The following is a 272,435-nucleotide window of genomic DNA, read 5'->3' on the forward strand; positions in this document are numbered from 1 at the left end:
GCCCCAGCGCTTTTTGTTTTCCATTTGCTTTTCGCCAGGATAGATCGGGGAGTGGAGGGGGGTGGTGGGGGAGCAAGAAGAATTTTTTAAAAAAAAAAAAAAAAAAAAAAGGAATTAAAAAAAATCGCCCTTATTTTGGCTGGATTCAAACCCACGCGAAAACTAGCAGGTTTTTTGTTGTTTTTTGGTTGGTTTTTTTTTTTTTCAGCTGCTGAATGAAGGAAAAAAAAAAAAGCGAAGTGTTTATAAAGTGCTTTGGGGACGTGGTGGCTTTTAGAGGAGCTGCAGGAATAAATCGGTTTAATTCCCTCGGGCTGCTTGAAAGGAGGATCCGGCCCCGTCCTTGCAGTCGGGGGTGGATTTCCACCGCTGGTTAATTTGGTCTCTATAAACTCAATTTTACGCTGGGAAGGAGAGGGATGAGGGATGGATCCCTTCTCCCAGCCCCGTCCCCTTACGCCCGGGCGGATTTCTGCTTTAATAAGGAAAGATTTGTCCTTTGTCCGTGCGGGGGATTTTCAGGCTGCTTTGGAAAGTGCTTGAGGATGCCAAGTTCAGGCTTGTTTTTCCTTCCAGCTGCTCCAAATATCTCTGTTATATATAAAAAATAATAATAAGAAGAAAAGAGGCTGAAACGAAGCTCGGAAGCGGCAGTGAGTCGCCGGCGGGGATTTGCGGGAGATGCTGGGCTGGATGCGCGCTTACGGCGTTCGTCCCAATAAAAGACGCGGTAACCGGGAGCGGAACGGGACTCCGGGCTCCGAAAAAAAATCTCATCGCCGTGGCGAAACGGGGAAAACGTCTCGGGATTCAAGGGAATTCCTTCCAGGTTTGCTCCGGCCGGGAAGTGGGAGGATTTCCAGCCGCTTGAGTTTCTCATTTTTTGAATGACGCCGTTACGTGGCGTGAATCGGAAATAACAGCAGTTATTTCAGTTTTTATATATATATATATATATATAAAAAAAAATATATATATATTAAAAAATATGTAAAAACATATATATATATTAAAAAAAAGGTTCCCTATGGATTTAACATATACGGAGCCGGATCCGGCCCCTGCGTTACCGCAGCAGCTCGTTAAATTGGGTGTAAATCAGAGTAACTCAGTGCTGGGGGTTATCGTGGATTTATTTGCCCATAGATGTAACATCCCCCCGCGGCCGGGGGGAATTAATTCCCTGGGTGGGGGTGGGGGGTATTCCCCAGGAGCCTTTTGCGTTTATTCCGGGTTTCCGTGGGGTGACCCCGGGCAGAGTTTGGTCTTTATCTGGAAAATGGCTGAAAAAAAAGGGTGGAAATGGGGAGGGAAGGGGGAGGGGGAAGCAAAAGGGGGGGCGCGCGGGGCATGTTTTTGGGGTGCTGCGGGGGGGGGGGTGGGGGGGGTGAGGGGTGTTAGCCCAGCTTCTGTCCTGTCGGCCAGTGAGAAAGGGCTGAACCGACTCTCTGATGCCGGGGTTGGGGGGGTGGGGGGGGGATCGGGAATAAATCTCAGCCCTTAGAAATCAGTTTTATAAGAGCAAATGCGTTTGGTTCCAGCGTCTCCTGCTCGTCTGGAGTCTGCGGAGCCGGGGGGAGAGGGGGGGGCTCAGCACCCCCCAGGTCACACGGAACCATCACGGGGGAGCAGGACCCGCACCGCTCCCTGGGGATGCCCCGGGATGCTCCCCCCAACCTTGGGGCCTCTTTTTTCCACCCCTCCCGCCTCAGCCGGGGCTCAGCCATCCCGGCGATGCCGAATTACCCCGGCAAGGGCCTTTCTCCCCATCCGGAGGGGAGAAACCCCCCCATATCCCCCCCCCCCCCCCCCAGTTTTGGGATTTGCGAGCCGACCACGGAGCTGGACAAAGCTCTTCCCCTCCCCGAGGGATTGATGGATTTATTCGTCTCATCCCCTAATGAGCCACTTCCAGATCCCGGTAAATTATACGCACCGGGACGGATGAAATCTTGCTCCATAAATCAGATCTGAGGCTGACAAGTGCTGCCTGCATCATTATCCCGGCGAGTTTCGGAGATCCCAGGTATCGCCGCCTCCTTTTGCAAATCCCCAATAAATCTGGGAGTAATCATTCCCGACAGAGCGCCAGGGGAAAAAAAAAAAAAACCAAAAAAAAAAACCACCAAAAAAAACCAACAGAAAAAAAACCACCGGAAAACATTTTCTTGCCTTAAAATGTAAGTAGAAAATTTATTGCAGGGAAAGGAAAAGTTTTCTCTGGAGAATCCGTAACAAACAACGATGGAAGTAACTCCCCAGGGCCGAGCCGCTGGGACGGCATCGCTGTGCGATTGCCGGGATAAATTCATAGCGGCCCCTAAAAATTGGGGGGAGATTTTTATTTTTTGGGGGGGGGGAAGAGGTGGGGGGGGGATGAAACAAGGAGGGGGGGAAAAAAAAATAAAAAATAAAGCCAAGTGTCTCCGACTGCATCCCGAAAGGACAGAGGAGCCAACGTGCCGGAGTCCGTCGCCTTCTGGTTTGCGTTTAGCCTTTTGGGGAAAAAAAGAAAAAGAAAAAAAAAAAAAAAAAAAGAAAAAAAAATTCCCTCCTCGCAAACCTCCTCTTTCCTTAAGGGGAAGATTTATTTTATTAACTGGCCCCGACACCTGAAAGTAATCGGCTTCTTTTTTTTTTTTTTTTTTTTTCTTTTTTTTTTTCCTTTGGTGGCGGAGAGCCGGGGCCGGGGGGGGGGGGGAAAGGAGCCGTCCCCGGGGGCTCTGTGGGATGGAGAGATGTATTTTCTCACCGCTGTCGCTCCCGTACCCCATCCGTCCGTCCCGGGGGAGGGGGGTCTCACCCGGCGGCGGGGCTCACACGTACGTGTGAGCCCCGCCGCCGGGTGAGACCCCCCCCCCGGGACGGACGGGGTACGGTGGCGTATATGGAGCTGGATGGACCTAGGATGCTCTGGCTCCTCGGCGTTTTATGGTGGTGGGTGCTGGAAATGTCCTTACCTTGGCGGTTCCCCATCAAAGGGACAAAAAGCTCCTCTTTCAGATGGGGAAACCGAGGCAGGCGACGCTGGTGTAGGGGAAAAGGGTTGCAAATACCTCCCCAGCTCTTCCTTGGATGGTTTATTGAGCAACCTGGTCTAGCGGGAGGTGTCCCTGCCCATGGAAGGTGTCCCTGGCCATGGAAGACGTCCCTGCCCATGGCAGGAGGGTTGGAACTGGTCGGTCTTTAAGGTCCCTTCCAACCCCAACCATTCCGTGATTCTATGATTGATGGGTTGGTGATGTCTTTACAACCAGAGGAAGCCGGAGGAGCTGAGCTTGACCCCAAGGAGCCACCTTCATGCACCTCAGCGGCTGTTTTTTCCCCTCCTCCCCACGTGTTTTCCGCTTTCCGAGGGCTTTGCAGGGGGTTTTGCTTTCCCCAAAGGCACATCAGCGGGAGCCCTTGTATTTCCGTAACGGGATTGTGCATGTCAAGAACTTCAAGAGCTCGGGTTGGTGGCGATCCCTGTACCTGTCAGGATGAATGAAAGGTGACAACGCCGAGAGCGCCGGGGGAGTCGTGCGAAAACCAGATGGGCTGTCAAGGCTTCTTGCTTCCCACCAACTTGTTTCGCCTGCCCCGGCTCCCAGCCTGGTTTTGTTGGCTGATTTAAGGTGTGCGAGGACCAGTTCGTGCAGGGAAGGGGAAGGAGCAGGGAAAGGGGAAGATCAAAGTGCCCAACAGCTCGGAGCTCTGGTTGGGATGGGCACCATGGTGCTATGGTCCAGGATGGGCGGATGGGCGGATGGATGGATGGATGGATGGATGGATGGATGGATGGATGGATGGAAAGAGGGGAATGAAGGCTGAGAACAAGGCAGGGCTGTGTAAAAGCTGACCCCAGAAGCATTTAAGCTTTGCTATCGTTGGAGGACGCTTCTAGCACCTGTTATTTGGGTTGAAGGCAAAGGTGATGGGATGGGACGCACATCATGTTGCGTGGAGCTTGGCTGTGGAGAAACTTGTCCATCAGGCCCAGGACTCCGTTTAGGCTGAGGAGACCCTGGGCTTGTAAAGCAAACGCTGCTTCTGGCTTTCTCTGGGGTTTTGTGCCTGGCCACCATCGTGTTCCTGCAGAGCCCTGGAGGCGTCCCAGCACCCAAACCCAACGTGGGTCCTCATCCATGTCAACGGCGCGAGCCGAAGCAAACCCGGCAGTGCTGGGAGGGACAGAGAAAAGGTCCAGGGAGCTGAGTGGCCACCAGTGGGGCCAACCCCACTGGTGGCAGTGGCCAAATCCACTTTGGGCAATGGTATCCCCCAAACCATTGCATCCCACTGCCTTTAGTTCTCCAGCAAGACGGGACCATGGGGCCTGCAAGGGTGGTGGGAAGGGTAACCTTCCCCTCCATGGCCTTGCTGGTCTGGAGATAGGGCCTAATTCCTGTCTCCTGGGTTTCTTCCCACCTTCTGCCATCAGTGTCTCATCTCCGGATCCCTGGTGCTCTGTCCCCGGCGTGACCTCCCCTTCCCGACCCAGACGGCGAAAGGTTTCCCTCTTACTCGGCCAACGCTGATAAAGAGAACCAGAAACAGCTTTGACCTTTCAACTGCAAATCTCCTCGCTAGGAGCCGCAAGCTGTTCCATATCTCAAAGGTCCCTTGATAGGAAACAAAACCCGTGCCATTGAACTTTTAAGCAATTTCACCCCGAAAAAACCTCTCAGGCACCCAAAAAAAGCTTGTTTGAAGAGCACCGGGTGGTTTTAACTCCACTGAGGCACCGGGCCAGCACGTGCAACTCATGTAAGAGGTGTCTCGGGTTGATGGGTTGGTCTGAAGCGTTGGTCATCTGCTCTTTCCTTCCCTTTTGCCTGCTGCACTCGCCTGTGGAGACCCACTGATGGGGTGCAAAGGCTTTGGGGGAACCTGGCACCTCCTTTCCTCTCCTCTGAGAGTGCGAGACCCTGATTACGCTGAGACATTTACCTCTGCCGGCCCCAGGAGGGCTGGGGACAGACGGACGGGCCATCGTGGATGAGAAGCGATGGCGCAAATTTGCACGAGAGGCTCCTTGGGAAGGGGTTTCAGAGGATACGCGATGCGCTTGGAGAAGCAGATCTCCAGCCTTGCTTTCTTTCCCATCCCGAAGTGGGGCGGTCCAGCTCGGTGACGTGCCCTCCTCTTTACTCGCACCCTCTGGGCCGCCGGTATTATAGGAAAGTGACGGCTGGAGGTGTTGGAGCTCATTAATCGCTTTGAGCAAGTTAATTGGTATAAACACAACAGCGGGAGACGCGGCGGCTCCGCAAAGGGAATGTGCTCGGCTCCGAGGGGAGATCGGGCAAAGGTCCTGGTTTCGGGGGGCAATCGGACCCCGATCGCCGGGTTAATTAAGGCTCTCGGGACCGCGTTCCTCTCGCTGCAGCGTGGCCATGGGCTGCGTCTCGCCGCCTGCAAGCCCACGGGGTGGAGAAGGACAGCAGCGTGCCGTGGTGCTGCTTCCCCCGCAGGCATCCCCGCTTGGTTTCCACGACTGGAGCTTTTCCACGCCGGCGTTTTTCCCTGCGTCGGGGGTTTACGGAGAGCAGCTCCAGGGGGCCGTCCCAGGTGATGGAGAGCCTGAGCATCCCGCAGGATCAGGCCCTAAACACCAGCAGGCTCCCTGTATTTCCTCCGATACTGACCCTACGTTTTCCCTGCTGTTCCTTAACCCCATTAACGGGATCTGAGTGGGTTCAAAGCCTTCGGAGCAGCAGGGGAGGAGGCTCAGAGCAATAAGCGGAGGCGACCTCTGCCAAATTGGAGTAAAAGATGTCTTCCTCCCGCTCCCCAAACAGCCCACAGCATTTTCACATTAAAACTCCGTGCCCAGAATAGGTGGGGAGGAAGAAAGAGTCGGGATCAGCCCTTTCTGTATGGAGCCGAGGGTAAAAAGGGCTGTTGCCTTCCCGGAGCAAGGGGTAAAGGGCTCAGGAGCCGAGCCCGCGGTCCAGCGCCCGGCAGAGGATGCTCCCGGGGAGGGAACCCCCAGAGAATCGAGACCTGAACCTGTGGGAAAGTCAACGAATCCAGGTAATTTGGGGGAAAGCGAGAGTTTTAAAGGGTCGGGTCAGAGGAAAAACGATGATGGGATCTGGGCACCGCGTTCCTCGTTTGCAATCGGTAGAATGGGCCCTTCTGGTGGGTGTGTGGGGGGGAAAGTGTTGATTTGTGATTATCTCTTTTTGTTGATGCTGCTTCTTCTGAGCATCTTTGGGGGAGGGGGAGGGGGTGTGTCCCCACAACCCCCCCTCGACACCTCTGCAGACCCCCAAAAGCTGGATCCAGGCAGGAGGGAGAAGGGGGGGGGATGTGACTGTTCCGCTCCTGGGAGGACCTTTTGCTGCTGCCAGGAGATGTGGGGTGATTCCCCACCTCGTGGTGTCCCCAGACACCCTGAAGGGGCTGAGAGGGGACCCGTGTGGTAGAAGGGGGCTGGGAATGGAGCCCCTTGGGAGCATGCTGGGGTCTCAAGGGACCCTGCAGTGGGGAGGGCTTTGTAGGAGGGGGTTTCACGGGGGCAAAGTTTCTCCCATCACAGAGGTGCTCCCATAGGCTAAATTTTAGCAGCTTGAGGGACTTTTTGGGTCTAAAGCTGCTAATTGGGGTAAAAGAGACCCCAGCACGTCCGCTCTCAGGCCGATGGAGTTACCCCATGAGCAGGGTCTGACCCGCACCCCGTTGCTCCCCTCCTTCCCTCCCACCAGCATCTCCGTCTGTCCCTCCATCCTCCCCTGCTCTTGGGGTTTTCTCCCCCACCCCATTTTTGGGAGGACATTGCTGGGGTGGTGACGGCTGGTGGGACGGCACTGCCTCGTCCCCAGGTTTAATGGGTCCCACCTGGCTCCCAGGCCCCTGCTTTTCCCTGGGAAGTAAATCCAATAACTTCATCGAGGGCATGAGCCCAGCGGAGCCGGCCGAGGCTTTCCTCGGCATTAACCCCGCTTCCTCTGCACGGAGGAGTCACGGTTGTTAGCCCGGGGGGGGGCTGGCGGTGGCCGGGGCGGGGGGAAAGCAGAATATCCCTCTCTGTGCCTCCGCTCCCCGGGGAGCCCGGGAGGGGTTGCCCCATCCTCCCAACCCAACCCAACCCACGCCTGGGGACCTGCTGATCCGGGCAGGGGAGAAAAATCGCATGGGAAGGTTAATTGGCAGCAGGGAGACATAAGGTCGTTGGAGCATCTTTTTTTTGGGTTTTTTTTTGGTTTGTTTTTTTTTTTTTTTTTTGCTGCCTGTTTTGCTGCAGCTCTGCGGGTTTGCCCTCCATCCCTCCGGCACGGCATCTTCTCTGTGGGTTTGCCCTCCATCCCTCCATCATGGCATCTTCTCTGCGTCTTTGCCCTCCATCCCTCCGGCACGGCATCTTCTCTGCGTCTTTGCCCTCCATCCCTCCGGCACGGCATCCTCTCTGCCTGTCGGACCAGCCCATCCAGCAGCACCCACCAGCCGGGGCAAAAGCAGGGCACCGAGAATGGCTGCTCGGGGCCGGGGTTGGGGGTGGATTTTACAGCATCCCCCACGGGTCCCTGGCACGGAGGTGATGTTGGTGAGCTTGAATGCTGGAATGCTTTTCCGTGGAGGAAGGCACAGAGCCTCCTCTGTGTTTCCTCCGACTCGCGGTAATTTCATTAACTTCTTTCTTTCATTCAAAGGAGGCCAGACCCCGGCAGCCCGGGACGCGCTGACCCTGGGGAGGCTGCGATGTCTTGCAGGCTGAAATCCATCCTTTCATTGATTCCAGCAGGGCCATCTCCCGGCCCGGCCGATTCCCCTTGGCTGTGCGCGGAAGATTAATCCCCCCCCCAGCTTTCACCCGTTAATGCAATCGCTTCTGGGTGAGGGCGCAGCAGCCTTTTACCGGCTGCTCGAGGTTTATCCCAGGAAGGAGTGAGGGGTTGTATCCAGCCCCAAAAGGGACCAAAAGGCAGCAAAAATCCCCACCCAGGGTGGAAACGGGGCAGGAAGAGCATTTGCCATAGGAAGAAAAATGCATCTTTCCGCAGGAATCAGGTGCAGGAGTCGTGTATGGCCACGAGATCCATCATCCCAGCACCCCTTGGCTTCCTGCTGGGACACCTCTGCCTCGATGGGACCCGGCGTGCTGCCACAAGCCCCCTTCCCATGGGGACCCCCCACCCCATGGGGCGGCTCGATAGGACACGGAGCAGCTGGATTTGGGATAAGGCTTTTTTTTTTTTTTTTTCCAAGGCACCCGCCGCCGGCTCCGGCTGCTGCCGACCCTGCAGGAATGCGCGAGGGCACCGGGAGGCAGAGCCCCTGTTTGTTGTTTTAATAAATAGGGAGCAGACAGATCCGGCGCGGGGAAGCTCTCCTCCGAAGGGCTGGGAAGGAGGGAGGGAGGGAGAGAGGGGAAGACCCCGGCGGAGGGGCTCAGCCCCATCCTGACCCGAGGCAGGGTGATGGGCAGCAGGTGGAGGGGCTCCTCTGCAATGGCTCCTGTCTCCTATATTCTTCTTGGTTCAGGCGAGAGGTTGAGGGGTGACAGGCCGTGGGGTCGAGCCCTGGGGGTTTCTTTTCTCGGGGGCTCGCTGCAAACGTCTTTCCTTCCTTCCCCTGCAGCCTGTAGAAGAGGAGGAGGAGGAGGAGGATGACAACGATGGTGATGACGATGAGGGCTCCCTGCCATGCTGGCTGCAGAGCCCAGCGCAGGCTCACGCTCCCCCTGCTCCCCTGTTTCACGTACTCATCCCAGGGCCTGCGTGGTGATGCGAGAAGGCAGGAGGTGAGGGCTGTGCCCTCCCCAAAAAAGAAATCATGGAATGGTTTGGGTGGGAAGGGACCTTAAAGCCCAGCCAGTGCCACCCCCTGCCCTGGGCAGGGACACCTCCCACCAGCCCAGGTTGCTCCAAGCCCCGTCCAACCTGGCCTTGAACCCCTCCAGGGATGGGGCAGCCACAGCTTCTCTGGGCAACCTGGGCCAGGGGCTCACCGCCCCCACAGCCAAGAATTTCTTCCCCAGATCTCATCTCAATCTCCCCTCTTCCAGTTTGAAGCCATTAAACCTCATCCTATCGCTACATGCCCTTGTGAAAATCCCCAGGGTCAATCCCAAATGCCACCCCCCCACACCCCGGGGTGCACCCCCATGTGTTTTACCCACCCCGTAGGGTTGGTGCCCCGAAGGGACCTGGGCTCTGGGCCTGTCCCAGCAGCAGCCGGTCTGAAGGCACCAGCCTCCAAACCCCGTCCCAGCTCCCAGGGCCTCCCATCAGCCCCAATTTCCTGCAGCCCCCGGTGATAAGAGGCTGATCCTCAGCCGTGGAAACCCGATGCCCCAATGTCAGGGAACGGGCATCCCGGGGGGGCTCTGGAAACGCAGCTGAGAATGAGCAGATCTTGCTGCTTTCCCTCTTGCCAAAGAAAGAAATCCCTTTGGAAGATGGATGTGGTCTTAGTGCCGCTCTCCGGCATTGCGGCCGGACGGCATTGCCCTGATTTCTGCCGCTTGTGGTGTGTTCTGCGTGGTTAAAAGCTGCCAGGCACACCTGCACCCACTGAAGCACCCAATAAACAACCGGGTGTTCATCGTGATTTAATTTCATCCCTTTTTTTTAGGCTTTTTCCGCGATCACTGAAGCCCCAGGGACTAGCGGATCCCACCTAAAGGATCTCTGGTAAGATTTGGGTCCAGGATTACAAACCAAGGCTCTCTCTGGTTTTCCTGTCCCTATTCACCTCCCCTCAGTTGGGGTCCGCCCTGGCCATGCCCAAAAGGAGGGAGAAAACCTAAAATCTCTCTTTCAATCTGGTCTGGGAGCCCCTACCGGGCAGGTGGTGGGTGCTGTGGATTTTGCCAGATGAAGGTGCTGGTGGGATACTGGTTTTGCTGGGCTCGGAGGAGATGTCTCATATCACCCCAGCCCTGTGTCTTGATGCTCTCCACACAACACGGACCAGAAGAGCTGGGAAATTCTGGCTTGTTTATTCCCATCCCATCCAACCCTGTGCCGGGGCTCAGGATACGTCCATTCCCCGACCTCACCCCATCCCTGCACCCCGGTGCTGCCGTGTCCCCTGCCTGTGCTGTGACATCCCTCCGCTCTGCTGAGTCCGGGGGCTTTGTCCTCCCTGCTAGTCTTGTATTTCGGGCAAATTTCTCCCTTTTCAGGTTTTTCTGTGCGTTTTGACCAGATGTTTCAGCCTGGAGCTGCACCTCCCAGACCTGACCACGTTGGCGAGAGACCACCTTCCAGGTTTCGCTATCCCTTTTCCAAGCAGGAATCGATTCAGCTCCGGGACTGCTCCATCCCGGCTGTCGGTCCTGGAGGGTGGAGGGAAGGTGTGATGCTGAGGTAGGAAAACCAAACGCCTCCAAAAAGTCCTCTCCGCTGTAGATGGAGAGCCCTGCGTGAAGGACTGTAACACCAGAGCCGGTGCGTGCCCAGAAATTACACTGATTTAATGGAGCTGGTTTCTAGATTCGTTTGTAGCCATGTGCCGACCGCTGCAGCGATTGAATTAAACCGATTTTCTTGTGGGATTCCTCGCTTGGGAGCGCTGGCATCGGCCGCTCTGCTGCCGGTCCGGCTGGGCAGTTTAATTCCTCGAGGCTGGTTGTTCCCATGGGATTGTGCCTGGGTTGAAGGGCCCAAAGATGGTAGCCCGGGATGGGGATGGCAGCTCCAGGGCTTGTCTTGCCTCCCCTGTTTATAACCGGGGCTCCCTCCGAGGGGGCAGCCGGGGTCTGCTCAAGGGCTGGGGGTTTATTTGCGGCACCGGGACCGAGCGGGAAATTTGGGATCTGCATCACACGCTCCCGCCTGGGCTCCGTCGGGCAAAAACGTGGGCAGCGCACGTGAGTCCAGAACCGAGCCCATTGCAGAAGAAATCCCCGCTTAAGCAGCCAAGATCCGCGTTTTTTTCCACCCAAATAAAGCCTCAGCCAGAAAACGGGCTGTATCCAGGGCAACGCCGATGCCTGGCGGCTTGGGTTTGCTGAGATCCAATCTGCGATCCCTTTGGACCAGCAGAGGGGGAGGATGACACCGGCCATCGCTCCGGGGGCTGCCCGCAGGGGATGGGAGAGGCTCGGGGGGGGGGGGGGGGTGATGGTGGGGGGTGTCTCTCCCCCAGAGCCTCACGGAGATGCTCCACTGCCACCTAGTGACAACGGGACCCCCGAGAGGGAAGGTCAGTGGCCCCGGCTGAGCCCGGTCGAGGGTCCGGGTGTGGAGCTGAACCTTTTCCCCGGTGGAAAAGAGGATTCTCCATGGCGGCTGATTTCTTCCCTGCGAGGACGGAGTGTCCTCCCCCATGGAACCCACTGCGGGCACCTGCCTGGGACAACCCGGCATCGCTCGGGCTCTAAACATCTCTAGAACAGGCTATTACGCCTTAAAAACTTGCCTTTTCCAAAGGAGCTGATGGGAACAAGGTGCTTGTGCTTCTTTGGCTGTAGGTACCCCATTCCCTCCAGCGCCTCCCACGTGCCCCGGCCTCCGGAGCATCCCTCCGCCACCTCCTCGCTCCCACTTTCCCTCCCTTCCCTCGTCGGCGCAGTGAAATTATTCAGTGCCTTTAACGCAATTTACATAATGTTGCGTTCCTAAACTGCCAGCAGCTGCCCGGCCCTGCAATTTATCCTTCCACCCGGCTATTAATGCCTCCCCCCGGGGCGAATATAAAGCGGAAAAATGCTGCGAATCCGAGCCCTGTACTGGAGGAAAAGGAAGAAACGGGGCAGAGGACCCGTGTGCGTTAATATAATTAACCCACCGCAATCCCAAATGGCTTGGGATTCCGTCATTCATCCTTCCACCAAGCTGTTAATGTGCCCACGGCGGCGGGGGGGGGCCGTAAGCGCGCACACGCGTGTGCAAGGCTGCTGCGTTGTCCCCGTCCGTCCCCCCCCCCCCCCTCATTTTTTGGGGGGGTGATTTCCCTCCCGGCATCATCTGGCTCCTCCGTTTGCCACGCGAAATCACGGCGCTCGCCGCTCGATTATACACCTCCGGTCTGTAATTACCTTTGCTCACGCTAATTGTGTAATTGGGAAAGGCAATTACCTGGTGGAATGAGATAGGAAGAGGATCTTGGCTTGCCCTAGCAGCTTGTGGGATCCCTTCCCGGCTGGTCCTGGGGTAAATCAGGAGTAGGGTCCCTACCCGGGGAGGGCACCCCTGTGTTTGCAATACGGCCGCATCCTGCTCACGCGGCAGCTGAAGGTACCCCTTTCCAATCACCCTTTTTTCCCCTTTTGATGCTCGAACTCCAGACTCTCCGGGTTTATTCCAGCGGCGGTGGCTCCCCCCAAATAGCAGCCCCGTTCCCCAGCCCCACACTTGCCAGCCGCCACCTTTCCTGCAAGATTCCCCGTGGCAGGGACACAAAGCGTCTCCCACGGGCTCTCTTTTGCCTTTCTCCGTGTATTTGCAGATGGATGTCCCCAGCGCTTGTCCCATCCCCACCCTGACCCTGCTCCCTGCCGTCCCCATGGATAGATAAACCCTCCTGGGATGCTGGAAGAAGGAGGGTGAAGTCCCAAGGGGATGGATGGGGCAGGGAAGGGAGGGCTCAGAGCGGGATTTGCTCCAAGATTAAGGATGCGACTTCTTTCAGCCGTGCCTTTTTCTCGGTGCTGCTCCAAGCTGATTGCGTTAAGCTGCTTGGTGAGTGATCGCTTTGGATGTATCTTCCCAATTTTGCCTGGGCGGTCCCTTTTGGGGCAGGTTTTTTTGGAAAGGAGCTGTCAGGGCTCAGGGTCTGGCGGGGACCTGCTGGCTCCCCCCCCCAAACACAGGACACTGATTCGGCTCCCAAATCCCCTCCGCTGCCCTCAGCCTCTCACCTCCATCGTTGTCCCCGGGGCCGTTCCCAACTTTCAGCTTTACCGGGATGATTTCACCCACCGGGGCTGGCGAAGGCTCTAGCAGAGACCTGACAAGCTCATCACAGCTGGCAGCCAGCACTTGGACGCTGCAGCTCACCGTAGCATTGGATTTCGATATCAAACCTTCCCAAGGAAGGAAATTAAACCCCAGAAACAACCCATTTAACCTGCTGGCAGCGCTAATCCTGTTGTAAACACTCAGGCAAGGGCTGCTCAGCTCCGGGACTCGGCTGAGCCCCTCGGCTTCCCGACCGGACCCCCCCAGCCCCGATCCCTCCTGCCAGCACACACCACCGCCGTGGGGAGACGGGCTGCCTTTTCCCCTCTGAATCCTAAACCCCAGCAGTTTTGCAGGACGCAGGTGATCCCTGTGATGAGACAATACGGAGAGCTCAGCATTCCCAGTGCTCCCGGTAGGGAGACGCTGGGATCCCCCCAAGGGATCCCCCTGCGAAACCCCGTGCCGCCAGGAGCAGCAGCTCCTGCTGGTTTTTCCCAGTGTGCCCGGACATGTGCGGCTCCTGCTGCAGCATCGTCCCTTCATTTCCCCCCCCCCGCCCCGGGGCTGTCCCCGCTCTGTGCATTAACGGGCCTCGGTTAACGGGATCTGTGGAGGGCTGGGGGGCAGATCTGGGGGATTTGGGGACTTTTGGGAGCCTGGAGACCCCCCAAAGGGCAGGTGATGCCCAGCCCATAAATCACTGCCAGCCACTAAGCCAATGGGAGAGGGGATGCTCCATCGTGTGAGTAGATTCCTGCAGTGCAGCCAATGGGCAGCCGGCTTTTTGCATACGTGATGAAGGGATAATTAACAGCTGGGTTTCCCCTCCCACCCTGACCTCCCAAACGGGGGATAAAAGGGCGGTGGGGAGCACAGTAGCTTCTTGTTATTCTTTGTGTTTTGGGAAGGCCAAGACAAAGACCTCGTGGGCTACAGCCCTTGTGATGGCGGGGGCCACCCAGAGCGGGCTGCAGAGTGGCAGGGGCTGGTGGCCTTGGCCACCAGCAGGGTGCTGGTCCCCTGATGGGTGTTCCCGGTCGGGTGAGAGAGCTCCCACGCTGAGGAGGGCAGAGGGTGCCCAAATTTATGGCTGGTGGTTTTTGTGCCTGCTCCGGCCAGTTGGCATCGGGTTGGCAGAGGTGATTTGGGGGTGCGGGGAAAGGAACCCTGCAGGGATGGGGACCCCCGGGTGGGGGTTTTGGGGGGGGGGGGGGAGGGAGGGAGGAACAGGCAGGAGGGCAGCGATGGGAAGAGTGAGGGAGGCGTCAGGAGGTGCAGATGGTCCAGGAGGAGCTGCTGGGGGAGAAGGGGGCGGGGGGGGGGGGGATAATTATAGTCAGGAGCAGAGCCCGGCAGCCCCAGGTGCGTGTCCCCTTCTGGAGCTTGAGTGCTTGAATCAAAGCATCTTCAAAAACCCGCGGGGGACTGGGGCATCTCCCCGCTTCTGTAAAGCATCCGCGGCTGCTCCGAGCAGCTTTTCCTTCCCCTGCTCCAGCCTGGCTCTGCCAGAGCCGGTTGCTGGAGATCCCTGGCCCCCGTGGGTGGGTTGGTGATGGAACCCTGGCTGGTCCCATCCTTGGCACGGACGCCGCTTTTCCCCAGCTCAGCCCTGCAAAACCCAGCTCCTTTCTTCCCCCCGCTGCTCCTGGGCTGGGTCTCATCCTGCCCCCTCCTCCCCGAGGGTCCCTGCGGGCCAGGCTGGTGCTGGGGACCGGCTCCCATCGCCGGCAGCTCTTGCAGCAAAGCCGAGGCAGCGGAGCTGAAACGAGCCCAAGCAATTAAAAGCACCCGCAGCAGATGGTCGGTGCAGTCTGTCTCCCCGCCACCGCCGCCTCCTCGCTCTTCCCTTTCCTCATCCTCTCTCCCGACTCCTCTTATTCTTGTTTTTGCTGACTTATCCCCCTCAGGAGCTCCCAACCCTTCCCCAAAGCAGGATCCCCACCTTCCCCTGAACCCCCAGCCTTTATTTCCACCCCGAATGGAGGCGCACGGTGCAAACCCGGAGCCTCGTAGGATGGTTTAGGTTGGAAGGGACCTTAAAGGCCGTCCAGTCCAACCCCCCCACCCGGCCCTGGCCAGGGACACCTCCCGCTAGACCAGGTTGCTCAAAGCTCCATCCAACCTGGCCTTGAACGCTTCATCTGCTGAGCTCGGGCATTTTGGTGAGGAGACATCTTCATACGCGGGGAAACTAAGGCACGCTGGGGGTCGGGACCTCCTGGGTCCACCCGATATTCCCCGGCTGTGGAGACCGTGCTGCGTATTTCGTGCCCTTGGCTCCAAGCTTGGAGCGTCTTCTTGAAGGGGCTGTGAATTCTAGGTCACAAAGAGAAGGGAAAGTTAAAATGTCTGTGAAATCAGCCTGGTTGAACGGTTCCTATTTTACCCAGGCTCCTTCTTGCATCCTCCCGCCTTCCCCTTGATTCTCAGCCCCCTCCCCAGCTCCTGGGTTGTGCTCAGCGCCCCCCCCCCCCGGCCCCCAGCTCTGCCCAGGGGTTGAGTTTCCAGATGGTGACAGCCGAAATGGAGCCGCAAAGCAGTCGCCTCTGATGGAGCTGTGGCTCGAAAGGCCACGGGGCTTTGCAATCCCCTCTCCCAAACATGAACACACCCCCCCTCCGCCACCACCATGTGTCCCACACCCCCGCGCGGCCGCATTCCTCCGCGGTCCCTTTCTCAGCAGCGGTGGCCATGTCATTCAGCCGAGGTCGAGCCCTGCAGCGGGGACCATGGGCTTTATCCCGGCCTCAAAAAGACGCATTGTATTTTTTTTGGGGGGGGGGTGGGGGTGTGGTGTGGTGTGTGTGTTGATTTCTCCGCTTGTTTGTCTCTTCACCTCCTCCGGGGTCTCTTTGGCGTTGCCAGTTTTGTTGGGTGTCCAAACCTCCTCTCGGGTGGCAGCGGTTAAAGCCTGACCCGGACAATGGGAGCGCGCTGCTGTCTTGGCAGCAGCTCCGCGTGCCGACAGCCGTGGGGATGCTGGGAAGGGGGGGGAAAGATGGGATGGGGACCGGCAGGCGGTTGGTGCCTGGATGCTTTCCCATGTGAAGGCTGAGCCGGGTGGGTGTTGCCACTGGAAGATGCCCCAGGAGGTCCCCGAAATGCTGGTTTTGGGGTGCTGTCGTGGGGGGATGCCCCGGGGGGTGTCCCAGCTGGGATCCCGCCGTGCCTTTGGTGAAGCTCTGAGTGCTGTTAACGGGGAGAAAAGTCCTGTTTGCTGAGGCCTGAGTAAATCCTTCCCTGAATCCATCAAGCATCGCTTGATCTCAGCGCTGTCTCCGGCATCGCTTGGCTCCGGGCAGTGCCGGAGCCTCAGGGGAAGGGATGGGGGGGGCGGTAGGGGAACCCCCGACTTCGCAGCCGGCACAGAAAGCTCTGAGGAAATGGAGGAGAAACCAGGAACACGGAAGGATTGAACAGGTACAAAGCCAGACCCCAAATCATGGCTAGCTTTGCTCCGGTCAGGGCTACCACCCGTCACGCTGCGTGGCCGGCACATCTCCCCTCGGCAGAGCCACCTCCTGCCGTCACCCCCTGTCCAGGTAAGGAGGCTCGGGGAGGGAAATCCCCCTCTCCCAACACCTCGGAAGCCGCAGCAAACCTCGCCTTGGCTGAAAAAAATCCCCCTCTCCCAACACCTCGCGAAGCCGCAGCAAGCCCTGCCTCAGTGCCGGATGAGCCCGCATCCCTGCGGTGAGCGGGACGGGGCAGCGTGGCTACCTCGGACCCGCACATCTCAGCCCAGGAGACATTGCCCAGGCAGAAACGCTCCTCAAAAACCTCTCCCGAGCCCCATTCCTCCTCCTGGCCCCACTTGCGGCCGGGCTGGGTCTGTGCTGTCGGATGGGAGAGAAGAAGAAGCAACCCCAGGGGGATAATGGTGGTGGTGGAGGGGGAGATGCCTTCGTTTGTGCCAGCTATAGAGGGGCAGCCGGGCTCTTCCCGATGGGAGAAGGCTCCAGAGGGGCCGAGCGTCAGCGGCTTCTCCGCAGCGAGGCGGGGGAGAGGCGGCCCCGCGGGCGGCCGTCGTCTCGCTGGGTGGATGGGAGCTCAGCGGGGCGGGCGAGGGATGGATGGCATCCAGGCTCTCCTCTCCAGCAGCGTTTCACATACCTTGGGGCTTGCTCTGTCCTTAAAGCGCGGTGAAACCCCCCTCATGCGGGGAGCTGGGAGGGTTGGGGCCGGGGGTGGGGGGGGGCACAAAGGAGGGGAGGGCGGCTCATCCCAACCCGCTTGTCTTCACGTGGATGATTGTTTGCAGCTGAACTGCTGGGATGGGATTTTTTTATTTTTTTTTTTATTTTTTTTTTTTTTTATCAGCTGCTTCAGTCCTCCCGAGTGACCTCTCCCAGCCCCCAGACCTCCTGCGTTTGCCCCCCCCTCCATCGGTACGGCTCCGATGGGGGCTGAACCGCAGCCGGCGACATCCCACCGGCAGGTGAGATGCAGGAGAGCCCGTGGAAATGCCGAGCTGGGCGATGGTCAGGGGATTCAAAGAGCAAAATCCATCTGTGCCCAGGGCCCGGGGTAAGGAAACACCTCCCTCAGCCAGATGTTTTGGGTATCTTTCGGGCTGGGGGGGCTCACAGGACATCGAAGGGTGGGTTCGTGCTGTGTGCGGGGCAGTGGGTACCTCCACAGCATCTCCAAGGGGCAGCCTGACTTCGGGGACCTGCCAGGAAGGACATGGAGGTGCTTGTGTGTCTGCCGTCGGCACCGAGATCCAGCGGGATGTGCAGAGACGGAGCTGCAGGTTAAAAATTCCGGGGAGGAAGGGGGAAAAAAAACGGGTCGGATCTTTGCCCTCTGCTGCTCTCCATCGGTCACGGGTCAGCCCCAGCAGCTCGATGGGAGGTGAAGGGAGGCTCAGGTGAAGGTCTCCGGGGACAGACAGCGGCTGTTTCTGGGACGAGACGCGCGAGCGAAGAGCTCAGTGTGTGTTCGTGCTGCAGTGCTGCAAAACCCTCCCCAGCCGCTGGAACAAGCCGTGCTGCTCCGTCCCTGCCCGCGTCCTCCTCCCCAAACGGCCGTATCCTGCTCCCGGAGGAGCTCAGGCCTGGGAGGTGAGGGATGCGGGGGCTTGGTCCCGGTCTGGGGGCGGGATGCAGCGATTCGTCTGGGGCTGGGACTGACCCAGGAGAGCGGCTGGGATGGAGGGGATGGGACGGGGTCTGGCTCCCAGTTTGATGCAGACCCCGGTGGGGCTCGTCAGGGCGGGCGGTTGGGGCACGCGAAGGATTTTTCACTTGCGCCCAGCTCCGAAAGGAAGGAAGGGAGCAGGATGAACCCGCCACCCTGGGTGGTTCCATCTCCCGATGCCTCGCTTCCCGCATCCCTGTGGGACCGGTGGACTGGTCCTGCCCCGAATCCCATTGCCGGGAGAGCCGGGCATCTCACAGCTTGGGTTTTTTCCACCTTTTCCTTGTTTCTGCCAAAGAGGGTTATGAAATATCACCTCCCTCATCCTCAGCTCAGTTCAGCTGCTCAGGGGTGACCTGGCTGTGGGGACCGCAGGGGACGGGGGAAATTTGGGCCAGGGGACCTCAGTGCCTGATGGCGGGGGGGAAGCAGAAGGGGAGATTTTTGGGGACCGTTTTGCCTGGGAACGTGTAGAAAAGCAGCATCCTGGGGAAGAAGGTGTGACGTCAAAGGCAGCGCTTAAAATATACCCAGGGCAAAATCACATGGCAGCTGGTGAAACAGGAGCCGACGGGCTCCACGCACCGAATCCCGCAGGAGCCTTGGGGACCCGTTGGGAAGCGTCCCCCAGCTGGAGCCGGCAGCTTTGCTTTCTCTGTCCCCTTCTTCCAGCAGCTCCCTGGCCCTTGCCACCAGCCGGGAGCGGCGTTGCCAGGCTGGGGACAGCGGGGAGGGCTGGCCGGTGGCTGTGTGGGGACCGCAGGTGGCCGGCTGGCTCCCATCTGCTCCCCGCCAGCCGGGGCTGCGTCTGCACGGCCCCGGGGAGGTTCCTGGGTGACTTCTGTTGAAAGCAGCTACTGGCGGGGGCCCGGCTGGACGGCGTTTGGCTGCTTCTCGTTAGCTGGGTAGAGAACGACGCCGGGTGCCAAGTCGCTGGGGGTTATCTCCCCGGGGGAGGGATGATGAGCAGCTCAATGAGATTGGCTCAAGAGCCCAAGATGTGTTTTTTTTTTTTTTTTTCTTTTGTCCTCCCCAGGGGATGCAGGTTGGGGTGAAAAACCCTCCGGTTTTGGTAATTTGAGTCCTGGTGAGCCTGCCAGGCAGGTTGCGCGGGCGGTCGGGATGAGCATCGGGGGAACAAGCCGCGTTTAGGCAGCGCCAGACAAAGCCACAGCGAACTCCCTCCCCACCGGGCTCCGTCCTCCCTTTGGGACTCAGAAAGGGGACACATGTCCCTTCCCAAAGGAGCTGGCCCGAAGGCAGGCTGAGATCTCTCTTTATTCCTCCAGGAATAACCGGCGCAGCCGGTGGCGGCCGCCGCGCAAGGAGATCTGAGGCTGAGCAGCCCTTTGAAGGGGTTTTGTTTTCACTTGCAAGGACAAAATGTCCAAGGACCCTGCGGCTTCCCGGAGCGGGTCCAACAAGACTGTCCCAGATCCCCAGTTCAGGCCTCTGTACTGGGCAGGGGGGACTGGATTTGGCCACGAGGGGGGACTTTTTGGGGGTCTGTCCCACTGCAAACCCCCCAGGGCGATGGAGGTGGCTCAGCCGGGGAACGCAGGCAGCGAGGGCAGGACCCGGGGGTCTGGGCAGGGGGGAACTATCAGCCAAGCTACAGGCAAAAAGCCTTCAAAAAACCCTCTCGGATCACTCGAAGCCCCTCCAGAAAGACTCATCCAAGTCACCAAAACCACCTGGAAAGGGAGCCCGCTCCCCTAGGGCAGCCGGAGCCGGCGTGGTGCCACCCAGCCCATGAATTCGCCCCGTTGCACAACGCAGACGCGGCCGCGTCGGAGCCGCCGGCAGCTCGGCATGTGAAGAAAATTAAGACCAGAACTCAGGAGCAGCAGCTCTTTAAAGCCCCGTTGTCCCGCTGGTAGGAGCCCTCGCCCAGGGGCGACGGGACGTGGTTCTCATTCCTCCGCCTGCGCTGGGGTTTATTATTCCTCCTTCCATTGTGCAGCGTCCCCTTTATTCCCTGCATGCTCGTCCCCCCGGGGCTGAACGAAGCAGTGTGGTTTTCTTCTTGAGCTCAGACGCGGCTTTTTTGCCTCCTCCCGACCACCCTTTTGTTTTTCAGCCATGATCTCCAGGCCAAAAATAGATGGTCTCTGCTCCTTGCAGCCCCGGAAGGAAAAAAAAAAAAAAGCCAACAGGTGAGCGCACGGAGGGGCACCGGGGCTGGTTTCATTAAGATCACTAATTAACGGTAGATGTTTCTTTTAAAGGTCATTTTTTGGGGGTGTTTCTTGATGTTTCCAGCCGGGGCTGTCTGGCGTTTGTCCCTCTCCTGGGGACAGGGTACCCTGCGGGGTTGTCACCCCGCTCTTGGGCGACCCAGGAGATTTTTTGGAGCCCTTGGAAGCGGCACCGCGTCCTGCGCGGGCTCGATGGTCACCGGCCCAAGGTGTCCCCGTTCCCCCTCGTGACGATGAGGAATGGGGCGTCTCTGGGATGGGGCAGGGCAAATCCAAAAGGGATTTGGATTTGGGGCAAATCCAAAAGGACGTTCCAAAGGGGAGTGTCCTGGTCGGGATCCCGGCTGTGCCACCGTCTCCGCTGCAGCCTTGGGCACATCCCTTCACTCTGCGGGACGGGGGAAAACAGCCTGGCACGGCGAGTTGGGATCCTTGGGTGGAAAAATGCTCCGTAAGAGCCAGAAATTCCTCTGCTCTGAGTCAGGCCGGGCTCCCCTTTCCCAGGCTCTGCTCCTTTCCCTCCGCGTTAGCGGAGCCCGGCCTCGAATGCGCCGTGACAGGCCCTGGCTTTGCAGGCAAATACATATTTAGAAACCGGAGGGCATTATCCCCTTCGATTATTATCACTTGAATGTAGGTCGGCTTGACAGCTTAGGTGGAAAATCATCTTTTAAGCGTACCGGCAGCTCCGTGTTCACCGTCCTGTTAAGCTCTCCCTGTTCGCACCCTGCTTTGGTAGGGGGGGAAAAGCCGGGTTTAGGAGCCATTTCACCAGCGGAGGAGACAATAAGGTAAATTTTTTATTAAGGCGGCCAGCTCCTCCCAAAGGCACAGGGCACAAGGGTGGTCCCTGCGGCCGGGAGGGGTTTGCCGGGGGGAGAGACGGCGTGGTAAATGCATCTCCCCGTGCTGGCAGCATCCTCGGGATGCTCCAAACTACCAGGGGGGAGTCAGCAGGGAGGGATTCATTCATCCCTGTGCTCCCTGAAGATGTCCGTCCATCCGGGCTTGTCTGTCTCTCTGTCCGTCCTTCCCTTCCCATAGCTCTGCCCGGCTGCGGCGCGTTGGGAAACGCAGGCTCTGCCGCATCCCTCCTGGGAAGGCCCGCTCCATCCTCGCCCGCTCCCTCTAAACCTCCCCGCTGTATTTTTCCTCCCCAAATTGCAACTTTCATCCTTTTAAAAAGCCTGGGCGATGCCTCCCCCCCGCGCTGCCTTCCCCCCCCCGCCTCCCCCCGCACCTTTCCCCTGGACCAGTTCCTATGAATGGATGGTTGGTGGCCCTGTGATGCCATTTCCATGGTGACAGATGGCAGCCGAAAATGCGGGGATCAGGGTCACATGAGAGCAGCGGTAAATTCAGGCGGTTATTTATAGGCTGCTGCTCCAGCGTTTATGGAAATGCGTCTATCTTCGACCGCGGTATCAGCCCTTCGCTGGCTCTCCAGGGCACTGCTCTTCCAGGAGAGACATTACTCATGCTCTGCTTTAATCCAGACTGTTCCCGCTGCTCAGGCTGGTGTCGGAAAAGTACCGGGTTCTCTGGGTTTGGGGTATTGGGGCTGGGGTGTGGGTTTTTTTTTGGGGTTTTTTTTTGGTTTTTTTTTTTGGTTTTTTTTTTTTTTTTTTTCCAGCCTGAGTCTCCGGATCAGCCTCAGCCAAACGCGGCCGTAACCAAGAGCGTCTCGCGTCTGCCCGTGGCATCTCCTTGCGCCGATCGCTGGCACCGCCTGCAACGTGACAGTCTGAGCAATAATCTGAATTTTCAGTCCTGCTCGTGCCCGTTCATCCAGCCCCGACTAGTCTTTTTGTGGTTTTTTTTTTTTTTTTTTCCTTTTTTTAGGCTCTGATCCAGCTGGGGATCTTTCTGTGCCTCAATTTACCCACCAGCAACGCGCTTCGGCGATGCGTGGCCAGCCAAAGGGAGATCTTTAAATCCTCGGGGGGGGGGGGGGATTTACGCCACCTCCTAAGGTGTCCTCGAGTCAGCCGTGACCCGGGAACTGCCCTCTCCCCAGCCGGAGCAGGCTCTTCCCTGCTCCCTGCCGAGATGTGCAGGGAGCAGGGGGAGCCGAATGGCTGGTTCAGCCCCTCTTAATAAGGTTGCTTGATTTCCCTTTGCTTAAGACCCCCTTAATAAGGTCACCCGATCTTCTTTTGTTTAATCTCCGGGCGTGCAGAGAGCTTTATGCTGCCGGCATTTGCAGCCCGCGGGCTCCGCAGCTCCCCTTCCCCAGCCCTCGCGCCCATCTCCCCACGGAGACAGCGCCGGGAGGCAACGCAACTCGCCGTCTTTGGAAACCAGGAAGTTTTTCTCGTGCCTGCAGACAGCGGGGCCTTTTTCCCCATCGCTGGGCTCTTCCCGGTGCGTGTGATGAGCCTGATGGTGCTCTGCAGGGGGGTGGCCGTCCCCTTGCAGCTGGGGGAGAGTCCGTCTCGCACCGACCCTGCGGGGGGTTGAATTTCATGGAGGGAGAAGCTCCTCGATGCCCCGTGATGTCTCCTGGCCCCTTTCCCCCGTGGCTTTGTCCCAGACCCGCGACTGCATCCGAGCCCCCGGGGAGCGGAGCAGGGAGCATCCCCGCAGAGGGCTCTCGGTCCCCACGGAGGTGACATGCTGTGGGGCACATTTCTCTCTCCCTGCTCATTGATACCTGCCCTTGCCTGTCCCCACAGGAGGGAGAAGGGGACCCCATCGACATCCCGGCTGTGATGGCTCCGAGTCTCGCCTCCCCGTCCCAGCCCGGGCATCGCCTCCTTCCCCTTCACCTTTGCTTCTATCAACCAGAAAGCGTGACCCCGCCGGAAGGACTGGGACAAGACGCCACGTTTAAAACACAGAAAGCATCAAATCTTTGGAGAGGTCGCGAAGGCTGACCGCGAACCTGGCAGGCTTTGATCCGCACCCCCTCTCTTCCAGGCTGGTTTACATCAGCCTCAGACGCCACCCGCCACCCCCCCCGTCCTCCGGCCCCTGCCAAGGTCCATCAGACCCTGGGAGATGTGCGGAGACGTGGCAATAAGCCCAGCAGACGCTGGGGATTTCGCACGGTAGTAAATCACAAGCGCGATGTGCCTCTTCCCCTTCAAGTGCCACGTCGAGCTGCCTTACCCCCGCCCGGGATGGGCAAAGGCGCGGATTTAATGGAGTGTGGCCTCATTTCTCCCGGAGGGAAAAGGAAGGAGAGTTACGACCGTCGCTCTCGGGCGCTGGAGCTCGGTGCAGGCGCTGGCTCGGCTCCCAAGTACCTGGGAGAATTGATCGTTTTGTGCCTAATAGGCTGGAAAAGGGAAACGGGTCCAAAGGCCAGAAATGTGCATAAATGGGAGCTGGAGGGAGCATGGCTTGGGGCTGGAGGTCCGAATCCTCTGAGGTTTGTCTCTTCCAAATGTGTTTTTTCCTCCTGTCAGCATTTCTCCCAGGCTGAGGAGCTGGATACTGCTACCAGTATCCCCAGCACCAGTAACACACTGGTTGGAGAAATATATTCAAGCTGAACTGCCGGGGTTTGGATGGGCTGAATTTGGGGTTTCAGGACCCAGGGGCACTAATCGTTTCCATCAGGTGCTGAACCAGCAGTGAACTCCTTTGAAACCTCCTTTTCCCCACCAGTTAACCAACCTAACAGCCCTCTGGCTTTCCTGATTAACCCAATTAGGTGTTTTCTGAGGGCCGGACTCCGGGCAGCACTGAATAAAAGGGGAGGGCTGATGCTTCCAGGTGTGCCCGGCCTCTCTGCTAGCCCCACCACAGTTACTGCATCAAAGCAGCCTAAGTGGCTGTGATAAATTAAGCCGGTCGAAGCAGCTGGATTTGGGGTTAGTTTGCCCTGAAGATTTGCCTTTGCACACGTATTTCTGCCTTCCTCCTGATAAAATACCTGGTGCTGCTATATCTTGGCGTGTCCTGGTGGGATGGGGATCGTTTTGCCCACAGGATTTTGCCATTGGCATTAAAGGTTGATCAATAAATGCAAATATCTCCTCTCCGAAGCTGGCTTCCACCCCTCGCTCAGCCCCGCTCCAGCCCGTCTTGCTCCTGGGCTCAGCTCTGGCATGAGAGGGAACCAGCGCAGCCGGAGACGTGATGTCCTCTGACCCCGGCGCAGGGTCTGGGGTCCCCGAGAGTCACCGGGCCAGCCCTGAGCATCGCTCCCACTCAAAGGCCAGGCTCCAAGTTGGCATCCGAGTTATGAGGAGCAGAATTTCGGGTCCCGGCTGCTCCTCCTCCTGCCCCCCTCTGTCCCCGGGTGGTCTCAGACAAAGCAACTCCTCCAATGTGTTGTTATCCTCGGGGGAAAGGGGCGACCAAATCCCCCCGAAACGCTCCCCTTCCCCAGGGCAGAGCCACCGTAGTGACCAGGGGAGCACCTCCGGGGCTGCTCTTTTTGGCTGGGGGGGGGGGGGGGGCAGATTATAAAAAAGGGGATTTTTGCCTTTCCCCACAGCACCAGGGTGGGCAAAGCTGAACATCCCCCCCAACTTCTGCCAGAACTCACTGCTGGTTGGTTTTTTTTTTTTTTTTAATTGATTTGAATGCAAGACACCACCCCCTCGGAGAGGTATATGGGGAGGGGGGGAAGGCTGGCCCGGCACCCCAGCTTTGACGCGCAGCCTTGGTGACTCAAGCCTGCGTCAGGGGCTGCGTGTCCCTTCTTATTTATTTATTATTTTACATTTTTTTTTCTATTTTTTTTTTCCTCCCCCCCCTTCCCACCTTCTCTCCCGGAGTTACCTCCCCTCCGGCGAAGGGGAGAGCGGGGCCGGGCCGAACCCAGCGCGCATCCGCCGAGCGGCGGCGGCGGAGCGGGGAAGCGGCGGCGGGGAAGAAGGAAAAGCGTCCGCCCGGTTGGCAGCTACCGGTACCCGCAGCCACCGGTACCCGCTCAGCTTCTCCGCCGCGGGGTGCGGAGCCGGCTCCTCCTTTCCCGGTGGTTGCCCGGTTCCGCGTATCACCGGTAGCCGGCCCCGCCGCCGCCGCCCGGTTTCGGTGTCGGCGCCCCCCCCCGCCAGCAGCAGCGGGGCGGGGGGAACCTGGTCCGTTTCTAGCGGGAATTTGCTCCGTCTCCTGCCGGGATCTGGTCAGTTTCGCCCGGAACCTGGTCGATTTCTCCCGGGAACGGGGCGGTTTCACCCTCCTCCCCGGGGAGCCGCCGCGCCCAGGTAAGGCTTCTCCCCCCCCCCCCAGCCCCCTCCACTCCCGGGGGTCTCCCCCGGTGCTGCCCGCTTTGGTCGCCCCCTCCCCACCTCCGCTGTCGGGGCCTTTTGGGGGGAAGGTGCCTTTTGAGGGGGTGGGGGGTGATGGGGGGGGGACGGACACACACCTAAGTCTGGAGGCACCAGGCGTGGCCCTAAGGGTGGTGGCATCAGGGGCTCGGGAGGGGGGGGACACATTCAGAGACAGCGAATGGCTTCGGCCACCCTGAAGAGGCTGGGGGTAGCTGCCGAGGTGGGGGGGCCACTGGCCACCCGGCTTCAGGTTGGTGGGGGGCTCATCCCCTCCGAGGTGCTGCCCGAGGGTGGGTAGAAACGCAGCTTCCAGGTTGACCTTGACAATAACATTGGGAGAGGAGAAAGCATTGGGCTGCTATGAATATTTCCTTCCTGGCCCCCGAAGTGTTAGGGGAGGCGGGGGGGGGTATTTTCCCCTTCTTTTATTTTTATGCTGCTCCCTGAATGCGGATGGCTGGGTTTGAGGCAGAAAAATGGGGCTCGGGCTCCTGGTTTCGTGCAATTCTCAGTACGGGGTGTGGGCAGTCCTTATTCCCGTCTGTGCCGTTTATTGCCTTGCTGGATGTGCCCCAAGGTGCGTGTTTTGGACTGGCGGCATCACGGCCAGGTGCACGTTTGCGTCGCTCGAGGGGACGTGGGGCTTAGACCGGCTGAGAAATCCGGTCCCAGCCCTTTGTAAAGGACCCAGAAGGTGAAATCTTTCTGCCTCTCGGATCACGCCTCGCGTCTGAGGCACCTGAGGTTTGAATCCGTCAGGAGCTGATGCAACTATTTCTGGTCTCGGTAGGAAAAAAACCCGAAATGCCACGGCAGCGGAGCTATTCTCGGCAGGGCGTAGAGTTTCTTGCGAATATGTCTCTAGAGGTGTCGGGACTAGGTCAAGGAACCTGGATGGTGGTTTGACTGCAGCTCAGCTGCTTGGAAGGGAAAGAAAATGTGGGTCTGAGCTGTCCTCTGGGATAAATCGGAGACGGCTCCGCTGAAGTCAATAGGAATAAAAGGGTTTGGTTTAAATCTGGAGTGACTCCGCTGCTACTTCAGGCGTGCACAGAGCAGGGAATCTGGAGTGATACACGGAGCTGAGCCGGAGTCACGAGGATCGAATTTAGCCTAGCTCAGATGCTGACCTACGCGCATCCAGGCTGAACCGTTGCCTTGGGAGGAGCAGCTCTGATTTTACCCCATCCTGGGGCTGCATTCGGGCTTGTTTGTTTACAAACGTAGCAGCAGCTTCATGAATTACAATAGGGAGCTCGCAGAGGGATTCGGGTGCTGCCCGTTCTCTGCTTTTTACGGTAAAACCGGACCAGTTTGGGGTTCAGCCACTAACCTTCAGTGGGTGAGTTGAGAGGGATCACCGAGATCTAACTGGAAAAAGATCATCCGGTGAATCAAACGGAGCCCTGAAGGAATCATCTGACGGTTGGCTTCGATACGGTGTCACGCTACTGCAGCTGACGTATGTTTGCATGATGCTAAATGAGAGATGAAAGGAGACCAAATTCGATGAATCAATGGGCTCATACACTTTGTGACAAACCCAAGTGCCGAGGCTTCCCCTCCTCCGGTGCTGTTGTGTCTGTCTCATGACCCGTCAGCAAAACTGCCCTTGCCGAAGGTTTCTTGGTACCTACTGAAGAAAAGAGCGGCTCTAATGTCTCAACCTGCCACGGGGGCGTAAAAAACCCTGAGCTTGGGGGCGTTGGGAAACGCACCCACCCCTGGGGTGGCGGTGGCTGGGGTAGCCCCACCTCCGCTTGCCTTTATAGGAGCCGGGGGGGCGGGGGTTATTTATAACATCTGGGCGCTTTTGCTGGCGAAAGCCACTTTGGGTAGGTGTAAGACAGAAGCGGAGGCAGCTCTGATTCATCAGCCGACGTGAACCGCTCCTGTGTCACGATGCTAAAGCCGGGCCTGAGCGTTTGCACGGGAAGGACGCGGTACGGAGCATCTCCAGCTCCTCCGGCGGGGAAACGCTCCTGACCCCAGGAGCTGCTCTCAACCCCGCGCCCGGGGCTGGGGTCGAGGTTGGCGTTGGGGATCTCGGTTTCCAGCAAAGCTTCTTGCGGGTGCCCTTGTCCTCGGCCCCCCCCCCCCCCCCGCCACGCTCTCCCATCTGCTCGCTCCCACCCTGTCCAAAGTTTGTGCCTTTCTGCGCGTGGGTGGACGGGAGGGAGCGCGCCGGGATGCGGCTCGGCTGGTGGGACTGAGTCACGAGGGTCGTGTCCGCCGGGCGGTGAGAACCTGGCGCTAATTAGCAGGGATTCCTTAATGAAGGGGAGAGAGGGAGAAGCCCTAATGAACCCAGATGGCAAAAACCTTCCCGGTGAAGCCGGAGAGGATGAGCAGGGAGGAGCAAGCCCCGGCACTGAACGGATTTAAGATGGAGGCGTCTTGGACCGGCCTTGGCTTGTGGAAGGGAGGTTTGCATGGTGGAGGCTGCAGGAAGGTCCTCGGAGCGGGGCTGGGGCGGGCGGATCAGAGCCGCAATGCTTCTGCGTGGGGCAAAAGTCTCTTCTTGGGGCGTTGAAATGGAGTTTGGATGCTGCCGGGAGGGTCCTGCCCTTGGTTTCTCGTAAGGGTGGGATACCTCCCTAGGGTGGGATGCTTCCCAAAGGACCCGCTCAGCGAGGGCGACCCCTTTCCCAGCGGGAAGCAGCGGGTAGGGGCCCAGGGCTGTTTTTCCTCATGATTTGATCTCAAAGCCGGGATGCGCAGCCAGGGCTCCTTCCCTTTGCTGCTTGGCTTTGCAGCGTCCAGAGGGATGATGGGAGGGAGGCTCGTTCCTTCCCTCCGCCTCTCCTCCCCGGGCTCTCCGCTTCCTGGGTGACCTTGGATCCATCCCTTCCCCTCCCTGCTTCCGTCTCCCCATCTGCACCAAACCTCAGTGGAAGGTTTCCCTGACCCCGTGCGTGTCGGGGAGGGTGGGGAGCTACAAATTGATGCTCGGATCTTCCAGCCTGAAGCCAAGAGCGGCCTTCCACCTCTCCCGAAATCCCTCTGTGCCTCTGGCCCCGTCGCTCTTCCCTCCCTTCCCTGCTCTGTGACCTTGATGGGATGAGCCGAACCTTCCTGGGCCCGGAGAGCCGGACGCTTCACCAGGAGGAGCATCTTTCCCTTTTCCTTTAGGAGCTGCCGGGGATTTGCCTGGAAGCGCAGTGGTGATCCCAGCTGAAGGGAGAAGCGGTGGAGTGGGGAGGGACCAGCAGAGAGTCCCCGTGGTTTAAATGTTAATTTTGAATTCACCAAACCCCAGCCTGTGTTTTCTTCCTGCCTCAGTTTCCCCTTTATGGACCCAAACAGGGTACAAGTGTAGAATTTGGACACGGGAGGGGAGAAGTCTCCCCCTGTGCTTGTCCTTCAGACCCAGCGCACGTTTGCTGCTGGTGGCTGCTCTCCTCGGAGGCTGCTGTAAATCCCCGTCTCCTCCCCGCCTGCCTCCGCGCTCCCAGGCCCAGCTGAAAGCTTTGCTGACACGTTTCCAGCCTGCTTTATTGCTCCCCAGCCGCCTTCCCGAGAAAGCAAGGACGGGCCGAGGCGGGACACGTGGCTTGGAGCATCTGTCCTCCTCTGAACCATCCGTGATGCTGCTGGCAGGGCAGGGCTGGGCTGGGGGACGCGGTGCCCTCGGCTCCCGGCGGTCTTCACTCATCCCAAACAGCAGCTTTTCCCCAGCGGGTGTTTCCATCTCCAGCTGGGATCCATGGGAACCTCTGGGCAGGGATTAAATCCCCTGGGTGTCGCCCAGCAGGAGCTTCTCCAGCTCTGCCCCTTCCCCGGATGGGGTGAATCCAGCTTGCACCATGGCAAACCGTTGCCGTGCGTCTTCGACCCGCTGCAGTGGTGGCTCCTGAGCTGTCGGCGCAAAGGGATGTGGTGGTCAAGGCCACCTCTGTGCAGAGGGGACATGGGGGATTGTCCCCTTGGTGCTGGCAGGAGCCCTGGGCTCAGCCGGTGAGTCCGGGGTGGGAGCGGGGCCCAGGGGATGGCGGCTGCTCTGCACGGGGGCTGACGTCCTGCAAGGGGTGAGCCATGAAGGTACCCACCAGAGACCACGAAAGCGGGAAGCTCGTTCGAGGAGACGCCTAGGGACGGCGAGCGGTGGGAGATGCAGGAGGTAGGTTATCCCCAGGGACACCCCAGGATGTTTTCCCCGGAGTCTTCCCTTTGTAATGCTCCCTGGGATGTTGGTGGATGCTCTCAAATGGACTCCAGAGACACCGGCACCAACCCCACCACGAAGCGGTCCTTTTCCTGGTCCTGCTGTGGGAAAAGCCGTCGTCCCTCTCCAGGCGCCCGCGTGGGTGGCATCAACAGGGGTTTTACCTGGGCAAGGCGGTGGGTGCAGTGGCACCCCTTGGTCCAGCAGAGCCAGTGAGGTGATTAGAAGCCGTGGGCTCTGAAAGACCCTAATCTGTCTTCTCCAGAGGAAGGAAAAAATGCACATTTAAGAAAATTAAGGTCATGAGGGCTAAGTAAACAAGCTGAATCTCCATCTGTCAGTGACAAGGGTTTTCTATCTCTCTCCAGCCCAGAAAGCTCCTGGTTGTCAGCTGATCTGCCTCGTCTTTCTCGCGGGGTGGTTGTTATTTTTGGCAGATGAATTTTTGATTAAATTCCCTTTTCAATCAAAGAAATGCGTGGAAATACCTTTCTCGGATGGATTTGGACTGTGCTTTCTCATTTGAGGGGTGCGGACCTTCGGGCTGATGGAAAATGCCAGGGAAATTAATAGGGAGGGTCTGGTTGACCCCGCCGTTCCCTGGACTGGGTCCCCGTGTGGGTCGGTGGCTTTGGGCTGGCTCTGGCTGGGCTCATCTCACGGTACCTGCAGGGACGTGGGCGGCAAAGGTTGGGTACGTTCATGGCATCGCTGTCGGGACCAGTCCCCTCTCCTTCAGGATCTCGTCCGGGCAACACCCCCATCACCAGGCCGGGGCTGAGCCATCTGGGAGACAGCAGGAGCTCCCCAAACAAGCCATGGGGACACAGCGACAGAGCCATGCCGGGATCAAGATTGGGACCTCCACCATGGTTTTCCTCTGCTCTAGTTCAATTTGGGCGCATCTCCCATGGGGAGGAAGACTCGTACCTCTGCTCCTTCACCCTCATCTCATCCCGGTGCCTAGAAGGGCCTTGCCCCAACCCCAGGAGGGCAGTCAAAGATCAAACGATCCCCTTTTGATGCCCAGATCCTTTGGGAATGTCGCCGTCTTGAGCATCCCCCAAGGAGCTGAGAGCTTCTGGGCCTTTGGAGGTGCTTGAAGAAACCTGCTCTTCAAGTCAAGTCTTCAAGTCTTCAGCAGTGTCCTGCTGCCTCTCAGCTCCGAAGGATAACACTGGGCGGGGGGAGACCTAAACCGAGGAGGGGGAGAGACAGAGACGCGGAGAAAGATGCTGTGGGGTCTGTCCTGACCCCGTTGCGCTGCCCTGGCTCGACGCCACCTTCCCTGGAGCTGGGCATCTCCCAGGCTTTGCTCCAAGGGGTTGAGCTGCCCCAGGAGAGCAGTTTGGATCCCCTCACCACCCGGCACTGAATTTTGGGGGCTTGACCAGCAGGTTGTAGGTCTTCTAGGCTCTACCCCTAATATAAAGTGAGTCTTTAGCCCCCGGGGCTGAGTCCTCCTGAAGGTCTGAGTCACCCTGGCTCAGAAGGAGCTGAAGCGGCTGCTGAGAAGCCGGAGTGGCAAACAACTCATGGGTGATTCAACGAGGTCTGCACTAATCTATACGTGGCCTGAGCCAAAATCCATGGAAATCCCAGTGATTTTCTGGCTGCTGGATGAAGCCCTTCCCTACCCTCTGTGCCTGTCCCCATCCCGGCTGAGGATGCTCCAGCCCCGGGGCAGCCACGTGCCGGTAATTGCCACGATCGAGCCGTGAGCGGTTTACGTGAATGAGCCCTCGTTAGGAAATTAAACATTGCTGGGCCAGGCTTGAAAGAATAATTCAAACGGCTTCTCCGGAGGAGCCGGATCCAGGAAAGATGCGGAGCCGACATGGTTGCCTGGCAACGGATGCAGCCGAGGGCTGAAAATAGCTTTTCTAATAGGAACGGGGCCTGGCAAAGGGGGAACTTTCTTCAAGGGTGAAAAGACACCAAGGTGAGGGCAAGGGAGGGTGAGGTTTCCTGCTGCCGATGCTTTGCTTCCCTCCCACGCCGGGTCAGGACCTCAGCGCGCTGCTTGGGGGTGATGGGCTCTGCTGCCCGGGCTGAAACCGCTGCTGTGAAAAGGTTTGGGATTGTGAGCACAATTAGGTCAAAAAAAGATGGATGTTTGTCCAAAGGAAGGGAAAAGCTGGGGACGGCTCTGGAAAATCCCGGGAGAGTTTTCCTTCGGCTCGCCGGAGCGGGGACAGTGGGTGGTCCATCCTGCATCATCCATCCTGGTAGAGACCGGCCACCCGTGCCGAGGGTTGGCTGCCCCAAGGACTGCGCTGATGGGGCACGTTTGTGGAATGTCACCTGTGGGATGCCACCTGGGTCTCGTACGAGCTGTGAACTGAATGAGAAACCCCCCGGGATCGGGGTGAGATGATGCTATGGCCAGGCCGGGGTGGGAGAGGTCCCCAGGCACGGCACCATCACTCTTCCAGCGGCTGGTGACCAGCCTGGTGTCCTCTGGGAAGCAGGGATGGAGGGGAGAGAAAAGAAGCAAGTGTGGTCCATTGGGAGGGTCGTTTTTCCAAATTATGAGGTTTCTTGTGGGTTTTCTGTGTCTTCTCCCCAGTTGGTGAAGCTCCACAATCCCAGCTTGCGGGGAGCTGCCAGACAAACCCCAGTTCTCCCAGTATGGAGGGGAGGGACGTGGTGCTTTCCCAATTTGGGGAGCCCCAGCCTAGCCGAGCAGATTTCCCTGATGCTCCAAAGGTTTTTTTGGGTGGGGGTGGGGAGGGGCGAGCGTTGTGGGGCCGAGCCGGGTCACGGGCACCCCCTGAAATGCCTCCATGCAGGATCGCTCCCGCAGCCGGAGGAGTCCCCAGTATAAACACGCGGCCGCCTGTTTGCAAACGTGACCCACCGCACGCAGCCGCTCATCGCCGCGCTGGCGGTGGACCCACGGAGGGAGCGCGGTCCTCCCCGCCTGCGCCCATCCCGGCCCCTCACCTGTGGGATCCGGCGCCATGGGTTTCGGAAATGAGGTGCTGGGGGCAAACCGGGTGTAACCGCGGGAATGCCGTGGGACTGGTACGGCTCTCCCCGGCCAAGGCTGGCCCACGATGAAGGCCGGGGAGGTGGAGGGGCCGGGACGATTGATGGCTTTGCCTTGGCTTCCGCTGTTTCGCAGCCGTTATCTGTTGTAAAGCTGCCTGGGAAGATTTAGCTGCAGGCTCCCAGGCTTTTAAGTCACTCCCGATAACGTCCAGGGATGGAGGGGTAGCCCGGGCGTTTGTCACCGTCCCCGAGCGCTTTCGAGCTGTCGCGGGGCTGAGCCGAGGGGCCCCGGAGGGAGGGAGCGGGGCAGTGCGGGGCAGAGCCCCGGCCGGCGCTGGATGTGGTGTCAGCCCTCGTCAGCGCTTCTGGCCCCGGGAACGGGGTTGTTGGAAGATAAAAGAGGTGTCCCGGCGATGTGACCGGCTCCATCGCTTGTCACCATCCCCTGCAGCCCAGGGAATTTCCCTCCCATGGGTTGCGGGAGGTTCCTCTCCGTGAATGCTGAACCAGGGGGGTTGCTCCTGGTCCATCACTCATGGAGAAAGGGCGTCCCCCCCAGCCCAGAGGGTGGTCCCCAAGGCATGGGGTGACGGACACCCTTCTCCCCCTGGTGCTGCCGCTCCCGCCAGGACACCCTTGGGGTAAGGCAAAACCAACTCATCCTCTGTTGACCCCTTCCCCGCCCAGGTCCCGCTGATGAAGAGGAGGTGAGGCCCCAGCTGTAGCTCACACGGGTGCCGTTCCCTGCGGGACACTCATCTTCTCCCCTCTTCCCGTTCCATCCCCCCGCTCCCAACTCGGGGGCCCCACGGAGCCGTCCCGATGCCGAAGAACAGCAAAGTGACGCAGCGGGAGCACAGCAGCGAGCATGTCACCGAGTCGGTGGCCGACTTGCTGGCCCACGAAGAACCCGTGGACTACAAACGGAGCGTCCTCAACGTGACGGGGGAGACCTGGGACAAGCAGAAGGATGGAGAGGAGGAGCTGGATGCGGAGAACCGGCCGGCATGGAACAGCAAGCTGCAGTACATCCTGGCTCAAATCGGCTACTCCGTGGGGCTGGGCAACGTCTGGCGCTTCCCTTACCTCTGCCAGAAGAACGGAGGAGGTGAGAGATGGGGCAGGGATGGGGTCAGCCCTTTGGGAAGGGGGTACGGCCCAATCCTGCCTCGCTGCACGTCGGGGTGTGGATCCTGGGGGGCAGAACGGGGGTTATTTGGGCTCCGAAGGTGGGAAGGGGCAGCCAGGAGTTGCTCACCGCTGCGCGTGCAACGGTGCCGAGGTGCAGGAACCTCCAGGATGGCCTTTTCCTAAAGGGTGTCCTCCTGCCGGCTCCAAAGGCAAGGCAGGTCCCAGGCTGGGAGCCAGGATTTCTCACTGCAGCCCCCAATTCCTGGTGGGGCAATTTGGAAACTAGGGGTTAAAAAAAATGAGAGTGTCTCCTGCCATTTCCCTAAGTCCTGAAGCTGCTGTTGTGTAGGTTCCCCCCGTCTTCCCGTCCCACCCCACACCCCCTCCTTGGGATTCCAGGAGCGGCCCAGAGGGCCAGGTCTCTTCCAGCTGTGCTGAGACCGGACACCCTTCGTGACACCGATGAGAGGGCGGGTTGCTCGTCATTGATCCCAACCCAGCACCTCTCCCCGCATCACTGACCTTGGCAGCGACGGGCAGCAGCCCCCGCCGAGCGGCACTGAACGAAGCCGGGCTCAGCCCGGCTTTTCCCTCTCCCCCCTCGCAGCGCTCGCCGTGTTCCCGCTGCCGCATCCCTCGCCGTGCCCCCGGCCCCGGAGCTGGCAAACCTGCAGCGCTCTCAATAATTAAAACATCTCCGGTGTCATCTTCGCGATGAGTCATTCTCTCAAACGAGAGACCTGTGCAGTCAGCACTTCCCACCCCGGGGGCTGCTCGCACCCCCGTCGCCTTCCCGGCTGGGATGGAGCACGCTGCGGCCGGCTCCTGCATCCCAGCATCTCCCCAGCCGCCGGCACGCTTAGCTCCCGGTGTCCCAGTTTGGGCTGCAGGGCAGGCTTGGTTTCAGGGCAGCGCAGCTTCGCATTCGCGACGTCGCGAAGCCAAGGGGATGTCTCGACGCGGTCGAGGTGCCGGAGCATCCGCAGGCGTTGCGGGGCTCGGCGCGGCTGCGTTAGCTGCGGTGCGTGCGCCGCTGCGCCTCCGCGTGGGATGCGGCAGGGAGGGTCGTAGGTGGCCCCAAGGAGGTCGGAGACGGAGCCTGGGGGAAATTGAGGGCCGGGATAGATCGATACGGCCCTGCTGGGTTCATTACACGGCTCTCCGCATCCAGCCTCTGACTTCCAAGCAGGTTTTCCCAATTTAATGAGATCGGGAACCAGCCCAGACCCAGAGGCTGGGGATCCAGAGTCCCGCTTCTCTCACTGCACTTAACCCAGCTGTGCCTCAGTTTCCCCACAGGCACAGCAGCCGATAACTGACCATAATTAGTGCAATCAGCGAAACATTCTCAGTCTGTTCTGAGGTCTCTGCTGTCCCGGGTGTTTGTGGGGCTTTGCCCTTGGCTGTCTCAGGTGCTGGATAACGGGAGGAGCCGTGTGTGTTCCCAGGCTGGGATTCATCCTGGTGTATCCAGCAAATCCGGGGCTGAATTTATTGTCTGTGTGTGTGGAGCGTTAAGCAAGTGTTTTTAGACAAAAGAAAAGATGGGATGTGAAGTGGGGATGGGGAATTGAACCTCCAACAGCCCTGAGACCCGCTGCAGCGGAGGAGACGGGCGCGCTGGGTTTGAACCTGGCAGCTCGGCCCCATCCTGCGGTGGGACACGGGGCGCTGAGCCAGGCAGGGACTGGGACAAGCAGCTGGTTTTAGGAGCAACTTGCTGTTGTGTGACATCTTCCTGCAGCAGGTCTCAGAAAAAGGCTTTACAAGCCGCCCCAACCATTGCGCCCATTTTACAGATGGGGAAACTGAGGCACGGGGCTGGGACCTGGCTTGAGCAGCAGGTTGCTGAGCTTTCCTGCACTCTTTCTGTTGGCCAAGTGGCGTCATCTCCCCTGTCCCGTGGGGTAGACACTGATTTTCTACCTTTTGTTCTCACCGCGTTTAACCTGCTTGACCCCAGCTGGGGTTCCCACCGGGCCGTGAGGCTGGTGCCAGACGGACGGATGCGGGAGCCGGGGAGTGATGGACAGACCACTTCTGGGTGTGCTGAGCAGCCCCGGGCCGTGGTGGCGGAGGCTGCTGCTTCTTTCTCTCCTGCTCCCCAAGCGGGCATCTGCGGGGGGAGAACGGCTGCGTGCTGGTAGCAAGATGGGACGGAGCCAAATTTCCAGGACCCGGTGTGCCGGCAGCTGGCGCGGGCTGGCAGCGCTGCCCGACGCGCTTCCATACCGGCGCTGCCGGCGATGATTGCACGGGCACGAGCTGGTGCCCGTCTTTCTAGAGATGGCGGGAAGAAAATCTCCACTATTGGACAAATTTGCATCCGAATCTGTCCGTCTGTCTCACCCCCGTCCGTCCGCAGGTCGAGGCGTGGATGGCCCAGGAGGGCGTTGCAGGGGTGGGATGCTCGTGGTCCTTCCCGAATTGCGGCGAGCTCCAGCTCTCTGCCTCTCCTTCCGTCCTCCTAATCACCCTGGGCCGCTGCGCTTTAATTAATCTCCCCCCCCCCCGCCCCCCCCCGCTGCGTTTCTAACCCATCGATCCCCAACCTGCTGCCAGGGCGCTTGTCTCAGGACGCGACGGCCGGCCGAACGGTTTCGCAGCGCCGCTGCTCGGGGCAGCATCGGCTCCCCAGGTCCTGCCCGGGGGCCAGGGGGGTGCTGGCTGTCACCCGGCTGTAAATCCGGCTGGGAATTTGCCCAACGCAACCAGGGTCCGGCGTTTGCCTTTGGCTCGCCTGCCGTTCCGCGGGAGCGAGCCGCGTACTCCCAAACCCATTCCTCATCCCCTGGCAGGAGGTTGGAGTAATTCCTCAGCCGGGCGCTGCAGCGTGAGTCATGGCATCCTTTACGGTCATTCGGTTATGCTTCAGGAGCTGCTAATTTCTCTCCGGCCTCCTCAATTAGGCAGAGATTAACCGCCTTTCGAATCCGAGCGGTTTCTCCCCCTACCAGAGGACCTCTCTCTCCGCGCCGGGGATGCGGGGGTCCGTGGGGGGAGCGTGTGGGCACAAGGGGGGCTCGGCTGGGCTCGGACACGCGTGCGCAGGCAGGACCGGGGTGAGCCGGGGGCGGGGGGGGGGTGGGTGGGCTTCTGCGTGTCTGAGACGTCCCTCATGGTTGGCTTATGGTTTGGTTTGAGAAACCCACGGCAATTTATTGTGGTTTAGGCAATTATTCTATCGCCCGATGAGCCCTCCCCACCCGGGAAGGGGAATCAGGGGAAAAACCAAGGAAAGCCAAGGGTTGAAATACAAACAGATTTAATAGAATCATGGAATAGGATCACAGAATTTCCTAGGTTGGAAGGGACGTTTCAGATCATCTAGTCCAACCGTCAATGGAATAACACTAGATAATTAACATTAATAATACTGAAGAGCCAGTATTAATCCCGATACCAATATAAAATATACCAGGATTATACCCAGCCCGTTCCATCGGCAGGAGCCGTGCGCTCCCCGCAGGGACAGCCAACGCGGGACCCTGCGAGCGCTGCGGCTTCGGGAGGAAGGGAAGGGCTCCGGGCTCCGGCACCGGGGCGAGGAGTGCTCAGGATGGCAGCCATCAGGGAGGAGAGAGAGGGAACTCCTCAGCAAACTTTCGAATTTCTATTTCATGGGATGAAATAACCCCGTCGGCAGCTTGGGTCGAGTGCCCGGGTCTCGCTCCTCCTCATCCCCGCACCTGGTGAGCCCGAAAACACTGAGACCTTGAAACCCGCGCCCCAGAGCTGGCTGTAAAGCGAATATTTTCACCAATTCAGACGCCAGAGTCTTCTAAAAGTGCAGGACGATCAGTCCTGTGTCGCTCAGACCAGGCCGGGAGGTGTCCCCTTGCGCCTAGGGCGATGCGCCTGTATGGATGCAGCGTCTCTTTAGGTGTGGTGGCGTCTGTCCCACGTGTACTCGCGGTGGCAGGGGATGTGGCACCCTTCCCTTCCACGCGCCTGCGTTTGCTCCTCTCCGTGACTGTCTTCTCTGCTCCCCACGCACTGACCTGCATCCCCAAACCCGTTGCAAACGAACCGATGGACCAGGCGGAGCCTGTCCCAGCTCTGCCCTGCCTCGCCATCCCTCCTCGGCTGCACGAGAGCAGGCAGAGATGGGTCCATCATGAGCTTTCTCTCCCCCTTCCAGGTGCCTACCTGGTCCCCTACCTGGTCCTGCTCATCATCATCGGGCTCCCCCTCTTCTTCCTGGAGCTGGCGGTGGGGCAGCGGATCCGCCGGGGCAGCATCGGCGTCTGGAATTACATCTGTCCTCGCCTGGGGGGCATCGGCTATGCCAGCTGCCTCGTGAGTGCCCCCGTGGGTCCCCTCGGTCCCCACCTCGGGGTGTGCGGGGGTGGCCTGGAAGCGAACCTCGAGGGGCACCATGCGGAGGTTTGAGCGGTCCAGGGGTGTTTTTCCAGCTCCACTCACGGGTCTAAGGCTGGGTGGGAATGGGCCCATCCCATGATCCCAGCAGCTCTGCTTCCCCCCCGGTCCCTGCCCAGTGGGGGGTGTGTTGGGGACAGTGTCACTGCCCTGTGATTTAGTACCGTGTCCTCCTCCCTCCCCCCAGGTCTGTTTTTTTGTCGGTCTCTATTACAACGTCATCATCGGCTGGAGCATCTTTTACTTCTTTAAGTCCTTCCAGTACCCTCTTCCCTGGAGCGAGTGCCCCATCGTGAAAAATGGCTCGGTGGCCGGTAAGGGACGGTGGCGCCGGGGGGAGGCTCAGCTGGGAGGGAGCAATTCCCAGGGAAGGGGTGGCTGAGGGATACTGGGGTCCCCCAACATCTGTAGCTATCACAGGTGGGGGACACCGGAGGTTGAGGTGTCTCCTGAGGCGTTGGGTCCTCTCCGCTCCAGCTGCCTCGATCGTATGGAGATGTCTCCCTTGGGTTGGACGAGTCTCTCCCATGCTGTCTCCTTGAGGTCTGTCCCCACTGGTGGGATTTGATGCCAGTTTGGGGATCCAGAGCTTGGGTCTCCAGGCTGTCTCGGTGCTCAGGGCCAGGATCTGACCCGGGACCATGGAGGGAAGCAGCGAGAGCCAGGCAGGGCTCAGCTGGCTGCTCCGTCAGTGCCCGACTGAGACACTGATGGAGCTAGGTTCTCAGCTCCTGATGGAGCTGAGGTTCTCAGTAGCATCTGAGAACCTCCTTGGGATACTCTGGGAGGTTTTATAGCAAATGCAAATGTCGCTCCCCGTATTTAACCTCTTATTTTCACCTGACAACGTCTTTATATCCTGTCTCTTCTTTTTCCTGCTGAAAATGAGCCCCATTAATTCCTGTCTCGGAGTTCCCAGGGGTGCCTGGCTGGCTCTGTCAGGTCTTTGACATAAATTGATGTTCATCCCCTAAGAGATGGCGGGTGACTCTCCCCCAGCCCCCTCATGCTCTCCTGCCTCTGCTCACTTGCAGTTGTGGAGACCGAATGCGAGAGGAGCTCGGCCACCACCTACTTCTGGTACCGGGAGACCCTAGACATTTCCAACTCCATCTCGGAGAGCGGGGGGCTCAACTGGAAGATGACCTTGTGTCTGCTGGTGGCCTGGAGCCTTGTTGGCTTGGCCATGATCAAAGGCATCCAGTCCTCTGGGAAGGTGGGTATTGGTGAGCCTGCCTGGGGTCTGTCCTCGAGGCAGAAACCTCCTGCCTGGACCACGCTCTCCTGCCCTGATCTGGGGTGGCTGGAGGATGCTGCGTCCCCTGGGATGCTCACGCCGGCTCCAGAATTGGAGCCATCTCTGGAGGGATCCAGAATAAGATCAAAAGAGAGGGCGTAGGGAAGAGGTTTAGTCCAACCGACACCTGCAGCCGGGGCTCAGCCGCATCGAGCTAGCCAAATCACCTGCATTCGGGGGCCATCAACTCTCCGATACCCCGATGCACACCATCTCGATGGATGCTCGTAGGATGCAGGGGCAAGAGCCGAGCCCTCCTTCGCTGGGACTCTGCACAGGAGAAGGAGGGCAGGGAGGAACGGAAAGCCTTGGGAGAGGGATGCCGTTAGCTCACAGAGGCCGTTGACATTTCAAGCAAGGCTGTGTAAGCGGCGGGGTCAGCTGCAGGGAAGGGTCTGGTCTCCTGGGACACGTGAACATCTCAGCAGGTCTCCCCTGCCCAGGATGAAGTCCCATCTACATCTGCTCGTTGGGGCGCTGGAAACGTGCCCCATGGCAGGAACCAGCTGAGGCCACCCGCAGCCCCCGGGGCAGATGCTGGGGGAAGGCGATGGGGTGGGGGGGTGCAGAGCTGTCCTTCCCTGGGGCTCCCCGGGTGCCAGCAGTTTGTGTTTCAGGGATTTTCCGAGCCAACGCCGGCGTCTTCGCGTTCAGCAGCCCCAGCAGATTTTTGTCTCTTAAGCGTGTCCAGGCACTTTGCAAATCCACCCGAGCTTCAGCACTCGTAGCGTCCTGCGCTGCCTGAGGAGCAGACGGCGTTTTGGGGAGGGTAACCCCCAACGAGAACCCCTGGGGTGCTGTCCTTGGGTGGGGTTTGGGTGGGGGGGTGGCTGAGCTCGGCAGACAGTAAGTGCGATCGTGCCCGCGTTGGATCCCTCTTGCTCTAGGTGATGTACTTCAGCTCGCTCTTCCCCTACGTGGTGCTGGTTTGCTTCTTGGTGCGGGGGCTTCTCCTGCGCGGGGCGGTGGATGGGATCATGCACATGTTCACACCCAAGGTGAGAGTCACCGAAGCCCAACCAGGTTCTCCTCCCGGCTGGTCGTGCCTTATTTTCCCTTATGGTCCCCACCCCAAAAACCAGAGTATCAACCCCAAACTGCTTTGGAACTCCCGATACATCATCAGGATGTGCCAGTAGCACCCTAAATATGGGGTGTGGCCAGGACCACCAGAAGTCTCACAAACTCCTCGCCCTGGAGCTGCTTTGAGCCTTAGCATCACCCCCGTCACCTTTAGGTGCCCAGACACCAGGGTGGGGGACTGGGGGTGCCCAAGGAGATCTATTTAAAGACTTCATGGGAAGATGCTGGCTGGCAGCGAAACCTCCGCTGGTGGTATGCATCCATTAATTAACCAGCTAATTAATTAATTAGGCAGAGATGTAGATGAATCAGCTCAGCCGACGAGGCTGTTAGAGGATATTAATTATGATCTCTTGATGAACGGCGCTTGGAGGCCTCCAGCCCGCAGCTCTGGCTCACAGGAGAGGGGGGTGCGGTGGGGGGGACGGGAGGTTAAACAGACCCGCCAGCCGAGACGTTTGATTTCAAGTGCTCCAGGTGCTCCAGAGGCAGGAGATGGCCAGGGCAGGATGGAGACCCACCACTGGGTGGCACATGGGTGGGAGGACGGGCACACCAGCTCCCCGGGGCAGCTGGGTGGTCCACTGGGAAGCTGTAGGGCTCTGCACTGGGAGGTTGGGCACCCAGCTTCAGCTCTGGGGCAGATGGAGCACCCAGGGACACGGTCAGGTCAAACCTTTGCCTGCCCTTCTCCATGCCTCAGTTTCCCCCTCTGTGGGAAAGAGAAAAAGGACCTACGAGTGCTGGGTAATGCAAGACTGATCGTGGTAGATCAAAGCATGCCCATGGCTGCTCCAAAACCAGCCCAGGTTGTAGGCACAGCAGCCTTTTAATTTAGCTCTGGCTCCACCGGGATGAGTTGTGGCGCCACCTAACTATGTCTTCCTTCCAAGCTGGACAAGATGCTGGACCCCCAGGTGTGGCGAGAGGCAGCTACGCAGGTTTTCTTCGCCTTGGGCCTGGGCTTCGGGGGAGTCATTGCCTTCTCCAGCTACAACAAGCAGGACAACAACTGCCACTTTGATGCCACGCTTGTCTCCTTCATCAACTTCTTCACGTCCGTCCTGGCCACCCTGGTTGTGTTTGCTGTGCTGGGCTTCAAGGCCAACATCATGAATGAGAAATGCGTGGTGGAGTAAGACTTGCTTTTTCTCTGTTTGGGGTGGGCAGGTCTTTGCTGCTGATGATTGTGGTGGGTCTGGAGGCAATGGAGTAAGCGCTCTGGAGCTGAGTGATCCTGTGTTTTGGTGGACCCGAGTTCCTGATGGTCAAGACCTGGATCTCCAGAGATGTCTCATTGTAGCTGAGGGAGCTGGGTATTCAGCTCCTCCAGCGTAAAATCCAGCCCTAGGGTGGTCTCTTAGTCTGCAAATTGAGGGTAAATCCAACATTTCTAGTTGGGTTTCCCCCAGTTTCCACTCATTGTAGGGTCCACTCGTCTGCAAGGTTAAAGGAGCTTCTGTGCTGTACCCTAGAAGCAGCTGGAGGAAGGGGAATTTGTGCACCCGGTGTTGTCTTTAGACAGTGAGCTGAATCCATACGAGCCCTGGCCATGCAGTGTGGGGTCCCAGAGCAGGAGAGAAGCCACAGCAGCATGTGGCTGAGAAGGCGGCACAGAGAACCCATTCTCTCGTGGTCCCCCATCTGCGTCCTCTGGCATGTGGCCTGATGCAATGTTGACTTACACCTTGGGAAATGGCAAAGAGGTCCTCTAATGGGGTAACGTGACCCAGGGAGGTTCACCCTGCCTGGTGCAAAGGGCTTCCATGGTCAGGGCCCATCTTCCACCCTGGAAGGAAGGGGACATCTCTGGGTGACCAGGCTCTGCTCTCCCGTAGGAACGCTGAGAAGATCTTGGGCTACCTGAACACCAACGTGCTGAGCCATGACCTCATCCCACCCCACGTGAACTTCTCCCACCTCACAGCCAAGGACTACAATGAGATGTACAGGGTGATCATGACAGTGAAAGAGGGGCACTTCAAAGAGCTGGGCTTGGATGCCTGCCTGTTGGAGGATGAACTCAACAAGGTACCTGGTGGCACTCCTAGTAGGACGGGGAGGTCACCTACCGCATTGCCTCTCCCTGTGACTTGTGTCACACCTGGCACGTGGATCTGGAAAAACTATTTTTAGAGACCCTCCAGGGAGAGGGATTGCCTGTCCGTGTGGTCTTCCCCAGCACACAGTGGTCCTTTCTGGGGTGGGAGAAAGGTTTCGCCATAGCAAGTCTAGCAGGGTCATCACCGCTTCCAAGCTGGGGTACCAGACGGGATTTCTCTTTCCTTGAAGAGAGGTTTAGTGTGACAGGAGAGACCTGAGGCATCCAGGGGCTTGTAGGACGTGTCCCTGATGTGTTTCTCCTCACCTTTTGGTCTTCTCTCCCCCTGCACAGTCAGTGCAAGGAACTGGCCTGGCCTTCATTGCCTTCACAGAAGCCATGACCCACTTCCCAGCCTCACCGTTTTGGTCCGTCATGTTCTTCCTGATGCTGATAAACCTGGGGCTGGGGAGCATGATCGGGACCATGTCAGGCATCACTACGCCCATCATCGACACCTTCAAGGTGCGGAAGGAGGTGTTCACAGGTGAGGTCTTTTCTCCTGCAACCTCCTGGGGAAGGGGTGGAGGGTCCCCATTCCCCTGGGGAGTCACTCCAGAAGAGTGTGGACATAGCGGACGTGTACTGGGCCTTGTTAATGCAGGGAATGGACCTTGTGGTGGAAGCCTTGGTTCCCCTTGGGGTGCTCTGCTGACCATGCCTGTTTGCTCCCCGCAGTTGGTTGCTGCATCTTTGCCTTCGTGGTGGGACTGATCTTTGTGCAGCGCTCTGGGAATTATTTTGTCACCATGTTTGATGATTATTCAGCCACGCTGCCACTCACGGTGGTGGTCATCCTGGAGAACATTGCTGTTGCTTGGATTTATGGCACCAAGAAGTAAGGCCTTTGTAGAACAAAAAGAGTAACTGTGCTTTAACGTCTGGCTAAAAAAACCCTCCTCCTTCCAGCTCTTTTCCATGACTTTTTCCCCAGGAGGCCAGCTCTGATGGAGCAAATGCCCCAGGGGCAGCTACCTTATAGAGGCAGGAACTCAGTTCACCTTGATCCTCTTGCCCTGCCCTAGGTGTAACCCAGCCCCAGGAGTAGGTCCTTCTAGTGGGTATCCTCTGTTGGTTATAGTGCTCCGTCACTTGTGGTTGCCCTTTTGTCCGAGGTTTCCAGGTCCTTCTGGAAGGGAACCTTCCCCCCAGTGCCTGTTCTTGTTGTTCGTAAGTTGGCCACACGAAAGGAGGCTCTGGCTAATGCTCAAATGGCCTTTTCCTTAGGAGGTTCCCAACCAGTCCTACAGGCTCGAGGGACACCAAGATGCTTGCCTGGGTCAGCTGGGTGGTTCTTCAGTCCCTACCTTGAGCATAACTTACAATGGGGGCTCCTGGGAGGGAGTTTCTCGTTTGAAGGTGGGGAATGGCATGGTTCCATCTCTTCTTCTCGGCAGGTTCATGCAGGAGTTGACGGAAATGCTGGGTTTCCGGCCCTATCAGTTCTACTACTACACCTGGAAGTACGTCTCTCCCATCTGCATGGCCGTGCTCATGACCGCCAGCATCATCCAGCTGGGAGTCAGCCCCCCGGGCTACAGTGCGTGGATCAGAGAGGAGGTGAGCACAGCTCCCTTCCCCACCGCCACCTCCACCCCAGGTCCAGGCTGAGCAGGGGGCGGCTGAGAGCTGCGGACCACTCTGCTCTTCCCAGTCCCGCTCGTTTCTCCTCCCCGCTCCTGCTGGGAGATGTCCTGCCTGTGGCCGCTCGTCCTCTGCAGGCAATCAGGTTTGTCCACGCTGCCCAGAAGTCTCCAGCCAGCTCCGACCATGGGCTGAAGTTGGAGCTTGGATTTTGATTTGCTTTCACAGCTACATGCTGCGTGCAGGACCGTGTCCTTTTCCTTGATTTGAACCCACCTTCCGATAGCTTCATGCCAGCCTGAGGATGAAGTCTGGCAGGAGGCAGCAGGAATTGTCCAATTGCCCAGCACTTAGGAGACGTTGTACCTGATGCGTCACCTTTGGTGTAACAGCCCCTTGACGCTAATATCTCTCTCTTCCAGGCTGCAGAAAAGTTCCTTTTTTACCCAACTTGGGCCATGGCTATTCTCATCTCTCTGATCATCCTGGCATCCCTCCCACTGCCTCTGGTCTTCATCCTCCGCCAGTTCCACCTTGTGTCGGACGGCTCCAACGCCCTCTCCGTCACCTACAAGAAGGGCCGGATGATGAAGGACATCTCCAATTTGGAAGACAACGATGAGACCCGCTTCATCCTGAGCAAGGTGCCCAGTGAGACCCCATCCCCCATGCCCACGCACCGTTCCTACCTGGGTCCCGGGAGCAACTCCCCCATGGAAATGAGCACTGCCCCCAACGGACGATACGGGAGCGGGTACCTACTGGCCAGCACCCCTGAATCCGAACTGTGATGGTTGCCTGCCCACCACCCCCACCGGGAGAGGAAGTCACTGGGGAGTGGATCCTGGCTGTCCAGGCAACAGGAAAATTAATTCACGAAGAAGAAAACCCCTCTTAAAATCGTAACCAAAAGCAGTCATTTCTAAGGTGACATCAGGAAGAAGGGACTAAGGGAGGGGCAGGACTCCTCCGACAACCCTCATCTGAAAGGCAGGATCCCCCGGGCTCGCCTTCGGGGAAGGGAGGAGGAACAAGAGACGCTGCCATATCTTCCCAAGAGTTGTTCTCATGCAGCTCCAATCTGAAGCAAAGAATCTCTCGTTTCTAAGGAGCTGATGGTTGGAAAAAGGACCTGGCGTCAGGTGGAAAGCCAACCACGCTTCCTCCTGTAACCCGGCGCTCTTCCCTCCCAGCCTGTCATCCTTTAGCGGGGAGGAGTCATGGCCTTATTCCAACGAGCACAATTAACCATCGATGTTCATAGCACAAAAGGGTGCCGTTGTTGTCACCATCGTTGTTGTTGTCGTTATCTCCTGTAGGTTTTTATAGCTGTGGACACACTCAAATAACCCCAAAATTTTGACCAGGGTTGGCAGGGAGCAGCGCGGGGCTGGCTGAGATGTTGCAATGTGTGAGACGGTGGATGGTGGATCCTTGGTGTCTGTTTTGTTACCACCAGCATGGGGATGGCGTCTGTGGGTTGTTCTGAGACACGGAGATGTCACGTCCATGGGACGATGTGGTCAGCATGCTCGGTGGTTGGGCAGTTACGGTGCTGAGTGGCAGAAGAACCTCTGAAGTGCGGGTGGTTTGGATGTGTGAGCGTGCGTGTGGGGTCTGGGTAGGGTTTCCATGATGGGGGTCAGGAGCGCTCTCCCGGGGTTACTGCTGACACGTGGGATGCTCTGCTGAACCAAAATCCCTGGTGTGGTGATCGTCTCCTCTTGCCACTCTCTTTAGATGTCCCAGAGGGACAAGCAGAGAAGCTGTGGGGCGTCCAGGCCCATCACAGTCCTGGTTTAGCTCTCAGGAAACCACCCCCTGACTTACCTCCCTTGCACCCACCAGCTGAGGTGAGCTGGGCAGTGATTATCTCTGGACATACGTCCTCATTTCTCCTAGCTGCGAGCCAGGGGGTCTGCATTGCCTCCCGTTACGTCTCCACAGGGGCTCACCAGCCTTCGGATGGGGGTAACCAGCTCTTGGGGACAGCAGGGCTCTGCTGAGCAGCGGTTATTGGGAGTCAGTGCCAGGTCCTGGTGTCCCCGCTAGCTCTCGATCCAGGCTGGTGAGCCCTTGTTAGAGCGCAGGGCCCTCTCTCGTCCCCATCCACGTTATCAGGGGACCAGATTAATGTGCCCTTATGTTGTTTCTCCCCGCGCCGTCTAGGAAAGGTTGGGATCTCCCAGCCCAGAGTCTCTCCCACTGGGACTCGGGGTCGTTTCCCTGAATCCTACTCGCAGCTGAGCATTTGTGTCAAGATTTCCGGTATTATGGGGCATCTTCCTCCTTTCCTTATGGGGACGTGGGAGCAGCGACCTGCTTGCCCCCTCTCATCACGTTTTTATGGCCTCCAAAAGCTGAGGGAGCTCTTCATCCTTGGTCCTGCTGGGCTTAGATCGTGTGTGATGGTATTTCGAGCCAGTCTGAAGGCCAGGTTTGTGGATGCTTGCCCACAAAGCTCTTCTCTCCTCCGCTTTCCTATCAAGGGGGTTTCTTCCACCTTGATTCTCCTTTTGGCTGGGAGGCGAAGGCAGAAAGTACCCGGTCCGTTCGCCACGTCCTTGACTTCTCTCAGCATCCCTGAGTCCAGGAGATCCCCTGCCATGACGTTTCTCTTGTGGGTTGTGATCCTTTATAGTCCTTCTCCCATGGGCTTGCCTGGTGACCTGGAGACACTTCCTGGCCAATTAGCTCAGGCCCTTCGTTAACCATTTTTCTGGGAGGAAAAATGAAGGCATGGACTGAACCAAAGCAGCTCAGTGTTTGTTGGCTCTGAGAAGCACCAGCCCCGTGTGGTCGGGACCAGCCACGCTCTTGCCTCTCCTCCAGCGATCCCCCCCTTCACCATCCTCTTCCTCCTTCCCCTGCCCACGCGGAGGGACGTGGAAATATCCCCGCCACGTCGTCCCTGAATGGGAGAAGCACAAACCCCGGGGCATTTCCCCGCCGTTAGGCAAGGCGTTCCCTTCCCACCTCTTACTTCTCCCGCTGCCCCCAATTTCCTCCACCCGACCAGCAAAACAGAGCATGAGCCAAATCGTTGCCCAACGTCCCCTTCCCGATGCCCCTGAGCCCGGGGGGCCGGATTCCCACCGTAACTCCCATGGAGTTACCAGAGCAGGACACTTTCCATGGCCAAATTGCTCGGTCCCATCCGCTTCCGTGGGGTGCTGCTCCCCAAACCCTGGGGGGGTGGAGGGGAAGGATCTGGCCCTCCGTCTCTCCCATCACCATTCCCAAACCAGCCAGGGAGGCGTTTGCTTGCCTCCCCTCTTCTTGCAGCGTCAATAAGAGGCAAAGTCACTAAGAAGGTAACAAAAAAAAAAAAAAGCTATATTATATATATATAAAATATATACAGAGAGAGGAGATGGAATAATAACCTAGAGGTTCTCTATTTCTATTGTATATTTATCCTGTAAATGTCACTGTAAATGCTGTTAAATGACAAAACGTATTCCAAAGTGGCCCGTGACCTATTTTCATTCCCAGTGCTGTACAGATCAATTCTCATTGTATATCGGGACGTATTTTTACCTTTTTATTTCTCGTGCGTGGTGGGCGGCTGTCGTCCCCCCGTCCCCCCCCCACCCCCAGCCTCCCCCCGAGCCTCAGGGTGTCCAGCTCCCCTGGGGATCCAGCAGAGGAAGAGGAGGAGGAGGAGGGACGACGCCTTTACTTTTATCTGTGGAAATACTGTATTTCTTTCGTGGCATTTGCTCGGTGTTAGACACAGGGTGTTGGGGTGCGTGTGTGTGCGTGCGTGTGTGTTTGGGGGGGGGGTGGGGGTGGGGAGGGCGTGTTAAATTGTTAAGTGCTCCGTGTCGTCGCCGTGTGAGCGTGCGCGTGTTCGTCCGTAGATGCCGTGCGTGGGGGCGGGTGGGTGCGTGCGTGCGGGCGGGCGGATGCGTTTTGTTCAGGATTCACTTTTCTCGCCGGATTCGGTCACTTTTGGGAGCCTGCGCTGGGGTTTTCTCCTGCTCGCCGGGGCAGGTTCTCCCTCCACGCACCTTCTCGGCCTCCCGGGCTGCGGATGGGGCCAACCCCCGGTGGCTTTTTGGCCCTATAAATCACTTTTTTCCCCCTCTTTTTTTTTTTTTTTTTTTTTTCCCCCTCTTAGCGGAGGCACAGGGAATAGCTGCTAGTTGTGAGCACAGGCACTTTTCAGTTTTCCTCCGGGCGGTAGGAGGGGAGAAGGAGAGGGGGAACCGCTGCCACTATTCCTGTCCCCCGCCACCAGCTCCCCGCTGGGTTCCCAGCTCTATCCTGCTGCTGGGAGCAGGATGGTGTCCCTGGCTGGGGGACGAGGAGGCTCTGGGTGGATCAGGAGGGGTCAAACCCCTGTCCCCTCGCTGGGGACAGAGCTGGGGAGGGGGTCGGTGGGTCTGGTGAGGGGAGGGTGGCTGGCGCCGAGGGCAGAAAGGAGCTTGGCAGGAGGGTGCCCAGCTCCTCAGGGTGATGCTGCGGGTTCAAGGGTGCGTGTCGTCCCCGTTGGGCTGGAGCTGGGATGTTCCATCCCGGAGCATCGGGCTCCGCAGCCGGTGCTGCAGGCGGGGGCTGGATCTGCCCTTGACCTTGGTGCAAAGCAGAAGGGATGGCCGGATCTGCTGATACTCTGCTGATTTGCACCTTCCCCGGGTGTCCTTTGGCCCTTTCCCCTTGATCCCTCCAAAACACCTCCTGCTTCACCTCCTGCCCCCCTGCCCAGACCCCGGCAGGTGACATTAAACCCCAGCAGCTCCCACTGCCTCCCTCTTGTCCCCCGTCCTTCCCCCAGCCCGGGTCTCGCTGGCAGGAGCCGGGGGGCAGAGCCGGGCGGCCTCGGTGGCCATGGGGGGACACAGCGCAGCCCAGGCAGCGTGCAGGATGCGGCCGCTTCCCCTGCGGGCAAGCACAGCGCTGGCAAAACCCTCCTGTACAGGTAAAAGCACAGATCTCGTAGTAACTCGTCCCATGTATCCTCGTAACCGGTGTATTTACCACGCGTGCCGTGCCGGCCGGACTCCTCGGCAGTCGAGAGAAACCCTCTAACAGCTGTAACGGAGTCCCATTAAAAGCCTCTTCTTACCAAATCTCTTCTCGCCAAGTCTCTTCTCTGCCTCCCTTCCCTTTACTCGGGGTTCGGGGTTGTCTCTGGGGTTTGGGGTTGCAGACAGCCGGAGCTGGTGGCACCCACGGGCACCGATGTTTCTGTCCTTCCCCGTCCCGTCCCATCACCACCGTCGTCCTTCTGTCTCCCCTCACCCTCTCATTCCCTTCCTCCATCCACCATCAGCCCCTGCAAGAGGTTCGCTGGGGGCCTGGCTGCCCGCAGGTGCTTCAGGAGCGTCGTGGAGATGATCTTCCATCCTGGACCAGTTCGACCAGTAGACACCGACTTTACACGGTGTATGGACTGGTAAGATGCAGCGTCTGCGCCTCTGCGCAATGCCCTGCTAACGTTGCTGGTGGCTTATCCTGAGCATTGCGGGTACTGGGAGCCTGGAGGCCAGCACTGGGGGTACTGGGAGCCTGGAGACCCTCTCTGGAGATTTCCAGCAGCCCCAGATGACTCCAGCTGCGGGTATTAGCTCAGCAGCGGGCCCGGTGGGGAGCGGGGTTGTGGCTTCCCTTCCTTCCTGGCTTTTCTAGCTCGCTTGGCTTCTCCAGCGCCGATCCATCCCCAGGAAGCATGAGGAAGGGGGAAAGGAAAACAGGATGGATGGGACCAGACGAGACCCGCCAGCTTGGGGGATGCCATTGGGGCACCGCTTGGCCATGAATGAACTCGTCCCCCTGCGGTGGCGGCTTTTCTGAGCAGCTCTGCACCGTCTGGAGATGTTGGTGTAGGATGTGGAAGAACATCTGCGACTGGGGCTGGAGGAGCAGCACTGCCCACGCTGGAGGCAGGAGGTGGCACAAGGGTTACCTCTGCCCAAAGTCCCTCCAGGACCTGGCTCGAGGGCAGGGGGGGGCGGTGGTGGAACATCCCCCAGGGGCAATGGCCAGGACAATGGGACACGTAAGGCGGCTCTGACCCCAGCAGGGACGGAGGTGCTTCTCCTCATCCTCAGTGAGGGGGATGCAGGATTTTGGGAACATCACCCACCGAGCCCGGCTCGGGGTGACACCCAGGGATCTGCGGTACCCACATGTGGTGCTCACTGCTGTGATGAGCTGCCTGGCCTCAGCTTACCCCGGTGCCGAGCGGCTCTGGGCTTGGGAAGAGGCTCAGACCCCGAATCCAGGGAGAGGACACGTGTCCCCGCTGCCGGACTGTGGCAAGGACAAGGTGCTGGCAGGCTGCTGTGAGCCCAGCTTGCCCCCAGGCCACCCCCAAGTGCAGAGGGGCCTTTTCCTCCCCCCAAAACCAGCAAAACCCCCAGGCAGCAGCAGCAGCAGCATCAGACGCATCTTTGGGACTGCAGGTGTCGCACGGGGCCGGGCGAGCTGCTGGCCTGGAAAAGCCCCGGGTCAGGAGGCTGAGAAAGGGGCAGGATTCGGCTCCATCTGCCCCACAGGGGGCTGAGAGTGGGTCTGGGATGTAGGGGGCAGAAAACCTCCCAGCTCCGGGGCCAGGGGCTCCCTGCAAAACAAACTGAAAAGGCTGATTCTGGCTCTTGTGGGGCTAGAAAAAAGACGCAGAGAAAGAACCCAGATGTAAAATTAAAGCCAAACGCGTGCTTTAAAAAAAAATAATCTTGAATTTCCAATGCCAGTGAGGCAGGGAGCCTTCGGAGCCTGGTGGGAGGCAGAGGCTGGTGCTGTCAGATGGGGGCGGGGGGTGGTTTTTGGGTGTCCCACCTCAAATCCGCTCTGGATTGGGGTGCACCGTGGAGCTGCTAACAGCAGCATCTTGCTGGGGTTCCCCGAGCGCCTCAGAAAGAAAACCAGAGAGCAGTTATCCCGGCTCCTAAAGACGGGGAAACCGAGGCACAGCACCGGCTCAGGAACCGCTCCTGGTCCTTCCAAAGGCAGACGATCACCACCGCCGTCCCCGCTCCAGCCCAGCCTCCTCCCGCTCCTAAATTGCTTTTATGGAGCAAAATTGCATCAGCGATGCCGTGGATGGAGCCAGATTCTCCCCTGGACTCAGACACCCTCCGCCGCTTGGTTGGTTTTGGTGGTTTTTTTTTTCCTTCCCCCCCCCCCCCCCCTTATTTTTTTTGGCTGCAGCCGGTGTTGCAGGACCCACAAGATGGCACTGTGTGACAGCAGCACGGGGACTCTGCCACCCGCGTCCTCGGGAGAAATCTGGGGTGCAGGCTCTACGGGGTGGGGGGGGGGTGGGGGTTAAGGGGATGAGCTCGTTCCCCTTCCAGACAGAGGTGGCCGAAAGACGGGGCCGCAAACTCCGTCCACGCAACCTGCGCAGCCCAAATATCCCCCGCTCGGCTGGCGACGAGCCATTTCGGCTGAAAAATTCAGGCCCGGCAGAGATGGACCTTGCCCACGGCGTGCGACGGCTTCTTCGGGAAGACCCACCTCCAGGAGAGCGTCCCGAAGGGCTGCCTGGGGTTCGTGCCCTGGGGAGCTGCTCTGCGGCACCAGCGCCTTGCAGTGCCGCGGGTGCCACCACCCACAGCCTGGAGCCAGACCCGTCACACCAAAAGCGTGAAGGGAAGAGGGCAGAGACCTTGTTTTGGAGCATCTAATGGTTGCTGAGGTTGAAGTTTTGGGGTTTTTTTTGTATTTTTTTTAATTGATGGGATGCTGGGCTGGAAGGACCTGGAGAGGTTGGGTTGTCCATCTCTACCCCGGTGCAGGATGGTCTCTCTGTAAAGTGAGCTGCAGTCCACCTCCCTCTTCCTTCCCTCCATGGATGGAGACACAGCGTGATCTCAGCATCTCCCCAGCCTCTCTCCTTGAGGCCACACAGCCCTCCGAGCATCCCATGGCCTATTGTGTTGGTCTTGGTGTACCAAGCTGGGGACGGGTCCCATGTGCCAGGCTGTGGGCAGGGCCCAGAGCACTGTGCTGGGCCAGGGGGAGAGACAGTGCAGACACCATTGAGGGGGGGACCCAGAGACCCCTTATCATGGCCTCAGGACCCACCCAAGGGCTGTGGCTTTCCAGGTTGGAGCTGATCCTCCTTGAGATCTTCCAGGTCCTGCTCTTCACTCCATCCTTTGCCTGGATGTTATCTGAGATGCTTCAGCCTTGCGGGAGGTCCCTGCAGAAGTGACTCCTTCTCGCTCCAGAAAGGCCCTTATTCATCAAGCTCTTTCTATTTTCTCTCTTTCTCTCTCTCTCTTTTCTTTTTTTTTTTTTTTTCATGGACATTAAAAATCTGAAGGCATATTTAGAGAGCAGACAGCTTTGGGCGGGTGTTGCTGGCTAAAAGATCTCTTCCTTCCCCAGATACAACCCATTTGTCTGCCTGGCCACCCCCTCCCACCCCTGGAACGGCCGCCCTCGGGTGCACCAGCATCTCCCCGGGATGAAAGTCGGCGGATAAAATATTAGCATCAGGTCGCAGCATTCCTTCCTCCTGGCCAAACTCACATTACCGATGATGAGGAGCGGAGCTGTGATGCCTGGCCGGTGATGCAAGGCTCGATTTTTCCAGCACGCTTTTCCCTCGGGCTCCGCGCTCTCCCGCTGGTGCAGCCCCGGGTGGTTTGGGTGTGGAGCTCCGCCAGCCTCCACCCGCTCAGGATCCGGCCCTGGGAGCCGTCCAGTTGCAGTTACAGTTGGAGCAGGGCTTTCTTGGTGGTAAGATTTTAAGCGCGGCTCTCGCGCCTCGTGGCTTTTTTTTTTTTTTTTTTTTTTTTTTTGGGGTGGAGCGTTTGCCCCAGCCACCCCCAATGCGCCCCCCCCCAACCCCCGCCACTGGTAAGAGGAGGGGAGCATGTCACTGAGGGGACAAAGCTGGGCAGGGGGTGAAGATGGGACCTGGGGCCCTGGGGGGGACTCTCCGCAGAGCCCAGGGAGGTGGTGGAGAGAGGGATGCCGGTGTGGGGCAGCATCCCCCACTCGCCCTGCACCAAGGACCCCCTTTTCCAAGTGCTGAGCCCCCCCGGCTCAGCCCCCCACCCCAATAACAGGCCTGTGCTGGGCTTGGATCCCACCTATGACCCCAAAGCACCTGCCTGCATCCCCCCCCCCCCACCTCAGCACCAGCAGCGGCAGCGCAGGAGTAAACAGCGCTGGCAGCACTGGGTCCCTCGGGTCTTCGTTTTGGTGACAGGCTTGTCCCCTGGGGCGCCGCAGCTCTTCACCTCCTCCCCAGCCCCAGGAGACAGGGCTGAGCATCACCAGCACCCCGGGGGTGTAAAAGCCCCCTCCCCGAGGAGGGGGGTTTAGGGGAAGGGCCCCTGGGGGGGGGCTGGGGTGGTTGGTACCCCGCGTCCCAGCCCCAGCAGCTCCAGGGAAGGGGCATCTTTCACGCAAGAGCCCAAAGAAGAGCGAGAGACGCTCGGGGAGGGGGACAGGGGAGGGTGGCGGGGAGGGAAGGAGGGCCAGCTCTGCCTGCAGTCTCCCCCCACCCCCCCCCACACCCCACCCTCCCCCCCCCACCTCCCCACCGGCCGCCGACCCGCGCTCGGGGTCGGTCTCTCCCGACCTCTCGGCGAGCGAGGGATTGCGAGCCAGGGAGGGATGGGATCGGCTCCAGCCTCTGCCAAGAGCTGGCTCCAGATCCGCAGGCAGCTCCGGGCTGCATTTCCCCTCCGGCGCGAAGCGGAGCTGGGGTGTCCGGGGTTCACTCCTCGCTGACACCGAACCCCCGAGAGCTCCCCCCTCCCCTCCCCCCCTCCCAAGCCCTGCACGCCGGGCCCCGCGGGGAGGTGAGCCGGTGCCTGGGGGGTGCGGTGGGAGGGAGGGGGGGGGGGGGGGCGGGGGGGCTGAGGAAGGTGGGGGGGGCTGGCAGGGATGGGGGTGGGTGGATGGATGGATGGGAGGATGGAGGGGAGGGATGCGGGGATGGAGGAGCGTGGTTGGGAGGGTGGCGGGGGGCTGGGGGGCTGTTGGGTGGGTGGGGGGGGGGGGGTCCCGGCCCCCCGGCGGGGCGGCGCCGGCTCCCCTAACCCCGCCGCTCGCTCCCAGCCCTAGAAAAGCCCCGGGCGGCGGCGGCGGCGGCGGCAGCTCTTCCCCCGCCGAGCCCCGGAGCTGCCCTCGCCGCCTCCCCCCGCTCCCAGCCCAACCGGGAGGACACCGCCGGGGCGCAACAGGCCCCCCCTCCCCGGCCCGGCCCGGCGTCAACGGGCACCCCCCCCCTTCGGCGCCGCAGCCCCCCCGGGAGGCCAGGGCCCGGCTGGGGCGGGGAAGGCGGGGGGGGGGGGGGGGGGGAGCGGGAGGGGAGGCGGAGGGGGGCATCCATCCCACCCCCCCCGGCCGCCGCCCCCCCTTTTCCCCGAGCCCGGTCCGGGGAGGGCGGGGGGGCGGAGGGAGCGCGGAGCCGCCGGAGCGGGAGGGGCGGGCGGCGGCCCCCCCCCCCCCCACGCCGCGCCTGGCGCTGCAGGTACCGGGGGGGGGGACGGGGGGGGACGGGGACACAAGGCGACGGGGGACACGCAGCCCGGCGGGGCTCAGGGCTCGCCCCCCCCCCCCCGCTCCCCGGCCTTGGCGGCAGCATCCTCCCCGTCCTCCCGCATCCCCCCGGGGCTGGCGGACCCCCCCTCCCCGAGCCCTGCCCGCGGCCCCCTCCTGCCTGCACTTGTTGCTGCCCGGCGGGGCTGGGCCGCCTCCTGGTTTAGGGCGGTTTTATTTAAGGGGGTGGTTTTGGAGGGGGTGGAGGTTGCAGCCTCCCCTGCTGTCCCCCAGCAGCCAGCGGTGTCCGGCTCGGCTCCAGCCTGCTCCCCCCGAGGCCAGAGCCAAGCCTGAGCCCCCCCCTTTTCCCCTCCCCAGTCCCATCTCTGCCCCCCTCTCCCGCCTCCGCCGACCCCCAGCTCCTCGCCCGGAGGAAGGGCGCGCGTAGCGTGCGTCTCCCATCCACCGAAATCTATGATCAGCTCCGTGTGTGTCTCCTCCTACCGTGGACGCAAGTCTGGGAACAAACCACCCTCCAAAACATGCCTGAAGGAAGAGATGGGCAAAGGGGAAGAGTCGGACAAGATCACCATCAATGTAGGTGGTACCCGGCATGAGACCTACAAAAGCACCCTACGGACTTTGCCGGGCACCCGCCTGGCCTGGCTCGCTGACCCCGATGCCCAGAGCAACTTTGACTTTGATGGAAAAAGCAATGAGTTCTTCTTTGACCGGCACCCCGGGATCTTCTCCTACGTGCTCAACTACTACCGTACCGGCAAACTGCACTGCCCCGCGGACATCTGCGGACCCCTCTTCGAGGAGGAGCTGACCTACTGGGGCATCGATGAGACGGACGTGGAGCCCTGTTGTTGGATGACCTACCGCCAGCATCGCGATGCCGAAGAGGCCCTGGACATCTTCGAGAGTCCCGAGCCAGGTGGAGGGGCCGGTGGAGAGGAGCCTGAAGAGGAAGGGGGTAGGGAGATGGCCCTTCAACGCCTGGGCATGGATGACAGGCCACCGGGGGCGGCGGGGGCTGCCGGAGGGGGTGGCTGCTGTCGGAATTGGCAGCCCAAGATGTGGGCGCTCTTTGAGGATCCCTACTCGTCCAAGGCGGCAAGGGTAAGCTCCCGAAACGCACCAGTGGGGAGGTGGGATGGGGCCACGCTGGGATTGTGTCTTCATCTCCCCATCCCCGTGGGTGAAATGGACCCTCCTGGAGGGTTACGTGGGCCCCTCGAAGCCACCCCCCTCCTACCACGGGGCACCTTGGCCATCTCCCATCCTACGGGAAGTCTCTTCCACCATCTCCCCATCCCTTCTCAACGCATGGCGTCGGGGGGGAGCTGGGCTGAAACCGGGGGCGAGCCTACTCCCTGTCCCCTTCGCACCCTTGGGTGCCACCTGGGCACCTCCTGGGCGCCTGGAGACGAGGGATCATCAGGGAGAGAGTCCTTGGCAGGGCTGAGTCCTGGCAGAGTCTCAGGATGCTCTAGGAGAGGCAGGATCGCTCGGGTTCCTCTCGCTGGGTTGTGCACGTGCCTACGCCAAACCCCGCGTTTAACGGCCCAGGTGTGGAGCCGGGGGGGCGCGGGGGGACAGGACTGCTGCCTGCTGGCACCCGGATCAGGTCCTGGAGCAAATGGGCCCCTCGTGGTTGTTCCCAAGGAGCTCGCGCTGCTCTTCTGCAGCAGCGGCAGCAGCCCCCAAGGACACCCCAAGCGTCTGCGCAAGCACCCCCTCCCTCTGCCCCCCAGGCGCCCTCGTCCCCCCGCCCCTGTCCCCCACCGTCGCCGTGTCGATGCTGCCCCCGCGCAGCATACGGTCCCCATCAGCACGTGCCAGTGCAGGCTCTCAGCCGCGGCTGACACACAAACGCGTGCGCACGCACACACACACACACACACACCCCCCCTCCAACCCCCCCCTTCATCCATCCCTGGGGACCCGCTACACCACGTACACACCCCCCCCCCCCCAGCACATCCACGTGCTCACGGCCCACCACGACCCCCCCCTTGGACACGCAGACCATCCTCACCCCCAGACACCGACACGTCCAGCCCGTCTCCCCCACAGCCAGGGGCATCTTTGGCCCCCCCAGCCCGTCTCCCCCACAGCCAGGGGCATCTTTGGCCCCCCCAGCCCGTCTCCCCCACAGCCAGGGGCATCTTTGGCCCCCCCAGCCCGTCTCCCCCACAGCCAGGGACATCTTTGGCCCCCCCAGCTCGTCTCCCCCACAACCAGGGGCATCTTTGGCCCCTCCAGCCCATCTCCCCCACAGCCAGGGGCATCTTTGGCCCCTCCAGCTCTTCTCCCCCATAACCAGGGGCATCTTTGGCCCCTCCAGCTCGTCTCCCCCATAACCAGGGGCATCTTTGGCCCCTCCAGCGTGTCTCCCCCACAACCAGGGGCATCTTTGGCCCCCTCAGCCCGTCTCCCCCCCAACCAGGGCCATCTTTGGCCCCCCCAGCTCGTCTCCCCCATAACCAGGGACATCTTTGCCCCCCCCCAGGCCATCTTCCCCACAACCAGGGGCATCTTTGCCCCCCACAGCCCATCTCCCCCACAACCAGGGGCATCTTTGCCCCCCCCAGCCCATCTCCCCCACAACCAGGGGCATCTTTGGCCCCTCCAGCGCGTCTCCCCCACAACCAGGGGCATCTTTGGCCCCCTCAGCCCGTCTCCCCCACAACCAGGGGCATCTTTGGCCCCCTCAGCCCGTCTCCCCCACAACCAGGAATATCTTTGGCCCCCCCCAGCTCGTCTCCCCCACAACCAGGGGCATCTTTGGCCCCCCCAGCCCATCTCGGGCATTGCTCCGCGCACGTGTCTCCTCTCCCAGCCACTCCGAGATCATCCCCAAAGCGCTGCCCACCGACCCCAGACACCCACCCACGCCGTCCCAGCCCCATCCCATCCCGTCCCGTCCCCACCTGTGTTTTCCCCGTCATGCGTAGCCACACACACACAGACACACACACACACACACAGACAGACACACACACATATCTAGGCATTTGGGATCGAAATGAATTCTGGATGCATTTAGAGGTGTAAAAAAACCAACCCCCATCAATGGTAAGAAATCCTGCAGGCATTTCACACCCACCCAGCAGCGCGCGGGGCAGGGGGTCAGTTTGTCAAGGCGACGTTTTTGCAGCTAACGTTAAGAGCGACACACACACACACGCAGGGGACGCTTGGGCAGCAAGAGCCTTCCTCGTTTTCGAAAGGGGTACCCGCTCCTTTGCCCGTCTCTGAGGGCTCTCGTTGCCCCCCCACCCCCCCCCACCCCGGGAGACGCTCGGAGTGGCGCAAAGCTCCAAGCGAAAAAAAAATAAAAAATAAACCCAAGCAGAATAATTCAACTCAGGTTTTTCACGCCGTTATTATTTGGGTCCGCTTTTTCCCGCGTGCTGAGCTGCTCTCGGGCGACGCGGAGGCAGGAGGAGCATGCTGGAGGGAGTGGAGACGGCTGTGGCGTGGGGTCGGAGTGGGACCAGTTTGCGCTGGGAGCTCCCCGCTTCCTTCTTACTGCTCTAAGATAAAGCTTAGCACTGCCATGGGGACGCTCACCTTCCAGCGGGGATGCTCGCAGGCTCTTCTGGGTCCTCTTTTCCACTCTAAAATATCGATATGGCCTTGCAATGGCTTAGGAGAACTGCTTTGGCAGAAGGGGAAACTGAGGCACGGAGCGGCGCGACCAAACCAAGTGGCAGTGCACCCAGTTAATGCAGGGAACCGTTACTGGTTTGGAGTTTCTACGGTTCTATGGAGTCACCGTCCAGCGCTTGGATGCTCCAGGACCCATGAGCCGTTGTGGGTGCAACGTTCGTGGGGACGCCCTGGCGTTTTGGGGTGGTTGAAGTGGGATTTCTTTAATACTGCCCCATTTTGGAGTCTCCCCTTTCTTTTTTTTGGAGGAAAAGGGGTGATCCCAGCCGCGGCGCTTCGGCTGGGGATGCTCCGGAGCAGCCGGTCCGGCGTATCTTGCCAAACCTCGGCAGCAGTGGGAAGGAGAGCGGTCCCAGGTTGCATGTGCCTAAAAATCTCTCCCTGGAGCATGCGACAGCGGTGACTAAGAGTCTCGGGGGCTGAATTTCTCCAGTCCTTGCTCCTCCTCGCCCGCGGAGCAGCCCCTCGGGCCCTGACTCACTTGGCTCCTGGCTATTTCCATCTTTCCTTCCTCACAGCCTTTTCTCCCGGCACCTCCTGAGCTGGCAACTGCCTGAGCGCGCGGTCCGAAATCCCCTCCCCAAGTTTTTTTTGCCTCTTTTCCTTGTAGCATCGATGCCCGACGGGATGTTGGCTCCTGTGTCTGGTCCAGCCTTGGTGAAAGTTTGGTCCCCAGTGTCGCCGCTCTCCCAGATAGGGCATAAAACTCTTTTTCTCCCTGTGGGGAACTGCCCTGGTGGTGATTTCACCTCTCCTTCCAAACTCTCCTCACTTGTAGCTCCTCATTTTTCCCTTTGCAGCCCAACCCCTGGGGTCCTGTCCCCACTTCCAGTGGGATTTCCAGGCTGTTGCCCTCCTGTAGGCTCAAGGGGTGTTTTTTTTTGGGAACACCCATCCCAAGCTGTCGAGATGGTGCAGATCATTGGCAGGTTGTGGAGGACTCGTTTGGTGGGGCTTTTGGTGCTGTCTCGGTGCCCGCTGGGTGTATACATAGATTTTATTGTATTTTTAAGGCAGTTTGGGAAAAAGACTTGATCTTGGAGCAGAGGCCAAAGCCGAGATGAGACATCTCGGGTCAGCTCTTCAGCTGACACAAAACGGGAGCAGCACCGCTGACTTTGGGGAGGCGGGGGGTGGGGTGGGGGGGGTGATGTTTGGCACTGGCTGTGAACCTGACGCTCCTATTTTTAGAGGTTGCTTTTGCTCCTGGGGCTAAATCAGATCTCACCTCCACGGCTCATACAGCAGGGCCTCACTCTCTTCCTTGGTAATTTTTTTTTTCCTTCTTCTCACTTTGCTTTAAGTTTTTAATCTTCAGGTTTCCCCGAGACTCCCCATACGGGGAAACTCAGGGACGTTACTCGGCCTTCAGCTGAAAAGCGGATTATTTTGGCCGTGCCACCGCTGTCCAGACACGCTTGTCCGGTTAACCCGGCCTTGCTTTAAGATCTTGCTTTTTTGGTGGGTTTGCTCCCCAAATTGCGCGAGGCTCTGGAGCTGCCACCAGCGGAGCGGCATCACGGCGCGTGGTCCGGCCTGGGCTGCTCTGGGGGGGGGGGTTGTGGAGCATCTCAGCCCATCCCCGAGCAGGTGTCTTCTGGGGGGGTGTGGGGGGGAAAGAATCATCTTCCAGAGGTTTCTCCATCAACATCAGGTTGTTCAGCCTGGAGAAGAGAAGGCTCCGGGGAGACCTTCCAGCCCCTTCTAGAGCCTAAAGGGGCTCCAGGAAAGCTGGGGAGGGACTCTGGAGCAGGGAGGGGAGCCATGGGACGAGGGGGGATGGCTTCAAATGGAAAAAGGGGAGATTGAGATGGGATCTGAGGAAGAAATTCTTGGCTGTGAGGGCGGTGAGCCCCTGGCCCAGGTTGCCCAGAGAAGCTGTGGCTGCCCCATCCCTGGAGGGGTTCAAGGCCAGGTTGGCCGGGGCTTGGAGCAACCTGGGCTGGTGGGAGGTGTCCCTGCCCAGGGCAGGGGGTGGCACTGGCTGGGCTTTAAGGTCCCTTCCAACCTTCTATGATTCTATGAATTAAAGCCTGGCTTAAACTTCACACCTAACTTTTGGAGGGCTGATGCTCTCTCTCTGCTGGACCCACAGGGCTTTGACCTTGGGGACACCCCTCAAGGATGCTCTCGGCAGGCTCAGCGCTGCCGGCACGTTACCGCCGGTGTCCGGGGCCGGGTTTTTCTCAAGCGTGACTCAGGCTGTCTCTGCTGCTGATTCACTCCAGCCGAGGACCTGGGCTGTCGTCTGGAGCCGGCTCACGGCGCGGCTGCCTGCTGAACGCAGCCGCTCGCCCGGGTTCGGCAGCAAAAGGTCGCATCCCGCTCGGTGTGGGCAAGGTGTGTTAGCAGCAAAAGGGGGCTGGAGCAGGATTTGCTCCCAGAAAGCCAAACCCGCTGGGCTTTTGTGCTGGAGGAAGGTAGAAGAAGAGCTTTTCCGCTCGGAGGCATTTTTTTTTTTTTTTTTCGGGGGCTCTTGGAAACAGATGCTGTGGGTAATGGACTCATCATGAGCTCATCCTGGCGGGGAGGAGGGCTGAGCAGGATTGACGGGGGGGACACGACAAAGTGTTTTCTTTCTGACACAGCCTGCGATTTCCACCTCACATCCAAGGACTGCAGCGTGCCGGGGGGGGGGAGGAAGTGGTGGGGAGGGGTCTGGCTGGTCAGGCAGAGGGGAGAAATGGGAGCATCTGGGTGTCACCAGGTCCAGGTATCAGCGTGACGCTGAGCTCTGCCCGCTCCTCTCCTCCTCGTCCTGTCCTCCCGGCCCTGGGACGGGCACATTGTCCACCACTGACCCTTAGGGAGCAGGGAGGGGCCAAAAGGACATCCCTGATCCGTCCCGACCCCGAACCTCACAGTCATGAATGGTGCGAACATCTCATCTGGGGGGGGTTGGGATGAATGTGAGGGAAGGCTCTTCAAATTGGTCCTCTCAAAGTTCTCTTTTCATGTGTGTTTCCAGTGGGGGCTTGCTCCAAACCCAGGCTGTTGCAGGTCTCTCTTCACCCCTTCATTGCTGTCATCTCCAGCACATCTCTAGCCACAGCTGGAGCCCAGTACACCTTTCCCTGTGCGCGTCGTAGCACCCAGAGAAAGGTTCTGGACCGATGGCCCCAGACACTGAAGTTTGCTGTCAACTCATGGGACAGGTCCAGGGAACCCTTCCCATTCTCCATCTTCCCGTTTTGGGGAAGTAGGTGGCAGACACATAGTTCCTGGGGTATTTTGAGCCTCATTTTTGTTGAATAAGAACATCTCCTATCCCTGCTATTGCTATTGACTAGGAAGGGTTAGAAGAGATGTACCAGAGGCAGGTGACACCAGAAGGGCGCCTCAGGCTGCCCCAAGGTTGTTGTCGTGGTGGTTCATACAATTGCTGCTCTCCTCCACCAGTTGACCCAAATCAGCTAATGGCCTGGGTAATCTCTACTTTTGCAGGTAGTTGCTTTTGCCTCGCTTTTCTTCATCCTGGTCTCCATCACCACCTTCTGCCTGGAGACACACGAGGCTTTCAACATTGATGTCAATGTGACGGAGACACTGGTGGTTGGCAACACCACGACGATCCTGCTGACGCATAAAGTGGAGACAGAGCCCATCCTCACCTACATCGAAGGGGTCTGCGTCCTGTGGTTCACCCTTGAGTTCCTGGTTCGCATCATCTGCTGTCCAGATAAGCTTCTCTTCGTTAAAAACCTGCTCAACATCATTGACTTTGTGGCCATCTTGCCCTTCTACCTGGAGGTAGGTCTCAGTGGCCTGTCCTCCAAAGCTGCTCGGGACGTACTGGGCTTCCTACGGGTGGTCCGTTTCGTCCGGATCCTCCGGATCTTCAAGCTGACACGGCACTTTGTGGGTCTCCGGGTGCTGGGCCACACCCTCCGGGCCAGCACCAACGAATTCCTGCTCCTCATCATCTTCCTTGCCCTGGGGGTCTTGATTTTTGCCACTATGATCTACTACGCCGAGCGGATCGGAGCCAAGACGTCCGACCCCCGCGGGAGCGACCACACTCACTTTAAGAACATCCCCATTGGGTTCTGGTGGGCTGTGGTCACGATGACGACCCTGGGCTATGGCGACATGTACCCCAAGACCTGGTCGGGCATGGTGGTGGGGGCTCTCTGCGCGTTGGCGGGGGTGCTCACCATCGCCATGCCTGTGCCCGTCATTGTCAATAACTTTGGGATGTACTATTCGTTGGCCATGGCCAAGCAGAAGCTGCCAAAGAAGAAGAAAAAGCATATACCCCGTCCGGCCCCGCTGGACTCCCCTACTTACTGCAAATCCGAGGAAAATTCCCCCCGTAACAGCACCCAGAGCGACACTTGCCCCTTGGCAGTAGAGGAGGGGGCAGCTGAGCGGAAACGGTCAGGTGAGACCCCAAAGGTGGGGCAGAGGGAGGGAGAGGCCTCCGGGAGCCCCCAAGGCAGCGTTTTCGGTCCCCTCTGTCTCAGAGTCCCTCTTGGGTTGGTGGGAACTTGGTGCAGAAAGGGCTGGGGCCCTTGGGTGTCCGGGTATTGGGTGCCGTATTGATGGACCAGGATGTTGCAGACCAAGATCCGCCCTCCAGATGAGGCGGGGGGAGACCATATCCTGCTCTCCTAATGGTGTAGGCCAAGTCGTTGTGGTGTGATTCAAGGTGTCCTTACCTAGCCCACCTCTTCCTCACCCTCACAGAGGTAAGACTGTTTGCCCACTTTCCATCTTAGCCTGGTAATGCCCTTGGGGTAGATTTTCTTTTGCCTCCTCCCGCTGTAAATCAGGGCAAGTTTCACCAAAATGGATAAATCCGTGGCTAGTCCCCGGGATTCCACCTCCCCGTTCATCTTCTAGTAGGTGTAGCGTCCCTGCGCAGCAAGGTCAACGCTGCTCCAAATCCTGCGCTCGGGCGGGAGCAAAACCAGCCCCTGTACATCGATTATTTGGTCTCATGCACTGGGCTGAAGTTTGGGGTTTGGCCAGTCTTTCCTTCAGGCCAGAAGAAGGCACGGCCCCGGCTGCGGGCAGTCGTTGGTGGGCGGCATCGCATGGGCTAAGCTTGGGGGACCGCGAGAGCCCCGCCGCGGTATCGTTGCCGGCCACGGAAGCTGCTTTGCCCTTTTCGTCTTGGTTTGCTGCCAGCAGCGCCTCGGGAGCAGCCGCCTTTGCGGTGTGGCAACAGGAGGGATCACGGTGGGGTTGATGTCCTGCGCCGACGCGGCGTTTGCTGAAGTCAGCCCTGAGCGGCTGCACATCTGGCCAGGCGTCTCACAGCGATGGGCCTTCACCTGTGGGGACACAGGGAGCTCCGAATCCCCCAGCTAGGTGTTTCCCCTTATAAATCTCCCCTTTTTCCATGTGCTCACACATCCCGTCTGCCCCCAGGGCAGTGGGGAGCAGTTGAGAGTGCTCTGGAGGAGGGGGTCAACCCCATCCCTTCACCCCAACGCTGATCCAGGACCTCAGGCCAGACCCTCACCTGGCACAGCAGCCTCGCAGCTAACGAACCGCCGAGTCAGATGACATAAATTAGCACATCACCACTAACCTGAGCAGCTGGTATCTCAGCAGGGTGAATTTTGGAGAGCTAATTCCCACCAATTAGGTGGGTGGATCTCAAAGACCAGGGGTGTTTCTTCCTTGGCAAACCCTGCTTGGGTATATAACCCTCAGCAGGGGCAAGAGCTGCTGTTTAGGATTAAAATCTGGTATAGTCCTGCTTCCTTGGTTGCTCTAAACGAGCATCTCCAGGCTGGGATCAGTACCTGAGTTTGCGGGTGTTGCTCTGGGCCATCTGCAATCTGGTCTTCTGCTTCCTGGCGTGGTCTCAGCAAACCCTTCCGGCCACCCCGAGCACCCTGTCCTGTGGGTTTGTTGACCGCTGATGGGTCTCTGCCACCTTTTTGCAGACTCTAAGCAGAACGGCGAGGCCAACGTGGTGCTGTCAGACGAGGAGCAGCCGCTGTCGCCGACCGATGAGGAGAAGCGGCCCATGCGGCGCTCCAGCACCCGGGATAAGAACAAGAAATCCTCCACGTGCTTCCTGCTGGCCACGGGCGACTTCTCCTGTGCAGCGGATGGAGGCGTCCAGAAAGGTATGGCAGATGCCGGAGGCGTGAGCTGGGCCGGGGGCTGGGGAGGGGGAGATGGAGGAGCGAGGTGGAGGTTTGCTGCATTGATCCGAGACAGCGGTTCATCTCCACCTGCCTGGCTGTTGTTCTCCGCTCCCCAAATCCACTTGTCCTCCTGCCTCTCCATCTGCTTCGTCTCCCTCCGCCACATCTCTCCGTGCTAGCTCAGCCCTTTTTGTTTTCTCCTCCCCCACGTTCTTCTCCCCTGATTGCCACCATCTGGGGTCTGTGACCCTATGCCGGCTGCACTGCCCTCCTTGGGGACAGGTCTGTCCCTTTGCTCCCCAGTGCTCTGACTTCTCCTGTCCCTCTAGCTCTTCTCCCTGGCCTTCCATCACCCATCTCAGGGTGGTGTGAGGGGGCCATCTCTCCTGGGGAGGTGGTGAGGTTGGGAGCGAAGGTGGCCAAAAAGGTTTTCAGTAGGGGGCGTAAAAAAAAAAAAATCCGGAGGCTTTTCCGTTCCTCTCCCCCTCCGATGCCTTTTGGTGGGTTCGAGCGTGGGGAGCCGCGATGTGTCAAGTTCTGCCTTGCCAAAAGCCCGGGGCTGCCAGAAAGGCTGTCTCCTCTGGGCTTGGGAAGTGAGCTTTGCGAAGTGTTGAGGTTTCCTATGGGAAACTGCGGGGGTGATGAGTCAGGAAAACACAAAACTCTTCTTCCCGTGACAAAACAACAGTCCTCTTCAGTCTGGTCCCTTCCCACCGTCCTCCGGCCTTCTCCGCTCCGCCGGCGAGCGTGCCCTGTGCCCATCTCCCCGCACCCCGGCCTCTGGGAGGTGAAATCCCCAGTGCCTGCCTTGCGCCGCAAAATCCAGCTGCACCCTTGATCGCTGGGATAAACCTTAGGACACAGCTCATTTTTTTTTTTTAGTTCTGCGCTTTTTCTTGTGCGTCCAGGGTGGTGTGGGATGGCGTGGCTGCAGAGCTGACCTTCCTCTACCTCTTTGGCACCGTCCGATGCCGGTTACTCACAGGGAACGGAGCCTGTGAGCCGGGACCGGGCAGGAGAAAAGATGACGTGCTGCATCTCTGAGCTGCACCCCGAGACCCGCTGCCTCCTGGTGGGGGTGCTTTGGAGGCCCTAAAAGGTTTGCGGCTGTAGCGCTGCTTGGGATGGTAAAGGCTGGGTGGGCTTGGGACACAGGGAGGTATTTTTGGGAGCAATCACACTTATTACATTCCGAGAAGCAAATTGGTTGCTTCCTCCTGGGAAATCAAGGATTCCCTTTGGCATTGCTGCTCAGCGCCGTCGCTTAGAATGAGGTGGGGGGGGGGAAGGAAAAAAGAAAAGCTTTGCTCGTCTTTGGGCAGAAGGGCACTACGAAAATATTTGCATGAAATGCCTCATGGTTTTTCTCCTGGAAGTGCCTTTTTCTGTGAAGTTGGACTCGTTCCTTAGAGCCCACTAACGCGAAGGGCTGAGAGGGCTCTAGTCCCGCTCCAGACTTGGCCGGGGGGGGAGATGCTGAACTGGAAGGGCTGAAGGAGAGGGATGAACACCAGTGCTGATCTTCATCCTCACAAGATGCTCAAGTCAGGCACCTCCTCAACTGAAGCACTTGAGCTTGGTCCCGCCGAAGGCAGGAGAACTAGAGTGGATCTAATAGCTGAGGACCCAGTGATGCTCTCGCTGGGCTCCCAGATCCCATCACTGGGTTGCAGGAGACCGGGAGATTTATTTTGTGCGTGGTGGCAGCAACAGCTATTCGAATGGGCACTTTGGTGATCTTCAGTGGTTTGTTCTGGTGTCCTTCCCCAAAACGTCCTGAAAATGCGTTTTATACCGTTAAGAATAGGCGTGGGTATGGGTCGCTTACCCCCACCTTGCTGAGATGGTCTTGAACGTGGAGAAAGGTGGATCTGGTGTCCAGAGGGGTTTGAGTGACGCGTGAAGAGGGAGCCTCAATATCTGCGTCCCGCTCGGGCTGCTGGGCACGGACCGGCAGGATGCTGTCCCGGGAGGTCAGGGCTGATGTCTTTCCCGATGAACTGCTCCGGCGTGGTCAGGGTTAGTGGGGACCAGAGATGTTCAGAAGGGCAAAGCAGCTTCCTGCGCTCAGCCGAAAGCCGTTGGGGGCCGCAAAGGAGCCTCTTCCCTTGGTCCTGATTTATCTCCTGCTGAGGCTGTTTGTTCTGGTACTGGGATGTTGGCAGCTCTGCAAATTGAGATGAGCTTGGTTCTGAGCCCGACTTGCTGATGGCCATCTGTCAGATCCTGGGACAGGTACTGATGTCTGTACAAGCTGTGGAAATCAGGAGATGGAGCTGGTTCAGGAATACGCCGCAGATCTCAGCGTCCGGCGTGGTTCGAGCCCGATTCCAGCGGTTGGTCTCATTGGGGTGGCTCAAAGAGAAGAGCTACCCCTGGAGAAGACCGAGGTGGGATGCCACGTGGCATGTGTTTCTTGTCCCTGTTGCTGCTTCTAGTGTTGTCCCCTTCCTCCCCTGCTGCTGAGGATGGCTCCGGACACCTTATCTCCCTCCAACACTCAGGTCCTGCTCAGCAGTTCCCCAAAATGTGTCCTGCTGGGCCACAGACACATTGGCGTGGGTCTGTCTTGGCCTGTGAGCCCTCCTCTTCCGCTTGGATGGAGGGATACGGAGGCAGGATGAGTCCAGCATCCCCCGTGGTGGCGAGATTAGTCGTGATGGTCTAGGAAAAGGTAGTGATTGAAACCAGAGTGGGATTTCAAGAGGAGACACAGGGAATGGGCTTGAATGGAGGGAAGGGGATGCACGCCGGCATTGCAAAGCAGCAATTTTTGGCTTGGTTGCCAGAACGCACAGCATCGTGCAGCTGATTTTTTTTTTACTCTGCTGCTTGCTATTAGCGCAGGGCCGTGACCGGCACGTGGCTGGAGCGGTGCGGGATGCTCACGTGAGCATCCACCGGTGATGCTTGGCCGGGAGCGGGGACCAGGGACAAGCCCACGTTTGCACGGGGCCGCGAGTGCGTGCGACGGGCAAGGGGAGCGCCAGGCCGCCGTTATAAACAAGCACAGGCGTTCCTGGGCGATGCTGCCGGCTTGCGTTACCCCGTCCCCATCTGCTGCCGGCTCAAAGCATCTGCGAGGCTGCACGTGCGCTCGGGAGCCGGCAGCGTTCGCACGTGGGGAGCACGGCATCGGCGGGTCCCGGGGAAGAGCCCCCCCCCCCGGGGGTTACCCGCTGTCCCGCCGCTGGGTTTATGAGATGCCTCTAGATTGCTCCTTGGCAACAAAGCCATTTCTAAAGCAATCCTGGTGACCTCAGTCAGCACCTATGTGAGTTGCTGGGATACCGGCTCCGTTAACGAACAGCACCGGTGGTAATTAGCAGAGCAAAACCCTCCGGTGCTTTGCGGCTTGGCTGCGTGTGGTGGCACCTGGCCCCGAGCTTGGTGGGAATCCGCGGTGGCCTTGAGGGATGGAGTCCCGAGCTCCTTCCCCGGCGCTCCTGCGAGCGTGGCTTGGGAATAAATCGATGGAGCAAATGAAGTGCTGGGCTCGGGGCGGGTTTGCCCTCAGAGTCCCGTCGCAGAGGGGGCCTGGGGCGATCGAGCGCCTTTATAAAGTGCTGCCCCAAACTGTGACGCTTGAGGCTTAATCAAAAGTGGCAGCGTGATTTTTTTTTTTTTTTTTTTTTTTTTTGGCCCCGTTCCTACGCCCGTTTCCACCCATTTCTATCCAATGATCTGAGCAAGAGGGCAAAGAGCATCCCCATAAAGCGCTCGACCGCGTCAGTGGGTCTTGGCGTTGCCAAGGCGGCTTCCGGCAAGCCCCGACCCCGCGATGCGCCTCTGCCAAAACGCTGTCGTTTGGGTGCTGGACCCATCGGTGACCCCGAGCTTTCAAGGACCAGTTGCGTCTCGGCACGATTGCTTCCCACACGCAGGGCTCGGGGGGCGGCGGTGGGGGGGGGGCAGGAAAATGCGTGAGCTCTTCAAAGAGCCTCAGCGCTCCTGGGAAAAGAGCAGGGTTTGCTGGAGGATGAGCCCCATGCAGGTTTTTTGGGGTGTTTTTAGGGGAATAAGGGGTCTTTTGCATCAGCTGCTGTCGGTGGGGAAACATCCCCAGCTCGGGCTGGGGCTCCCCCCGCACCACCCCCCGCCTCCCCCCCGCCACTGGCTCAGGGCTGCGCTCGCTTCCCTCCTCGCTCGCCACGTGGATTCGTGCCAAAAAGTAAATAAGGAAATTGCTCTTCTCTTTTTGGGGCCTGATTCTGCTCTCGCTTCCACTGCGGGAACTGGAAAAGCGTCGCCGAAGGCAGCAACAGGTTTCGGCAGATGGCCCCCGGTCCCCCGGACCTTTCTCTGCTGGGAAGCTCCAGGGGCCGCGTCCCCTCGGGGGGCTGAGTTCTGGGAAGCGGTTGAAGAGTCCTGTGCCTCCCTTGACGGCTGCTGTGGCTGGGAAATGATTAGAGAAGGGGGGGAGGGGGAAAAAAAAAAGTCTAAAAATGGGATAAAAATCAGATTTAAAGAGGTTGGTGCTCTGGAGCCTATTCCAGGCGATGCTCGCGTCTCAGCATCCTCCTCCGGGGCGCGCGCGGTGCCGCGATCGCTCCGCTCTGAGCATTAATCCCTGATCCGAGCCCAAACCAGCCCTGCTGGGACCAGCACCCGCCGTCGGTGCCTTCCCATCGAAGCGGGACCCGAAGATGTGCCGTTACCTCCCTGGGTGGTGGTGGGGGGACGACACGACACACGGGGATGGTTTCGGAGCTCGGCGCTGCCGAAGGGACCATCCATCACCTTGTTTTTCCACTGTCAGGGAGCCGCCTCCCCCCCCCGTTCCCCCCCCCCGGCGTACGCACGCGCTGGCTCGCACGCGTTCTCCCGTGCTCGCAGGGAAGGCAAAGGCTGGATTCGCTCGCCCGGGCGCTCTCGGGGGAAGATGCGGCGAGCACGGCACGGCGCAGGGCGGTTGGGCTCCTCAGGGCCGGCAGCATCCTCAATTTTCCATATTTTGGCAGCAGAGGTGTCCCTGCAAGGTGCAGCGATCCGGAGAGCGGATCTTGGGGCTCATCTTTGAACAGGGCTGCTGTTTGGACGTAAAAAAAAAATCGAATTTTCTGTGCGAGTTACTTTGGGTGTTTTTTTTTTCCTCCAGAAAGAGAAGTGGCTTTTGACCCGCGAGGCCGTTTGTTCTGGCTGTTGCTTTTCAATAAACGCTGGAGCAATTTCTGGCTCTTCGGGGGAGTGTAAAGGGTTCCCATGCTTAAAGCAATGGAATTATTTGCTCCTTAATGCAATTTCTTCTGGAAAATAACGAGCACGTCTACCTGCTGCTTTTGCATACGGGAAGGTGTCAGCAGCAGCTTGCTGCTACAGCCGCCTTAAAAACCAGAGCCGGGGGAATAACTCCTTCCAAATCCCGTATTTGTTTGAGTTCTGCTGCTTTTCCCCCTTTGCTTCAGCTGCCGAAACCCCCGGCCTCATTCCTCATGAGCAATTTGGGAAAGAAAACCCAACAACCCTCTGGGAGTGATTTTTTTTTTTTAATTATTATTTATTTTACATTTTTTTTTCTGGTCTCCCCAACATCAAGGATTTTTCCAGTCCTGGATTCGGGCGGCGCTGCTGGATTGCACGGGGAGCCGAGGGGGCAGGGAGGGGAGATTCTGGAGGATCTGCAGAAGCTCAAAAAAAACCCTCAACCCTTCCAGAATATTATTTATTATTTTTTTTTTTTAGGGGGTTAAATCTGGGTGTGGGGCTGGGGGATGCTCACTCCCCTTCCCCCAGGTGCTCTTTGCTTTCCCAGCCTGGGGAAGGAGGCTCCCGGGCTTTAACTTCTCCCTTTTCTTCACCAAGGCTACGGCAAATCCCGGAGCCTCAGCAGCATAGATGGCGTGGCAGGATCCACGGTGGGCTTGGCCCCCCTCGCCTCCCGCTGCGGCTCTCCCCGTCCTCCGCAGCAGCCCTGCTCTCCTGTCCCCTCCATCCTCTAAAACGCCGCCCGGATCCCGCTTTGTCGTCTCGTGTGCCTCCGTGCGTCCAACCCCGTGGCCCTTACGCCTTTCCCCGCGACACCGTTGCTCCGCGGCGGTGCCTGTCCCCAGCGGAGCCCCAGCTGGGACATCTCCAGCGCTGAGAAAGCGGGTTCTGATCTTCTCCACCGCTGCCGCCGCGCTTCCCACCACCCCCGCGCCCGGTTCGCAGGACCTGTAACGTCTCCGTCGAACCCGTCTCGCGTCCCCGTCTTTGGGACAGTCCCCGGCGTGAGTTGAGGGTTTGGCTCGGTGGCTTTTCCCTCCTCCCCCCCGCCTCCTTGAAACCTTATTCCCCCTAAATAAATGGGGCCAAGCTGTGCGATTCCCGCTGGGGTCGAGCCCTCCTTCCCGTGGGCCGTTTGCGCTTGGGCTAAAGGGTGGTGGGAACGCAAGGACATGTTGACTCATAAAATTATATATCATTCTGCTGGAAATGGCTGAGTTCATAGAATTTTAGGCCTTTTTTTTTTTTTTTTCCCTTTTTAAAAAAAAAAAAAAAAAACAACCAAACCAGCCTCAAGTTTCTGGAGGCAACAGATGAATAAACCTCTGTTCCCTGCCCAGCAGCGCTTCCCGCGTTTTGTGCCTTTTTTTTCCTGCCTAAGTCACGCTTGTTCCTTCCTCCCTTGTGTTGTCTTCTCCGTCGGACCTCGGGGATGGTCCTGGAGCTGAAGGTGGCTTTGGGGAGCCCCTCGGGTTCCGTGCTGGGAGCACATGGAGCTGGGATAAAGGATTGGCAAAAGAGATGTGGGGGCGTTCCCAGGAAACCGGGAGATGATGGGGAGGGGAATGGGGGTCCCTGGGAGTGGTTGGGAAAGCTGCTGTTGAGTGGTGGGGAAAGGAGAGGCGTGAGACCAGGTGATGCCTGGATGGATGGAGGGGATGAATCCTCTTCTGAGATGGACGCAGGGTGATGGGGCAAGAGCATCCCCGTGGGGCTGGGAGCTGGGTTGGAGCCGGGTCCTCCCCCCGCAGCCATGGGAGGAAGAGGCTGGAGTTGCCAAACTTCCTGACGCGCTGCTGCTTTTACTCGCATCTATTAGATTTTTTTTTAACTTTTTTTTTTTGGGATGAGTTGGAATGATCTCAGGTGTCTTCCCCAACTAGAACAAAACCTTCAGTCCCCTGACTTCTGGCTCACGTCTGGCTCCGGCGTCTCTCCGGAGGCATCTGCGTCTCAGGTGGCTGAAAGGGGCTGGTTTGGTCCCATTTCTCCTCCTGGGGCTCCTTTGGCCTCTTTCCTTACTCCGAGCAAGTCCGCCTCAGCGGGGCTGGAGCCTGGGGGCTTTTCAGCAGGAGGATGGGAAGCAAAGCAAGAAAAAAAAAAAAAAGCCCCAAGAACTTTTTGGGGATCCCCTCCATCATGGACAAACCGGAGCTGGGGCTCGGGGACGACACAGGGTGAGGGTCCCCTTGGTGCGAGGCTGGTCCCCGCATCCCGAAGGAGCCGGGCTGGATTTGGGGCACATCCCGCAGCTGGGACCCTCCTGCTCCTTCCCAGGCTCCCCGTGCCTCAGTTTCCCTCAGTGCAGAGAAGGGTTAACACCGAGAGCCTCCTGCAGTAAAACTTCTTGCTGCCCCAGTGGAAGAGATGCTGCGCAAGGAAGAAGCGTTAAATGCCTTTTCTGGCTTATTTTTCTTCCTCCCCACCGAGTTGAAGGAGCTGCCAGGAGGAGTCAGTCACCACGTGTCCAAAACAACCCCCCCTCCAAGTCCCACGTGGGGCCAGACATGAAGCTCTTGCCTTTTATTTTGCTTTTTCTTCTTTCCTTCCCTGCCCTGTGAGCGGAGGAGCGAGAGTCGAAGGCAAGCAGAAAAGAGGGGAAAAATACTTGGCGCCACGAGCCGGATGCTGGGGCTTGATGGCGGGAGCTGGGCACCGCACGGAGCCGCTGCTGGAGCTGGAATTTCTCCAAATTTGGGGAGAAATTAGGATAAACCGCATCCCTCCTCTGCCCGGGATCTCCCGTAGTGGTTTCTGACCCCTGTGCCGTGGTGGTGATTCGCTCCTCGCCGGCAGCGCCCGAGTTGTAGCTGCGTTCCTTGAATTTCTGTAATTAAAGCGTATTCCCGCACCAAACGGTTGGGGTGTTTCAGCAGGTTCATAAATCACCCCAAAACCCCGTGAGTTGGGAGAAGGGGGGAGTACGACGGCACCGTACAGACGCTTCTCAGGTGCATCCTCCCCTTCGGAGCGGGCTCCGAGGAGCTGGAACATCCCCAGCCCGTGCCAGAGGGAAGGTCACCCTCTATTATTTCAGTGGTCTCTGAATCATAAATGATTTAACCAAGGTCACGCACCGCCTTCGGGGACGAGCCAGGCATGAAAAACCGGCTCTGCTGCCCCGTCTCTTGCAGAAGCAGCAGATCGAGAGGCTCAACGCTCAAAGCTTTGGGGTTTGAGCCTCTTGAAAGCAGAGGATTAACCCCGGAGCAGAAGCAGCCGTGGATCCCAAGAGATCCCATCCTCTCCTTTGCCCCCCTGTCCTCCACCAGGCTCCCCCATCCGCTCATCCAAACGCCGGAGACGGTTGCCCGGTGTGGAAAACCCTTGGTGGAAACCTCCCCCCCAAAAAAATAAAGTCTCATCCCCATCAGAGCAAGGAGGGTTGCAAGGATGGGAGCTGACACGGGAGCCGGTAGGATGCAATTTTTAGCCGTGGCGTTATGCAACTGGGGAGAAGGGATGACTAATGTGCAAAAAAACCTCCTCTAAAACAACCCGGCCCCGAACGGGAGACGGAGGGATTTCAGTGGGAGGCACCAAACTGTTGAAAAACCCATCGCATCTTCTCCCTCTTCTTCCCCGCCGCCTTCTGAACAAGTGATTTGGGGGGTGCGGGGAGGGGGGAAAACAGCCTGGGGTTATTTGTAGGTGGGGTCTGGGTTGGTTTTTGGGGGCGAGTTTGCAGGGGTTGGTCCCCTGGAGAAGATTATAAAGGGAGCTGTAGTGGAGGAGAAGAGCAGACCACTAAATACCGCCGCGGCCCGGGATTTTATCTCAAACAGTGGCCAAAATTGGCTGCCTGGAGAATAGGATAAGAATAGAGCAAGAATATACGATACTTCCCCCGAATATCCTCCCAGCCGCTTATCTATGTTTAGGGATCTGGCGAGGAGCGCACGTTCCAGCCCAGGCGAAAAGCAGCGGGCGAAAGCAAGGTTGTTTGATTTATTCTTGATGAACTGAATAAATCAATAGGAGTCCGGCTGCCTCTGCCCAAGTCCTAAAATGGCATTTAAAAAAAATAAAAATCAACCGGTGTGAAGCAACTGTCAGGGCAGGGAGCTCACTGCCGGCATCCCAGCCTGGAAAGGAGAATTTCCCATGGGATGGGGTGAGTGTGTCAGGTCTGAGCTGCCGTCTTGTTCCCGGCAGGGTGCTGGGATTGAGCGGGAACGTACAGGTAAGGACTGTGTATAACACGTATACGCGCCCCTCGCCTCTGTACAGCGTGGGGAGCTTTAGCGCCCCGTCCTCCTCACCCTGCAGACGCACGTGAGGGTAGAATCGTAGAACCACAGAATGGTTTGGGTTGGAGGGGACCTTAAAGATCATCTAGTTCCACCCCCCCCTGCCCTGGGCAGGGACACGTCCCACCAGCCCAGGTTGCTCCAAGCCCCGTCCAACCTGGCCTTGAACCCCTCCAGGGATGGGGCAGCCACAGCTTCTCTGGGCAACCTGGGCCAGGGGCTCACTGCCCTCACAGCAAACAATTTCTTCCCCAGATCTCATCTAAATCTCCCCTCTTTCAGTGTAAAACTGTCTCCCCTCGTCCCATGGCTCCCCTCCCTGCTCCAGAGTCCCCCCCCCAGCTTTCCTGGAGCCCCTTTAGGGACTGGAAGGGGCTGGAAGGTCTCCCCGGAGCCTTCTCTTCTCCAGGCTGAACCCCCCCAGCTCTCTCAGCCTGTCCCCACAGCAGAGGGGCTCCAGCCCTCCCAGCAGCTCCGGGGCCTCCTCCGGCCCCGCTCCAACAGCTCCGTCTCCTTCTGCTGTTGGTGCCCCAGCGCTGGAGGCAGCACTGCAGGGGGGTCTCACAGAGCGGAGCAGAGGGGCAGAATCCCCCCCTCGCCCTGCTGCCCACGCTGCCGGGGATGCAGCCCAGGCTGCGGGGGGGGGAATGGGACCAGAGCTGCTGCGTAGCGTCAGGCCGCGCTGATGTTGTTGGGAGTCCTTGCGTCCCCCTGCCTGTCTGCTGAGACCGGCAGCACTTCGGGACAAGGATCAGACCCCTGTAACCACCCGCGCCTGGTGCAGAAAGCAGCCCTGCAAGGGACAAAAGCCAAGTGGCCTCATCCTTTGGATCTTGGGGGCTGTTCCCTGCCCCCCCCTCCCCCAGCCTCGCTCCATCATCCGTTTTCTTCCCTCTCTCTTCTTCCCGAGAGACCCGGAGGCCGGCGGAGACTGCGCCGCCATCCCGGGTTGCGTGCAAAGTATTAATTGTTGTTGTTGCAGTCCCGTTTCTCGGGAGATGCCTGAAAGAGCCGAGAAAATAGCGAGGCCTGTCAGGCAGGCGGGCAGGAGGTTCGGATGTCAGGAGAGTAATTGCTCTACCCAGAAGCAGCCTGTTTCTGGCTTCCCCGGCGCTGCCAGGAAAAATCCTCAGTGCTTCTTTGACGACGATAAAAAGAAAATAAAATAAATAGCAACCCCGTCCCTTGCCCGCGCTGACGAGGAACAGGGAGAGCAGAGGCAGATGCAAAATAAGCTGCAGTTGAGCTTATAAATAGGTGCCTCCCAGCTCCCAGTCTGTTAACTTCGTTACCTCCGCCCGGGCAATCGATCCTTACGCTTTTCCCCCCCCCTCCCCGCCCTGATGAAAAGGTAAATGGAGGCTCAGAAAGTGTTTTGCAGATCGCTGGGGAGTGGGTCACGCTCTTCCTCTCGCGTGGGACAGGCTGGGGGAGGGAACGCGGCCCGGTGGCGGCGAAAAAATAAACTAAAAGAACCTTTTGGTTTTGGAGAGCGAAGCGGGGGGGGGATCCGGCGCTGCGGCAGCACCGCGGCGGCAGGAGGCTCGGGCCCAGCTCTCGGATGGTGGGGAGGATGCCCCAGGCATGGGGGGGCTTTGCAGATGTGCACCCCCCCCACACCCCGGGCTTTCCCCCGGGGTAGCATTGCCGATCCTCGCAGCATGGGAGACGCAGGTGGCCGCTGCCTTTGGCTCCATCATCACGAAATCCCCCCCCCGCCCCCGTCTTTGCGTGGTCCGTGGAGGTGGGGGGCGCGGGAGGTGCAGGTGTTGGGCTGGGAGGTGTTGAACCCCAACATCTAGGGGAGGGCGGCGGGGGTGCTCCGACGGCTCTTCAAACCCTTCTTCCTCTTGCAGCCGGGAAAAGAAAAGGGACCTGCGAAGCGTCCCTGGGGGTGGCCCAGGGAAGGTTCGGAGGGGTGGCCGGGGTGGGGGGCTGCGAGGGGCCGAACCCGCAGGAGCGTTTTGGGTTTGGGCGGTTTCTCTTTCAGCGGCCTCTTGTCTGCAAAGAGACCTTCCACGGTGGGGGGGGGCAGAAAAAATAAAGAAGGAAAATAAAAAGCAAGCGCGCCGGCAGAGCAAAGCGGAGTTCGTGTAGGACCTACCCAAACGTGGAGCTGGAGCAGCTCGGGGCTGGCAGCCCCTGGAGGCTGAAGGGTTTTTGGGGAGATGCTGCTGGGGGGGAAAGTGGGACGGTGTGAACTCCCCACCCCTGGAAACCTTGCGGGGGGAAACGGCCCTGGCAGCAAACCCTGGGGATTTTGGGGACTGGGTTACGGCTGTGCCAACCTCCTGCCTTGCCCGAGGAGGGGGTGGCGGGCTGTCACCCCGCTGTCACCCAAAAAAAAAGAAAAAGGCTGGAGGAAGGAGCCCCACGCCACGGAGGGGCTGGGACCCGCCGGGGACGCAGAATCGAGCTGGTAACGATGAGCTGAGACAGGAGGGCAATTTTCTCCTGGTGGCTTTGTCTGGGGGACAGAGATTAAACAAAACCGGAAAAAAAAAAAAAAAAGAAGAAGAAAAAAAAAAATAATCTCGGCTGTTGTTATTTATTTTTAGTCGCGCTGATTTTTTCTGGGGCTGGGAAGCTGCTTTCCAAGGCAGGTCCCCGGAGGATGCGGGCAGCAGGTCTCGAGCTAGCACACAAAAATGGCTTTGAGCGGGGAGGAGGAGATGGGAGTTAAAAGCCGAGTCGTGTCCCCGGTAAATCAATCGACCTGACGGGGAATGTTTCTAGCGGGCCACGAGCCCTGCCGAGAGCTTTTAGCTGCCGGCAGGAGTGATTGAACCGGGAGCCGTGGTATTTTTTAGCAGCCGCTTCGTGCGCGGCCGGCGCTGGTGCCCAAATTGCTGCTGGGGGACGATGCTGGGTCCCCACAACCCATCCATGGTGGCAGGTCGGGAGGTGGAGACCTCTCCTTCAAGCCCTGGCGTGCAGGGACTTTAATCCCAAGGTTGGGTTTTTTTTGGGATGTGGGGCTTTGAAAAGCCTCCGCGTCCCGGCACTGCTCACCCAAGCTGCGCAGTGATGCTCGATGCAGGAGACCTTTATTTTGGGGAAAATGAGACGTTTTTGGAGCTGCGTTCGGTCTGAAGGGGGGAAAGCTGGGACAAACCCGCCCGTCGGGAGCCAGTGCTGGGTTTTGCAGCAAAATGCCTGGGTGGAAAGGGCAGCTCCGTGGCTTTATCGGGTGGATCAGGCGTTGTCTCCTCGTCTGACGGCCCCTCGCCTGGAAACCGGGTGCTGGCACATGGGTAGAGGCGGTGTTGTGACTCAGAGCTCCAATCAATGTTAATTAATTCAATGATAACGAACGAGAGGGGGGGAGAGAGAGAGAGAGAGAGAGAGGCAAAAACACTGCGGGATATTAATGCGCCAGGCTTGGCTTTGGGACATCTGGCTTGGGGTTGGCTGGGGAAGTTTTGGTCAAGAGCAGGTTTCTGGGCTGCAGCAGGGACGAATTCTTTCCTCGGCTCTTCATTTTTACCCTCAAAATCGCCCTGACTCCATGTCTGGTTTCTCTCGGAGAATCGTTTCACGAGACTCCATCTCTGGGCCCATTCTGACACTTTTTTAAAACTTTTTTTTTTTTTTTCCCCGGGATTTACTGATGGAACAGCAGCATTTTATCCCTCCGGAGAAGACATTTCACTCTGTCGTTACTGTGTTTTCTGCACTCTGCAAAGTCTGGGTCACCTGGAAGCTCAGTCTCGCTCTCCCTCTCCTTTTTCTCCACAAATAGCTGATGAAATCAGTGTCTATCGGCGTGTTTAATACTTGTGTCTTTAATTGCAGACACCTGCCAAGACGTCCTCTCTTCCAGTTACCCCCAGGGTGAGGTGGTCACCTTCTCCTGAGCCCCGGCTGGATACAGACAGCGCCCTGGTGAGGGATGCCGTCCCCGAGGGATGCTCTCCCCAAGGGATGCCTTCTCCAAGGCAGAGGGATGCGTACCCCGAGGGATGCTTTCCCCAAGGCGGAGGGATGCGTACCCCAAGGGATGCCTTTCCCAAGGCGGAGGGATGCTGTCCCTGAGGCTGGGGGATGCTTTCCCCAAGGGATGCATTCCCCAAAGCCAAGGGATGCTCTCCCCAAGGCCAAGGGATGCTCTTCCCAAAGCCAAGGGATGCTCTCCCTGAGGCCAAGGGATGCTCTTCCTAACTCTGAGCAATGCATTCCCCCAGGGATGCTCTCCCCAAAGCGCAGGGAGGCTCCCCTCGAGGCCAAGGGATGCATTCCCCAAGGGAGATGCTCTCCCCGAGGCTGAAGGATGCTCTCCCCAAAGCCTAGGGATGCTCTCCCCAAGGCTGGGACCTGCATTCCCCCCGGGATGCTCTCCCCGAGGCCAGGGGATGCTCTCCCCAGGGAGCTTTGCTTGCCCACCATGGCAGCCCAAAGCTCTGACTCCCAGCTCCACGGCTGGGAGGGGGTGGGGGGGTTGGCAGCCAGGTCCCCTCCAAAGAGGGCCAGGAGGGGAGGTCGGGGTGCTGGGGGGCGGCCCCGCTCCCCTGCCTGCTGCCAGCCCTGCCACGTACACGCTGCCCGTCTCCCCCAGCGCACCCCTGGGCTGCCCCCCGTCCCCTCGCCCCCGCTTTGGGATGCACCGTGCCCCTCCGCCTCCGGAGCCTCGCCAGCAGCTCGCCGAGACATCGCCCGCCCGCGACTCCATCCGTGCTCTGACCCCCTCCATCGTCAAACGGCCGCTGGGGACCCTTCTCCGGGGTTTCGAAGGCTCCATTCGAGGTGCCGCGAGCGGGTCGCTGCACCGTCACCCCCCCCTCCCGGCTTCTCATGGGTGCTTACCCCGGGATGCGGCCCCCGAGAGGACGGGGGGGATGAGGGGGTCGGTTGGGGCGCGGGGACGGGGACGGGAAGCAATAGGTGATGAGGTGGGGTGAACCCGGCTGGCCTGGAAGGGTCAGTGTCTTTCTAACGCTGTTACATATCTCTGTGATCAAGGCAATACTACTCCCATGTCCGTCTGTCCTGTACGCATGCCTCTACCTGTCCCCCTGTACTAGAGTTCCAATAAAGACACCCATGAGCCGAGGCAGCTCCCGAATCCCTCCTTGCCATCTTTCCTCGCCGCCGGCTCCCCGCGTGCCCGCAGAGCCCTGTCCCCACCCCGGTGTGGCCCTGCCAGCGGGGACGGTGATTTCAGCAGCAGCGGCGTCGCCTGGCCGTTCTGGCCCAGCTCCTTGCTTTCTCGCACGGCTTGGAGCAGAGCCCACTGGAAAGCCCACGGCAGACTGGCCTCAACAGCCGCGCGATATTCGTTTGTTGAAGGAAAGGCACTGCAGAGCTGGCAAACGCATTGGCTCTGCCCGCTCGGACTAGCAAAGATGAAATAATCAGCATTACGGCCGCACCGGTGCCATCCTTAGGTTTCAGAGTGAACACCGCAGTGAGGTGAACGGGCTGGTCCTCCCCGGGCTGTCTGGGCAGCCCAGCTGCAGAGCCAAGCAGATTAAGCTGATTCACAGGTCCAGGGTTAATATTTCACGCCCTTTTGGGGCTGGGGTGCTCCCGCTGTCGCCTTTTGAGCGGCTCTGAAGGAGGTTTAAACCCCCGGCACCCCCCCGAGTCCCTGGAGAGCCAAAGAGACCTGGCATGACTCCAGTCACTGCTGCGGTGAGTTGGAGAGGCCTCAGCTGACACCTCCAGGATGGAGATTTTGGGGATCCCCCCCCGTTGACAACCCGCCCCAGGGGCACAAAGTCTTTTGTTTGAGACTTATTGAGACAGGGGAGAGGCCGGGATGGTTAAAACCAGGGGGGAAAACTGAAAAGCTGCCACGAAACCCGAAAGAAAGCGGTCACAAACGTGAGCAATCAGTGGCCGGGAGCCAAAGAGCAATTAAAGAGAGAGCCTTCCTCCGAGGCCGGGAGCGAGATGCTCCGCGAGAGCCCCTCCGTTGCTGCTGGGTCCCTGGCGACACTAAATGCCGTGGCCCTTCTCGGACACGGATCGATCATCGGATCGGTGCTGGGAGCTCGTGTCGGCTGGTCAGGGGTGCTCGGTCAAGTGATGCTGGGCATCTGTATCCCCCCCCCCCCGGCCCCAGTCCTGGTCACGCAGCGTTTGGGGACCGGGAGCGCTCGGAGCATCTCGGCGATGCTCAGGACCTGCCAGGCTGTTTGAGGGTGACCTCGAGGAGACGGGGACAGCCTGACTCTTTGGGAGGGGGTTTTAGGGACAGGGGGGCCACATAGTGGGTGGTTGGTACAAAGCTGCCTGGAGATGTCCCCTCTAATGTCCCCCAGCAGCCGGACAAGGTCCCTTCTCCATCCTGGACAAAGCCTCTTCCCATCACCATTCTGTACCACATCGACCGTTTGCAACTTTTTCCCCATCGAATCCCATACAAAAAAATTAATTAGGAGGAACGAACCGGCGGCTCAGGGACCGAGGGTGTCCCCAGGGACCCCCCCTCTCTCCAGGGTGCCCCTCTCCTTCCTCCTGCCTCTTTGGCTGTTGGCTCGGGGAGGGAGGTGAGTCCCTGTGGGGGTCTGTGGTGGGGCAGGGAGATGGGCGTCAAGCGCTGCCAAGCCTTAACCCACACGAAGGTGGACATGGGCCGTCAGCCAGGTAAGGTCCTTCACCCCAGGACACCCTGGGGGGGTCTGAGTGCCAGAGGGGGGGCGGAATCCCCCATCCCAAACCCCCAGCTGGTGCAGGGCGTCCTGCGCTCTGGCTCCGGCTGCTCCATCGTGCCAGGCTGGGGCTGTGCACGGGGCTGCTGGGCACGGCTGGGGGCACCCCGGCTTCCCCACGGACCTCGGAGACACGGGAGGGTGGTGGCAGGTGGGGGACGGAGACGGAAAAGGCTTGAACCCCTGGGGGGCAGCGGGGGGGCAAAACCCTCTTGGGGGAGCACTGGAACCAGCTATGGAGGAGCAACAGCCCCCGGAGGGAGCAAAAGGCCCTAAAGGAGAGGGGAAAGGATGGTTTATTGATGCTGCTTGTGGCCCCGTCGGGGGGGACCACCACCGTGTGCCACTTCAGCCGTCCCCACGAGGAATTCAAACCATTTTTGGGCAGTGGGATGCTCCCAGCATCCCCCGTATCCCCGCGGAGCCCATCCCTGGGAAACCATCCCAGGCAAACCCGGCTGAGCCCGACAATTCCGGCAGCCCCAGCCCTGGGTCGGCGGGGATTTCGTTAGTGCCGCTGCTCGTTTGGAGCCGCAAGGCTTGGATTTGGGTGCTTTTGGCACGACTCCCCTCCTGGTCCGCGTTTCTTGGCTCATCATCCCTCTAGGTACAAATCCAGCCCCAGCCAAGCGGGAGGAGGGGACAAGGGACAGCCTAGCACACCCTTCCACCCTCCAGTTTCTTTTCCCCAATAAAAATCATCCTTTCCCCCAATAAAAATCACCCCCATCTCCAGGAGCATTTTTGACTCTTTTCCTTTATTTTTGAAGCCAAGGAAAGACCAAGCGGGGAGGGAGGCACACACGGCACCGGGGGACAGGCGGTGGAGAGGGAACACGGGCAGAAGGACCTGATATGGGGTGGGTGGGGGGGACAGACGGTGACAGCATCCCTGGGCTCGGGGCCGGGATGAGCCATCGGGTGCACTTAAAGGAATTTTAATCAACGAAAGATGGTGCCGTCAATAAAAACAAGCGAGAGGCAGCGTGGCGCCACGCCAAGGCCGTGAGCGCATGGTTTTTAATCTAGGAAAGTAGGTGCCGGGAGGAGACCAGCACCCGGGGAGCTGCAGCCACCCCATGGATAACCGAGGGGCCGGATCCAGGCCGGGAGAGGGGCTTCCCACCCGGAGCCAGGCCACCCTTTGGGGGAGGAGGTGGGGAAAGGGATGGAAGCGGAGGGGGTGGTACGGTCATCGCATGGGGATGTTGGGTTTCTCTGCAGGCGGTTTGCTCGGGGACTGTTCTCCCGTGCCTCAGTTTCCCTTTTCCAAAGTGAAGATGCTTTTAAGACAGGCGGATTTGCCGGGTGGGGAACTGATTGCAGGGTGCCGGGTGAAGGCCGTGGGATGGAGCAAAGCCCGGGAGAAGGGCAGGGGGAGCTGAGCATCCCTTCCGCCAACAGACAAGCAGGGCCGAGCCTCCGGGGGAGGACGGGTTTCCAGAGCTTTGTGCCGTATCTCCATCCCGGGGCCGAGAGCAGCTGAGCATCCGTCTGCCCGTCAGCCCCTTGGAACCGGGCAATTGCTGCAATCCTGCAGCGGCGGCTCTTCTTCAAGGGATTTCGAGGGGGGAGGCAGCTCGACGCGAGCAGACCCACGCGTGCTTCTCGACGGCTGGAAATCACCCGCTAAAATCAACATTATCCTGAGCCCACTGGGAGGGTGTGGGGGGTTTGTGAGCTCTCCCCACTGCCCCCGCATTTCTCTCGCAGTGACCTGAGCGGGGTGACAACGCTCTGACGGCCACGCAGGCACCGAGATTCGGGAAGCCCAGCGACACTGGGACCAGCTCACGTCCCCGTCGGCTGCGCACGAGCCCAGCGGTGATGCTCGCTCTATCGCCTCTCTCAAACCCCCCCGAGCAGTGGGCACCTTCCCTCCCGCCCCTCTGCTCCGCTCTGGGAGACCCCCCTGCAGCGCTGCCTCCAGCCCTGGGGCACCAACAGCAGAAGGAGACGGAGCTGTTGGAGCGGGGCCGGAGGAGGCCCCGGAGCTGCTGGGAGGGCTGGAGCCCCTCTGCTGTGGGGACAGGCTGAGAGAGCTGGGGGGGTTCAGCCTGGAGAAGAGAAGGCTCCGGGGAGACCTTCCAGACCCTGCCAGTCCCTAAAGGGGCTCCAGGAAAGCTGGGGAGGGACTCAGGAGCAGGGAGGGGAGCCATGGGACGAGGGGGAATGGCTTCAAACGGAAAGAGGGGAGATTGAGATGAGATCCGAGGGAGAAATTCTTGGCTGTGAGGGTGGTGAGCCCCTGGCCCAGGTTGCCCAGAGAAGCTGTGGCTGCCCCATCCCTGGAGGGGTTCAAGGCCAGGTTGGACGGGGCTTGGAGCAACCTGGGCTGGTGGGAGGTGTCCCTGCCCAGGGCAGGGGGTGCCACTGGATGATCTTTAAGGTCCCTTTCAACCCAAACCATTCTATTCTACAATTCCTTTGCATTACATTGCTCTGGTCGCCTTGTCTCACCCCACGCTCATCTTTGGGGCTACGGTAGGAGGTTGTGGCATCACCTGGGGGGTTTTGGCAGGGGGAGGCTCCCTGGCAGGCAGGTGTAACTCCTCTTTCCTACTGAACGCCTGTAGGAAGACCAGGAGGTTGCTTCTCTGCCCTAATCCCAGCTGTTAATTGAGGATACCTGCGCTTGCCCCACTGCCTGGAGGAGCCTGGGGGCTGCAGGAGGTGGAGCTGGGGGCACTGGGGAGATTATAAACCCGGCCCAGAGCAGCTCCTGGGGTTGTTTGGGTCTCTGGTAGTTGGTGTTGCTGGTCGTGGCCTCGGAGCAGGGGTGGTCAAGGTAAGAGGAGTGAGACAAGGGGATGCTTTGCTCTATTTGGGGCTGGTGGGACCCTCCGAAGCCTTTTTCCCCCCTCCCAAGCCCCGCTGCAGAGCCCCGACCTCGTGGGCCGGGCTGGGCACACGTCAGCAGCTGGGACAGACCCCGGTGAACTCGCTGGGCGTTGGAACGCCTCTCGGGAGAAATCCTGAACCCCTTTTCCCAGCAGCCAACTGGTTCCGGTGGCTTTGGAGAAGGGCGATGCTCCGGTAGAAAGAGGAATGGTGGGAATAAAGCTGGAGAGAGATGGGGCTGCAAAGGGTTTCTTTGCCCCCGGAGCTTGGGGAAGGGGTTTCAACGCCATGGCTCTGCCCGGCGAACCGATGCCGTATGTGGAGGGTGCTGAGCCAAACATGGGGGGGTTGGGATGGACGAACCTCCCTTTTCCCCCGCCATTCCCCTCCCCACGGAGGTTCACAGCCGCTGAACTCAGCAGCGGTCCCCGGCTGCCGCATCCCTGCGCGTCCCCTCCCCGGCGGAGATGCTTCAGGCTCTTAGTTTAATAGGGCTGGCGCGGAAGGTTTTGGCAGGGAGGGCTGGGGCTGGCGGCGTCGGTTCTGTCCAGTTCCCGCTCATTTAATGTGATGAAATCCAATAAATAACTCCAGCCCAGAATGGCTTTTCTTTACCATCAAGGAATGAGGCTTCCAGCCCATTTTTGGCCGGGCCACGCGAGCCTTGCATGGATTTATTTTGCCTCCCTGGCTATTCAGAGCCGACAGCCTTAATCCTACTGTTGCTGGAGAAAACTCGTAAAGTTTACAAAAAGTGACCTAAATTTACTTTTTTTTTTTAAACTCTGTCCCTACGTTGCACTATTGTAACACGTGCTGAGAAAGCCGGGCCAGGGAGGTGCTCGGGAGGGGATACCGGGGGGGCTGAGGGACCCCGGGGTGCCTGTTCCCCTCCCTGAGCTGGCAACAAGGAACCCTGTAGCGAGTTCTCCTGTCCTCAGCCTAGAAAAAAAATATCACCCGAAACGGTTTTTACTGGGAAACTGGCTTTTCCTGCTTTGGGCAGGGCAGCGGGGAATTTTTTCCACTGCAAAACCCCCTTTATCACCCCCTCCCTAATTCCCGGAAGCAGCATCCCGGGAATGCCGGCTGTTCCCCCTGCCCCCCCCAACCCTCCCCGCAGATGGATTGAAAGCGAACGCGCAAACGCAGAGTTTCCCCAGAAAAACCGACCCCAATTCTCCAGCCAGCTGCTGGGCTGAATGACCCTCCACAAAACCGCTTGGATGTGTTGGTTCGTTCATGTCCCCCCCGGCTCCAGGCTTTTGAGACCCTTTTAATTAGGAGGCAGGGCTAATTGGGGGGAGGAGGGCGCCTGCGATGGGTGCAGGGGTGTTGCAGGCTGCGGTGCTTTGGAGGGGAAGAGCAACGCCTGGCTCCCAGCATGGATGGGGGAACTGGGAAACCTGGAATCACTCCCAGCCTGCAGACAGGCCTTGAGCAAAGCAGGTTTGTGCCTCAGTTTCCCCATCTGGGTGTCCCTCCCCAGTGAAAGGCGTGCTGCCGGGTGAAAGCCTTTAAAAACAAGGCGGTGTTTGTATATTCTGCAAAAAGAAGCTCTGGGAGTCAGCTGAGGACATTCCCGGCTAATTGGAGAGAGGAGAGCATGATCTTATTTGCCTATTACGGTCCCAGGAACGCTGGGCTGCCGGCGCAGCGAGGGCTGGCAGCGTGGGCAGCCCCCACGTCCCGCAGGTGACCATTTGCTGGACCCTGCCATCTCTTTCTCGACGAGATGCTGCGAGCGGGAAGGGGAAGCACCGTGCCAGGTCACGGCTCGCCAGCGGGCAGCCAAGGTCACCCCATCCCCAGATTGTCCCCCGAACTCCTCGCTGGGGACGGCTGGCTCCTTCCCCCCAGCCCGCGTTGGTGCTCCGTCTCGAGCTTGGCATGCCGACGAACACGCCGCTCCTCCCAGCTGGCTGGGGACTGAGACAAAACCTTGTTTTCTTCCTTTTACACCTGGAAAAGGGCATCTTGGAGAGGCAAAACAAAAACCCGAGGACTCACGGGGTGCCCATCTCCGGTTGCTCCTTCCCCCTCCATCCCTGGAGGGGGGACGTGCTCTTCCCCATGCTCCTCGTGCCGCGGTGGAGGCTGAGACCCCACCATTACCTCCCCCATCCCTTTCTTTTTTTTTTTTTTTTTTCAGCTGATTCATGAAATTTCTGCTCTGGCATCGCCGTGTTGCTTTAAGCTGTTTACGCGAGTTCAGGAGGCGACAGCGCGCGGGGTATTTTTAGCTCGCCGGGTAGCGGAGCGGGATTAAAATGCAGTCAGTGTTACAGACGCTGGGGCTGAATCAGTATTCCTGCACAAGCCTCTCCGTGCCAGCGTTTTCCATTGAGTGTCTGAAAAACCCAAGTTTCCATGGAGACCCAGCTCCAGGGCAACCCGTTTTCCTTGCAAAAAAAAAAAAAAAAAAAAAAATTAAATAAAAAAGGCAGCAGGTAAGGAGAGGGCACAAGGGATGGCCAAGCTCCAGCTCCAGGAGGAGGACGGTGGCTATAAATCCTTGGTCCTTTCTCACCCGGGATGCAGGCGCGGAAGAAGACGTGGGCGTTGGGTTGCGAAACGCTGTTAAAAGGTGGTTGGGTACGAGCTGGGTTGCTCGTCCCATCTCGTAGCCCTTTGGGTTTTTTTTGGGGACTGGATGTGATTTCTGGGTGATGGGTTTGCTAAGCTGGTGGTGGAGGATGGCGGGAGGTCTTGGCGCTTTGCGGCGGAGGAAAGGAGGGACGTGGTGCCGAGGAGAGGATGGGTTTGGGTTTGCTCTCCTGGAACGGTGGAACCAGGAATTTTCCACCCATCTCCAGGAATTAAATGAGTTAAATCAGCAGATCCTCTTACCCACGTTGGGATCGTGTTCTCTTCTGCCTTGAGGCACCTCTGAAAGGGCTTTGCCAGGGGCAAGTTGTCTCCAGCCCACAGTGTGGGAGGAGAACCGCCGTAAGAGGACACGAGGATGAAGATGATTGCTTAGGATCCCACTGCGGAACCGTCCTGTTTTGGTTTGCCCGTTGGCCAATGTAGGGATGGCAGCCGCAAGAGTCTCCCATGGAGAAAAGACCAAAACCTTGCTGTTCCCCTTTATTTTCTAGCTCGGCAAATCTCCCCTTCACCCCCTCCTGCCGCATCTCTCTTGGAAATTTGGAAGAGGGGGAAAAAAAAAAAAAGAAAAATATTAGTTCTTGATAGACACTTTATAATTCCTCCTGCCTGTCCCCAGCACTGTGGTGGGAGCTCATCTCTGCGGGTGCGGTGACAGTGTTGGGTGGCAGCGATGGTGATCGCTGGTCTGCAGCGATGAGATGATCATTTGCTTGTCTAACAACCTGCAGGCTCATTGGGTGGCACCCTTGGAGATCTTGTTGTGATGGGGGTGTGGACATGGGTTGTACAGCCCCAGGAGCTTGTCTCCACTCATATGGCCCCCAGCAGCAGGGTCCTGCCTTGGTCATGAGCTTTCCAAGCAAAGGCCCATCCTTGAACCCGGTGAGATACAAGCTGGAGCCAAGGCATTTCCTCCCAGTTGCTTTCCCTTTATTATGGTGGGACATTTCCATGTGGTCATCCAGCACGTAGAAACGTAGAAAACCCAATCTGGGACTGCTTGTTGCTGCCTCAGTGGGGCCTGAAACGAAGACGTGGAGCGCGAAGACGTGGAGCGCAAAGACGTGGAGCGCGAAGACGTGGCCAGCCCCACCACTGCCTCCTTGCCTGGGGCTGCTGGATCTGCAGGGACAGACCCATGGGTGATGTGTAACAAGGTGCAGCTTCTGGGCAGGGTTGGGGGGGATCATCTCTGGAGGGATGAGCCGCTGCTGGGAGCAGAAGGGCTCCCCAGATCCAGAGCTCTCGGTGAGATCTCGTCCTACAGCAGGATCTGAGGGCAGGTGGGCTTCATGGAGAGATGGAGCGGAGATTTTGCGAGACGGGCACAGGCAGACATGAGCCACCGATGCCTCGATGCAATCGGGTATCTCGAGGCCATGTTCTCCGCAGTGGGGTTTGGTATTTTGATTATTTGTATTTTTTTTTTTAAACCAGCAAAGAGCAGCCACGGTTGAACAAATCTACTCGGTTTTCAAGGCGGAGTTTGTGCTTTTTCCCATCCTTCACCCAGGGAAAAGAATGAAATCCCATCTGCAGGAAAACTTCTTTGGTTTCTCAAAGGCTTTTTCATTAAAAGAGAAATGGATGTTTAAAACCCCATGTCCTCCGAGCAAAATCCAAGCTGAGAACTTGTACCAAACAAAATGATCTTTGCTGCAGCATTTTTCAGCCTGATTGATTAATATTTTTGCCCAAACAGAACACTTTCTGTGAAAAAGGCTTCTTTTGATGTAAAAACTGTTGTCATCGGCTTTTTTTAATTGGAAACCACTTCCACTTTCATTAATAGCTGTTCTACCATCCCTAGCCCGCACTCAGCGTGCCTGACGCAGCTCCAATCCAGCGGGTTATTTTCCAGGATTGGAAACAGCCGACGCGATGGGCTTTTATCTTTGTTCACGGTGAATTTAGGCAGACTTGTTCCCATTCAGGCTGCGTTCAGAAAATGGTCCGTTGTCTTTCTTCTGGACAACGAAAGGCAAAAAGTCATATTTCAGCCCAGCTCCTTGTTTTCGTGTCATCTTGGAAACTCTCTCTCTCCCCCCGTGGAGTCAAGAGGGTGCTGCTGGAGGGACTTTGGTGTCTGAGGTTTGTGGTTCTGCTCTTGGACGTCGGCTTTGGCCAAGGTTTGGCATGGGTTAGTAGAGGACCAACACCCCCGGCATCCGCGATGCTGCTGGGTTTGGGGGCACCCGTTGAGCTGGGATGCAAGGTGCGACCCGGCTGGGTACCTGGGTACGGTGTGTCACCACGGCAGGGGTGTCCCCAGTGTCCCTGGGCGTGGGGACCATGTGTCAAGGCCATACTCTTAACCCTGCCTGGTACTCGGTAGTAACGAGGGGCTTTTTTTCGCGTGTGTCTCGGAGGGTGTCTCATAAGAGGCAATTCACTTGCACGTGTTTTATGGCCGCCGGCTGCCCAGGCTGCTCCATCACCGGCTTTTCGGCTTTTCCCGGGGCGAGTTAGTCTTCAGCTTTGCTTTCTGCTCACAGAAAATGGTATTTGCGGAACAGCCTGCAGGGGAGGGAAAAAAAAAACAACAAAAAAACCCCAACCAAAACCAAAAAAACCCAACAACCCAAACCAAATCGCAGCACTCCAGGTACCTATTGACTCTATTTCGGTAACCGGGCTAAATTCTCCGTGGGCCCCTGAGGCTTTGGGAGAGGAGGACTCCTGCAGCTTCATTCCCGGCAGCGGGAATGGTCGGGGCAGGGCTGGGCAGTGCATGGAGGGGGCGGGGGGGGATGCGTTATAAACCTGTCGCATTTAAGCCCTGGTGGGAAACGACGTTTGCAGTAGAGCGTCGTGTCCTCCCTTGTGCGTGGAGTTCGAGAAGGCCGGGGAATTGCTGGAGAGGGGACAACAAAGGGCTACCAAGATGCTGAGGGGACTGGAACATCTCTCTGATGGAGAAAGGCTGAGGGATTTGGGTCTTTTCAGTCTGGAAAAAAGGCAACTGAGGGGGGACCTTATCAACGCTGATAAATACTGAAAGGGGGGGTGTCAGGAGGATGGGGCCAGGCTCTTCTCAGTGGTGCCCGGGGACAGGACAAGGGGCAACGGGCACAAACTTGCCCATGGGAAGTTCCATCTCAACACGAGGAGGAACTTCTTCACCCTGAGGGTGGCAGAGCCCTGGCCCAGGCTGCCCAGAGAGGTGGGGGAGTCTCCGTCTCTGGAGACATCCCAAACCCCCCCTGGACGCGTTCCTGTGCCACCTGCTCTGGGTGACCCTGCTCTGGCAGGGGGTGGGACTGGGTGATCCCCAGAGGTCCCTTCCCACCCCCCCGGCCAGTCTGGGATTCTGTGGAGGCTGCAGGAGGCTTGGCCAGGGGAAGAAGGGAGAAGCCCTAAGAGCAGCTTGCAGTAGGGATGCTCTGGTTGCTTCCAACTGGAATAAATGCTGTCTCCTTCCAAACTGAAGGCAAAGGGAAGGCCAGCCCTGTCCGAGCAGCTTCGCCAACCCGTGGTGGCATCTCACAGGGTCATTGTCCCCTTTGAACGTGTTCCCCATCTCCCTGCAAACCCCCTGGTCCCTCTCCGTGGGACCCCCACGCTCCAGCCTCTGCTTTGCATTTATAGCTGCCGTTTGCAGCTCTTTTGTTATTTTCTGCTGTTCATTTTTAAAAAAAGCAGCTGACACCATCTCGCTGTTTGTGGAAGGAAACTATTTAGGGATGTAACTAGTGGGTTTTGGAAAACTTACCATAAGGGGAGAGCTGTGGTTCCTTCCAGCTTTGCATGTGCCCAGCTCCCTGCCAGCCAGCTCCACTTAATGGGACGCTTTTAATGGGATGTTAACGACGCAAAAAAAAAAAAAAATACCACAGAGCAATTTCTGAGCGGAATAATTGGGAGTCAGCTGGAGCTGGGGGCTCTTCGTGCTTCCCAAGCGCTTGTCCCTCTCGGAGAAGGACGTCACATTCCCGTAACTGGTTTCAATGTGTCCTCGGCGCTGACTGGTGTGTTGAAAGCCAGCGTGAGCTGATGAGCTTGGCAGGGCTGGGGTTTGGGGGGAGAAACGGCCTTTTAAGAGGCTGGGGTTGAACTGGAACAACCCCTCCAGAGCAACACTGGGGAGGCGATTTGGGAGAAGCTGGGAGAGATGCGGCTTCTCCTCTCTGCTCTTGGATATGGCTGCGATGGCGGGGGGGCAGGGAATGCTGGGCTCTGTGCGGCAGAACCGAGGGCTCCTGTATCCCAGAAAATGATGGCTAGAAATTGGGGGTGGATGGGGAGGACCCCCGTGGGGTCCCCCATCCTCTGCTAAAACCCATCAGGAGACGCCGTGGCCTAAATGCGCCTGGTCACGGGGCTGCTGCTCCGCTCCCGGGCGGCATCCGCTGCCCCTTACTTGCAATTCGTGGGTTTTCGTCGCTTCTAAATTTATCCCTTTTGGGGCAGGAGGGGTATGGAGGAAGGTGGATGGGGGGGAGAAGGAGGAGGAGGAGAAGCGTTTCTCTCTCTCTCCAGGTCCATTGTCTCATCAAAGGGAGCCTGACTTTAAAGGCTTCCCGTCCGGCGCGGAGCTGATGGGGAACATGCATCATTAAAACTGTTCAAGTGCCTCCGTTCCCCGGCACCTCTTTGAAATCGTTGGCGACTGCGCGGCCTCGGCGTGGCAGGGGGGGAGCCGCCGGCCCCACGGCAGAACCACGCTGTGCCGTCCCGGCAGCCCCCGGGGACCGCGACGGGGACCAGGGTTCTATGAAAAGCAATTTAAAAGCAGGAGCTCTGGGGGCTTCGGGCATCTCCCCCTCCTGAAACGCAGCACAGGGCCCTGGGAATTATCTTGTTCGCACATTCACCCCCTCTCCCCGTTTCCCTCTGGAGCTGCGCAGACGTTGGTGGAGCCAGCGAGGTTTTGGGAGGATAAAACAGCTCCCAGGGATGCTTTTCCTTTATATATATATATATACATATATATAAAAACAGCTTTGTCCTACAACAGCCATACCCAAAAAGCCATGCCAGCAGGAGGGAGGTGACGCGCACGTCGGGGCTCAGCTCTCAAAGCTGTGCGGTAGATTTGGGTTAGGATCCACTTTTCTGCCCTCCGATGGGCACCGTTTGGAGCAATATGGGGTTGCAGATGCTCTTGGTGCAAGAAAGGATCTGCTGGTGTCTGGGGAGGGGGGGGGGGGGGGCGGGGAAGAGGTGTGGATGCGGAGGCTGGGAGGGAGCCACAGGGGCGGTGGGTGCTCTCGGACCCCCGAGGGAGCGTGCGGAGCCTGGGCCGAGGAAGCTGCTCTGGGCAAATCGATGCTAATCCCGTTGTCTCCGCCGCAGAGTCGGCACCACCCCGGCGGGCAGGAGCGAAGAGGGTGCCAAGGGGGGAGCTGAGGTGTAAATCGGGGTGGCCCACCCGTCTCTGAGGCGCTCGGGTCCCTCCTTGCTGCCGGGCGATCCTAAAAGAGGTGCAACAGGGGATCCCGCAGCGGGCGAGGAGCCGCTGTGCTGTGGAGGGAAGGTCTCCTGCCCGTGGTGGCCACGGTCCGTGCCCGTCCTTCTCAAAACCTCTCCAGGAGGAAGGACAAACGAGAAGTTTCTTAGTGAGTCCCGTCATCTTTGCTCCTGGCTCCTCTCCCCGCGTTTCCTTGCTGCTTTTACCCCCCCGGGTTTCCAGCTGGCGGGACAAAACCATCCCCTCCCACCTGCCCACCCCAGCAGGGACCTGCACCCCGTCCCGCCTTGACACCCCACCGCTGACTGCATTTCCATGGGATCAGCGTCTCCCGGAGACGCAGGGAGACGCGTTCCCCGGGTTTCTCCCCCCTGAAATTTCCCCTGTGGAGGATGCAAGTTGGATGGCTTTTGCCTGGCCTGATTGAAATTCGGATCAGGGTGTCCTGCCTGGCTATCAGCCCTGCTAATCACCGCCCCGAGCCGCTGCGAAGCAGCTGCTTCCCACTGATACGGCACCGAGCAGCCCCCCCCGGACCCCCCCCCAGCCTCGGCAGAGCCACGCAAGCAGCCTGAGAATAAGGGCAACCCACTGGCGGGGTGTGCGTGTGTCTAATTAGCCTAATGGGGGAGAAAAATGCTGGGGGAGGGGGGGGAGATGGGATTAATCCAGCATAAAGCCATGGCACTCGAGGCAGGCTCATGGACACGGGTGGGAGAGGAGCAAAGCGCCAGCCCAGGGGTTCTGCCACCGACACGCTTTTTAGCCTCGGGCACATCGCTTAACTCTCCGGCTCCGCTTTGATGTTCCCAAATCAAAGCTGCCGGCATGCTCTGCCGCTTCCAAAAAGGCCGCTTTGTCTTTTTTTTTTTTTTTTTCGCCTCGGATTATGCTTATTTTTGTGGCTAGAGGAGACCATTGTGTTCGGTAACTTTGACTTCCTGCATTAGACAGGCCGTAAAATGCTGCGTGGTACTAAGCCTTATTATTAGCGTTTATTACTGCGGAGGGAACAGGCTCGGAAAGCGCGGCTCCATGGGTGGGGAGCTTTTTAAAGCCATCACCTACGGCCGTGCAACCTGTTATGAAAACTCTCTGCGTAACCAGGATGGATTTGTTATGTGCATAGGGGACGGGGGTAATTATAGGAAAATCACCGTCTCTTGACAGATAAGAGCCTGCCGGGTTTGTTCCGGAAATTAGGGGGATCGGCGGGGATGTTGTGGGTGTTTTCCCCCCCCACCCCTCATCTTGGGGTCGTTTTGCTCGGGCAGGTGGGGATGGTGGTGGTTGGCAACCCGAGCTGGCTGCCTGGCTTTCCTCGTGAGCGCGGGGAATCCTGCCGGGTTAATTCCCGGGTAGGAAACCAAAGCGCTGAACGCTTGAGCGTACCTTTGCCTCATCATCCTCCGCCTTCGCCCCCGGGCTCTGGTGATGGTTTTTGGCTCAGATCTGCCTCCCCGGCTCCCAGTGACCAGCGCAGCCGAGCGGGTGCTGGGGGTTTTAAGCACTGAAAGCTCCAGTTTGGGTAGGACCTCGCTGTGTGAGGGGCTTGATGGGCATAAAATGGGAGCTGCGTGGCTAAAGCCCGAGCAGGCTTTGGTTTCAGGTGGAAGGCAAGAGCCAGGAGATGGGGGAAGCCCTCGGGATGGAGAAGCTGTGGATGGAATTACTGAATCCCAGACTGGCCGGGGTTGGAAGGGACCTCTGGGGATCACCCAGTCCCACCCCCGGCCAGAGCAGGGTCACCCGGAGCAGGTGGCACAGGAACGCGTCCAGGCGGGTTTGGGATGTCTCCAGAGACGGAGACTCCCCCACCTCTCTGGGCAGCCTGTGCCAGGGCTCTGCCACCCTCACAGCAAAGAAGTTCTTCCTCATGTTGAGATGGAACTTCCCATGGTCAAGTTTGTGCCCGTTGCCCCTTGTCCTGTCCCCAGGCACCACTGAGAAGAGCCTGGCCCCATCCTCCTGACACCCCCCCTTTCAGTATTTATCAGCGTTGATAAGATACCCCCTCAGACATCTTTTGTCCAGACTAAAAAGACCCAAGTCCCTCAGCCTTTCTTCATCAGAGAGATGTTCCAGTCCCCTCAGCATCTTGGTAGCCCTTTGCTGTACCCTAGCGTGATGAAGCCTTGGGTGGAGGCGCGGAGCCGGGGGAGCGCAGCTTGGAGGGGAGTTTAGGAAGGGATTCATGGGCACCATGATCGCTGGGGTGTCCCCAAGGAGCAGGACAGGGGGGAGGAAGGGATTTAGCCTGGTGCAGCTTAGGAGCCGCAGTCCCTTTGGTTGTTATCCCTCCCTTTTTTTGGCTCAGCACCTTCCCCGCACCCACCTCCCACCCCAGCAGGTTTCCCCTTCACTCTGCCCAGCTCAGCCCCTCCGTCGCTGCCAGGGCAGCCTCTGTCCCTGCCGTCCTTGGGGCACAGCACCGCTGGGTGACGGTGCCACCACCTCTAACCATGCCAGTACCCATCATCGGTCAACCCAAATCCCCAAGGTGAAGATCTCAAGAGCTTCTGTAGACCAAACCGAGCTGCAGAGGGTCTTGGGGGAGGCTGCTATTTTTGCTGCACCTGGATATTTATTTATTTATTTATTTTTCTCCTTCCTGCACAGTGAAGTTTGGGGACGAGAAAGGACGAAAGGACCTGAGAAGCCTTTGGGGCCGGATCCAGCCCTGCAGCACCCCCCGGGCAGCGTGGGGACCTTACCTGCTGCTGGAGAAGGGCAGTGCAGGGAGGGGGAGAGACAGGAGAACAGGCTGAGCTCATCAAGACACTCACAGACTGCCTTCCCTCCTTTCTGATTTTGTTTAAATTAAGCCATCTGCCCACATTAAATGGTAAATTATCTCAGCTGCTGCCCGTGTCCCTGTGGGGACAATGGCCAGAGGAGCAGGGGGAGAGGGTGAAGGCTGCAGGGCTGCACCCCTGGCTTGGACCTGAGGAAAACGTGGCTCCCAAGGAGGTGGGTGTCATCTCCCCTCCTGCGTACCGGAGATCGGCCCCAGGCAAACCGGAGCCGGTCACCTGGGAAGATCACAGCTCTGCTCCGCTGGCCTTGGAGGAGGGCGAGGCACCGGTCTCTAATCCATCTCATCAAGCCGAGCGTGGTGCGACCTTCCTTGGCTCGTGTCCTTGGGAGTCCTTTGCTGGGCGGCAGCGCCTGCTCGAGCTCTCACCATGATGCTGCGGCTCAGAGGGAGGGAGGGATGCAGCGTACTGGGATGGAGGGGCTGGAGGTGCCCCGGAGAATGGAAACCTGGGGCTGAAGCAGGACTCGGATTAGCTCAGGGTGGGATTTTGCTTGATTTCTGCCTCTGCAAGAGGTGCCTACAAAGTGGGGAGACGCGCGCTGGTCTGATGGCTGAGGGAAGACCTTTTCCCCGTGTTGTTTAGCTTGGAAAGACCTTCCTGGTCCTCCAGGGATGTCTTCAGGGGTGAAGCTTGCTCTGGATGAGGTGGAGGGGACCCTCTTCCCTTTGGGCAGCTCAGAGCCAGGCTCAAACCCTGTCCAAGGACCCCCTCGTCCACAGCCTCTGGCAGTGGATTCAGCTTCACTGAGTCCCCTCTGCTCCTGCCACGCTGGATGCTCTCCGGTGGCAGTGTCACCACTTAGCAACACCCACAAGTGCCACCTCGCCCTCCCTGCAGCACACGACGCTGTGCCAGCACCCCAAAAATAGCCACCCTCTCTCTATAGCTGGTGGCTGCAGGGAGGACACGGGCTCTTGGTGCTCGTCGCCATCTCCTTGCTGAGACCTGTCTCTTGTCATTGCTGCAATGAGTTGTGAGGTCCCTATTTGGGCGGGTCCCCAGGGTTGCGTCCTGATGGGTGGCCACACACAGGTCTTCGTAAGCCACCCTCTGCCACCAGCACCCTTTAGGAGGGCCCTTTGCAGGAGTGGGGAGCACTGGAAGGGAAGGTCTGGGGGCCATGGGCTGCCAGGGGAAGGGGTGGGAGACCATGGGTGCTGGGGGAAAGGACTGGGATGAAAGAAGTGGGTGAGAAGAAAAGGCAGCAGGAGGTAGAGGGGGCACGAGGGGCTCCAATGTGCCCCATTATCTGGTCAATGGCACAACCCCAGCTGATGTGCTTGGGCGCCCAGGGAAGGGATGGGTGTTGGTACTCAAGGGAAGAACCTCCCAGCTCCGCAGGGTCTCAGCTCTCTGAGTCTGCCCGCGGAGAGCATCCCTGTGCAACGGGAGCCACCAGCTCCGAGCATCAGTGTCCTCCTGTGCAACGGGAGCCACCAGCTCTGAGCACCCTTGTCCTGCTCTGCAACGGGAGCCACCGGCTCCGAGCAGCCCTGTCCCGCAGAATTGCAAAGGACGACAACTCTACCTCGGTTAAAACTGAGTCCGTAGCGAACGAGACCATTCCTCTGGCCATTTTTCTCCCTCTGCTTTTCCGTTGCTCGGCCTCTCGCATCCCACTGGTAGCGTGGGGCTGCTCCGTGCCGCGTGCCCGGATCTGGCTTGCAGCAGCTCGGGGTGTCCTGGACCAGCACCAAGAGCATCTGCAAGCAATTCGCCTTCGCAGAAGCTCTTGGCAACTGTCCCAGCTGGTCCGAGGGCACGATCCGGGGCTGTCTCGGCCTCAGCAGGAGCACCGGGGACTTTGTGGCTATCTGTAGCTCTTAGGGACAGTGAGGAACGTGGTTAGATCTGGTGTGTGGGTTGCGGTTTTCAACTTTTCGCGCTTAACGTAGTGGTTTCTGAAGCTGTAGGGTCTCCTCTCCAAGTCTCGGTGATCTCCTGGGGTCAGGTTTCCCCCTCTTAGAGGCATTTCAGGGCATCTCGCCCCCTCTGTACCTGGTATCCGTGTGTTTGTCAGGCTGTAGCACATGGATGCTGCTGACCTACCCACCAAGAGGGATCCCGGACCCAGCCTGTGCTGAAAGATGGCTGCAGGAATGGAAGGAACATCTGCAGGAGTTGATGGAACATCTGCAGGAGTTGATGGAACATCTCCAGGACTTTCAAAGGACCTCGGCTGAGAAGGAGTTTTACAGTAAGCCACGTGGTTTCCCCTGTCCTCAGCTCCTCTGTCCCATCTCCCAGCCGGAATCTGGGGAGATTTTTTCCAATGAGCAGACAAATATTCCCAGCAGCTCCGGCCTGCCTTCGATGGAGGTGTGAGAAACAACCTCGGTGCCAAAACCCGAACGTGGAGCAGGCGCCCGGGGAGGACGGGGCTGCACCAGCTCACGCAATTTCGTTTGCTGTGAATGCGCCGAGAGTGTCGGCGGTGGTTATTGCATCTCGGTGGAGCGACGGTAACCTGATGACTGACAACCGTTAGCTTGGGGTCATTAAGCACCAGGAAAAAAGCAACTGGAAGCTTAAACTTAAAGCTTTCTGGAGAGATTGGGACCAAACTGTGGAAGCTCTGAGTGTCCTCGGGCTCCGACATGCGTCTCCTCTTGCATCTGTGCTCCTTCACCTGCCTTGTGGGAGAGTTTGGAGGAGCCTGGCCGGGAAATCCAGGCTGGTCCCCCATGGTTAAATCTCGCTGGTGAAATGTTGGGGGGCTGCTCACCCAGGATGGTGCAGACGTGGGTTAAAATCTGCCCCGGGGCTGGAGCAGGGGGAGCTCTGAAGGATGCAGGACCTCGTCAGGGATCCATCCCAGCCCCAGGATCCCCATTTTCTGGTTTACTACATGCTCTCGTCTGTATTTTCGGAGGGATGCCGGTGAGACAGGCCTTCACAAGGGCTGGAGGTGTCTGGGCAGACAAAGGAGTGCCAAAAAACCCCTAAAGGTGGGTTGCAGGTGAGGAAATTTGGGAGGGAAGGCACAGACGGAAAGCCACAGAGAAGTAAGGAGCATTTCTCCCTTTTCTGCTGGAAGCCAGCGGGCAATCCTGCTGCTTCCCCCTCAACCCACCCAAAGGAGCCAGACAAAATCCCCAGAACCGCCTGAGAGATGCCCAACCCGAAGGCGTCGGGAGGAGGGGATGTCTGCTCCTAGGGGGAGACGGCCGCCGGGATGGAGCTTAGAGCCGGGAGTTAATTGCCCGTGGAAAGGAGGGATGGCGAGGGCGAGGGGCAGAGCCTGAAGGGCAAATCACACCTGCGGGGAAGACGAATGAGCCGATCGGCCAAGATGAACGACGGGCGGCTTCTCAAGGGCACCAGCGGGAAGAGGACGGGGCGGGAGACCGCGGCGGAGCTGAAAGGGTTAAACCTAACGAACCGCTTTCTCATCAGCGGGAGAGACGTGGGGTTTCCACTCGTTTGTATTTCTCTGCTGGCAGCGTTTAGGTGCAATAAATCCGCATGTGCGTACGCGCGCGCGCTGCCCTTCCCCTGAGGGCTGCCTCGGGAAATAACCTCTTCCATCTGCGGGGTCTGCGCGTGGCTCCCGGCCAGGAGGCACCGGGACCTTTTTAGGCCCAGGGATGGGGGATTATCCGCAGGTGTCAGATGGGAAAATTGAGATGTAAAGCAGCGAAACGGCTTGGCCCAGGGTGGGAAGCATATTGGGTTTTGCCGGGGTGGGGGGCGGGTATGGATGGGCCCACGGTTTCCCTGCGGAAGCTGGATACAGCGGGGATGTGCCTTTGCTTTTCAGCAGGGACCAAAGTCTGCCCCAGAGCATCAGGACCGTGAGCAGGTCTTGTCCTGACTGCACGGCTCGAATCTAATTTAAGATCACAGAGGGGCTAAAAGCCCTGTTGGGTGCCTGGGCAGGGCGGCAGAGGGGACTGTTTCACCCTGGTTGCTCTTGGCTGGTGATGAGCAGAGCCCTGAAGCAGGAGCCGGGGGGATGGACCCGGCCGAGCTCTGCCCTGGGTGAGCCCTGGCTGCTGTTCTTGCACAGCCGTGTCTGCTCTTTTTCGGCGCGTTTTCTGTCGCCAGCCAGCCAGGCACCCCAGCTCCCAGACAGGAGAAATGAAAATGAGCTCTTGTCCTCTGTGGAGGAGAAGATCAGGGAGAGACACGGAGGAAAAGTGAGGGAAATTAAGCAGAAATAGCTTCAGGGGTCATTTAAAAATATCCCCACGACTCCCTTAAATATATATTTAGCAAGAATTCATAGTCCATGGCTGAGGGAGCTCCAGGCACCGAATGTACGGAGTGGTTTTTGATAAAGACCCATGGGATCTAGCGCAGCTTAGAGGGGAAGGAGGTTCGTGGGATGGAGATGGGGAGATCCCACACCGTGCCCGGGCCAGGAGGCTGCAGGGTTGCTCTCAGCCACCCTCCCGTGCCCGTGAATTGCCCCCACGCTGCATAAATCTGCGTGTTGAGCCTTTTGGGTCTCATCAGGCCAACTGCAGGGCTCCTGCTGATGGGGTAGGGCTGGCAACACAACCCTTGGAGACCCCCATGGGCTGCCGGGGCTCTCGCCAAGCCCGTGTGCGGCAGGTTTGCGGTGTCACCACCCCGTTCGTGGTTTTCCTCCCTCGGGGGTAACCTGCGCTGGTGCCTCGGCCTGGCTTGGATCCTTGTCGCCATGAAGGCTGAGGATGTGTTGGACTGAGTCCAGCCTTTCTGCAGAAGGGGACTGCTGGCGGCCCAGCCAAGGGCAGGGAAAGGCTTGGCATTAAATCCAAAGCGCAGAGCCCACGAGGAGACAGGAGTCGCAGGTATGGTCCCATGGGAGGAAGAGTACGAAGCCACCGTGGGGAAGATGCTCAGAGGGCCTGAAGCACCGGGATGGCCAGGAGCAACGTTACGGCCCTCGCACCAGCTGGTCCGTTGGCATTGGGATCCCAAAGCGTTCTCCAGCTCCCAGTCCTTTAGGAGTAAGAAGATCTCCTCATTCCTAGGAGCTAAAGACCCTGTCCCAGAGCAGCCCTCGTTGCCCCGCTCCCAGGTCTGCCCCAGGAGCTGCGTGATCAGCCCGAGCCCATGAATTATTCACTGCTCCTCCATGGCGCGCAGGATCCCGTTTCGCCATGGAGAAGGGTCTCCTCGAGCCACAAAGCCTTGCCCAGGGCTGTCGGCTTGGAAACCCAAGAGTTCGAGGGAATTCAACTCGCACGTTCCTTCCTCAAGCCCAGCGCTGCTCCCACGGCAAAGTCAGGCAGGGTTTTGACTTTGGGGCCCCGACTGAAGGTTGGTGGGTGTCTCCTTACGGACCTGCGGGCTTTATTGATTGTGTCCTGCCCGAGTTCCCACCCCATCCAGATTGTAACTGTGCCCCTCCAGATGATGAATGGAGCTGCCAGCCTCTGATTTATTTTAATTGCCATCTTTCCCTTCCTGCCAGCGACGTAAAGACATAACGACCGTGTGGTGGAGTACCTGAGCTGGGAGATGCTGGGGGGGCATTTGGTGCCTGGTGGGGGCATCGTCCATCCCCACCTGCCTGGCACAGGAAAACCCTTCTCTGAAAACCCCCAGCGTGGGGAAACTGAGGCACCGGAGCTGGTGAGGAGGAGGTGGGAATGGTGAAGAAGAAGGTGGGCATGGGTGACAGGGAAGAGAAACCACTGTGGGGCTGCCCGTGCGTGGCAGGGGGTGGTAGGGTGGGGATGGAGGATAAGTAGGAAAAAAACCCAGAGTTGTGTGGTCGGCACGTGTGTCCTCGGAGCGGAGGGGTCCCTGGCAACTTCTGGGCTCCTTGTCCGTCTGCATTTCAGCAGGACGCCTTTTTCGCTTGGGAAGGTGTCGGAAGGGAGGAAAGATGTTGTGAAGACTTTGTTTTTTTCACCTCTAGGGCTGCAGGCAAAGGTGCCCTGATGGGACAGGAGAGGACGTGCTGCTCGGCATGACGCTCACCGCTCCCACCGCGGCTGGAGCATGTCACAGGGAAGAGCTGCGAGACGTGACACACGCCACCCTGAAGACCGAAGGGAGACGGGGGACTTCTGCATTTTTACGACGGCGGCGTTTGGCACAGCAGGAGCGAGGTACCGATCCTTAGAGGGGTGGACGAGAGGCACGAGGTGCCTGGGAGCCAGCTGGCGCGTGGGGATCCATCCCCTTGGTCCCTCCAGTGTGGGTGCTGGGCTCTCCGCGGGCTCCTGCCAGCTTCTCCCGTCCCGTCTGCTTGTGCAAATGGTTGAGAAACATCTTTTGCCGCAGGCCGTGTCCTTGTTTTCCTCCCCACCGGGACACAGGGAAAAGGCACAGGTCTCGGCTGCTGGGAGCCGGGGAGTGGTGCCACTGGCTGGCGTTTCACAGCGTCCCTTAGCGCTGCCTCTCCCGGAGCAAGTGCCACTCAGCCTGCAAAGACGTCACACTCGGCGGTGACGTTATACCTCAGAGCAGGGATGGCGGGGGGGGGGTCTCCTCTCTCTCTCCCTATCCAAGGAGAATCTTCCTCCACTAACGGCGTCCAACAGCCCTGGCTGAGACTAAGCCACATCTCAGGTGTGTGGGTCATTTTGGGGCCCTGTGGTTATGCGAGGTCCCCCTCCGCCGGAGCTGCTACCTGTTTGCTCTCTGCCCAGCAAGACCCAGCTCTTGCTGCAGCGGTCGTTCATCACGTCCCATGGCAGCGTGTCACCGTGTGGTGACATGGCAATGGCTGGAGAGGAGGCTCCAGCGTTTAAAGGCGCCTGCGGGGATGGTGGCGAGTCTCAGCTCCGTTCGGTGTGAGCTCAGACGGGCTGAGGCCTCCCGGGCCGCTCCCCAGGGGAATGACTTCGTTCCCCTCCCTGCTCTCAGAGAGAGGAACTGAGGGACGGAGGGATGACGGACCAGATTGCCGCCTCTCGGTGGAAGGGTCTCTGAGCCCAGGAGATGTAAAATTGGGCTCCACAGGTAGCAATTGGAAGGCAAAGGCACCAGCTTGCAGGGGGCAGATGGACCGGAGGCGGACGTGAGCCAAACCACCTGAAGCCCATGGATGGACGCAGCTTCCCAGGGCGCTGCTTGGCTCCCTTCGGCCACATCTCCGCAGGAGGAGCCGCGGGGCCCTGCCAGGAGGGACCAGGGGTGGCCACCCAAAACCGGGTGCCGCCATCCCGTACGGACATCGCTGTCCTGAGCGAGACCATCCTTCCCATGTCCCAGGGAGAGCTGCGGGGGGCTGGAAAGAGCAGGAGGCCAAGAGCACGGAGGGTCCTTGGGTGCTCAAATCTTTGTAATTATAGAGTTATGTCCATGCACCAGCCCTCCTCAGGACGCAGGGCTTCGGAGAAGGATGTGGCCCTGCAACGTGGTCCTGGATCCCCCACCCTGCCTTGATTCTCTCTGTATTTTGGGGGTTTATTTTTCCCTCTCCTGGATCCCCCATCCTGCCTTGATTCTCTCTGTACTTTGGGGGTTTATTTTTCCCCTCTCCATTAATCTCGGAATATTAGGTGGAAAGCGAACAATTACTGTGCTAATGGCTCCATAAATTCCTTCATTACTTATTAAACTCCAGCACTCCCCGCGCAGCGGAGGAAAAGAGATGAAATGGAGCAGAAAAGGGAGCGGGGGGTGGGGAAGGGGCTTGGCGGGGGGGGGTTAGGAGGGGCTGTGCCAAGGGCAGAGGGTCCGGCTCCTGCGGCCGGCCCCGGGCAGGGCTGCGGCAGCGGGGCCGGATTCGGCCCCGGTAATTCACGGGCTGTCGCTGCCCTCTGCCGGCAGCGGGACCGGTAGGGGCGGGCAGAACCCCCGGGCACGGGGCTGGGGTCCCCGGGGGGACACACAGGAGGCTGGGGAGCAGCCGGGGGCTGCAAGGATGCTCCGAGGAGGTCGAGGGTCCTCCCTGCTTGGGGAACCGCCTGTGCCGGTCTGAGCGACACCGGACTGATTTCTCTTCCGATGCTTGGGAAAACTGCACTTTTAGAAGACTCTGGCGTCTGAATTGGTGAAAATATTCGCTTTACAACCAGCTCTGGGGTGCGGGTTTCAAGGTCTCAGTGTTTTCGAGCTCACCAGGTGCGGGGATGAGGAGGAGCAAGACCTGGGCACTCGACCCAAGCTGCCAACGGGGTTATTTCATCCCATGAACGGCACGTTCAATAGAAATTAGAAAGATTGCTGAGGAGTTCTCGCTCTCTCTCTCCTGATGGCTGCCATCCTGAGCACTCCTCGCCCCGGTGCCGGAGCCCTGAGCCCTTCCCTTCCTCCCGAAGCCACAGCGCTCGCAGGGTCCCGCGTTGGCTGTCCCTGCGGGGAGCGCACGGCTCCTGCTGATGGAACGGGCTGGGTATAATCCTGGTATATCTTATATTAGTATCAGGATCAATACTGGTTCTTCATTATTATTGTTAATTATTTAGTCTTATCCTGTTAAATCTATTTATATTTCAACCCTTGTGTTTCCTCGTTTTCCCCGATTCCCCTTCCCGGGTGGGGAGGGCTCATCGGGTGATAGAATAATTGCCTAAACGACAATAAATTGTTATGGGTTTTTTTCAAACCATAACACCGCCGCACAAGCTGTCCCCGAAGCCCTCGGGGACGGTGCTGAGCAGGGCTGAGCTGGGGTGAAGGGAGCCTGAATTTAGGCAGCGGTTAACTCCAGGAGAGGGGCAAGGCAGGACGAGGAGCCTTGAACTTGACCCCGTCTCCACGCTGCTTCCCCCAGCGCCGTTTTCCCGGAGAAATCCGCTCTCTCCCAGCTTTCCTCGAGGTACCTTGCGGTTCGTTGCCAAACCTCGCCGGCATCCCGCAGGGTGGATGTTCTCCGGTTTTGGTTTGGTGTTTTTGTTTTTGGTTTTTTTTTTTTTTTTTTTTCCCCTGCTGGCGAAGGCGAGGGCCGGGTGGCTGCGGAGACGGTCGCCAGAATTGCAGCGAGGGTTTCGGGGGCAGCTTTCGCCTCTTCTGCGGGTCAGAGAGCGCAGACGGCTCACTTCTGGGCTGGCAGCTCCCGTCCCGGGGGGGCTCTTGTGGCCTCGCCTAAGTGAAGCTAATGTATTTCGACATCTCTAATGGCCAGCTGGGATAGAAGCTGCATCTCCAGGAAGAAAAGCAGCTTGTCTGAATGCAAACCGGCAAACATCGCCGCCGCCGAGATGCTCGCGAGTCTTCTGCCCACGTCGATCAGCGGGGCTCAGAGCCGGGGCTTTGGGATCCTGCCAGGGAGTGCGCTCTGCTTCTCCTCCTCCCCCCTCGCGCTGACCTGCTCCTCTGCGACCACCTCCAGCCAGCGTTTGAAAAGAAGGCGCACGGTCAAACCCCTCGAGAAAGTGGTTTTTGCAGGAAAACAGCAAGTTTTTTTTTGTTTTTGGTTCTACAACACCCAAGTATCCTTCAGGATGAGCCCAGCTCCTCAGAGGGACCTGGATACCCAACTCCCACGGACACCAAATGTAATTAGAGGTTTGTATCTAGGCCAGGGGCTCAAGGGCCATCTGGCACCTTAATTATTCATACGCATATATATAAGCGCAGACAGAGCGCTCTTTATCTAGCCTGGGCCTGGGGGGAGATTCCTGCTTACGCCGGGTCGTTTCTCATGGCCTGACAAAGCCTGCTCTTCTCCAGGGCTGCTTTCAGGTGCCGCGTTGCCTTTTCCCAGTGCCAAAACCCGCTCCGAACCACACCAGTGCCGCTGAACTGGGCACTGCAGAGATCCGCGGCGGCGGCAGAGGCGGAAAAATCCCGGAGGAGAAGAGTTCCCCCTTAGAAAGAGGGGGTCAGGAGGACTGAAATCAGATTAAATGTCCATCAGGAGGACCCGTTGCTGCGATGTTGTGGCCCAGTGCTCCCCCAAGGTGTCTTTTAAACCGTGACTCATCAGCTGAGGAATTTTAATTTCTGGTTTTTTCGCTCCCAAGCCGAGGCAGCGCGAGGAAGCGGTTAGGACCTGGGCAGTCTCTATCACTAGCCTTTTCAAGCGGTGCATTTCCTCTCAAGCCAGCGGAGCTGCCCCAGGTTTTACCGGATGTAACCTCAAAGACGAAGCTGAAATAGGGCAAAATAGGGTTTTTCCCCACAGTTTTATCTCACCGAGCCGAGGAGTGACTCCTCAGCTCCTTTGTGATGCTCTGACAGATGGCACGGGACACGCAGGAGGGGAGCTGGGGGGGACGGGTATCTGCATGGGATGTGGGCACATCTGATCCGGACTAAAATGATGGGGTTTTATTGTAAACTGGGATGTCCTGCTCCCCAGGGAACGCCGTGGGCTGGGCCCCCTCCTCAATCAAACCCATCCCAGCCTCCAGAAATGCCCTGGAAGCGAGATATTTCTGTAAAATGGTAACACCTTGACAAAATAGCATTTTTTCTAGGGGGAGACAACAACGCCTGAGCTTTTTCCTTCAATGGTGTCTCCCCAGGAGAGTGGCTCGACCCCGAGGAGAGCAGCGGTGGCCTCAAGCTGTGGCTGAGAGACTCCACGTCTCGCTCAGCCGAGGCTCCTCCGCGCCGGTGCTGCCGTCCCTCCCTCGCATACCTTCGTATCACTTCATCTGGATGATCCCCATCCACCTAATTGCATCTGTCTTCCATGTACTCGCCGATAATTAGAGCCACATGAGCCGAGCTCCGGTATCATTGCGGGTCTGTCTCCGGTACGCCCGTTAGGTTAACGCCGTGTTGTTACAGAGGAGAATCTCATTTTCAGAAGCTCAACGTATATTTCAAACACAATTTCTATCACTCCCGGGTTTATATTTAGACAGCAGCTATTTACCCACCGCTGAAAACCCACCCACAACTTCGGGAGCCTCTGTGTAGCATCTCTGTCAGAAGGAGATGATATGCCGGGGAGAAATGCAGCCTAATGGAGCGCTATTAAAAAAAAATCTGATTCAATTCTCCCTCTGTTGGATGAAGACGTTCCTGGGGAGCGATCTTATTTCCATGGGGTGACACAGAGACGCGAGGACATTTCACTCGGAGGCACAGGGAGGGAACATTGCGCTTTCTGCTCTCCTTATTTCAAAGCACTTAGGCTGTGATTATAAAAGGTGGCTCAGGGGGGCCGTAGCATCGCTGGGTTAAATGAAGTTCTTCCTACTGCAGTGTGATTGCAGGTTTTTTTCCCTCTCCTCAGGTACTGCTGGATTTTGGTGCGTTTCGACGGCAGCCAAGAAGTACAAGGGGATTATTCTCCAGCATGGCCCCAGGGGTGGGAAATTAGGGGTTGCGGGGGAGGGGGGGGGGTGTGATTTATGGGATAGGAGGGTGCAGGGGCAGCACCACCACGGGCTTCTCACCCTTTGAACCGTTCTTTTTCCTTTCTACACAAGCACAGGGGGGACCACGCGGCAGCACTTGGGGAGGGGGATCCTCACAGGAGACACTGCGAACCTCGTGAAGTCCAACCAGGCCAAGCGCAGGGTCCTGCATGTGGGTCGGGGCAATCCCAAGCACAAATCCAGGCTGGGGGATGAAGGGATGGAGAGCAGCCCTGAGGAGAAGGACTTGGGGGTGTTGGTGGAGGAGAAGCTCCACACGCCCCGGCAACGTGCGCTGGCAGCCCAGAAACCCCCCGCAGCCTGGGCTGCATCCCCGGCAGCGTGGGCAGCAGGGCGAGGGGGGGATTCTGCCCCTCTGCTCCGCTCCGTGAGACCCCCCTGCAGTGCTGCCTCCAGCGCTGGGGCACCGACAGCAGAAGGACACGGAGCTGCTGGGAGGGCTGGAGCCCCTCTGCTGTGGGGACAGGCTGAGAGAGCTGGGGGGGTTCAGCCTGGAGAATAGAAGGCTCCGGGGAGACCTTGGAGCCCCTTCCAGTCCCTAAAGGGGCTCCAGGAAAGCTGGGGAGGGACTCGGGATCAGGGAGTGTAATGATAGGACACGAGGTAATGATTTGAAACTGAAAGGGGGGAGATTGAGATGAGATCTGGGGAAGAAATTCTTGGCTGTGAGGGGGGTGAGCCCCTGGCCCAGGTTGCCCAGAGAAGCTGTGGCTGCCCCATCCCTGGAGGGGTTCAAGGCCAGGTTGGACGGGGCTTTGGGCAACCTGGGCTGGTGGGAGGTGTCCCTGCCCAGGGCAGGGGGTGGCACTGGCTGGGCTTTAAGGTCCTTTCCAATTCTAACCATTCTACAATCAGTTCTGTTTCTGTTCTGCGAGGACTGCGTTTCCCTGACCTGGAGGTCACAGCAGCTCCGAACCTTTCCCTCAGAGGAAGACCTAAAGCGAACCTGTTCCTTCCCATCCTTGACCACCTCTTGAGCTCTAGCCAACGAGTGAAAAATGAGACTGCTGGCCAAGGCAAAAACGTATCGGCATAACTAATGTTTCCTGTGATTCTTCAAATGGGGAATATTGCAAATGGTTTGAGAGCTCGAGTGAGGCTGTGACAGGCTGAGACGTGCCCCTGCCCCGGGCTGACCCTGGCACGCTGCCGGCCCGGAAAGCTGCAGGGCTCCCACCGCCGCACCGGGAGGTGTTTCAGTGTATTTACGGGGGTGGACAGACACACGCACAAGCAGACAGGTGGAAGGCAGAACAGGGACTGATCGGAGGCCGAGCTACCGCGACCCGCTTTGAACGCTCTCTCTCTTCCCCTTCCACCCTTCCCTTCCCTTCCCTCCGGTGAAGTGAAGCCAAGCCCCAGCCCACGCCCGTGGCGTTTATCCCCCGGCCTTTCGCGCGTCCCTGCAGGCTGAGGAGACACGCAGAGATCACAGACACCTTCCCATCCGCTCCGTGCCGCAGCCCAGCACGCTCTGAGCCCTCAGCCGCGGCCGCACGGCGAACTCTGCCGGGGAACCGCCCTCCTTGCCGCTATGACCAATCAGAGTGAGAGCTAGCGTGACTGATTTCCGCTTCAGCCTATCACCAATCTAGCTGACTGCACCCAATCATATGCCTGGGGAGATTTTTCTCGCCCAATGACGAACGAAGAGGGCAGCTTGGGCAGCAGCCCGCGCTTCTTCGGGAGCGGCGTAGACCTCAGCCAATCGAAGCAGCGCAGGGAAGGTTATCAGTGACCAATGAGAAAAGGGGGCGGGGAAAGAGCATCTCGCGAGAGTTTGAGAGGGACGATGGGAACCCGCGTCTGAGCGAGCGGACCAATGGGGAAGGGTGGGGCGGGGCCGCGGCAGGACCATGATAACTGGCAGGTAAGCGAGCCAATCAGAAGGAGGAGGTGCATTTGCCCCAATGGCCAATGAGCAGGGGTAGTCCTTCCATGGTTGAACAGCCACGACTGACAGGGGAGGGCAGCCAATCAGAAGGCGGCGCCCTTTCTAACCGTCCAATGAGCGAGCGCGGCGGGGAGGGGTGTGAGGGGGCGGCTCTTCCCGCCTCCTCCCCGCAGGCGCGCGAGGCCGGCCGGCGGAAGGACAGCGGGCTGAGCCAATCGGAAACGGCGGAGAGGGGGGAGCGGGCGGGCCTTCCGCCCGGCAGGGGCGAGGGGGCGGGGAGTTAGGCACTCGGCGGCCAACGAGGGCGGCGGGCCGGCGGCCAGCGGCCAATGGGCGCCGAGGGGGCGGGGCCGGCCGCCGCCGCGGCTTCCAAGATGGCGGCGGGTGCGTGAGCGCGGCGGTCAGTCAGTCGGTGAGGCCGCCGGCGGGAGCAGGGCCCGGGGCGGGAGCGGGCCCCGCCGCCCGCCGCCATGAAGGGCAAGGAGCGTTCGCCGGCCAAAGCCAAGCGCTCGCGGGGCGGCGGGGGCGGCGGCGGCGAGGACTCGGCGTCCTCCTCCTCCTCGGCGCGGGGCGAGCGGAGCAGCAAGAAGCCGAGCGGCTCCGGCGGCTCCAACGGCAGCGGTGGGAAAGCGGCGGCGGCGGCGGCGGCCTCCAACGAGAGCAACAGCGGGAGCAGCCGGCGCGCCCTGCACCCGGACAAGGCCGGCCGCGCCGGCAGCCGGGAGTACGAGGCCGGGGCGGCGGCGGCGGCGGGCGGCGGGGGCAGCCGGCACGGCTACGGCAGCGGCAAAACGGCGGAGGCGTCGCGGAGCAGCGGCAGCCGGGGCGGTGGGGGTGAGTCCCGGGCGGCGGCAGCGGCCCCGTCCTCCTCCTCCTCCGAGTCGGGCGGCGGCGGGGAGTACAAGACGCTGAAGATCAGCGAGCTGGGCTCGGCGCTGAGCGACGAGGCGGTGGAGGACGGGCTTTTCCACGAGTTCAAGCGCTTCGGGGACGTAAGTGTCAAAATCAGCCGCCTCCCGCCCGGCACCGGTGCCGCCGACGAGCGCGTGGCCTTCGTCAACTTCCGCCGGCCCGAGGACGCCCGCGCTGCCAAGCACGCCCGCGGCCGCCTGGTCCTCTACGACCGCCCGCTGAAAATCGAGGCCGTCTACGTCGGGGGCGGCGGAGGGAGCAGCCGGCGACGCAGCAGCCGTTCCCCGGCGCTGCTGGACAAGGAGTCACCCTACGGCACGACGGCTGTTGGGGTGGCGGCCGCAGCGGCGGCGGCTGTACGGCACCCACCGGCTGGGGCGACACAGCGGGCTTTGTCACCCGCCGGTAGTGGCGGGGCCCTGGGTTATCGAGACTACCGGCTGCAGCAGCTCGCCCTGGGCCGCTTGCCGCCTCCGCCCCCTCTGCCCAGGGAGTTGGAGAGGGAGAGGGACTACGGGGGTTTCTACGAAGCGCGAGTGCGGCCGGCCTATGGGCTGGAGCGGGTGGCCGGTGTGGCGGCTGCTGGGGGTTTTCGTGGAGGAGGAGGGGGTGCTGGAGCCGCCAGCGAGGAGGAGATCAGCCCCGAGGATGACCAGAGAGCCAACCGCACGTTGTTCCTGGGCAACCTGGACATCACCGTGAGCGAGTCAGATTTACGCCGAGCTTTTGACCGTTTTGGGGTCATCACCGAGGTGGACATCAAAAGGCCGGGGCGCGGGCAGACCAGCACCTATGGTTTTCTTAAATTTGAAAATCTGGACATGGCGCACCGGGCCAAGCTAGCCATGTCAGGAAAGGTGCTTCTGCGCAACCCCATCAAGATTGGGTATGGTAAAGCCACTCCGACGACCAGGCTCTGGGTTGGTGGCCTTGGGCCCTGGGTGCCCCTCGCTGCCCTGGCCAGGGAGTTTGATCGGTTTGGCACCATTCGCACTATCGATTACCGCAAAGGTGATTCTTGGGCCTATATCCAGTATGAGAGCTTGGACGCGGCGCAGGCAGCGTGCACCCACATGCGTGGTTTTCCCCTGGGTGGGCCGGATCGCCGCCTCCGCGTAGACTTTGCTGACACTGAGCATCGGTACCAGCAGCCCTACCTGCAGCCTCTGCCCTTGCCACCCCCTGCTCATTACGAGCTCGTGGCGGAGGCAGCTGCTTTTGGGGCTCACCGGGGAGCCCCACCTGATCCTCTTCGGGGGGCCCGGGACAGGACGCCACCGTTACTCTATAGAGACCGCGACAGAGACCTTTATCCTGAGACAGAGTGGGTGCCCCCCCCACCCCCTGTACGGGATAGGAGTAACCGGGCAGCTGCCTATGACCCACTGGAAAGCCTGGAGCGCCGCCGGGATGGTTGGTCCTTGGAGCGGGACCGAGGGGAGAGGGAATTGGGCAGTAGTAGTAGGGATCAGCCTAGGAAACGGAGACTGGCGGAGGATGGAGGCCGGCACTTGGACCGTTCTCCAGACAGTGAGCGCTCTTCTTCCTCCCGTAAGCGTCACTGTTTAGCCACAACCTCTCCCCCGGACCGCAGCCCTGAGCTCCTTGGAGGGAGGGAGCGTTACAGTAGTGACCCTGAGCGCTCGTCCTCTCGCTTGCTCCTGTTGGAGCGGCCCTCGCCTGTCCGGGAATCGCGCAGGGGCAGCCTGGAGCGGGGTCAAAATGAAAAGCGTGACCGCAAGAATTCTGCTGAACGGGAGCGGAAGCATCGCGCTTCTGTGGCAGCCGCTGTGCAGGAGTGCAAAAGTCCAGCCAAAAAGGAGGAACGTGCTACGGAAGGAGGCGGCGGCGGCTCCCGCCTCAAACCTCCTCCTCAGAAACAGCAGCAGGATGGAGCGTCGCAGGCCGGAGGAGCCCCCAAGCTGTGCTTGGCCTGGCAGGGGATGCTCCTGCTGAAGAACAGCAACTTCCCGTCCAATATGCATCTGCTTCAGGGGGACCTCGGTGTTGCCAGCAGTCTCCTCGTGGAGGGAGCGACTGGTGGGAAAGTAGCTCAGCTCAAGATCACCCAACGTCTTCGTCTGGACCAGCCCAAGCTGGACGAGGTCAATCGGCGCATCAAAGTGGCGGGTCCCAACGGCTACGCCATCCTTTTGGCTGTGCCCGGTGCATCAGACAACCGCTCCGCAGCCGGAGCTGCTGCCGAGGCCGCCACCACCTCCACCCAGAGGCCACTCAGGAATCTGGTGTCCTATCTAAAGCAAAAGCAGGCTGCTGGGGTGATCAGCCTCCCTGTGGGGGGTAACAAAGACAAGGAGAACAGCGGGGTCCTGCACGCCTTTCCGCCCTGCGATTTCTCCCAGCAATTCCTGGACTCCACGGCCAAGGCGCTGGCCAAATCAGAGGACGACTATCTGGTCATGGTCATTGTCCGTGGGGCATCCTAAGGCCCTCGTGTTCTCTGTACCCAACCCTGCCTACTCCTCCACACAGCCCCTCCAGCGTGTGCCAGGTGCTATGGGATACAGCCTTAGCCAGCCCTGTCGTTATTTTAAATTAGATCTTTGTTTGTAGGTGACTTTCCTTGCCCCGTTTTTCTGTTACTGCATTTTTTTTTTTTTTCTATAAAGTTAGAAGCCAGAAAGGTTGGTTAGCCAGTAGCGCGAATAGGGTATTTTGAGAATCCCCCATCAGTGGGGGTAGCAGGGAGGCTAGGCCTGCTTTGATTTACAGGAAAAAAAAAAAAAAAAAAAAAAAAGAGGAAAAACAAAAACGGGGTGGGGTGGGGGTGGGGGGGGGGAAGAACAAACTCCCATCTTAATTTTGATTCGTGTCCTTTTTTCATTTCATGGATTTTTTAAAGCAAGTTCAGTGGCTCATCCTTGGTAAGAGTTACAAACCGAAAAGACCAGATTTAAAGCACTCGGTAGTTTAAATGGAAAACCACACACTTACTAGCGGACTGGTGTCAACTTTTTTTTTCTTTTTTTTTTTTTTTTCTTTTTGAGTCCTTGAAATTCCGTGCTGGCCTGAGGCCGGTGGCCCTTTGGGCCCGTGTCATCCCTCTCCTCGGGAGCCTGAATGGTTTCCCTTTGAGTTGTGTGGCTCAAGGTTGACGGCTTTCAGGTGAGCGGCACCTGCTCTCGGGTACACTGCAGAACATTGAATTCCTTTATTGGGTGGTTGATAATTTCATCCACCCCCTTAAAATGCATGCACTGAAAGTATGCTCTTTATTTTTTTTTCTTTTTTTTTTTTTTTAACAGGTGTATTTCTCCTATTTCTCTTGAGTTCTGTTGTATCCCATATATGCACTTTGGGTTTGTAGCAGTGACAATGTTTGGTAAATAGCTGAGGACTTTGTTACAAACCATGAATGTCTTGTGCTTACTCTGGTATGCAAGAAACAAGGAGGTGCTTTAAGAATAACTTTAGTTTGTTGTGGTTTTTTGTTTTTACTGCCTTTTTTTTTTTTTTTTTTTCTCAAAGAGTTGCAGGTACAGTGGGGTCTGGTTCCACAGTGCAAACTCTGAGCAAGTGTGCTTCTCTCCAGAGATGGTTTTAATTCTGTGATAATTTAATTACATAAAAGTTCTCATTAACGTTTTACCTCTTTGTTAATAGCAAGAAACTGCTGTCTGCTAGGGACTTTTCAGGTACAGTACAGGGGGCATTACATGAGGTTTATCATTTTATAGGCATCTGGAGTAAAGTGTTTTTAGCCTCTTGGAGAAGTATTCAAAGTACTCCGAGATGCTGAGGTCTGAGTTCTTGTTCCTGTGATTCTAGGATGGAACAGTTTGGTTTTTTTCCAAAGAACTTGGTTCATTTTCTCTCCTGTTTTTTCCCCCGTTCATTGGGCACTTTTCTCCAGTTTGCTAATACAGGCATTTCGGAAGGGATCTAAATCCCTGTTGTTTTGTTTGACAGCCGAGGGGATGCTGCAGCGAGCTTCTGAACTGACGTGTAAATCTGTGTGTCGATTTACAGCCCCCAAAATCGTAATCTTGCACTTAAACCCCAGAATGTAATCTTGCACTTAGCCCCGTTTTCGGAGACTTGGGCAATGTAAAAGCGATGCTGCTTCACTCGGTCGCTCCTCCGCGATGTTCCTTGGGCAACTGCCGGAGGGACAAGTTGATTTCTCTTTCAACTTGCGCGACCAAAATCGAGTTCGAAATGCGGCCTGGCTTGCGAGCAGTAGGTGAAGGAGGAAATGTCTTGAATGTATTTTATGGGCACAACAGTTCTGAAGTCTGACTGTTACTTGCTTGAGATTCGCTGTCACAAAAATAGGAGTTTCTGTGACGCCGCTTTACCGAGCCACTCGTCAGAGAGTGCTTTGCTTTAAGTGGGCTGTGATTCCCTTTATCTAACGAGTAGACGTATCCCAAGCACGGCGGTGAACCGAGAACTTGAATGCGGCAGCATATCTTGAAAACGGATTTTGGTTTTATAGCTACTTTTTCTTTCTAAACGGAAACGTACAAGCCTCATTTAATGCTCTTAAATGTTTGAGGGTAAAATCCAGGATTTCTGGGTTGTTGTCCTTCAGCGTGAATGTAATAACGGCAGAATTCAGCTGTTCGTCTTACTATTAACAATGAGAATTTTTCGAAATGACACCGATAACGCAAATAACTGTATGTTTTAGAAGATACGGCGTATTTACCACTTACTGCAAAGAATGTCTGTTTTAATTCTCGCGGGTGTCTGTCGTGTGTCAGCAGTAACCAGCGCTGCCGCCGCTTGCGTTTCGAGAGGGTTTTCGCCTTGCACCTGACACGAGTCGCCTGCAAGCGCGGAGTTTTTTTAAAGGAAAGAAACTTGAATCGCTGGGAATTCAAATCTGCCCTAAACCAAAAAAAAAAAAAAAAGAGGAAGCACTAACGTTGTTTGTGTTCAACACTTAAAACTTGCCGAGAACAGTGTTTGTTACGCTGATACGCAGCAGGCACCTGTTTTTTAAAACCCGTAAAACTTGGGGTCAAAAGAGCTTGTCAGAGCAAACTCAATGTGGGAACCTGAGCATCCTGGTGCACTTCCATATTTTTTTTTTTTTTCTTTCCCCCCCTCCTTGTAAAATAGCGGTGGTTTATACCTGCTGCAGGCTTTTATGAGTCAAAGTTGCGCTGCGCCGGAGGGTCAGGAGGAACGGGCGAGGCTGCGTTTGACTCCAGGTTTTCTGGTTCCTTATTTAATGGAGTACCTGCTTCTTTAAATCTGGTTTATTTGTGGTTGCTGCTCTGTTTTGTAAGCAAGGATTTTAACACCCTTAGAGGGTTCTTAATGTCAAAACCTAATTGACTGGCAACGGTTTATTTTATTTTACTTTTTTTTTTTTTTTTTTTTTTTCTTCTTTTTGCCGGCACTTAAGTTGAGATGCTGCCATCAAGGCTGGTACAGCTGGGCGGGCTGGGCTTTTCTCTTCGGCTCGGAAGGGCGCGCCATTGGAGTAATTGTCCACTAAAAAATCGGCTTGGCCAGGGCTGAAGGCGAGTAGAAGTCCCGTATGTAAGACCACTTCTGTATAGAGCAAACCAGATGTAGCAGACTTGTAGCTCTCCCGTCGTGTTTGGCATTACGTTGCTCGAGCGAGAGCTCGGTATTTCTCCAAACGTTGTGTGCAGCTGATGTTCCTGTATTTCATTAGTTTGTTGGATTAGCTTGGAAAAAGGATGTCCTTTTCCTGAATCATTTCATAGTCGTGCTTTATGCTTTGGGGAAAGAACCTCAAATGACTCGTACTTTTGTTTTAAAGATTGTAGTTGTTGGTTTGTTGGTTGGGGTTTTTTTGTTGTTTTTTTTTCTTTTTTTTTTTTTTTCTTAATTGGAAACTTTACGCAACTTCCTTGGCTGCCGGCCAGTGGCTTGTGTTTGCCTCCCGTCTAGTGACCGCTCTGCTCTTTGCTGGGATTGCGGCTCCAACGCCGAGGTTACCCTCAACTCCAGAGGCTGCAAATCCCGACGCATCCTTGTTAAGCATCATAGAGAGAGAAGGGCGGTACGTGCCAGGCAGACAAACCCTCCCCTCTCTCTTATTTTATTTTTATTTTTTTTTTTTTTTTTTGTAAAAGATTGAAATGATTTGGTGACAACTTGCTCAGCCCCCTGTGGAGGGCGGAGGAGAGAGTTTTCCACGTCTTGGCATTGGTCGGGGCACCATCCGCTTGGTGCTAACCGAGGTGAAAGGCCTTAAAAGTATTAACGGGGAGGAGGAGTGACTCAAAATTGTGAAGACAGGTTTAAAAACCTCTGAGGACTCAGGGAAAAATGGCTTGGAAAATTGTAATTCCTGGCTTTAAGAAAAACAAAAACAAAAGCAGTGTTGAGGGCAGCACTCCTGGGGAGGCTGCTGTACGCCTGTCCCACAGAAACGAGGGGAAGGAATTATTGCCGAGAGCTTTTGGGGTTCTTTCCCGTTTGTCGTCCCCGTTTTTCCCCCCCCCCTTTTAATTTTTAATTCCTTTCTGCAGATAGCACCGAAGGACAGATATTCCAATGATGTATAAGCAGAATGATGAGATGATTTTTGTATTAGGCTTAAAGCAGACCGTATGGTTCAGAGAATGGTTCATTGAATATTCAACTTCATGCAGTTTTGATTGTGTGGAAATGATGGATGAGAAACATTACTTGAATAGTAACAGTTTTAAATTATATTAGATGTGTCTTTGATTTGACCTTTTCTTTGATATTGGAGTTGTCCGCTGTTAGCATTGCCCAGCGAAACGAGAACAAAAGCGAACCGTCTCACACTACATTTCATGGGTTTGTTGCTAAGTTGCCTTCAGGAAATATTCCTCGAGGAAAGTCAACCGAATTCTCGACGATCCGGTTGGTTTTTCTCCTGGTTCCTTATTTTTTTTTTTTTTTTTTTTTTTGCTGTGTCCCGTGAACTGTTACTGAAAGTTGAATAATCATCAGTACTGTAAGCCTAGTTTAACCTTGGTCCAAAACGAAGCCCTGCGCGCTACTCGTGATGCTTCTGTACATGGGAGGTGACTTCATTTCAAGGTTTCGTGCCCGTGGGTGGTATTGGTGCTTTTTTGAAGTCCAGGTAGAATATCCAGAAAGGCCTTGTAGCTCTTTTTCTGTTCTGTAGAACGTAGGGAGGGGAGAACAAACAAACAACACAAAAGCTGTTGTATACGTTCTTTTTTTTGGGTTTTTTTTTGTTTTTTTTTTTTTTTTTTTTTTTGTATGGAAATAACATTTTCTTTCCTCCTGCAAGCAAAGCTGGTGGACTGCAGAAGACGACCGCATGGGATACCAAGCTCTAATGGACCTTTGGGAAGAGAAAGCTGTGGCTTGTGTGGAATTTTACATGGGCCTCTTGATGGAAGAAAGCTTATCTGTTTAGTATTTGTGCATTTTACTAAAATGGCAGCTTTAAAAAAAAAAAAAAAAAAAAAAAGTTGTGTATCTGCTATTGTGATGCCGATGCCCGTGTTTTAAGTGGAAAAAAAAAAAAAATGACCTCTTTGCTTTGTGCTGTGTACACAAGATTGCTGGAAAAGTAAAGGAATACCCTTTTTATGGCTCACACAGCTTAAAAGTAGCTGTCACTCAAACATGCGCTCACAGTTGAGCTGATTTTGTTTCATTCTAAATAAATTGTTTCTTTTGAGGAAAATGGTTTTTCTGCCTGGAAGTGAATTGACGACAAACGTTTGACCCCTTTGTTCGCAGCGAAGGGGTTACTTCGCTGCTGCTGCTCGATGTTTGATCTGATAGTTGTGGGTCTTGAGCAAGAAAACGGGGAGAACCGACACTTTTCGCGTTGACCGGCCTCTTGTACCGAATCGGAAGGAATCTGGTTGATTGTCTTTGCTGGGACACCCCCTTGGTTTGCAGCGAAAAAAGGGGGTCACTGGCTGCTTTCCTCCTCACCGTGCCGGGGAAGCGGTGCTGCTGCGGGCGTGCAAGAAGCAGGGAAGCACCACCCTGCGTCTCGGAACGGTGTACAAGTCTGGGGCTTCGCTGGTTCGAAGAGCTGGAGTTCCTGAATTTTAAGTTTTCTGATTTATTTCGTTCACCTACCACGGTTTGGCTTTAGTTTTGATTCTTTTTTTTTTTTTTTTTTTTTTCCCTTTTTTTCTTGGGGTTTTTTTTTTCTTTTTTAATTTTGAAGAAAAAAAAAAAAAGTTCGAAATTGCTTTGAATCTTGCTCGTAAAACCTGTCGCACCAAAAATTGCCAAAAGAGAAAAAGAGCGATGAGTCCTTAAAAGTTGTTTAAATGATGTTAATAAAGCCTTTCCTGACGTACGCGAGGCGCTCCTCCATCTCCAGGGGCTTTTCGGCAGTTATGCTGACTGGACGAAGAGTTCCCGAGAGCTAGAGTCGGTAATTTTTAAAAAAAAAACAAAACAAAACACAAAAAAACCTTTGCGTTGGTGTCCCAGTGCCTTATTTTGACCGGTTTCGAAGCAGACGGTTCGGCACCGCCTCGGATGTGCATGCACCCTGATCGCGTCCCAGGTCCCACCGCGGCTTTGCTTGCAGTCGCCTCCCCGTGTAGTACAGATGGTGAGAGGAGGAGAAAAAAAAAAAAAATACATATATATAATGTTTTGTGACGGAGTCGCTGCATTCTCCTGTACTGGGGGCTCCTGAGCGGTTGGAAGGCTGGTCCAGTGCAGGAGTTACAACTCCGCGTTTGCCGCCGGAGACTTCGGGGGCACGTTTGACAACCGTCGAGAAGAAGCTAACACTGCTGCATCGTTGGCTTCAGAACCCTCGCGCGTTTATGCTTGTTAGAATTAACGCGACACGCAGACGAAGACACCTTGAAATGCAAGCTTGCCCTTGATTGCCTTGACACGCTTTAACCTCCCGTGGATCCCTGCGGCCCTGCGGGAGCGTCGCTAGGCTGCGGGTGCCTTCCCCCCCAAAAGGATGCCGTGGTCGTGCTCCGCAAGGCTCTGCTCTGTAAATCCCGACATCAGGTAAGGGGGTTGAGGCGGTCGAACTGAATTGTAATGTAAAAGGAGATTGGTTTTGTTATTTGCCTTGTAATTCTTTGCTTCTCCAGCCTACTAACTTCTACTAAGGTGTTTCGCTGCTCCATCCGCTCTGGGGATGGGAGTGATGGAACGAACTCTTGGATGTGGCTTCTGGCAAAAAAAAAAAACCCAAAACTAAAGGTTTTCAGCTCGGGGAGCTAAAGCGGTTATTTTGACTTGACGAACTGCTTGAATTAACACTGCTTTAACCCGGAGTACTGTTTATAATTTGCGTGTGTTGATACGGAGAGCCAAGCCAATGATCAGGCAAAGCTATCTTTGTGTTTATGGGATGCTGGTGTACGCGTTGCAATCAAGCTGTTTATTGTAAATGGGAGCGACTGTAGATATTGCTGGTGACGAGGGGAGGGAAGCGGGGAGGGGGAGACTCATGAGATGCTTTTTCTTCCCAAAATTTGGTGTTTGTAGTTAAAATTCCTATTTTCGCAATGTATTTCATGTGCTGTTGAGCGATGACCTCTAACTTGAGTGGAATTTGAAGCGTGGTCCAGAAGGTCTGGGGCTGCTCGTAATAACGGGAGGCACGTTCCAGCCTCTCTAACTCAGCTGGGCGGTTGATGCCAACGGGAGAGGAGTGATGGGTGAGCGTAACCCCAATAAAGACGGTGTTTTTGACAATTTGGCCAGCCGCTCGGGTAGCCGGGCACGCGTCTCGGGGCTTGGGCACTCTCCCGCTCCTTGGGTCGGCTTTGACTTCTTGTCTTCTGGCCAACGGGGTTGTCGGTGGCTGTTCTTAGGTCTGACTCGGGTTTCACTGTGTATTTAACCAGGAGATCGTTCCCCGGCTCCTTTACATTACCTGTTTATTCCGGAGACTTGGAGGTATCGTGGGATGTGGTGTGGGCTGATTCTCCTCCGGTTGTTTTGTAATAGCGAGTTGTTTTCCCGCGTGCTGGGTCTGCCTTCTGAATTGGTTAGAGGGACTCTTCACTGCCAGGTAAAGCCAGGCTTTTGTTAAAACTTAATCTCTTTGAAGGCTTAAGTGCTCTATATGCATCATATTAATTTGGCTAATGAGACTTCTGGGGAAAGTGGATTTATAAAGAGAACCATTTAATTAACTGCACTGCGGTAGAAAGTGCTGCAAGTGGATTAGACGGAGAACTGGTTACTTGAATTCACACGGTTTTTTTAGAATTGTGCTTTTACCAGCCGCGGCTGAATTAATAAGTAAGTTTAAAACATCAGATGGCCCAGATTCTGCTCTTCGCTAATAACGAGCTTATGTTCGCCTCGTGCTGCTGGTTTACTATAAAATGGCAAATGCTCTTTGAGGATACGCTCTCACCATGTGTCCTGGTTTTTGGTGCGAGTCGATCGGGGACGGCGTCTGCAGAAAGGCCAGGGAGAGAAGTGGGAAGAATCTTGGGCCGATGGCTTTGTGATTCCTGTTGTGTCTCCTTGGGTTATTGCCTGGTAGCTGCGTGTCTGAGTTTAATTATAGCTGGCTTGAGAACCGGGTGAAGGAAACTCTTAAGGCAGAGTAAGCTGCTGAAGGACTCGGTGGGATGGGTTCCTTGGGGCAGATTAACGAGAGCCTGCTGGTGTTCATCCTCTTTGTCCGTGTGCTGGTGGGGTTGAGGTGCCTCTAGCGGGAGCCGAGAACGGGTACGTGGTGGTCAATCCTTTGTATCCCGCTCCAGGGATGTATTCATTAAATGTGGTTGAAGAACTGAGGTATGGATGCTGTCAGACGTGATGGTGTTGTGATGGGTTAATGAGTTGCCGCCTCCCAGCCCAGCTCCTGTGCCTGTGGTTTCGGGTTTGAGCTCCTGGGATCAGGATGGGTTGTGTGTGCATGTGGTCGGCTTCCACGGATGAGCGGATGAGCCATAGGTTAATTGTGGGTAGCGGATATTTCATCTACTTATCTCCCTGCCTTGACCTTCATACCTAGTTCTGCAACCGGATCTGAAGATCGGGCTGTAGATTTTTAGCTATCTTCAGTATTTCCTGTTCCCAGATCCGGTGATAGGTCAGGCTGACTTTTAGCAACGCGTACAACTCAATCCAACGTCCTGCCCCAAACTGGCAGTTTTCCCTGTAATTTCTGCCGTTTGTAGCCAGGGAGCACTTCGACCCTCCAGTCTGTATCTCCTCTCGTATGCAAGTGCTGCGTTTCAAGCCTGTAAAATTAGATATTTTAAGTGTGGCTGAGGACACGTGTAGGGTGTAGAAGGGTTTCGCGTTAAGGGAAGCCAACGAGGTCTCACGGGGGTGGTTGTTAAGGTCTCACGGGGGTTGTTGTTAAGTTCCGGCTGCTGGGGGAGAGGAGTTGCCCTTTGGGCCATGGTGGTGGTTGCAGCCCACTTGGCCAAGGGATGGCTTTTGTTCGTTGCCTGCGGTGTGGGGCCAGGGCAGCCTCAGGTGCTCCAGTCCTGAACCCGGCGCCATTGTGGGGCAGCGGCTGGGTGCAGGAGGAACTCTTGGACCACCTGAGCTGCTGTCGGTGAGGCTCATGGGGAGGTCACGGTGAGGAAGGGGACATTGTTGTTTCTCGTGCTGCTCCTCTTGGGTAGATGAATACGAGACATCATGTCTCCCATCTGCCAGCCCAGCTTTCTTCTCTTGCACTAAGGCATATTGGAGCGGGGCCAGAGGAGGCCCTGGAGATGCTGGGAGGGCTGGAGCCCCTCTGCTGTGGGGACAGGCTGAGAGAGCTGGGGGGGTTCAGCCTGGAGAAGGCTCCGGGGAGACCTTCCAGTCCCTAAAGGGGCTCCAGGAAAGCTGGGGAGGGACTCTGGATCAGGGAGGCGAGCCATGGGACGAGGGGGAAGGGTTTTACACTGAAAGAGGGGAGCTTTAGATGAGATCTGGGGAAGAAATTCTTGGCTGTGAGGTTGGTGAGCCCCTGGCCCAGGTTGCCCAGAGAAGCTGTGGCTGCCCCATCCCTGGAGGGGTTCAAGGCCAGGTTGGACGGGGCTTGGAGCAACCTGGGCTGGTGGGAGGTGTCCCTGCCCAGGGCAGGGGGTGGGAATGGATGGTCTTCAAGGTCCCTTCCCACCCAAACCATTCCAGGATTCTTGTCAGCATAGATGCCTTCCCAGCTGTTGGGCTGCCTTTAAGAAATGCCTTTATTTTCCTCGTTGCACGCAGGCTCGTGTCCCAGCAGCAGGTTGGGGCTGGGAGAGCCCTGTCCTGGTTACCCCCGTCCCTGCCACCAACCCCGGCTCTGCCGGCATGGCCCTGGCTCCCTTTCCCTGCTTGACCAAAGGCTTGAAGGGGTTGGAAATCGATTTATTTGCATTATATTAGTCACCGGGGCTGTAAAGCCACCCTTTGCCTCTCCCGAACCGGAGGGCAATCCTTGCCCTGTCTTGCCCACGTGAGAAATATCTGTAGGGGAAAGTTTGGCGAAGCTCGGTAATGACTTAAGAGGTAAAGTCTGGATCGCTTCGGAAGCGGAGACTTTGACCCGTTAATTACTTCTGAAATTGTCTGTGGCCATGAGCAAGAGCTGCCATCGCCTTTGTGCTTACTGCAGGCTTGAGGATCTCTTAGCTAAAGCTAAAACTTCTGGGTTTTCCAAACATCTGGTTTAATTTTTTTTTCATTAGGGTAGCTGATAAATTCCCATCGACTTCAATGAAAATCGTTATCCTACCTTTCAAGGTTTTTTGTTTTTTTTTTTTTTTAAGGGGGGGAAAAAAAATACATAACCAACTCCCTGCCTCCTGTGGAGGCTTTCATCTCGCTGGAAGTAAAACTTTGGAATTTGGGCTTTGCTGAATTTCGGCTTAATTAGGCTCCGCATTGCAAAGGCGGCGGATCCGAGAGACCCGGCTGCGGGATGCGTTCCAGGCAGGGAGGGAAACAAGCACTGGGGAGGGTGGGGGGGGAAGGAAAAAAAAGACAAAAAAAAAAAAAAAAGGGGGGGGGGGGGAGAAGAAAAAAAAGAGGAAAAAAAGCCGTGCGTTCCTGTTATCAGCGCGTGTAAGGGCAAGTAAACAGCCAAAACCACAGGCGGTATCTGCCAAACAAGCGGGCGAAGGAAGAACAGCCTTGTTTCCTGTTGCTGGAAGGCCGTGTTGTCATATCCTTACCCACCTATTTTAAATTGCATTTTTTTTTTTTTTTTGCTTTCTTCCTGCGTCTTAAAAGTAAAAGCAGAAACCTCAGGAGCGCTGGGAGGTGGAGCACCTCGTCTAGGGGGGTGTTGTGTGCCCCCACCCAAAAAACCGCACCGCTGCCAGCTGCTGAAAAAGCTCCTTGTTCTCCTTCAAAATCCGAATTATGTCGATTTTCTTCTTTCTTCTGTGGTTAATGAGTGTCCTGCAAAGCCGGTGTTTCTCGCAGCGTGGCCGTCGGCGAGAGTTTCGCAGCGGTTTTATGCGTTAAAGCAACCCAGGTGCCGCGGAAGGGAGGAGGCGAGATCCCGGGCGCTGGGTTAAACCCGACGCTTGTTGCCCCTCACCCGGGCGTCGGGGCTCCGAGCCCTGCGGGATTCCCGCTCGGCTCCCAGCTCACCCCGTGCCCGGGGGAAACGGCTGAAACGATTCCAGCCCAGCCCTTGGAGCCGAGGGCATGTGTGTGTGATTTTATTGCGATATAAAGGTGGTCTCGCTTATTTACGCGATAAATTTATGCAGTAAATATCAGGACGGAGTTTCTCTGTACTTTGTGCCTGGGTTTATCAGCCGTCGGCATCCGAGAGGAGCGGCGGGAGTGTCCCAGCCTTGGTTTTTAGTAGATTATTGTTTTTATCGAGAAGAGGGGCTGAGCACGGAGAGCGCGAGCCGGGAGAGAGCTTATTTTCCGTACCGAGGGACGGCTGAATCCATGTTTTAAAATCTCCACCCTGGTTTTTTTTAATGACCCAGAGCAGGTTCCCACAAATACGGCGTGAGGAAGGGGAACCTGCAGCCGACAGGCAGCGCCCTCGGGGGCGTAGGGTGGCAGTAGAAAATAATAATATGAAATAACGTCGGCCTGCGTTAAGGACTTATTCTTGACGCGGTCTCCAGTTGTGTTGACTTCCGTAGCTTTGATAGACCTGAGCCGAGTTTTAGCAGCTTTTCATCCCAGTTTATGTGAAAAATCGGTGGAAGGGGGGGTGGATTACGATCCAGCAGGTGCCCACCCTGTAAATCAGACCCGCCGAAATACCGGGTGCTGGCGGCGGGTGACGGGGCTCTTCTGAGCAGGGCTGAGATGGCACCGAAGTCCCAATGCTCCCGTGTTACTGCTCGCTCCCTTTTTTACCGAGAGCTCTGGCTCCCGGTGCTGCCTCGCAGGATTATACCTGGGAATAAATCACTGACTAATGCCGGGAAGGCGTTTTTCCCCGCTGTAATTCCCAGGAATTGCAGTAGCCTGGCAGCCACGTTGTTGGGATGAAACAAAACCGGGGGTAACTAATCCTTAAACTGCAGCAGCGTGTGCTGCGAGGTCTTGTTGGAGACGCCGAGGCCGTGTTTCCTTCTCCTTTTCTTAATTTTACGGTGCTAAAATTAATCAGGATGCAGGGTGACGGTCCCCTGTCCGTCGGTACAGAAAACTTTTTACCTAAATGAAGTTTATTCTTTTTTTTCCAAGGCATTTGGGGTGTTGCACCAGGTTTCTGTCGGGATAGAGTAAGAGTTGGAGGCTGGTTTCTTTGAACAACTTATAAAGGCTTTTTGTGGCTGGGGCGCTTGGCCCTGGGAGCCTGCGCGGCCCTGTGTCTTTGGAGGGATCTTTAGCGTTCGGTTTCTCTGGTGTGAATTTGAGGAAGGTTTTCGAACCGAGGAATCTTTGTTAAAATGCTTCCAAATGGGATTTCTCATCCGATTGGAAGAGCGGCCCTGGCCCGTTACCCCACGCCTTGCACGTGCATGGGGCGGGGAGATGTTCCACCGAGTGACACCGGGCAGCGTGCTGAGCCTGACGGTGCTTTTCCAGGGCTTTTTTTTTTTCATTTATTGCAAGATAAATTATTTTCTCGGGCAGATCTCCAGGAGGTTGGCAGCAATTTCTTTACCCGTAGAAAGGGCAGAGATGGTGCTGGAGAGGCAGGCGCAGGAGGGGAACCCAGTTCTGTGCTGGGCTCCCACTTTCCCGGGACGGGGAGGGAGGACTGGGGAGGGCACCGCGTTTAAGCAAAGCGTTTTTGATGCTCAGGACCACGTTAAGCCCTTCCCGCTCGTTTTCCCTACCCTGTATTCCGCGGTTGGGTCAGGGAGCAGGCGGGAAGGGGATACGCGAGTCAACCCAAGAGATTACAGCTTTTAAAACTCGCTTGTGTCCCAGCAAAACCCTGCTTTTTGCGTTCATCCAAACAGCGTGTGACGCTCTTTGCCATGCAAAACCGCCTTTATGAAGTTATTTGCAAGATGACTTCAATGGGATGGAAAAAACCTTCCTCCGGGCAGTTGTTCCCGTCCTCGTCGCTGTTTGTTTCTCTAATGCGTGCGTCGCCTGTAAAGTAAATAAATGGCTTGAGTTTTCAGAGCCGCGAGGGGAACTAAACCATCCGCTCTGTGCTTGTCTTCCCAGCGAACGGCGTGAGCGGGGAGAAGCCGATCTGCAGCCGGAGGTTCATCCTGAGCCTGCTCCCTTGGGAACTCGAAGGCTCGAAGGCTCTTCTCCCACCTCCCAGCCCGATGGTAGGACTGCGCAGGGCGGCTGGGAGGAGTTTCTTCTTGTGGGGACTCTTTTTCCTCAACCTCTTTCGGTAGATGAGAGGCCATGGGGGGCAGAGAGAGGTACTTGGGCCCCCGCGGAATTAAGTTTTGGGGCAAGTAAAGGCTGGTGGTGCCCGTCTGAGGGGTAAGACGCTGTGGGAAATGGGAGCTCCCGAGCTGTTTGCTCCTTCGCAGGAGGAAAGAGTGGGGCCGAGAACTTGGGAGACCCATTTTTCTAAATAAAGGGAAGGAATTGGTGGCGCGTGTTCCTCCGGAGAGGACAGGGGAGGACTCTCCTCCTTAAAAACCCGGAGCTTTCAAAGGGAGCCCATTTGTTGGAAGCAGGTGGATGGGAGGTGTGGGCCCCGCACCCCACTGCAAGTCGTTTTTTGGTGGCAAAAGAGGTGAAAAATGTAGCAGGGCTTGCGTTGAAAGGTGTGGAAGGATCTCGAGGAGGTGGATTTCTAGGAGGATCCAGCAGGGTGGCTTTATTCACGGGGAAAGGAGGAGACGGGAGCACGGGGATGGATGCTGAAAATCGTGTGGAGGAGTTGTGAGGTTGTGGGGTGTTGGTTCTTCTTCGTCCCCGCGTTGCTTTGGCTGCTGGGTCTCACGCCGTCGATAGCGAAAAGCACTCCTGAGCTCAAATACGTGTTAGAGAAATGCGGAATTACAGAGGGGTTCCGGAAGCTTTTGGGTTGGAAACGCTGAAGCCGAGCGTTCCTGACAGCCCCTGTTACAGCAGGAAGGCGGTGCTGCCGGGAGTCGTTAATTAGTTCGGTAGGAGAGCGATGAACGAGAACGTTTCGAGAGGTGAAAACTCAAATTTGCCGGTGAAAGCTTCGGCCCCGCTGCAGAAGGTCCGGGCTGAGGGCAGGACCGGCTTGAGCCAAATTGCCGGGTACCTGCTCGCCCCTCCTGAACGCCCGGGGCCTTCAACGCCTCTTAAACAGTTTTATCCTTAAATCCCGGTTGCTCGGAAGAAGACTCGTCATGGATACGGGTATTAACCGGCACAACCGGATCACGGGCTGGGTTTGCCATAGTTCAGGTGTAAAAGGACGATTTCTGAAGCACTTGCTGCCGCCTGCGGATTCCTGCAGGAGTCAAGGGAAGCTGTGAATGAACGTCACAAAAATTAACTTTGTAGCACCGATATTTCCCGTCTTCTGCAAATCCAAGGCTAACTATTTCCCTCGTTTAAGCGCGCCTGGTTTCTTTGGCATCGTGTACTTGTGGAAGTGCTGAATTTGGCCCGTTACCTGCGAGGGGACTCTTGCCGGCGGCAATAATGTTTTATCTCGTTAACACCGCCGTAATGTTCTGTGGCTCCTTATTAAATATAGACCGCTTAATTCCGTGCTTGAAATAACCCATTTGACAGTTTGAAGGAGTGTTTCTAGAGGGGGAAACAACTCTCTTGTTGGTTTAACGTTAAAAAAAAATAAAAAATAGGGAGGAAGAGATGGATAATGCCAGTAGCTGGGATGGTTGCGTGTAAAACCCTTACGATATCCCACGTCTGTGTCATAAATTCAAATATCTGGTGATAATGCAAAAAATTGCAACCTCGATACTGGGAAGAAAGTCAAAGCAGCTGCGTTAGATCTCGCCCATCCCAGTTAAATCTAGGATGCTGGTTGAATATAGGCTCGGCATTGCTGCCCGGCTCTGGGATGTGCCGCCGCGGGTTCACTGGATCCCAGGGAGCCGCTGGATGCTCGGGAGGGTGGGGAGAAGGGGAGAGAGGGGTCTGCGAGATGGGAATGGTCTCAAGTTTTTTGTATTTGGGGCTGGCTTTAATTAGAATCGGTTTCGCTTTGCAGGTCCTCTGTGCTGTGGCGAATAACACCGAGCCCGGGAGAGCGAGCGGCCACGGTGCAGCATCCTTCTCCACGGAAAGAGGTTTTTGTGGAACGGCCGCTCTCCGTATCCTCATGGAAGTTTAATCCTTGTCTCTCTGTACCATCTCTATCTTTGCATCTCTCCCCGGGCCTAATTATTGGTATCTAAATAGAATAAGCTACAATCTCCCGCCGCGTTTTGGCACTCTGGAGGTCCTTGGCCGGCTCATCCCAAGAGGTGAGTCAGTTTGGCTCCGGCGGTGGCTGGGAGAGCTGGAGGGGCGGCTCGGCGGCTCCGATACCGAGCTGTGGGACCGAACGCCGGGGGATAAATCTCAAATACAGAACAACACAGCTCAGGAGCAAAAATCAAAGCCAAGCCTGCGTCCATCTGGGCCGTGGGCCTTATTTTTTCCCCATCAAATAACGCTTCACACTCTGGATTTCCGAGATGGCTTTAATCACACATGCAGGAGAAATATCTAGATATACAAACTGGGAATGTGTCATCTAAACATTCCTGTTTTCATTTTTGCTGCCGTTTTCTATTTCCCGGTACAGAAGGTCTGTGCCAGCGATCCCTTTCCCGTCGTGGGTGCAATCAAAAGACCGTCCTTTAAATACTTCCACCGCGGAATCGCTTCAGCCGAGCGTGGGGCCGCGGTTCAGGTTGGCTTTTTTTAGCTTCCATTTCTGGGCCGAAGGCTCGAAGAAGAAAGAGAGAGGTGAGATGAGAGCACAGGCTCCAGCAAAGAGGAAAGAGCAGACATATGTCTGGGTGTAGTCATACAGCCACCCTGCAGGAGAAAAGATTGTTATTAAAGCTGTTGGATTTTTCACACTGGGGGCGGGGGGAATCATTTTGGGAGGTGGGCGGCAAGCAAAGGCTGTGTGTTCTCATTTAAGAACCCCTCAGATATTTTCTTTTAAATTATCTTAACTCTTTGTGGGCCGGCTGCCATCCGCCGGTGCCTGGCGAGTACGGACTCTTGCCCTTGGGTTAATGGGCAAATTTAGGGTCATTCTTCCCAGGGCCAACTTCTGATCCTCCTCGCCACCGGGGATTTTAATTTCATCGAATTTAATCCCTGCCTTTTTGTCCCGTTTATATTTAAACGGGCCCGAAGTAGCTGCTGGAGCAGATGGAGGGTCCCGTTGGGCTGTTGAGATGACTTGCACGTGTCGGCGTTTGCGACATCTGGGCTGCAAATTCCAGGTTCTCCGGCCTTTGCCGCCTTGTGAGCAGACCCCGTTTAACGCCGCCTGTCTAATATGAGAGATCCCGGGAGCTTGAAGTGACCTCGCTTAAAAGTAGCTTTGGGAGCACTTAAAAGGAAAACCTAAATTCCGTAAAGACTCAGGAATCCGCGAGGGGGGCTTTTAAAATGACCTCGAAGTGTTTTGTTTAGTTTATGGCGTATTATCTGGTGACTAGACACTCGTTTTAAAGGTGGATAATTCCTCGGGTTGAATTTAAAATATACAACGCTGCCGCACGTAATAAAAACTTTAATATAGTCCCAAACCTGGCCTGGGGATGGTTGGGTGTCTGGGGGTGGGATAGCAGCCGGGCCAAATCCACTGCTGGTGTAAAATGCGATGCCTCCGCTCACACCTGTGGACTTGCATGATTCACACAAAGGGCAGATTTGGCCCAAATCTGGGATTTTTCAAAGCAGCCCTGGTCGGGAGGGGGATTCGTACGGTCCCCGGAGCCCCCGCTCTGGGCCGCGCAGGAGCGTTGCCGCCGCTGTTATCCGCGGGCGCCGCGGCACCCAGCGGGGAGAGAAACGGCGCCGGGAAAATTTGGGGATCCGTGACAAAGCAGAGGCGCTGGCGCTTTCCTGCTGTAGACGTTGACGGCCGCAGGAGGGGTTTCTAAAAGAGAGGAAAGGCTGCGGGATGCGCTGCTCTGCCCCGGCTTCGGTTTCCGTTGGCTCCTGCCTTTCTCAGGGGGGGTTTCAGCTCTGCTTTCTGTTTTTTCTCAGGGATATCGTGTGAGCCGCGGCGCAGGCGGAGCCGGAGCCTGGTGTGGGAAAGGAGAGTCCCGTGGCGCCGGAGGTGGTGACGTGGGTGGCTTCTCCCGTGACCCTGATGGTTTTGGTTTAGTCTCGAAGGTGGGATCTGGTTTTGCTGGCCGAGCCTGGGGGATTCGGATGGGAGAAGGGACACTAACGGAGTGGTTGGTAAGACGTACAGGGCAGAGTGCTCCAGTGGAGCTCCGATTTATTTATTTAAATAATTTTTAAAAATATCCTTCAGGATATTTTCAAATCTTTCTGTTTTTTTTTTTTTCTTGCTGCTGAGAGACCAGCGTTGCCTCCTCGCCGGCAGCACGGCGACGGCCTTCCACCGCACGCCACCCCAGCCTTTTCAAGCACCTGCCTGCGGTGTCGGCGCCCCCGCTCCCCATCCCCTCCCCCCCAAAAAAACCAAAAAAATTCCTTCCTGCTGCAGAAAACTGAATTAGAAGCTCGTGGGTGTGTGCAGACTTCAGCAAAGCAGCAGTTCTGTAAGCGACGCCGGTAAACCCCTGGCACCTAAGTGGTCCAAACTAAACGTCCTCGGGCTGTTTACGCCATGCTGCCGATCTGTAATCCGAAATTTTCTTTATTCCGGGTGCCCTAAACAGCAACACCTGGTGTGAAGATGCAGGTAAAATTTCGGTGAGAGCATCCAAACGCCTGTGCCAGCACGGCTTTCAAATAACTCCATCCTCTCCCCCTTCACCGCCCCGGTTTGCTGGGACTGGCGCGTTGGAACCTGGTTTGTGATCTTGGATTACGCAGTTGGTTTTATTCCTTTTGCAGTTTGAGTTAGTGGTTGGTACTGCACATGGAAATAGGGCACGCGCTTCTCTCCTTAGCTCGCTTGCGGCTTGCCAAAATAATGGTTGGTCTGTTTTGGTTTTTTTTTTTATTGTTTTTTTTTTTTTTTTTCAGCACGGCAGAGGCATCCCGCAGTGCTGGGGGCCGAGGAGTTGTGAAGGCAGCAGCAAACTCTTCACCCCGGGCTCTCGCTGGGGCCGGCTCCCCTCCGGATTTAAAGGCTTTTAGTTGAACAGATTCGGAGGTAAGTCACCGTTTCGTTGCGTTTTGGTTAGGCTTTGTCCTAGTGCGCAAAACAAGCGTTTTTAACCTTAGCGGTTGCCCCCACGCCTCGGGTTTTGCTGCATTAAAAATACTCAAGTTTTCTAAAATTGTGTAATTCTGAAGTCAAGGTCGGGGGGAGGTCGGCAGCAGTCGGAGGCACTAAACTCCAGGGTCTCACGTACATTTCAGCCTTGTTCTGTAAGGAGCAGATGCTTTGGGGCACTAAATCAGTAGCTTCTGGTCGTATTCGGTTTTCACGCTTAATACGGCTGTACTGGAAGAGAAAATTGCAGAATTTATCTTGGATTGTAAATCTCGATCCTGAGGTCTTTGCCCCTCGCTCTGCCTGCGGTGACAGGGATCAGCGAGAGTTTTGCTTCTTGGCTTTATGTGGCCTTTAGTTATCCCGCCGGTATTAAGAAGAGCGATTTCCGTGGAAGGCTCTTTCGCAGGAAACCTGCTTGCTCGACAAAATCCGGCAGCGCTCGCGCGCCGAGCAGTTGGTGCTTTCCGAAAGCCAAAGGCTTATTAGCGAAAATATATTGGGCGAAAGCGTAACCGCTACCTTAGCGCGTATGATGCATGGATAAGGGATTGCCAAATTACTCAGCTCTTTTCATACTCTGCGTTACTCTGTCGGGGAATTTACTGCGGTGGTTGTACAGGGATTGCTTTTTGGTGGGCATACGTCTTGTATCAGCAGAAGAGATTTTATTGGATATAGGCTATGCATCACTGTGACAGCGTAAAGCAGGCTGTCAAGGAAACGCTTTAGTTGCTGGAAATTGCATCCATACACAGAGTTTCACCAACCTGGAAATACCGAGTAGGGAAATCAATTTTGTCACAGTGGCCTTGCTAAAACTTTGCAGCCCGGAGCTGGTATTTACCGAATCCTTGGCAGCTCCAAGCAAAAAATGCCTCTGCAGGTGGGGGCCAGGAAGCAGTAGATGAAGAACAAGTTCATAGAACCACAGATGGAAGGGACTTCTGGGGATCATCTCCTCCGAGCAAACCAGCTGCTGAATAACTCACAGCTGCTGAGGGTGGTGAGCGTTCGGGCGAGCACTAGGAAGAAATTCTTCACCCTGAGGGTGGTGGGACCCTGGCCCAGGTTGCCCGGAGAAGCTGTGGCTGCCCCATCCCTGGAGGGGTTCAAGGCCAGGTTGGACGGGGCTTGGAGCAACCTGGGCTGGTGGGAGGTGTCCCTGCCCAGGGCAGGGGTGGGACTGGGTGGGCTTTAAGGTCTCTTCCAACTCAAACCACAGAATCCCAGAATGGTGGTGGTTGGAAGGGACCTCTGGGGGTCACCCAGTCCCACCCCCTGCCAGAGCAGGGTCACCCACAGCAGGTGGCACAGGAACGTGTCCAGGGGGGGTTTGGGATGTCTCCAGAGACGGAGACTCCCCCACCTCTCTGGGCAGCCTGTGCCAGGGCTCTGCCACCCTCAGGGTGAAGAAGTTCCTCCTCATGTTGAGATGGAACTTCCCGTGTTCCAGTTTGTGCCTGTTGCCCCTTGTCCTGTCCCCGGGCACCACTGAGAAGAGCCTGGCCCCATCCTCTTGCCCCCGGCCCGTTGGCTATTGCTGAGATCCCCTCTCAGCCTGCTCTTCTCCAGTGAACAGCCCCAGGGCTCTCAGCCTTTCCCCAGCACAGAGTTGCTCCATCCCCTCAGCATCTCCGTAGCCTCCCCTGGACTCTCTCCGGCAGTTCCCCGTCCTTCTGGAACCGGGGAGCCCAGCACTGGCCCCAGTGCTCCAGCTGTGGCCTCCCCAGGGCAGAGCAGAGGGGGAGGATGACCTCCCTCCACCCGCTGGCCACGCTCTCTTTAACATCGCCAAGTTTTATTCCGTCTTCAGAATGCGTTTGCTGAGTGAGGGATGGGACATCGTTCAGCCTGATGTCTGACCTTGCAGCTCTTTCTAGTTTGTTTGCATCAGGAGGACCGCAGAAGAGCTCAGGGCCCGTCTCCAGCGATGAGGTATGGCTAAAGAGTCATCAGGGCGAGGAAGAGCTTTGTCCTGGCCGAGGCGTTTGGAGGAGAACAAGTCCCTCGCTCGTAAGCAGAGACTGGAGACTCGCTTCGAAGCTCTTGAAATCTGCCAGATACTCAAAACTGCCTTGGTTTTCTGGCAGCGGGAGAAGAGGGAAAGGCTTTTTCATCCTCCTTATCTTTGGGCCCAGGAGCTCTTGTGGCTGAGCTGCCTAATCTTCTTCAAAACAAGAGATTACTTGAGACTGTTTCAGTTCCTCTGCCTGGTGGGACTGCTGCTGAGTCCGTCCTTGCATTACCTTCCCTTCCGTGCCTCTCCTCCGGTCCTTCTCCTCCAAGTCCAGTGTTACAGTGCCCTGTTGGGGGTAAAATCCACGCTGACCTGGTCGTTCCTCTAATGCTGTGGTCTAAAATGTGCGCCTGGGGTTTAGCCTCCTTTGTTCCTCGCGGCTTTTTTCCAAAAACTGCTGGTTGGGTTTTGCAAATTCACCAGCCGGGCTATGAAGATACATTTCTGAAATACGTTTAGGGGTGTTTTCCACACACACACACACACACACACCCCCCACAACTTGTACAGAAAAACCCTCCTTGGATGCATACGGGTACGAGAGCGGACCAGCAGCACGTTTTACCCCTGGACGTCTGCAGTGGGTGAATATTCTACGCAACACCAGAGTTACCTGCCAGAGGGGGTCCGCCGACGGCTGCGATCCCGGCGAAGAAGGCGGCGAACCCCAAGTAGCTGTGGAGTTTTTGCACACCCACTAGATCCACCTGTTGGCAAAACAAAACGGATAATTACCGGTTGAGCTCATGTCAATGTGCAAGCCCATGAGATTTTATTATTTTTTTTCTTTTTTTTTTTTCTTTTCCCTGGGGAGTTTCCTCTTCGGCTGCGCTTTTGAAAGGACTTTGCACCTGTAGGGCTGATTCAGCCTGGGATCCGCTCGCCTCCTTAAGGCCAGCAGGGAAATTACTGGGATGCGAGATGCTTTTCCGCCTTCCCGGCTGCTTGGGCGTCTTTCCCAAACCAGTGACGCTGCCGAGACTTCGAGGAAGGGCTTTTAAACTCGGAATTCCTTCCCAGAAAGAAATGGCAAATTATAATGATGCCTCCCTACCCAGATCCTGCCTGGTTGGAGCGTGTTAGAGAGAATTCTGGAATCGGGAGCAGATACGCACAACCCTCTGTCTTAGCAACAGTGAGATGAGGAGCAGGATGAGACCGTTCATTTCCTATGAGCTGGAGCGGTCTCCTTTAGAAAGGAGGATGTGGGGGGCAATTAGCAGAGCCAGGTCATTAAAAATCTGCAATAAACTCCCAGCGCTTCTGTTGCACTGGGGCTGGGAATACCAGTGAGTGGGTTGGAGAGGAGGTTTGGGCCTCTCCAGTGGCTCAGGCTGGGAAGGCTGGAGGGGAGAGCCCTCTCGGAAACATAGAATGGTTCGAATTGGAAGGGACCTTAAAGCCCAGCTAGTGCCACCCCCTGCCCTGGGCAGGGACACCTCCCACCAGCCCAGGTTGCTCCAAGCCCCGTCCAACCTGGCCTTGAACCCCTCCAGGGATGGGGCAGCCACAGCTGCTCTGGGCAACCTGGGCCAGGGGCTCACCACCCTCACAGCAAAGAATTTCTTCCTCGGATCTCATCGAAATCTCCCCTTTTCCAGGTTAAAACCGTTCCCCCTCATCCCATGGCTCCCCTCCCTGCTCCAGAGTCCCTCCCCAGCTTTCCTGGAGCCCCTTTAGGGACTGGAAGGGGCTGGAAGGTCCCCCCGGAGCCTTCTCTTCTCCAGGCTGAACCCCCCCAGCTCTCTCCTGCAGCTTCTGAAAGGGTTTTCACATCATTTTGGAATACTGTTGGAAATGCCACCTACTGCATTTCATTATTTTTAATGAAATATCCTACTCAGCAGCACAGAATGCCACCTACTACATTTCTTTATTTTTAACGAAATATCCTACTCACCAGCACAGGGAGGACCAGAGCCATGAACCCGCCGCAGAAAACCGCGAAGGCCACGGCGTAGGTCATGAGTAAGGGGAAGGTGGTGGCCAGAGGACAGAGCAGGTTGGTGACGCCGCCCAGGAGAAGGTAAGCCACGTGGTAGTGATACTTCTTGGTCCAGTTCTGGTCGGCGACCCAGCCCGAGAGCAGCTGGCTGACCGTCTCCGTGACGCCTGGGGGGAAAGAGGAGTTCACCAGAACCTCAAAAAAGGCTTTATTTTATTAATTGTTGCTATTTTGCACTGCGTTGCTGTGAAACGCGGCCTCGTTCCACCTGCCGCTCGCTGCAAGAACGTGACCGCAAAGGGCTGAGGTTACAGGAAAGTGTTTTCAAGGTGGTGTAAAAGTTGTGCTTTATTTTTGGTTTTTTATTTTTTTTCCTTTCCCTTGGTGCCTCCTATTGCCCAAGTGCCTGTGGGTGCACCGGAGTGGTCTGGGAGAATTCAATTAAGGGCTCTGCACTCAGCAGAAAACTCCGAAGTGCCCTTCGGTAAAAATCGGAAGGATAAGCTTGCTGTTCCGTCTCATTTTCAAGCCGGAGATAAAGCGGAATATTGAGAAGAAATCCGCTCGTGTGATTTTCAGTTTTTGTAAAGCAGCGAAGAAGGACGGAACGGTGGCAGGTTTTTTTTTGTTTTGTTTTGTTTTTTTTTTTTTTAAAGGCTCAGCAAACTTTTGATACTTGGATTTTGCGGGGTTTTTTTCCAATATGTTGTTATGAGCTGAAGACCAGAGGAGTGCTCGCTGTCAGCTAATACCTCGCTGACCGCCGTGTCCCTCCCACTCTTAATGCAAAATGTCAGATTAAGCGCTGCCTTCTGGATGCCTTGACGGTGCACGTCATGCCTGAATATTATACAGCGGCGTGGAAGTGGAATTTATTTTTGTACAATAAAATATTTTATGATGACTGAGGTTGCGGCCGCTTTCTTAACCTGACGCTACTTAATCCCTGCTTATAATCAGGCAGGTTGGGTTTTTGGCGGGGGGTTGCTTCGGGTTGTTTTTTGCCCTTGGAGGCGAACGTGCCAAATCAAAATGGCCAGATCCAAGTTAATGTGGGGTTTTTTTCCTCCTTAGGATTGATGATTTTTTTTTTTTTTTAATTTTTTTTTTTGTTTGTTTTTTTCCCCTCTCTCTGCACACATTCCTGGGTCAAACGGGAGGTTTTTGAATGCCCAGTGACTCCGGATTCCTGCGGCTGGTGGGTTTGAGCTGAGCTGGGGCCGTGGTGGGGAGGCTTTAGGAGGACAAGGAGCACCTGCGTAATTGGAAACTTGGGGTTTTTTCGGCTCAGCGAGGCTGGGGCATCATCCAGCTTCGGCTGAGAGACCCACCCAACACGTGAGAGCCGCTTTGTACGCGGACGGAAGGCGACGCTATGGATACAGAAGCGGGGTAAGGGCTGCGAGCTCCACCTCTTCCATGAAGATTTGTTCTAAGACGTACTCGCGACTATTTCGTGGCAAGATTTGTGTTGCTTTCCTTTCCTGTTTTCGGTATCATCGGAATGATAAATGGGTTTAAAAGGTTGTTATTTTTTTTTGCCTACCAGCCACTGAAACGAGGTAGGAGGCATCCATGCTGCTGATGCCCAGCGTCCTGGCTCTTGCCACCAGGTGGAAGGTGGGCACGAAATAGGCCAAGTGGCTGAACAAAAAAGACCACGTGAAAATGCCGAAGACGGGATCCTTCAGTGGGGAGAAGTCGAGGAGAGGCTGCGAATTTTCTTTCGCGGGCGGTGGAAGGGATTTGGAGCTTCTCTCGGCCTCGGCGGCTGTTTCTGGCCAGCAGCTCTCCACGGGGGGTTTCTCAAACCCTTCCGAATCCAGTGTATTCACCGGACCAGAGACATCTCCGCCGTGGGGAATCGTGACTCCCTCCGTGGTGGGAAGGTCCTGTGCTGGGCGAAGCTGTGTTTCCCTGCGAGCGGTTTCATCTAAGCATCCAGCGAGGGGTTCTGAATCCTCCTTTGCCGTTAAAGCCCCGGGGTCTTGATTTTTCCCGGAGGACCGTTGAGGCGGCCGGGTGCGGATGGGTCGCAGCAGCATGCTGGAAGGCACGAGGTTTAACATGATGCCTCCGAAAATCAGGAGAGTACCTGAGGGAAGGGAAGAGATGCTTTTTTTTCTTGGCCTGGGAAAGGAGGAGCAGTAGGGGACGATCTTTCTAGAATGGGCTGTGGTTTGCGTTGAACGTGGGAAAAAGTGCTGGCGTGAGGAGGAGGTACCTTGCAGGAGTTTTGATTCCCGTTTTTCTAGCTGGAAGGCCCTTTTCGCTCTGACACACACGACAAATCCAGAGCTACCTCCAGGATTTGGGAGTTTGTTTGCCCTCATTAGAAGTCCATTACGTGTGATGGACCTTCAAGGTGGCCTTGAAACAGCGTAGTAAAAGTAGGGAGTTTTGGTTTTGGTTTCTGCGGGCTCTGTTTTGATGCTGACTTAACTTTTAACGACTGATTAAGTGTTTAATCATTAACAAGATGCCCCCAAACTCTCCTAGAAGAGGCCGAGTTGTTCCTCGGTGCATCCAATTTTCATTTTTAAAAAGAACCTCTTATCCCGCCCGGAATATCCTCCAACGTCCTCTTAACGCTGATGAATTTGAATGAACGGGAGACGCTCTCACCTTGCCAGCCATAAAAATCGATGAGAAATTGAGTGAAGGGGGCAATTAGGAACGTCAGCCCCATCCCGGAGCGGGCGATGGCGTTGGAGAAAGCCAGCCGTGTCCTGCAGCGCTTGGCCGTCATCACCGCCGCCGCCTGGTACAGGCAGGCGAACCCCATACCTACGGGAAGGGCGGAAATAAGACGTCCGGCCCCAAAAAGCGACGGCTTCATCTCGTGAGCTTTAGGGGTTCGAAGTCGCGCCGTCCCACGCTCGTTGTCCCCGCAGTGGAGCTGCTCCGCGGGGTTCGTGGGCTGAAAGCCGGTGGGGGGGGGGGGGGCGGATTTTTGCTGTTGCGGTCAGTGGAAAATAAGATTTATGGAATCACAGAATGGTTCGGGGTGGAAGGGACCTTAAAGATCATCTAGTTCCAGCCCCCCGGCCACACGTGGTGTTTAGCATCTGGGGGGTTTGAGGCTGTGCGCTTTTAGTAAGGGATTTTAAAAGACGGGGATTCGTGTTAGGTCCAGGAAAAAAGCGAGGTTAGTTGGGTCCAGCACGTGGAAACTGGTATTTTGTGCTCCTGAGCGTGAAGCTTTGGGGTTTCACGCAACATCTCATGGAAAAGAGCTGGGGCTGCTTAGCGGTTATAGGAAGTGCCGGATTTATCGTTAAAGGAGCTGCTTTTTACCCGTCGTGCACTGGACAGTCGCTGCCCGACCGCGAGTCTCGCGGGCTGCTCACCCAGGAGGAGTCCCATGGAGACGCAGAGGAAGGGGACGCTGGTGGCCTGCGTGCTCAGCAGGCAGCCCCCGCCGACCAGCCCGGCCCCCATGATGGAGGTGGGCCGCTCGCCCAGCCTCCTGCAGGCCACGGCCACGAGCGGGGCTGGAAGGGAAAGGAGGGAGAAAGCTCAGGCTGAAGGTGGCAAATGGCGCTTGGCAGGGCTCGGGGACGCGTATTGGGGTCAGCGCGTCTGGTGCCGCCACGAGTGGCCCGTGTGGCACCCTAGGAGGGGTGACCCAAGAGGTTCGGGATGGGTTAATATTCAGGAGAGCGGCCGAGAGACCTTGCCTTGGACCCTGGGAGCTCCGGGGATGGCGCAGGGGGAGGAATTCTAAGCCCAAATGTTCGAATCATAGAATGGTTTAAAGGGCTACCAAGATGACTGGGGGACTGGAACACCCCTTTTACGAAGAAAGGCTGAGGGATTTGGGTCTTTTTGGTCTGGAAAAAAAGACGGCTGAGGGGGGATCTTATCAATGCTTATAAATACTGAAAGGGGGGGTGTCAGGAGGATGGGGCCAGGCTCTTCTCAGTGGTGCCCAGGGACAGGACAAGGGGCAACGGGCACAAACTTGCCCATGGGAAGTTCCATCTCAACATGAGGAGGAACTTCTTCACCCTGAGGGTGGCAGAGCCCTGGCACAGGCTGCCCAGAGAGGTGGGGGAGTCTCCGTCTCTGGAGACATTCCAACCCCGCCTGGACGCGTTCCTGTGCCACCTGCTCTGGGTGACCCTGCTCTGGCCGGGGGTGGGACTGGGTGATCCCCAGAGGCCCCTTCCCACCCCCCCGGCCAGTCTGGAATTCTGTGGTTTGTGTTGGAAGGGACCTTAAAGCCCAGCCAGTGCCACCCCCTGCCCTGGGCAGGGACACCTCCCACCAGCCCAGGTTGCTCCAAGCCCCGTCCAACCTGGCCTTGAACCCCTCCAGGGATGGGGCAGCCACAGCTTCTCTGGGCAACCTGGGCCAGGGTCCCACCACCCTCAGGGTGAAGAATTTCTTCCTAATGCTCGCCCAAACGCTCACCACCCTCAGCGGCCATGAGTTATTCAGCAGCTGGTTTGCTGGGAGGCGATCATATTGGTGTCAGGGGTGAGACTTCACTCTGAATATGTAAAATAAACCTGCTACAGCGAGGCGGTGTGACGCCCGTGATCCCCATCCTTGGACCATGGTCCTGCTGAGACACCACGGGGCTGTCAGCTGTGTCCTGCTTGCAGCAGTCTGGGGACGGACATCGGAGCTGCGGAGCGTCCCCGGTGCCTCAAAGCAAACGGGCTTGAGGTTGAGGTGCTGCCCCCACCCTTAGGGGTCCCTGCTCACCTCCCAAGAAGCGCAGGGAGGACATGATGGAGCCGATCCAGCTGACTTGCTCGGAGGAGCCCCCCACCTCCTCCTGGAAAGCCACGAAGAAAATCCCAAAGGTCTTGAGCATCCCCATCACCAGGACGTTGACCTGAATCGGAAGCAGACGGAGGTAAGGTGCCACAGGGGCCAGGCAGGGGGGAAAAAGCTTTTCCTTCTGCTTTTCTTGGGTGGGTCATTTGTTGTGTTTGGGGAGAAACAAACTGGGACGCGTCAACTGGTGTAGCGTGTGGTGGGGGAATATCCGTGGTGGCCACGGTGTGGTTTTATTAACAGACCCTCAAAAAAAAACCATTCATCCAAACGGGCTTTTCTGAAGAAAAGGAACAAAATAACACTAGAGCCTGACTCATTTAGGGTGGGTTTTTTTTTCTCTGTAAGTCACTTTTTAATCCTAAAAAATGATCTAAACGTGTCTTGGCGCTCTAATAGATCACCAGCAGTCGATGAGGTGTTGAGCGGGGATGGCCGTTAGCCAGAGAGGTTTCCCAGGCTTGTCCTGCCACGGGGACAAAGGACAGTTTTGTGTCCTTAATTTTAACTCCCTCCCTCCTCCCCCGGCGGCGGGTGGTTAATGTTTTGGCAGCGAGTTACTTTGGACGGAGTGGAAATGGGGGAAAGCTTTCCTGCGCTTCCCAGCTTGCCTGGTTGGCGGATGGCGTCGCCTTCGTCCCTGATGGGAAGATGCTGGGTGGTATTAGAGCCTGGGGCCTGGAGAATTAGTGCCTTTTCGGTGGTGTTGAGATGCTCGGTCCTCCCAGGAGAGAGTAACCGAGCGTGTGCGTGCTGCCTGCACCCTGTGCTGCTCCTGCAGTCGCTCCCTGGGGACCCATCTTGGCTCCCACCCTCCGCTGCCCCACGGTGGGAATCTCGCCCTTACCGAAGGTCGAAGACACCCCTTTGGGGTCTGGCACCCCAGTGGTGGCGGGAACGAGTAGGGGAAAAATCATCTTATCCTTGCAAACGGCCTTTTTGGCCCTGGGCTGCAGGTCGGGCGCCTTTGTTTACGTCACTGAGACGTTTTCAGGTGGCATTTTGTAGGGGAAGCCCCCCCGGGGAAACGGGCGATGGCACTCGCTGTAGCAAAGCAGGGCTGGTTTTTTCCCCCGCTAGCTCGGTGGGATTGGCCCGTCCTGTCCTCCGCTCCGCGGGAGCGGGACTCGAGACTTTCTATCCACCCCAGCCCCGGGAGGCTTTAGGTGAGTTTGTTCTCCGCTTACCAGGAAGAAGTGGAACACCACTCCCCATGCCCACCCTCCGGCTTCGGCACCTGGGCTCTTCCCGGCTGCCGGAGCCTCCAGCTCTTCCTCCTTCTTTTCCCCTGGAAATGAGAATTTCAGGACACGTTAACACCTCGCTGTGTTGCTGGTTCGGTTCAAAAACTGCTCCCGTGGCCGCCCTTGAGCCCTTTAACCCCTTTGCTGGCAACGGCGGGCAGGCACCAGTATTTCGCATCGAGCTTGCAAAAACTTTTGAGGGCGGGCGCCGCTTTTACCAGCCTTTTTGCCAACAGAAGTTAGTAAGTTGGACGCTGCCACTGCCTGCAAACAGTTTAGTAGCCTTTTTCTTTCCCACCGAATTACTGCAACCACTTAAGCTTTACGGGGTTTTAAGTGACAAGCAGCTTGCGGCTGCCTTAGAGCGGGCAGCTCGGTAGGTTCGTGCCAGAAGCCGGGGGGTCGCCGGCCGTATCCGTCTGTGAGCTCTTGTGGGAAGCTCTCCCTTCCCCACCTTCCTCTGCTCCATCTCCCGTCCCTCCTCTCGCCCATCCCGCACCCCCGGCAGCGGCAGGATCCTGCCCGCGGGAGCAGCCGGACCCCAGAGCAGCCGGGGCTGATGAACCTGAAACTTTTCCTTACCTCCTTGCTGCTCCATGCTGGAAAATCCTCCCCGAAAAAGTCGATTGCAAAGAGGAATCGTCTTTTCATTTGCTCCAGAGACTAAATCCCCCCTTCCTGACTTGGCACCCCAAAGTCTGGTCCTTCGTTCGCCTCCGGTGAGGATAACGGTGTCTGTCCTTCCCAATGAGCCCTGAAGCGGGACATGAAGCCCGGCAAACGCTGGGGCTGCGTGGCCGGAGCCCGTCCTCCTCCTTCCTGGAGGCAGAGCCCGGCTTGTGGGGCCCCAAGGCCAGGAGTCCCTCCCCTTTCCCAGCCAGGAGCAGGAAACCCAGGGCTTTTGGAGCAGAAATCCTGCTGGGAGGAAAAGAGGAGGGGAAGCCTTGTAAGGGTTGTAGCTCCAGGCGAAGCCCCGGGTCTTGCCAGGCGTTGAGCAGAGCAGTAGGTGGCAATGGTGGCCTGAAGCCAAGCCTGGGGCTGCTGGGGAGCAGACCCCCATCCCTGCCTCTGCTGCGCGGCCCTTGGCCTGGAAAACCGCGTCATTTAGGAGGGGATAGTCCGGGAAGCTTTAGGTTTTCCAACTAAGATGCTCGGCAGCTGGAGCAGGGCAGCCGTGCTGCCGCGGCCCTTGTGCAGAGCTGGTAGTTGAGCGGGATTTGAGTTGGCTCCATGCCTCCATTGTAAATATGCACAAACTCCTGGGTAAATACAGCCCTCACGCTTCCTCCCCCCCAACTCCCTGTTTTGGCTGACCTGTCACCCCAGTCGGCGCTCCTGAGGGCAGAGAAAATTGTAGGATCGTGATACGGAATCACGGAATCTTCAGAGTTGGAAGGGACCTCTCGAGATCATCTAGTCCCACTCCCCTGCTAGAGCAGGATTGCCCAGAGCACATCCCTCAGGGCTGCATCCAGGCGGGTCTTGAAAGTCTCCAGAGAAGGGGACTCCACACCCTCCCTGGGCAGCCTGTTCCGGGGCTCTGTCACCCTCACCATAAAGAAGTTTTTCCGTGTATTTGAACGGAACTTCCGATGTTCCAGCTTGTGCCCATTGCCCCTTGTCCTGTCGCTGGGAACCATTGAAAAGAGCCTGGCTCCGTCCTCCTTAAACCCACCCTTTAGATACTTGTAAACATTAATCAGGTCCCCCCTCAACCTTCTCTTCTCCAGGCTAAAGAGTCCCAGCTCTCTCAGCCTTTCCTCATAAGGGAGGTGCTCCAGTCCCATAATCATCTTGGTTGCCCTACGCTGGACTCGCTCCAGTAGTTCCCTGTCCCTCTTGAACTGGGGAGCCCAAAACTGGACACAGTACTCCAGTTGTGGCCTCACCAGTGCAGAGTAGAGGGGGAGAATGACCTCCCTCGACCTACTGGCCACAGTCTTCCCTATGCAGCCCAGGATGCCATTGGCCTTCTTGGCGACAAGGGCACACTGCTGGCTCATGGATAATTTGCTGTCTACCAGGACCCCCAGGTCCTTCTCCTCAGAGCTGCTTCCCAGCATGTCCGCCCCTAACCTATACTGGTGTTTGGCATTCTTCCTCCCCAGGTGCAGGACCCTACACTTGATACCAATCTCTGCTCCCCCTCCCTTGGCGGAGAAGGCAACGCTCCGTCTTCCCGCAGGAGCCCAGGATATAGCGGAGCCTACGGAGGAGCTTTCCCTTTAGTAGGACTTCTAATACGCGCATTAAGCTTTTATTCAAGTGCAATGGTTTTTGCAGTGAGGATGGTTTGAAGGCCGGGTTGGGGGGGGGGCTTGGCAGGGGGGTGCTGGGGAGAAGGTGGCAGCATCTGGTGCAGCATCAGCTCTCAGAGCAGTGGGGTGTGCAGGAGGAACCGCTGCGGCTTGAGCTGCTCCCAGCTCCGCGGGCTGCCAGGGAGAGGGGACCACAGGGACCCCCTCACCGCCGCCACAGAGCTTGGAGACACCGAGGCCTGTCGTTGTGCGGAATTAACATTGCTACACGGAATTAACGCCGCCCACGAAGCCCAGCCAGGCAGGGGAGGCACGTCCCCGCCGCCCGTTTCCCATACTGTGAGACTGAACGTCGCTGAAAAGCAGAGCTTCTCCCAGCAGTGAAGTCAAAGCGGCATGGATGTCATTTTTGCCTCTGTCCCAGCCCAATTTCTTCGCTCGTGCTGGGCTGTGAAGCTTCCCTTCTGCTTCACGGACAGACAGCTGCGGCCCAGCTCCTCTCTACTCCCTTACGCATAGGAAGCCGTTGAGCGTAGCAGCTTTTCAAGGGGAAAAGCCTTTCTGCAGGATAGTTTCCCCGCTCGAATCTGTAAGAAAAAGGGAGGCCGGGATTTGTGAGGATGTTGTCAACATCCACTTACAGTTCACGCAGGGACCAGGCAGCCCAGGCAGGGCCAGCACGTTTAGGTTTGAACTTCAATCCAAGGCAGAGTAAGCAAGTAACTCTCATGCAGAACGTTTAACTAGAGGAGGCTAAACATTTCCTAGGAGAAATTCCTCGGAAAGCGTTTGTACCTTTTCCACCGGAGGAGCCTCCGTTAATTCAAGCCTTTGTGCACTGCTCCTTTTCTCCAGAGAAACGCTAATGAAGAAGGGACTGGGAAAAGTTTGGAAATAAGGCAAAGCAATGGGCAACAGTTTTCACAGCCGGAGCAGAGAGAGGCAAAGGTGTGTTTTTGCAGGTCATTTATTGATTTCTCCAGCAAATAAGGCCACACACACACACACACACACACCTCGTACTATCTGATCATTACATGAGCTTGGTGAGTGACCCGCGTTTCATCCTCAGCAGAACAAGTGCTAAAATGTGAGTTGGAGACCCCGATAGCTGCACAAGGAGCTGTTAAGTGGAGAGGGAAAGCGCCTTCAGCCCAGGTTTGGTACTACGAGCATGTTCCGCGCTGGAGCAGCAGAGGAGAGTGGTTGTCCAGTGAGGAGGAGCTGGGCCGGAGTGGGGAACCGAGCTCTGCGTGGGTTCCGGAGGGTCAGGATGCCAGCTTGTGCACTGCTACAGTGATGCTGTCGTGCTTCTGGATCATGATATTCCTAGAAGAGAAGCGCTGAGGCGGTTGAGAAGGCAGCTGCGAGGAGGGGGAGCTGACTTGGGTGGGAAACTGGACAGGAGCATCACTCCGTGGCTGCAGCATCCCCAGCTCTGTGCTAGACCTGCAGGGCTTGGGGGGGGGTCTTTGCCTGCCACGCTGACCGGCTACAGCCTGGGCTTTATTAGCCTAAGTGGGGAAACAGTATTGAGCTGCAGTAGCCACCATCCCCTGAAAAGTTTCCTACTGCTTTTACAGTTCCTGCTCCTTAAGGTGCCATTTAGTCTAATGAATTATTATGCCTTCTATGTACACACCACCTTTGAGCCCCTTCCCGTCCCTAAAGGGGCTCCAGGAAAGCTGGGGAGGGACTCGGGACCAGGGAGGGGAGCCACGGGATGAGGGGGAATGGGTTTAAACCGAAAATAGGGGAGATTTCGGTGAGATCTGAGGAACAAATTCTTGGCTGTGAGGGTGGTGAGCCCCTGGCCCAGGTTGCCCAGAGAAGCTGTGGCTGCCCCATCCCTGGAGGGGTTCAAGGCCAGGTTGGACGGGGCTTGGAGCAACCTGGGCTGGTGGGAGGTGTCCCTGCCCAGGGCAGGGGGTGGCACTGGATGGGCTTTAAGGTCCCTTCCAACCCAAACCATTCTATGATAATTCTATGAATTCACGTGCCTATGGCAGTGACTACCTTCCCCCCGTGGCTTCAGAGATGGAGCTTCCTCCACATCTGCCAGTTTAGCTCATGGTGAGGAGAGCTGCTTTTGGGATCTGACTGGGGAGGGCCCCAGGGCTGGGGGGAATTGGCAAACAGAGGGGAAAAGCGGCCCCCCTGGGCTGGACACTCACCCGCTGTCTGACTCCAAGCACACCACGGGCGTATCGGTCGGGTCGGAGGTGAGCTTGGCTGCCTGCTGGGCGAGGACGGAGATGACGCCGGCGTGCTCATCCGAGAGGGTTCCTCGGCCTGCGAGAGGTGGGAGATGTTGGCTGAAGCCACACGGGCCGTGACAGCGCTTCACGTGAAGCGGCCTCCCCTGGGGCCTGGGCCCATTTGCCCCCGCTGTGGGCTGATGCAGCTTCTCCCCTAATCGCTGCCCTCAAACCACCATTTTTGGCCTGAATTTAAGCAGCAGGAAGAGCTGACAGGAGTTTTTCCTCCCGTGTGTGGGGGATGCAGAGCACCGTGGTGCAGGAAGGGACCAAAGGGACTTTGGGGACCCCACTGGAGAAGGCTGGGGGGGGGGGGGCAGGCTGCAGTAGGGTCAGGCCCGGTGCCCCCCCAGTGTGTGTAGGAGGCCCCTGCAAGACAAGGCCCTGTGCCCCCAGACTGGGAGGGCTCCCATAAGGCTGGGCCTGGTGCCCCCCAAACGGGGAGGGCTCCAGCATGGCCGGCCCCGGGGCCCCCCGGCGTCCTTACAGGGCCTGGGCCGGGCCCGATGCCCCCCTAACCCGGCGTCTCCGGTGGGGCAGGCCCCGGTTCCGCCCCCCTCCCCGCCCCCGCGGTGCTCGGTTACTTACAGCCCAGGTTGAGCCCCTGCGAGTCGGTGCAGAGGACGCCCACCACGGCCGGGCTCTTCATGCTGCGGGGGGAGACAGCGGCGGTCAGCGCCGGGCCAGGCCTCGGCCCGGCCTAGGCCCAGCTCCCCCCTCACCCCCCGCCCCCCGCGGCCCCGGCGGGGCACGGCCAGCCCTGCCCCTGTCCCCCGTGTCCCCCCGGGCCCGTACGTGTCCTCCAGGTGCTGCTCCAGCGTCCCCTCCATGCCGCCGGGCCCCGCGCCCCCCCCCAACACACAGACACTTCCGCCCTGCCCCGCCGCTCCTGGCAGCGGCGTCGCCCACGTGACGCGCGGGGACGGCGGCGCCGCAGGGCCAAAAGACCTCGCTCCGCGAAGGCGCCCGCTCGGATTGAGTCATTCCCGTTCCTCCGCCCGTGTCCGCCGGCCCCGGGAGCCCCCCGCGGCTCCGGGCGAGGAAGCAGCGGCCGCAGGCTCACACGCGCACTAATTCGGGGGGGTTAATTACAAATCCAGAGCCCGCACCCCCTTGCTCCCTGAAGCAGCCCTCCCTGGGCGGCCGTTTTCCCGCAGAGCGGGTGGCAGAGTTGCTGTTTTTAGGGGTTTTTTTCCTCCCTTTTGCCCACTTTCCTTTTCCCGACCGTGGTTACTCCCCGCTCCTCCCCTTCCCCGCGGCGCTGCTCGGGATTTGCAGCACAAAATGAAAGTCGAGGTGGTTTGTTTTTTTTTTCTTCAGTCGCGGTGCCCTGTGCGCACCCCCCCCCCCCCGCCCCCGCCCCCGGGCTGAGCATCCTCTCCCAGCTGGACCACGGCCGGGATGCAGGGACACGGGGACACGGGCACACAGGGGCATGGGGACATGTGCACACCGGTATGGGGACATGGGGATAGAGGGACACGAGGGCACGGGGACACAGGTATGGGGACGCAGGGGCATGGGAACACGGGGGCATGGGGACATGGGGACACGGAGACACAGGTATGGGGATAAAGGGACATGGGGACACAGGGACATGGGAACATGGGGGCATGGGGACATAGGGACACGGAGACACAGGTATGGGGACACGGACATGGGGACACAGGGACACGGGCACACAGGGGCATGGGGACATGTGGACACCGGTATGGGGACATGGGGATAGAGGGACACGAGGGCATGGGGGCACGGGGCATAGGGACACAGGGGCACGGGGACACAGGTATGGGGACACGGGGCATAGGGACACGGGAACATGGGGACACAGGGGCACAGGGCATAGGGACACAGGGACATGGGGACACAGGTATGGGGACACAGGGGCACAGGGCATAGGGACACGGGGACATGGGGCACAGGAACATGGGAACATGGGAACACAGGGGCATGGGGACACGGGGGCATGGGGACACAGGTATGGGGACATGGGGCATGGGGACATGGGGGCATGGGAACATAGGGTCATGGGGAGACAGGGGCATGGGAAAGTGTGGACACCAGTATGGGGACATGGGGACACAGGGACATGGAGACACAGGTATGGGGACACAGGGACATGGGAACATGGGGGCATGGGGACATAGGGACACGGAGACACAGGTATGGGGATAAAGGGACATGGGGACACGGGGACACAGGGATATGGGCACACAGGGGCATGGGGACATGTGGACACCGGTATGGGGACATGGGGATAGAGGGACACGAGGGCATGGGGACACAGGTATGGGGGCATGGGGGCACAGGGCATAGGGACACAGGGGCACGGGGACACAGGTATGGGGACGTGGGGGCACAGGAACACGGGAACATGGGGACACAAAGGCACAGGGCACGGGGGCATGGGGACACAGGTATGGGGACATGGGGCACAGGAATATGGGGACACAGGGGCATAGGGACACGGGGGCATGGGGACACAGGTATGGGGACATGGGACATGGGGACATGGGGGCATGGGAACATAGGGTCATGGGGAGACAGGGGCATGGGAAAGTGTGGACACCAGTATGGGGACATGGGGACACAGGGACATGGAGACACAGGTATGGGGAGACAGGGACATGGGGGCATGGGGACATAGGGACATGGAGACACAGGTATGGGGACAAAGGGACACGGGGACACAGGGACATGGGGTATGGGGACACGGGCAGGAGCCAAATATGTGCAGCAGGAAGGGCCACGCTGGGCTGGTGCATACGGTGCTGGTGGGGGGGGGGGGGTCAGGACCCCCATCGCGGTCCCACAGGGCAGAGGGGTGTTGAAAGTGACACTCAGCCTGGCTCTCCTGCCAGGAGCCCCCCCCAAAATGCCCCCCAAAACCCAACACACACAACCCCCCCACGCACCCCCCGCCTCCTCCGCCAGCGAGGAGTGGGAGGAGATTTATGGTGGGCGCATCGCAAAGCTCGGGGACACTAATGAGGTGCCGGCTGACGCCGTTCCCGCCTGCGCCTGACGATGGATCTTGGCCTGTCAGGTGGGAAAATTAAAACGTTATTGATGGGGAAAGCGAAGCGCGGCGGGGTTCGTTTGGTTTGGTTTGTTTTGGTTTTTTTTGGGTTATTATTTATTTATCTATTTCTTTCTTTTAAATTTTTCTTTCCCCTTGCTCGAGCTGGGGGCTCTCTCGGGCAGTGCCGAGCACCCCGATCCCGCCTGCCCGGGGGCTCCCCGCTGCATCCCACCCCACTGGCACGGCTTGGTTTTATAGTGCCTTTTTTGAGTTGTTGTGGTTTTTGTTGTTTTGTTTTGTTTTGTTTTTTTCCCAACCCCAGGAAGCAAATCAGGACAAAAATACAAATACGCCCCTACGGAAGCCGGGGAGGGGGGGGGCTGCATCCCCCTTCCCATCCCGTCAGCAACTTCTCAAGGAAACCTCCCCAAAACACCCGCTCCCGGAGCCGTTCCCAGCTGCAGGATTTCTGGCGGGGAAGGATTTGGGGGAGAGTTGGGATTAATTAATTCAAGCCCAGGTGGAGGAGACTTTTAACGAAGGAGCGGAACAGCTGCCGCAGCAAAAGAAGGGCTGGTCTCCGGGCGGGGAGATGCCTGGGCTATTTTTAACTAATTAAATAAACGATTTCGCACCGGCCTGATCCTCCGCGAGAGAAATTCAACCCAAATTCAACGCGGTTCCCAGCAAACCCCTATTTCAAATCCCAGCCCATCACTTCGGGCCGTGTTTCCCCCCGGGGCTGAGCCCGTCCCCCCCAACCCGCCGGCTCTGGCTGCCCCCCAGGCTCTGATTTGCCCCCACGGACGGGGTCTGGCAGGGGACGGCCCCAAAATCAGGCTGGGGGATGTTTATTCCTCAGTGGGAAAAACCAGAAGGGACTAAATTCCTAACGCTGGTGCGGAGCCCTGACGCCACGGGGATGGTCCCTAGGGAAAAAAAAAAAAAAAAAAAAATCCATCCCGCTGGGGCAGAATCGCAAACCCAGCTTTGTTTTGGGGGAAAAAAATGGAGTTTTATTTCCAGCCCTCGCTGTCTAAAGGGGCTTTGCCACCATCTCTGCTTGGACGGGCAGCACTGGGAGCCCGGTCCGGGGAGTCCTGGACAAATCCAGGCTGGACTGTGGGAGCCCCGGCACCGTGCGTTGGCCATAGAAAGGTATTTAAATTTTTAATTATTTTTTTAAGTTGTTTTTTTTTTTTTCTTTTTTTTTTTTATAGCTAGACTTCCAAAGGGGCTGCACGCGACGAGGTGGCGGGTGACGAACGGCCCCGGCTCCGTGGGGACATCGCAGGGCAGAGGCTGCAGAGATTTCTCTCACCTGATGGATACGACCGCGGGGGCGGGTGGGTGTTTTTGTCGAGCCCCCCCCCCCCCCTCCCCGGCCCCGTCTCCCCCCATCCCCGCTCCGGGCTGTCATCCCTTGCCTCCTGCCAGGATGCGCAAATTGAAAAAGCAGCCAATAATTCCAGCTTTTCCTGCCTTTTTAACCGCTTTAGCGACCCCTGCTCGTATTCCCTTGCGCTCCCAGGAGATGCGCCAAATGCCATTTGAGGTGTGGGGGATGTACTTCAAACCATAAATCAACGTATTTACACATTAAATTCGGATACCAACACACCCTCCTCACTGAAAAAAGATATTATTCCCTCTCTGCCGCCTTTTATTCTCACAAATAAATGCCGCCGAGGCTCTGCTCCTACGGGATATTTATCACAGGGCCACATTATTGCGCGTTGTGCTCTCGCGAGCTGAGAAGTAGCTGGCTAACTTTATTCTTGCGTTTTCTTTTAGCTAAATAATCACAAATTCTTAAGTATGCCCCTCGGGGATAAATACGGGTATAGAGGTGTCCTCGGAAAATCCAGCTGTGTTGGCTGAGCTGAAAAATAACCCTGGGTGGGAGGAGGGGGGGATTTTTCCCCCGCCGCCGCCGCCTTTTGCGGTGCTTTATTAATATTTCTTTTAGAGCTTCAGGTCTCATCTGCTTATTGTGAGATCACGGGGGCGGGAGGGAAGGCCAAGGTGGCGGAGGTGGAGGGGGTTATATAGGGGGAGGCGTGGGGATGCCGCAGAGCCGGAGAGGACGGCGCCATGGGCCGCGTCCTGCGAACCCTCTGCTTCCTCCTGCTCGTCACCTCCTGCCCCTGCGCCGTCATCACGGGGGTGAGTGCCGGGTGCCAGCCCCAACCCTGGGGAGACATTTCAATGTGGGGTTGTTTTGGTTTTTTTTTTAAATTCTTTTCGGGAAATAAGGCAGGAACGGGGGCTTTTCGCCGCTCGCTTTGGGGTATTTGTTCGTTACTCCCGAGTGCCCCCAATTCATTACTCATTTTCCCCAGGCGTGGACGCCGTTCCCGCAGCCAGCCCCGGCCCACGCGAGCGTAAAGTCGCGTCGCTTCTCTTCTCGGACCCGGCACGCGGGGAAATGAGGGGTTTAGGAAGTTTTCCAGCAGGGGAAAAAAAAATTACTATATCTTTACGGGCGTCCCCCAGAGCACGTTCCCAATTGGGACAAAGGCCCGAGCACGCCGGGTTGTCTTCCTCCATCCCAAATTAGGAGAAATAATTAAAAGCGGGGGCAACGTCGGGGTGCCAAGGAGGGGGGCGATACTTACCCTGCTGCGTTAACGGGCTTTCGGGGCTCGGCGCGTCCCAGAGCTCGGTGCTGAGCCGGACCGAGGGTGATGCTGAAAGCAAGAGGAGCAGTGAGTTTTGGGGACAAAATCCGGGCTTTTGAGCCACTTGAGGAGTCCGGATGCTGGTTTCATCAACACCAGACTTGGCCCAACCCCCCCCCACCCCGGGCTTTTTCCCCTGGTCGTGAAAAATCTTTTTAAAACCAAGACAACGCCGTTGCATCCCGGCCCCCGTCTCTGCCTCCCGGCTTTTCCCAACCGAGGGGAATTTTGGGGTTGATTCCAACGGGCTCTTGGCTCCTCTTTTCCCACACTCCCCCCCCCCCCCCTTATGACCAGACCTTTTTCTTTCAAGCCTGTGATTTTTTTCAGCTGGATCTCCCCAACCCCTACGTGCACCCAATTGCCTGCGGCCCCCCCCCACCCCCCCCTGGCTTTGCAGACGAGAGCCCATCGTTGCTAATACCTGATTTTTTTATCAGGATTCGGGTGTTCCAAGGTGCTTTGGATGCTCAGGGAGACTCAGGTTCCCTTCAGGAAAGGGAAGATTCTGCCAAATCCCCTTATTCCCCCCCCCCACCCCGTGAGAGAGCAGCACCCCAAAACCACCCGGCTCTATCCATCGCCCGCGTGTTTTTTTGCCCCCCCCCGGTTCAATTTCCATCCCTCGTCACCTGCACGAGTGACGTGCTCCCGGCTGGGAGGTGGGGGGAGGGAGATTCGGGGCTCGGCGCTTGGGCCAGGGTGGGGATTTGCCCCCTTTTCCTCTCCGTCTCCCCCCCCTCCCCCCCCAGCACCAGGGAACGACCGGCTCAGCGCCGCAAAACCCTATGTGGGGGCTTCTAAACCCGCTGGCGGGGAAGGGACGGGTCCCTCTTTAGGGTTCTTCTGGCTTGCAGGGGGGCTCGGAGGTGCCCCAAGGAGGGGTGGCCCCGGGGGGGGTGGGGTGGGGGGTTGAGGGGTGAGCCCCATGGGTGCTTCTTGTGCCACCAACCCGACGTCAGGAAAAGGGGTCAGCGAAGGGCTCGGGGGTGGGATGAGCTGCCCTAGTGACGGTCAACAGCCTGGGGAGGAAGGGGGGGGGGGGGGGGGGGGGTGGAAATGGGACCTGCCGGTGCTCGAGGTGCCCCCGTCCGCCCCTTCTCAACATCCTCATGGGCTCCCAGGTGGGGTGATGCAGCGTCTGCATCCGTGCCTCGGTTTCCCCATCCCGGGGCCGGGGGAGAGGTGACCGTTTCCCATTTTCCACCTGGCTCGGGTGGGAGAGGCTGCGTTGTCGGCATTACGCTGCTCCCTTCTAAGAAAAAAAAAAAAGAAAAAAAAAAAGAAAAAAAAAGAAAAAAAAAGAAAAAAAAAGAAAAAAAAAAAGTACGGCACGTTTGCATTATTCGGCAGGTTTTACAGGCTCTGCCGGGCGATGTGTGTGCGTGGCGGGTGCTGCGGCCAAGGGCTTTATCCCCCGACGCCGCTGAGCTGCTCTTTCTGCTTCTCATCTCAGACCCGGCACGCGGGGAAACGGGGGATTTTAGGAAGTTTACCAGCAGGGGGGAAAAAAAAAAATATATATCTTTATGGGCATCCCCCAGAGCATGTTCCCAATTGAGACGAAGGCCCGAGCATCCCAGATTGTCTGTCTCCATCCAAAATTTAAAAGAAATTATTAAAAGAGGGGGCGATAGCGGGGTGCAAAGGAGAGGTACGATGCCTTGGCACCGGCGCTGCTTTTCACTGGGGCAACTATAACGTTTTCCTCTGTCCCTCCCATCACTGCGTGCGCGGGGGATTTCCCCCCCTCGTCCTGCAAACAGCCCCCAACCCAACCTGTGCCCTGCCCCAGCTCCAACCTGGAAAAGGGGAGATTTTGATGAGATCCGAGGAAGAAACTCTTTGCTGTGAGGGCGGTGAGCCCCTGGCCCAGGTTGCCCAGAGAAGCTGTGGCTGCCCCATCCCTGGAGGGGTTCAAGGCCAGGTTGGACGGGGCTTGGAGCAACCTGGGCTGGTGGGAGGTGTCCCTGCCCAGGGCAGGGGGTGGCACTGGCTGGGCTTTAAGGTCCCTTCCCACCCAAACCATTTCACGATCCTATAACCCAAACCGGGAGAGCTGGGAATAACCCCCCTCTCCCTTAAATCCGCATGAAGGGGTTACACCCAGCGGTTTGGCGTGGGCTGAGCTCTCCGCTGCCCCCCCCCGCCCCCCCCCCCCAAAAAAAAAAACTAAGAAAAGGGCTAGCGATGCTTTCCCGGCCTGGTCCAACTAACCCCCCCGCTGTTCCCTCTTCCCAGGCCTGCGAGCGGGACCCGCAGTGCGGCAGCGGGACCTGCTGCGCCGTCAGCCTCTGGCTGCGGGGGCTGCGGATGTGCACCCCCCTGGGGCAGGAGGGGGACGAGTGCCACCCCTTCAGTCACAAGGTACCGGCGTGGGGATGCCCAGTGGGGCTGGGATGGGGTGGGGGGGTGATGGTGGTGGGGGAACGACAAGGACTGGGAAAAGGGCACCGAGCTCCTGGCGTGGGAGAAAAGCTCCATTAAAGCCCCAGGATGGAGAAGGGGGGTCGGTGTCGAGGCGGGGGGCTGGGGCGGGCTCGGGACGAGGCAGCGTCGTGGTGGTCCCCGAGCTGGTGCCGTGCAGCTGGTTTCGTCCTCTGTGAAGTATTTTAAGCCTATCCGTGCTGCCCGAAATCCTCGGGAAGTCCCATGGGCGCTGCAGACCTTGACTGGGAGCTGGGAAGGAAGCCGCTTGCCCCGGCCATTTAAAATAAAAGCGCTCGCCGCCCTGCTCCAAATTGAGTCGGGAACGCTCTGCCAAGCGAGGAGAAGCCGAGTTAATGCCGCGGAGCCGCCCCAGCGTCGGGATTTCTGGCCGATATGAAACCCCGGCGCGTTGGGATTAGCCCAAAGCGCGTGGCTGCCGCCGCCATCCCTCCTCCGCCAGGATCCAGCAGCAGCATCCCTGGCCCCCCGGGATGGGGGGGTGGGGGGGCCAGCCCCGCTCCCAGCTCCCGCATCGATTTTGCACGCCGGGAGCACGATTTAATGCCGGGAGTAAGATTTAATGCCGCTCGCGCCTTCTGCTCGCACAAGGAAGGAGCGAAGGGCTTCGGCGGGATCAAAACTTGATTTCGGGCAGATCCCCGTTAAGCCGGCGATTTTCCCGGGGGCTTTCATCCCGTTTGGTCATCGTCTGGTCGCGGCAGAGCCCTGACGCCCTCGTCTCTCCCATGTCTCTCCCCAGGTCCCTTTCTTCGGGAAGCGCCAGCACCACACCTGCCCCTGTTTACCCAACTTCATCTGCTCCAGGTTCCTCGACGGCCGCTACCGCTGCTCCCTCCACTTCAAAAACATCGATTTTTAGGGCGATGCTCCCGGCTTTCCGGCTACGAGCCCCCCCCCCCCGCCCCCGCCAGCGCACATTTATCACCCTCTCCCACGTCCATCGTGTGCCCACGTAGCACCGGGCCACCTGAAACGTGCTTTCCCAAGGTAGACAGTGTTGTTATAAGCTCTATGTTACATGGGGAAACTGAGGCACGGTCAGGCCGAGCTGCTCCGCCGTGTGGTTTAGCAAAACTCAGCCCCGGCCTGGAGCTGGACCCGGCTCCAGCCTCCAGGAACGGCTGAAAGGACGGTGGCTGTGGCCTCAAAAATCCCTTTCCCGAGGTGGTGTCTGCATGTCAGCTGCCTTTCACGCCCCCGCCCCGCCCCCCCCCCTTCATTTTATACAGTCGGTGATGGGATTTGGGAAGCCCAGCGCTGCCTCTCCTGCTCTTTATCCCAGCGCACGATAAAAGCAGGGATGTGAAGCCGAGCGGCATCATTTCATCTGCCCAAGCATCCCCGGGGCCCAGCCCAGCGGCAAAGTTGGGGGGCAGTGGCGGGGGGGGTCGCGGGATGTCGTTATTTTTCCCTAGGGAAAACAAAAATCGGAGGGGCAGCAACTTCCTTTTGGGTTTGGGGGGGAGGAATTTGAGCAGTTTCCCTGCAACTCCTGCTGGATAAACCCTTTCCGTACGGATATTTCCCCTCGCGGCATTGCCTGATTGTGTCTTATCAGCCTATTTTTTTAATTTTTTTTTTTCCCCTGGAAGCGAGTGATGGATGGTCTAATCTATCCGGCAATTAAAAGAAATCAATACCAAGTAGCTGTGGGGAATTAAGGAAAGGGTTTTCCTAAAATTCAAGCAACGCGATGTGTTTGGCAGAGGCTGAAGCGGGGCCCGGCTGGAGCCGCGTTGTGCCAGACGTGGGGTTTTTGGGAGGTAGGAAAAGGTTTGCCAGCCTCAGCGTCTGCCTCAGGTGCAGGCCCCCCCCGTGCGAGGTTCGGGAGCCTCCCTTTACGTCAGTCGAATTTGAGAGGAGAACGATTAACGTTAATTAAACGCGCTACAAATTATCGCCGGCCCGTGCTTTCGGTTCCCCTCGGAAAAACATCACGTGGAAAAAAAAACCAGGCGTTATCGCCTGAGCTTCTCTCCTGCTTCCTACAGCCACTACGAGAATAATAAATAAAAGAAATAAATATAGGAAAGAAAAAAGAATAATCAGCATTTGCAGCAAAAAAAAAACACAAAAAAACCCCCCAAAACCCAAAACAACCCCAAACCCGATTGGTTTATTTTTGAGGATTGAAGGCATCTGTGTGCGGAGCTGCTCCGGGAAAGCCCTGGGGGTTCGGTGCTGGGGGCAGCGGCTCCCCCCGGGCTCTGGGACCTCCGTGTTTTTTGGTGGGTTTCGGTGGGTTTCGGTGGGTTTCGGTGGGTTTCGGTGCTAAAGCAGCAACCGTTTCTCTTTCTAAAGACCCCAAAGGACGCCAAAGGCAGGGCTGTGGCAGACGCCGCGTTATCACAAAGCCGTTCCCATGTGGCATTCGACGCCGGGTGAAACCTTCCCCGCGCTTGTTTCTCCCCGAAAAAGAAATAAAAAATTCTAAATTTGGTGAAAATAAAAAGTTGCGATGACTGGCTTGATTTGATTTAGTTGGGGTGGGGTTTTTTGTTGTTTTTTCTTTTTGGTTTGTTTTGTTTGTGTGTTTGTTTGTTTGTTTTTTTACACATCACAAGTATTTTTTGCTTTTTATTTCCAAAAGAATAGTCCTGGGGGGGGGGGCGGGGGGGGGCCGGGGGGGGGATGCTGGGATGCGGGCTGGGGGGGGGTTGGTGGTACCCATCGCCCGGCACTGGGGACGATGGCAGAAGGGCTGGGGGGACACCGTGGGTTGCCAAATAGAAAGGGGGCCCATAGCAATGCCGGCGGGGGGGGGGAAGTCAGGGAAAAAAGCACAATATTTCATAACAGTGTTAAAAAATATATAGTTTCGTGGTTTGAACGCTGCCTTGTTTTGTTAGCTGCTTCTGGCCTTCCCACAAGCTTGGAAACGTGCTGCTGTTGGGGGTGTGTGTGTGTGTTTTCCTTAATTTTTAGGCATCTCCCAGTGGAAATTTAGGGCAGCAAAACCCAGCACGTATCTTTTTTTTTTTTAATTATTATTATTATTAATTTTTCCTGGAGGTGGAAATCCCCGTGCAGGGGAAAAAGCACAAGGAGAGAAGCAAAAGCTCACGTCCTGCTGCGGGGACCCCGGGGCGGGGGCCGGGGTAGGGGGGGAGAAGTCAACACAACCTGGTAATCGGGAGCATCGGGGGCTGTTTGCTTCCCGTCAGCTGCTTCCCCCCCGCCCCGTCCCCGCCAGCGCGGTGCCAAGCGCCCCTTGTCCTCTCGCACGTGCGTTTTCTCACTCCCTGTTTAATGTTCTGGCTCCAAGGTGAACCGTGCCCGGCTGCACAACCCGGCCAGGACACGGCTGGGACCCAACGGGGACAGGGCTGGGACCCGGCCAGGACATGGCTGGGACCCAACGGGGACAGGGCTGGGACCCATCTGGGACATGACTGGGACCCAGAAAGGACACGGCTGGGACCCAACTGGGACAGGGCTGGGACCCGGACAGGACACAGCTGGGACCCGACTGGGACACAACTGGGACCCAGACAGGATGTGGCCCAGGTGTCACAAACCCAGCGCCGCATCCCAGTGATGCTCCCGGGTCTGAATATTCAATAACTAAAATATTTGCATGTATGGTTTCCAAACAGCACGGAAATTTATTCTATTCTATTCTATTCTATTCTATTCTATTCTATTCTATTCTATTCTATTCTATTCTATTCTATTCTATTCTATTCTATTCTATTCTAAAGTCTCGTCTAAAGTTTATTCTATTCTATTCCAAAGTCAAGTCTAGTCTAATTCTATTCTATTCTATTCTATTCTATTCTATTCTATTCTATTCTATTCTATTCTATTCTATTCTATTCTATGCTATTCTGTTCTGTTCTGTTCTAAAGTCTAGTCTAATTCCATTCTATTCTATTCTATTCTATTCTATTCTATTCTATTCTATTCTATTCTATTCTAAATATCCCCCCACCCCCACAAAAATACACATCAAACCCCTCCCACTCTTACACCAAGCATAAATCATCGCTCCCACCCCCCATTTCTCTCTCCAGCCCTTGCAGTGTCCCCGGCGCGACGTGCAGCTCCCGTGGCGGGACGGGACATGGCTTTCAACGTTATTACTGTCGTGTCTTTATTGTTTTATTATTTTAATCAATGTTAGTATTTCTATTTATTATTTCTATTAATTTTTTGGCTTGAAGTGAGGTTTTGTTCCCAAGGGCATTTCTGCGGTTCATCCCGATGGCTTTCCTCATTGAAATCCAACTTGGACTCACGTCTGGGACCGGACCGGGATGCGCCTCGTTGCCTTTTTGGCCACCGCAGCCCAGCCCCAGCCCCCTCCCGCTCCTCTCCAAATCAACCGGACAATTTCAAGCTGGTTCCCTTCCCTCTGCTGAATAAATCATTATTAATTCCTACTTTACTGCACCCATCGCAGAAACCCGCCTTCGCCCCACCGCGGAGGGGACCGTCCCGGTGACGCGGGGACGGAGCGGCCCTGCCCGCAGCGTCCTTTCTAAATAGCTGCAACGCCGATAGGAAATTCAAACGATAAAGACCAAAAAAAAGGGGTCCATCAGCTTTTCTACGCTGTCATCGGAGAAACCCAACCCGCCACGATACCAGCACCTGCCACCAAGTTTTGGGGGGTCTGGCGGGGGGGGGGGGGGAGTGTGGTGGCTGAAATAAAAGCAGCACCGAGCGGGTACCACGTCCCGCGTCACTCAGCATCGCCCCGTGTCCTTCGCCCGCCGCCTCCCTCGCGCTCTGGGCGACGCCGAGGCGCTCGTTAGGAGTTTTAATCCTGTTTTAATGGGCCCCGTTATCGCTGGGCAAACCACGCTGAGGGGCCGGGGCCGGGGGGGTGGGCGCGGGGGGGGTCAGCGTGCTGCAGGGTCACCTTTCCCGCAGCCTGTTTGCATCCCACCGTGCTAATTGAGTTTTGCAGATAACGGCGGGCGCCGGCGGGGGCAATACGTGCGCAAAGCCCTCGCGCCCACCTCCCCGGGGGTGTGCACGCACGTCGGGGTCCCATTCCCCACCCCAACTGGGGAGAGACCCCCATAAAAGAGGGGGGGGGGATGTATAAAGCTGGGATCCCACTGCAGCTCGCAACGGCTTTGGGTGCCGAAATGAGAAGCCAAAATGATGCTCAGAAACAGGCGGTACCGGTGGGGATGAAGGATTTGGGGTGCTAAAGGATGGGAGGGGGGGGTTCGGGGGGGCAGCAAGGTGGGCTGTCACCATCAGCACGGCGTGATTGGAGCCATCCCATCCCCCCCCACCACCTTGCTGTGTGACGTGTCGCTCTTACCCGATGTTTGCCGTGTCCTTCTGTCCCTGGGTGTCACCTGCCTCGGTCAGGTGCCCGCCGAGGTGGGGACAGGGCAGTGACGGTCCCGTCCGCTCTTGGCGCCGCAGGTGGGGGGCGCGGGGGCTATAAAAACCGCCGGGCGTTTGCCCTGGCAGCCCCGGCACGATGCGGTTCCTCGTCCTTCTCTGCGCTGCCTCTGCCCTCGCCCGGGGTGTCACCAAGTAAGTGACACCAGCGTCGTCCTCACGGGCCACCCGAGTCAAGGCAAAGGGGGAAAACGAGCACTCAGAGCCTTTTAATGGCTTTGGGAAGCGGAGGTGAGGGCTGGGAAAGCTGCCCCAGGGGTGCAGAGGAGGCGGGGGGGGGGGGGGTCCGGGGGGGGGTCTGGTTTCTAGAGATGCTTTGGGGTTCTGCAGAAATCTCCCCGACTCGGGGCTTTGGGGGACCCCGCTCTGCTTCTGCCGTTGGAGCAGCACAAATATTGGAAGGTGTCAAATGCTGCTCGCGGGAGCCGCAGGCGGCAGAATCCTCCCCGAACTCTCATTTTTCCCTTGGTGCTTGGGCCAGGCTGCCCTTGGAAAGGGGGAAGAAGCTGAGAGAGGTCCTCAGGGAGGAGGGTTTGCTGCATCGCTTCTTCCAGAATCACCGCTACGACATCGGCACCAGATTCCCACATGCTTTTCCCAACGGGACCGAAGTGGCCACCGAGCCCCTGCTGAACACCCTGGACGTGAGTGATGGCTTTGTCCCCCAGCGGTGCAGCCCCAGGGCGGTTTGTGGGACACCCATCCCCATGTCTGTGCTGTGCGTGGACTAAACCCAAACCCAGACCCTTTTACCCCAAAGCCTTCAGCTCGCATCCTTTGCCCCTTCCTGCTGGTGGCCCTGGACAGGCAAGGTTGGACGGGGCTTTGAGCAACCTGGTCTAGTGGGAGATGTCCCTGCCCAGGGCAGGGGGGTGGAACTAGATGGTCTTTAAGGTCCCTTCCAACACAAACCACTCTATGATTCCATGATTCTGTGAAACGTCCCCCCCAGGAGCTCTGCTGGAAGCAGGGCGTCCCCATGAAGAAGTGGACCATGAAGGCTGAAAGCCTGGAGAAGCTCCAGGTTTGGTTTCATGCCTTAAAAAGCAACCCTTGATCCTCCTGCCCCGCAGATGGAGTACTACGGGACCATCTCCATCGGCACCCCACCGCAGGACTTCACCGTGGTCTTCGACACCGGCTCCTCCAACCTCTGGGTTCCCTCCGTCTCCTGCCCCAGCCTGGCTTGCCGTGAGTAGGGGCAGGCAGGGCTCCCCATTTCACCAGAGCCGGCTCCAGCAGCACATCCTGGAACTGCAGGATCGAGCCCAGAGATCGGGGTGACATTGCCAGGGGACCAGGGGCCACCTAGCCAGTGCAACGAGCAGACCCCATGGTGCTGGGTCCATAGCATCTGTGAAATGCGCTGGAGGGATGAGTATTTGGGGTGTAGGACCTACTCAGTGAAGTCCTTAGTGCTCAGTGCCTCAGTTTCCCCATCTGTCTGAAGTGGGCGATGGGATTTCCTGTGGATTCCTGGTTGCTGGAGGAGGGGCAGGGACGTACAGCAAATTCTCACAGCGAAATTGTTCCTGAAAGCAGGATAATAAATGGCAGGTCTAAACAGCAATTCAGCAGGGTTCCTCCTCCCACGCTTCCCTTACGGCTCAGCCTTGCTGAAAGTCTTCATTTCTGATTTTCCCACTTACCTTCTAGAAAACCATCAGACGTTTAACCCGTCGCACTCCTCCACCTACAAAAGCACAGGGCAGAACTTGTCTATTCAGTATGGCACCGGCGCCATGGAGGGCATCGTGGGCTCCGACACTGTCACCGTGAGTGTCACGATGGCATTTCCAGGAGGGATCTTTTGTGTCTTCACCACCTGATTAACATCAGTATTGTAGTGCCTGATGCAGGTCTTACAGCATCCTCCCCGTCCCCAGGTCGCATCTCTCATGGACACCAACCAGCTCTTCGGCTTGAGCACCACCGAGCCCGGCCAATTCTTTGTCCATGTCAAATTTGATGGGATCCTGGGCTTGGGCTACCCAAATCTGGCTGTTGATGGCATCACACCGGTGTTCGATAACATGGTGAATGAGAGCTTGCTGGAGGAGAACCTCTTTTCAGTCTATCTGTCCCGGTAAGCCACGGGGGTCTGAAGGGCTGGGAGATACGTCTCATGCACATCATTGCAGTTGCTGGTGGCTCCAGCTCTGCTGTCACTGCTGCCATCCGGCTGTTGTCTCTCTGACCTGAAGCCACATGGCAAACCTTCCACTGTTTTTCTTTTCTGCATCGTCCAGCGAGACGACAGGGAGCGTGGTCATTTTTGGGGGAATCGATGAGGCTTATTTCACCGGCTCCATCAACTGGATCTTCGTCTCTTACCAAGGCTACTGGCAGATCTCCATGGACAGGTAACAAAACAGCTCTGCTGACCTATGTTCATTTCTAACCATCGTTTCCAAAGACACCTGAGACCCATGATATCAGAGGCTTCCCGCTGGCGTTTAATACCCCACGGCTGTGTAATGCAGAAGATCAAGGGACTAAAATCCATAATACTTTGGTAACTGCCACCCAAAATGAGGGTGCTTTGTGCCTGGGGGACAGTCGAGTTCTTCTCTTGCACAAAACCTGTGCTCTTGGATATGTCTCTGGTGACGAGTAGAGCAAAATTATAGTCCGAAACCTACTTTTGTTGAGCTCGATCGGGTCCCAACTGCTGGGCCGTGTTTGGTGCCTCGGTCCCCGGGTGCGCCATGGGGGCTGTGGTTCCAGCTGGCACCGCAAACTCCAGGCAGCAAAAGGCTCAAGGGTTTGGGTTACCCAGCTTTAAGTTTTATAAAAGAAGTTTGAAAACATCGCTGAGATCCAGCTGGTTATTTAACAGCCCTGTGCTTTGTGTGTCCCCCTCAGCATCATCGTGGACAGCCAGGAGGTTGCGTGCAGTGGTGGCTGCCAAGCCATCATCGACACCGGCACTTCCCTTGTGGCTGGGCCACCCTCCGGCATTAGTAACATCCAGAGCGCGGTTGGGGCCAGGCAGGACACGTACGGAGAGGTAAGAGCACCCATGGCTTGCTCTGCTCACCCTGGAGCCTGGAACTGCTGAGCCCGGCCCCAAACCACATCTCTGCTCATGGCAAACCAGCCCCGCTCCTCTGATACCTCCAACAGAGATCACCGTGAGACACTCCCAGTCTCTAGTTCATACCAGTGAAATCAAACCCCTTCACTCTTCGTCCTGTGAACGTGTTGTTTCCCACCTAAGAGCCTCTTTCCTCTGCTCTCTGCAGTACAACGTGAACTGCAGCTCCATTTCTGCCATGCCCAACATCATCTTTGTCATCAATGGCGTTCAGTATCCTCTGTCCTCCTTGGCTTACACTGAGCAGGTAAGGGGGAACCAGGTGTTCCTGGTTTCAGGAACCTCTCTCAAGGTCCTTTTACTTTCTCCAGTGGCTCTGGTTGCCTTGGCTTCTCCCATTCCCATGGGAGACAGGGGAGGGATGGCCATGGGCCTCCAGAGCAATGCAAGTAAAGACACCAGCCCCCATTGCCCCCATTTGCCTTTTCTTGCTCAAATGCAGAACGACCAAGAACATTGCATCAGCAGCTTCCAGAACACCTCTGGGGACCTCTGGATCTTGGGAGACGTCTTCATCAGGGTGTACTACAGCATCTTTGACCGGGCCAACAACCGCATTGGACTGGCCAAGGCTATTTAGATCCACGGTGACACCAGTGGTGCTGTGGTTTCATCATGCAAACAGACCACAACCGTGATTTGGGTGCAGCAGGAGATTCTCTCTCGTAAGGAATCTCTTGCTCACACGCAAATAAAGTGTTGACAGTTCAGAGTTGGTGGCTGCACATTTATTTGTGATAGAATGGCAGGAATTAGGAAGGACCTGTCATACACTTGCTGCTTCGTGGTGGCTACGGAGCGTTTGATCAATGTAGCAAGACCTGGGCTTTTGGGAGCTGCAGCTGTGGCCTGCAGGGGCTGAGGGGTCTCTAGGAAGTCAAGGCTAGCTCTTGCATTGGGGCTACATCAAGTGGGTGATCCTGGAAAACCCAACCTTCCATCCAGGGAGGATGAACTCACCATCCCAGATGCAGCCCACATCAGGGCAGATCCCTGCAGACCCCTAGACGTGTCCCACCAGGAGCTCCCCCAGTAGTTCCCTGTCCCTCGGCTCAAGGTTTTCCCCCTGTGTCCCCTACAAGGTGTCCAATAGCCCAAAGACATCTCAGGGCAGCGACTCCCCCAGGAGGATGTGGCTCGGCTGGAGATTTCCCTTGGACCGCCCAAGAGGGCAGGACAAGAGATGGCTCTCACCCAATGCGAGCCCTCCCATCGGGAAGCTTTTACAGAAGCACATCCACGGCTGTGCCTGTGTAGAGGTGATGTCTTATTCCAATTTCCATATTTAGAACAATCCATTTGTTTCCCCATAAGGAATCTCAATTAAATCCCCCCTTTCCCAGTAATGAACTGGTCTGTGCTATGACATGGTCACCAAGAGCCTGGAAACACCAACCGGTCCTCAGATATAGACTTTACGACTGTGCAAAAAGCACCTAACGTATTTATTTTATTCTCATTTTGCCTCGCAATGACCGGGCCAATTCCTTCTCTAATTTTGTTCCATGCCCTTTAAAGTCGCCGTTCCCATTTTGGAAAAGGAAGTTACCTCCATCCGTATCAAACTCTGCTGAAAATGGAGGCTGCCTCTTCCCTCCCCAGCAGCTGCGGTGAAAGCGCTCGGCAGGCGGCCGGGAGAGACATCCAAGAGTCCCGGCTGCTTCTGCTTTTCTACTGGGCTGAGGGATAAGGGACTACTTGCATTATTTATTGATAAATGAGGTTTCATCATCGGTGGGTCCTGGAGGTTGCTTCCCGGTGGGAACAGGGATGCGGAGGGAGAGATCCAGGCGGGCGGGGTTGGAAATTAATTTTTCTCTCCTCTCACTGCACAGAAGTTGCCGTCTCTTTGAGCCGGTTAGAAAGAAATATCTGATGTGGGGTGGTGGGAATGTGATTTATCCCCTCCAGCTCCCTGAGCTCACACAGCCCTGGGTCAGAGCCCCAGCGGGTGGGAATCCCTTCTGCCCAAGAGGGACCAAAGCCTGGATTTTGGATAGATGGGGCTTTGCCTCGGCTCCGTCACGGGAATTTTCTCATTGTCATGAGCAACAAGAAATGAGGCCGATGCAGCGGGAGCCATGGCTCCGAGGACCAGCAACCCATGGAACCCTGCCAGCATGGGCAAGACCCAACAGGAGAACCCAAGGGCTGTAGTTGTGCTCCTGGTGAGCAGGACGGAAGAGGGGACCCGTGTCCTTTTCCCAAGAAGGACCAACAACCCAAATGTCGTGCCAGCAGGCAGCTCCTAAACCCTCCCAGCATGGCTATTCCGCGCCTGTGCCAAGAATCCCCGGCAGACGCCGCCCCGCAACAGGCTTCCTCCATGAGAGCATCCCCCGTGGCCAGAGCATCCCTTCCCACATCCACGCTAACGCATGCCATAAAGAAATAAACCACCCCAAAGCTTCCAAGCATGAATTCGAGAGGGGGAAAATACATGTCGGGTCTGCCTACGTCCGGGGAAATGTCTATCCTGGAGTGCCATCTCGTGGCTGCGGTGCCAAAACCGTACTCCTGTACACCGGGGAAGCGCAGAACTATCTGCCTGGTGGCAACAGGATGCTCCGGGGCTTGCTTGGAAATTTCAGCTCGGAGGAGAAGGGAGATGCTTCTACCTGACAAATGTTTCACATGTGGCCACAAGTCCCAACTGGCTCCAAGGATGAAAAGCAGCCAGGACATCTTTTTGATAAAGCAAAGAGGTTTCTTGTCGTCTTTTTAGCTTTTCCTGTGGCAGTACAAAATTTCACGTGGGAATTCAGCCCGCGTGCTGAAGGACATGACAGATTGGCTCATTAAGGCTTGACTCAAGAATAGTACAGATAATAAGAGCCTTTTATGGATTTCATTGAGCTTTGAGCCTGTATTTGGGAAGGTGCTAAGCTGCAAATTGTGGGGGAAAATGGGTTTTCTGGCAGGTTTTTATCAAGCACCAGCTGAGCGTTGCCAGTGGGTATTCATAGCCTGGTCTTCCTTCTCTTCACTTCGGGATAAATAGGAAATAAGCTAATGTGTCTGGAGAGGTTTAATGCCTGTGACCCCGCCCTCACAGGATAAATCAGGGAATCCCCGTGGACCTGGCCTCCTGCAATGGACGGTGTAAGCCAAAGTGTTGGGAAAATCCTGCGGAGTTTCTCCTCAGCCCCCAGATCTGGAGCCTTCAGGTCTATAATGTCCCACGTCTCGACTCCCACGCACCATTCCCAGCTGGGGACCAGCCCCCGTGGAGCCGCACAAAGCCAAGAATAAAAAGTTGAGTCCAAATAAACGGTATTTTCCGCATGCCAGGCTTTGAAGCATCTATTCTTTTATTGGAGAATGAAGTTTACAAGTTGAATAAGAATCAGGTTGTTCATCTTTCCACTCATCCGTCCGTCCATCCATCCATCCATCCATCCATCCATCCATCCATCCGTCCGTCCATCCGTCCGTCCATCCGTCCGTCCGTCCCAGCACCGTTTCAGTCCCTGGTTGCTAAGGGAGCAGGAGCAAAGAAGACGTGCTCGTAGCGAGCAGGTTGAATATTTCCCAACCCAAACCTTCACCAGGGCTTCTCGTGGTGCCTTCCCAAGCAATAAACACCGAAAGGGCTTCAGCTTTGACAGGCTGGGAGTGAAGTCTGGGGAGGGGAGCGCTAAAAAAAAAAAATAAATAAAAGAACGTAAAAAGGTCAAGCTTTCGAGAGGAAAAGGAGAAAGAACCGGCTGTGAAATGAAAATAGTGACGCGGCAGAGCTGCTGGAGAGACTTGAGGGGTGAACGGGGAGGAGCTGGGGGTGCCTCAGGGTGCTGCTCTCCAGCTGTGCCCAGCTCTGCCTCCTCCAGCCAGCCCCGCAGACGGTGAGAACTTGAAGAGGGTGGGAAGGACATTTAAAAAGCCCTCACGGCTCCTCCCCCCGATCTGGGGGATGGTGATCCGGGGGGTTACAAGGGATGGGGTGAAGAAGGTGGTGGTGCAGGGATGGGAAAAAACCACGGCGAGCAGGTGAAAAGGGGCATTTGTCCCAGAGGGAAAAACCTGTCCTGAAGGAATTATGCTGGTCATGTCCCAAATCCATCCCCCTGGGGTGCGAAAGACCTCATTGCAGAAAGACAGTCCACAAAAAGACCCCAAAACCCCAAAATAACACACTCACACCCCCCCAGACCAGAGCCAGCACAAGCTCTGCAGCAGAGCTGGCAGGAGGCAGGATTTCTGCCACTGGGAAAAAATCCCAGCATGCCCAAACTCACATTTTCCATCAGACCGGGAATAAAAAATAAATAAAATCCATCTTTCACGGCTCCTTTCTGAATGAAATTGCAGACCAGAGATGCTGGCACATTGTGTAATGATCGTGTCGAACCTTTAGGAGATGAGACATCAAGTATAACAGATGTGGGCTATAAAAGCGGATGTGTAGACGCTGCATGAGAAACTGTGATTTTAATGTAGGCAGAAACATCAGAAAAAAAAAAAAAGCCAAGTGAAGCAGTGAAGTTGGAACAAAATGTTTTTGTCGCAAGAAAACCTGCTGGCATTCGAGAGAACGGCAAAATGATCTGTTGCTGGTTTCTCCCATCAGAAGTGCCGATGGAAATTTGCATGGTTTAGAAAAACCAGAAGTGCCTTTTTTTTTTCCAACCGAGCTGTCGGGGAAACGCCAGCCCTCATTAATCTGTGCCCCATTTGCAGCAACGTAAGTGACAATAAAAGCTACAAGGTCACGGTGGCTCGTCCCCGAAGGCATTTGCACACCAGATAACCCCTGAGTCGAGCATTTGTTGCCGGAGAACTCCCCGTCCCTCTCTCAGAGCTCAGTTTTCCATCAGAAATCCCGGTGGGTGTGGAGCCAAGGTGCCCTGGACCTTCCTTGGTGGCCGTTCCACCGTGACCGGTCACCATCCTTCTCCTTCTTAGCCCCCCACCCAGTGGCTTGGTCCCATCCGTCACTGCCCACCCTGCTGTGCCAATTAATCAGGCAGGCAGCCAAGGAGAACTCAATCAGCTGAAAATATACATTTTAATTATTCCCCCCCCCCCCGCTTTTTTTTTTTACCCCCCCCCCCAGCTTATTTTTCAGCCAGAGCAATCCCCAGGTCTGGGAATTGGGCAGAACCCCAGATCCTGAGCGGTGGTGGGTGGGGAGGAACTATTTAAAATGGATTAAGAAAAGCGGGGAGCTGGACTCACCTTCATCCCTGGACAGCTGGGTGCCACCGAGCAAAAGCCTTTCATGTCATTTTGCCCTTTTTTTCCCCCCTCCGGAAAATGGGGGAAATCTCTGTGTATGGGAAACTCCGCTCTGACGCCACGGACAGAGAAGCGAAATGTCAAGCAGCTGAGCATCAAATAATAAAAAACAGACTGATGGGCAGGGAAGAGAGATAAGAAAGATGGTATTTATTTGAATAGCCACAGGAAACCAGAGATTGAAAAATGTCTAGAAAAAAAAAACAAAACAACAAAACCAAAAAAAGCAGCAGCACATTTGGTTTAAAAAAAAAAAAGTCATAACGTGCAGATGTTTTGTACCTTTTCCAGCCAATCCCACCTGACAGGGCCTAGTCCCGTCATGGCCTCGACCATCATTTTTTGGCCTTGTCTCGAGGGTAACCCCCATTGGTCTTATTGAGCGACTCCATGCTGCCGGTTCCCGTCACCACACTGGTGAGTATCCGCTCCACCTCCCCGGGCAGAATTTGCTTCTCTTCGTTCTCCGTCTCCCTGTGGTAGAAATAGTTGAAGTTCGAGACGATGACGGGGACGGGCAGCGCAATGGTCAATACCCCTGCAATGGCGCACAGAGTCCCCACGATCTTCCCACCCAAGGTGGTGGGACACATGTCTCCATAGCCAACGGTTGTCATTGTGACCACGGCCCACCAGAAGCCATCGGGGATGCTGGAGAAATGGGACTGCGGCTCATCCACTTCTGCGAAGTAGACGGCACTGGAGAAGAGGATGACACCAATGAAGAGGAAGAAGATAAGCAAGCCCAGCTCCCGCATGCTGGCCTTGAGGGTCTGCCCCAGGATCTGTAGCCCCTTGGAGTGCCGGGAGAGCTTGAAGATGCGGAAGACCCTGACCAGCCGGATGATCCGCAGGATGGCCAAGGACATGTTCTGCTGCCCGTTGAGTTCGCTCTGCTGGATCAGCTCGGTGGTGAGCGTCACGAAGTAGGGAATGATGGACACAATGTCGATAATGTTCATGATGTTCCTGAAGAACTCGGTCTTGCTGGGGCACACGATGAACCGGACGAACAGCTCGAAGGAGAACCAGATGATGCAGGCAGTCTCTATGACGAAGAAAGGGTCTGTGAAGGTGCTGTGGGCCAGCAAGGTTTCTGTCAGATTCTTAGAAAGCTCCTGGGTGGACTTAAACTCCCTTTCCTCCCTGAACTCCGGCAAAGTCTCCATGCAGAAGATGATGATGGAGATGACAATGACCAGGACGGAGACCAAAGCTACACCCCTGGCCGCACTGGAGCTTTCGGGGTACTCGAAGAGCAGCCAGAATTGCCTATGAAAGTCATTGGTTGGCAAGAGGGTCTCAGGGTCCTTAATGAACCCTTCATCCTCCCTGAACTGGTCCATGGCTTCATCACCCAGCTCATAGAAGGTGATTTCATCAGCAAAGACGTCGATGGGGACGTTGGCTGGACGCCGTATTTTCCCACCAGACTGGTAGTAGTACAGGATCCCATCAAAACTGGGCCTGTTCCTATCAAAGAAATATTCATTCCTCATGGAGTCGAAGTAACGCATCCTCTTTTCCGGGTCCCCAAGCAAGGTCTCGGGGAACTGGTTGAGGGTCTTGAGCCGCGTCTCAAACCTCAGCCCAGCGATGTTGATGATGACTCGTTGATCCCCCTCATCCATGCCCACCCTCTCCCCCACCAGGTGCTCGCTGAACTCGGCAGAGAACCTGGAGAAAATGGTCTCATTGTTGGCGTTTTCGCTGTTGATGAGGATTCTCAAGTTGGAGAGGAGGTTGGCGCAGCTGGGATGGCCTTTCCGCGACTGGCCGGCGGGGCTGAGGTCGTTTGAATAACAGGGATCCTCCACGATCTGATCAGCGTTGTCAAAACTGACTAGTGCCACCTCCATCTCCTTCCAACTGGACACGTCCATCATACACTAATCAGATTAACAGCATAAATCCCCAGGTCGGATGCCGGCAGCTTGCGTCTTTCCCACGCTATGAGGATCTGCAAGTGAACGGAGAGGGAGACAGAGCTGAATTGTGCATGCGTATCGCTTGGCTCGACTGAAAAAAATAAAAGAAATCTGAGGTCAGAAAACCGTGTGTTTTTTCTAATGGAAACATTAATTTCATTGACTGGCAAAAGCCTTATACTTCCAGAAAGTCATTCATCTCTGGATCCTGCAAGCCCTTTTGGCATGGTTTCATTACAGTCGTTAAACCTCCCAATACCATTCGCAGCACCCAAGGATAAAAGGTCAGGCAGAAGCAGAGGATGGGGCTGAACCCAGGTGTCCCATCCAGCTTTTCTCAGCCCTGCAGAGCAAGCGGTCATTTCGGATATTTCCAGGTACGGGTCCAGAGTTTGGAGCAGGATTTGGAGGTACTAAACATGGGTGTCCTGGTTAGCAGCAGCCCTTGCTCCAGCTGGGAAAGGCATTGGGTCAAACCTCAGGAGGTCCTCGGCACATTGCAGCTGGGTCAACCAGCATTGGGAAAGCAATTCCCAAACTGGGGGTCACACTAGGATTTGGGAAGTGCAGTCCATGAGGAAAGCAGAAGAGGAGGAGAAGGACATGACCATCAGCCTTGGAGAACCCCTTTGCTTTGCGTGAAGAGGGGTGCAAACTGGGAGCCCTTGTCTTGATCCAGACTTTGGGGTGGGCAGTGGGTGAGGTGATGTCCTCCAGAGCTCTCCTAGGCCTCCTGCATGGTAGACCTGATATTCCCAGCCCCAGGAAGAAGACGAGGACTAAGCACTCAGGTGACTTGGAGAGGCTGGAGAGCACCTGTCAGGCCATGGGGTGGATTTTTTTCCCAGACCAGCTTTATCAGGTGCTCAACAACAGACACCTTGTCCCCAAAACGCTCCTGGGTGCACATCTCCCCCACACGCCGCTGCTGTTCTACCGAGCTCAAAGGCAAAGGCAAAGAGGAGCCCAGGGACCAGGCCAAGTTATGGAGCTGGGAAATTACCTGTCCTGCCTCAGGGAGAAGCACGAATAGAAATTAGAGGTTAACAGGGAATGGTTCTAGGGAGATTTGCCCCAGTATGTGCTTTCCAAGCAAATTCGACCCCCTGATTTATTTCCCCTCCAGCTCTTTCCCCCACAGATATATTTTCCGGACACGAGAAACCACAGAAGGATACGCAGAGCTGCTCCGTGTGACCGCTAACCACCAAGGGCACGCTGGCTTTCTTACCCAGCGAAGTTCAGAGAGAGGGAGTGAAAAAAAAAACCCAAATGCCCTCGACTGCCAAGAATAGCAACGCAATTTAGGCCGCATCCACGCGGAGCAGCGTCGGTGCCGGTTGTGCTGTGGGGATGCTCTCCACCACAGGCTTTGCTTCCTGCAACCAGGTGCTGGGATGGGACCCATCCTGTCCACGGGGACCCGGCTGCACCTCAACCTCCCTATTTAACCGAAGCCATTTGCTCTGTTTTTCCTAAAGTTTTGCCTTCCCCGTTCCCCGGTGGCAGACTAAGCCATCCGCGCTGATGCACCGCTGGTGAAGTTGGGAAGGACGAGGAGGAACCCCAAATCCGTTGCAGTAGATGTGAACATCCCGGCTTGCTACAATCCCTCCCTCTTCTGCTCTCAGCATTACAACCCCAAGCCCAAACCTTCATCCAGGACCAGCATCCATATCCCAGACGAGGGCTCAACCTCAGCAGTGTCACAAGACTCTGGATTTGGGGGCAAATCCCACAATTTATCACAAGCTACTTAAAGATCTTGTTTCTTTGCTTAAAAAAAAGCCACGGAGCATGGTTGGTTGTAGGCATCCGTCTCTAGAAAGCTGCTTCTGGCTGGTTTTGTGCCATTTTTCCCATGTAATATTTGGGGAAATGTGGCAGAAATGATGCCTGGAGGAAGCAGCAGCACAGTTTTGCCCCCTCCAAAGCAACCGGCTGCGAAGCTGAGGAGCCCCAATGACTCCAAAGCCGAGACCTCCAGCCCCAGTGGTGGACACGTGTCCTACTTGGCCATGCCCAGGGCACGGTGGCTCTCCGTGGGGCCAGATTCAGCTCAGCCTTGGCTTTTTGGCGGCTCAGTTGAAAAGCTGTCGTGGGCAGGGTGAGGTGTAGCGTCGGAACTACATCCCCCATGCATGGGCGGGCGGAGAAAGTGCAACACAACCTCTGCGGGGTGACGGCAACGGAGGGCTGCAGATAACCCCTGCTTCGGTGCCCAGGTAGCATCAGGAGCCAGGCAAAGGGATAATGAGATCAGCCCAGCCCCAACAAAGCTCTTTTCAATCTTTCGAGGGAAAAACAAGCATTAAAGAAAACGGGAAAAGCAGCGCGGATCTTTCCCCTCTTGTGCAGTCTCATTTGTTTCTTAATATAAACCCCCAAAGGTGATTTTTTTTTTTAAGTCGGGAAAAAAAACCTGCAGCAAATGAGTTTGAATCAGGCGAGCGGGGTTGTTTCGCTTGGAGGGGGGAAGATCGAGCTTGAGAGGGATTGAGAGCGGGGTGGGTGAATCGAATTGCCCCACCACGCGTCCCACCGTTCCTCCATCCCGGCGGGAGAGCCCCGAGGGGACCACGGGCCCGGGAGCCCCTCGGGACAGCGGAGAAAAGTTCGAGCAGCTAAAGCTGACCATGAAATTGCATCCTAAGTGGGCGCCGTGAGATGATCTTGGTATTTTAAGCATTAAGCGTGCTTAACTCTTAATACCTGCCGGCACCACGGGCAAGAATATTCCCCATGCCTTGCTTGGTGGGACGGCTTCAACCCGAGAGTTTTGGTCAGAGAAGAAGTCATGATATCCTGAAATCTGGCTTTGCTCTGGACCCTCCGTGCACATGGAGCTGAGTCCCCCCAGCATCATCCCTCATGCGGGAAGCCGGGCACGGAGCTGCGAAGGGGCAATTGGCACGCCGTGGTCGCGGTTGAGAGTGGCAAGTTGCGCTCATCCTCCCCCCGTTGGGAGGCGGAAAAGTGCTTTTTAGCCCCATTTCAAGCCCTCGGGGCAGCCGCCCAAGGGATGCAGGGCTCCAACTTTCCTTTTCTTGCCTTCAAAGCCCCAAAACGTGCCGACGTTTCCCTGTCCCCATCAGCGGAGACGGGTGCCCCACCGGGCCCCAAGCCCCCAGACCACCCTATCTGTCTTGGTTTTAATTTAGAGCGAAAATTAACGGCGCTGCCCGAAGCCACGAAACATCCTCCCAAAGCTTTGCAACGCTCGCTCTGGGCTCCAGCGGAGGCTTGAACTAGAAAGTTGCCTGCCCCCCCCCCCCTTTTTTTTTTTCCCCTAAATCACCTAACATCTGCTTCTCAGAATCTGATTAACTAATACCCTTCAGCTGAAATCCCTGGCCGGGAAAAATAAATAAATAAATAATAATAAATAATAAAAAAATCAAGCGAGGGAGAGAGACGGCGAAAGAGAAAGGTCATTTTGAGGGAGGGAGTTTGTGTTTTGCCCATCGCATCCCAGTAAATCGGGGCCGTGGTTCCCACCAGCCCCTCTGCAACCATCGAAACACCCCCCCCTCCCACCCCGTCTGCCGTTCCCTTCTGCTTCCCACCCGTCATCCTTCCGTCCCCAGCCACCCCTCGCACTCCTGGGTGAATAACAGCCATTTCCAAGGGTTTGTTTGGTTTTTTTTTTTTTGCAGAAAATTGGAGATGCTGAGCCTCTCTCCGCCCCCATCCCCTCCCCACCACCCCGGTGCTGGGCTGAGAAAGGAGGCGATTCCTCCTGTAACCAACCCCCCCCGCCCAACGCCGTCACCTATAGGGACTTACCCGCACGGGACATGGAAGTGCCAACGCTCTCCGCATCTGGGAAGAGCGTTATTAAACGCACATAGGGATGTGTAGAGGGGAAAAAAAAAAAAAAAAAAAAAAAAGTCCAGCCATACCCTTGAAAGGTCCCTTTGGGATAAGGCAGGCAATGTCATTTAAAAGGCTCGTCTCTATTTGGTTCACTGTATAATTGGCAGCCCAACGCGCCGGGGACGGGCTTTGGCGGGCATGGCGGCAGGACGCGGCGCCGGTCAGAGCCTTGGCCCCGCCATCGCCCTGGGAACCCTAAAAAGAGCCGAGGGTCCATGGGGAAAAGGGGGCGGTGGGGTGCAGGGGACCCCGCTCACCCGGGGAGGCCGGGGGTGGGGAGGATCCCGGCCACCCACCTCCTGCCCCCACCCGCTCGTCGGCGAGCGAGACGGGGGAGGACGTGCCCTTCTGGCGGATGCCACCTTTAATCCCCAATAATGCTCCGGATGGTCCTGCGGGGACAAGTGTTGTCCGTGACGTGGCGAGGTCTGAGCTGGCCCCCGGGAGGGAGGCGGAGAGGGGGGACGGGGACCTGCACGCCGCTGGCACCGGGAGAGAGATTTACAGCAGGCGATAGGGCTCTTTTTATTATCATTAGTTAATAATTATATTAAAGAGAGAAGGGGAGGGGAAAGCCCAAGGGTTGGAGCATCCCCCGTTGCCCACCTACCTGTCGCCGGTGGCCGTGGGTACAGCGGGCTCCTTTCCAGGAGGGGACAGCCACTGCGCCACCACCATGTGGGACATCTCCGTCCCCCCTCGGGGTGGCCGGGATGGGTTGCAGCGGCAGGTACGGCCGGCATCGCCCCGCGGAAGGCATCGGCGGGGGACGAGGGAGAGAGGGGACGTGCCCTTTCTTCACGCCTGGCTACCAGCCGGCCTCTGGCTCGGGCCCCAGCGCCGCCGGGCTTATAACCTCCGGTAATAAATAAATAAATGCCCCGAGTGGATGGGACAAGCCAGGTCGGTACGATTCACTGAAATAACTGGGATTTATATATTTTTATATATTTTTTTTTTCTTTCCCCGTTTTTTCTCTCTGTCCTTTCCAGAGCTTGCTACACTCAAGGGTATCCTCACCGTGGATGCTCCAGGGTGGTTTCATCCCTGTCGGGTGGCCTCGCATAGGTCCCACCTCCACCTTCACCCAGGTGAGCTCCCCACCCTCCTCCTCCTCTTCCTCCCCCATCTCCTCCCAGGCCTCCGCGTTTGGGGAAGGCAGAGGAGGGGGTGGCACATTTCTACCCGCGTGCTTCATCCTGGATTCCTCCACAGTGACGCTCCTTTGCTCTTGAGGGACCCGGTCACCTTGATTTCCCTCCCTCCAGCATCCTTTTCTGTCCTCTGAGCTATTTCTCTCCCCCTTTCCCCGTGATGTTAATGAGCCCATTAAACCTCCCCGTCCCGGAGGGGAGCCCGGGACTCGCTGGCTTGGAGCATCTTATACTCATCTCCGTCCATCCGCGATGGAAACGGGACACAATGTTATCCAGACCTTTGATGAGGTCCTTCAGGGTTGGGTTATCATTTAATAACTCGCCTTCTGCACCCCTATAGACTCCGGTGCTTGTATTTACCCACCCCGGGGAGGCAGCTGGAGATCTGCTAACAAAAAGGCATTAAATCCATATTCCCGGCACCTTAATTCAGCCCCAGCCTGTGCCCGTCTCGCCTCCAAACCCAGCTTCAGGAAGGCTTCGGCTACATGGTGATGGGTTTTTTTTCCCCCCCCCCCCCAAAATCTCCCTGGCACAAACCAGGGTCACGTCCTGCCGCTGAGCAACGAGCAGGGGGAAACCTGGAGGCTGAAAACCACCCGCGGGAGCTGATGGGTGCTGGGGCTGAGAAGTCAGCGCTAGCAAAAACCCGCTTGTTAAGAGGAAAATCCCCGAAACCCAAGCAGGGTGTTGGGCCAGGGGAGACGGGTCCGGGGCGGGGGTGGGGGGAGACGCCCTGGGTACCGTCATTGCCTCCGAGAAGCGGGATGGTTACACAACTCAGTCACCTCCGGAGAATTCAGCTGCACCCCGGGCACCCTGGGGACAGTTCTGCCTTCGTGTTCCACCAAGGTGACTTCAAACACCCTTTTGGCCCTAAGGATTTAAATACCACCCCCACCCCCCCCAAAACGGGGCTGGCCCCAGGCACCCTGTCCTCCTCCTGCACTCCTCTCCCTCTAATCCTCTCCTCCGCGCTCCTGGCATCGCCGGCTCTGCCGGGATTTATCCCACGGACAAATTTGACCCCGGAGGGTGTCCCGCATCCGGGCTGGAGGGGATCCAGCAAGCGCTGGTAGGGGATCTCTGCCCAGCAGCTCCGCACGCACAGCCCGGCCGCGGGAGGGGAGATAAACCCACCCTGCAGCGTGTCCCGCTGCACAGAGAGATTAGTCGGTATAAGGGTTTTTTCGTCCGTTTTTGTTTTGTTTTGTTTTTGAAGCACGTCCCTGAATTCCTGCTTTGCCCGCGGAGCTTGCGTTTCCCTGTGGGGAAAGGGGCAGAGGACTGACCAGCTCATCACACCTGCGATGGTGTGATGGGAAGGAGGAGGAGAAGGTCCCCGCAGGTCCCGTCCCCCCCCTGTCGCCCCTCCCGCGCGCGACGAGGCGACGGCCGCTTAATTTGGTTTTCCCCTAATTCTCCGGCGAAAACGATGCCGGCGGAGACTCGCGACTCTGCGCCAGCCTTCAGCCCGCAGAGCGATTCACCGCTGGAATGAGCCCCCTGCTAATTTCCCCTCTTTCTTCGCAGAACTAATTAGCTGGGGGTGGGCGCTACTATTTCAGCTCCGCGGCTCTGGCAGGGAGCTGGCTTGGCTCCACGGCCAACTGTTCGAAACGTTGGGGTGAATTTTTATTTCCCAGCACGGCGTGAAGTGCCTTTATATTAGCAACGCCCCCCCCCCCCCCCGCCTTCCTCCCCCGCCAGAGTCAGGGAGGGTTGGATTTTGGGGGACACACAAGGGTCGCAATATGCGAAAGCACCACCCAAACCCTTCAAAACCTTCAGTTTAGGGCTGTTTTTATGGAGCGACCCCGGTGCCCCGGCACTGAGGGTAACGAAACGAGGGACGGCGGTAATTAATGGAGTATTTGAGCTCCGATTCAGGCACGGAGCATCCTTTGGAGGCTTTATTGAGTTGGACGGGGCATCTGCCGCTGCCGGGAATGGGGCAGGAACCATCCCTGGGGAAAAAACCAAAACCAAAACCAAAACCAACAAAACCAAAACCGAGCATCCCCTGGGTTTGCTGCCGGGAAAGATCCCGCAAAAGTTTGTGGCTCATCTGCCTCCTCGGGAGAGAATTTTCCTGTGAGGGAATAAGCAGGAGGGGAGACGCTGGCAAGTTTATGGATGACAAAAAAAAAAAAAAAAAAAAAAAAAAAAAAAAAAAACCACCACTAGGAAAGAATAATTCAAACCTTCGAAGGGATGACAAGGGTCTGGCAAAAGCTGCCTCCGCTTTCAAGTCCTCCGTGCAGGAACTGCAGAGAAATGGAAAACGGACCAAAATATGCGGAAATAACCCAGTGGCTCAGACCGAGCCCCGGGTTTCTGCTGCCCCACGGCACCAAAGGAGCCCAGAGCTCAGGAGCAGCCCCATCCGAGACCCCTATGTGAGACCTTTGCTCTTAAATGGAGAGGTTAAAGCATGTCCTAGGCAAGGATGGGGGGGGGGTTAGGATGACCCCCACCATTTAAAGCCACAAATCGCACAGGATGATCAGCCTGAACCAGTGGCCACCGACTCCTATGGGCTCCTTCCATCTCCGTGCCTCAGTTTCCCCGGAGCTGGCGATCTCCTATACAGCCAAGCAGGAGCCCTGCGGGAAAAGATGCCCAGGAGGAAGATCCCAAGCGGGATTCCTGGTGCTGGGACAGAGGGGTCCCCCGCTGTTGACCCCCACAGCGGGCAGAGAGGCATTCCCAGCCGGAGCCCTTTAATCCCTCCCCCAGTTTGCATACCTCAATTCTCCTTTTTCCACCCATATTTTTTTTTTTACATTAAAAAAAAAATAATCAAAAAAATAAAAATCAGATTAACAGAGAGCCCAGTACATACAGTACACGCCATGAGACGGATGAAACCTCTCTGATACCCAGCCACACAGTCCAAAATTAATCAGCTACGGATTAACCGGGTCAGGACGTAATTTAATAAGAAGCGAGGGCGAGTCCCTGCGAGGGGGAAACCGACCTGGTCCCGCGCCGGGTGCCCCATAAAAGCTGCCGCAGAACGACGCAGGTAGCAGGAAAAGCCAGATGGGGTGAAATGAGCTCTGCAGCGATGCAGGCTGCTTGCCCAAGGGGGGCTAGTGATAGCCTGGGTCCGGGCCAGGCTGCAGCTGAGCCCTCCTCATCTTCCCCGTGCTCGGAATCGGGTTTTTAACCTGATTCAGGGAAAGATTTAAATAGGTTTTTGCCTCTAAGGGTGGTGTGGTGGCTTTGGGCGATGCTGAATGGGCATTTTGGAGGCCGGCGATCTGCCCTCCGCGAAGAAATTGCCGCTGCAAAGGGTTCGAGGGACGCGCTTTAGGAAGCGGCTGGGGGATGGACGGACGGACGGACTCAAAGCGCTTGTACAGTGCCAGAAATCGCGGGTGCACGGAGTGACCCCTTTCCCCTCCAGCATCCCGGCTCTGTCAGGGCGCCTGGATGGGGCCGGGGGAGGCAGCCGCCCTCCCCGCTCTCGCCCTCCCTGCTTACCGCGGCTGAAACGCGATAAAGACAATTCGATCCCAAATCGATGGGAAACTTCCCCGGTCTGTCCGAAAGTGCTGGGATAGAGGCAGAGCCCCCCCCCCGCCCCCCGCCCTGACCTAGCGTCCAGGGCTCAGCGCTGTAACCTCAGCCTGCTCCTAGGGACAAAGAAATGACTTTGCGTCCCGGCCCCCCCCCCCAACCCCTAAAATCCGCACAGGCAGCAAACCCTGCTGGGAGGTTGTCGGCGAGAGCCAAAAATGGATGTATAGTATAAATGGAAAGCAATAGGAAGCTGCTAATCGGGTCAGATGGGTACCTGCATCGATCCCGATTTTTGCAGCAGCAGCAGCTAAGAAGCCAGCGGCAGGGTTTGGGGGCCCCGGTGTCACCTGGGGCTTGTGGCATCGTGTGCTGAGCCGGAGCCGCTGCAGAGGTCGGGGCAGCTCTCCCCGGCACATCAACAGCAGCCCGTGACCCCACGGTCCCATCCAGGCGAGGACATAATTTGGACCCGGCAGCAAAAAAATAATTAACACTTAAAGCGATTGAGATGATGCCAGTGGGACCCTCCGGCTGCCGGCAAAACCGGGGCTACCCCCAGCACGCACCCGGCGATCAGGAGCGCGTCACCCTGCCTTTTCCTCCAAGGACAAACTAAACTTCTCCCCTGGTCACCACCACCCCAAAAATACCCAACGAAACCATAATGCAGCACCCAACTGCCCCAAACCCTCCTCTCCTTTTCCCCCGCCCCCCCCACCACTGCGAAGAAGAAGGGAGCAACAAACCCGGCTTTTGCATCGTCCTCATCCTCCCCCAGCGCGTGGGGATCCCGTTCCTCTTACCTCCATCCTCTTCCTCCTCCTTCAGCTCGGCTGGCCGGGGGCTGCCCGGCGCTGCTGCCCCTTTGCCTCTCGCGGGCGCATGGCCACGGCAGCGCCGGGATGCTCGTACCTCTGCCGCGCCGGGCAGAAAGGTGATGCCGGTACCCACGTGAGCCCGGTGGGACTCCTTGCCCTCATTCTCCTTGTGCCTGAAATGGGGTTTTTTTTTTGGCTCCCTCGCTGGGTCCTGCCCACCACCAGCAGCAGCAGCCAGGATCCCAACGCACCACCTTCGTGTCCGCGAACACGTGCACCGGCCTTTGCTTCCCAAGCGAGGGTGAGGAGGGAGCGGAGGAAGAAGAAGGGATGCTCAAATGTGGTCGTCTTTGTCCAGGGCTGCTCTCTGGGATGCTCTGCCACGTTCAGCCGGGACGGTGACGATTTCACAGGGAGCCCAGGTTCATTTGCACCCACTTGAAAGAAAGGAAGGAGAAGGCAGAGGCTCGGGACCCTCCGTCGCTCCCACCGGCACGGCTGCACGCTGAGGTTCCAGCCGGGTGGAGGCGTCCAGGCCTCCTCTGACCAGGAGTCCCCTTGGCCAGGCACTTCCTCAGCTGCTGTCAACATCTGGGCCTGTCTTCATCCCGGGAAAATCCTTCATTTCTGGGAGCTTAGTTGCCGTTATCCGCAGAGGGGAGCTCCCAAACTGCCAAAGCTTCAGGGGCAGGAATGGCACCTCTGGGGGCTTTTTCCATCCTGTTTTTACATGGCTGTGGCCAGGGGTGCCCGATCCTCCCCGAACCTCTGCCGGGGCTGGGGTGGGGTGTCACACTTTGCCTGTACAACTTTGGGTCCTGGCCGTACCCTGGACACGGCCGAGGGCAGCCCCAGCCAGGTGCTGAGCGGAGGTTGCTGGATGCGGCCATAACCCCTCGGTTGGTCCAAAGGGCCGTCAGGGCTCTGAGCATCACCCACTGCCTTCAGCAAAGGCAGCCGAGCTGCCATTTCAAGCCCCTGCCCGCTTTGCCGGCAGGATTTGATGAAACCACAGCTATTTCCCTTTCCCTTTCTTCCCCCAGGCCCGGCAGAGAGCGTTGCCTTCCTCCATCCCTCCAAAACTTCACAAGAAAAGGCAAAAATGAGAGCGTCACCCTGCAAAGGGCAAGTACCAGGCAGGGCAACTCCCGACTGACCTCCAAATCCGTCCCCAGCCCTCACCTGCATCCCAAATCCTCCTGCCAGCAGCTTGGGATGCTGAGCCTTTCCCTCAAGCTTCGTTCCAGCCTGTGTAATTGGGGCAGGTTTCCACGCTGCTGCGCCATTGAACTGGGAAAGCGAAATATCGAGATCAGCCTCTCGCTGAGCCCTTTCCGCGGCATCCCGGCAGCGGGGTGAGCAAAGTCGGGGCTCTCCCAGAGGTGCTGCTCAAAAAAAAAAAAAAAGGCCCAAGGAAATAAAAAAAGAAAAAAAAAAAAGAATTAAAAAAACCATCTTTTCGCATCCTGGAAAAAATCAAAAAATCATTCCTGGAAAATCTTCCCCCCCCACCCCGAGCTGTGGGGAAAAGGAGATCTCAAAGCTGAGAGAGAGGAAAAAGCCACCCCTCGGGGTCATCTTCCCCCAACAGCCCCAGGCTCCTCCTGCGAAGTTGGAGCTGATTTTGCCTCCGAGCAATTTTCCCCGATCTCCTTCCTGTGACCTTTGAAAACGGATACGGCCGAGCCCAGAGGGGCCACCCTGGGATGGGGTGCCCTGGTCCCCGCTCCTTGCCCAGGACGGCACTTAAGTGATCACGGCAAAGCCGTGGTTTTCCCAGCTGCGTGCCATGAGCTGACTCTCATCTCGGGATGCAACGGGGAATCATTCACAGGGGCACAGACACACCATCTCGGCTGGAAAAGCCGCAGTTTTAAGCCACTTTGGGGCTGGGGGAGATGCAAAGGGAAGAGCTCAGCTGAGGAAGCCAGATTGTATCGCTCCGGGAGTCAGCAATACAATCATTTTTTCCCCATTAAAAAACAAGCTTTAATGGGTCGAGGCTTTGCTTGTATGGAAATCTCTACAATTTCTCCAGGGGTTGCCTCCCCCTGAGACCGGGCAGCTCATCACACGTCAGACACGAAACAACCCTGAAGGTGCTCATGTAGCAGCTCTGGGGTGATGCCTGCTTGAACCCAAACCCAATACTAACCCAGGGAGGTCTCTTTGGCCCCTTCCGAGTCCTTTCGCCCAACCTTTCGCCCCCAGTGCCTGGTTTCCTACCGGCTTTTTTCATTAGTGCTTAGAGGATGGAGGCGTTCGTTAGCACGAGAGCCGCAGTGAGCACTGAGCCAGCGCCAGGACCAGCTCCGTCTGCGCTCCTGCGCCAACCCACAAGACCGGGGAAGATGACCTAAACCAGACTCCGTGAAAATCACATTATTCTTCACCGCTAAATGCAAACTGTACTGAATCCACTGGAACTAGAAGCAGTTTTGGCCCGATCTTCCCATTAACCGTCCCCGCTCCCTGCTCTGCGTCACTGGCATCAGCCCTGGGCAGCTTTGTGCGGTGGGGATTCCCACGCTCGCTCCCCCGGGATCAGCTAAAACATCCCTATAATTTCCAGGCGAGAGCGAGCCAACCCAAAAAAGAACCCATTAACTCTTATTATTGCGGCCTGCCTCTGCTGTCGGCTGCTTCTGCATCCCCGTTTAATTCATCCCGATGGAACGGATGCTCCCGCCGCTGTTTCAGGATTTAAGTGACTACTTGGCAGCCATAGATTTCAGCCTGTCAGAAATACTGACGAATCGTTTCACCCCGGGTCCTCACGGTTTAATTTGAGCCGTGGCTGAAGGCAACTAACATTTCCTCGCGTGTGTTTCGACATCTTCGACGTCTCTTGCCTCCGCTCCAATAAAGCGGGTTGCCACGGCTGATGATTTTCTAATGGAAGACTTGCAAAGCGTTCAAGGCCATTAAAAAAGATCACAGCCAAGAGTAACTACTTTATTTAAGTCTTGGAAGAGAAACAAAGGCTGTAAATGCTCAAAGCACAGAGCGTATCTGTCTGGGTTCAGGCACAAACCCAAGAGCATCCGAAAACCCCGTATCAGCACAACTTGGTATAAAACCATGAGCCAAGCACCGTTTTAGCTGGAGATAAATGGAAACCTTCGCAACCAGGTGATTCTTCCACATCTTAGCGATAATAAAGCAAAATAAAAGAAGTGGCTTAAGATAGGTGGGAACTTTCCAAGGGCGTTGGGCTCAGTTACGTTTCCATTATATCATCGATGCTGTAACAGACTTTTATAAGCCCAGGAAATAAAATGAAAACCAGTCACTCACCTGCAGCCCCGATCAGCCAGCCTGAATTCCAGCCCTTCCTCAAGCAAGTAGAGTATCCTGGGTCGTTACGGACGCGGCCGGTGCCTGTGCCTCTCTGACAGGCAGGTAAGGATTAGAAAGAGTTTGTCTCAGGAAAGACTCAGATTCAGAAACCCTACACCCTCGTGAAACCCTACCTCGCCTTGCTGTCCTTGGCTTTAAAGGAAACACGGGGAAGAGACGCGGTGCTGCAAGCAGGGCTGTGGCGCATCTTCACACGTGGAGGGTAACAACTGCCCCGAACAACCCCAAACTCTTCAGCAACCAGCCCCAAGAGAGGGGTTGTACCCCCAAGAGCTCAGCTCCGGAGCTGAACCCCCCAAGTGGCAGCTTCATTTAGTGGGAGCAGATCTGTCCCCATCATTGCTCCACGGGCAACGTACCCATGGGGTGAGGGATTCCCCTTGACATTAAGAGCTTCCCACCTAGCGGCAAGACCTGTTTTAAGAAGCAACATTCACATTTTAAGATTAAAAGGCACCAAAGAGCTCGGCAGCTCTTACCCGCCCAGATGTGGGCTGTAGTCCAGTCTCTTCATCCCACCAAGGCATGTTTTTGTCTCAACAGGAGCTGTGTGGCTTCAGGCGTGGGTCCTGGCCTCACCGCTCTTCCTTGTGCAATGCCTACGGGACACAAGGCCAACACCTTGGGGACCGTTTGACTTGTGGCCCTTCCGTGTCCCAGGGAGGCCCTGGGAGACTTTCAAGGGGTTTGCCAGGACGCATTGAGCACCCCACACCTGCATTCAGCTCTCAGCAGTAGCATTAGGCAATGCCAGGGAAGAGGTGACATAACCCAAGGTCACAGAAGGGCCTTCCCATTAGCAAAGACCCACCTTGTTCCCTGAGCCACCAAAAACCAGCTGCAGGAGACTTCAGCTGCTCTGATGGGTCTTTCCAAGCCTATGGTGTGGTCATCTTTATCCCAAGAACACATGGGATGGGTTAAACCCATCTATCTTCTGCTTGGTGGGAAGGATGGGAAGAAGGTACACTCTGGAGGCTGCAGGGTAGCCATGAGTTCATTGACCAGGATGGACGGGTCCTCCCCACCTCTCTTTGCTACGTTGAGCTGATCTGCATCTTGGTATTAGGTACCACGTCTGATCCTGCAGTAACGATGAAGAGCAGGTAGCAGAAGGAAAGGTCCATGGCTTGCCCAAGTCATTGGCCGTTCTGTTTTAACTCAACTCACAAGGAAGGCCCAAAGACTTACCTCATCCTTCAAGCCCCACCCAAATCCCTGCATGCCCAAGTATCTCCAGGAGATGGTACTACCTCACGGGTGTCTCCCAGAGGTTACCGTTACACTGCAGTAATGGGGAATCTCATTAATTACTCGTCCAGCTGAACGGTGGTAACGAAGGCACGGGACATATCAAGAATCATGTTAGCATGGCAAGTGGCACAGGAACACCCAGAAAGGGTGATGCTCCACAGAAAGGCCTGAAGTTGTTACAAGGGCGTCGGGAGACTTGATACAAAAGGCCGGCTTATTAATAGCTAATGGGCAAATAAATTATGTACCCACTTGGGTGGATTGCATTTCTCCCTCCTCGCTGCACCCTGCCATCTCCACCCCCTCCTTTCTCCCTGGTTTCTGTCCCACTTGGTTCGTTCTTCTCCTTTAATTTCCTGCTTTGTGGGACTTCGGTGGGTTTTGCTCATCAACGAAAGCTTCAGATCTGTAGTGCTGGATCCAGGGTCTTGGCTGCCCACATCCATCCAGAGCAGGACAGGGGACCGCTGGTCACGCCAAGCCCTCTCCAAAGAGGGTCGGACACCTCCCCCATCACACCAGGGCTGCCACTGCTCCCATCGATGCCCTGGAAACACTGAAAAGCTCCAGGCAGCAAAACAAAAGCTTTCTCCGGGCCATTCTTTGCGGGATGCGACCTGCCCTGCCTGCCATCTGCCCGGCCCCGGCAGGAGCAGCCCAAGCTGCTGGCAGCGTCGGCAGCCAAGCGGCAGCAGCTCCGCGCCGGCCACGCTCCAGCGGGTCTCTGGCAGCAGAGAGGGAAGGGGAAGGATGGCCAACAACTCGCGGGGCGAAAAAGGAGGGCGTGCTCCATGGACCCGGGAGTTGGGGTCCTCAGCACCCCAAAAAGCCACACCAGGAGAAGGGAAAGCTGGGATAACTTAGTAAGAGGAGGTTTGGGGGACAGCCCTGTTCCCTGCATCACTCGGCCGCTGGCCCCAGCTCTGCAAAGCCCAGGGAGGGCACGGATCTGCCGTGTCAACGCATCCCCATCCGGGATAACATGGCAGCAGGTTCGAGCAGCCGCTTGGGTTGCGGGCAAGGCGGGACGGCCACCCGCTCCCATTTCAACAGGGGCAGCAATTTCCCCTCTCGCCTTCCCGAGCTCCGTGTCCCACCTGGTTTGGGGGCAGCGCACTGGTACCCACCTGAGGCTGCAGCTGGCAGGGTCCTTCCCATCAGATGCTCCCTCCCCGAGCTCTAAACGCTGTTCCTGAGCCCACACGCAACAGTTTTAGAGGAAGCCAAAGTCTGTTGGAGCTTTGTTCAGCATCCCGGAGCCCACCACGCCGCCCCTGTGCTCTGGGACTGGCTCCCGTCAGCAAGAGGAGGGCAGAGAAGAAGGGATGCTCAGACAGGTTAACCCTCCGCTATTGCTTTGAGTTGGGGACCTCAGGCAGGTCTGCGGTACAACCCCATCCCCAACACACAGAGGAGGCGAAAAGAATTTAGGGCAGAGCCAGGAGCAGCATCCCAGTTCCTGGACCAGCTCTTTAACTGGAGGACGATGGTCCCACCGCGGCCCCGTTTCCCCAGCGCTCCCCCCTTCTCTAATCTTTGGTGATCACTTTCTCTGCCCACTCTGATTTCACGGGCTGTGCTACGCTATCCCTCGTGCCGGCGTGGCGTTGGGCAATCCGATCCCCCACCCCCTCATCGAGCTGTCTATAAACACTGTCGCTAATCGCCCCAGACCCCACGCTGACCCCGATGAAGTTCCACCCTATGGGTCTTCATTGCCCAATTCGATGCTGTCCCATCAACGGGCAGGCTCCTGTTCCAGGCCTGTCACCTTCTCGGAGGGTTTGCATAACCCAACCCACGTCACAGCAGCTCCTGGTCACCAAAATCAGGCTATTCTGTATCAGTAATAAGAAACTCTCACCACCACCTCTGACCACAGCACATATCTGCTCACACCGTTGCTTCCTCCCTGGGGAGAGCAGCATCTCACCCCAACGTCCATGAAGGATGACATCAAAGCATCCATCCAATGATCTGAAAGGTCCCTTCCAACCTAGACAATTCTATGATTTCCAGCCCTAATTTAACCCCCACAACAGCCTCCTTCATGAAGGGGCTGTTGCTTGTCCATTTTCTATCAGCCAAAGGCTAGAAATCATAGAATGGTGTGGGTCGGAAGGCACCTTTAAAGGTCACCCAGTCCAACCCCCCTGCAATGAGACGGGACATCTTTGAATAGATCAGGTTGCTCCAAGCCCCGTCCAACCTGGCCTTGAACCCCTCCAGGGATGGGGCAGCCACAGCTTCTCTGGGCAACCTGGGCCAGGGGCTCACCGCCCTCACAGCAAAGAATTTCTTCCTCAGATCTCATCTAAATCTCCCCCCTTTCAGTTTCAAACCATTACCTCGTGTCCTATCATTACACTCCCTGCTCCCAAGTCCCTCCCCAGCTTTCCTGGAGCCCCTTTAGGGACTGGAAGGGGCTGGAAGGTCTCCCCGGAGCCTTCTCTTCTCCAGGCTGAACCCCCCCAGCTCTCTCAGCCTGTCCCCACAGCAGAGGGGCTCCAGCCCTCCCAGCAGCTCCGGGGCCTCCTCCAGCCCCGCTCCAACAGCTCCGTGTCCTTCTGCTGTTGGTGCCCCAGCGCTGGAGGCAGCACTGCAGGGGGGTCTCCCAGAGCGGAGCAGAGGGGCAGAATCCCCCCCTCGATGCAACAAAGGGAGGAGATGCGCTCGCCCACCTTGCCTCTGCCCCTGGACGGGCGCAGGGATGTAGATGTGGCTGTGTCACATGTTGGGGTGAGCGGTGAGGCGAAGGAGAGGGTGACAGTTTCTTTTCAGTCGGGGAAGAAAAGAGACACAGATGGGAAACGAGAGGCTGCAGCGGGGAAGAGAGGGTGGCAATACCCCCCTCTGGTGCCTCCGCAATCTAGGGAGGGAAAGGTGGAGGAGCAAGGGGGAAAGTCTGAAATCTGGACCTCTGCTGGGTCCTTTCCTCTCCCTGCAGACGATGGGGGCAGCCAGGAGGAAGGCGAGGAGGGGGCTCTGGTGGCCTGCTTGTAACCAGCCGCGGAGGGGAAGGCTCCCTCCCGCGTGGGGCAGGAGGTGAGCATAAGGCAACATCCATCCTGAGCAGACATCCCTCCTTTACAGAGTCCAGAAGGCCGAGCACGGCGTCACTTCTCGGCCTCAAAACCCTGCCCAAGGCGAGGTTATAGGTGGGGAAACTGAGGCACAGGAGACGCAAGAGGGTTGAGCTGCCGAAACCTCCCCTCACAGCGGGTGAGGGAGGTGCAGGTCTGCTCCCTCCATTCCTCCTTCAGTCCGCGGGCAGCAGCTTGAGGGAGCAGCTCTGCCTCCTCGGGTTACTCCGGCTGAGCCTCCAAACCAAGTCCCCGCAGCAGCTAAAGCCTGGTAACATCAGAAAGTGCTTGCTGGTGTCTCCAAAGCAGCAGTTTCTGTCTGCTCTGCGGTTACCGGGTCTTGCTGGCTAAGGGTGCCTCTGAAAAAACGCCCAAGAAAATTAAAGTCACTGTCAGTAATCTTAAATTCACCTCGCAGGGGAATTTGTGCCCCTCCCGGAGAAGATTTAGTGGACCGTAAACCAAAAAAAAAAAAAAAAAAAAAGATTAAAATATCTTCCACCAGGAACGAAATCCAACAGTGCCCCTGTCTGGGGGATGGAAATACAGCAGCTTAGTCCAAGACACTGCATTTTTACAGCATGCCGTAGCATTTATTTAAATCTCACCAGGATGGGGGACAACCCCCGCGCAGCATCCCCGTGCTCCCCAGGACCTGATGGCTGCATCCAGACCCCCCCCTCCCCGTCGCTGCCCAAACCCAGGGCTGGGCCGCTGATGGAGTCGGGCCCCCAAGTCCCGTCCTCGGCAGCGGGGAGGGATGGCACACGGCAAATTTACCCAAAAATACCCAAATAACGAACCAAAAAAAAGGGTCCTGCGGGTCTTGGCAAGTAGCTGCGATATAACAATGCAAGTGGCTGCGATATAACAGCTCCAGCCCGGAGAGGACACCGGCGCCTATGTTTTATTTCGGGATGCGCTATCTATGGGCACACAGGCACCAAGGGGGATTTTAAGGGCTCTAGGTCCCCTTTCCACTACTAAAATCACCCATTTCGCCACACGCAGCAGGGTAGGATGGGGGGCGAGGCTACTCCCAGTGACAATAACGCGTCCAGCTGTGGATGTGAGTGAAACCATGGCGCTAAGAGATGCTTAATGGGACACCGGCCACCGCAGGTCTCGGCTCCGACAGCCTCCGGGGCTGCCGGGGGGAGCAGGGGTGCATTGCCTTGAAGGCTGAGCCTGGGGGCAAAAAGAATTGGTCTTTTGGGGGAAAATTTTCACCTTAGCTGAAACAGGGACTTGGTGGGCTGATCCGAAAAGCGCAGAGGAAGCTGCTTCAGCTGGTGCCGTTGCAGGGAAGGAGCTAAAGCGTACGTACGTTCCTCCACCTGCACATGTTGAGAAAGAAAAAAAGAGAACGCAAACACACACATCTCAACGTGCACAGAGGCGTAACGACACAGGAACGGGTATTCGAGCTGTTTCCTCTATCTCGACGTACCCTCCTAACCCCGAGCTGAGCTTACCTGACCCCGACGGCGAGACCTGCCCACCGCAGAGGGGCCGCCACAACCTTCCCCGGGGGAATTTCTGGCACGCAATTAAAAAGCTGAGGGTTTGGGGTGAAAGTAGAGCTGGAAACCTGCCAGGCCCCGCTCGTGCACCAGGCTCCTGCCCACGTTCCTGGCTCCGAGAGGGAAAGCAAGGGTGGAAATCCAGGGAGGGACCCTTCTGCTACCAAAAGCCACTGGATTTAGGGATCTAGGATCAAGCAAGTCCAAGGGATTTAGGCACCAGCTCTCAGGAACTGCAGTAAGAGGTTGGTTCACAGCTGTTTCATATTCTGGACCTCAAGTCAACATACATTCCTCTAAAAAATTGCTCACCCTTGGGATGAAAAGCCAGGCTTGACCCACAACAAGTGTTTTCTCAGCCCCACTCCCCTAGGGCAGGGGGGGGAGAGGGGGCTCCTGGTGGTGGGTACCAACCTTTGCATCAGCCAGGATGCTGCGGGCCCTGCAAAGCTCCCGTTTCCCCTCTCCCAGCCCCCTCAGCCTGCTCGCCTGCTGCAAAAAAACTCACTTTTTTGCAGGTTTAGAGCTCAAATGGGCTCGTGCCAGAGCTGGGGAAAAAGCAGGCGCTTTTCTTGGTGACAACTAAGAGTTAGATCACAAAACTTCACTCCCGCGATGGAGGGAGAGATGCTGGACGCAAAGGGCAGCGTGATGGTTCGGAATCGGTCTTGGGGGAGACGAGGCTTTCCGGAGTTCTCCCCAAATGCCGTTTCCTTTCCCCAAGCTCGGCTTTTGCCATCCAAAAACCCAGTTTGCGGAGAACTCCCAAAGCTTGGCAAGTCAGCGTGACGACCTGTCACAGCCGTCAGCCCCCTCCACCGCCGTGCACGACCGAGCAGAAGTGACGGGAGAAGACCTGACAGATGGGAGCCCTTCACCCCCCCTCCCCTTTAGCCATCGTCTCCCTTTTTCACCCCTCCCAGCCCCCCCCCCAACAACGTGACATTTAAAAAGCTGCTGTGGATCCTCAGCTGGTGTAAACCCGCCTCAGTGCGGTGATGCTCCTGGGAGTTAAAGGGGTACAAATGGCCTCTGCAAAATTTACCCCCTTTGGGGTAAAAAGGGAGAAAAAAATGCCCCCACTCAGCACCTTCACACAGTCCCTTGGGCAGGGAGAGGCTACACTTAGACCCTCTTAAACAGGGTCTTAAACACCTCACCTGGAGCTCTCAGACACTGATATATTCAGCAGCCCAATGGTCACTGCACCCCACAGCCTTCCTGGGGTGAAATATTAAAAATAGGCATTTGGAAAAAAAATAATAAAAAATAAAATAAAAAAAAATGAGGTGTTTGCTCCTAACTGCAGGCGGGCCGGTTTCTCATTGTTGCCCCCAAAAAGGGTCCCCTCCATCTCTCCCCGCCCCAGCCCTGCTCCTGCCAGCCCAGCAGGCAGCACCGCACGCCCCCCCCCTTCACAGGCTCCAACAGCGCGTGCCCTGGAACAAATCAGCAAAATTCACTGGTATCAAACAAAACAACCCACAGGAACCCACCTCTCCTCATCCTTTCCATTAACAAACCCTCTTCCCCCTCCCTGGATCCCGCAGGGGAGGACGATGCAGACAGGAGCTGCCAGAAAGCTGTCACAACATCCCCAGCGCTGCGGCGCGTGAGACACAGATCCGCGCCCTCAAACAGTCACATCTTGGGTTTTATCGCTGTCGAATGACGGAAACGCAACCCTTCCTCCCGTCTAAGCTCTGCCTGGCCTCGCTCGCCTGCTTTATCCCAACAGCAGAGCGTACCCGGCTGTCCCAGTAGGACCAGCAGCCCCAGGGATGGTCCCAGACTGGTTTGTCTTCGCAAAGGTCCTTTTCTAAGCTCAGGCAGGTGGAGCTACTCACCAGATTATCAGCTTCATTCCTCAGGTGCCCAACTAAAACCCCACAGCTTTGGAGGGCTGCAGCTCCCCTGCTGATGCTAACGGGCAGATTTTCCAGCTGGTCAGGATCAGATGAGCCAATCAGGCTGAAAATCCTGGGTGAAAACTCAGGAATTGGGCAGGGAATAGGAAGGCAAAGGATCTCGGTGGTGACCCAGCACCCTGTTTGACCCCAGCTCCAACGCCAGTCGCAATATTCTCCCTCCCCCTTCCCTACTGCTGAGGGTGAACAGGAGAAATGAAGGTGCTAGACCATCGCTGGAAGATGCTGGACCATAGCGGAGGGTTGGGTCCGTCTTCTCTGCCCCACAAATCACGGCAGGAACAAATTCAGGCAGGACCGGGCAGGGCTCTGCAGCACAGACCCCAAGACACGTGTCCCTGGAGATGAGACATGGGAAAGGTCTGGAGACACTGTCCCCATCCCCGTCCTCTTCCGTGGGCAGCTGATGTTGGTGACTCCTGGAGGATCCTGGGGCAGATGAGCCTCTGTTTGCACCCATAAAACCCCAAGATGTGCTGCACCCCTCGGAGAGCTGGACCTCGGGGAGCCTCCAGAAGCAGTTCCCAAGTGGGAAACGGCTCCCTGGCCTGTCCCCTCTCCAGCGCTGGTTTTCTTTGCCGGGATTAGGGAGAAACGCTCCTTTTAATCCGAACATCACCTGCTCCGATGGCAGCCCGTGACCCCGCTCAGCCCTGCAACCTGCCACTGCCCCCCCCAACCCCTCCGCCCGCCCCCCCCAGCTCCGGGAGGCTTCTTGTAAAAGACATTAAAGAAAATATTAAAGTTATCCCCCAGCAAATCCCGGTGCTGAAAAAGCTGAAAACCCGAGGAGAGGCTGAAACTGGGGTAGCCAGAGGTTGGCTTTTGATGTGGGAGGGGGTTGGACTGGGGGGGACCCTCGAAATCCCACATCAAACTGGAGCTGGCCCTGGTTTGGAGGCAGGGACAGGGACGGCCCTCAATCAGCTGCCTGGCCCCCGCCTCCTCCCCGATCCTCGCTGGCGATGAGAAGGACAAAATAAGGAATATCTTTTTTGGGGCCAGCAATGATTAATTCTCCTCCGGGAGCAAGGAAATAATTACGGGTCTTTCCCAGGGAAGGGACAGCCCGTAATTACGAGGCTGGGTAAACCCTCGGCGTAACCTTCTGAATTTCTCTCCTCCTCCTCCGAGCTCCCCACACCTCGTTTCTCCGTTCGCTAAGTAGGAATGATCCCTCTCTCCCACCCCACCGGCATGACGCAGCCCTCGCTGGGATGTCTCCGTGGGATTAATTACGCAGCGTCATTTAACGCTTTCTTTTTTGATTACGGCTGAAGAACCCCGGAGCCCCAGTGATGGTACGTGTCCACTCACCCGCAAACAAGGAAACGCAGCTTTTCCTACCTGCAAAAAAACCCAGGGCATCCTCCGTTTGCAGGTTGATGGCGCTGAGTCCGTGCATGCAACCGGTGCTGCTCCACAACAGCACCCAGGTTTTGGGGTGCAGGCACCCAAACGCTCCCTTCTCTAGCCTTTAATTTCCCCTCGTTACTGGGGTAACGCAAGGAAACACTCTGCCAGGAAAAGCTAAAAAAATCCCATGTCGCCATCATTTGCAAACCTAAACCCAAGAGCTTTGTGCGGTGGCTGTTTCGGGCATGGGGAAACTGAGGCAGGGAGGGATCGTTCTGCCGGCGCAGGTGTTCAGCGGGGCCGTAGGTGCTGAGCCCAGGGCCAAGAGGGTGCAAAACCCCCCCGCAACTATGGAGTCGAGGGGCCAAGCCCCCAGCTGGGGTAACGTAGGGTATCCCCAGCAAGTCAGCGATGACTTGGAAGGGCAGTTTTTAGCTGAATAACGGGAAAGTGCTCCTTAGGAAAAGCCTCCAGCGCTCGGCAGGGGCCAGGCTGGCGGCAGAGACCAGCTGCTCAGACGCCCCGGTGGCCCCCGCGGGGGCCCGATCCTGCTCTGAGCTGCGCCACGAGCTTCCCTTTGGCTGCCCCGCTCCCCTCTTGCCGCTCCGTGAAGGATTCGCAGCCCCCCGGCGGGGAGGCAGGAGCTATAAAACCCCATTTTAATTTTGCTCGCGCCGGGGGCTGACGAAAGAAACGGCGGCTGCAAACCACGCGGCCTCCCTCCACGCCTCCCGCTGCAGGCGAAGCGAATGTCAACCGCCTGGAAAGGCGGATCCTCCCGCGGTGGGAATCGGCGGAGACGAGGGGCTGGGGTGTCCCGCGAGAGCGGGGCCATCGTCCCTCGCAGGCCCAGGGCCGTCAGCAGGGCTGGGCTGTAGGGCCAGACCCGGCTGTCGCAGGCAGGACGCTCCCGGGTTCTTCTCTGCTGGTGAGACTGGTCCAGCAACGCTCAGGTTTATTTGGATGCGAAGGAGATGCCACCGGTTTGAGAGCAAGATCGAATCCAAGGGAGAGGAGACACAAGTTTGTGGGTCGTTTGGGTTTTTTTCCCAATGTGTTTCTCCTCCACTCCTCCCCTCCAAAAACTGACTCTGATTTACGTCACCTGCTGCCCTTTAGATCCCAAATGGCATCCAAATCCATCCGCAGGCTGGTGGGAGTCAGTCCTGATGGGGAGAAGCTGCCAGAGACAGAAAGGCAAAGAGGATTTTCCATCCCCTTTTGCAGTTGAGGTTTTGAACACTTATTTTTGCCTCCAGGGTGTGATCGAAGCCCATGAGTCCCCAGAAAAAGGGTCTGGCAGGGGGTTGAGCTGTGCTTTCTGCGAGCATCCTTGGGGTAAATCCCTGGGGGATGAGCGGGAGTATGGAAGGATTTGCAGCGTATTCTCCAGTGGCTGGAAACCGCGTGCCTGAACAGCGTTACCTGGGGGAGATCACTCCCCTTCCATCCACACAGGCTGGGCTACGAGACCCCCCGGCGCCAGGGATGCCCAAAGTGATGGCAGTGGGACACAGACCCTGCTGAAATCTCCCCTTTGCTGAGGCACGGGGACACGCAGGCTTGGGGACAAGCCCAGAGGACAGGACTTACACCCATACGCAGGGCCATGCAGGCGTCACGGCATCTCCTGCACCCGGAGACCCCTGCTGTGGTCAGCAGGGCACCAACGTGTCCTCCCGATGCACCAGCCCCGCGTCACTCGGCAAGACGCGCAAGGAGGAAAAAATACGTCTTGCGTCGGTGCCAGGTTCACCTCACCATGCTCCGTATGTGCCCGCTCGGTTTCCCTTCGGCCACCCCGAGACCCTCCCTCCCGTCCCCACTTTCTCCACCACTTTCTCCACCGCGGCCCATCCCTCCGCCGGAGGAATCCTCCCTGCTAAATACAACAGCCCCTGCCAAGATAAAAGCGAAGCTGTGAATAATTCATGTTTCCATCTTTTTTACCACCGTCTGCTGTAAATATTTAAATAGCACCAAGATGTCGAGGGCTGAACTTCGGGAGGATGAACCTGAGCGGAGCCTCCGGCTTGGGGGGGGGCGGGGGCAGCCCCATGGAAGGCGGGGGGGTGAGCTGGGGACGGTGCATGGGGAGGGTGGCAGATGCCGTGGGGCCAGGATGGCACGTTTCTTTGGCTGTGTGTGCGCTGGGGCAGGGATAAGGGGGAAAAACTGATTTCTATCTCGATAAGGACCAAATGTCCGAGCCTTTCTGACCTTCCAAAAAACGGGCGGTTCAGAAAGGGATGCGTTTCCACTGTAGGAAAGCGGTGAACATTTTATTGAAAGGAGTATCCGAAGGACTGGAGTATCCAAATAACACGGTTCAATTTCCAGCGCTCTCCTCCTCTCTCCTCCGCTGCCTTCCCCCGGCTCAAAACCTCAGAGAAATTTCACCCGAATTTACGATCGCCGCAAAACCCATCGGCAAATCCCCTCGGCTCCGGTCCGCAGCTCCCTACGCTCTGCTCTCCACCTGGAAAACAAGAAAACAACGTCTGACATTAAAATAAGGTGCAGCCCTGTGCTGTCTCCCAGCTCCCGGTGCAGCATCCAGCCAGGACAGGAGGGGCAGCTAGTGGGGATATTTACCTAATCCCAAGGGATTGGGAACATCTGTGGGCTCAGTGCAGGAACCAGAGATCCCCTCGAGGGACAAACCCCACCCCAATACTGGTTGTATTTTCTTTTTATTTGCAGCTCGCAGAACAGCATGTCCCTGGGAAGCCGCCACGTGCCCGGGCGTCTCCTCCTGCTTCAGCATCATTTTGGTATTTCGCAACCCTTCCTGTAGGTAATGGTTTGGAGAAATTATGATGACCACGTCCACAGAGACGTGCTGCTCCCGGGTCCTCTGCTGACGTGGCCCTCACCGGTCGCCTCAGCCCCCCACCAGAGCGAGCCAGCGTCTCCCCAAGGCTCTGCTTGGAATCTCCTTTGGGGATGCACTCAGGCGCCGAAACCCTGGGCATTTTCCTCCTGGAGATTTAAGTGGTTTTCACCAGGATTGGGGTTGTTTTTCCAGCTTTGCAAAGGTGGTTTGAAACGTGCCAGGTGCCCTTCGCTCTCGCATTTCTCCCTGCACCGGCCTGCGGGTGTGAGGACGTGCTGTCAGTCCTTCTCTCGGTGACAGTTTGGTTGCAAATCCCTTCATCATCCTCCAGGGAAAAGGTAAAAAAAAAATAAAAAAAATCCAGGAGGGTTTTGCCGCTGGCTCCAGCCCTTGCTCCGCGCCCCAGTGCGATGTCCCAGCCACCGAGTTGTCACCTGCAGAGAGGGGACCAGCCAGCACCAGGTCCCGTTCATGCCGTGGCTTAGGTCTACGGCTCCGTCACCCCAGCGGCTTTGGGGCCATCCTTTGGTGAAAAACAGGTCCAAAGTACCTCCATAGAGCCTGACCCTATAATCCTTCTTTTAAAGACAATTTCTGGGCTGGAAACAGCTTTCCCACCTCTGGAGGCTCTTTGTGGGGTTGGTTTTCCTTCCTAGAATTCGAGTAAATGAAGAGTTTGGGACACCAAAAAAAATTTGCAGGTTGAATATTTGAATGCGTGTTGCTCTTAAGCCAAGCATTTAGCTCAGTTTTAACCTTTTAAAAGCCTTTTCCCAACCAACTTGACATTGGAAGAAAAAAGAGGCTTTGTGTTCCCAATGGGATGCTTTGAGAACTTCAAATCTTTTTCCTCATCTACATTCCCAAGCCAAGATATTAATCAAAACAATATGTTTCCCACAACAACAACAACAACAACAACAACAACAAAAAGCGTTCAGTCCATGAGTCATCATTTTTCTGCGAAAAAAAAGTAAACATTTCCCCATCTCCCTGCTCAGGAATGGCTCTAATTTCTGCACCAGTCCCTGCAGCCAAAGCAGTTGTGGTGGGTCCTGGTCAGATGTGGGGGTTTTCAGGGTGTAGGTGCAGGTTCAGGTTATCTGGGCAGGGTTTGCTCCTTCCTCTGAGGCTGACGGCAAAGACCTACAACCTTTTTGGCAACGCGGGCTTTGCCTGGTTGGCTTGTTCCGCCCATCCCTGGCGGTTTTGGTGCCTGCAAAGGGGAAGGAGAACGTGCAGATGAACTAAGCCCCAATGTGCAGATGGGCTGGGGATGGTTTCCCAGCTCTTGGTTGCTCTCCTCACCTCCGGAAATGAAGAGCGAAGGAAACGTCCATGCACCAGAGAGATTTTATTGATACATATGGATTGAAGCACCCCACAGGGGGACGTCACCCCATTGCAGTGCAGAGACTGCATCGAGTGTAGCGGAGTTCAAAGGCAGCTCAGATACCCACTCCATGGGACTTTGGTCACTGGATGAATCATCATAGAATCATAGGGTTGGAAGGGACCTCTAGGGGTCACCCAGTCCCACCCCCGGCCAGAGCAGGGTCACCCAGAGCAGGTGGCACAGGAACGCGTCCAGGCGGGGTTGGGATGTCTCCAGAGACGGAGACTCCCCCACCTCTCTGGGCAGCCTGTGCCAGGGCTCTGCCACCCTCAGGGTGAAGAAGTTCCTCCTCATGTTGAGATGGAACTTCCCATGTTCCAGTTTGTGCCCGTTGCCCCTTGTCCTGTTGCCGGGCACCACTGAGAAGAGCCTGGCCCCATCGAGCCCCATGAGTTCAAACTGTCCGCAGAACCACAGAGATGACGGGACGAGCCCACTGGGCATGGGGGCATCGGCCACGGGGCTTCACACCACTCCATGAGAGGTGGGAGCTGGATGGAGCCCGTTGGGTACTGGGTGCTGTCACCGAGGGTGGGCCCAGGTGGCTTCAGAAAAAAAACAGAGAAAGAGAGAGAAAGGGGCCAAAGAAAAAAAAAAGCAAACGCCAAGGTGAAACCCTTGGCTGATCAATTTTCCGCAGAAGGCCGCTGGAAGGCTGGCGGGTTCGCTCTGTACTGAGTGGTTTATAGATTTCCTCTAAATAGGAAGACGCAGCTGCCGGTGTACCACATGGAGGAGGGCACAAACCTGGTGTGGGGGGACAGGGGACAGAGGAGGGGACTTCTGCCTTGGTCCCTCCCTCCGTTCTCTCCCGGCAAGCACATTAAGCAGCAGGTGAGGGGTTAATGGGGGGAGACATCCCAGTACATGCTCTTCCCACCCAGGATAAAACCATTTTGTGCGTAACCACGGGCAGTGACTTGTTGCAGGGGGACAGGGTTTTTAAAGCACCCATGGGACACCAAGCCCCTTTTTTTTTTGAGGGTTTGTGCTAAAGGGACTTGCCCAAGGCCTCGTAGGAGGGAGAAAAGAGGCAGAGCATCCTTCCCTGCGATGCACGGGGCCAGGCAGGCTTGTGGGAACGATCCCACCTTAATGTACCCCCACCTTGGCCAAGTCCCCGCAGTGAGGACCCCAGAGTAGGTGCAACCACCCCACTAACACGTCCTCTTCATCCCGCCCCAGGGATCTGCACACATCACATGGGGACCCATGTGACAGATAAAACCAGCCCCGTGTCTCAGCGAGGTGGGAAAAAAGGTGAAGGAGAGATTTTTCTGACGCTTAACCACCCCCACCTCATCCCAAGGTGAATCGCACTCTGGTACCATCTAGAAGAGTTTGGAGAAGTTTCCATTTAAGCCAAGAAACGGTCGGGGGTGAGAGGCCTGGAGTCGGAGGGAAGTGACTAATCAATCCACTCATCATTTATTTATAAAAACGGCAGATGCGAGCGTGAGCTGAACCGCTGAAGACAGCAGCCAGCTACAATCGTTGCAGGAAGATTTTGGAGGAAAAATGGACAACTGAGGCAATAGCTTTCAGAGGAAGGTCTTATCTGGAGGGTCCGATCAATAGGGAGAAGAACCATATGAGACTTCTTGTCTCTCCCAAGGCCACTGAAAATCATCCCGTCCTTCCCAATGCTTTTATGAACTAAGCAGGAAGTCACTAAAAAGGAGTGGATTTGCTCCAGGGTGGAAACATCACCAGGACCTGCTGAGAAGGATGTTCTCCACTCCTGAGACACTTGGGTTCAGCCCAACCTCCCTGCGGATGCCTCGTCTGGTCCCCTGTAGTATCTTTTGCTCCTCTGTTGGGCATGGAAATCCTCTTGTAGACAAAGCTGGTGGAGAGGACACACCTGCTTGGCTTGGGAATGTGTCGCCATGAGGCAGTTCCCATGGGCAACGCCTTCACCCAATATTAAGAGAGAAAGGAATAGAGGATACCCTTAGACAGAACATCTTGTAGCTCCTATTTCTATGGACGCATGCGCAAAATATTCACCTCCAGGCAGAGTCTGGGCTCTCCCATGGGGCCAGAAGTGATGAGCCTCCCTGTTCCCATGGGACTTGGGCACCTACACCTTCACCATCCCCCCCCACTCCGTGGCAAAATTTCACCCTTGATGAAGCCAGGGAGGCAGGACCAGGATCTCTAGGCATTTTAAGGACCGTTAACTGGCAACGTAAGGCCTGAGCCTCATCAGGCGTAAAATTGGAGTAAGTCCAGGGACACGTGCAGGGTTGGGGCACCAGAGCGATGGCAGAGAGGTGCTTGGAGGCACTCTGAGGAGTGGCGTTGGGGATGAGCCAGCTCAGTAGCACAGAGAATACAGCACTGAGCTGCCATGAAGCCCTGTCAACCCCTGAGTTACCATGGGACCTTGGTGCTCCTCTGGGTTCCTCTTGCAGCTCCAGAAACCACTTCTAGGAGCAGCAATGACTCAAGGATACAAAATGACTTATATTTGTTGTGCGGAAAGACAGCACCTACAGGAACCTGGAGCCCCGTTGACTCATCTCTTGGTCTCTCACACGTGTGGAGGCATCCCCAGGAGGACTTCATGGGGTCTTGTTGCCAAGAGCACCGTCATGGTCAGCAGAAAGAGGCCCTCCTCCACATCAGTCATCCGGCTTAATTTAGACATCTGCCTTCAGGCCAGAAGAGAAATGCCTTCAAGAACCCCTTTCTCTGCATTCATGGTGAACAGAGTCAAGGAAACAAGCTCAGATGGGCCATAGATGCTCACTGTTGGTGCAAGGGATGTCACTCAGCAGAGCCACATGAGGACCCTACTGTGGCCAAAATCCCTTCTCAAAATCCCGAGGCTCGTGGCACCCGCAGCGTTGTGCTGGCTGGCCATTCAACCCGTCTCCACTTGGCAAGAGCTTGCCTTGGGAAACCATCCGGCCAAGGCATGAGCGGGCATCATGCCACCGCAGCAGACGGCGGGAGCACGGGCAGCCGGGAAAGCACATCCCCGGCACGCCAAAGGCACGCGGCCCAGAAAAGAGCATCCAGAGGGGTCTTCTCTCTTCTCTGTAGGCATGAAAATCACCAGCTGAGAGAGCGGGGGGGCACGTCCTTATGGCTTCACTGGGAAAATATGGATCCAGGCATGGAGCCGGTGATGGGAAGCAGTCATGCAAACCCCACATCTCAGCACCGCTCTGCCTGGGCACGTATCAAAGCCATCCCATCCCACGCAGCTCCTAACAGTTAGGTCTTAATGAGGGTCTTTCATGCATCGGTTCCCTGGAAATCCTAGTGGCATCCCTTGCACCAACAGTGGGCATCTGAGCTTGTTTCCCTGACTCCTTTCACCACGAAAGCAGAAAAATGGGTTCTTTTAAGGCATGCCTCTTCTAGCCCCAAGGCAAATGGCTAAATAAAGCCGGGTGAATCATGCGGAGGAGTTTCTTTCCGCTGACCGTAACGGGGCTCCCACCACTGAGACCGAATGGAGAGGTCGTCCTGGGGATGCCTCCATAGGCATGAGACATCCTCCAGGGGACCAGCCCGATGGGAAGCCAGGCTCTAGGGCTCTTCGCTCCCAAAGGGCGCCACAATGGTGACAAATCCTCAGCTCCTGGCCACAGGGTCAGGCCCTGGGGTCAGCACGGGGCGAGAGGGTCATCTCTGCCCGTAGGGAGGTGGGGAGCAGGATGAGGACAGGGATCGATAGGACAGTCATCTTCCTGCGCATCAGCGGCCTCTCGGAAGATATTTAATACACTAAAACACATTCCCCCAATTTTCTATTTATGGCAAATGAATGTCTAATCCTTGAGCCGCGATGTTGCGGCGTTGCGCTGAGCCGGCGGTTCTGCTGATGCTGGTGGGGAGGGAGAGGACGAGCTCGCGGGAGCCGCCCAGCGCAGCGGAGCCCTGTCGAGCTGCCCCCAAGTCCCTGCCAGGGAGAAGCCACCTGAGCAAACCCTCTCCCTCCGACAGAGCATCCCGGTGCCATCCCATTTATCCTGCACAGCACCAAAACAATGCCGGCGCTGTGGTCAAAGATGCTTTTGCTCCCCTTTCTGGAGCTCTCAGTGGCTGTTTTCTTCCAGTGACAACTCCCACCAAGGTCAAGGTGCCACCATCCCACCCGGGAACCGCTTGAGCTAAACCCGTGGGCTGTTTTGCCCTACAGCATCGTAACTAAGGTTGAACTAGGGCACGGAGAGATTTGAAACTAGCGCTCGCTGGGATTTAGTGGCCGTATTTGCACGTCCATACGTAGCAGAGCGCATCTGCACACATGTCCCATGGGCATGGGCCGACCTGGGTGCGCACACATTGGGGTACCCGACTGCCCCCCAACGCGGAGGACATTTTCCAAGGCTAAAGGAGACAAAGAGCAAAGGCAACTGAAACCCTGAGTCCTGCATGTGGCAGGGGGCTACGCGCAGTGGGGACCCCCTGGGCCAAGGACGAGCTCGGTGCACCCCCCCCGCAGACAGTCAGCGGTGCCCGTGTGCCTTGACGGCAAACTGTCTCCTTCCAACGCGGACGGGATGTCAGCAGCGCCCGGGAGCATTGGCGGTGGGTTCAGCATGCACCCAGGGGCCCCAAAAACAAGGCACAGGTCCCGGCTGCCTTCGGGCTGGGCTTTTGCTGTTTTCAAAGCAGTATTTCCACCGAGGCGGCGCCTGAGGCCAGCTCGCCTTCAGCCGCTCCTCCCTGCCCGTGGATGCTGAGGGTGGCGTGAAGGCAAGGACGGACCTTCCCGGAGGAGGCTGCTCTGGAGGACGCGAGGATGGAGCTACCGCTGCTTCAGGGACGGTCCCAGGCGCCTGGAGCCCGAGCTCGCGCCCGCATCCGCAGGGCTATCTATGGTGGAGGGCAGCTAATGTTACCTGCCTGGGCCCCAGCCAGCGCGGCGACGAAGCCCGGGGGGGAATTTGTACCGCAGAGCCGTGCCAGGGAGCTCTTGCAATGCCCTTTCTCTCTGTCCTTGCACAGCCTGCGCCGAGCAAAACCCTGCGGGGGGGCAGACCGAAACCGTGGGGGCGTCCCCCTCCCAGGCACCTCGCGTCCCTCACCGCTGCGGGGAGGTTAGTGCTCAAACAAATGCGCAAATGGGCAAAAACTGCTGAGATTTTGGCACCAGCCTGCTGCATTTATTGCAGGTTGGGACGGGAATGTCGGCGGGGGTGGTCGTAGGGGAGGAGGTTTCTCATGGGAAGGGGTGTCCCCCCCCAGCTCTGCACTGGTTTGTCAGGACCGTATCTCCAGCGCAGGGAGACTTCGAGAAGCTGAATAATAAATGAAAAGCCATTAGGGTGGCTGGCAGCTGAGCAGAGGGGGCCCTTGCCCTGCAACCAGCCGAGCTGCAGCGAGAGCTCCTGCGTAAGGCCATCGCCCGTGCTCCTCCGCTCAAATCGCTGCAGACGGTCGAGACATCTGAATCTCTTCTTTCCTAAAGCACTTTAGAGCTACTAATGAAAAGCACCGTGTAAGAGCCACCTAACGTCATCATCAGAATAATAATAGTTACTATCGATGCCTGCCTGCCTCTTGCCAGCCCTTTTGGATGCCACAACCTTTTTTCGTGCCTGTGTCTGTCTTCATGAAATTATGCCCTGCTGTACCAAATGCTCCACTGTTTTTTTATACCCTTAAGGGTTTCAGGGCATTACGGTAACCCAAAACCTTTAAAAAACCTTTGCGGCTGAAGCGCTTTGGGCTGCCTGGCTGGGAGACGTTGCACAAGTGCAGAGCACTTCTTCTTATTTGATGGAGGTCCTTCAGGGTTAAATTCTTCTTCTGCCTTTTAAAGAGTGGAAATAACCAGCATGCGAATGCTTGAGAGCGGGGATCGGACTCGTCTGGAAGCAGAAGACGTTGCAACCATCTGGACCCCCCGTGCAGTTGCTGGAGGGAGGCCAACAGCCAAGGGGCGCCTCATCCCCCCAGGCCTCGGAGGTGCCAGTCTCTCCATTGAGTGCAGACGGATCCCCAGGTACCCCAGCAACCCCGGCTGCGTGGTCTGAGACAGCCGAAGCTGGAGAAACAGCTTCCAGCCCCGTTCCTTTCCCCTGGGGCTGCTCAGCCCCTCACACGGGGGTAAAACACGAGGTTTGGAGCAAAGCCCCTTCCAGCCTGCAGTGCTGGCAGGGGGCAGAGAGCGGACACAGCAAAACGGGAGGGCAAGCGCCATGGTCCATCTTCCCTCCGCTCTTTCTCCGTTCCCAGCCTGGTCTTGGGCTCCCCAGGACCCATCTCAAAGATCTCACCCAACCTCAGGGACCTGGGATCTCCCTCACCTTCCTCTCCAGCAGCTACAGTGGGGGGATGCCCTTTCCAGGTGGGATTCAGCTGCCTGTAGGCATCTCCTTGGGGACGAGAGGAAGTGGGTGCCCAGAGATCAGCAAACACCTTCGTTTGCTCAGATGGGACTCGCCCAAGATGGTCCCCACGGCATCCATGGGGGACCCAGCCGATCGGTGGGACCTCACCATGGCCACGTCATCTCCCAGGCCCTCCCCAGGGATGACCGGGGAGTTTAGTTGGTCCATCCAACTGATCCTTTTGTAAACTGGGACAACGCGGGGCTGTGTCTGCTGTTGCCTTCTTCTACAACTGGGAAATTTATTATCCCTGGAGCCCAAGCTGGTGAGCTGCGAGATAAAAATGCTATTTCTGCCCAGGATTGCTGCAACTGCCTCCGAGCAGTCGCAACCATTTTCTAGTTATTAAGGCTCAAGTCTGAAGAACCGCGTTCCTTCGGCAGAGATTTGCCTTTAATTAGCCAAGGATAAAAAGGACAGTGGAAGACAACCCCGCTCCTAAGCGGAAAAGGCTACGCTCTCAAACGATGCGCCGTCGGCGTTTTGGTTTGTTTGTTTTGTTGGGGTTTTTTTGCGAGGCAGGGAGCAGGTGCCTGGCAGAATAGATTTGTTCTACTTCCCTTGCCTGCCCCCCACCCTCACCTCTCGCTGGGTTAAAAAAAAAACAACAAAAAACCCATGTCCTTGGGGCCGGATCTTGCCCAGTGCCGGCGGAGCGGAGAGGCGGTGGCAGGAGGGAGGTCGCGGCGGACGCGGGGGCAGCTGGTGGATCGCGCCCGGCTGGTCTCCGTGCGGATGGGAGGAGCGGGATGACCTTGGCACCTCCAGCTCCCTGAACCCCGGCGCTGCTCTTGCCGGGAGCTGATTTTGGCTGCGTTAAAGCGGCAGCGAAACAAACTCCCTGGGTTCTTGCCAGCCCTGGGGTTTCTCTGCCCGATCCCCTTGGGTCCCTACAAGTTCAGCGAACCACCCTTCAATCTCCCGAAGACCCATCCTCGGAGCATCGTGCCGTTCAGGCTTGGATCAATGCCCCCATCCCCTGTGCCCAGCGGGGGACGGGAGCAAGATTTGCCCCGACGACAGCAAGGGACAGAGAGCGGGAGGGGGGCAAACCTTCTGCTGAGCCTTCGGGAAATCTCCTGGGCACCCCGGACCCAGTTTTTCCCCACTATTTTTAAGGATAAAAAGCTGAGGTGGTCTCGCCGTGGCTCTTTCTGCATGTCCCCAGCACTGAGAGGCACAAGCGATGTCCAAGCAGGATCTCAGCATGCCGGGATGAGAAAGACAGCCGGGTGCCTGCCTTCCCCGTGAAATCGGGGTAACATCGGAGCAAGGAGCCTAAATATTGGGGTAACTCTAAATATTGGGGTAGAGCCGGTTTTAACCCTTATATCACACCTCATTATTCTGTCTGCCCTAATGCTTCGTAGAGCCAGGGCTTCAGCAGACTCAATTCCGCATGCGTAAAAGCAGAGATTTATGTTTCTTTAATGAACTCGGGTATTGGCCTCATTTGCCTAAAGCTCCCCTTCTCCTGCCCCGCACACCGCGCCGGGGTGCGGATGAGAGCACGGCTCCCAGGAATAGGTTTTTTCAACACCCAGCACAAACGCAAAGGAGGGAGAAGAAGGAGGAAGAGCAAGTGGGAAGGAGAAAGAGGGACCTGGCCTGATTTCCAGAGCTGCAGGATAAATGTGCATCTCAGCGAGAGCTGTGCGAGCGCCGAACCTTTGCCTAGAGGTTACCTAAAGATAGGCTGCGGGGGCCCCACTTCACACCCCCACCCTTGCAATATACATTTTTTTTTTTTTTCTCCACACTTAGATGCTTGGTTAAGGCTACTCCAAATCCACGGTGCCGCAGCAGCGACGGTTTGGCTCCGCATCGGCTCCCACCCGAGCCCCCGCCGCCCCGGGCATCCGCAAGAGCATCACCGGGAGGGTGGCAGCATCCCGGGGGTGGGATCATTTTCCCATCCCCGCTCTCAGCATCTCACTTAATGGCCTCTTCCCAGCGCCGAGGCCAGGAGATGCTTTCAGGATCCCAGGGCCCGTTTTGCCAAATGGAAGCGGACTCGCTGACAGGCGGCCAGGAGGGCTAAAAATTGCCCGCTCGTCCCTGGGGCACGCGCGATGGGCTGTGATGGGGTTGGAGCATCCTGAGCTTTCCAGGACCAGTAAGAGAGGGAGTGCTTTCTTGGCACTCGAATCTTTTCCTTCCCCGATGTAAATGAGAGGGATTTTGAGGGCTTGAGCCCCTCAGCAGAGAGAGGAGCTTTTGCGAAGGCGTGCGGCGCGGTCCTCCCCGCGCTGAAGAGCATCGCTGTGCCACCTTGGAGGTCTTTTAATTTATGAGCCAGAGCGGATCCACGAGGGGTTTTTGTGGGGTTTCGCCTGGCGGAGAGGCAACACTCTGCAAAGAAAGTGGAGGAAAGTAGGTCATTTAGCACAGGCGCAACCAGCCAGGCTGCGCTCGGCGGGGATCAGCCGGAGCCGCCGCCGGCGGGGCCGAAAGGGCTGCCCGAACACGGGGAGGTCTCCGTGTTGGACGGTGTAATTCTTCCATCCCTCTCCCGGTCTCTTTGAAGGGTGGAAAAGCACAAGCAGCTCGGCTGGCAGGAGGATGCGACACCCCTGACGGCATCTCCCGCATCCTCCAAGCGCTGCCGGGATGGTGCAGCACGCTGATAGACCGGCAATTTAAAATAATTACTGTCTCTGCCTCGCAGCCTCCTCCTGCCATCTCTTCGGAGAGCCTGGGCAGAGCAGGCTCTATTCTGTGAACTCCCCGTACCACTTTCTGTTTAGATATTTATGAGCCCCCAGGCCTATGGGACACAGATAAGGGAAGGGTTTGCATCTGCCGAAGCCGGCTGGAGCTTCTCCCGGGCTCGGAAACGGGGCTGAGCAACACAAACCGGCCCAGTTTGGGGAATTTCTTCCGCTCAGCGTTATAGCAAATACTGTGACATTTCGCTCGGGAACCGTCGCTCATAAATACTAGCGTTACTTTTTGTGCACTCAAAGGGTTTTCCATACTTAAATGTTCAGAATTGGCTGCTCTTAAATACCTCCTTCTCCTGCTAACAGCATCCGTCCACGGGTTCAGCCACCCATTTAAGCATTTTTGCTGTCCCAATATTGAGCAAAGTTTTGCAATTTGCTGAGACCTTGGAGACAGCTTAGCAAGCTGTGTTACAGATGGGGAAACTGAGGCACGGAATGGGACATGACGTCCCCTGGCTCATGCAGGGGCCTTGCTGGCACAAGTGACGCTCCAAGCCAAGGACCCTGACTTCGAGTCAACATCAGGAGCTCCTCCACGACCAGTACGAGGGGATTTAGGGTGGTTGAGATGGAGGTTTAGCACTGCTATGCTATCCCTTGGGTTACAAGGTGGAGCCGCTTCCCAGAGCCAGGCAGGACCATCCCATGCCATGGGAGAAGGAGGATCTCTTCTCCCAGAGCCGGGCAGAACCATCCCATGTCATGGGAGAAAGAGGATCTCTTCTCCCATAGGCGGGCAGGATCATCCCATCCCACGGGAGAAGAAGGATCTCTTCTCCCATAGGCGGGCAGGACCATCCCATGCCACGGGAGAAGAAGGATCTCTTCTCCCAGAGCCAGGCAGGACCATCCCATGCCACGGGAGAAGAAGGATCTCTTCTCCCATAGGCGGGCAGGACCATCCCATGCCACGGGAGAAGAAGGATCCCTTCTCCCATAGGCGGGCAGGACCATCCCATGCCATGGGAGTGGAAGGATCTCTTCTCCATCCCAAGAGCACAGAGTAGGTAGGCTGCCTCGGCTCTACCCTGCAAGAAGGAAAGCCCAGAGCAGCAGCGTTGCCTGTGAAAGCCACCAAGCAAATGACCAAACCTCAGAACACAAGTACCAAGTGCCCCCAACGCCTTCCCTGCCCTGTGCTGCTCCAAGACACGCTCGTAGGAGAGAAGGAGACAAAACAGCAGGAGAAAATACTGCTACAGTTGCTCCCCAGGGATGGAGCAAACCATTCCTCTGCAAGAGGAGCCAAAGCCATCCTGGGGAATCCATCCCCGTTCCCTGCTGGATGTCCTACTAGGAGACATCTCTGGGGACATGAGGTTTGTAACCCCACAGAGGACAACCTACTCGCAACATCCTTCCCTGTTTGCTTCTCCCTCTTCCAAGAGGGATCACCAGCTTAAAAAAAACACTTGTTGGGTGCCCATGAAGTTTCCCAAGAGCAGTTTCATCCCCTGGCAGCACCCGTTCCCCGTTACCTGCATGGCCACGGCTGATATCCCAGTCAGTAGAGTGGGGAATGATGGGCGACATGGGCTTGACCCCATCTCCAGCCCCTTCTCCTCCACCCGTGTGGCTGCTGGAGCTTCTTTGGAGTAAATGCCGTGGGTGATCCCATATGCACCGTTCAGCACGTCCATCCTCACCAGTGCCCACCACCGAGACCCACCAGCTCCTCCCAGGGGGTTCCCCCTCCAGCAGCCCCTGCAGACCGGCTGATGGTGGAGCACAAACTGATTTTTTCCACAGTTCAGGCTGTTTCTTTCCTTTCTCACAGGAGGTTTGGAAGTACAGGGAAAAAAAAAATACCCCGCCTACCAAAACCACAGTTTCTTGTCTTTTTCTTCCCCGCCCTCCACAGAACCGATATCAAAATAACTCCTCAATAATATACATATTTATTTTCTCTTAATTAGTGCCGATATTTACAAAAATTGTGATACTCTGTGAAGAATAAATTATATACACTCATGATAAACCAGACAGCAAATGCTCATTTGGAATACGTATGTACACAGATCTGTATACCTATATACAACGGGCAGCCTTATTGACCCGGGTGCCTCTCAGCCCGTAGATCCGCCCGACCCCCAGGACACCCCCGCGGCGTCAATAAGAGCAGTAACGTCTATACACACTGTGCAATTCGGATACAGCTGGTGTCTAAATTTTTGTCTAGCAAACGCATGGTTAAATGACTTGAAATTCCCACGAGTCCTCCTTTAACAGTTTATAGGCCTCTCTCCATTCCTGGTCCCAGTTCTCCCGTAACCATGGAAACAAAAGGTTCGGCTCCAGCATCCTTAGGATGAGTCCTTCTTGGATTTCCTCTTCCTATCGATTCGCTCAAATTAGGCACCGCACGCAGGGTTGATCCAATACCCATTTTTTTTTCCCCGTTGCGCTTCGGCGTATGACACTGGAGGACAAGAGCGCAGCCTCAAGCAACGAGGGAGCAAGTGCAAACAGATAATTACAGTCTTCGAGGCAGCAGAAAAATTAAAAACCAACCAAAAAAAAAATTCAAACCAACACCCGAAAGACCAAGCCCAAGCTCAGGACAGCCAGGCAGGGCTGGGGAGGGGACGTGGTCCCCACGAGGGTCCACAGGTGGGGACCTTGCGTGGTTACGTGATGTCCACCTTCTCCCACAAGCCAAATTGTCCCTCCCAGAGGAAAGACACAGATAAGGAATTTCTCTCCCATCACATACAGCTGGGGAATCTGGTCCCCAGGTGTAAATCAGCGCTGTGGTCTCAGGGATTTACACCACCGGAGGCTGGTCCCTCTCCCCTGTGATGGGATGCGGCAGGGTTGAGGCAGCCATTTCTGAGAGGCGGGGGATGAAATTTGGGCAGCCAAATGCTGTAACGTCACGGGGAGAGCGAGGCCATGGGGCACCGTTCCCACGGGGCTGGGGAAGGGCAGCGCTCTGGCCGGGGGCAGGAGAGCGGCTGCTGCATGGCGGGGGGGACCTTGTCCTCCCTTGGGATTCCCAGTGGGACACAGCAGCCGGTCCTCGATGGGAGGGACCAAGGGATGCGCTGGCCATGGAGGGGGTTGAATGCTGCCAGGGGTGTGAGGGGGGAGCCACAGCCTTTTTTTTGGGTGCAAAACAAAATGCTTTGGGGCTGACTCCTCCTCCCCTTTCGCCCTCACAGCATGCTGACCAGCCCCCCACCGACAGAAGAAACCCCTGGGACCCTTCCATGGCCCTTGAGATAAACCCACCCCAGCTCCAAAACTGGGAGATGCTTCTTGCCACCACCCTGGGACCAAAAACCAGCATGATTTGAGGGACTTGAAATCCAGCCATTACACAAAAAAAAAAACAAAACCACACAAACAAACCCCACCCAAAACGCCACCCGGTGCCGCCGGGCGCTCGCGCCTCAAACAGATCCCTTCAACTTCTGCTCGGCTTTGCCGGCGCAGTCACAGAAACGGTGGCGGTGGGCCCAAGCCGGGGATTCGGGATCCAGAGCAGAGACGCTGCAAAGCTGCCGGTTTGCAGAGGGATGCGGAGCCGGAGACCACCAGCCCCTCGGGATGCTCCCAATTCCAAGGCTGGATCCCGATCTCCTTCGCTTGGGCCCATCCCTAAGCGTATTGCAAGCTCTGGAAAAGCTACAAGACTTTGGCAGCAATTTCGAGGGCTGACCCAGGAATTATCTGATAACAAAGCAAGGCCCTTCCTGAAATACCTCCTCCCCCTCTGTCTTTTTCTCTCCTTCTGTGTATTTATGCACAAATATGCCCATATTTATACACCCACGTGCTACACTCTCATAACACCAATCTAGAGATCCTTTTCTTCGTATAGCTCTGGATTCAAATCTGGAGGACTCTGACACCAAACATCGCCGCAGAGATTAGTTTTCCTGATAAAACGCATCACCCCATACAGATAATTTTTTCCAAGCAGCCCTAATCACTTGGTGGCGTCCAGCTGGTGTACGAGCCTCACCCCATTGCCCTTAGCAGAGATTTCGGAAGGTATTAAAGAGCTGACGGGTTGCTCACGGGTCCAGGCGTGTGGTTGGGTGTTAGAAGACAACCTGCGCTGTAATCACCGCTTTCCATCTCTCCAAAAACCACGTCGCAAAGGATTAAACTACAATATAGGTGTCGTCTCCTCTGGGTGCCAACCCAGGAGCACCTTCTCGCACCAGAGAGCTTCAGTCCTCCATCCCAGCCCTGGAGAGCGGCAAACGTCTCCACGGGAGGAGGAGAGGCAACCACACCACCTACGTTTGGTGGCCCCATGCATCTAACGTCGATGGTGGGACTCTCCCCCTCCCCGGTCCCTAATTTAGCATCCTCAGCCCGAGCCATTTTTGCACTGAGGATTGAATGAGCCAATGCTCATTTTTGCACACTTTCAGAGCCAGGGGGAGTTTGGGATGCTCAGCATCTCCGCAGAAACGGGCCCAGAGTCTCTCAAACCAAATTCCTCAAGAAAAAAAAAAAAAAAAAAAAAAAAGGGAAAAAAAAAAAATCACAGTCTCCTCCTGAAAAACTGGTTCAAGATCACATCAGTGAGTCAGAAGCAAAGCTAGAAATAGCACTAGAGCTCCGACCTGCAGGCACAAATCCCATTAAAAGCTATAGGGGAACCGTTTCTCCGTGCGGGGGAGAAACCTGGACCCTTCTGCTTTGTGCAGCCTGACAGATCGCTTCCAGTCACAGCCCCCACAGACCTTTTTTGCCCTGAACCAAACATGCCGGCGCTTCTCCGGGTGCGTTCCCTATTTCCCGAACACTGTGCCGAGGGCAGCAGAGACGCTCTCCCACCACGGCTCGTTTTCCCCAGGAACATCTGCCTGGATCAGCACAAGAGGTGCAGGATCCATCCCAAGGAAGGGACGGGCCGTGCTGCTCTTGCCGTGGGGACAGATGTCAGCTCACATCGGTGACAACAGGAGGAACGTGGTCTCTTGCTCTTCGGCACCGTTCATCCCTGTGATGTGGCTCTGGGGGTTCCCAAGACAGCTGGGAACCCCCCAGCTTGGAGCGTGGATTTGGATGTGCCTGATGCTGCTCACGGACCCGCTCTCCCCTTGTGCCCGGCCTCGGAAAGCCCACGGAGACACCATGGCCAAAACAGCACCTCTTCCAAAAACCCCGTGATCCCTATCGACCCACAACAGCGCTCGTGCTCCCAAGACGCACCCAGCACTTTGGCAGACGCTCGCCCCAAAGCATCGGAAGCCCGCGGGCGTTAAACAAAGTCTCGCTGAGGGCCAGCACCCTCCCAAAAAACCCCGCAGCAACCTGCCCTGGGTGCTTTCCCACCCACCAGGGATGGGACCGCCCACTGGTAGGAGCGCCCACGGGTGGGTGGGCAGCATCCCAGCACGTCGGGCATCCGATGAGCCAGCTCCATGGAAGCTGGCCCACCACCACCCTGAGAATCGTGCCCAAGCCAGTGGCTCGCTCCAGCCCCATCCCGTCCCATGGGACAAGCTTCAGAAGCAGAGATTTATTGCTTTCGGTTGCATTGCTTCTTTTTATGTGTGTGTTTAAGGTGTTAACGAGCTTCAGGGGGTCCCATTTCAGAGCTGCGGCAGCAGAGAGGGAGGAGAGGGCTCCTAATATAACAAGATGTAATTAAAGACAGGCTGGGGGGTCCGACACTGCGTGGTGCTGAGCACCTTTGAGACCCAACGCATTGATGCTGCTGGTCCTTTGCACCCAGCAGAAGCCAGGGCTCTCATGCACTAATCATGGACACTGGGTATTAATTACAGCCAGGCCTGAATCAATCAATCCATCAAGTAAAAACGAGGAGTGATTCCACCTGGCTGAGTGGAGCCACATCAGCGCGAGGGATGGAGCTGGCCCCAGAGCAGCATTTTGAACCATTGCTGTAGAATACGCTAGCACCGTTTATTTTATTGTTATTTGTAGGGTTTTTCCTCTCCGAGCTCAGGAAGGCTTTGATTGACCTCCCCGGCACGCTCTGCAATGGGCTTCCCTCCTTGTGCCCACACTTCACCGCGGCGGTACAGCACTGCCCGTGCCCCGATTCAGCCCAAATTCACCCCAACTCAACAGGCTGCTAAACCCCAACCCACAGCCCGGGGAGGTTTTGCTCGACCGCGACCTCAGAAGAGGTTTGCATCCCTCTATTCCCCGGCTGGGCGGAGGAACGGGGCGCCCATCCCCGGGGACTGGCAGCAATGGGGGGAAAACGCAAGGAAACCCTGACGGGGATGGGGAAAGCAGGCGAGACCCCCCCTGGCCCGACAGCTCCCGCCTATCCCCAGATAACGCCGGGGATGAAGAAGAAGAAGAAGAAGAGACCACCCCAGGGTCTCTGCGCCTCGACTCACCCCTCCTAAAACCCTGGGAGGGGGCAAAGCCAAGGCTCAGAGGTGCCAGCTCGGGTCCAGCCCGCCCTCCGCACGCGCCGCCTCCACCTCAAAGGAACAAACCACCAGCCCTGAGGCTCTGCATGGTTGAAAAGGTGTTTTCCAGCCCAAAACGCACCCTGCCCTGGTGATCCCACGGGCGCCCCGGGGCAGGGCATCCTGCTCCAGCCCATGTCCCACCATCCCGGCACCCCTGAGCCGGGAAGTCCCTGATGCTCCAAGTGCTCACGTTTGCTGAGGATTCGGCCCTATAGTCGCTCTCTAAATATCTATATACACACACACACGATAATTGTACAGGAAAGAGCTGAAAATTGCTGAACAAACAAGTCAGGAGAGCCGGTACCTGCTCTTCCACCTGCTCCTCGCGCCCTCTCCGATCCGCCATGGGTTCTGCTCCTGACACCAAGATTAATGACTAATTACTCGCCCTATAATGAGTGCAGGTGTTTAACTTTCAGCTCACCTTCCCTCGCTCGCGTTAGTCGGCTCTCGCGTCTGGATGCTCGGACACTCAGGCTTTGCCTTGTTATCTATCAAACTGTTGTCAGCACATGCCTTCCCCATCCAGTTTTTAAAGATAACGGTGATTTTTTTAACTTCCATGAATCTCCTTCGAGCCACCGGAGAATCTATAAACACTATAAACATGAATACTGTATAGTCTACTAAGAAAATATATATTTGTGTGTGTATTAAATATTCAGATTCATGCAACAAATACCCATGCAGCTGTACTGTATTACTGGTTAAATTTCACTGCAGTATAAATATATTGTAGGCCACAGCATAGTTGCTCCAGTTTTATATATAGATATAAAAAAAGATGCTTTTTCCAACTCATTTTCAATGTGTCTTTGTGGAGGTGTCTTTGGTGATCCTGGAAATATTGGTGATGGAAGTGTCATCTAAATAAATAAATCAAATCCAAGCGCTTGATTTATTTACTCGTCCCTCCCGATGCCTAGCATAGAAAATTTAAGACTTAATAAATAATGTGCCGTCATACTAATTATCCCTCCCCTGGGCCTCACACTGGCATACTGCAGTGGCTGAAACTATTGCAGCATGCAGCATTTTCAGTTATGAAACACGAGCCTGGGCGATGCGTTCGCACTTGGCATTCCCGGGGCGGAAACCTGAGCCTTCAAGCAATTCGGCCACACGACTGCATCTTCCCTTCGTTAAGCTCTGCCTGACCTTTCCCAGCCTGGAAACTGGCCGTCACCCAGCTCCGCGGGACAAGGGACCGGCCTTCCTGGTACCCCGGGATGGTCCGGAGCTGCCCCCCAACATCCCCATCCCATCGCTCGAAACGCCCGACCGCTTCAGATCTTTGGAAACCCACAAGCCTGGGATGGGAGAAGGGAAACGAAATGGTTTGGGTTTGTTTTGTGGTTGTTGTTTTTTGGGTTTTTGTGGTTTTTTTTCCTCGCACGAACGCTTATTCGGTGTGGAAATCAAAGGTTAAAAGTCACTTACACAGCTATTGCTTCCCATGCAGAACCAAATATACACCGTAGAAAATACTGTTATTAACTACAATGCAGAGCAGCACTCAATATCTGCAATTGTTCCACTTCAGCTTTAAATACGTTACTAGATTTTAGCGACTAGACATCGGTTAGCATTTTGGTGATATTCACATAGTTTGTGTTAGCTAGGGTGCAATTGGCTGTCTTCAAGTTCTCCTCCCTAAAATCCTCATTGCTATTGTTTACGCCTTCCTGAATCTCCATATAATCAGACTTACTAATAGTAGAGGCACTTCTGCTTTTCTTTAGGTCAGGGGAAGAGGGGATCTTTGGGCAGCTGGTTACTTGCAAATATTGAGCCTGCTCCTCTCCCTCCGTCTCCCGGTGGTAGAAGTAATTGAAGTTAGAGACTATGACGGGCACTGGTAAGGCAATCGTTAATACGCCAGCGATGGCACACAAGGAACCCACTATTTTCCCCCCGATGGTCGTGGGGACCATGTCTCCGTAGCCAACAGTCGTCATGGAAACCACGGCCCACCAGAAGGCATCGGGGATGCTCGGGAACTGGGATTCGCTCTCGTCGGCCTCGGCAAAGTAGACGGCGCTGGAGAAGAGGATGACGCCGATGAAGAGGAAAAATATCAAGAGGCCCAGCTCCCGCATGCTGGCCTTGAGAGTCTGGCCCAGGATCTGCAGCCCCTTGGAGTGCCGGGAGAGTTTGAAGATCCTGAAGACCCGCACCAAGCGGATGACTCGAAGGATGGCCAAGGACATGGCCTGCTGGCCTTGCTGACCATCCTCCGGCTTCTCGGCCAGCTCCGTCCCTAAGGTGATGAAATAGGGAATGATGGCTACGATGTCTATAATGTTCATGATGTTGGTAAAAAACCCAGCCTTGCTGGGGCAGGCGAAAAACCTCACCAAGAACTCGAAGGAGAACCAGATGATGCAAAGTGTCTCCACGATGAAGAAGGGGTCTGTGAAAGAGGTGGACTGCTGGTACCCCATGCTGCTGTTGGAGTAGGGGGGATGGCTCAGCCTGCTGCCGTGCATGTCTTCGTTCTCATCCCGAAAAATGGGCAACGTTTCCAGGCAAAAGCTGACGATGGAGATTAAAATCACCATGACGGAGACAATAGCTATAATCCTGGCAGGGCCCGAGCTCTCGGGGTACTCGAAGAGCAACCACACTTGTCTCTGAAACTCGTTCTCAGGCAACGGCCTTTCCTCTTCTTTGATGTAGCCTTCATCCTCCCGAAACATCTCCATCGCTTCTTCCCCCAGTTCATAGAAACGAATCTCTTCCGAGAAGATATCTAAGGGCACGTTAACCGGCCTCCGCAACCTCCCACCAGACTGGTAATAGTACAAAATCGCATCGAAGCTGGGTCTGTTCCGGTCAAAGAAATACTCGTTCCGGAGTGGGTCGAAATATCTCATTCTCTTTTTAGGATCCCCCAGTAAGGTCTCTGGAAACTGGGCGAGCGTCTTGAGCTGCGTCTCAAAGCGCAGCCCCGAAATATTAATGACCACCCTCTCGCAGCATTCATGGTCGGTCTCAGGGTTATACGTGTCCTGCGGGTGACCGGGAAGAGCTGCAGCTTCATCTGCAGGATCTCCGGTAGCAACTGTCATATTGGGGTTTAAAAGAAATCCTTATGCTAAACTCTTCCCAGGGCCCGGTGGTGGGATCGGATTCAGGGCAGGGCTACTATCCTGCAGAAGGACAGGTACGTAGGTTTGGAAGTGTCTCATGAAAAGGCGAAGGGATGATTAAAAGAAAAAGAAAGAGAAAATAAATGAAATTAAACTAAAAACAAACAAACAAACAACAACAACAAAAAAAAACAAAACAAAAAAAAAAAGGAAAGAAAATTGCCCCTGCTGAGAAAGAGAGAGATGAAGTAAAGTTGGGGGGAGGAGAGCGGCTCCCTTCGCTACCGTGCCTATGCCCTTCCTGGGGGGGGTTAATTTGCCTTCTTCGGGACAGAGTTCAGAAACTCCCGCCTAAACCCGTTAGGTGGAAGAGAGAAAACACCTGAGGAACCGTCACCTATTCCAAAACCAGGCTGGCAAAACTGACGTTGGCCAACCACAACTTTTTTTTTTTTTGGCTAAAAATTAAAAATTCCAATTAAAAAAGAGAAAAAAAAAAAAAAAGGCGGGGGGCAGGGGGCGGGGGGTGAGGGGGAGGAGAGGGGAAGGGAGGAGAAAGGAAAGAAGAAAAATAACCCCCTCCGGCCCTAAGGTGGGGAGGGGACCCCGCGGGGTGCCGGGGGGAGGCAGGCCGGGCTGAGCTCACTCCCCCGCATGCAGCTAAGGGTTAAGGTTTAACCGTGCAATGGCAGGCGATCTACCCTCCTCTCCTCGCCGGGTTTTTAAGTCGGACGCCTTCCCCATCCTCTTGCCCTGGCCATCGAGCGGGGAAGGCGACATGCTGCCCTCCCTGCCTTGCCCCCAGCCGGGCGAGCGCTGCGGCTAGCCGCCGATGGAAGCTGCCCCGCGGACCACTGCAGTTCCCCCTCCTCGACCGCTGGTGTCCCGGCTCCTGTCATTCTCTGCAAACCACCATGGCACACAGAAAACAAATCACATTACCTGGAGAAGCCAAATCTTAGTGTCTCTTAGTAACACCGATTATCTGACCCTGGGGAAATCCTAGAGAGAAATACAGGCTTCCAAGATCCCCATAATTTCCTCTCTCTTCAAAGTTAAAAATAATGGTGAGTCATCGTAGAAAAAGGAGAAGGGACATAAAAGGGGTTAGATTCCCAGATGGTGGAAGTCAGGTCTTGTAATGGTTTGGACTGGAGAGAGAGAGAAAGAGAGACAGAGAGACAGAGAGACAGAGTCTTCTCGGTAGCTGTTGCAGATCCGCACTTCAGGGCAGACGAGCGTCTGTCTGATGCCTTCGGTCCGACGCTGAAAAGATGCTAAGCTCAGCAAACCCCGATGTCCCCAGTGTCCTCGGGAGGTGTGGCATCGCCTGGAAAAAAACACCCAGAAGGTAGCAAGCTGCTGGGGGGGGCGGGGGGGCTTCAAAGGAGCATCTGCAAAGCCCCGGCTCCTCCAGGCACCCCCCTTTTTTTTATTTTTTTTTTTTATTTTTTTTTTTTTTCTTCCCCCCCCCCGGCTCCCCACCAGCCGTGTGCCCGCTGCCCGGCCGACCTGCACTGCAACACGAGAGGAGGGCGAGAGCGCGCTAGCGACAAGGCGGAAAAAACCAGAGCCCCATCTCCCTCCGCTCTCGCCCAACGCCCCGGCGTGCAGCAGGGCCCGGCTGCCCGTGGGAGACGGTGCCAGGCGAAAGGAATTGGGGGGTTTTGGGGGGGGTGGAGAAACGACGCAGCCCCCCCGCTTCCCCAGCCCCGAGAGCGGCTGAGGCTCTGCAAAGCCACGATGGGTTCCCACCACCGCCGAGGAGACGGGGGTCCGTGGTACCCACCGGGCGCAGCGCCCACGCCATCGCGTCGCGTTCCCGGGTGGTTCAGGATGCTCCGGCTTCATCCGCGATACAGAACCCACCCCACACCGGGCCCTCTCTATCCTCCCCCCTCCAAGGCCACCTTCCCCCCGCCCCGATGGCTCCGAGAAGCCCCGAGCATCGTGGTCCCGACTGTGGGACCTAGGCGACCTGCATCCATCCTCCGAAAAGCCAAACCCCGCCGGCCGACCTCCCCCCCACCCCCACCCCCCCCCGTGGGAATTCGACTCCCGTGGGGCGGAATTTCTCACGGGGATGTTGAGGGTCTGGTCCCCGGTCGGTGCGGGGTCATCAGCATCCCTTCTCCTAAGGAGCGCTCCTTTAGATCATCCTGCACTGCCTCCCTCCATGGAGATGCTCAGCCCAGAGAGGTCCAACCGACCTCTCATTTTTTCTTTCTTTTTTTTTTTTTTTCCCTCCCAAAAGAGAAGAAAAAAAAAAAAACCCACCCCAAACCCCTCTAACCTCCCTTCTTCAGCTCCAACTCGACTTGTCTACTTTGAGCCAGGATTACAGAACCGGGTAGGGGAGGCAGGTGGAAAATAACCCCGCGGTCCCGATCTCCTCGGCAAAGATTTCAGCCGTCTCCGGCCATTTACGCCTGTTGGTTCCTCTCCTCATCACCCCAGGTGCAGATATTGCCGCAGATCCCTCTTTTCTTGGAAATTTCCCTTTTCCGTGCGACCCTCCTCTCCCTTCTCCTTATGCACTAGAAAAAATAGTACAACCCTGACAAGGCTTGCAGCATTCAACCGCTTCGCTTAACCCTTTTCTGCCAGGCCCGGAGGAGAGGAGGCTGCATCTGTCCCAGTTTTTCTCCTTTTCCTGCATTTTCTCCCCACCGCTCGCTCCCCAGCGACTCGCTCAGGAGTTCGGCTGGATTTGACCTTCCCCGGCTCCTCCGAGCATCGTGCAAAAACACCGCAAACACCATCTTTCTGCCGCTGCAAAAAAAAAATAAAATAAAATATCCGGCAGCCGCAGACCCCCATTTCACCAAAAATCAACCAACCTTGAGTATTATTTTTTTTTTTCTAAATACAGTTTTTCTCCTGCCTGCAAACTCCCTCCTCCCCTTTCTGCCTTCCCAAAACACCCCCGCTCTGTTTAACAGCACAGAGATTTACTTATTAATGTTTTTTTAACGTGTTGATTTTTATTTGGCACGAGGTCTAGGCTTCTTCCTCCGAGTCCAAACCCAAGCGGTGATGCCTGGTGCTTATCGGAGACGGTTACGGCATCATCTGAGTTGCCATCACACATCCCAACACTCAGTTTCTCCGACTTTCTCCCCATCGCACGCTTTCCGAGCAAACACACACACCACCACCACCCCCACCACCACCTTCCCCCTTTCAAGCATCTTTGGGGTTAATTCATGCAAATCTGGGGGTTGGGAGCACGGAGGAGGCGAAGATTTGCCCAAAGACCCTCAGTTTTCTCCCCGCTTGCGGAGACGACTGCGGGCAGGAGCCATGCCGGTATTTCGGCGGGGTGAGATGTCGAGGACAAGGTCGCCTTTGCGCCTGAAACACAAATCCCTCCATTTGCAGAGTTTATGGGCAGGCTGTATTTAAGCAGGGCAGGGCGGGAGGGGGGGTGGTGGTGGTGGGGGGAAGGATGCAAAGGGATGGGGAGCGGGGTGGGGGTGGGGGGGGAAGAGAAAAAGGCACCAACTTACAATTGGCTCTGCAGTCAGGCATGCGGCGAATGCACAAGCAGCCGCCGGGCTCCGCGCCGCCGCCGGCACCTCTCACCTACGGCCCCCCAAACTCCTACCCTGGGAGTCAACCTCCCAAGGCAGCAGAGCTTCTCCATGAATATTCATAAGATTAATATGAGCATCTTTCCCCCCCACCCCCCTTCCCCCTTCCCGCCTCCCTCCTCCCAAGCAAGAGACCTAGATTTCAACCACTGGGAAATAATCATATCCCTGGATACGTGATGCTGCTTCGCCGCGCGGCTCCGATCCATACCATATTCTTGGTAATAGCCTGGATCTGCCTGGGGAGATCTGGGCGGGGGGGTGGGGGGAACCATTGGAGAACCAACCACCAGCTCCGCGCAGGTTTGGGGAAGGAGATGGGGCAGGATCGGACTCGTAGGGACCACGCTGTCCTGCTTGTGGCTGGGGTGAGGGTGTAAAACCCGGTAATTTGATATCACTTTGACTTACAAGCTCCCAAGGAGGCATCTCCCATCCCCAAAGGAAGGAGATGGCCAAGCTCCTGCAAACTTGGCTTTAAGACCTATGGATGAAACCCTGCCACAGGGCACGAGGGAGATGCTGCTGCTTGGACCACTCTGCCATCACCCCACGGCCCCAAGGAGAGCATCGGGGCAGCAACAAGTCCCACGAGGCGCCTGCCACCCGCCAAACATGGGCACCGGAGGAGGCGATGGAAATATTTCTGTTCCCATGTGCAGTGGTCAAATTGGCAAGGGGCCACCCGGGCCGGCGGCGATCGCCCCAGGGACAACAGCCCGAGGTGGGAAGGGATGGCATGGACCACCCTCACTACCCAAGGAAACCAGTGCTCAGTGTGATGCCCAGCCAGGGGATGTTGGGGACACGGTAGGGCTAAACCATATTATTTTAGGTCCCCGAGGTGCCAGGGGCAGCGGGTGGCGCAGAGCCAGGGACTGGGGGCAGCACCGGGGAGGGCGAGGGGGACGCCGTCGCCCACCGCTCCTCCCAACACCCTGCTCCACCTTGAAACAAAAGCGTGTTTCCCCACCCCCCGCCGGATTCCGACATTGAAAATTAATTTCTAACCCTACGGCAAAGTTGGGATTCGCTCCCTGCCGCAAACAGCCCTTGGGCGTACGGGCTTTCCTACTGCACGTATCCAACTGGACAGGAGGCTACTCTGGATGAGGGTTTTTTTTAATGTTTTCTGCATCATTTTAGCCTTTTCCGAAGGCAGATCTGCCGTAGCAGGGTAGGCTGAATCCAGAAACTGATTTGCCCGAGGCTAATCCTTATGCAATATGCAGAAACTGAGGCCGGGCAGGGAACAATTCCAGCGATGCTGAATTTCTAACTTGTTATTCCTGCTGCCGCCTTGCGAAGGTTTTGCGAAACCAGGGTGGGTTTTGGTTTGGTTTTTTTTTTCATATAAACAGCACCCAGCTCTGTACGAAGAGCCAAAATCCCGTCTCTAGCAAATCGGGGGAATTTCTCTGAATTGAGTGACGCTCTCCTGATTTACTACCCTAATTGTGGAGCTATTATTACAGCCTGTGTGTCTGCGCCCGCCTCCCTCCGCCACGCTGACAGCTCCCGGCGTAACCCAGCCGTTCAGAGAACTCGACGAGCTGATGCGCGGCACCCACTTGTCTGTTTTACAGGGATTTAACCAGCCGATGCCTTCACATCGATGTTATCGTTAAAAAATAAGCCCCTTCTGGAATGTTTCTCTTATCCAAATGGATTTTATAGTCATCCAAACCAGAAACCTTACCCCATCGGTGTGTTTGGCCCTGGGAAAATCACTTGGCGTGAGGATGTCCTGGGGACCAGGAGATCTGGCGCCCAGGTCCCACCAGGAAGCGGATGAGCTCCCCTTTCCTTCCTGCATTTATTCCCCGGGAAGCCCCCAAGTGTATTCATGGGCTTGCAGCCAGCCCACACCTTATAAACAAAAAGCAAAAATGTGCTTTTTCCCTTTTTCCCCCGCCCCCGGCCCCAGTATCCTGCTGGCGGTGGGTCTGGAGGATGCTCCGTGACGTGGTGCTGTGGGGGCATGGATGAAACCCCCAGGGCAGGGTGTCCCCAGGACTGGCCTCATCCAGAACAGCAAAACTCAAGTCCCAGTGTCACACTGCAAAGCACGACCCACCCCCAGCCCCATGCCACGTCGCCGTCCCGGGCAGCCAAGTCTCCCTCTGCGGCCCTGAGCCCAGCTGCTCCCTCGCTCCCTCCCAGGGAGGGGTGGAAGAAGCTCTCCAGAGAGGACAGACCCTGTCCCACCACCTTCATGCGTCCTGCAGAGCCTCCGATGGTGGCATCTCCCCGTGGTGTCCCTCCTGGGGACCCCATGCCACCTCCTGCAAAGCCAGGGGGACTTTGAGGGTTGGAGTGGACACCAGCAGCCGTGCCAGGAGGAAGAGCCGAGCTGGACCGAAGCTTGACCATGGTGCTGAGCAGAGCGGGCATGGCCGAGGCAGGGTGCTGAGTCCCCATCTCCACCCAAGCCCCGGCATTCCAGGCGAAGGGGTTGACATAACTGGGCCCCGTGTCGTTTTAGGAGCTGTGAAAGCTGTAAGCGAGTTTCCCGGGGCTGTGAGTCACCCTCCGGGGAAAGCATCCGACCTCCCACCGCTGCCTACGTCAGAGGACTGAGCTCCCGGCCCCCAGCACCCGCGCCTCGGTGGGTGGTGGCAAGAGGAGGAGACACCGAGAGACGTCGGTGGCCCCGATGCGGTGGCACGGCATCTAAAAATGAAGGTAGACAGGGAACAAAGTGACACGGACCCGTGGAGCCGACTTTGCTCCGCCATAGGAGGTGCTGCTGGTGGATCCCAAAATATCGTGGTGAGGTGGGTCAGGGCGGCTCCTCCTGTCTGGGGAGACGGGGGAGGTTCAGAGGTTTGCCCAAGGTTGCGCAGGAAAGGAGGAGCAGGGCGAGAAGCGATGCTGGGCTCTGCGGGACCTGGGAGGATCTCCTGGTCCATGGGAGAATCTCCTGGTCCCTGGGAGGATCTCCTGGACCCTTGGAGAATCTCCTGGTCCCTGGGAGGATCTCCTGGTTCCTGGGAGGATCTCCTGGTCCCTGGGAGGATCTCCTGGACCCTTGGAGAATCTCCTGGTCCATGGGAAAATCTCCTGGTCCATGGGAGGATCTCCTATACCCTTGGAGAATCTCCTGGTCCATGGGAGAATCTCCTGGTCCCTGGGAGGATCTCCTGGTCCCTGGGAGGGTCTCCTGGTCCATGGGAAGGCACACCACAACCCAAGGGAAACCAGCAAATATCACCCATCTGCAAAGTTAATGTTAAACACAATCTCCCTCTGTATTTCTCCAAGGTGGTTTTCATAATAAAACATCTGATTGTTTTAAAAATAACTCCTTTGGGTACAGCTCTGAATTCTCGGTTGGTCAAGATCGCCGAGTTGCAACATCTTTGCCTCCAAAGATGCTCCAACAGCCTGAACGGCCGGTCTGGAGAGGAGCCGGGCACCGTTCATTGAAAATAAAAGTCATTTAGCTCAACCGAAACACGGTAAAGAACTTTAGTTCTTGAGGGCTTTGGAGCTCGCCGAGATGATTGTGAATATTTCATGCCAGGCTGCCGCTCGCTCCAGGAGAGCTAATGGACCCGCTGCCGGGCTGGCGCAGGGCGAGCATCGGTCCTGGGTGGGTGCCTCCCGCTCGGGCTGCTCCAGCCACTCCGGTTAAAAGGCTCTCAAAGCCGCTTTATTTCACTTGCACAAACAAAAAGGCCAGGACAAGCCAAATTAGCGAACGGAAAAGAAATCAATCGCCTCCTTCCAGCCAGGGGCGAGTGCTTTCGGCTCTGGGAAGAAAGCTCGCTGGCTCACGAGCCTGCGCGTCGCCCGTGGATAAAGTTCCCCCATCCCTCCCTGGGGCTGGGGGTTTATTTAAGGTGTCAGCTGAGCCCTGGTGTCCCCTCAGGCTGGCTGTGGGCCACCGCCTCCGCGCTGAGAGGACCCGGCCATGCGCCTCCGTCCTTCCAGTCCCGCTCCAAAGGCACCAAGGAAATGGAGTCACTTCAGGGCTCCAAAAGCGCCTTTATCCGAGACACCAACCAAACGCCCGCTCTGCCCAGCCAGGGCGGCTCGTGTGACCCCGAGACAGAGGACGGATGATAAACATCTCGTTGTCTCTCCGATGATTCTTTTTCCCCAGGTCTGAGCCAGCCCATGCCCATCTGCCGGACGGCGCATCCCTCCTCTTCCAGCTCCGGGGGGGTGATGCTCACCAAGAAGCAGGGAAATAGGGCCAAACGTTGAAGCTTTCTGGTTGTTGAGCTTAGGGAGGAGAAGGCTAAGGGGAGATGGGAGAAACCTCCAGTGGAGATGGCCAGCAGCTGTCGGCAGACTGCCTTTGCCTTGAGGGAGCGGTTAGGTGACCTCAAGGTCCTCTCTGCACTGCCATGATGGGGCACAACCCCTTTCAGCCATCAGTTCCGGGACTGGTTCCCCATGCTGGTGACCAGGGTGACAGCATCTCCCATCGCAGCACAAATGGGACAAGCAGCCCCACAGAGGCTATTTTTGGACCCCTGGGGTCTCAGCCCAAGTCTCTGCTGGTGCAGGGTGGGGGCCAAGAGCTGCTGAAGCAGCTGACCGGAGCCATGGAGTGGGGTGAGATGTTCCCCCGGACATTCATCCCTCCCCGGGGAGCAGCGGGACAGCAAACTGGGAGGAAAAGTGGCTTGAGAGGATGATTTGCCTCTTCTCTTCCTCCCCCATGGAGACGCTTCAGGGAGGAGACACAGGCGATGGGGATGTTTAGGCTGGGGAGCGTCTTCCCCACAGTTTGGTGGCATGGGCACGATGGCAACCGGGGCACGATGACACCGTGGACACGACACTGTGGTAGCTTCAGCCAGGAGATGGCACTGCGCGGCACAGCTCAAAGCACCCAGCCCACCGGGCCAAATCCTGGGCTGGGCCAAATGATGGGCCATGCCAGCCCCATGGCCGTGCCAGATGGTGAGCCGTGCCAAACCATGGGCCATGCCAAACTGTGGGCCACACCAGGTCATGAGCTTTGCCAAATCGTGGATCGTGCCAGACTGGGAGCCAAACCAAGTCACGCGCCCCGCCAGCCCCCTCCAGCTTGGCCCCCAACCTCACCATAACCCCCCGCTGCCCTCACCCTCCAGCCAAGACCCCGTGTCTCTGGTGCCCAACGCGGCTCCCTTCCCCTGCAGGTCCCTCCTTGAAATGGCCGTGCCATGGTGGAAATTTCCTAGTAGAAAAAAACCCATGATTTTGTCCATTTTCTGAAAGGGTTTGGAGGAAATTCATTATTTTATCGCCGCTGCCCAGCTGCCGGGAGTGGCTGGAGATGCCCCATCGCAGTGACCCTGACCTGGCCCTGCAAGGATCTCCCCAGGAGCTCTGGACTCGCTGTTCTTACCGGTGACTCAGGCAGGCGACAGCCGCCGGGCCGCAGGTGACACGGGGAGGACACGAGGTGACATGCCCAGGGCTACACAGACAGGCAGTGTCACAGCCCCCTCTGCCCCCCCAGGATCCAGGTGTGCTCGGACCCCGCAGTCCCTCCCCTCCATCCTTGGGGAATGCCACCGACTCGCAGCATCCTCTTCCCTGTCATTTCTCTGCCGTATTTACTATTTCTTCATCTCCCACCCCCTCTTTTGGGAAGAGACAGACTTCCCCGTTGCCATGGAAACCCTCCCCCTCTCCCCTCACTTCTTCAAAGAGGTTTTCATCCGTTTCTTTCAAAAATAGCTATTTTTAGCCCCGGCTTCCCCTTCTCCCCCTCCCCACCTTTCGCTCTCAGCTCACGCTTTCCCAGACGAGCAGCACCCACCGGGGCTGCCGTCGCGCCGAGCACCCATGGGAGCCACAGAACCACCCGTGTGGCTGGTGACTCGGCTGGAGAAAGAGCAGCCCTCGTCCCTGCTCGGATGCGTGGTCCAGACCCTGCCAGTTCCCTTAGTTTGTGCGTAATTCCCCTGGGGGTGCGGAAATGCTGGGCTATAAAGAAAACGCTTCTGTTCTGCAGGAAGGTCCTGGGAGCATCCGAAATCCCCACCACTCTCGGGCCGGGTCCTTGGGAACGACCATCCTTGCAGCACCCTCTGTGATTCCATGACCCCATGAAGCCAGGGGAATATTTCCTTTCTTGCGGTCACAGAGGGGACAGAGCCCCAGGTAGCCCCAGGTAGCCCCAGGTAGCCCCAGGTAGCCCTGACCTGAAGCTCAGGAGCTCTGTGCACACCAGCTCCTGTTGGGCCCCATACTGGGATGAAGGCAGGTTGCCCAAAGCCGCACGTGGTGGAGGTCACGACCTGGGACAGACAAGGAGAGCGTGGTCACCTCTGTCCTGCCCCCCTTTGCAAAGCCAAGCATCTGCCACCTCCGTAACAACGTTTGTTGGTTGGTGTCTTCATCCCATCTCCGCTCGTTGGCTCATGTCTCATTCATGCCGACGGATAAATCAAGAGGTGACTCGCATGCTAATGCCTGGAAGAGCAGGAGGCAGAATCTGCTTCCACCCTTCACAAACCCTGGCAGGGCAAAACGCTGCCTAAACCCTCGGTACCGGTGCTGCCCGCGGTGGAGCACAGTCAGGTCCTAAAACTGAAGCTCTGGTAGAAGAAATTCAAGAGCATATCAATAAAATGAGTAGGAACAAACGGGCAGAACCAGGTGGTGTTAAGGAAAGGAGATTTCCATGAGGGAAATTATAATCTTAGTTTATAATATAATTTTATAAGCCCACGGGGATATACGACGGCAGAGGGATGGCCATCACATGCAGAAGGATGTCACTGGTTGGAATAGACAGGAAGATCTTTTCAAGTACCAAGATCTATTGGAAAGATAGGAAGCAAAGTGTCTAATATGAGCCCTCCTTAGCAGGGCACGGGCTGGGGAGAGAGGAAATATCCAGCAGGAGCCTGACTCCAACCTGGACCATCCTGGAAAAGTCACAGTTGGAAGACCTGGATGCTCTGGCTTGGAAAGAGGGATGCGACACAGGTCATTAAAACCCTGCGTGGCGGTGAGACGGTGAGCAGGGAATGACGAATCGATAATTCTTCATAACGCAAGAAGGAAATGGCACCCAGGGAAATTTCCAAGCAGCAAATTTCAAGGCAGCGAGTGAAGGATTTATGGCTCACGTCGCGCTGGCGTGCGGAGCCGTGCTGCTGCAGAATGCCCGCAGCCACGCAGTCCCCACGGGGGGATGCTCGGGTATGGAGGTGAGCAAAACATCAGCCAAAAGGACAGCAGAAACCAGCCCTTCAGCAGCCCAGCTGCTCCAGACCCTTATTTTAAGATGAATTTCTAGATCACAAACTCAGGCAGCTCCAGTGCTTGCTCCGTGTGCGGCTCCAAACCCTCTCCGCTGCGCTACTGCCACGGTGGCATTTACCCGCTGACGTTTATAACCTCTGGAGATGAAGCATGAGACATCCCGCCTGTTGTCACCCTGTGCCACCCCCGGCCTGACCCACATCCCACAGCCTCTGCGCTCCTCTCGGCTTCTCCCTCCAAAAGCCAACAAGTTGGTAAATAAAATGCGACTCGGGGGAGATGAGCTGTCGGCACCGACCACGTCCAGTCCCTCTGCAGCCCTTTGGTGCAGTGTCTTCTCCATGCATTTATCACCCTGGCTATGAGCTGGAAACCCTGCAAAACCCACGGGTGTGTGCCTCAAATCAAGGTTCCCCCTGGGTCCCAGTGATGGGTTGGGTATGGGAACATCACCCTCCACTCCTCAGTGGTGCCATGGAAGGTGTCTCCTGCCGCTCTTCAAGCAAACCCAGGTGACATGTGCCAGACAGGGCCCCTGCGCCCGCCCTTCCTCCAGGGCTGGTTTTGGCTGATGGTATTCACGCCACCGTCTGCCTCTCAGACTTTGCAACATCCTGTTTTTCACGGATGCTTACGCACCCCCGCGTTAACCACACGTCAACCGAAACTTACAGCTGGAGGCACCACAACCCTGGGGGAAGCTGATACGGAGATCAAGGACACGGCAAAGAGAGAAGCACCAAGAGCTGCTAAAATCCACAGCTCCGGGTCTGAGCACCCTTGAACCAGAGGCTCCTTCCTCCCAACCTTAAATCTGCCCCTGCCACCAACGCTGGATAGGATCGAATTTGGTCCCATCCAGTCCAGCCACTCCGAGATAATTTGGAAATAACTGCTGAGGCTGATCATCCACCACCCAGCTCATCACGGGTCGTCCACCACCCAGCTCATCCTCCCCAGGAGACCCGATGCTCACAGCAAACCTAGAGAGCAAAGAGAGACGAAACCACACAAACCAGCCCCAGCACCCAACGCTGATTTTCTAGGAACTTGTTTGACCCTATCAGACATCTTGAGGCCAACAGGGTCAAACAAGATGCTTTGTGGCATTCAAGAATTTGAGATTCTCCATCACTGCAGAATTCCCCTGGTTTGATCCTGCCCAGAGTGGCTACAGGCACGCTTGGCTACTGCTCTGGATCACAGGATAGTTTGGGTTGGAAGGGACCTTTAAAGGTCATCTAGCCCAATGTCCCCTGCAGTGAGAAGGGACATCTTCAACTAGATCAGGTTGCTCAGAGCCGCGTCCAACCTGGCCTTGAACCCCTCCAGGGATGGGGCAGCCACAGCTTCTCTGGGCAACCTGGGCCAGGGGCTCACCGCCCTCACAGCAAAGAATTCCTTCCCCAGATCTCATCTCAATCTCCCCTCTTGCAGTGTAAAACCCTTCCCCCTCATCCCATGGCTCCCCTCCCTGATCCCGAGTCCCTCCCCAGCTTTCCTGGAGCCCCTTTAGGGACTGGAAGGGGCTGGAAGGTCTCCCCGGAGCCTTCTCTTCTCCAGGCTGAACCCCCCCAGCTCTCTCAGCCTGTCCCCACAGCAGAGGGGCTCCAGCCCTCCCAGCAGCTCCGGGGCCTCCTCCGGCCCCGCTCCAACAGCTCCGTGTCCTTCTGCTGTTGGTGCCCCAGCGCTGGAGGCAGCACTGCAGGGGGGTCTCACAGAGCGCAGCAGAGGGGCAGAATCCCCCCCTGGCCCTGCTGCCCACGCTGCTGGGGATGCAGCCCAGGCTGCGGGGGGTTTCTGGGCTGCCAGCACATGTTGCCGTGGCGTGTGGAGCTTCTCACCCACCAGCACCCCCAAGTCCTTCTCCTCAGGGCTGCTCTCCATCCCTTCATCCCCCAGCCTGGGGTTTTGCTTGGGATTGCCCCGACCCACGTGCAGGACCCTGCGCTTGGCCTGGTTGAACCTCATGAAGTTCACACAAACCCCCTCCTCCAGCCCGTCCTCTGCTCCCAGCCCTGACCCCCCAGCTCAGCAGCAGGAGCCTCCTATGGGATTTCTCCCTGGATTTCAGTCCTAGGAATGAGATTTGCAAAAACACCCGCTCGCTTCACCATCTCCAGCTGCTTTCCCCAAGCCAGGAACGTGCATCTTGCTTTTTAAAGGAAATCTGCGAATACCAGAAACAGGTGATTTAGAAGCAAAAGGAATGAGCAAAAGCCTCCAGTTTTCAGCCGCTCTTGGAAATCCTCTCGTCAGGGGCTGTGGGAGTGCAGGGGTCAGACCGCCCACAGCTGCTGCCCATCAAACGTGGCTTGTAAAATCCTAACTTTTTTTTCCATGCTCGCTATTCAATATTTTTTAAGACAACCAGTAACCTAAAAAAAACGCTCTGACATGATTTGGCCACGTTCGCTCCTTCAGCTCCGGAGCCGGCACCTCCGCTTTGCCAAAGCATCGCCAGTGACATCCCTTCTTGTGACACTTATAATTAAAATTTCAAGGGTTTGCCTGGAGCATCTTCGGTCTATAAAGAGCGCGCAGGTCTCCAGGCGGCTGGTTGGGACGCTGGAAATGTGCAGATTTTACCCCAAGATTTTATTTCTCTAATGGAGTAAATTTCCCTCCTGAGAATGGCGTTAAATTTCAGCTTATTTCATCCCGAAAAACGAGTTCACCCAGGGGCTGCACCTCAACCCTCAGCCTTGCACCGTCCTTCCCACCCCCAGCATCTCCCCTCCGCCCCATTTCGGTTCCAAACGCCACCTGCTGCGTGTTTCAGCCATTTTATTGAACTTTGCGTATGAAATAACAGTTTTGAGTTCTAATGAAAAAAAAAAAAACAAAAAAACAAAAAACAAATTAAAAAAATAAATTCAACATCAGGTAAAAAAATCACGCAACCAAAAAAACCCCCCCAAAAATCACTTTTTTTTACTGGTAAGTGAACACAAGGCCCACACCGCGGTGGAGGTCACCAGGACGACGGGATGCGGCAGCTTGTTTTAGCATCAGGCTGGTATCAAAAGAACAAGTTTAAACAATTGCAACACAGCTCACCGGCAAAAACCAGAGTTTAAAACGAACTCCGAGTAACAAGACTGCGCTTTACATCTCCAGGCCAAAACTGCATCGTTTCTGCGGCACCGAATTAGTCCGGGTTCATCTCAGCCTTCGTGTAGGGAAGGCTTTAGTTTTTCAGTCTGATACGCTGCATGTCGCAAGGCAATATTTCGCTGTTCGAACGTACCCGACGCCCGTTCCAGGTGAGACAGTCATGGGAACATCTCAGCGTTACCCGGCTGCGCAGGCGGAGGAGGGAAAGCAAAGTCAAAATTATATCCAGCCATCTCCGTCCCAGGAAGATACCGTGAAAATCAGTTGCATAGTAAAGGATGGGAAATTGAGAAACACGAGCTGTTCCCGTGCCTGGAGGGTGACGGTCGATGCAACGTCCCCCATTTGCAATGTTTTGGGACCTCGGGCAATGAATTAAGAGCCCGTTCTTGAAAGATGCTAAATTCAGCCGTGGGAATATCTGACCTTCAGCAACAAAGGTGATTTTCCTGCAAGACCTGAGCCTACAAGAAAGCTGGGGAGGGACTTCTTACAAGGGCATGTGGTGACAGGATGAGGGGGAATGGCTTCAAACTGCAAGAGGGGAGATTTAGCTGAGATCTGGGGAAGAAATTCTTGGCTGTGGGGGCGGCGAGCCCCTGGCCCAGGTTGCCCAGAGAAGCTGTGGCTGCCCCATCCCTGGAGGGGTTCAAGGCCAGGTTGGACGGGGCTTGGAGCAACCTGGGCTGGTGGGAGGTGTCCCTGCCCGGGGCAGGGGGTGGCACTGGCTGGGCTTTAAAGGACCCTCCCAACCCAAACCGTTCCATGATTCTATGATAATTTGAATAACCAAGTCCCATATCCAATATACTTGTCCTGGCTTGAGGCCATTGGCCAATCCGGCCCAAACCATGACAATACTAATGGCGGCACAAGGGACGTGGCAGCAAACACATCATTTTGCATTAAAACTGCCCTATTTCAGGCACTGGCTTACGCTTTCCTGGCTACGTTTCCCCTTAATACCATTCCAGATGCAAGTCCAGCTCTATCAATGACTTGTGTATTGCCAGATAAATTGTCCTGCTCCAAAATCATCCTCAGGAACAGGAGTGACGCCTTTAAAATGCATCGGTGGCCTGGCCGTGCAACAGTCAGAGAGCTGATGTGTTACGGGAAACACCCGTCGGTGACAGCGGTATCTCAGAGCATCCGTTTTAAAGATGCACGGATGATGTTATCTTGGAGAAGGCAGAAAAACTGTGAAAAAGAAACATAATTGACCTGTACGAGGGGCTGGGGGACGAAAACAGGGGGATTACGGAGCTGGGTGATTTAATTCACCCAGGGCTGCTCCTTGGCTTTAGCCTCAGCTCAAGGGAGAACATTCCGGCTGACTCTGCAACGGAAAGAAAAGCCAGAGAGCGGGGAGCGCACCGACCCCCAAAGCTTTTTAGGGGAGAAAAACGCTATCCCACACATTCCTTAATTTTAAAAGGATTCAGGAGCAATAACAGCATTTGAACATCTGTCTCAGAAAGCTTCCAAGTGTGTGCGTAATTAAAGCCTCCGGGGAGCTGGAAGGCTGGTTTCTGAGACGTTCATATTGCAGGGTTTTTGCCAGCACCTGTGGAAAGAGGCTGGAGGCCAGGACGGGACCGCAGGAATCCTGATTTTTTTTTCCCCAAATCTAGCAAGGCAAGCCGAGCAGCCTGCTGTACGCCGTCTCTGAAAGCTTCCTCCAGCCACGCCGCTAAGCCCCGTCCCATCTGCTCTCCCCACCGAGCCTTCCTTAGTGCCCTTAACCCCTTTTCGAGGTATTTTGCTTTCAAATTTTGCTGCCTTCTTAAAACATCTTGAAACTCTTTCTTAAAACAGGTGGTTTTATGCGACCCTATACCAGCCCAGCTCCCCACATCTGATTTTCCTCCTTATCCACCAGGACAGACCCAACGGCAGACCTCTCATCCCTTTAATTGCAGCCTAAAATTAAAAAGGGGAAGGGATGGGGCACAGCGTTTGCCGGGGACGGCAGCTGGGCCGGGCGCAGAGGAGGAACGTCTACGTGTTCAGCGTCTAAAGAGCACGTCTAACGCACGGCATCTCCGAGATGCTCTCGGCATCTCCGAGCACGGCTTTGAAGGGCTATGAATAAAGATGAGCAGCCTGCGTTCGCGTGATTACGGGAATCAATGCACGCTATTTTTTGGATCTTCTCTTGATGTCAGCCGTCATTAAATCGCTGCCTTTTTTGTTTTTTTAATCGACTGGATACATTTTTAATTTGTCTTCCCTTGCCAAATCCAGTCCTCCGCTCCACATGACATCTCGACACGGCTGTCCCGATACGATGGTTATCTTTAAAATGCACGAGGCTAGAGTCAGAGTCGTGGCAACACAGATTAATATACCGGACCGACAGTTAAAGACTATCAAACTGTCAATTATTTTGAAAAAGCACATTAACAATTAGCTGGCTCAGCGACCAAGCGAAAGAAACCCAACAGCACGGAGCAACGTCGTCAACGCCGGTTATGTACAATACCGAGAAGAGGTTGAAATTTGGCAAGATTGTCATCGGTGCGAGATGTCCGTGGGGTGGGTTCGGTGCTGGCCGGGGGGAGCGGAGCGGCCACGGGCTGAGCGCTGCTCCAGGAACTGGCATTTCTGCTGCCGGAGGCGGCACCGCTGGGACCCACCAGCCCCGACGGGCGAAGGGATCTGGTTTTTCCCATCCCTTTGCTTGTCAAAATACGCCTTTTGAACCGTAACAGAGAGACGCTTTAACAAAGTGGCTATTGAAAACAGACGAGGTATAATTATGTTACATACACACGTGCCATAAAAAAGCTCTCCTGTAACACTGGTGAAAAATAAAAATAACTTTAGTGCTGATACATTCTATCCCCCATTTTAAGGGCTACTAGATCATGTTCCAAAAGAAACTAAATTTAACACCTTTGGGACCAGGGCTTCCCAAGATCCAGGTCTGTGGCAATCCAGAAAATTGATTCTCCTCCTGTTAATGTGCCGCTAGCCCCGCGGGCAACCCGGGGCTGTCTGCGGGGCTGCGCGGGGATGCTGGATCTGACCTTCAGCAGGTGCTTTGGCTGTTTGCACCCCAAAACCACCAGCACGGTAGAAAAATGCTTTCTGGGTCAGTCCCTCCCAATTTCAGAGTTGCTAAAGCTTTTGTTCAATCTCTTTCGCAGCCTCAAGAGCACGCTACGAACCCGTCACGCTGCAGGGAAGGCTGAAAACAAATGTATTTTGCAGCTCCTTAGTGGTTTTGGAGGCGAAATCTCCCCAAAAAAGCCCAGCCCCATCTCCCCCAGCCTGCTGGTATCTCCATCCATGGCAATGGGGAAGGACCCATGGCTTGGTTATTTGGGGTTTCCAGTGGTGACAACAGGCTCAGCCTTCACTCCCCAAACAGTGGGGACTTTTAATTGTCTTTTTTAAGGGGTCTTTTTAAGGTCTCAGGCTTTTTATGGTCTGAGCATTAATTAATTTTGGCACTGGGGAGCTGCAGGATGAGACAGCCCCGGGGGATGGAGGCAGGGGGGGCACAGCTCCCCTCAGCAGGAGATGGGATGGATGCCTGGGAGGTGGGTTTTGGCTGTGCCACGTTAAGACCCAGCTGGCCACGACTCAAAAAAGCTCTGCCAGCCCATCCTCAGACCGCTCCAGCTGGGGCGGTGCCACAATTACTGCCAGATCCCCAGGGATTTGCCGGCAGAGCAATTTGCTGGAGGATCCCACACAGGAGCAACCTCTCCCTACCCCACCATGGGCTGGCCTTGGGGCAGGGCATGGCCAAAGGAGAAGTTAATGAGAGCCACCACTCCAATTAGCTTTAATTTATGCAGATGGCTTTCACAGCGGATTGATTTCACACCATGGGGTGCTTCACCTCCGCGATTCCCCAGCATCCCTCTGTCCAGCCCTGGGCACCCTCAGCTCATCCCATGGGCTCGGGGACCTGCTCCTCGAGCTCTTCCAGCAGTCCTAGTCCCCATCTCACCTCCCTCTGCGCCTCGTCCTGCAAAAACCGTGATAAACTCACTCATTTCTCAACAGCTCCATGGCCACAGGGTTTCTACCATGCTGGGAATAAATGCAAACAAGCCCAAGGAGCAATGTCCTACTAAGGGTCATATCCATGCTTGCTCTTCATTCCCCAAGGCGAGCAATAAAGCTTTGACTAAAACTGCTGGTTTTTTCACTTGTGTTTCTTTTCTCGCCGTCTCAGCCCATTCTCCCCAGCCCACACCTATGCAGAGCCCCAGAGACTTCTCTCTTTGGGAGCCCAAAGTCCTACTCCCATGAACAAGGTGTCCATCACCAATGATGCCACGACAGGAGGAGGAATTCAAGCTAAGAAATTATCAGTATTTAAAAACCAAACAAAATAAGTGCAACCTCACCAAAGTCGATGCATTCCTTTAAGAACCACATCGTTGCCCCGCAGTTAAGGGAATTTCTCAATCCTAATTTCAGCTGAAGTTTGCATGTGGGGCTTAGGCTTCTTCTGCTGACCTCCAGACAGGTCCGGAGTGATCCCAGCCCTGAACGATGGCTCAGAAATCCACTTGGGTTTCACCCGTCTTCAAAGCTCTTTGGCAAGGAGAGATGCGTGGTACAGGCAGACAGTTGCTTTGCCACCGATATTCCCCTGAGCTTTCCCATTTCAGAGCCTTTCTTCCAGGTCGGGTGTTTATTTTTAAATGCATCCTCACTTGGGTCGTACCTCAAAGCATCCCACACCTGTCTCCTCTGGATGTTCCCCATGTCCTGCCCGGGATCTTGTTTGAAATGCAGGTAAATAGCTCTGCTCGGTGAAGGATCCCGGTTTTGGTGCTGCCCTCCAGGCTGAGTGGTCCTGGCTCCCCTTTCCAGGTACCAGGGGACTTCCAGACTTGTTCTTGGACACGGATACAAAGCAATCGGCAGCATGAATTCAAGAGTCTGCTTCACACGCCTAATGATTTTGTCTCCCGCTACCTCCCCTTGAGCATCCTCCGCTTTGGATCGAGCTCCAGCTCTCTTCGCTTGGACCAGTCCAAATTACCATTCTCCAAACCATCCCCAGTGAATTATTGCAATGCGGACGCAGAGGTTCCCGCGCTCACCGAGTCCCGCTGACTTTATTTTCGCTCGTTGCGAGTATCACCTTGGTCTCCCAACGGAGTACGTGCCGGGCGGGTTTTAGTCTCAAAGCTGGGACGGAGCGAGCGTGCCGAGGTGGATGAGGCTGGGGCAAGACGGGGAAGCCAGAAGCAAGAGAGACCATCCACCCCTTTGCCGTTTGCTTTTGTGCTTTTGCAGACCATTTGTACCTTTGCAGACCATTTATCCCTTCGCGGACATTTATCCCATTGCACTGGGCTGGTATTTACCCATTCGGTCCCAGGAAATGCAGGGAGGTTATGGATTCACAGCTCCGCAGCCCATTGCGGGCAGCCCACAGCTCTTAACCTGCCAAAAAAAAATCGAAAGCAGCCTGCAAAACGCAACAGCGACAGGCAAAGGAGCGATGGACTCCCCGTTTATTACAGTATCAGCAACGCAACACTATAATATCCCCTCGGGGTTCAAGTGCTATGGAACAGCAGAGAAGGGCGCGCGGGCTCTCGTGAAATGAAGCAGGGGCACGACCCACCAGGACCGGGTTTTATACCTTTTCCACCCCTGGAAATTCCATTTTTCCTTAGTTTTTCACGGCGTGATCCTGAAAGCAAGGCACAACATGTTGAGTGTTTGACACTGTGTTCCTCAGCATCGGCGGCGACGTTACTTTCTTAATAAGAGCTTAAAATAAATCACAGCCTTTGGTGCAGCACATACCTACTCATAAAGAGCATTTACAGGAAAATCAGAAAAATGGAACAGAAATTATTTGTATCCCAGTGCCAAAAACAGCCCATGGTTCGACAGGGAACCATGAGAGCAACCGAATTTCCCCCATCTCCCTCCCACCCCAAGCAAAACACTTGGACTGCTTATTAGCAGCTCTGGTTAACGTTTCCTTTCTGGTTGCTTAATCTTTCAAGAGATATTTTTAAAAAAAAAAAAAAAGAAAACAGATCGGAATAATGTCCAAACGATTTCCACCTCCCCTCCTCCTTTTTCCTGGCTTTGTTCAGCCTGGTTATATTGCACATGATTCGGAGATAAACTTCCAGTCGCAAAGATGTTGCCTCCTACATAATGCACTTGTTAGAAAACACAGATAACGTGGCAAATATTTCATCGATATATATATGAAGTATGAAATGGGTTTAACTGGGGAGGACAGAGCCTCCGTGGGGTCGGGTCCACAGCAGCATCAGTCACCCGGGTCCGTGATGTTTGCCATTTCCTTGGAGACGTTTTATTTCTCAACACAGTCCTGAAGGTCTTAATTTTGAAACTTCTTCTGTTATCTGTTGGGCAGAGCAAAGAACGGCTTTTATGCACAGCCTGGTTTGGAAAACAAGCAACAGGTAATTATTATTTTTTTTTGAGGCACAATAGAATAAATGCTGCACGTTGGTCCCCTCAGACAACTTCACATCCCCCTTCCCCACCAACAAAAAAAGTGAAAATTTGCTCATTAAGATTGTTTAATGGACTAAATGCAACGCAGTCTAAAGCGAGCTAAAGATAGAAAAAAGATTCATTAAATATATTCCGGTTATTAACTATTACCTCACATTAATGGCAAGTTCCAAATCCAGAATAATTAGCGCAAAGTGAGTTTTCCTCATCATGTTTTTATCTTAATCAAGCCGGGTTTGTTCCGACCCGATATAATTCACATGATATTAAGCAATTGCTTGATCTTATAAATCCAAGACAGGGGACGGCAGGAGCCGGGGCTGATCCCACATCCAGCGCTCGGACCACGGAGTCGCTCCGGAGAGCTCAAACCCGAGACCCCATTTTGATGCGGGGATGGAGGTGTCTAGAAAAGACAAAAAGAAATCCCCCAACCTCTGGGGTGCCGGAGCTGCCGAGCCTCTGGAGGGCACGAACCCAGTATTGCACCAAGTCGGCTTGAAGCATGGACTCATCCTGACTCCTTCTTTAATACAGTGAGATGCTCTGCTCTGTCTTTAAGACACCGAAATTCTTAGAAACTTCACACATCTGCTTACTACCCTCTCGTTTTCAGAGATGACACACTCTGCCTTTAGTTCGGAGCATCCCACCTCCCACCGCGCCGCGTCCCAGGCTCTGCACCCGCCTGCGGATGGGGCACGGCCAAATTTCCCTGAGGGTTTAAGCCTCACGCAAATCAGCGGGATTACCCCCCCTCCCCCAAATTCTGGCCCTTTTCGTGGTGATTTTTCAAGTGGGAATTAGTAAAGCTTCCTATAGCGAGGTTCATTAACTATATTAAAACCAGTGTGTGGTGCACACTAATAAGATGAGCACTACCACCAAATCAGATTACGTGAGCCGGATGCTTCATTAGCAGCCGGTGATGAGACAAGGGTAGGAAGGATCTGTATTCACGGTTCAGAGCCCAGCCTAATGCACCAGGACCTGCTGGGTCCCAGCTCATCCCCCCAGATGAGCCTGTTTTCCCCAAAGGGAGAGTCAGGATGGAGATAAGTAAGACGGGATAGGATCCATGCAGCCAGGAAGGGAAGGGCTCTTGCTTTTTTTGCAAAGTAATGGTCAAACTGCCGGCATCCTCGAGCATCGCTGGAGTATTATGCAAATAAAACCCGAATAGCAGGGTGAGACCTGCTCTCTGGATGTTGCAGGGAGGCTGTGGAAGGGCGGATGTTGCAGGGATGCTGTGGCAGGGAGGCTGTGGAAGGGAGGCTGTGGCAGGGATGCTGTGGCAGGGCTGATGTTGCAGGGATGTTGCAGGGATGCTGTTGGAGGGAGGCTGTTGCAGGGAGGCTGTTGCAGGGAGGCTGTGGCAGGGCTGATGTTACAGGGATGCTGTTGGAGGGATGCTGTGGCAGGGCTGACGTTGCAGGGATGCTGTTGGAGGGATGCTGTGGCAGGGATGCTGTGGCAGGGCTGATGTTGCAGGGAGGCTGTTGCAGGGAGGCTGTTACAGGGCTGATGTTGCAGGGATGCTGTTACAGGGCTGATGTTGCAGGGATGCTGTGGCAGGGAGGCTGTAGAAGGGAGGCTGTGGCAGGGATGCTGTGGCAGGGCTGATGTTGCAGGGATGTTGCAGGGATGCTGTTGCAGGGATGCTGTTGCAGGGAGGCTGTTGCAGGGAGGTTGTTGCAGGGATGCTGTGGCAGGGATGCTGTGGCAGGGAGGCTGTTGCAGGGAGGCTGTGGCAGGGCTGACGTTGCAGGGATGCTGTTGGAGGGATGCTGTGGCAGGGCTGATGTTGCAGGGAGGCTGTTGCAGGGAGGCTGTTACAGGGCTGATGTTGCAGGGATGCTGTTGCAGGGAGGCTGTTGCAGGGAGGCTGTGCTAGGGCTGATGTTGCAGAGATGCTGTTGGAGGGATGCTGTGGCAGGGAGGCTGTTGCAGGGAGGCTGTGCTAGGGCTGATGTTGCAGAGATGCTGTTGGAGGGATGCTGTGACAGGGCTGATGTTGCAGGGATGCTGTTGGAGGGATGCTGTGGCAGGGAGGCTGTTGCAGGGAGGCTGTTGCAGTGATGTTGCAGGGACGCTGTGGCAGGGATGCTGTGGCAGGGACGCTGTGGCAGGGCTGATGTTGCAGGGATGCTGTTATAGGGCTGATGTTGCAGGGAGGCTGTTGCAGGGAGGCTGTTACAAGGCTGATGTTGCAGGGATGCTGTGGCAGGGAGGCTGTTACAGGGCTGATGTTGCAGGGAGGCTGTTACAGGGCTGATGCTGTAGGTCTGATGTTGCAGGGAGGCTGTTGCAGGGAGGCTGTTGCAGGGGTGTTGCAGGGATGCTGTGGCAGGGACGCTGTGGCAGGGAGGCTGTTGTTGTTGCAGGGAGGCTGTTGTTGTTGCAGGGAGGCTGTCGCAGGCATGCCAAAGCAGGCAGAGAAAGGAGCGAGGGGAGGATTTCCCACAAGAAGCAAAGATCCCCTTGCAAGGCAGCGCAGCACTCAGAGGAAAATAAGCTACCAGAGGGGCTTAGTGCTCCTTGCAAGGGTCTCAGACCAGCTGGTTATTCAAGCGCCAGCTTATCTTGAAGTGCCAGGAGGGACTAGTCATGGGCTTAAAGCTAACTGGGGTTTATGCTTTATTGGACTGGGCTTGCTGGGGGGGATTACACCCCCCTCCCACCTGCCAGCAGGGAAGGGCTCCTGCTTTTTTTGCAAAGCAATGGTCAAACTGCCGGCATCCTCAAGCATCGCTGGAGTATTACACAAATAAAACCCAAATAGCACCTTCAGCCCGGCACGGCCCAGGAAATACCGTTGGTTTGGCTGAGAAGGGGACGGCAGAGTTGGGGTTCTGCAGATTAAGTGGTAAATAGTAATTTTCTCAAACCTGGCAAATAATCCAGTGCTTTGGGGTACCCTGGGGCCTTTTCAGGCTGTATCTTTGCCCTTGCAGAAAGAAACCCCAAATCCTCAGCCTAACGATGACGTTATTTCACCGAATTCAGCAAGAACAGCAGTGGGAGTGAGGAGTCAGGAGCATTCAGGAGATATCGCTGCTCCGGCTCCTGAAGGGATCCAGATGTATTCCCATCATATGGGGGTGATGAAATCCTCTCCACTCCAAGAGAAACAGAGGATATTACACAGCAGCCACAAAAATTAGATGTTTTTAAATCCGCCGAGCCAAATAACTTGAATCCAGGCATTCGGAGCTGGCGAGGCAGCTCGTGAGACTGCAAGTCTTGACTATCTCTTGAGCCTGGTGGAAATCCAGAGGACTGGAAAATAGCTCCTGTTGGGCCAATTTTTTAAGGGATAAACAAAGCGACCTGCAAAATGATGGGTCTGGCCATCTGTCGCTGATCCCAAACAATATGCTGGAATGGCTGAGAGTCTTAATACAGAATTAAAGAGGAAGATATAATTGATGCCAATCAACGCAGGGTTAGGGAAAACAGATCTTACCACGTTAACTTGATATCTCTTCTTACCGAGTTCCACATTTGGCTGATAAAGGTAAATGCTTGTGTAATTCTCTCCTCTAAGGGAGCTGCGTGACAGCTTGGTTAAGAAAATGGAGCAATAAAGCCAATTCCCAGGAGATATCACAAGCCAGAAAACCAGCTGAACCCAGGTCCCGTTCACTGGTTCGCGTCTCCTTGCGCATTGCTTTGCTTTCTCAGAGCGTTTTGCAACAAGGATGGGAGAGATCTGGCTGAAAGGTTTCCAGCCCCGGGAGAGAACAGCCCAGGCTTGTTTCAGATGCAGCAGAAAGATTTCCACCTTTAATTTGGAGATTTCTGAACCGCCAAACACGATTCAGGCACCCGAAGGGTAAAGCACGAGCGCTGGCTGCCAGCATCCACCGATGCCCATGCAGAGCTGTAGGAAACCCCTCTGCCCTGCAATGCTACACCCGGCTCACAGCAAACTCCCTTCCATCCCTCCTGCGAGCTCAAATTTGCAGCAGGCAGGTTCAGTTTAAGCCCGAACTTCTTACATCTCATTTTTGACCTGCTGCGACAGCCTGAGGTTCGAATCCGTACCGAGCTGCGGTGGCAGCTCCAAGCAGGGACCGGCGAGGAGGGAGGAGAGGGATTTCGGCTATAAATGCACGGAGATTTCAGGAGAAAGGATGGAAAAGCAACGGTAAAGCTGCAGAGTGAAGAAATCGGAGGGGAGGAGGATGGTTATGGGAAGGGGAGCCGTAGGGTAGAGCTGGCATCCCTGGGAAGGTGGGTGAAACCCTGGGCTTCCCCCCCGCTGGGGGAAATAACTGCAAGTAATGGGGTATCAGGGGCAGGGTCTGCAGGTCTGCAAGCTTCAAGAAAGCTGAACTCCATAAAGCCTTTGGAGGATTCTTTCCTTCCTGCTCTGTGTTTCAAAACTGCCTCTTCCTCCCACAGCGTGTTTCATCGCTGCATTTCCAAGCACTTACTGAAGCTGCTCAGCGTCATTTACAGATGGGGAAACTGAGGCCCGGAGGAGGTGACCTGCCCAAAGCTGCCCAGCAGGGCGACAGCGAGCACCCGGCACACACCATCGTGCTCCCATCCTCCTGGCCAGGGATGCAGGGATGCGCATTGTCATGGACCAACTCCATGCCAAAATCCCCCCCTGGGCCACCCAGCATCCCCCCCGCCCCGACCCCGCATGGCACTCAGCTAATTCATCACAACCGAGTTCAACAGCAAACACATCTCTCCGCAAATGCCAAGAGCCCTTTGCAAAGCATGTGTTCATCCTGTCCATGCTCCGTTGCAATTTTAGCTTCCCGGGACAGCAAGACCCCGAGCACGGACCCCGCTGCCCCCGCAGAGGCGGAGCCTCCGGCGCTTCCACCATGACACAACCCCAAAGGATTTTCCGTTATCTATCCATGACGGTGCTTCGGAGGAAGCGAAGCAAAGCAGCTGGTGCTGGTCAGCATCAAAATAAAACCGCCTGCACTCGGCATCCTTGCCAGCGAGAGCAGAGATAGCCACTCGCTAATCCAGTCGTGCGAGCCACGCATCCGAACCAAGTCTTCCCACCCAGCGTGTGTTAAAGATGCTAAAAATGAAGCGCGACGACGGTAGAAAAGCAACAGACACGACAGAGCTCAACCACGCTCAGAAAAGCATCTGAATTACAAGTCTTAAGGAAATGAATCATTCCTAAACCAACCCAGCAGTGCGTGCTGCCGTCGGAATCGCTGAGCCAGGGGTCTTAATATTAGTGTGCAGCGCGGTCAGGTAACGACTATTCCCGTTATGACTAAGGGAAGACCAGGGATCATGAAGTATTTTAGCTACTCCTAACTCGAATGACAAGCTGAAGGAGATAGGAGACAGGTTTGAATTTACTTGAGCGTGTCCTGGTTCATAAGAAGGAGAAAACTGACGGTGCCCTGCGGGGAGGTTCATGCGTGAAGGTTTCCCTGCCCTGCTGCAGAGCATCCTCAGTGCCGAAAACTCAGGCTCGGGGTGGTGATGAGCCCCAGATGGACCCGGAAACTTGGGGGTCTCATAAAGCAGCGCCTTGTTCATGGAAGTAAAAGCGCACGGGGGCTCGCGGGGGATTTTCTCAGAGCGCTTGTGGCTGTTTTGCCGGCAGCGGGGATAAAAGGGCTCCAGCTACAAGGGCAGCGTGGGACCCCGCGCACATCCATCTTCCACAAGGAGGACGGTCCTCATGAGCTAAAATTGGGATTCGCCGGGTGAGAAAGAGCAGGAGCCCTGACGCCTTCCCAGCCCAGAGCAGCAAACACGTGTCCCACCAGGTGGGATGAATATTGCTTTGACAGAGACACCATTACTCATTTTCCTGTTCGGGAAGCCAAGTACGGGAGTAAAAAGGTCTCGACTGTGTCCAGGGCTCGACCACAGCGGAGCCAGGAGAGCTTCGGCTGGGGCAAGAGCCAGATGCTGTGGAGACGGGGCTGGGGCTGCTCTGTGGGGTTACCCCCAGCAGTGAAGGTGCCCCCCACCGTGGGAAGGCTCTGCCCCCTCCTCATCCCAGTCCTGTATGTGCCCTAAGAAAACCCTCTATCACCCTCCCCCCAAAATGAAGCCAAAACCCTCCCACTGCCGGAGAAACGATTCCTGGCAGGGATGAGGCATCTCGGGACCCCCGCCCTGAAACATCCCCAAAATGTCCCTGTCAGAGCAGTGACATTTCCCGGAGAAGCGCATCGCTCCAGGCCTCCATGTTCAAACCCTGAAACCCACACCTGGCACGGGAACCCGGCACCCGCAGCACAGCGTTAGTGCAGCCTCTGCCACGAAAACAGCACCCAGGGAAACAGGGAAAGGCAGCAGCATCCCGTCCTTAACACACCCCCCAAAAGTCGAGCCAGGCACCCCATTCACACTATGGGTGCAGAAGCACAGTTCCAGCTCCGTAGCAGCAAAGGAAACAATTTATAGGACATTGCCCTGCCCACGGCATCCTATAATGTCCAGAAAGTCCCTATTGCCCCGCGCCCATCGCCCATACGACTGCCTTTGCACGAGGATGCCGGTGCTCTGAGCTCTCCTTCCCGGTACACGCAGCGATTGAGGCCGAAGGGCAAAATGAGTCGCATTTAAATCTTATTTGTCTTGTTTGCGCTCACAGGTTTACAGCCTGCCCAGAGATCGCTTGTTCAAGCATTTAAAAATGGGGAAAAATAGGCCCTGCCTTCCATCAGGCTGCGACGGGAGCCTCCATGTGCTCTCACCAAGATATGCATATTTTAAAAGCTTGGCAGGAAGAGGGCTCCAAACTACACAATTAAACAGATTTCATGCAGAATGCTCTCTGTGCGCACCAACCCCTGCAGGAGACCCTCTCCCTGCGCTACGGCTCGGCCAGGAGACCCCTCCGCAGCCCCCGGGCTCTGGGTGGCTCCTTCCCTTCTGCTGGGGAAGCTGCTTGCCTGCCCTTTGCCTCCTCTTAACTGTCCATAAACTGGGGCTTAAAAACAAAAACCCGGCTTCTTTTGTCAAGTGAGGGAGCAGGAACAATTGCTCGGAAAGAAATTTAACCCTCCTGGAGGAAAGAGATATCCCCAGCCCTTGTTTGTGTCCACACATGGGGTGGGATGGATACTGCTCTGTTCCTCTGGCCACCCCAAGCACCCGAAGGGCATCTATTGTGCTGGAGAACAACAGAACCTTTTTAGAAGAGTTCAGGCCTGAAAACACACACAAAACAGGGCAAATAAGCAGGAGAAAAAGGTGACGGTGTCAAAGTACCGAGCACAGGAGCCAGGGCTGGGGTGGCTGCCTGGCCCCTGCATCCCCCTGTACCACGGATGTGTTTCGAGGTGGCATCCAGGGATGAAACGGAAAAGGAACAGGTCCTAAAAGCAGAGGGAAAGCGAAAGGACCCTAGGAAAGAGGCAGGAGGCCATACAGGGCTCCATACCACTCAGTGCCCCCACATAAACCGAATACATGAAGCATCTGGGGAGACAGCTATGGCCTCTCAGGTCTGTGTCCCCTGGGCAGGAGCTGCCTGCTCCCGTCCTTGCTCCCGTCCTTGGATGTCAGCAATGTCACTTTGTCTCCCAGATGACAGGTAGGAAGGAGAGGGGAGGAGGAGGGCATTTCAGAGAGCATCACTGCCACGCCACACATGCAGGCGACAAGCCGGGGAGTCCATGCCAGGGACTACCTGGGGACGCAGCCTTTCTTTCCCCTCCTTGCTTTCTGTGGGATCTTAAATGTCAGCCGTCAGCTTTCGGTAATGCACTTTTCCTCCATTTAATGCAATAAGCTGAGTCTAGGCAAGCCTTTCGCCTTGCCTTGGGAAGGCTTCGCAGCAGGCTGCCAGACAGCAGCCGCTAACGCTAATCTCCTAATGCTGCCCGCTCTAAGCACATTAGAAACAGTCGAGTCCAACACGCTGCAAAGGCTGAGGCTCATCTTTAACTCCCCAGTGACTGCTAAAACAGCCCTAAGTCCTAATAGGAGGCACACTGCAAGAGAGCAAAGTAAGTTAAATAAGCAGCTGGCTGCAAAGAGAGCAATCTTTCAGTGATTTGTCTCTCCAGTTCCTGGCACAAGGCACGCGGCAGCCAGTTTAAGAGAAGCCGTCAGACCGTGCAGTAACAGAAAGTATTTATCTTGCTGAACGGTACCCAACGAGACAGCGCAGAGGGAAGAGGCAGACAGAAACGGGGCAGAGCATCGGAAGGATATCCCCCATTTTCCCACGTTCTCTTAAAGGCAGAGCAGCAGGGCTCTTCTCTTTTTCAGCGATACCATTCAGTTCTGGAGCAAAACTCCAGCGGACAAAGTGGTTTCCTCGCCACCTCTCCCATACAGCGTCTTTTACCGTCAGTAAAATCCATTCGAAATTATGCTGCCGCTACAAAAATAAAGCAGGGAGTAGTCAGGAAAGCAAACTAACAACCTGCAAGGTTTCTGCTTATTTTAGACGACAGAGAAACCGAAAATTATAACTGCGCCGTTTCCAGGAGAACATGTGGTTTCCGTACGCCGTGCAGCTGCCACGGAGAAAATGCGGAGATAAAACTCATCTGCAAACTCTCCCGAGCAGGGCCGGTTCCCCTGCTTTTAAACTCAAATCCTCCTTTTAGGAATAGGTGTGCGGCAAAGCGTTAATAACAATTTAAAAAGTGAGAGGTCGTAGCAAAAATGACATTTCAGCCCAGGGAAAAGGCACACTGGGGTGTTCCGAGTTCTCCCAGACAAGGGATCTCAGTTATCCCGGACAAGGGATCCCAGGTTTGTTACCTCCCGCGATGCTCCGGAGCATGTCCCTAATAAAGATTATTTGTTAGATCCTCCGCTGGTGAAAACTGGAGGAGCTCCAATAAAGCTGTCACATACCATTAGCTGAGAAGCCGCTCTGTTGGTTTTCCTGGTTATAAGGGTTTTATTAACCGGGGCTAAGGCTCGGCTCGGGGAGAGTGTTACAAACTGTCCTGATCCTTTAAAGTCCGGGTAAAATCCTAGCTGAACTCCGATTTCGGCACCGCCAACATCTCTCGGGACAAATCCCCCTTTGCCCACGCTTGGGAAAGGTGTGACTCGCTCAGGTTGGGGTCAAATCTCTCTTTGCCGTAGGAGGTATTTAACAGCAGTACACTACTTTGAAGGAATCTGCATTTATTTAACCCAAAACCCAGTGAAACGGAGCAGAGCTGGAGCCAAGGCGCTCGAGCCTGAGCAGCCAGGCCCTGCCTTCAGCCCGCTTCGACACCAGGGGTCGGACCGAAGCATTAAACCCCTCCAAATAACCTTTTTAGCACAGAATTGAAGAAATCCAGCTGCAAAAGAAGCAGCGGGGTTTTCCTCCCATGCACAGCACCAAAAAGCAAAGTGAAAAGCAAATATAAGCTATAGGATGTTATCCCACTTCACCTAACGTGCACAAAACCACCAGAGAGCGCAGGGTAAGCTGAAAAAGAAAATTAAGCAGTGGAAAACACGAGGTTTGTCCCCAAAAAAGCAACAATACTTGATGATGCCATCGAACCCTACCCTGTGCAGAGCTCACCTGATCCCATCAGATGTCCCGTGGCCCCTGGTGCGCACGTAAAGATGAAGCCGGTGTGTTTTCCCCCGGCGGGGTTTTTTTGGTTACTTTTCAATCCTGCTTTGTATAGATCTGTCCCCCTCCTTTCAAAAAGCTGCCGGGGCGTCTCAGCCCAGCTTTCCCGCTGGCTGCTCCGTGCCATTTCGCACGGGGTTTGGGGGGAAAGGGCCGGGTGGTTCTCGGCGGAGCGGGCGCTCGTGTTTGCCAGGATGAGAGACTCCATCCCCAGATTTCACTGCCAAGGTGTGAGCTCCTCTGCGAGGCAGAGCTGGATTCGGGGTGTGCTTATTGCCTAGGGCTGCTTTATTCAGCACAGGGGAAACCACGGGGGGGACGTGGCCGGGGAAGGGGGTGCCGGGATGGGGTCACATAGCGGGGGCAGAGCCGTGTCCTGCGGGATGACAGGGCTGGAACCATCTGGAAAGGTTTTTTTTTTTTGCGGGAAGAGCGAGGACCAAGGGGGATGGGAGAAGGGATGCCATGACAACCTTTGGGGGTTTCCCAGGAAACCAGGGTCGCCATGGCAACTGCATCACTCCGGTCCGAATTAGTGACTTCCGCTGGAAGGCGTGTTCGCCACTTTAATCTTCTTGCGATAAGCAGCTGCATCTCTCCCAAAGGCATCGCAAAAAAAAAAAAAAAAAAAAAAAAAAAGGAGGAAATATCCCTTTGTCTCCAGCTGGGTGGGCTGGAGGCTGCACAGCCACGGCAAGGAGCCCGTCGCGGATCCTGCATCATCCCCCGGTCCATGCCGGCATCGCTCCCCGCGCACCGTTGGCTCCTGAAACCCTTCCATTTTGCCTTTCGCCTCCCTCCTCCCCGCACCCAGACCCGCTGCATGGCCACAAATTTGACGGTGGATGAAATAATGCCATAGGGTTGCAGGGGAAGGGAATTAAGGATAGAAAACGAAGGCTTTCTTTTTTTTTTTTTTCCTATTTAAATCAGCATTGATTGCACTCGGTCTCTGGCTAGATTAGAATTTCATAAATGATCTAACGGGGGAGAAAAGGGAATCTGTGATGTGCCCGTAATGGCACACCACATGTTTCAATATTAAGCGTCATTTAACAATGTGGTAACAGAGACTCTCTGCAAAATTAAATCGTTATTTCCTCCCAACCCCCTTCCAGTGCGCTCTGCAACATGTTTTCCTCATCTCCCCCCCCAATCCGGGGTTGTTAATCCAACAAGTGAGCTTATGTGATGGAAGGGGAAATCGGCTACACGCTGCCTTTAGGGAAGTGGGGAGGGGGGAATTCAGGAGCAAAGCGAGAGGTCCCCAAAAACAAGAACACAAAAGCAGCCCTGCAACACGTTGCAGAACAAACACCTGTTTCGACGGTGAGTCTTCATCTTCCTTCTCTTTACCCTTTAGCTGTCCTCTTCTTCGCAGAATTTTAAATCCTTTTTTGTTTGGTTGGTTGGTTTTTTTTGGATCTTTAGAAAGGCAGGATCTAAAAAAATAAACGTATAAAAACGAGGGCACACACAGACCGACGATGGTGCATGTTCCACACAACACCGAGTACACAGTCACTTTGCATTATTATTGTTATTGTTATTTTTTTTACCGCATCCTCAGTTTTTGTTGCTGTTTGTTTGGTTTTGCGTTTTTAAACATCCGTAAAGATCTTTTTGATGTTCACACAGTTGGGATTGTTTGTGGTTGTGCAGTTGCCTGTCTTAAAGGCAGCCTGTTTGAATGCACTGTGGTTGATTCCCCCTTCCTCGATCACCATGTACTCGGACTTGCTGAGGGTGGAATTGCTGCGAGCCTTCCTCATCTCCTCGCTGGACGAGAGGTGCTGGCAGCTCCCGACGTGCATGTATTGGGCTTGCTCCTCACCTTCCGTCTCCCGGTGGTAGAAATAGTTGAAATTGGAGACTATCACAGGCACGGGGAGAGCGATGGTCAGCACCCCCGCGATGGCACAGAGGGAGCCCACAATCTTGCCCCCAATGGTGATGGGGTGCATGTCCCCGTAGCCCACTGTGGTCATGGTCACCACAGCCCACCAGAAGGCATCAGGGATGCTACTGAAACCTGAACTGGGGTCATCGGCTTCTGCAAAGTAGACGGCGCTGGAGAAGAGGATGACGCCAATGAAGAGGAAGAAGATGAGCAAGCCCAGCTCCCGCATGCTGGCCTTGAGGGTCTGCCCCAGGATCTGCAGCCCCTTGGAGTGCCGGGAGAGCTTGAAGATGCGGAAGACCCTGACCAGTCGGATGACTCTGAGGATGGCTAAGGACATGGCTTGCTGGCCGTTGCCTTGCCTCTCAGCCAGCTCGGTGCCCAGTGTGATGAAGTAGGGAATGATGGCCACAATGTCAATGATGTTCATGATGTTCTTGGAGAAGGTGGCCTTGCTGGGGCAGGCAAAGAAGCGGACCAGCAGCTCAAAGGAGAACCAGATGATGCACAAAGTCTCCACTACAAAGAAAGGGTCGGTGAAGGATGACACCATGGAAGCAGCCGAGGACGAGGAGTTGGTGAAGACATCAGGTGGGAGAGGGCCACCACCCGTCCCAAAGGTCCCCCCAGTTCCCTCATAGTCATGGTCATCCCTGAATTCAGGCAGGGTCTCCAGACAGAAGATGACAATAGAGATTAGGATGACCAGCACAGAGACGATGGCAATGCCTCGGGCCGGCCCAGAGCTCTCAGGGTACTCGAAGAGGAGCCACACTTGGCGCTGAAACTCCTTGTCGGGAAGCGGCCGCTGCTCCTCCCGAATGAAACCCTCATCCTCCCGAAACTTCTCCATGGCCTCCTCCCCTAGCTGGTAGAAGCGGATCTCCTCGGAGAAAATATCGATGGGGACATTGACGGGTCGCCGAATGCGCCCACCCGACTGGTAGTAGTAGAGGATGGCATCGAAGCTGGGACGGTTACGGTCGAAAAAATACTCGTTGCGGAGGGGGTCAAAGTAACGCATCCTCTTGCGTGGGTCCCCCAGCAGTGTCTCGGGGAACTGAGCCAGCGTCTTCAGCTGGGTCTCAAACCGCAACCCCGAGATGTTGATCACAACCCGCTCGCAGCACTCGTGCTCCCCACCGCCCGCGGGCTGGCCGGCAGGGATGGCGGCCGGAGTCGTGGGGTGATCGTAGCGGTCCCCCCCGAGCAAAGGATGAGGATGCTGTGGTTCTTCCAGCAAAGGGTCTCCGCCGCCCCCCACCACGGTCATGTTGCCTTCCTCCCCTTCTTCACCCTCTTCCTCCTCTTGGTCGGGGACCAGCTGGGTGGCGGCGGGGGGCAGCTGCTCGGTGTAGCCCAGGTTGTGGTGGCTGCTGGTCGAGCCACCCCGCGGATGCCGGCTGGTGGAGGAGGCAGCCGGAGAGTAGAGCAAGCTCCGGCGCTCGTCCATAAAGGTATGGGGCGGAAGGGGAAAGGGGGAGGGGGGAGGATCGGAGAGGCGGCAGCCGAAGCCTCTTCTTCCTCTTCTTCCTCCTCCTCCGAGCGGAGAGGGAGAAACAGCCGCCCAACTCCTCCAGCGGCTGCCGCTGCTCTGAAGAGCTGAGGCTCTTCTCAAAAAATCCGCCCCCAGCCCTGGCACCGCCTCGCTCAGTCACCGCTCCCGGAGACACCCACCAGCACCCCCGGCCCTGCCCCGCACCCCCGGCACCCTGCGGGCACCCCCTTCCCATCCCCAGCCCGAAGAGGGGGGACCCGATCCGTCCCCCCCACCCAGCAACACGCCGAGGGGCTTCGGTCCCCTCCCGGGGAGCATCCTTTGATGCTCAGCGTGTCGCAAGTGGGGAGAGTTGTTTGGTTTTTTTTTCTTTCCTGGCAGCACCGCTGCCTTAGAAAGAGGGGGGGTTTTTTCTGCCCTTCCCCCGGGAAGGCGAAATGTAATTTTTATTATTAATTTTGGGGTTTGCCTGTCTGTTTCAAGTCACCGTTTTCAAGCCGCGGCGGGGCTGTGGGTAATGGAAAGCAGACAGCGGCCGCCGGAGCCGCCAACAGTTGTTTTGAATCAGCGTTTCGGCTGAAGTGCTGGGGATTTTTTTTTTTTTCTGTATAAAAGACAGAGCGTGTGTCTCTATAGAAGAGAGTGTGCATGTGCCTGTGCGTGTGTCTGTGTGTGCACACGTGTGTGTCTGCACACGTGTGTCCCTGTGCATCCCCCCAGCAAAATAAATGGAGCACCGAAGCCGAGCCAGCCCTCCACCGAGGCAGTTTCAGTCCGAACCCAAATCTGCATTTCAGACTTTCCTGCAAGAAAGCCAAAATTTGGCTTTGAATTTTTTGTTTTTCTCCCTTCAATTGATCTTCTTATGCAAATAGTTCAATTTTGGTCAAATGGGATTTTTTTTTAAGGCAAAAGCCTCCTCTGCGGGTCCCAGCGCTGGGAAACGCTCCGTCCCCAGGAGATGTGCACCAGGGACAACCTGCGATCTCTGCACCCGGCTGTGCCCATCTTCTCCCCAGCCCCTCTACGGGTCCCTGTTTTCCCAAACCCCCCCAACGGCAGAAGAGCTTTAATCCCCAGCCACGTGCCAAGCGGGGCTTAGGCAATTCAGGGAGTTCCCGGTTTGGGAAAAAGCCTGACCACAGTGGTTGGGGAGAGGCGAGAAGGGCGACCACGCTGCCGTTCCCACACCGGCCGGGTGGTCCTGCCGCGACGGAGGTTAAAACCCCTCCACCAGCCCCGCTGTAGCTCATCACCGTGGTTATTTTTAACCATCACAGCCTCCAGAAGGTAGAGGGGAAAAAAAAACCAGAAGAAAAGATCAAACTTATTTATGCTTTAAATTAGAAACAAGCTGTACAAAATATACAAACCTGGGAGGGGAACAACAACAAATAGTGGTGTAAGAGCTGTAAATGGCAGATTGACCCAGTGGACGGGGTCTGAGCGAGCCAAGCCCATCGTCCTCTTTGCCGACAGAGGGGGAAAACCCTCTGCCGCTAGAAATCAGGGAGGTTTCCTGGGGGAATGAGCCTTGGCAAGATCCTGCAGATGAAAAGGTGGACCTGGCTGTGGGACCTCCCAACCCAACACAGCCTTGACCTGCCTGCTCTGCCTCCATCTCCACCAACCTCCCGGTGCCGCATGGCCACCGACACGTTTGTCACACCAGCAGTAAGGCAGCAGCTCGGTGTGGACACTGGAAGATGGTCACCCGTGATCACAGGCAGGGACACTCCTTTCCAGGCCATGTCACCTTGCCCCAGACTTGGACACATGTCCCTTGTTGCCATCTCCACCCTTGGCTCTAAGCCCCACTTTTGAGTCCCGTTTTGCTTGAGGCTGCAGAACTCCTGGGATGAGGGAGTTGGGGCAACGGGTCCCCAGCCTTGCTCCCCCATCATTCCTACAGTGCTAGTTCCTAATAGTGCTAATCAGCAACGTGCTCCCAGCAAGAGCATCCACTCCTCCTTTCCAACACAGGCATCTCCCAGCCATCCCAAACCCCAGATAAAGCGGAAGCAAAGCCCTGGAGCATCATTAACCCTTGAGCTGCCCATGTTTCTTGTAGGTTGAGCAAAATTCCTGGAAAAAACAGTTCACATCCAATTTTGAGGCTCTATTTTCCGCAGGTTTCATGATCATGAAATAACCATCGTCTCCTCACTACGTACATGTGTGTAGCAGTTAAAAACTTGTCTGGCTCATCTCTTTCCTCTGCTCGGATTTCTGCCAATAAATCGCTGTCATCTGGTCTAAGGCAAACAAACAAGGCTGCTTTAAGCCATAAACATTTATTGATGACAAAAGGCTCGAGGCAACAAGGCTTAACTTCCATAATTGCAACAGTTTCCTCTGGATCTCAGTCAGGGGCAAACTCTTCGGAAATTATTGAGAGAGCCGCAGACCTTTGGGATGCTGCTAGGAAAAGCCCTTCCCTTAAAACCCAGAGGAGGATTAAGCCTTTAGCCCCCATCAGCTGCAACACAGCAGCAGACATTAACCCCTGAGCTCCGGGCAGCTTCAGTCCAGCATCACGCTGGCTCAAAGGATTTCTCCGGGGGCTACAGCCTGGTGGCCCCAGGCACCGCGTGGCCTCCTGGCCCTGTTTACTCCTCCGCTGCTTCCCCGTAATCCTATCAAAGCCAATTAAGCTGTGCCAGACGAGCAGGCAGAGTGCGGCCGGAGGGACAGATCACCTCCTCCCTGGTGAAGTCCCCTCAGCTCCTTCCTTCTCCTGAGGTCCCCGGCCAAGGTTTGGTTCAGCATCGGGGATACAGCAATAGCATCACCTCCTGCTTGGCACCAGCCAGCGCCAGCCCCACGCGTGTTCCCTGGAGGGGTTTGCACTGCACCGAGCCCCACATTTGTCAAGCAGCAACAGAGGTGGCCAAGGTCACATCCCAAAACCAGGAGGCTTGAGCACAAGGGCAGAGGCAGGGAAATAAAACCCCAGGGGAAGGGACATCTCCGCGATGTCCGACCCGGCTGGCGCTTTCCTGCGAGCTGGGAGCTCACTCTGCGAGGTACAACATCAAACCTGCTCCTCAAGGCTGTGGCTTTTCTGTGAAATGCAAGATGTCCCAGTCCTCCCTCTGCAAGTTTCTCTCCACTTTTTCACCCAGCTCTTCTGCTGCATCGGGTCTCAACAAATTTAATTTAATTCCTAATGGCCATTTAAGAAATCCCCCGGGCAATGATCTACAAGCTGACCTACAACATCAGATGCGGTTTCTACAAAGAAGCAGAGCAACCATCACTCTTTAATGGCCTTCTCAGGGCAGATTTCCAAGCAGAGGGGACACACAGCTTCCCTCTTCCCACAGTCAGATCCAGACCACGAGGGGACACCTCACCCCACCCCCCCCAGCATCCCTCCCCAGGGGCACATGGGCTGTAGAAAACATCTCAGGACCTTCACCATGACCCTCAGCTGTTCCCAGCCATGGGAATACCAGACAGGCACACCCAGAGAGGGTGCCTTAGCACCCTGCCTCCACCTTGAAACCTTGCCTCCTTCTTGCTGAACCCCATCAACTCTCGAACAGCCTTTTGGGGGTGTCCTTCTCCCCCCAGCCCCCGCCTTGTCCCCCCTTAGCACCAGGCAGCTGGGCAGAGCCATAGGGCATCCAGGCTGGCCGCTGCGACGAGCGGGCTCTCACCCGCTGTCCCCTCCCTCCCGTCTGAATGGGAACCCTGCCTCCATTGATAAATCTGGGACAAATCTGCTATTCTTTATTTCGGAGGATCAGAAACCTTTCAGCGCAAACGCTGTTACAATAATACCTTAATGCACTGTAAATGTATCGTCTCTCCTCCCACAGTGGGGAACGTGCAAAGCCCCGACTGCTGCATCAAGGCAGCGCAGAATTAACTCACTGGCGAGGTTTCTCCTCTCATCTCGGAAACACGAGCTCTACCTCTGCCGCTCAGAGACGTAACGCGGACAAACGTTACAGACAAAGGCTCGAGGTTGTCACTCGGGTCACTAATCACTGCCTGAAACCTCTGCAGACAGGGCTGCGGAGGACTGTTGGCATCAGATAGACAGTTCAGCATCAACCCAACTTTTCAAGCTTAACTTGGAGCAATCCATGTGTTAAACAGCCAAAACAGACGAACGGATGCTCTAACCCTGCTCTGTTTCAGCCAGGTTCAGCTGCTTGCCCTCCCTGGAGCCTTCAACTGGTCCTTCCCTGCTTTAATTACGATTATTTGCCCAGCCATGGAGGAATAAGTTGAACAAGGCGACCTCCAACTCCAGGCTGACCAGTCCTGCCATCCTCACCTTCTCCCTTGCAGAGACAGGAGGTGGGAGCGTCCCCGCAGTCCCTGAGGCTCACACCCTTCCAGGAGAGCCGTGCTGTTACCCCAACGTACACCCAGATGGGGTCACCGACCCCATTCCCAGAAATCAGGCATCCCATCTCATCTCCTCGTCAAGCCACAAAAGCAACCGATGAGGGTTACGGCTCTGGGGTAACCTCAAGGGTAATTTCCACCGATGCCACCCAGGGAAGCGGCAGGAGGGATGGGAACTGAATCTCGATTTCCCAGGATGAATTCAGCGCTCTAACACAGTCCCTATTCCTGTCCTCGTCTTAGTCAGGCTCCGGGTGTAACTAACTCAGTCGTGGAGTGAATCCTTCAATCTCTCTGTGCCTCAGTTTCTCATCTGTACATTAAGAGAATATTTCTCGCCTCCCACCTAGAGTCTATTTAAATCCTACACCAGAAGCCTTTCGCTGCGCTCATCGTTGCAGAAAATGAGAAAGATACTGAAATTTGGAAGAGGGAAGAAAATTCAAGGCTGGCTGAGTACTGTGGCTTGCTGAGCCCTCAGCTCAGGTGAAGAGCATCGCTGCGAGCTCCGCAGGGATAACTGACGCCTCTCTTGAAGAGGGTGTTAGCACCAAGCCCAAGAGCACCCCAGATACCCCGGGATCCTCTCCGACTGCTGCAGTCCAGCTACCGAAGGCAGCACGTCTTTAGAGAACAGTCATTACAGTTAATAGATGGGGGGAAATGAAAATTGAACCGCTAACCCAAAATAACTGAGCGTGGACAGGAGCTATTTTTCATATTTTTTTCCACGACGCTGTGGATTTAGCAAGACTATTACTGGGCCAGCAAAGAACAAGATTTGGTGGTTAAAAAAGATCAGCCAAGTTACTCTGCATCGCTCCGTTGTTTCGCTCGGTGACTCCGTCGGCTTTAACAGAGCTGCCTGAGCTAAATCCCATCCAACCGTTTTTGGATCTAGGGGTTACAACTCAGGATATACTTAGACCTATTTTAATATCCTAAAAATGTGATTAACTGGGTGGGATTATGGTGGCCAAACAATGTTAATGCAAATTCCACTGTAATGGGGATCATGTTCCAAGGCCTTCACAATGACAGCAAAATGATACCCAGCGACTTCTTACGCAGCTCCTGTTGCACGCCATTATTTGGTCATTAAGATATAAGATTACATTGACAACGCAATTTAACCACAAATCCAGGGAGACAACGGGGCAACGTTACTGTGTTTTCATTACGAAGGCAAAAATGTCCGCGGGAGGGGAAGACGACCTGGATTTCAGTGACGGGGAGGAGGAAAAGCCAGGGGACTCCTTGGGGACTCCAGGCGATGCCGGGAGAACGTTGGCGCCAAGTCAGACCCGGCCTTGGTGTAAAGATGCGAAACCCCCAATTTCTGGCAGGAAAAAGCGTGGTGCGGGTGAGGAGTGACTGCTCGCCCCCTGAATAATTTATCCCATGGATGTCACCTCTGGTTGGGGTTGGTGACAGCCACCCAGCGAGGCGGCACGAGGCCAGGGACAGCCTTCGCAGCCTCCTTAAGCCGAGCGAACCGCAACGTCACCCCACGGCAGCGAAAACTCTCGATATCAGCCCCTACAACCAAACCCAGCCACTGCTCTCCCTCTAAAGGAATGGGGCTGGAGCAGTTTGCCCCAAAATACGGGATTGGTCTCTTCACAATAGCATTTTAAGTTGAGTTTTCAGATGATGCTCAAGATACTCAGGATGAATTGCTGTCTAACTCCCTTCAGCTGCACAAAGAACTCTTTTTAATACGATTTTGCTTTGCATAGAAAATACTGGAGAATCTATAAGTCACCGCTGTGCCACAAAGCACCCCTCGTACAGATTAAAATGTTTATTTTTAGAACATGTGCTCTTCACCTTTTTCCCCGCTCTTTAGCCTGTTATATTCAGAAAAATAAATTGCACCACAGAAAGAAAGTGATTTTTCCTGTGTTGGGTAGCTGGGATGGAGCCTGCCTCAACCCTCCTCCACCCTGGCACCAGGCACCGTGGCCTCCCAGCAATTAGATCAGTGGGAGCTGAGCGCGGAGGAGATTTATCGAGGGCACGGAGCTGCCTCCCCCGAGCACAGGATCCCCGTGACAGCCGCAACGCCGTCTGGAAAGCAGGCGAGGACTTTCACGCTGTGTTTTGTCTCTTGGATTTCTCCGCCTTTCCCCAAGCCTCCCAATTTTTCCGTGGCTTTTCATTTGCTGGTCGAGCGAACATCGTGTCAGAGAGGAGAGAGATGAAATCTGAGCTTGCAGGAGTCTGATCGACACAGCCCGGGAGCAAAGAACGAGGGATGAGGCATCGGCATCACATTGTATTCAAGTGGGACGCGACTTAGGAAAAACTAGGAAAAATTTTTACACTGAAAGGGTTATTAAGCATCGGAACAGGCTGCCCAGGGGAGTGGCTGAGGCACCATCCCTGGAGGTATTTAAAAGACGGGTAGACAGAGTGATTAGAGATACGGGTTAGTGATGGGTTTTGTCCGAGTTAGGTTGATGGCTGGACTCGATGATCTGAAAGGTCCCTTCCAACCTGGGCGGTTCTGTGATTCTATGATTCTGTGACTTCCATCAGCCTCATGTCTCTGGCACCTGTTGGGGAAGAGCCACCATCTAGCAAATCTGGGGCCAGCAAGGAGCCAGCACCAGGAACGCAAGCATCAATACGTTCAGCCTGGGGACAAGCCACCTCTTGGAGAACTAGGTTTGGCCCCCAGAGCACCCCAGTCCCCTAAGGGCTGGCGGGACTGGGGCGGCCTGACCCAGCTGGGTGGCCACAGCCCCCGTGCGACTCTGCGAAACCGAAAAGCCAAAGCGAGGAAGTGCTCTGGTTTGCACCGAAATCACACAACAGATTTTGCCGGAGGTGAAACTGTTGGTGGTTAAAATGGGGAACCAGAGGGGTAGGGGAGAGCTGAGAGGGGACAGGAGAGCCCTTCAGCAGCTCATCGCTTTACGCCTTCTAACAAACACAGGAGCAAACTCACTGTGGTATCATTTTTCTGAAGCCAACAAACTTCCATCAAGAGTTGGATAAAGCGATGGAAAGAAACAGGGTGTCTACAGCCCGGCTGTGATGGGAGAGCCGTGTTGCAAAGACAAGGATGCTCCAGTGAGCTGCGTCCCCCAGCGACACGGTCCTAGGTCCTCAAGCTCAAAGGAAACGGCTAAATAGAAAATTAAAACTTGCACAGGTCACCAGGCAAAACACATTACTGCAGCCCCGGCTTCCTGGCTTAAGTGAATTAGTTAATGTTTGTATAGTGCTTTGAAACACACACAAAAAAAAAAACCCACCCTGCATTAAGTGCTAATACGGTCATCATTCACTTTCTAGCTGGCAATCCAGGGGAAATTCTCTCCTGCCTGAGGGCCTTTCTGTCTGCCCTCCCCAACCTCACGGCCAGTTTAACCCTTCACCACCAGCGCTGCGAACTGGTTTGTTATAAAAAGCCCTCCCCCAGCTGTAACGTTATTATATGGGGGTTATTTTCTGCAGGGGAGAGGCATTTGCGCAGGGCCTGCAGTTTTCCAGCCCAGGCAGTGAGTTTGTTTGGGTTTAGCTGTAACATCTGGATGCTGGGAGATCTGCGTTTAGCTGTAACGTCTGGATGCTGGGAGATCTGCAGAGCCTGCAGGTAAAGCTGGAGCTCCTTAGCTCTTCCCAGCTGTTAGGCAAAGGCTTCATTTCTAGCTGGGAAACCCAAATCGGCAAAAATTTGGAGCAAAGGAATCTGTGCAGCGTCACGGGGAGTCTGCAGGAGAGCTCAAAGACCTGAGCCCTGCAGCTCAACCCTGTGATTTATTTTTAAGCGCATTTCCTGCTTTTTAGCTACAGCAATTCTTCTCCGGGATCCCCCTTCTCACGCAGCCCGTGTCCGAGAAACCCTGAAAACCTGCTCAGGAATCCCCTGGTATCACAGGGCGTTTGCAAGGAGGAGAAACACACTGAAAACGGGGTAGCAGACGAGTCAGGTTTTTGTCTTCTTAACCCCTCTCGTTGGGACCAGGCAGTGCCATGCTGGGTGGTGGGTTACACAGTCCTGCCCGCACATCACCCATGGGTGCCCCAGGGGCCACGTTCGTTTTGCTGACCAACGGTCTTTTTCGGCAAAAGCTGATAATAAGGAACAAGATCTGCCAACGACGCAAGATTCTCTCAAATGACTTTTCTTACACAACCTCTAAAGCAAAAGTAAAAGCCGTCATGTTCCTCTTTTCCATTTCTCTAAGCCCGAAATGACAATATAACCAATTTGGTTTTCTTTGGAGGGGGGAGCTTCCCAGTGCTTGGCTTTTTTTTTTTTTTTTCTTTCTTTGATATATTAGGAAAAACAGGTCCTCGCTCAGCCTGGGGACACCAGGAAGGCTGATCCGCTCTGTCACCTGTGACAGTAACCCCAGCAACAGCTCGGCTGCCGGCAGAGGCAGGAGAGGATGGAGGATGCTGACTCACTGCCTGCTTCGCTTTCGCAGCTCACCCTTCATAAAAAGCCTTGCTGGAAGAGCCTTGCTATTCTCTTCCTCTAACCTTCCCCTTAAAAAAAAAAAAAAAAAAAAAAAAAAAAAAAAAAAAAACCAAAAGCTAAGAAACCTCAATTATAAACGACGACATGAAAAAGAAAGTATCAGTGAGCATCAAGGAAAAGTTTAATTCCACGAAGGAACTCATTTCGGTTCAAAAGGCACTGCCCGCCGTTCCTTCGCTGAAGTCATTCCAAACAGAAACGACTCCCGAGACGGAAGGTTTAGCTGCAAATATAAATCACTATAATAATAAATTATTAACAGCCTGGAGATAGCAAGAAAGGGGAGGAAATTGAGAAGATCTTCTTAAAAAAAGAATTCTCCCCCAAATGGCTGAAAGTCTCTTTTCTCCTTTCCTTCGACCTTATTTCTTTGCCTGCTGCTTGCTTTCTTTTTTAATGCAAATCTTGTGCTTTCTCTGCTGCTTTGTTCCCCTTCTTGTCTTGGGGAAGCACAGAATGAGATCCAGAACAGCCAAGAGAGAGGAAATCAGTTGACTTCGCCTTTTTCTCACAGCTTTTCCTCCTGGTAAAGTCATTTTGGCTGGAGAGCGATGGGAACACGGTGCAGGCAGAGCACGGAGATGCTGGTGGGAGAGGGACCCAAGGGCGGCTTCCAGCATCCCGGGGAGGAAGCCCAGACATCACCGGGGTCCCCACCAGGACACAATTCTGCCACTGCCCCCTTGGGAGCACAGCTATGCGACACCCCTCCTCGTCTATTTACAGCACTTGAATTTGGCGATGAGTTTTTAATTGCCAGGATTTATTTCTGCTTTTGATTAATCCGTTGGGTCCATCACAAGGAGTATGTTTAGGAACTCCTGAGAAACCCCTGCACCAAAAGTAGCGTGGGCAGCAGGTCGAGGGAGGAGATTCTGCCCCTCTGCTCCGCTCTGGGGAGACCCCACCTGGAGCACTGAGCCCAGCTCTGGAGTCCCCAACATCAGAAGGACATGGAGCTGTTGGAGCGGGGCCGGAGGAGGCCCCGGAGATGCTGGGAGGGCTGGAGCCCCTCTGCTGTGGGGACAGGCTGAGAGAGCTGGGGGGGTTCAGCCTGGAGAAGAGAAGGCTCCGGGGAGACCTTCCAGCCCCTTCCAGTCCCTAAAGGGGCTCCAGGAAAGCTGGGGAGGGACTCGGGATCAGGGAGGGGAGCCACGGGATGAGGGGGAATGGGTTTAAACCGAAAATAGGGGAGATTTCGATGAGATCTGAGGAAGAAATTCTTTGCTGTGAAGGTGGTGAGCCCCTGGCCCAGGTTGCCCAGAGAAGCTGTGGCTGCCCCATCCCTGGAGGGGTTCAAGGCCAGGTTGGACGGGGCTTGGAGCAACCTGGGCTGACGGGAGGTGTCCCTGCCCAGGGCAGGGGGTGGAACGAGATGATCTTTAAGATCCCTTCCAGCCCAAACCATTCTATGATTCTATGAAAGCTGCCTGGATGGTGTTGCCAGATGTGGTGATGTATGGGCTGGGCTCCCTCTCCTGCTGACCCCAACTCCTGTCACCCAGGAGCAGATGAAAGGCCCTTGCCCTTCACTTGAAGTGTGTTTCCAGCCCTCAGGCAGAGCAGAGCCAGCAAAAACCCAGCACAAGACATTATTATTGTTATTATCTTCCAAAAAACCTCATGAGGTGCCTGATGATTTCGGGGAGGGGGAAGAGCAGAGGGTGAGATCTGACTCACGGCTGGGAAACGCACGCGGGTGGCAGAGCCTGTTAAGAGAAAAATCAACTCAAAAGATGCCTCCTTGCTCCACAGTTATCATCAGCCAGAATTTAACAGGGAAATCCTGCTAAATCCTCCAATTTCTGCAACACATACAACCATGTTCGGCACTGCAGGAACCCGACAATTCCAGAACCCAGGGGATGTGGATAACATGGGTCTGGGGATATGGTGGGATATTGAAGAAGCTCTGCAGGCCACATAGACCCTATATAAACCCTATATAGACCCTACACACACCCTTCTTCCCAGCTCACCCACGCTCAGGTGACAACCACCACCTAGAGATGAGCCTCCCTGGAGCCCCTGTGCCATAAAACCAGGTCCCTCGGTGCCCATCAAGCAGCATCTGTGCCATGGAGATGCTGCCGGCAGGTCCAGCCTCCTCCTCCTCCACGGAAAATGGGTGAGAAAACGTGTTTTTCACCCCATGCCCTCTGCGAAGGGGTTTCAGGCTGTACCTGCCTGTGTCTATTGTCTGCCGCCTGCCTTACGCGGGAGCTTTTAATAGCTCCATTATGGCAGCAAAGACGGTGCGAGGCATCTCTGCAAAGCCGAACTGGAAATGCTTTTTAATGAGGATGATTCACGGTAGCTCCCAGCCCCGGTGTCAGCCGCTGCTCTGCGGACGGGGTGCTGCCTTGCGCTGACATTTCATCATGAGGGAGCTGGGAAGAAAAGCTGACGGCTACCGGCAACTCCCGGCTTTTTGCAGCATGGAGGAGAGACTGAGGTTTGGACTTGAGGCTGTTCTCTGCTCATTTGAATCTTCAAAGCAAAGAGGTAAAAGGGGTTTTGAGCTCCAAAGTTTGCAGAAATGCCCCAAAACACGATGTGAACAGCGCTGCAACCACCTCCTCCGCCAGCCTGACTCAAGAAGAGGGATAAAGCCACAGAGCAGGGACAGGAGAAGGTCCTGGACCTGTGTTTTGGAGGCTGCTTCCCCATTTAAAGATACCTGAACTGCAAATCAGGGTCAGGGAAAAGCCTGGAGGCTCAATAGAGTGCCCACATCTGGGTCTGGTTTAGCCCATCATTCATTAGTCCATTAAACAGATGTCTTTGGGACTATTTCCCAAGGTGATGCACAAAATTTTGGGGGAAAAGGACTAAACCAAACATCCCCTTATCCCTGTCACCAAGGCTCTGCAATGCCCTCGGGGAATGGTGCCTCAGTCTCCCCGTCTGTAAAATGGGCTGCAGGTATTGACCTTCCTTCGTGGATTGCCCTGAAATCTAGGGAAGACGTGATTAGGGTGGCGATTATCATTCTTTACACCACCCTAATGGCATTTTAGAGCCCATCGTGGTTGTGGCTGGATTTCGACATTTGTTAGAAAGAGATAAAAGCTTTTTTCGCCGGTTGGTCTGAAGGCTTTCAGGCTCTCTTTGATGTGCTGTGGCTAATAGCCCCTTCATTTGATTAATTTTCATTTCTGCCACATTTCTGGTCTTTAAGAGCTGCCACACAGACTTTGTGAATGGATAGGAAGAGACGGAGCAGCGATTCCCCCCCGAAAGCTGCTCCAATTCTCATTAATACAAATCCCCACAGGGTGAACTCCCAGCCCCGCACTTGTGTGCGAGGAAGCCCAAAATAGTAACGTTTATAATAATAATAAATAAGGGGGCGGGTGCTAGAAACGATGAAGTGCCTCCGATGGATTTTGCGTGTGTGTGTGTGTGTGTGTATGTGTGCGGGAAGGTCCCAAAACGCAAGTGACAGCAATAATCGAGGCTTTTGTCAGAGCGTGAGTGTTAGGAATAATTGAATCGCTGCCTTGTTACATACGGACCGATTTAGACCCTCATTATGCATTTGGCAAGTACTTAGCATAACGAATCAATTTAAAACGGCACATGAGACTCAAGTAATTCATAATGAAACTCCAAATCAAGATTACAAGGCAAGACTAAGCCTCCCCAGCTCAAATTAAGGGGATGGAGAGGCAGCCCGTGATGAAGATGAGCTGGGGGTGAGGAAGAGGCTGGAGGAAGCCTCGAAGGCTCTGCCACCACCTCCCGCGTGGCCTCGGGTCAGGAATTTAAGTCTCCTGGGGCTCTGGACCCTTGTACCAAAATTGCACATGTGGTATTCCAGTTTCAGAGAGTGTTTTCTGTCTGGCTCCTTTCACAAATGAGAGAGGCAAGGTCTGGTCTGAGGTCGCTGTTGGGTGTCCTGTCTCACGGCTTCTCCTCTCTTGCTAGTCAAGAAACAGCCCCAAATCTAACTAGTTTCTCCTCCAGAATTTACTCCGCCAAAGCCCCTTTCCACCATGGCATACTGCAGCTCTGCCGTCCCTCTCTGCTGAGCCGCTATAATTCCCTGCCTCCCAAATACCACACAGTTTAACGGGCTTAAAACCGTGAGGTGGGGGAAGAGGCACGAGAGGAGCCGCGTGGGCGAGACGGGGTACCCACGACAGGATTGAGGTGGAAACCAAGCACGTACATGCAGAAAGGCTTCACGAACACCCCTACGCAGGTGTATGCAACAAAGCCAGCGCTCGGTGGCAAAACTTAAGAGGAGAAAGGACCCGGCTGCAGCCCACGAGGCGCGGAGCAAGGCAGAACCTGGCATAAGCCGAGCTCGAGTCCGGCTTTAGACACCCAAGGCATCAGGGAAATGTAACAGCACGCTCTCAGAGCAGCTGTCTGCTGAGGCTTTACCTCTGTGCATTTTAGGAATTATCCAGCTGGGATTAAAAATGCCTCCCACCCCTTCATATTTAAATATAGGTTTTCAGGCTAACCAAAAAAAAAAAAAAAAAAAAAAAGACAGAGACAAGGCTTTGCTCAACTAGAGCTGAATAATTAGGGATGACTAATACGACGTGCTGTGGGAAAGCGCAGAAGAGGCTCTTGCCAGGATGCAGACCCTGGCTGACAAAGCCTACGATATCCACCGGACAGGTCATCCGGGGCTTCTGGGGTACTGCTGTTGCAAGTTCACGGCCTCTCTTTCTCCCGAGCCCCCAAACCGGCTGCTTTGCTCTACCATAGAATCACAGAATCCTAGAATCGCCTGGGTTGGAAGGGACCTTTCAGATCATCGAGTCCAACCATCAGCCCAACTCTGACAAAAACCATCACTAACCCGTATCTCTAATCACTCTGTCTACCCGTCTTTTAAATACCTCCAGGGATGGTGCCTCAACCACTCCCCTGGGCAGCCTGTTCCGATGCTTAATAACCCTTTCAGTGTAAAAATTTTTCCTAGTTTTTCCTAAGTCACGTCCCACTTGAATACAATGTGATGCTGATGCCTCATCCCTCGTTCTTTGCTCCCGGGCTGTGTCGATCAGACTCCTGCAAGCTCAGATTTCATCTCTCTCCTCTCTGACACGATGTTCGCTCGACCACCCGTCTCCTCCTGTCCCTTTGTTCCTGGTCCCATATACACACCAGAGCCAAGCGGGTGCCCTGCGGGACACAGGCACAGCCGGGAAAGCTGGAAACTCAAACTTGGCTGGGACACTTTGGTTACTTGGGGAAAAGAAAAAAAGCCCATCCCAGTAAATTTACACCCAAGCGACAGCCCGGGAGCCTCCGGCGCAGGGGCAGCGGGAGGAAGATGCTCCTGCGGAATCCCTTTGCTCCAGGCGGTCCCCAGTTAATCCCATTTCTCCCCCTGGGAAGATTAGGAGGGAAATTTTTCATAGGTAATTCCAAATCTCTGCTCCTTGTGTTCAGCCCGACACCGCATCCCAGCTCCCAGCTTAACAGCATCGGTCACCTCAAAGGTATTTTCCAACCTTGCTGCTCCATGCAGTAACTCCCAGTTATGTAGCATGATGAAAGGAAGTTACTAGGCTCCCGAAAGGCAGATGCAATCCTTAATGTCTGTATTATAATGTAAACATTGCTACGAAAAATATTTCGGATCCTTCGACATTCCCAGCGCTGCTGAAGTTGCTACCCATACAGACATTAGGTATGTGCAGCAGCAGCTCCAAGGCTATTTTCGAAGATTCTCGGGGGAAAAAAAATGGAGATCTGTGTGTGCATGCACATTTGGTGAAAGAGATTTCAAAGAACAGCATCGTATCCAGTATCACGGTAGAATTATTTTGCCTGAAAGGCATCTCTGGAGGGATGCTGTGCAGGTGCAGAGGAACTCTTAAAGCAGCCAAGCTTTGCGCAAAAAATATTCATGGCGACTTGGTATAAATTGTGACAAATCAAGCTGCTACTTGTTGTGTTAAGTTTCCCTAGGCATTTTTTCTTTTTAAATTAATGCTTAAGTTCTTAGAGGTTCAGGATTTATCCCGCAAAGTGTAGAGATGAAGCTACAAGATCCTTTACAAGGCTATTTTGCCTATTTTTCAACATATAGCACCTAAATATTCTCTTCTTAGTATTACATTGATGATGCAATAGCTTATACTGTCTTGTTTTGTACGATATTCTGCTAAAACGCTACACGTTATAGTTATGGCAGAACAGCAAATGTTTGATGAGGAACATAAAGGTTTGGTGGGATGGGCCCTGTCGTCTCCAAAGAGCTGTCCCTGAAATCACAGCAGCTTTCCCAAGTTTTAGCAAAATTAAGGTTCCTACTGCCCAGGTGCTTGCTTCTATCTCCCATTACAGTAGCTGGATCCACGAGGATCTTTACATAAAATGCCCCAAAGCAAGTCTTTCTCATCTTCTCATTTTTCTCAAAATGATCCTTTTTTGCCGAAAACTCTTAGGTGCTAAACGCAGTTGTTTTCTGCTGCTTCTGATACAACTCAATAGAAGATGGGAGAAGTTCGTTTCCCAAAACGCGTTCGTAATGCTGCTACCTAAAATACATCATAGGAGTCAAAACCAGAATGAAACATTCCGATCTCATTCAAGTTTGCCCATCCTTATAAATTTATTGAGAAAATCCCAGAAAAGGTGAGGAGGGAAAAAAATCAAAGGGGGAAATCATGGGAAATGGAAAACTTGGTTCACCTCCAGCTCTAAGGGATGTACTGCAAACAGAGTGTCCCTTTCAGTGAAAATACAGGATTTAGGGCATCTCTAGCGAGACGAGAGAGTTCGGATAGAAAATGGTGAACTTGAAACCGGGCGGGAGCGTGCGTGTGCATGCACACGCGTGTTCACAACGGGTAACTGGGACACGGGGGAGTGCGGATGGTGCGTTTTATTAGAAATTCATGTGCTCCGGTGACGGTTCTTCGTTAGTATTCTGCGAGCTGCATCCAGGGGGGGACTTTTTCCCCAGGACGTGAGGAGCCGGCTCCTCCACGGAGGTGCACAACCGGTTTCAGGGTCATGATGTTGAAGTTGGTTGAAAACCAAGGCCAGACGGTGCAGGATTGGTGCATCTTCTGTGGTCCCAGCGAGTCGCCGTGAGTCACCCAGAACGAGAGCAGGTTTATAGGTTGTCACGTAACCTCCTCCTGCCATTTTGTGGCTATGTAGGACACGCAGCCTCCAGGGAGGCTCCAACGCTGATCTAGCATTCTTCATTTACCGCCGTTTTGTGCTGCAACATGTCGGTTGGCAGATGGGTTATCTGGGCCAAATCCTGCACTCGGGGATACCCAACGCATCTCTCGATGACTTCATTAAGCCGCCTCATCTTGCCGAGCAACACAGGCGATGTGACCCTGGGGTCTGTGTGCAGCTACTGGAACAGCCTCCCATGTGTCCCACGTGTCCCCAGCAAGCTGTCCCGGCACACGGCCACAGGGCATGGTGCGGGGACGGCGCGGCAAGGGGGGACACAGCCACCCACGGCGGGGATGTCCCTCTCAGCATGACAAGGAGCGTGTGCCCACCCCAGGCACTGGGAAGGGTGGAAGGAAAAGGATGGATGGTGGGGGCGTTTGTCAGCTCCCCTGCATGTCGGTTTGGGGTTTTTTAAGTTAAAGGACAGGCTGGGCAAGACAGATTTCAGCTCCTGCTTGTTGTACTGAGCATTTACCCTGAAACCTCCCCAAATGCCAGATCTTGAGAGAAGCCAGGTCGCAGCTGCATGTGTTCAGCCTGCAAGTGCAAATGATTATAAACCCTTTCCTAAGGAGAACCTACCCTTCCATCCCCCACCATCCGCACAAATCGATCTCCTCTCTCTTGCTGGGGAGAGGAGTTGACCTTATTTCCAGCTCTCCCACCTCCGGAGCGATGAGGGAAGGTGACACGGTTCGGAGATCCAGCTGTGGCGTGCGGTGTTGGGAGCCGGTGCTTTGGGCTTCATTAGAGCATCCTGCAAGAGCCACACTAAACTACAAGGGGTGAAATTTTTGGCACCCATTGCCTTCTGCAATGGGCTCTTCTAAAAAGCTGACTTGCTATGAAAGCACCCAAAAAGAGCTTCATGCTAGTAAAAAATCTTTTTCCTGGTAAAAGACTGTTCCAGAATACCAATAGCCTAAGTTTAGCCACTTCTTGGGAAACATCCCCCAAACTACGTCCCCAAAGCACAGACTAAATCCATTCTGGTTTGACAAAGAGTTTAAGAAAATGATCTGGGCTTCCCCACATCTGGTTCGGCGTTAGTACAAAACACAGATTTAAAGGCCAGCAGGAAGGCTTTTCATTGTGTCTTTTTCCCTGTTTGAAATAAAACAACTTCTTGCCCGGTAATTCCCACATCAAGCCTGGTTTGCAGCAGGGCTGGAGATCTTTAATGTCACACCTCATCTCAGTGCAAAATTTCCACTACTTTTTTCCATTCCCCCTTTATTCCACGGCTGAGTTTATTTAGCTACATCCTACAGACACTCCCATAAAGAGCCCCTTAAGTGCTGCGGCAGATGATAGTCTTTGAACTGCAAATCTTCGGGCCTCAGCTCAAAAGATGATGGAAAAGGAGCCACCATTTAAAAGAAGGAGAGAAGAGGAGGAGCATCTCCCTGCCAAGTATTTTAGCACTTGAGCCTACCGGATACAGACAGGCAGCTTAGCCCAGCTTCATATGAATTCCTTTTGAGATGCAGAGTTTGAACGAAAAATGCAATTTTGCTCAGGAAGAAAACTTTTATCTCCACAAGGCAGCCGAGGAAAAGGCTGCACCACGGCCTCGGCACCACCCTGGAGCAAACACAACAATCAGCCGTGGCCATCTGAAGTCGAGGAGTTTGTTTCTTATCCTATTTTAACACCAGCTGGGTCCAGGTGGCAGAAAGACGGAACAAATGCCGTTGGCCCAAGCTGTTGATTTAATTTCTATTTGTCTCCTTCAATTTTGTTCAACGCTCAACCTATGGCTTTTGATACATCCCACGAAGATGCTGCACTGCTCTTCTTGGGAAACGCTTCTCTGCATTATCCAAGCAGAGCAAGCTCAGCAGTGACCAAATCCTTTCTGCTCCTTGCATTAATCCCCACTCTCTCCATTTTACCTAATAATCTCTGCGTTGCTCTATTTATACTGCTCTGCTGACCTCCAGCTATACGGGCTCTCCTGCACTCCCCGTCTAGGAAAGGCAGGGATTAGGCTTGTGAATTTCTCAGTCTTGCAGGCGTATACCCAGGTGATGTGTTCAAAATCCTGGCTTCACATTCGCAATCATCTCATCTGTTCCTTCTTCCCCCCCCTCCCTGTTTTCTGAGACAGTGAAAAATCGTGTGACCTGTGGGGTTTGGGGGACAAACTGCCACAGCAGCTCCCAGCCCCATCTGCAAAGGTGGGTGCCCAGGAGCGATGCTGGGGACAAAAGCTGAGGATCCCCCGGCTGGCCTTTTTGCCCCTCATCTCAGACCGACCCGACTATAAATAGAAGCGGAGAAAATAAAAGGAAAAAAAGACTATTTTTAGCCAGCATTGGGTGGATGGGAAGGTTCACTTCTGAGGCTCGAAGACCGACCTTTGCAGGTCCAGGAACTGGGGCTCAGCCGAGCGTAATGAGTTCCTCCAGAAAACCTGCTGCCCTTGGTTATAAGCTCTGCTTTCATACAGATGCTACAGGACTCGGCTCTCTGCCTCGCTAGTCGGGAAGGCTGTCCTCAGGGAGGCTGTGAAGACACACAGACACCCAGCCTGGTCCCCTTTAGACACCTCCCTACACGCACACACGATCCCCGTCTCCTTCTCCGAGGCAACACGCAGAGCCCCGACGCCTCCCGACTTCTGTTCGTGTGCCTGGGGGGTGTGCGCGTGTGACAGGCACAGAGATGTTTTCCAGAAAGCAGAAAACCTCACAGATTTCCCTGAGTCTTCCCCCAGACGCCTTCAGCTCCCAACCAGACTCTCTTACAGAGCCACATGCATTAAAATCAGATGCAAATCTCCCCGCTGCAGAAACACCCGACTGATACGAGCCTTTGTTCCTTCCCAGGCATAATTGCAATGTGAGGAATGCTCTCCTCTAAGAGAAATGTCTATTTAACCTCCGCATTATCTAGAGGTGGTTAAACTCCATATGTCCATCTGCAGCAGCTGATAGGGAAACACTGAAGGAAGCTGATAGCATCTTTCATTTCTCATCGGTAACCCCACGGCTAGCCTGCTGCCAGCCGCCTTATTTTCCATTGTACAAGGCACCAGCTGCATCCTTCCGGGTCCTAACAGCCCACTTTTATATCTATTCAGAGCCTGTCATTTCTACCAACATCATTAACGACAAGATTTGGGACAAAATGTTTTGCACCTTGGTTTTTTGTTCGTTTTATAGTCACAGCTGGGAGAAGGAGGTTTGTTTTTTGCTTTGCAGAGGAAGCTGCTAGGAGAATGACAAGCCTTTGTTCTTCCTAGGGTGCTCAGAGAATTGGCACTTCCAGAATTCAAGTCCTTGGGAGGCCATTCAGACCCAAGGCTGTTAAGAAAATTGATTATAAATTCCATTAAGCAAGTCGAGGCGAACCGAAGCTGGCAGCACTGACTGCCAGCCCTGCTTGCCTCGAACCGACACTCCCAAAAGCCTGAGAAATCCAGGCATCAGCTTTGAGAAAAACCCTTTCTGCAAAGTTCAGCCACGCAGCAGAATAGTCCTGACCCAGAAACCCCGGGGCCAAGCCTTAGATTTGGCCCCTGCATCTGTGATACATCCATGATAGTCGTGCAGCATGAGGCAGCCCAGCTGGGGCAGAGCCTCCACCCAAACCCATTTATCCCTTCCCAGATTAACAAAACATCTTGCAAACTCTCTAGCAAGAGCTGGGAAACGAAGGGCAGCAAACAAGCAAAGCCACCACCCATGTCCTCAGTAGCGAGCCTGGCACTGGGATGAAGATGGGGCACTGAAATAGCACTGAAATCCACTGCATCGGACGCTCCACGCTCCTGCAAGGACCCCATACCAAGGAGAAACTGTCCCTCCTTGCCACAGGTCCTGTCCCACCACGAGATGTGCCCATAACTCCTGGAGAGCTTTTCTGGAGAGCCTGAGAAGCACTGCATCACCACCAGCAGCCAACGTGCATCCCTAGCATGGTAAGGAGACATCTCTGGGCCTTTCATCAGTCCTGCACGCCATGGGACAATCTCTTCCTCTTTGGGCTGATGCTGGTAACCCCCACCACAGTAAGTGCAGAGTGTATTCATCCTCACTCAATACTCAAAAGCCCTCCACCAGGCTCTGCTGCCCACTCTGTCACGTCTTGCCTGCACACCTACCGAAAGACCACTTCTGTTCCAAAAAGCTACAGTTGAAAGTGCTAACCTTGCTCCAGAGACAGGACACTGAGGCACAAGGTTTCCTGCAGTAGCCTCATCTCAGGAACTATGAGCAGATCTCTCACATCTGACCTCAACGTCCCTGCCACTAAACCACAGCCACCTCTCAGCCCAGCAAGGCACACGCTTACAGCTGCCGGGGGGAACCGAACAGCAGCACGTTTTGGTTACCTTTGCACAAAGGTGGCTGAATTCTCCCCATTTCCATTGCTTATGCTGCAGCAGGATCTATTCCCAACCCAAGTGCCTGGCCAACATCATCTCACCAGGTGAGATGTGATGGGGGATGTGTGACGCACCAGTACGCCTCTATTTTAAGGTGCTGCTGTGCGACTGCTGGAGAGGTGTTTTTCTTTTTCCAAATCTTCAGCGGTGTGAACATAGCGTCAGGGAGAAGGTGGAGACGGCCACTCCATCAGAGTGCAGTCACGCGTTTTGCTGTGCAATGGGAATAACACTCACATTTGCAACCCTGAGTCATCACAGACACACAGAATCATAGAATCACAGAATGGTCTGGATTGGAAGGGACCTTAAAGCCCAGCCAGTGCCACCCCCTGCCCTGGGCAGGGACACCTCCCACCAGCCCAGGTTGCTCCAAGCCCCGTCCAACCTGGCCTTGAACCCCTCCAGGGATGGGGCAGCCACAGCTTCTCTGGGCAACCTGGGCCAGTGGCTCACATGGAGAAAGCAGCCATCCCATCCCATCCCTTCCCAGCCAGCCCGGGGCATGGAGGAGAGCTTGGGATGGGAGAGCTGATGATTTCTCAGGGATGAGAGAATCGAGTGCCCAGTAACATGCAAAACTCCATCACCCCTTGGTGTCACTGGTGCCTGACGACAGCATCTTCAACCACTTCCATCTGGCCACCTAGAGACCACCACCCAAACCCACTGGCTAGGCAAGAGCAGATCTCAGTTCCCAGCTCAGAGCTGACTGTTCTGTTCCCATCCCTATTCCAGCAGCTCCAGTTTTCTTTCTACCCATTCCGCCAACTTACACACCCGGGCACGCAGCTGAACTCCCGGAGGGGAAAGGTATGTGCCCCACCAGCCCTGCCATGAGAAGACACATTGTGCTCAGGTCCCTTCCTGGCCCACAGTTATTTGTCTTCTGGCGTTTGGGAGGGTTATTAATACAGAAGCAAAACTAAGCAGACAATAAACGCACAGTGTTAGTGCAGCAGCACATGTTGTTTCAGGAAACTTAAAAATCCTGTCAACAGGGACTTCAGCCCAGAGGTGGCTAACCCCGGTCTGTTCAGCGGGGTTGTATTTATTTTTAATAATAATTCTTCTATTAAATCTGCCGTCATTGGAGGTTGCAGAGACAGGAAAGTAAAAAAAGGGGATATTGAACCTGCAAGCCCAGGCAAGTAAAAAAAGGGGATATTGAACCTGGAAGCCCAGGCAGGGACCTCCACTGTTTTCCTTATCCTCATCAAAATAATCCTAAAAACAAGAAAAAGCCTGTCTCCCCAGCCTCCCGTCCTTCCATTTGCAGGGGGGGTCCACAAACCCTTTGGCAGACCCGGTACAGCAAAGGAGAGAGCCCTATACACTGACCTGCCTCTAATAACCGAGTAAAACCACGTTTATGGGATTAGCTCAGATAATCCCCGGTAAATGCAGTTTTGTTGCACCGTGTTTGGATTCAGAAAACAACCGAGCACAAAAACCAGGACAAAAAGCAGAGGTTTATATATTTGGAACCCAACAGGGAGAGGCTGGGAGGGCAGGTGATGGTAAATGCTAAAATCCAGCAAGTAACTAAAAATTGAGCCTAGGGGAGAATTTACGGCAGAGGAAGGTAGTCGAGGGAAGGTTTCAGGGTTGCTGCCTTTACACCTGGCTGTACATTTCATGCTCAACCCTGTGACACCCTCACACAGCAAGAGAAATGGGTCTGAAGGTGTCATTTTAGCTCAGATTGGACCCAAAACCCACCCGAAATAGGCTCAGATGGGGCTGTTATACACAACAAGATGCTTCCCCACCTCTCCATGGCAAACTTCAATGGGGAGACCAGCAATGCCCAGTACCCCAGTGCAGCACTGCTGCTAGTGAGAATGGATTTAATAACTCGGCTGATGGACCAGACCCCCTGGGGATGCCTCCACTCCCCCTCTACATGCTCCAACATACCCTGCTCCCTGCTGTGCCCCAAGCTGCGCTTCCCCCGTCAGGAAACCCGCAGCAAGGGATGCTCCTTCCCATCCTGACGCTGAGGACCTCACAATGGAAAGAGCATGACGCCATCCAGCGCGTCTGCAGCCCCATGAAGAATGCAAATCCCTTCTGCAGGCACGGCTGGACGTGTTTCAAACCCCACGAGACCTCGCCCCAGACAGTGCTTTCCTTTCAGGCCTGCAGCAACCGATTCTCTTGCTCTAATGCGACTTGACATTATTTTTATTTATTTTTTTTTTTTTGCCAGGTACACTGATTGTCTTTTCCTCTCTCTTTCTGATTTCTTGATCGCTGCAAAGCTGTCAGCCTCATCCCGCTCTGCAGCAGGGGCTGGCCCAGCTGTTTGGAGAGGGCAGAGCTCTGCAATACCAGGGCATATGGGGGATTTTCAGAGGAGGGAGAGCTTGAGATGCTCGTTTCTTCCCTTTAATCGCAAGAGGAGAGTCAGCCCCTGCTCCCTTCTTTCCCACAGGGCCAGCTCTTCATGGGGACTATGCATTTCCATAGCACCTTGCACAAGGACACCATGAATCACAGCTAGACCCAAAAAAAATCCAGACCCTACATATTTTAATGCAAAATAGGGTGCTGAATAGCTGGAGACCTGCGGTGCGCCGCTGTTGCAACTGCTGAGGTGTGGGGTTACACACAGCAGTTCAAGACTCACGACTTGTACGGCTGGAGATTTGCTTTGAAGAAGACAAACGCCTCTCCCAGCTCCCATCCCCTTTGCCTCGTCCCTTCTCAGCAGCAACAGCCTGGCGAGCTCAGACTCAGCGTGGCAGATGGAGGACCTTCAGGCAAGCAAGCATGGTTGGATTTAATGTGCTGAACAATCCCGCAGAAATCCCGGGCCCAGATCCTGCATCTGCTCTGGTAGCCCAACAGCACCTGCAGCCAGCCTCTGCGGGGTTCCCTGCGTGTAGGGAATCCCGGCACGACACCGATACCCAGGGTGGTGAGAGAAAACAAGGCTCAGGCAGGGAAATCAAGCTATTCCCATAAAAGCACCTTGGGGACGTACTATGGTAATCTTAGAGCTGACTTAAGAGGCACGTGGGGCCACCAGCCAACGTCAAGGCCATAAAACAGGGCTGGGTTGCCACTCTGCGACGCAGGTGATGCAGGCGGGCTCGGATAAGGCTGAAAAAGCCCCATTCTCTGCACCCAGCTTTATGGCAACGTGCTGCAGACCCCCCCAAACCACACCTGGGGGGCCAGCGGCCAGCGAGCACCCGAGCCACCACCATCGCCTGCGTTTTCAGGCTCTATGTATGTGTTTTCTAGTCCACTGCAGCAGGGCAGAAAAGTCCCGGGAACTCCAGGTCTGGCGTCCTTCCAGCACGCCGGGAGACCCGTCGCGAAGGGAGGGCAATGGAGTTGTTGTGGATGCCGAGTGAGGCAGGATCCTTGATGCAGGCTACAGCGTGCTATCTTTAGAAGGAACACATGCTATGCTCAATTCCTTCTGCTCTATTTCCTACATGAAACCCTTCGCCGTGCACGCTCGCAGGGGCGCGGAGGGAGGAGGGGGTTCTCCATGTCCCACAGCTAGTGCTAACAAGACCAGTCAACAAGCACCGAGCAGGTTGGTATTTCAGCTACGATACCGTAATGCATCTCCTCCCACTGAGGACTTTGTTGTCACTTTATCAAGAGCCACAGCAGCACGTCACTCCAGTGGGGCACGGAACGGAGCCGCCTTCTGCACAGCCACCCTTACCACCCATGCCCAGCTCCGGGGGCAGGAAGGCTGGTGTAAGCCCTGGCACAAAGAGTATATAGGTTCCATCCTCAAACTCCTAGTCCAGCATCCAGACTCACCCAAGGCTAGGAGCTGGTGACTTCCATCCTTTTTTATACTCATAAATGTCAACCCTTTAAGTAACAGCTATACAAGCGTGCCCTATGGAAGTCTATAGGGCCAGTAGGTCTCTGCATGAAAGAACTACCCAGAAAATCATATAATCTGCTTGGAGTGGGTGCTGTTAAGTGAAGCCCTGCCAGTAAGTTTCTCCATCCTTGGTAGAGATGAATTTCACCACCCTCGGGCTGGGGTCCAACCTCTGCTTCCTGGTAGAGTGTTTTCACTGTTAGACGTTGCTATAAATGGGACAAGATTGTATCGCCTGCCTTGCAGAGTCTGCAGGAAATGTGCTGATGGTTTTTGTGGGATCTGGGCGTGATTTCGGTCTTCTACCTCATGGTCCTCCTGAGACTGAGTCATACAGTGCCCCAGTCTGCAAACCCCGAAGAGGTCAACGCAATGGAGAAGCTCTCAGCTCAGGCCAGTGTTCTGGTTTGAGAAAACCCATAACAATTTATTGTCATTTAGACAATTATTCTATCACGTGGTGACCCCTCCCCACCCGGAAAGGGGAATCGGGGAAAGCAAGGACACATGAGCGTTTAAATATAAATAGATTTAATAGGATAAGACTAAATAATTAACAATAACACTATAGAACCAGTATTAATCCCGATACTAACATAAAATACACAAGGGCTGTACTCAGCCCATTCCATCAGCAGGAGCCATGCACTCCCAGCAGGGACAGCCAATGTGGGACACTGCGAGCACTGCGGTTTTGGGAGGAAGGGAAGGGCTCAGGGATCCAGCACTGGGGCAACAAGTTCTCCGGACCGCTGCCATCAAGGGAGAGAGAAACTACACAGCAAACTTTCTAATTTATATCCAATGTGGCGTTCATGGTACGAAATAATCCTGTTGGCAAGCCTGGGTCAAACGCCCCGGTCTTGCTTCTCCTCATCCCTGCACCTGGCAAGACCCTGAATCCCACATAGCCTAGCTGGCTATACAGCAAATATTTTCACAAATTCAGACACTAGAGTATTCTAAAAGTGCAGTTTTCCCCAGCGTTAGAAGAGAAAGTAGTCCTGTGTTGCTCAACCCAGGAAAACTATCCAAGACAGCTTCACCATTTCCTCTGGATTTCTGGGGCTTCTATGCTTTATGGGAGTCTGTCCCCAAAACTTGTGTCAGGAGTAAATGGCAAGCATTTGCACCACCTGGGAAGGGGGACAGGAGAAAGAAATTCCCCTCTGGGGGACACATTAAACCCTAGTGCAGCCCCAAAGGAGAAACAGGAGAGAAGAGACACCCAGACTGTCCCTGCCCGCACGCTCCCGTCTCTAAAAGTCTCCTCAGTTTGCCCCCAGCTCCGGGGGTTACAATCTAGCCAAACCACGTGAAGTAGAAAGAAAAATGTTTGGCAAGGAGTCGGAGACTGCTCTTCTGGGCTGCCAAACCTCATCAGAGCTGCCTGCGGGCAAAGCGGGGGCTCTGCCACCTCTGTGCAGCGTTGCACACAGACACCCACCAGCCCCACCGCGGCCCCAGGGCAGGAGAAAAATATGCTGCCAGTCGAGGTGAGCACAAACTGCCCAATACACTTGGCTCCCGACAGACCCAAGGCAGGATTTTTAACAGCGAGACTATTCTCTCTATTTAAAAAACCCTAAATAGTGAGACGGGTCATTTATTGTCTTCAGTGAATTTAAGCACAATCGATACCGCACTGCTGCGTGATTTATCAGAGGGGTGACAAGGCTGTCACCCGTAATAACCTTGCCCGTTGTGTGCTGACAGTCACCCAAGGCGGGAGCTCAGGCAGGGCTGGCTGACCGGAGAGACAGCTCCGATGACTTCTGGGCCATTGCATCAGCAGAGGGGATGCAATCACGGGAGCTTATTGCGGTGAGAGCTACTCGGCAGAGTTTAAATTCCTCTTTTGCAAGACGTTGCTCATTGCGAGGTGCCAGCTCCTGTTTACTTTGCAGGGGTTAAGACAGAAGGAATGCGGGAATCTTGCAAATGATTCCAAACTGCCCCAGTCTGGGGAGGGAGCAGCGTCTACCCTCCGTCCTGGCAAAGAGGGAATCTGCCTCATCCACTGCCCAAAGCTGTCCATGTAGAAGGAGTTCAGGGGGTTTAGTGGTTCCCCTGCTCTCTGGGCATCTGAAGCACAAGTCCAGTACACCTCATTTCTCACTGAGCCCAGGAGGGATGGGGAAAAGCACAAGGCTCCTTGCAGGTATTTATTTTTCCTTTCTAAGAGGAACAAGAACAAAAAAGCCCCCGCGGTCTCCTGCAGCAAGCAGCCCAGCAGATCCGCTGGCCAGGCAAGCAATTAACACATTGTCAAGGAAGCAGGAGAACAGCTCTAATGACTGCAAGTGCAGAGCAGCCTCTGGCTTCTTCCCTTTTATTCTAGAGCCAAAAGGAAAACAGCGGAAGGAGTCGCTCACCCTGTTGGCCAAAGGTCCAGTTCGACTTGATCACATCGACACAAAGCAGCCTGATGCACCCTGATCACCAAGCCGAAATGGGTGTAAGATGGCTGTGGCCAGGCAGCCAGGGCGCGAAAAGGAGCTCTCCTCTGCCTCTGCCCTGCCAGGGGACCTTAGAAAAGGCCACTTAGTCATCCCAAAATGCTCAGCGATGCCTCCAGCCAAGCGGGGTTGCCCTGACATTTCTTGCGGCTTTCCTCCACCCACCACTAGAACTCCAAAGGGATAAAAACAAAGTCTGGAGGTAAGAGGAGAGGAATCATTTCTCGAGACACTTCTACTGAAAATGCCTTTGGGAGTTCTGGTTTCAAATCTCTCTGGCATGAGGAAAACAGACAGCAGACCTGTTCTCCTGGGGGACACCCAGTGCTGGTTGAACCTCTTCTTGTGGAAGGCATCTTGACCCACTCTGTTGCTAGCTTTAATGCCACGATCCTGCTCCATCTGACACAGAAACCCAGGCTGCGAATAGCGCTTCAAACTGTGATTTTCAATCTCTGCAAGCATAAAGAGCTTTTGGATTCGCAGACAACACCAGGAGCAAGGAGAGGGCCGGGCTCACACCAGACCGGGTGCTCTGACCCTTTGCACATTGG

At 55.9% G+C, this 272,435-nt stretch overlaps 10 protein-coding genes and 3 long non-coding RNA genes across 33 annotated transcripts; 7 read left to right on the top strand and 6 right to left on the bottom strand.

Moving 5' to 3' along the window:
* Window positions 1-6,997: 6,997 nt before the first annotated feature.
* LOC134525688 (uncharacterized) lies at window positions 6,998-10,399 on the top strand. 2 transcript variants are annotated; one of them, XR_010073831.1, is made up of 3 exons: window positions 6,998-8,728; window positions 9,562-9,620; window positions 10,115-10,399. It is a non-coding gene; the product is annotated as an uncharacterized LOC134525688 (long non-coding RNA). The 2 variants fall into 2 exon arrangements; XR_010073830.1 differs by having other exon boundaries at window positions 10,138-10,399.
* Window positions 10,400-24,992: 14,593 nt separating this feature from the next.
* Window positions 24,993-47,712, top strand: SLC6A17 (solute carrier family 6 member 17). The gene is made up of 12 exons (XM_063356380.1): window positions 24,993-25,335; window positions 33,248-33,668; window positions 37,833-37,990; window positions 38,259-38,385; window positions 39,106-39,287; window positions 40,256-40,366; window positions 41,345-41,586; window positions 42,290-42,482; window positions 42,847-43,039; window positions 43,231-43,390; window positions 43,950-44,112; window positions 44,559-47,712. The coding sequence occupies exons 2-12, from the start codon at window positions 33,383-33,385 to the stop codon at window positions 44,925-44,927; spliced, it is 2,184 nt and encodes a 727-aa protein (XP_063212450.1). The 5' UTR covers window positions 24,993-25,335; window positions 33,248-33,382; the 3' UTR covers window positions 44,928-47,712.
* Window positions 47,713-52,354: 4,642 nt separating this feature from the next.
* KCNC4 (potassium voltage-gated channel subfamily C member 4) lies at window positions 52,355-78,902 on the top strand. Of its 4 annotated transcripts, XM_063356602.1 has the most exons (6): window positions 52,423-52,833; window positions 54,967-55,713; window positions 61,714-62,650; window positions 64,167-64,352; window positions 77,624-77,713; window positions 78,384-78,902. In XM_063356602.1, exons 1-5 carry the CDS (start codon window positions 52,666-52,668, stop codon window positions 77,683-77,685), a joined length of 2,100 nt encoding a protein of 699 aa, XP_063212672.1. In that variant the 5' UTR covers window positions 52,423-52,665; the 3' UTR covers window positions 77,686-77,713; window positions 78,384-78,902. The 4 variants fall into 4 exon arrangements, with proteins under 4 accessions (XP_063212670.1, XP_063212672.1, XP_063212671.1 ...); XM_063356600.1 differs by lacking the exons at window positions 77,624-77,713; window positions 78,384-78,902 and adding an exon at window positions 70,176-70,815 and having other exon boundaries at window positions 52,355-52,833; XM_063356601.1 differs by having other exon boundaries at window positions 77,624-78,902.
* A 28,703-nt stretch (window positions 78,903-107,605) lies between these two features.
* On the top strand, window positions 107,606-110,827 carry RBM15 (RNA binding motif protein 15). Its single transcript, XM_063356470.1, has one exon. The coding sequence runs from the start codon at window positions 107,751-107,753 to the stop codon at window positions 110,637-110,639; it is 2,889 nt and encodes a 962-aa protein (XP_063212540.1). The 5' UTR covers window positions 107,606-107,750; the 3' UTR covers window positions 110,640-110,827.
* Window positions 110,828-116,368: 5,541 nt separating this feature from the next.
* Window positions 116,369-127,785, top strand: LOC134525586 (uncharacterized). The gene is made up of 4 exons (XR_010073811.1): window positions 116,369-117,141; window positions 123,694-123,803; window positions 125,648-125,903; window positions 127,654-127,785. It is a non-coding gene; the product is annotated as an uncharacterized LOC134525586 (long non-coding RNA).
* On the bottom strand, window positions 125,898-140,758 carry SLC16A4 (solute carrier family 16 member 4). Of its 5 annotated transcripts, none has more exons than XM_063356568.1 (10): window positions 140,112-140,756; window positions 139,380-139,551; window positions 138,741-138,841; window positions 137,479-137,611; window positions 136,116-136,259; window positions 135,391-135,552; window positions 134,312-134,860; window positions 132,721-132,932; window positions 131,434-131,527; window positions 125,898-126,370 (listed from the first exon to the last, which is right to left on the bottom strand). In XM_063356568.1, exons 2-10 carry the CDS (start codon window positions 139,393-139,395, stop codon window positions 126,282-126,284), a joined length of 1,500 nt encoding a protein of 499 aa, XP_063212638.1. In that variant the 5' UTR covers window positions 139,396-139,551; window positions 140,112-140,756; the 3' UTR covers window positions 125,898-126,281. The 5 variants fall into 5 exon arrangements, with proteins under 5 accessions (XP_063212638.1, XP_063212637.1, XP_063212641.1 ...); XM_063356567.1 differs by having other exon boundaries at window positions 125,898-126,462; window positions 140,112-140,754; XM_063356569.1 differs by having other exon boundaries at window positions 126,323-127,808; window positions 140,112-140,755.
* A 1,246-nt stretch (window positions 140,759-142,004) lies between these two features.
* Window positions 142,005-144,540, bottom strand: LAMTOR5 (late endosomal/lysosomal adaptor, MAPK and MTOR activator 5). Of its 2 annotated transcripts, none has more exons than XM_063356475.1 (4): window positions 144,423-144,540; window positions 143,902-143,963; window positions 143,230-143,347; window positions 142,005-142,384 (listed from the first exon to the last, which is right to left on the bottom strand). In XM_063356475.1, the coding sequence occupies exons 2-4, from the start codon at window positions 143,960-143,962 to the stop codon at window positions 142,324-142,326; spliced, it is 240 nt and encodes a 79-aa protein (XP_063212545.1). In that variant the 5' UTR covers window position 143,963; window positions 144,423-144,540; the 3' UTR covers window positions 142,005-142,323. The 2 variants fall into 2 exon arrangements, with proteins under 2 accessions (XP_063212545.1, XP_063212544.1); XM_063356474.1 differs by lacking the exon at window positions 144,423-144,540 and adding an exon at window positions 144,109-144,213.
* A 3,878-nt stretch (window positions 144,541-148,418) lies between these two features.
* PROK1 (prokineticin 1) lies at window positions 148,419-152,341 on the top strand. The gene is made up of 3 exons (XM_063356473.1): window positions 148,419-148,501; window positions 151,258-151,383; window positions 152,207-152,341. Exons 1-3 carry the CDS (start codon window positions 148,430-148,432, stop codon window positions 152,324-152,326), a joined length of 318 nt encoding a protein of 105 aa, XP_063212543.1. The 5' UTR covers window positions 148,419-148,429; the 3' UTR covers window positions 152,327-152,341.
* A 4,569-nt stretch (window positions 152,342-156,910) lies between these two features.
* Window positions 156,911-160,508, top strand: LOC134525599 (embryonic pepsinogen-like). The gene is made up of 9 exons (XM_063356599.1): window positions 156,911-156,966; window positions 157,313-157,475; window positions 157,905-158,022; window positions 158,488-158,606; window positions 158,718-158,917; window positions 159,081-159,194; window positions 159,697-159,841; window positions 160,077-160,175; window positions 160,371-160,508. Exons 1-9 carry the CDS (start codon window positions 156,911-156,913, stop codon window positions 160,506-160,508), a joined length of 1,152 nt encoding a protein of 383 aa, XP_063212669.1.
* A 2,672-nt stretch (window positions 160,509-163,180) lies between these two features.
* On the bottom strand, window positions 163,181-176,615 carry KCNA10 (potassium voltage-gated channel subfamily A member 10). 6 transcript variants are annotated; one of them, XM_063356820.1, is made up of 4 exons: window positions 176,456-176,615; window positions 174,329-174,391; window positions 170,878-170,913; window positions 165,000-167,123 (listed from the first exon to the last, which is right to left on the bottom strand). In XM_063356820.1, the coding sequence occupies exon 4, from the start codon at window positions 167,047-167,049 to the stop codon at window positions 165,499-165,501; it is 1,551 nt and encodes a 516-aa protein (XP_063212890.1). In that variant the 5' UTR covers window positions 167,050-167,123; window positions 170,878-170,913; window positions 174,329-174,391; window positions 176,456-176,615; the 3' UTR covers window positions 165,000-165,498. The 6 variants fall into 6 exon arrangements, 5 of the variants coding, with proteins under 5 accessions (XP_063212889.1, XP_063212890.1, XP_063212892.1 ...); XM_063356819.1 differs by lacking the exons at window positions 170,878-170,913; window positions 174,329-174,391 and adding an exon at window positions 163,181-163,565 and having other exon boundaries at window positions 165,465-167,123; XR_010073833.1 differs by lacking the exons at window positions 170,878-170,913; window positions 174,329-174,391 and adding an exon at window positions 163,183-163,565 and having other exon boundaries at window positions 165,446-167,123.
* A 7,105-nt stretch (window positions 176,616-183,720) lies between these two features.
* On the bottom strand, window positions 183,721-187,461 carry LOC134525718 (uncharacterized). The gene is made up of 3 exons (XR_010073841.1): window positions 187,187-187,461; window positions 185,398-185,504; window positions 183,721-184,526 (listed from the first exon to the last, which is right to left on the bottom strand). It is a non-coding gene; the product is annotated as an uncharacterized LOC134525718 (long non-coding RNA).
* A 16,705-nt stretch (window positions 187,462-204,166) lies between these two features.
* On the bottom strand, window positions 204,167-215,480 carry KCNA2 (potassium voltage-gated channel subfamily A member 2). 7 transcript variants are annotated; one of them, XM_063356496.1, is made up of 4 exons: window positions 215,306-215,480; window positions 214,090-214,333; window positions 212,739-213,126; window positions 204,167-212,024 (listed from the first exon to the last, which is right to left on the bottom strand). In XM_063356496.1, the coding sequence occupies exon 4, from the start codon at window positions 211,773-211,775 to the stop codon at window positions 210,276-210,278; it is 1,500 nt and encodes a 499-aa protein (XP_063212566.1). In that variant the 5' UTR covers window positions 211,776-212,024; window positions 212,739-213,126; window positions 214,090-214,333; window positions 215,306-215,480; the 3' UTR covers window positions 204,167-210,275. The 7 variants fall into 7 exon arrangements, with proteins under 7 accessions (XP_063212566.1, XP_063212567.1, XP_063212564.1 ...); XM_063356497.1 differs by having other exon boundaries at window positions 204,167-211,856; window positions 214,090-214,568; XM_063356494.1 differs by having other exon boundaries at window positions 214,090-214,568.
* A 16,160-nt stretch (window positions 215,481-231,640) lies between these two features.
* Window positions 231,641-245,189, bottom strand: KCNA3 (potassium voltage-gated channel subfamily A member 3). The gene is made up of 2 exons (XM_063356400.1): window positions 241,695-245,189; window positions 231,641-232,089 (listed from the first exon to the last, which is right to left on the bottom strand). The coding sequence occupies exon 1, from the start codon at window positions 245,099-245,101 to the stop codon at window positions 243,350-243,352; it is 1,752 nt and encodes a 583-aa protein (XP_063212470.1). The 5' UTR covers window positions 245,102-245,189; the 3' UTR covers window positions 231,641-232,089; window positions 241,695-243,349.
* Between the last annotated feature and the right edge of the window lie 27,246 nt (window positions 245,190-272,435).

Source organism: Chroicocephalus ridibundus, chromosome 20 (assembly GCF_963924245.1).
Source record: "Chroicocephalus ridibundus chromosome 20, bChrRid1.1, whole genome shotgun sequence".
Taxonomy (NCBI): domain Eukaryota; kingdom Metazoa; phylum Chordata; class Aves; order Charadriiformes; family Laridae; genus Chroicocephalus; species Chroicocephalus ridibundus.

Coding starts and splice junctions, on each gene's coding strand:
- SLC6A17 (XM_063356380.1), top strand. CDS start 33,383: ATGCCGAAGAACAGCAAAGTGACGCAGCGGGAGCACAGCAGCGAGCAT. Junction 38,386..39,105: donor GAAAAATGGCTCGGTGGCCG/GTAAGGGACGGT, acceptor GCTCACTTGCAG/TTGTGGAGACCGAATGCGAG. Junction 40,367..41,344: donor TGCACATGTTCACACCCAAG/GTGAGAGTCACC, acceptor CTTCCTTCCAAG/CTGGACAAGATGCTGGACCC.
- KCNC4 (XM_063356600.1), top strand. CDS start 52,666: ATGCAAGGCTCGATTTTTCCAGCACGCTTTTCCCTCGGGCTCCGCGCT. Junction 52,834..54,966: donor GGAGCAGGGCTTTCTTGGTG/GTAAGATTTTAA, acceptor TCCCCTCCCCAG/TCCCATCTCTGCCCCCCTCT. Junction 64,353..70,175: donor GGATGGAGGCGTCCAGAAAG/GTATGGCAGATG, acceptor TTCTTCACCAAG/GCTACGGCAAATCCCGGAGC.
- RBM15 (XM_063356470.1), top strand. CDS start 107,751: ATGAAGGGCAAGGAGCGTTCGCCGGCCAAAGCCAAGCGCTCGCGGGGC.
- SLC16A4 (XM_063356567.1), bottom strand. Junction 136,260..137,478: donor CTCCCTGCGCTTCTTGGGAG/GTGAGCAGGGAC, acceptor TTTCCCTTCCAG/CCCCGCTCGTGGCCGTGGCC. Junction 135,553..136,115: donor CTCCATGGGACTCCTCCTGG/GTGAGCAGCCCG, acceptor CCCTTCCCGTAG/GTATGGGGTTCGCCTGCCTG.
- LAMTOR5 (XM_063356474.1), bottom strand. CDS start 144,143: ATGGAGGGGACGCTGGAGCAGCACCTGGAGGACAC. Junction 143,348..143,901: donor GCAGGGGCTCAACCTGGGCT/GTAAGTAACCGA, acceptor CACCTCTCGCAG/GCCGAGGAACCCTCTCGGAT. Junction 142,385..143,229: donor TGCTTGGAGTCAGACAGCGG/GTGAGTGTCCAG, acceptor CTTCTCTTCTAG/GAATATCATGATCCAGAAGC.
- PROK1 (XM_063356473.1), top strand. CDS start 148,430: ATGGGCCGCGTCCTGCGAACCCTCTGCTTCCTCCTGCTCGTCACCTCC. Junction 148,502..151,257: donor CCTGCGCCGTCATCACGGGG/GTGAGTGCCGGG, acceptor CCCTCTTCCCAG/GCCTGCGAGCGGGACCCGCA. Junction 151,384..152,206: donor GCCACCCCTTCAGTCACAAG/GTACCGGCGTGG, acceptor GTCTCTCCCCAG/GTCCCTTTCTTCGGGAAGCG.
- LOC134525599 (XM_063356599.1), top strand. CDS start 156,911: ATGCGGTTCCTCGTCCTTCTCTGCGCTGCCTCTGCCCTCGCCCGGGGT. Junction 158,023..158,487: donor CTGCCCCAGCCTGGCTTGCC/GTGAGTAGGGGC, acceptor CTTACCTTCTAG/AAAACCATCAGACGTTTAAC. Junction 159,842..160,076: donor GGCAGGACACGTACGGAGAG/GTAAGAGCACCC, acceptor TGCTCTCTGCAG/TACAACGTGAACTGCAGCTC.
- KCNA10 (XM_063356819.1), bottom strand. CDS start 167,049: ATGATGGACGTGTCCAGTTGGAAGGAGATGGAGGTGGCACTAGTCAGT.
- KCNA2 (XM_063356495.1), bottom strand. CDS start 211,775: ATGACAGTTGCTACCGGAGATCCTGCAGATGAAGCTGCAGCTCTTCCC.
- KCNA3 (XM_063356400.1), bottom strand. CDS start 245,101: ATGGACGAGCGCCGGAGCTTGCTCTACTCTCCGGCTGCCTCCTCCACC.